Raw genomic sequence first — 288358 nt, forward strand, 5'->3', positions numbered from 1 at the left:
AAGAAACAGCTAGGAAATGCAACCTTCATATCCAGTCTGAGGTTACATCAGTGATTCTCAATGAGGGGCAGTTTTGCCCCCCAAGGGACATTTGGCAATGTCTGGAGACATTTTGTGGCTGTTTCAGCTGAGGGAGGTGCTACTGGCATCCAGTGGGTAGAGGCCAGGGATGCCGCTAAACATCCTACGAGGCACGGAACAGCTGCCCACAACAAAGAATTATCCCGCCCCAAAGGACAGTAGGCTAGAGGCCACATATGCATACCACACTATTGTGGCATTGTTTTGGACTAGAGAAATGCAGTAAAGTTCCCAGAAAGGGAGACCTGAGATGGCGCTTCAAACCTGGGAGGACTGAAGCTGTGAGAGTACTTGTATGTGCCAGGAAACCCTCTCATTTCAGCACTGAGATTGTCAGCTGCTACCTAGCTCATTGCACTCAGCTGCCAGCCCAGCCTCCTCTTTGCACTGTGTGGTATCAGCACATGTCAAGGTTTAACTAATATTTAATTAAGCATGTATTATGTACCAGGACCTTACAAATACTTTACAGGTTTTAAAGCATTCAGTCCTTGTAACAATCTGGTAAAATAGGTCCTATTGTCATCCCCATTTTAAAGATGAGAAAACTGAGGCACAGGAGGCTGAGTAATTTTTTCCTTGTTACGTAACTGGTAGATGGCAGAGCTGGATTTAAACCTAGGTGGTTTCACTTCAATCACTATGCAATACTGCCTCGCTGTCGGATGACTTCTACACGGCAGGAGTGATCAGGTTTTTGGCAGGTTTCTTTCACAGTAAAGTGTGTGCTCACAGAAACCACCCATAGATGTACCCCCGTAGGCAGCAAATGCACCTGGAAAATCCCAAGAGTAGACTTACATCTCCCCCAGGGTATCTCCCCTGTAATTCCAAGGGAAACTGGTGTGCGTGTGTGTGTTTGTGGCTGTGGGGGGGTGTTCTTTCCCCTTTATTCTTGAGTAAATCCTTGATAGAAAGAAATGGACTATTAAGTTTAGAATCATAGAGCTTGAAGTACAATTGACAGAATGAGTTTCAGATTGTTAAAATAAGTTATGTACCACCTTACAATGGAATTGTATTTAAATAGTTACAATTAGGTGTACTGATAGGGAAGGATTTCCATGTTATCTTGTTCATTAAAAGCAACAAACATTATACGCCAGTGCATATAACATAATCCTGTTTTTGTTAGAGTAAAATGATGCTATCATATGTGTAGAAATAAGTCCAAAGAATCCATACCAGTCTGTTACCCGTGATGGTAGAATTTTAACCTTAGGATGTGGAATTAAAAGAAGTTTAAAAAATAAAAAGTAAAAAACTTCTCTCCCAGACTCCCATGGAAAGTTTACTGAGCTGCCGTCATCCAGGGGCAGAGGTCCTGTCCTTGGAGATCCCACTCAAACCCAGTCCATGGCAGAACTGGGGATGCAGAAAAGTGTGTCTCCAGGGAGCTCAGCTTTCTTTTTTTATACCTGCTTTTACTACTGAAGATGCTTTCTCTACTCAACGTCAACTCCCTCACATCAAATTGCATCAAAAAGGAAGAGAGAGTACATCAACTCCATCCCCCTTCCACCTTCTCAAAGGAAAATTACCTTTTTTTACCTTTTGGTGTATTTAAATTAATGCCTACCCACCTTCCAGGAATATTTTCAGGTTTAAACTTTATCTCTCATTGTAGCATGGGGGAATTTCAAACACTGCTAGTAGATAAAAGAGATACTTCAACAGAACATCCAGCCTCCTATAAGTAAAATCTTTGCTATATTATCCCTTAGACTCAGATAGATTCAATAAAAAAGAAACAACATTTATTTTCTTTGAACGCCTAACATCAAACAGTACTCATGGTACTATAGGGAATATAGTGGTATAATACTCTAGTTTCTGCTGTCAAGCAATTTTAAAAATTAGTTGGAACACAAAGCAAATACATAAATAAGGTACTTTAAGTGCTACAATAAAGGTGAGGCATACTAGGAGAGGTCAGAGGAAGGAGAATTTACACCTGCTTCACAGAGTTCGTGTTGGCTTCATGAAGAAGGAGACATTTGAAATGGACTTTGAGGGAGGGTATAACTGTAACAGGTGAGGATGAGCAGGTGAGACCAAATGAACAGGGGGAGCAGCATGAATAAAGCCCCGGAAGCAGGATAGCATGGGGCATATTCAGGGAAAAATCCAGAGAGCAGGATGGCTGGGGCACAGGAGATTGTATGAGAGAAGTAGGAGATGACTTGGAGAAGGGCCAGAAGTATGTCTCTTTTTAACCAGGGACACTAAGAAATACCTACCTATAATGTTACTGGGCACACATATAGGACATTTGCTTCAAACAACAGAGAAGAGTATATTACCTGAAAAACCTCCCTCTATAAAGGAAGGAAGGGAGAGAAGGAGGGAGGGAGGGAGGAAGGGAGGAAAGAAGAAAGGAAGGAAGAAAGAAAGAAGAAGGGAGAGAGGGAGGAAAAAAGGGAGACAAGGGGAAGAGTGGGGTGGGGGTGTGGAAATCCCTAGCTGCTGAAATACAGACAGAACTGAAAACTTGAGTGTTTGAGGAGAGTGACTGGTAGAGGTGTTGAACTTAGTAACCTTGAAGTTTTACACAAGCTAAGGAATTAACATAAAATGAAGACACAGACTGTTACTTCTGGGGTGCCAAATGGAAGTAAATTCAAAACCTCTCCAGAAAGACACACAATCTAACCAGGCCGCAGATAAATCCCTGCTAAAGAAAAGCTCACAATTCAAAATTATAAAAATAAACAATTCTATATGAGGGTGAGTCAAAAGGCTTAAGAAACAGTGGGACTAGACCCCCAAGAACATCAGGTAACAAAAATTTTATGGAGGGTATAAAATAAATATGTTTAAATGATTGAAGATTAAAAAAAAAGAGAGAAAAAACCCATAGCTGCCCCCTCCCCCCTCCAAAAAAAAAAAAAAAAGATATGGGGGGAAGAAAAGGAAATGTTGCTAGAGAACCAAGTGGAAGTTCTGGAAATGAAAGTTTTAATCATTGAAATTAAAAACCAAATGAATCAAACAGCAATTAGATACTGCTAAAGAGAGAATTAATGAACTGAAGATAGAGGAGGGACAATGTTCTGGAATATAATCACAGAGATAAAAAAATAAAAAAATATGCTAGAGAAGTTATAAGACTTGGAGGAAGCATACATCTATGATGAGTTCTGGGAAAAGAGACTAGAGTAATTGGCAGAATAGCAATATTTGAAGAGAAAATGGCTGAGAATTCTCTTGTGTAAGTGGTAGATACAAATCGTAAGATTCAAGATGCACAAGGATGTCATGTCCTAGCTGCCTCTCTCCTGACTCTGGTGTGGACCAGAATGAAGCATGAGGGTGTATTCTGCAAATCTGACCACAGTGTAAGGAAAAGACCCATATAGGAAAGGATGGCTTCTGCAGCTGAACTGGCTTCAGCCCTACAGGATTCCCACTTTGTAAGCCAGATCCAGCCCCTTCTCTCCTCCACCCTCCTGCATGTGGGCTTTTGTCTGTGTTCTTTGCCACCAGACCTGGCCTTTAGAGATGTGTTGCATTCTGACCAAAGTACCAAACAATTCCAATCTTTAATATCAACTGTGACCACATGAGAGTTTCACAAATGGAAAAAAAATTAACACGCTTATGTTTCTCCCATTTTGCCAAATCACACAATGCAAGAAACATTTTTTAGTTCAGGTCAAGTAAAGGACACCTTCAGATTGACTTGTCAGGGACAGTTCCTGGGTACCCCATCTTAAATTCTCTTACTCTCTTTGCCACTTCTAACATAGATTCTAAATATCCTTGTATGACAAATTATGGAAAGAACCCTGTTTTGAAGGCGAGGAGGCCTGAGTTCAGACTTTAGCTCTGTTGGTGTCTAGCTGCCTGAGCCTAGGAAATCTCCTGACCTAATAATAACCGTGACCCGTGTTGAATGCTGGCTGTGAACCAGACCCCATGCTAGGTGTCTTGTGCACACACTCTCACTTAATCCTTACAGCATCACTTTTATGGCAGTTGTCCTTTATGGTTGTTATTGCCATTTATGGTTGAGGCCATTGAGGTCACCTGCCCACAGTCACATGATTAGAAGGAGGAAGAGGTCCTTGTGACTGCCAAACCCAGAATCTTAACAGCTACAGCCTCCAGCTTCGCTGGTCTTTTGTATTCTCCTATCTCAAATGAGGCCTCTTCACTGCTCTAAAATTCTATGATGTGGTTGTGTGCCTGTATCTGAGATTGTGTGTGAATTTGAAGTTCCACTGAAGACAGTAAGAAATTTGCATCTATCTCCAGGGAAAAGAAACCAAAGGTATGCCCTATTTTCCTTGGAGATAATGTCTGATCACTTATAACCAAACATGGCTTTCAAAATTTAAAAATAACTATTGTAATTTGTAGATGTTATGATCTTATTTTGACAAATGATCAAAATATTGGTATCTGTAAGGAAAAGTCAATCAGCTTGGGTAATAACACACATCAATTCAATCACTTTGAAATCCTGCAGTAGGAAATTAAAATTTTAGCCCATAAAGAGCTTTCAACTCAGAGATTTTGGGCCTTCCTGGAAGGAAAGGACTTTGAAAACATGTACACAGCAATTTGCAATCTGAATCCTCTACAAAGCAAGGTTGTTTAATCAGCTGCCTATTCCCCAAAAGCACCCTCACTGCCTTCTCCCTGTCTTGTATTTTCTTACTTCTTTCTCTCTCTTGTCCTTGATACCTGTGTAAATCCTACCTATTCGACTGTTGTGATGTGAGGCCCAATTTTTATCCTCTTTCTCATGAGTCCTTCCCTCAATTGACCAACCCAGTCTATAGGTAAGTGAACTCCTTCTTCCAAAGTCTTTGGAGCCTTTGCAGTGGTTTCCTCTCACCGAGCACTTATCTTTCTTTCACTGCCTGTTTTGTTAATTAAGAGTCATATAAAAGTAGGGGCCAAGTCTTAGTCTCTGTCACTGTTTTAAACCTACTCTCTCTGCACATAGCATGTATCAGGTATAAATCTAAATGATATCTACATGAATATGTATATGATCAGTATAGATGTATGGTCCACACGGGTACATATGCATTATCTTAGTATCCATTTGGGTGCAAGAAACAGAAATCCACTGAACCTAATTTAAGACCAGAGGGATTTGTTATACCAATGCAAGGATATCATCACATAGAACCTCAGTGCAGGAAGTACAGCCAGTCTTCAGAAGACTGAACTGGGACCTGGAAAACATCAGGAACAAAAGCAACTACTTTCTCATTCTCTTTTTTTTCTCTCTGGGGCCACATGATCTACCATCTGCTGTCTTCTCTTGCTTTTCCAAGCGAATGGCCTCTCTCCGCACCAAGTTTTCATGGGCCAGGGAGCACCATGACCTCTAATGTCTTGTCTCTTAGTTTAAATTCTTAAGAGACAGAATGTGAATGGCCTAGGTCATGGGTCAGGTGTCCAGCTCTGGTCCCATCAACTGTGGCCAAAGAGGAGTAAAATCCCATGACAGAACGAGGAGGGGCCCAGCCCTTCAGCTGGGACAGACAGTTGTCATAGGAGCAGCTCTAATAAGAGGAATTTATATACACATGTTGTTTTCTTTGATTATATACTGAGTGTGTGTGCGTGTGTGTGTGTGTCATGAACAAGTGAGTAAGTGAGTAATTTGAAGAGTTGCTTATTGCTTTTATGAGGAAGAAAAACGAGAAATGAGTTTTTTTCTAATGGAAAAAAATAAAAGCAAGGAAAAGTTGCTGGAGGCTTGTAAGGACAGAGAGATGAAAATACATAGGATATAAAATTCAATAGAAAAGCACTCCTTTTTGAAGATGTTATTTAAGAAAGAATATTCTGACATCTATCTGCAGGGTGGGCAGAATCTGGAAACAACAGTGGGCAGGAAGCCCATTTGGAGTTTGGATTTTATACTATTCTGTTCATAATATAGAACCAGACCCTAAAGGTTTAAAGAGTGTGGGCTAAGTGTCCCTCGCCCAGCCGACAGCATTTTGTTGAAGATATTTAAAGATTAAAAGCAGAAGCAGTTAGTCTACTGTGTAATATTTACTGATTTGAGCAGCTCTACTATACAGACATCTTACACATAAATTTAACTATTATTATTGTGTTGCCCTTTTCCAAGAAAGGGTAAAGTAGATTTGTAGAAGCACTTAACACATGTAAATCCTCCACCTCTTTAAACCAAAGCTTGTTGTATTAAAGAGCTACATAAAATTTACAAGGATTCTGTCCTTTTGAGATCATAGCCCTATTTTTTCTTGCAACACAATTAAAGTGATGCCTCTTTGTAAGCCGGTTCCGTGAACTCTGATCCAAGATATCTCATAAAAGCCACTGCTTTCACCAAGTGCGTAATTGTACTGAGGATATGGCTATGTGCAGGGGTTCCAGACTCGGGTACTGTTAAGAGCTCTATCAGCAAATAGCTATTTCATTGGCTACCACAACCTTCTTTGAACTTTATTTACTCTTTTATTGTGCTTTACCCATGTTTCTTAAGACTGGCTTTAAAAAAATGACTGAAAGCATGACTTCCTTCAAATAGCTAATAGTCCATAAAACAGCTTATTGCTTGCAAGAGAATGTTCAAATTGATAGTGGTGGAATCTCAAATGCTATATTTTTCCACTGATAAGGGGCAACCCAGGCAGAGATAGCCTGATTTTTATCTGCCTCCTTACCAGTATGTTTCCTCCAACTCAGTTCCAGAAGAAGCAAAGGTTCTATTTCATTTTGAAGGTGGTCCATGCCAAATGAATGTTAAATTTTTGATCAGCTTGAATGATTAAAAATGTAATTCATCCAAGAGGTTAATGGACTATTATTTTGATTATATATATACATACACACACACACACACACACACACACACACACATACATACATGACCAAATCATATAATGTCCCCATAAATTCTAGTGGAAAAGGAACAAGTAAGATTTAATAGTCTTATCTAATCAAGCTTTATGAGAAAAGTTGGTTTCGGTTTGGCAAAGTCAGGTTTGGAATTCAGCTATTTCTAGACTCAGTGATTTAACATGTGCTATGTGATATCTGTATGTCTCCTAGGAGGCTACATAATATGAGATCAGGAGCTTTGAAATATGCTTCCTAAATATTTCATAACAGAATTTTTGTTGAGTGCACAGTATTCCATCATACAGCTCTGCTGTAATTTGTCATTATGATTTATTTAGCTAATCCCTGCTTGTTAGAAAATTTATGTTTCTAATCTTTCACCATTATAAATATTTCTGTAGTGAACATCCTTGTAGATAAATAATACCCTTTAAATTTGTCTCCCTGGCTCAGGTCTCGCTCTGCTTGAATCAATCTGATCTACCCCTGACTTAGGCAGGTTATTCATCGGGAAACAACACTTTGTTAGAAACAGGATAGTCAAGTATTCTGGCTGTACTCAGAGCCTCCACAATCTAGTTTTTATCCTCTTTTTCTTTGTGATCCCCCAGTGATCTCCCATGGCTCTGCTACTTGAAGTTTGGCTACAACTACCAGGGGATCTCCACACTAGCATCCAAACCATTTCCTCTTAGTGAGAGCAAACTCAGGGAAGAGAGTCCACCAAAGTCCTTCCTGGGGAATTTTGGAACTAGAACCAAGGAATTGTTGTTTCTCCAGATGACTGAGGTAGTAATATGTAAACCTGGGAAGCTTACGCTGCCATGTGAACCCTGGAACAGGAGAAGGTTTGCAGAGGGACAAGAGTAAGCAGAGGTAGAGACAGACGGACAGACAGACAGACTGACAGGCATTCTGAGATGAGAAGAAAGGGAAAGAGAAATCAAAGCATCCTTTCCTTGGAGGATTATTAGCACAGAACAACGGAGGGGAGGTGGGAAAGGGAGATGTAAGCCTTGCAGAGTGATGGAACTAGTTAATTAGTTCTGCTCATCTCATTGCTGCCCAGACATGTCAAGCTCACAGACTTGGACTGAGGACTGGACCACCCAAGTAACTATATGGTACACCACTCTATAAATGTATTACAATATTCTTAGGGATATTTTACAAACACTAGAATATCCCCAGCAGTATTCCAACGACACTATAAATGTAGTGCAATGGAACCAATTTTATTTCTAAAACTCTTCTCAGGGAGCCTCCTACATGTGGAGGGAAGGCATTCTTTGAAAAGCTGCTTGGAGTAGCAGAAGACACACCCTTCCCCCGTGAGACATGCTTGAGGCTCAACAGATGGTCTTAAAATAACCTTGAAACAAGATCAGATCATCTTAAAATCAGGGTTCTCATTGTGTTGAGTGATGTATATGTGTTTGGAGCCAAAGCTGAGTTAATTTGAGAAAGAAGATCTTTGATGCTACCACTCACCTCCTTATTCTCTGCCCTTCCCTTCATGTAACTTCTGGCGTTTTTTCTTTTCTGAATAAATTTAGAGAACAGCAGTTTGAAGGAGTGCCAAATTAAAAGCCTGCCCAGAGCACCCCTATGCTAGCCTAAAGAAGGCACCCACACGTCTGGTCCTACATGGCCACCTACCTTCTCCTTACCTTTTCTTAGGCTATTCCCCTCCTTCTCTACATGATACTTTTTTTTCAAGAACTAGCTAAAATTCTATCTAGTTTAGCCAACAGTGGTTTCATCTAAGCCACCATTTACACTGACCTTGAATCCTCTGCAGAAGGGTTAGTGAGAGTTAGAAACTCAACAGATCTGTACACTAGATGTGTCCCCTGCAAATGCTAGTTGACACAAGGGCATCCATGCTACTAGCTGTCAGCAGAAAGCAGGTCTGTCTCCTATGTAGGGACACGCAAGAAGCTCCATGCCCATAGGGCACCTTACTTTTTTCAGGAAGACCCTGACCAGAAAGTTTAAACATCATCATAATTAGGTGCTATTCTTCTTCTTATTTCAATCGACTTCTGACTGCCCCTTGAGTTTTGACAGAAATCTGTTCTACATTTTAGCAAATGCGGAGAAGGAAAAAAGAAATATAATCACAAAACTCAGTCCCTAACAGGCAGCAGGTGGAGGCCAGTTGAATAGCAGGCATCCCTCCTAACTCGAGTCAGTGACAGCCCTGCCAATTCCTCCACATTTTCATGAAGGAAGTGAAAAGAAGAAAATGTATTTGGCAGTTTTAATCAGATAATTACTTTTAAAAAAAAAGGTACATTGAATATAATTTCCAGGTTTTTTCCATCTGTTTAAACTTAAGTAGAAGCGCGTCAGTCCTGAACTGACCATGCTACATGATGAATACGCTCTTGAAATGAATGCTTTCAGATGGTTTCTTTTTATGAAACTTGCACAAAGATGTGTCCTGTGGTGGTGGAGTCGGCCTTGGAAGACATCTGGCCACAACATGTGCCTCATTAAGTTACACCTGTAAGTGTGGGGTCATTTTTTATACCAGTAATATTAATAATAAAGGGTTCATTGAATAGGATTATTAATGGTGCCAGGTGGAGGATGTGGTATTCCTTACAGCCTGGTAGGGGATTGGTTAATGTCTTCTCCCGCCAACGTTTCTGGTTTCATGTTTATAGACAGAACGCTCCAGATGATGGCTGGCAACGTAGCCATTGAGAAAATGAATTCCCTCTCTTTCCCATCAGCAAGAAAATTTACAACAGTTGGTGGAGAATTTGAATGAATCCATTTTCTAATTTTGAACTCATAATCTCGCTGAAGAGCAAGTAAGGTATTTACCAATTAATTCAAGAAATTAAAAAGTCAGTCTCAAAGTTTTACTTTCTCTCACTTGACTCAGATTGAAACTTTCCAGTTCTAGCCATCTCCTATCACTTCTTATTTCAACAGACGTTCATCTCTGCAGTTTCCCTTTGTGGTCACAAACTGGAAATTGGGGGAAAAAAAAAAAAACACTAAGAAGACATCTAAAACCTTTCCTTCCTTCTGTGGAATGCTTGCTTTTGCTGTTTTACAATGCAAGGCTTGTAACAGAAGGAAATAGATGCTTGAGGTAGGGTCCTTTTTAATGTGCATTATTACAGGTGTTAGCAAGTCTGGTAAATTCAGAGTATTGTTTGATTTGGCAACCAGATCTCAAGACTTAGAACACCAACCCATGTTTTAGCTTCACATTACATGCCACTAGAATAAGATTTTAAATTTAACAAGGCAATTGTTGAATGTTAATTGAATTGCATTTGAGTAATAAAACTCAATTGATTACTAAGAGCCTACTTATAAAAGGCATAATAGAAAAATTCTTTTGCATATCTTTAGCCATTCATAAACATACATATACATCAATTTGTCCACAAACAATAAACAAATAAAAATAGTTTAAAAAGTCTATTTGTGTCACACTTTTGAATGTAAAAGTGATTTTTCACATACATTATATTAACAGCTCCATGAAGTAAGTGGTGGTGTTATCATCATTTTACAGAGAAGAAAACTGAAGTTCAGAGACCGATATTCTCAAGATACACAGCTAGCCTCTTCAAAACCGAAACCCACCCCCACTGAATCTAAACTTTTGTTTTTTCCACTCCACCATCTGTTTCCCTTTCCTCAGCCAATTAACTCCCCTTAAGAAAATCCTAAAATCCAGGAACAAGTTCCACTGCTACCTCGTTTTAGTAGAAAGATATTTGCATAATCTGGAGGAATCTCATTGAGTTGATGAGTGGAGAAAGACAGACAGAAAGAATATATACTGTATGATTCCATTTCTGTGAAGTTCAAGTCCATCAAAAGTAACCTAAGGTGATGGAGGTCAGAACAGTGGTTACCTCTTGGGGGAGGGTATTGACTGAGAGTATGAGGAAGCTTTCTGGGGTGTGGAAATATTCCATATCTTGATCTGAGTGGTGATGACACAGGTATATGCACATAAAAGTTTAGCTGAACACGATTTATGAAATGTACTGTAACTACCTCACACCTCAATTAAAAACTAATTTTAAAAAAGAGGTTATTGCATTGCCCAGCAAATATTTACTAAATGTCCCTGAAATGTCTTCTTATTTTGCCTTTTGGGTAAAAAAATCATATCCCTTTCCAGATCCTCCAGGCTTTTTCACGCCCCTACTATTTAGTGCTCAGCTATTTCTTCTATCATTTACCACAATATTTTATAATTGTCTGAACCCATGGCTTTCTCTCTCTCAAAGGGCACATACCATTTGTTCCTTGCATGTGCATTCCTAGCATCTAGCATGGTACCTGGCATGAGATACTTATTCGACAATAAGTATCCTGTCTAAAGAAAAAAACAGTGAATAAATGAATGAATGAGCCAAATGGCTTTTCACTTTACTGTTTTATAACTTAGGCTTAGAACATGGGTTATATTAGGATATCCTGTAAGACCAGGAAACCATCCCCTAGTTGGGGCTTTCCAAGAAGTCCTAGATGGCCTCTTCCAAAAATCTGCTCTAATTAAACCACCAACACCACCAAGAAGAACCCAGACATACAACTCAAGTGTCAGTGAGTCCACTCACTTCCACTGTGAGATCTGATGGTCTCCTTTCTAAGCTTTGCTGTTGCCATGGCTCCGCCTGCTTATGCCATAGTGGAGCCCTCAACTCAAATCCTGTCTCTGCATTTCTGCCTAGGTCCTGGCCCTTTGATCAATTCTCCCCCAGATTCCTTTGGTGTGGAAATTTTACTCACACCCTGTCCAAAATGAAACAAAATCAAACCCTGGCATCTGTCATTCCAGCTTCATTTTCATCAGTCTCACCTGTCAGTATTTCTTGTTCATCTAAGTTCCAAGCTCAGGATGAGCAAATGTCACCATTTCACCACTTCTGAATAATGGCCTCCCTTTTGGAAGGTATGCAGTTCCTGTTATGGCTTTTGTGTGTTTTTTAGTTTTGTGGCTCTCCTTATAGCCAGATACATCCTTCTTTCCTTCTTTCTACTTTCTCCATCTGTCTCACTCTTTCTCTTCTAGACTGGGTCAAAAGCTCTCCCAATGAGCCTGAGCTATTCCAGGGGTGTCCTTGGGTGGGTAATTCTCTGGTAACAGAATAGGCATACTGTGATTTTTATCCTCTAGGCCTGAGCCTACTTCATTGACTTGTTTACTGTTGTCATCTCTACAACCTGCTCTCCATTTGGAGTGAAAATTCTCTAGAAGATTATGTTTCTTTCGAGGGTCTGGCATGGAGGCTCTTTTGCTGTTTTGGAGCAGCTAAGCAACCTTAAACAAGTGCTGGCATTTACCTGTTTAACAAACATGTAAGTCATTAGCCAAGGCCATGTCACCTATGAAACCATGATTTGGTTTTATTTTGATTCTTCTTTATGAAGTTGCTTGGATTGTATAGATATTCAGCATTTATAGGGGTTCATGCTCTTTATTCTTGGAGCAAGAATATCAGGCAGTCTCATGCAGGGTACAGGAAAATGCCCTGGAGTGTTGTAGAAGTGATGGAATTTCAGGACTAAGGATCTGCTTTTCTTCCCCCCATTCATGCTCTTTATCTGGTTACCTGCAATGGGGATAAAGAAGGAGGGGGAAATGGACTTGAGAATGGACTAGAGAATGGACTTGAGGATATGGGGAGGGGGAAGGGTAAGATGTGACAAAGTGAGAGAGTGGCATGGACATATATACACAACCAAATGTAAAACAGATAGCTAGTGGGAAGCAACTGCATAGCACAGGGAGATCAGCTCTGTGCTTTGTGACCACCTAGAGGGGTGGGATAGGGAAGGTGGGAGGGAGGGAGATGCAAGAGGGAAGAGATATGGGAACATATGTATAGGTATAACTGATTCACTTTGTTATAAAGCAGAAACTAAAACACCATTAAAAAAAAAAAAAAAAAAGAAGGAGGGGGAAAAAACAAGTAGGAGGTGAATTAGCCTCGAGAAAGGAGAATACACTCCAAATGTAAATGTCACAATTTTGTATGGTGCCAATTCCTGAGTTTTTGTTAGACTAGAAAGCATATTGGAGTTGCTCCCTTCCCACTTTAAGCAAAATCTTCAATATCTGTCCTGTACACTTGGGCTATGTCCTCTTTTGATGACTGAAGGCACATGGTCAGTGCCATGGTCAAATGCAGGATTTGGAGTGCGAGGAGACCACATTCAACTTCTGACAAGTTCCTACTGGGAACATTGGGTCTCCTCTCTAAATCTCAGTTTCCTCATCTGTGAAATTGGGATAATAATACATGCCTTCCCAAACTGCTTTAAATATTAGTTGAGATGTTATATAAGAAAAAAATTCCTATAAGTGGAAAAACATTGCACGTATGTTCAAATATTTACTGTGATTCTCCTACCTCTTGCTGGCTTACTTACAGTGCACTGAGGATTTTCCCTTGGCTGGTCAGTCCCCTGTGAGAATGATTCCAAACCAGGACGTGACTCTATCTAGTAAATGTGTTTGTATGGGTGTGTTGGTTGTGGGGATGTGGAGAATGTAGGCAGTGGAATTGGATGGGTTCTTCTGCTATCTGCTCTGCTCTGGGACCGAGGGGTTTTCTTGCCAATCGTTAGGCATAGATTCATTTTCCAGACATTGAGACAATTGAAACAGTTAGAAACTCTGTGTGATTTTTAAAAAATTAATGGCAGGGAATTCTTAAAATATTATGGTAATGGATTAACAGGTCTCAATAAATGAGACCTGGTTGATTAAATTTCCCATACAATACGCGTTTGATGATCATGAGAGTTCGGCACTGGGTACATCGCCTTTAGGACATTATTAAATCTAAAATGTGTGAAACATCGTTTGAGAGAGGAGCCCAAAGCATCCTCCCTGCTCTGCACTCGTCTGTTCCTGGCTTGAAATGAGATGCGGCTGGATCATTAGGGTGCTGCAAACTGTCTTTCGGCACACCTCCTACCCTAAAGATGGTGATGCAGGAGCCTCCAAAATGCCAAACCAGGAAACTGAACCCAGCTAGAAGCTATCCCTTTGTCAAAGCGACACTTCCTTGCTTCATGTGAAAGCCTCCAGGAGCCCAGGTCAGTGACAGATCTTAAGAGAAGGTACAACACCCTCCTACCAACATTTGCTCCTCCATTCCTTTTGGCTCCACTGGAAGAAGAAAGGAGGTCATTGGACTTGCAGGTTGTTAGTGCACAAGACAAGCAGGGTGAGTATGAGAGGTTAAGATGGCGCAAGGAGAGGAGGGTAGGGTCCAGTAGACACTTGAGGGTCAGCATTGGTGGAGACTCCACCATCAGAGGCGACCTTTTGGGCCTGACTTGCTTCCTTCCCTTTGGAAAGCACAGGGCGAAGAGGAAGAAGGAAGAGAAGGGAGAAAATCAAGTTGTGGCTGGAATAAAAGAATGATGGGGACTAATTCAAAGATGACTTACAGGAACAGAGAATACTTCCTTCTTTTTGTTCCATGTTCTGAAAGTCAGGGGGCGGAAGAAGAGGGAAGGAACATTTATCATGTGCCAATTCTGCACCAGACATTCTGCTTGCACTTTTAACGTTCCCTCGTTTAAACTTCATGGGAATTGCAGTAAGCTTTTTAATCCCCCTCATTCCATATAAAGAAGCCCAAGTCCGTAGTGATGATATTACCTTAGGTCATGCGTGTGAAGCAGCCAGGTTGGACCAGGTGTGCCTGCCTGCAAAGCACCCTGCCACGTTGCCTCCCAGTGTCTATGACTTTGTGGTATTTCTACACGTCTAGAAATAGGGCTAATGACATGCTCCGACACGTTCTTCCTTAGGATTTTCTTGGACTAAAAAAGGGTAAACAAAACATTCATAAATGCAAATTACTTACGTCGATAAACCAAATATATTTTTGTGAAAATGAATTAAAATTCTAAATGACAATAATTTTTTTAAACAATGGCTGGAAATTGACAACGGAGGCTTCGGTAACCTAATACATGGATAATATAAATTAAAGCCCCCAAGGCTGGCTGACTTCTAACAGCTTTGTGATAATCCCAAGATTTACAAATCAAATGACCAGGTTCCAGAGACCTCTTCAGGGTCAAACTAGACTTTCCCCAGAGCTTAACACATAACACATGTCTTGAGATAGGATCAGATTTGGGTTGGGGGCTGCATACTGTGTGTGTACAGAAATTATCATGACCCTGGGTTTACCTTGGAAGTGGCTATTGGGTTACGCTACCTTGACATAGTTGTAAGAAATTCAACTATCTTCCTTGACAAGTCTCAACTTCACCTGATATCATCTCCAAGTGTAAACTGGACCTCCCAAGGGGAGCAGATATCCAAAAAATGAGAAGGGGGGATTCAGTGGGTATTTGGGGAAGAGAAGCAGGGAATGGGTGCTGAGTTGACAAAGAGTGAAAATCTTTGAAGGATATTCCACATCCCCATGGAGCAAGGAATTCTGCCCACTAAACTCCCCCCCTAATGGGTGTGCAAAGCTATACGAACCACAAGCACGTTGTGTAAAGGAATCCCATAGGAGGCCATGGGGGATGAAAACTGCAAAACCAGGCCCTGAAATTCTCTTGCCTGAGATTGTTCACCCTTGAGAGATAGGACAGATCCCTGCAAAGTTACAGAAAATAGAATCTGCCTTTGCAGAGGTGTGGGGATGATTAAGTGAGATACTACAGGTAAAGGTACTTGTCTTTAACACTCAGTGCATATTGGCCTTTATAGTGGTGATGGTGATGAGGAGGAGGAGGAGGGGTATGGTGGCTTGCAAAGCACTCCCAAGTAGTGTGTTATTTCATTGCATTTGGGTTGCATCCAATGAGGTAGGTGGCAGGAGGCCACACCAGAACCCCAGTCCCCTGACTCCTAGCCATCATTTTTTCGCTACTCTCTGCTGCCTCCCGAGGAGCTTTTAGGGAGGTGGGAGAAGGAGGAGAAGTGGGATGAGAAATCAGAGCACAAATAGTAATTCTACTGAGGCTACACTGTGGTTCCATTCACCACATTTCTCAAATGGGGTGAAAAGGCCTCTTTGTTGGAGAAAACAGGACCCAGAGATTCACCACCACCCCCCTCCTTCCCCCTACAGGGAAAATGTAGAAGAGTCTTTTGGAGATTTATGTCTTTTCTAGGCCTGCAAGCCAAAGCTGGTACTCCACCCCCCTACTAATTTTCAGGAGCAAAATGATACTTTTGTCCCTTAAAAAGAGAAATAAACAACAAACAGAAATTTTAAAAATCCTCAATTTCTGCTTTTAAGTTAGTTCTGAAATGCATTAATCTCTTTCACTTGATATGGCTCACTTTCATTCTTCCATCTTAATATCTTAGGGGAAAAAAAACACCCCAAATAACCAATAACAGTTTACAGCTTTGACGCAGAGCACTAAAGTTGTTTTTCTATGAATATAGATTATTACATTTTTTTACAAAGCAAGTAAACAGATGCATAAAAATGCATTATTTCAGGAGCACAAGAAAACCTGCAATAAGTATGGTGGTTTTAATTTGTTTTTATGATGACTTGTAATTAATTAGCATCAAAAGTAAATTATCAACATCCAAAATTGCACCATTGGATGTGAGCAGGGTTCTCCTTGAATGATCGACTGGTTCACCTTTATACCAAGGTAGGAAGAAGGATCTTTCATTTTACTTTTTTTTTTTTTTTAACTACGGCTAAATGAAAGTGCCAAAAGCCAGTGGCAACGCAGAGCAAGAAATTTAAAAGCGACTGATAGGAAGGCCCAGTTTGTTGCATGATAAACGGCGTCAAGGGGTAAAAACGATGTATATTAGCCCTCACATCATTCTATCAGGTTAGACCAGGGATAAAAGTTTCCTTTAAAAAATAAAAATAAAAATGGATCAGCTCTGCTAAGTTGGAGAAGGTTCTCATACTTCCTTCAAACCATCACGCTTCAACGATAAAAAGGGAGACATTTTGACAGCTGTTGGTATTTTTTAAACCATCTCCTGCCCTTTGTCACCATCTTTTTTTTCCCCCTTAAGATTAATGATGGAATTGTTTGCTATAGCTTTGGTCAGTTTAAAACTAACCAATAAGTTCAAGGGAGCTATCCCCTTGACCTCTTCCCACTTCCTCTGACATTTACTCCACAGCTCACCCTGCTGTGAAGTGTCCTCTGCTGAGGGAGTGCCAACAAGAAAGAAAAAATGGGTATTTAGTAAGCAGACTGGCTTTTATCTGCAAGGAATATGTGCAGGGATTTAGAAGACTCACCCCCCTCTATTTTATTAACGAGAACGTACTTGAACTGAGAACTCAATCTCTGCAATACAAATAGAATTCAACAAGAGAAGGGAAGGGAGGGGAATAAATAAGATTAAAAAACCACATTCTCCTTTCTTGCTTAGCATCTCTTCTAAGAGTTAGGTGCTCTCACAATGGGATTACGGAGCTTCCAACAAAGTTAAATAAAATAAATAGATTCACTTCTAACAAGTTTCATTCCATAGCAGGCCCTCCGAAGACACACAATTTTTTATTTTTGGTAAGCTATCTGAAATGAAACTATATGTCTGTATGTTTTTAAATAATCCATCGGGAGGAATAGAAAGTGTTACATGTCAATGGGGAGTTGGGGATAGATTTGCACTTATGTTTACTTCAATACTGATGAAAGAATGTAAGGTAAATTGCCTCCCAATCAAGACATAGTCAAGGAAGGATTGACCTCAGCCACACTCCTGATTATTCTGTCCTCTTCCTCCAGGGAATCTACTACAGGTAACCATTGTGCTACCAGTGAACTTGGCTGGTTACTAAGGAACCATGTCAGAGTTAACAGTCTCCAAAGAGAAAATGTCAAATCAAACCAAGGATGTCTGCATTGCAGTTACCGTACCTGAAAAATCTCTACTAAATCACACTAAAGTAATACATAACGGTCAAAGCTCAGGCTACACCAACTGCATCCTTGTTTAAATGTTTAAATTAAGGGTTTGTCACAAGTCTTGAATCGCTGTCATTGCTCCCATCCTCCACTGCTGGAGACAAGGGTCAGGGAATACTGGGGAACCCATAAAATTTCTAGCCAGAATATTCCCACACTGAGCTTTACCAACGGTGGGCACACATTCCCAGCCCCCTGGCTTGCTGCCTGCCAAATTTGTCTTTGGAAGGTCACACCACCTTTCCCCAAATACAGTGCTCAGGGGCACATACGGAGAAGATGTTGGTTATTTTTTTCCCTGAAAAGAAGAAAATGAGAAGACTCTTCAAGGCAGAACCAAGGAGAAAAAGCAGTTCCTTGGTTTCTCGAGGAAGTGGACCCAAGTACCAGGCAGCACTCACTGAAGTCCTCAACATGGGAAAAGCCCATGTTTTGTTTCTTATCATCATTTCTAATTTGAAATTTGGATGCCTGGTTAGAGCATACTTTGGCATTCCATTATAGAGCTATTCCCCTATAGATCCAATGGGGCCATTAAGCTCATTGGCCACTGGATGACCATTTCTTTTTAGTTTTTTGTCTTTTGTTATTCCTTTTTGTGTGAATATGTGTCTAGGAGAGGGAGGGTGATGGAGGAAGTGAACCACTCAAGTCTTGACTTCCAGGTCCACCTGAATTCAGATCCCAAAGATGGGTCAAATTTCCTCACTACACTACGGTGTCTAATTACTAGGTCTACTTCAAGGTCTTTATGATACTTCAGTAGTGGGTACATTTGGGTGAGGACTAAGACAAATTATTTCAAAAGTTGTTTTATAGTGAAGAGTTCGAATAAGTTTCTAGAAAGCTTGCAGGGACTACCCTGGAAAAGATTATTAAAAAGACAATATTTGTATTTATCACCCACACCGCTCTACTAGGCTCTTCTCCCGAGATGCCCTGTGCCCTAATGAAGCCCCATCTGAGTGAGATACAGGATCCAAGCATTTTCCTCTCTGAGCAGATCCCTCAGGTCTGTAACTTTTAAAATATCCTTCCTCTGTAAAATGGCTCTGTCCTGGTACTAGACTCTCTGAATTCTGCACCCAGATTTCCAGGCTACCTAGTGTTTTTATTAGGTGAAGTTAAGGCAATAACAGGTAATTTTGTATTGTTGTATTTCCCTTCTGAGTAGCAGATGTACATTCTAGCATGTCTTTCTAAATATATTTTGATTAAAAAGAGTGATCCTCAAGGGTTTTGATTCCAAAGTAAGGGAGATACTTGGGGGCAGATGAAGTCTTTTGGTTCCTTCTAAACCACCCTGGGACAAGGCAATGCCTACATACTTTGAGTCTACAAAGTCTTGCCCTAAAGGTTTATGTTCTATTAATACAAGACACATGATTTTCCCGATAATTGCTTTTATCTACCATTGATATTTACCACAGAGGCACAGTCTCAAGAATTGCCTAGGGCAACTGTCTTGTGTAAAACCAACATTGCTTTAAATCTACACATTTAAAAGCATAAAAGCACACTAGTCATATTTTACCCATTTCCGATTTATGAAGTTCCCTGGGGACACTTTTTACCATAAAGATCTTTGCAAGACGATTATACAAACTTCCTCCTCTTATCTTAGGAGAAACGATTGGTACCCAAGACTTTCTTCCAAATTCCTTTTCATCAGCATTTTACAATCCTTTTAAAAAGCTCCCTTTTATGAAAATCCTTTCAAAGTTACACTTTTCCCTGCTAATATTATGATATAATGAACCTCAAAATGAACATATGAATACTATTTTCCCCCTACTCTTCAAGATTCATGCTTCAGTCAGCAATTTCTTGTACCTTTATGCTTTCTCCTCTCTTTACCCTTTTCCTTCCTTTGATGGCTTTTTCTGAAACACACCATTGAAAATCTTTCCCGTTTCTCTAAACAGTGTTCTTTCCTTGATAATAAACTGTAGGGATTTCCCCGGTGGTCCAGTGGTTAAAACCTCACCTTCCAATGCAGGAGGTGTGGGTTTGATCCCTGGTGGGGGAACTAAGATCCCACATGCCGTGCAGTGCAGCCAAAATTTTTTTTTTAAGTTAAAAAAAAATAAAGCTGTAGATGGTAGGGGTTCCTCAACTTACTTGTCAGTTCCATTCTTTAAGGAATTCTAGAGAGAGAGCAGGGATGGTGATAGAGCTTAGGGTTTCATGGGAAAAATCCAACAGAGAACATTTTAAAAAGAGTAAATGGTCTATATATTAAAATATGTGGCACCGAAAATAAATATTTTGAGGCTTCGAAAGATTAATGCCTTTCAGGACTAGACACACAGAAGTTCAAAGAACATTTATGGTTCTTCCAATCCTAATGCTTATGGACTTATGGTTTTGATTGATTAAAGTCATAGATGCTCTCCTTGACAAAATCGTAACATGATATCTATCAAACAATATTACAAGGTAATGTCAAAGGATATAAATGGATTCCAAAAGATTTTGGCTCCAAATTGCAACCTGAGGTGATGGTAGGAGAACTAAGAGTTACAAATGTGGTTTCCTGGAAACAGTATCAGCCAACTGTGGAAGGCAAGCTGATTGGTCTGCTTTGCATGAAAGATCATAAACATTGCACATGGTTCAACGTGGCATCTGCTGAAGAATAAGAACCTTCTTCACATTAGCCTAAAGAAATATCTGAGGCATTAAAACAGATTAATCATTTACTCATGGTACAGTTATTTTAGTTATTTCTGATTTAGATCAAGACCTTATTGATATGTTTCCATGCTTTTACTGTGTGTGCCTCATCTTGTTTTCCTCTGTTATATAGAGTAGATTTTTAGCTTATTTTGTTTTATTCATTTCACTATTAATGACTGCTCTATATCACCTAGGCTTAAAGGCACTATTCACCCAGTTGTCCATGGTAGGAAACCTGGACTCATTCTGGTTTAAAATTAATTTACTATATCTTATAATGTTTTTCATCAAACTTCCTCTTTGCTCTTCATTTAGCAACAATGAATGTGAGTATCCACTGGGTACTACATACCATCTATAAATTTTGCCAGTTGATACCCTCCTGATTTGATTGTTCTGTCTTCAGAGCTTACAGTGTGATACCATCAAAGTCCCTCTCCTGCTGACCCAGCCACATCAAATTCCAAGTTCACCAGTTGTAGAAGCCAATTCACTCTACAGTCAGCAGATTCTTTATCAATTCTCACCTTCATAAGAAAATTGATGAGTCATAATTGTCTAGACCTGTCCTACTCAAGTGATGTTGGGTAATTGGCAGCAATAGAATGATTCAATTTCAAAGATAAATAATTGCATTTTGTTTCAATTCTCAAGACTCTATGGAACATAAGACTCCATAAAAAAGCTTTTCCTTGGTTGAGTAAAGATAAAGAACTAAAGACAAGTAGTCTAATTTGATAATCTTCCTTATGAGCTTTAACGCTATTTGTTCACAAGAGATCTGTGTTTTGGGAGACTAATTTCCTCTCATTTAACATTTTAAGGAGTCAGGGTTTTTTGTTGTGATGGTGGTCGTGTTGTTCACTGACTGGACAATGTAACTTGTAAAGGTGAGCTGGTCATGGTGATTTTAGTTAATATCAGTAGAACGGTGACTAAGTCACCTGGATCATAGACTCTGGGTTTATTGCTCCCAATCCTAATCTGACTCCTTCAAAGGAGCATTTCCATGGTTGGTGCAAATATAGAGGGCACAGGCTTTGTGTTTAAGATGCGCGTACATTCAAATTAAGATTCAGCCCCAGCTCCCTGAATTAGACTCACATATAAAAGCAGTTACTCAAAACCTGTATTTCAGGGTTATGCAGGGACAGGTGCATACTTGGAATTCAAGGGTAGGTTTTATTATCATTATTATGATTTCTCCGTCTGTATAATTCCACCAATAAGAAGCCCGAGAGTTCATCAGAAGGCTAATCTGGACTTGGAAGCTCTTGAACCCAGGAATCGTAAGACTCAGCAATGTCAGGGTGATGGAGGGATTTGCTTGCTGATGCATATTCATCATCAGACCTAAAACAGAGTTTAATTTTCATAGGCTTCTTTTCTAAGGCTGGCCATTGTTTTCCATTCTGTGATAATCACAGTTCAATACTGCTCAATTGTAGCCCATCTGATTCATTCTTTCACATATATGTTTCCTACTATGTGCAACACACTGTGTTTTAACCAATGAGAAACATCTAGGATCACCTTTGCTCTCACCTCAAATGAAAATTTTTCTATAGGTGTTACTGTTTATTCTTATTATTATCTCCTCTATTTACCACTCCCAAGGATGAAGATGTGAAGATTACAAATAATAATGCTCCCACTAACTTTGCATTCTTTTGGTCTGTTTAAAAAACTGGGATGGAGGATTGAACCAGTGGAAAGAGCTCTCTGGACATGTAATGGCCTTCACAGTTCAAAATGCCCAAGTCCGGCTACCTTCTGGGAGAAGCCTTTAGATAGATAATAGATTGAAATGTACCTTATCTAGGCAATCTGCAAGACTCACCTTCCCTTTTCCCTCAGTGGATAAAGCTGAGAAAAGTCATCAAGTAATACTTTTTTTTTTTTTTTAACATCTTTATTGGAGTATAATTGCTTTACAATGGTGTGTTAGTTTCTGCTTTATAACAAAGTGAATCAGTTATACATACACATATTTTCCCATATCTCTTCCCTCTTGCATCTCCCTCCCTCCCACCCTCCCTATCCCATCCCTCTAGGTGGTCACAAAGCACAGAGCTGATCTCCCTGTGCTATGCGGTTGCTTCCCACTAGCTATCTATTTTATGTTTGGTAGTGTATATATGTCCATGCCACTTTCTCACTTTGTCACATCTTACCCTTCCCCCTCCCCATATCCTCAAGTCAAGTAATACTTTTTATGAGATATACATTTCACTGAAAGGGTCTGGGCCTAGGTATTGAGTCATCCCGTATTTGCAGAGTTGAGCATCACTCCTGTTCAAACCATGGCCCAGAGTGAGCAATTTTTCTGGACTTATAGCACCGCAGTTTTATAAAGCAGTAGAGACATAGCATAAGTCACAGAAAGGGGAAGAAAATTTAACCCAGAATTTTAAAAATCCTTCCCTAAGTGGTATACCCCAAACTTACACAATGATTTATTTCTAATTAACTTGCTAAGAAAGAGACATTCTCTCTCTTTTGGCAAAATTTTGACCCAACAATCAGCTGGATATCCTGTCTAGACTTGACTCCAGCTTCTACTCAAGAAGGCTGTCTAGAGTCTCCCAATCTAACATTTTGCTTGGTGAACGGAAAGACTTTAAACATAACTGCAGTTCTGTTGACTGTTGGTAGTGAAATGGAGTTAATCAAGAAAATGGTGGGGATCCATTAAAACTTTCTGCTATATATTCATTCGTTGATTCGTTTAAAATAAAATTTTGGAGCAGTGATAAGTAAATGAAAGGCGCTAGAAATATACAAATGACCCAGGCCTCATAATCCTGGGAGTCAGACACGCAAGCCAAGATTTCACATTATGAAGTTTCGTGCCTTACAGAACGTTAGCTAAACTCAAAGGAAAGAGATATCTCCCGGAGGAGCTAGGGATGGCTTTGTATGTATCGCTTCGCATTGTGAGCCTAGGCTGAGGAGTTGCCCCAGGAATCTGGGATGTGGGAGCTTAGGGATGTGAAGTTTTTGCCGTGCACACAGCACTCCTGCTGCACTCCACTCGCTTAGCCGTGTGCCCTGGCGGGGAGTGCTGCCCGCTGGAAGGAAAGGACATGGAACCATGCAACCGTAAGGTTTTCACATTGGCTCATCCCTCTGGGCAACTCTCTCTGATGCACACAAAGGTAAGCTGATGCCCTCCTGGATCTGTAGTATGTGTTACAAAGAGGATAGGTCCAAAAGTCTACCTTCTCAGGGAGAAGAAAAATCAAAAGCCAGCCAACTCTTTATGTGAATTTTCCATCTAAAAGTCAGAGGGAAAGAATCCAGGTACCTGAACCTGAAACCAGATAGAGCATAAAGGCTTGCAATTGTGGGTAGAAGGCAGAAGGTATAAATTCCCCGAACTGATCATTGAGCTGCAATGGATACAGGTGACCTAGTTAGTGAGTGGCATGGGAGGTGTCACAGAGCCAGCCTGATGGGGACAGGTGTCAAAGAGGGGGTGAATTTGATGAAGGAAGAAAATGAAGAAAGAGAATTCCAGGCAGAGGGGATACTTCTGCAAAGACTCCAGGGGATGGGAGGCCATGGAGTGATGAGATGACAACAAGACTTCTGGAGCAGCTGGGACGTAGAGATAGATGATGAGGGTCAGGGGCTCAGGAGCAAAGATGCAAGGGAGAGGAAGGCCAGCTCTTGAAACAATGCCCATAATGTTGCTCAGTATCTCTCCGATAATTACCAGGATAACGATTTCCTCTTAGATGGACATACTGCTGTGCTTATGTGCTTCCTTAACGTAAATAATTGAATCTGTGCAACAAATCAGTTTCTCTTTTTGCTTTGGTTGTCGCAAAGCTCTGGGCTCTGTTGTAGACAGACCACAACTTGGTTCACCACATTTTATTACTAGGATCTTGTGTTATTGCCGTTGACCTAATGTAATTCCAAATCATCCATTGTCCTGTGTGTTAAAGCACCATAACTCCCTTCTAAAAAGTAGTCAAGATATGAGTGATACATAGAAATAACATGCAGTAGAGTCTTCTATGTAACAACCAAATGGTAAATGTTTCTTGAACACCTCTGAGAGTTGACTTTTTTATTCGGAGGGTCAAAACACAAGATTTACCAACAAGGACCTCTGTGTAGCACAAGGAACTATACTCAGTATTATGTAATAACCCATAAGGGAAAATAATCTGAAAAAACATATATATATATATAAAACTGAATCACTGTGTTGTATACCTGAAATGTACATGATATTGTAAATCGACTATACTTCAATTAAATAAAAGCACAAGATTTAGTTTCAATACTCAATTGTTAGCTTGTAATCTATCTGAGAACATAAATCCTGTGCAGATTAATAACATGATAAGTAATAGTACGAGGCATTCTATGCAGGGTTAACAGTTGATATTTTCCCCACTACAGGGGTACGTACATTTAAAATAGTTTAGTACTTCTCCTTTGGGTGGTATATAATTAGTGCTCTAAGCTTCCTGAGTTCTCCACCTGCTACTCAGATCCCTTCAAACCTTCCCTTAGGACGCCCACTCCCTTGCCTGACAATCCAGCAACTGAGGAGTTAACACTGGGCACAGCAGTGATCTCTGCTCCCTTGGGGATCAGGGCAGCTATTTTCTCTGATGGGATGGTGCCCATGCCCTGACTTTTATTAAATATTTGAATATCACCCTTGAGTTTGCATTAGGTGCTAAATCACCTGTTTTAGCATTATTATTGCTATAAATAATCATGGCTACTGTTATTCACTTACTGTGTTCCAATTTAACATTTATAATTACCCATTGAGGGAGTCGTTATTAGTCCTATTTTACAAACGAGGCAACAGGCTCAGGGAGTAGAAATAACTCAAGCCAGGGAAAGCACCGGGGAATCAGGGGCGCCAATTTTCCAACCTGGGTCAGATTCCATGTTTGGAAAAGCTTTGTCATCCTGTGTGGGATGGTCAGAGAAGTAGCCTGGAGGGAAGAAGGGCCTTAGAGGGTTTGGCTCAGCAATGGAGGGGGAGGGAAGGGATATGTCAGGTGGGTGGGAGAATCTTGCTTCCACACTCTCCCCATGTTGTTCTGGATCCTTTCATTTTCAGACACTCCCTAACCTAATCATAAATAAGAACTCTGTAAGTTGCATCTACTTTTTTAAAATTTTTTATGTCACTAATACACTTCATAGAAGTTCAACCACCGCAGAGTAAATTGGGGCTTCTTGACGCCACAAGGCACCATCTGGTTTATAAAATAACAGTGTATGTATGCCCTCTGGATTATTTTCCCCTAGGAAATTCCTCCTTATCTGCTGCCCGGCTGCTAACTTAAGGATAATTTTCATACTTTCTGTTCTAATTATTTTGTGCTGTGGTTTTTCGGTTTAGTTTATTTAGTTTATGAAGGAAAAAAAAAAAACCTCTTCAAAAATATACACAGGTTTATTCTGTCATACAGAGTGAACTATGAAAGAGAAAAACAAATATCATATATTAACGCATATATGTGGAATCTAGAAAAATGGTACAGATGAACCAGTTTGCAAGCCAGAAATAGAGACACAGATGTAGAGAACAAACGTATGGACACAAAGGGGGGAAAGCGGGGGGATGGGGGGTTGGGATGAATTGGGAGATTGGGATTGACATATATACACTAATGTGTATAAAATAGATAACTAATAAGAACCTGCTGTATAGCACAGGGAACTCCACTTCGCTGTACAGTAGAAACTAACACAACATCGTAAAACGACTATACCCCAATTAAAAATATAGATATATACACAGGTTTAGTCTAGCAATAAAAATAAAAAACTTTCTCGGACTTCAAGGGCAGGAACAAGTCGATACTTCACAGCTAAGGGAAGATGTGAGCAATTCCGAGAACAATTTAGCGTGGATTAATTGGACACCCATTGTGGAAGCGAAGAGAAGATTTGAAACAGAAGGAAGAATCAAAGAGAAAAGAGAGGCTCTTTTTGGTGGTTGTTCCCTATTTTTGTTTTTAATTCTCTGCTCTCCCGAAAGAAGTGATGAGCACGCAGTTTGAGCTTTAGGTATAATGTCAAGGCTGGGAAAACTTTGAGGATGAGTAGGAGAGGTGGGGTCATGGATGCTACAATTTCAAAATAAGAATTCATCATGGAAAGTAACCTTTAACAATTGTATAAAAATTTTAAAAGTTAAAAAAAAAATTCATCAATTAAGGCAGAGATTAAAAAGGTCTTCACCAGTGGTACCCAACTCTGTGGTTTCATAAAGGTCTCTGGTAATTCTGAATAAAATCTCCCACCGCAACACCCAAGGCTCACCCCAGCATTCCGTCACTGGTCAGTCTGATGCCTTATGATAATGTTATTGTGCTCTATTCACTCACGACCTTTGGTGGCCACAGTTGGTTTTCTTTCTCACTCCGATACGAAAAATCCCAAAGCTCTCCCATCCTCCGTCTGTCATTGCCACCCACCAGGCCTTATGTCAGTCCAGAGTCCCAAACATCATTAAAGGGGAGGAAAAATATAATCCGGTCCAGATTGGCTGGCTCCCTGGCCTGGGCTGGTTCAGGCAGCTTTTGGCTTAGATACCCTGTCTTCCAAACACAATCTGTTTTCAAGATCCCTGGGCAATTTCAGGTCCAGGAGAGAGTTTGGTCTTAGCTTAATCAAGCTCAGTCTCCTCTGTGTTCCCCTCTGCTGAGGTAGTAGGACCCATTTACCCAAACTCAGTTTTTGGCCCATGTGACTTAGCTGTGTTCTTGGCTCCAGAAGAATCTCCTGCCCTTTGCTGGCTTGGTGGTGTTTTCTTTCTTTCATAACTTTGCTCTGCCAGTGGGTTAAGCATGACTCCATTTCTACAACATTCTAGAGGATTTTGGAAATGGAAAACTACAGAAGATGCTGATTGGCCACATTTAAAGGAGACAGGACTTTTAATAGGGCAAAGTCAGAAGCTCCAGAATACGGGCCAAAACCTTACCTTTTCAGACTCCAGAGCACCAGATTCTGTCTAGTGTGGATCCTGCAACTTGCATAGTGCCAGAAAGTGCTAAAAAAAAAAATGCAGAATGGTTTTTGAAGCGCTCTGAACATATATTTTTTTAATCTAAATGAGTATAGCGTTGGCCCATTTTGTGTATGTGTGTGTTTTCATCCTATGTGAAGCACCTGACACCTTATTCTCTAGTTCTAAAAAGTAGAACTTTTAGAAAGTAAAACACAGTTTTCTTTCTCAGTGTCTTTGGATACACTTTTAATGTCTCCTTGGATCATCCTAAGAACATCCTTTTCTGCCTCTTCTGCGACACAAGGATGCCCTCAGAGGATGTTAGAGCCCCATTTGCCCCCCACTCTAAAATGGCCCCAAGATGCTGTCCTTTCCTAATGCTCCTGTGGCGTCTCTCACAAGCAGCTCTGGCAGTTCTCAAGGTAAGGGCAGCTCCATTTTGAACCTTAGAAAACTTGTTTTCCTTATAAGTTCTTTCCTCTGCCCCCAAACCCCATCATTTTCAGGATGATGGCTCTGTTCAGAAAGACTGAGGTTTTCAGAAATCAGACCTTCAAACAAGCAGGGATTTCTAGTATTATCTTTCTGGATTCCAAAAAACGATGTTAGAATAGTGTTCTAAAGTAATAGAGTAAATAAGTGATGACAATTTGATTCAAACCCCGGTAAGCTGGACCCCAACTTCCCTGGTCTTAACCACTTGCATAGAAGCCTAGATCAAACATAGGAGTTTTATTTTTGAAATATATTTTTTAAATAAAATCTATTTAACAATTTAAAATATATTTTTTACATTTATGTTAATTTTTAAAAATATTTTTGGAAAAAATGTTAATGATTAATCTTAGGAGAAAGAAACCACCAGCTTTTTATCAGAGTCTCAGTAATGACTTAATCAATCAGAAACCACTGGTTTAAGTGGACTTATCAGAACTCTAGTCCAGGGAAAGCAAATTAGATTCAGTTCCCCTATGTGGCCCCTCTGATCTGTGGAGTGATGTGGTTTGGAGTGCTGTGTTGAGACAGATTCTGAAGCATTACTGGATCAGCAGAAAAAAACACGCATAGAAGTATCTGCTGTGGCCTCATTTGGATAATGATTTGAGCAGCCTATTTTAAAAAATCATGAGACATCAGGGAAATCTGAATGCTGAACATTTAATGATATTAGGGGATTATTAATGCTTTAGATGTGATCATGATGTTATGATTATGTTTTGTGATTGTTTCTTTCAAATATACATTCCAAAATATTTACAGATGAAATACTACTATGTCGGTGATTTGTTTCAAAATGAGGGAGGGGGCGGGATATGGTGCTGGCTAGGGAGTAGGCGGAGGAATAGAGAAAACCAGATTGACTTTGAGTTGATCATTGTCGAGGAATCATTAAAAGATTCCATCTTGCATACATTTTTCCATAATACAAAATGTCCTTTTTTAAAAAGGTAAATCCAAAATGTTTTTAAAGGAAAGTAAAAGAGATACCTACCATGCATATGGTGAGTGGGGTAAATTGGAAGTTTGGTGGATGGGGAGGTGAGGTCTCACTGTATATGAAGAGTGAGCTCTGTGCTAATCTCATCATAGTATTCTATAAATGAGGAAACAGGTTCCAAGAGGAGAGTCACTTGCTCAAAATCACATTGCTAGAGAATAGAAGAATTAGTTAATGTCCAGGACCCTAAACCTAACAGCCTCTCTACTACAACCACCCCACCCCATGGGTGTCATAGCTTAATGTCAGAGCATAAAACATATTAAAATATCTTTCCTGCCCCTCTGGGTCCAAAGTGTCCTGAAGAATTGTGCAAACTATTCAATGTCAACTAATCAGAAAGGGCTTTTTAGAGAGATTTAGTTTAATTGTATTTTTTTTTTTTAAATCTCTTGTCTTTTTTATTTATTTATTTACTTATTTATTTATTTATTTATTTATGGCTATGCCGGGTCTTCGTTTCTGTGCGAGGGCTTTCTCTAGTTGCGGCAAGCGGGGGCCACTCCTCATCGCGGTGCGCGGGCCTCTCACCATCACAGCCTCTCTTGTTGCGGAGCACAGGCTCCAGAAGCGCAGGCTCAGTAATTGTGGCTCACGGGCCTAGTCGCTCCGTGGCACGTGGGATCCTCCCAGACCAGGGCTCGAACCCATATCGCCTGCATTGGCAGGCAGACCCTCAACCACTGCGCCACCAGGGAAGCCCCAGTTTAATTGTATTTTCATTGTAGTTTTATAAATTGTAATTTCTAGAATGACTGTAGATTCATGTGCAATTGTAAAAAACAATACAGAGAGATCCTACGTACTTTTACTCAGTTTCAGTGGTAACACCTTACAGAACTAGAGTAGAATGCCACAGCCAGGAAATTAGCATTGATACAACCCACCAATCTTATTTGGATTTCCCTTGTGCTACATGCACTGGTGTGTGTGTGTATTTAATTCTATGCCATTTTATTGCATGTGTAGATTCCTGTAGTCACCACCTTAGTCAAGATATACAAGAGTTCCATCACCACAAAGATCCTTACAAAGGGGTGTTTTAATACATCACTATCACTGAGCATGAAATTCAAAACCAAAGAAATTATTGCCAACCCATAAATACTGTATTTTCTACTTGGATAGGGACTTGAGTAACCAAGAGAATGAGGCTAACCAAATGTGCAATATGAGTAAAAGAAGATGAAAGAAAATTGGTCCAGGTACATAAATGGATCCCATTTAAAAAAGTCAAGAATATTTTTGAGACTATTTTATAAAGCTGTATGTAATAAAAACTCCAATTTTCACACATTCAAATAACCAGATTTGTCATTTTTTCTCCTTTAGCAAATGACTTAACTTCTCTCGGATGGAGTTTTTCATCTGTAAAATGTGCATAATTATACCTATTTATGGGGCAACTTGTGAAGATGAAATAATATATAAGAAAGCACTTTAAAAATGGTAAAGTACTACTACTATCAAAAGTATTGTGATGATTTTCATGAAGATAACACAAATGATAAATGATTAGGCTAACATTAAAAATTTATTTTTAAAAAAATCTTCCAGGATATACCATATGCTCAATACTAGTTTATCCAATCTACCATACATCTTAATCCTATAGGTCTATAAAGAGGTCACTGATACTCTGTATGATAATTCAGGGAGGCTGAAAAATTCTGAAGCATCAGTATCTCACCCAAGGAAGAGCCCACTGACAGTATTCAAACTTTTGGAGACAGGAAGGATTTTAATCTAATTGATAAGTATATTAGCACCCAAAAATATCAAGGGACTTTTGGATCTGTACTGACATTTTATTCAGTTCTAAATCTTTGACATAGTATCTCGGACATACAGTAATTGTGAGTTTTCACTTTAATATCTGATTAACCAGGACACTGTATTCCTTAAGAAATTGGTACCCTGGAGAGGTAGCAGCATGGCAAAGTGTGGATGGATTGAGACCATGAACCAAAAGCTATGAGCCCAGAACAGGCCCTGCTACTAAAGGTAATACTTCACCTCTTCAAGTCTTATGAGGAACTAAAGGGGTTAACCCACCAAATTTCTTTGATGTTTACAGTTCTATGTTTCCACTAAGTGTTTAAGCTCTTCTCTGCTGATATTACCTGTCTTCATCAGCTCTCAGGAAAGTGGAAACACTAAATCAAGCACACTCCTTGGGCATGCAGGTCCACTTTTAAGGCAATTTATTAGTTATGCAAATTATTTTTATTTCTACCAGGCAATGGAGTTTCAGTTTTTTAAACAACTATTATGGAATCTTCTCTTTTCAAATACTGCCCCCGACCCCTGCCACCTCCCCAAACAGAAACCACCCTGGAAGGAGCAGATCTTAGTGAAATTTTTAGAAGCAGTGGCCTTGCCTGATAGGCTCTATTTAAACACCACTTCTAGAATTAAATGCCAAATCCTCAGTTCAATGCACTGCTTCATTAGTTATTAATGAGGCAACATATTTGTTCAAAATTTATGATTGTTGATTTGCTCCCATCACTGTATGAAATATTAACATAGCATTTGTACTTGCAACCATTTGCAGACATTAGATTGTGTATTTGCATATTCATGAACACTCATAAATGTTTAAGGAGACAGCACAGAAAGCATGGGAGCTGTCAGACAGCCAGTAAAAAGGCATATTTACAGCGTTAATAAGTATTTGAGTTTATAGGCCAAAATGATGAGTAACAAATTAAGTGACTTTCTGGTTTGCCTATTGCAGAGAACTAGGGATTTTGCCATTTTTTTAAAGCTTTGAAAACTTAAAATTCATTTCATAGATGCTGAATAAATGCTTATTGTTTAGTCACCAAATGTATGGCTTTGCTGCAAAGAAATTCCTAAGTGTGTTAGGCTTTTAGAAATTTCATTTTCATCCTTGCTGATTCATAGTTCCTCTGCCTTGGGCTTCCCTTCTATGAACGTAATGTGGAAAAGCAAATGTGTCATATACTGAGCCATAATTATTTCCTATTTTAGTTCTATTGAGGAACCTGGGCAAATATATGATCCCGTGTTACAACACTAGCCAATGTACTTGACTTAGTCTATCAACCTATAAAAACTTGGGCCTAGAGGTTAAAGGGTGCATGGAGCATTAATGGACAATGAGAGAGAGAGGCATAAAGCATCCAACTAACAAACACCTGACTTACAAATAATCTACATATACAAATGGTCTCTAACATCCCATCAAACCCACTCTATTACAGGGAACTTTACCCCTTGCATGATGAAAAACCAAAGAACTTTTGGAAGTGTTATGGGTCAATAATGGGGAAAGTGTTAAATTGGATCCCTACCTCATGCCATACACAAAAAATCAATTCCAGATACATTAAAATAACTGGAGATTAAAAGAATAGCTGTAAAGTTTATATTACATAAAACCAATACAGAAAAATGTCTTCATGACCTCAGGGCAGGGAAGAAAGAATCAACCCACTTTATGGACAGTGTTACTACCTGGGCCACATCATTGTTAAATGTCTCAAATATCATCTCTGGGTAAATGGATGTGTAAGGTAGCTCACCATATCCTTGCACCAGCAAAAGAAGGGGGTCATGGTGGGTCATAGCTGGCCTCTGTGTAATGGCCTAATTGTTCTACTGGTCACTGCTTGCCCTACTGGCATCTGCTACTGAAATCTGCGACTGGTGTATTTGGGGTCCTTTCTTTCTTGGCTCAACAAGGACATGATGCCTAATCAGGTGACCCAGTCCCAGCTCAACTTTTGCTCATACTATTTAACTCTGACATCTGAAAGTGATTTCCATTTGATGTTTAGCCTGGGTAACCTCCTCAGCAGGCCAAGGCAACAGGGCCAGTTTACCATCATTGCAGTGATTCCCAGTAATCTTACCTGCCAGAAGTACCACCGCCTTCCTTCTGTGTTTCTCCATGGAGCAAGTTGGAACTTCTAGATATTTTGGAAAGCATAGGAAACTAAGTAGGGTAGGAGACCTGGTTCAACTTGTCCCCCTCTTAATCATGACATAACAGCAATTTTATTCTGATTCGTAGATTGGTGTAGAGGGGGTGGGAGATTACTGTATGAAACGGTGTTCTCTCAGAATATCACATAACAAACAGGGGGAAACTCCTTGTACTTTCAGAATTTTTGTGATTTCCACTGAGGTGGGAGGTTAACATAGAAGGTGAGTCTGGTGTGTTTATCTCTGATCTCTTCTTTGCATCTCTTTGTCTCCCTTCCCTTCCCCACAATCATCTTGGGTTAACAGAGAGATTTTTCCTCCCCCTTCTATGCAGCAATAACCTCCCCTACATCATATCGTCTCTTTCCAGAAACACATTTACTCTGCTCCTTTCCCTGGGGCCATGATGGCAGAAAGGCTACAGAGAAGAACACATTGACTTTCTGAGAAGGGAATAAAATCTAACCTTCCATGCACACAGCCTTTGATGAGTCAGAGACAACACACACACACACACACACACACACACACACACACCACACACACACAGAGCACACTCACAGACAAACACATATTTTAACTTCCACTGATCAGAAGAAATTCATTTATTAATTCAACATATATTTGTTGTGACTCCCATATAGGTACAGTGGTGTAGAAAACAGAGAAAGCTCTTCTTTAAATGAATTATATTTTCTATTTCCAGGAAAGAAATAAGGAATAAACAAAACAATCAAACAAATAAATAATCTATCAGGTTATTATAAAATGCTAAGGGAAAAATAAGGCAGGGTAAGAGTACAGAGACTGATGGATTGATGGAAAGGATGCTTTATTGGCTATGATGACCAAGGAAGTCCTCTCTTAAAAGATGACTTTCAAGCCGGGGCCAGAATAAACAGAAGGAATAAGCCATGTGGACATCTGGTGAAAGATCACCGGGGGCAGAGGAAATAGCAAGTCAAAGGCCCTGAGGTCAGAGCATGCTGGCACAGTTCAGCATTACTAAGGAGGCCACTGTAGTGAGAGAGGAAGAGGAGAGGTAGATGAGGTCCGGGAGATGGTGGCAGGAAAAATCATAAGCTTAGATCACAAATTCAGATTTTATTCTTCATGGTTAGAGAAGCTCTTGCAAAATTTCTAGCAGAAGAGTGATACGATCTCACTCTGGCTGCTACGTTGGGAATGGACTCTACAGGGCAAGTGTGAAAGCTGAGAGACCAACTCAAAGCCTCCTGCAATAATCCAGGTGAAAATGACTCAGACCAAAGAACTGACTACAGACGTGAGGAGAAATTGTTGCATTCTGCAGATATTTTGAGGATAAAGCCAGGGGGATTTGGATAGAGAGTGTGAAACAAACAAACAAAAAAGAGTCAAAATGATTCGAAGGTCTGGGACCTGAGGAACTTGAATAATGTTGAGATGAGGAAGACAATGAGAGAAGTAGTTTGGAGCTGGGGATCAGAGTTCAGTTTTGGACACGTTTGGGATATGCATCTCAACCAGAGAGAGATGTTAAATAGGCGACTGAATATGTGAGTCTGAAGTTAATAGCGTAAGTCAAGGATGGAGCTAAAAAATGAGAGTCATTGGCATAGAGGAGAGATATGAAGCCATTGTACCGGATGAGATCACCTAGGGTGGAATTTTAGACAGAAGAGAAAATAGAGGTGAGCATTAATCCATATAACACTCTAATATTTAGAGGTCATGGGTCTGAGAATAATCTAGAAAAAGAAGACAAATCAGTCATTGGGGCAAGAGGAAAATGAGAAAAACGTTGACATAAAGAAAGTGTTTCAAGGAGCAAGGGTAGCTGGTTGGTGGAAGTGGGATGAGGGAGAATTGGCCATTGGCCTTTGCATGTGGGAGCCATCAGTGCTTGGTGAGGTCAGTGTCTGTAGTGCCTTAGTATGATGGTTCAACAGAGAAAGGAGAGGGGGAGAAAAGCTTTGAAAGCAAGTGAATTTTGACATAGACATCTTTCAACCTTGACCCTATGGCCTAGTAAGATTGGTCCCTTCGAAGGACAGAACAAAATGGAGAAACCACCTCTCCTTCTCTCTGAAAAGAACGTGCCCTGAGCAGTCCAGCACAGGGAATGCAAGTTTCTAAAGCTCCTACAGCAGCAAGCAGTGAGCTCCGTCTGCACTGCTGAACCCGGATATGCTTCAAGAGTGGAACACATCTTTGTTAAATCAATGCTTCCATTACATCCTGCTCCCAGCTCCATCCTCCAGCCCCTCCAGCCCCTCCAGCCCCTCCACTGATGCTCCAGAAGCACAGTCCAAGTTGAAATGGGCAGCCTGCCGGTTGGGGGGGAGATGGGCAGGGGAGTCTGTAGCCAATTCAGGCAGGTTGGTGGAGAGCGAAGGCTGAGGGGGCTTGTTAAGTGGCATCCTAATAAAGCTTCTATTTATCTAACCCCACGTTCCAAGGAGCTCCATGGACCTTAAAGACATTAGCTCATGCCTTCTCCTCACTGTGAAGTAGGGAGTCAGGTTCCTTGGGCTCTGTTCTACGTGTGAATAAAATAATGTGTGACACCAAAGACTGTGGCAATCTCAGAGCCATGGATTATTCAGCATGATCGGAGCACCTTCATGGCTGAGAAGCTCACCAGGATGAAAGAGCCACATTAGAGTGTGACTTGCGTGAGGGAGGCAGGACAAGAGCGGTTAACCGTGCAATCTAAGGATAAATATGTGAAACTGACCTGAGCTCTGCGTACAGGGGTCAGTATTAGGTTGTGTGAGGGCTTAGCCCCTCACTTTACATTGTGACTCCAGCCAGGACACTTGATTTAACTGTAATAGAACCACCTGAGGATTCAATGACATAACACATGTAAAGGACTTCGAATAGAGCCTAGCACAGAGTAAGCACTCATTGATGACATGTGGAAAAAATAGGTTTATATAATACTGCTACTAATAACAATTATTATTTAAGGAGAAAAAAAGAATACATAGTACATACATATATATATATATATATATATACTTACCTTTCTAGCTCATTCTATCGAGAGAGAGAATATTCTACCAGTCTTCTTCTACTTAGAGAGATGGTTGTTTGAGAAAGGAGGGGCCTTATCTAGGAACTTGGTGTCACCAAACAGAGAACTGTCATGTAAGTCAGAGTAATTCTAGCTACTTTAAAAAGTTAAACCCCAAATTTCAGTGACTTAACACACTAAATGATTTCTTGATCACGTAATAGCACCGGGCAGGCGAACGGGCCGGCGAGCAGTCCTCCTCCACATGATTGTTCAAGGACCTAGACTGATGCCAAATGCAACATGTGGCTTTCAAGGTCACCCTGGAGGTCATGTCCATTTCCAGAAGGGGAAAAAAACATGGAGGAACATGCAGGGTGTATGTGTTACGAGGAGAGGGTTAGCATGGACCAAGTCTAAACATGAAGCACAACATTCTCACTTCAGGGACTTCCCTGGTGGCGCAGTGGTTAAGAATCCGCCTGCCGATGCAGGGGACATGGGTTCGATCCCTGATCCGGGAAGATCCCACATGCCACAGAGCAACTAAGCCTGTGCACCACAACTACTGAGCCTGCGCTCTAGAGCCCACGAGCCACAACTACTGAAGCCCACATATCTAGAGCCTGTGCTCCGCAACAAGAGAAGCCACCGCAAGGAGAAGCCCACACACCACAACGAAGAGCAGCCCCCGCTCACCACAACTAGAGAAAGCCCGCGTGCAGCAATGAAGACCCAACACAGCCAAAAAATGAAAAATTTAAAAGAGATAAAGAGTTTAAAAAAACCCCCAACATTTTCACTTCATTTCATTGGGTAGAACTCAGCTGGAATACATATCTCAACCAGAGGGAGATGTTAAGTAGGCAGTTGGATATATTAGTATCTAGAGTTCAGAGAACAGGTCCAGGCTAAAGATGCGAACGTGAGAGTGAAGCCCTGACACTGGGAGGTGGGATCCTGGAAAACACAAACACTGGAGGGGCAACCACTTCCCAGTGTCAAGACTGTGCCACGGAAGCTCTCAGTGAGCCGCTGGGTCTCCTTCAGCTCCACTTCCAATGAGCCGCTGGGTCTCCTTCAGCTCCACTTCCAAGACTCTGCTCATTCTGCATGTACCTGAGTGTGCAGATCAGGGGAAGATGACTTTTCTGATAAGAAAATGCTTGGATATAAAAGACTGAACCTGATATCAGTTGAAGTTTGAATCAAAGTTAGCTTGCCGAACAAAGTAATAGGGAAGCAGCCCCTTCCACTGGCTAACTGGGAAGGGAGGAAGATGGGGTGCATGGGAGCAGGGAGGAGATGGGGAGAAGGAATGATAACTCAAGGGCAGGGCAGATACAGCGACCTTCTGGAAACAGTGGCCACTGAGAGCTTTCACGCAAGGAGACAGCCCAGGAACTTTAGGATATTAACTCTTCATGATTTCCTGCTCCGGCTTATACAGTAGTCCGTCTCTGTTTTCCCGGGCTAGAGCTAGGCTTTGAGAGACCTCACACGTATACAATTTGGGAGACCTTCATTTAAAAAAAGAACAAAAATTTACAAATACAACATTTAGTTACAAAGTGAATATTTATCTAGAACAAGAAAAAGGATCACAACAAATTCCATATTTTAAAAGCAACAAATACCACAGACATCATGAAATCCAGACAAATAACACAATATTTTTATTAATTAGTAGCCTGAATCACTTCTATCATTCTTTTCTTTTTTTGACATCTTTTGGCTACATCTGCTTTGATTGCCACTTCCTATAACAAGGGCTTTATAATACAATTTTTCATAGAATTAAAAGATAATTCAATCATTCCTCTAGGAGAGTTGATTAAAATACATTTTTATTGTTGATAATTTTAAAAGGTTTCTTTCAGATTCACAATTTGTTATGGTCAATGTCATGTAAATTTTGAGGATTTTTGTGAAATTTAGGAAAACTTCTACCAAGTTTGTTATATGCACTGTTACAGACGTACTTACCCTCTGAGGACTGCTACGTGCTTTTGCTCTGCAAACACAACAATTATAGTCTATTCTGCACAATTCCCACCAAGAAAGAAAAAATTATGGTGCATTTCTAATTGTATATGCTGAAGAAATGGAATATACTCCTGACAGATCACTTATCAGTCTTTAGGGAGAACTGAATCCTCCCCTTCCAATTATAAACATCGATCTTTGGTAGACTGTGCACAGACTAGCTTCTGGCCTCATACTCTTTGCTATTTCTCCTTTATCACCCACATCCTTGCAGTGTCAGGTGCTGTAGGATAAATGCATTTCACTATACAACCTCTGACTCCCTCCCCCACCCAGTGGGCAGTAGGAGGACCTTGGGTACCAGTCCCCTACTGGAACCTCCAGCAGCATCACTGAACTAAACTCCAAAGTCCCTGTGAACCACAGACACTAAATTCCTCTAAACCAAACTAAGCTCCCCACCTTAGTTGAATCCAAAAATGCTCACAGGTACTTCAATACCTTCCGATTTGAAGGGAAGTGTGATTAAGGGAAAAGGATTATCGGTCTTAATCAATTGTTGTTAAGGTAGCTTGTATTTTAATATATTAAACAATTCAAAATTATTAATTTTATTTAATTAAAAATATGACTATGTGAGCACATTGCCGGTGCCTTAAAAGAGGCCAACGTAAGTAAGGGTCCCTTTGCTTCCTTAGCTTCATGGTAAATCCCCTCTGGTTCTCCCCACCCCCTCAAGCAACTGGTGTTCAGCACACAGCTTTATGTTAGCGCTTCGTTGTTGTGTTTGTTTCCTAGGGCTGCTATAACAAATTACCTTAAACTGGGTTGCTTGAAATGACAGACGTTTATCTTCTCATAGTTCTGGAGGCTAGAAGTCTTTAACCAGGGTGTCAGCCGGGCCACGCTCCATCTGACTCCCTAGGGGAGAACCCTTTCTCGCCTCTTCCAGCTTCTGGCGGCTCCCAGCAATCACTGGCGGTCCTTGGCTTGTTGGTGCATCACACCAAACCCTCCCTCTGTCTTCACCTCTCCTTCTTCTCTGTCCTTTTCTGTCTCTTATAAGGACACTCTCATTGGATGTAAGGCCCACCCTAAGCCAGGATGATCTTGACCCTTACCTTAATTGCATCTGCAAAGACCCATTTTCGGTCAATGTAAATTAGGATATTAGTTACATTAATAAACAATGTAAGTCAATATATTAGCTTATACTGATAAATACTGCTCTCTATCTATGTTGTTATAGATATCTTTGAAGATAAAAAGGAAGGAAAAAGGTCCAATGAAGAAATAATGGCTGATTTAACTTTTGAGAACTCAGTAATTCCTAGTAGTGATTTCATAAAGGTTAACAATTACAAATTTATGAAGAAAACATTTAGCTGATGCTCTAATTGTAAGAGGGTCTTTCATGGTGGCTGATGGGGACTTCGCAGGTCAATCCAACACCAACACCACCCTTCCTTGGAACAAACGACTATGAGGCTGGATGCTGCAGCTGGAGTGGGTCAGAGTTATTCTGAGATCAAAGTTCAGGGCTTCAATGTCTCAAATCCTTCTCTTAGTGTATCAGCAAAATATGCCAGTATTTGAGGAATGTCACCTCCCATGGACTCTTTAGTGTCACAGCCCTCTGCCTGGTCGTCACCCCTCAATAAAGTGCTATCCCTAGTGATCACAGGTTTGCAGGATCAGCCTGGGCAGAACCAGGCTTGGAAGGCTTGTCATCAGTACATTTGGCCTCTCTACTGTGACCTCATTACAGTTTTTCTAGAGCCTTCCTTTCTTTCTTTTTTTTCTGAGCTGCCGTGGCCTTGAGATTTTCCACTTGGGATGGAAGATCTCATCAATGCTTTACTGTTAATTTAATTTGATGCCCCCTTTCCCAGGACTGTTTACATGCTTTCTCTGTTTCTAGGAGGAAAGAAGACAAAAAAGAAAAGGAAGTAAAAAAGGAAAATTCCAAATACCTTGTTACCTGTGTACGGGAGATATTTTGCAACCAGGATTTCCCATCATCCTTGGAATCACTTTTCATAGGAAAACAGCCCAGCCCCTTCCATGAAAGAACCCAGCCCTTCTCAACCTGAAATGCTAATGACATTGGCATTTAGCAGACACAGTATAGTGTAGACATTCATATCTCAGACCAGGATCTGTCATTCCTGACACCAGATGGTATTCAAGACATGGGATTTTCCCCCTGTCTTGGAGTAGGAGTAGTACTCCTACTATTTAGGAGTACTAAATAGCTCCTTTAGTACTATTCCCTCTTGCAAACAAAAGCTTTTTACGTGGTGAGTAATTTGTAAAGCATAAACTGGACTCATAAATAAATATTTATTTTTATGTAAATCTTGGCAAACTGAGGCAGCTACTTTACAGAGGTGATTAAAATTTAAAAGGCAGCATTGTGAATAGAAGATAATAAAAGGTTGTTATTTACAATGGCCCTATTTACAGTAAAATGCTAAATTTATTTTAATAAATAATAATTTTATATTTATGGACAGTCATTTATAGACAAGCAATAAAAACTTCCATTTCTGCTTACTGGAATTTTCAGTACGGCATATAAATCAAATCCTTCACTCAACCCTGCATTCATACTTTGAGCTTGCTGTGTTTTATCTGAGTAGTCAAGTCTGTTGTTTCTTAAATCTGTTTTCTTTATAATAAATGACTTTATTGATTTGGTTTGAGCTCAGCTCCAAATATAGCAGAATAACACTAATGGTGCAAGAAAGAGAGGGAAATGAGAGAGCATTTTATCAGCATGTTTCAGAGTTGCAGGTAAAAACCATGGTGGTTAGCAATTTCTTTGTACAGTAACCACTTACAAAGACTTTAAATAGGAGGCTGTTAATAGCAGAGTCCAAGTCACCATGTTTCCTTCTGACTTTGGGTGACTTTTTTCTTTTCTAGCAAGTTTTTTTACTTGATTATGTTTAATAACCTTAACTGATGACAAAGGGAAAGTTTTTCTGTGGGGAAAAATTGTGTGGTTGGAAGTTTTCCAAATTTCTGCCTTATTCTATCATAGAAAAGGGCCTATGCTAGTTTTAACCCCAAAGACAATATTGTCAAAATAGGTTTAATGGGTTAAAAAAAAATTCACTAAGTTGGACCAGTGAGAAAAGTCAACCTATGTGGAGATATTACGCCCGTCGTTTTATTTATTCAGTCAAGAATTATTTATTGAGCACATACTATGTGCTAGGCTCTGCATTAGGTACTAGAGTTAAAGCAAGTTGTCAGGAAGTTGGCCGATCCCTAGGAAAGAGCCGAGGGCAAATGCATGTCCAACGGCATCCACTGCAATAATGAATGGATGATGTGCAAGAAGATTTTTGTCTGTCGACATAAAGAATGGGTGGGAAAAGTCAAGACACTAAGAAGTAAATTCTTTCTCATGCAAAGAGGGTAGAAGCAGTGGAACTTTGATGCACTTGATCAGGACTCTTGTTTTAACAATTTCTGATTATCATCACCCAGTTGGACCTTAAAGGTAACTCTGACAACTGAGTGAGAATCTTGTGGACACTTAGGGATGAACTTGGGACGCCTGACTCCTGCCTTGTGCTCCCTTCACCATCGAAATGTCATAATCTATAAAATGTTACAACCAAATATGAAATGTTACAACTAAATAATGAATTCATTAGCTCAATTTATCTGTTCTCATGGCTGAACAATGACTCTAAACTTTAGATCTATTCTTATCTCCAATACTATAAATTCCAATACTATAAATACATGCTTGATATGGGGACAAAAACAGAGTTTTCGTCTGATATTGCACTACGAATCCAAAGTGTATTAGACTGCGACCGCAGTGACTCACATCTCCCAGTAGTGATGCCTGTGTGTTCCCCTCCCACACTGACTCTTGGCTTGGCCAACAGAATATTAGCAAACACAATGTCTATAAAAGATGAATATCATACTAAGTGAAGTAAGCCAGACAGAAAAAGATGAATATCATATGATATTGTTTTTAGGTGGAATCTAAAAAAAATGATACAAATGAACTTATGCACAAACCAGAAATAGACCCACAGACATAGAAAACAAACTTACGGTTACCAAAGAGGAAAGGTGAGGGGGAGGGATAAATTAGGAATTTGGGATTAACATATACCCACTATTATATATAAAATAGATAACCAATAAGGACCTACTGTATATAGCACAGGGAACTATACTCAATATTTTATAATAACTTATAAGGGAAAGGAATCTGAAAAAGAATATATATATGTATGTGTGTATATATATATCTGAATCACTTTGCTGTACACCTGAAACTAATACAACATTATAAATCAACAGGTCTATGAAATCCAAGAAAAAAGAGAGAGAGATGAATAAGTGCTTGCTCATTAGGGCTCTTGGAATGCTCACTACTGGAATCCAGCTGCCATGTAAAGAAGTCTGAAGTAGTCATGTGGAGAGAGAGAGAGAGAAATTCCAGTCTTCAAGCCACCCTCACCAACGTCCCAGACACATGAGTGGAGCTATCTGGGTTATCCCAACCCCAGATACCATTTGACTGCAACCACATGAGAGATCCTGTGTGAGACCAGCAGAAGAACCACCAAGCTGAGCCCCAGCCATCCACAGAGTCCTAAGGAAGATTGTTATTTGAAGCTACCATGTTTTGGGGTAGTCTGTTACACAATAAGAGATACCTGAAACATCAAGGGACTTTGAATAAATGCAAAAAAAGAAGAAGAAAAGAAGAGAAATAAGAGGAGGAAAAAACAAAATTTACTTCTATACATCTAAAAGTTTACACAAAATAAGTTGACAAGACTTGCTAAGAGCTTTTCAGATCTTAACTATTTCTTTGGTTTATATATAACTTTTAAAACTAATTATATTGTCACTGTCTAGTATATATCTTCACAAGAAGCAAATTCCAAAATCAGCCTCCCAGTGGAAAATTCACCCATGCAGATGACCAATTGTGAAAATCTGTGTGCAACTTTGTGAAAGAGCATCAAATTTAGAACCAATGACAAGGCCTTCGGAAGTAACTATTCCACCTCAAGGCCCACATTAGCTGAAAATTGCTCTGGTAGAGTTATAAGCTGACATCTGCAAAGAATTTACAGCAACCACTGTTATCTAACACCTCCTCTCCAATTAAGAATACTGACCTTGGGCTTCCCTGGTGTTGCAGTGGTTAAGAATCCGTCTGCCAATGCAGGGGACACAGGTTTGAGCCCTGGTCCGGGAAGATCCCATATGCCGCAGAGCAACTAAGCCCGTGTGCCACAACTACTGAGCCTGCGCTCTAGAGCCCGTGAGCCACAACTACTGAAGCCCACGCACCTAGAGCCCGTGCACCGCAACAGGAGAAGCCACCGCAACGAGAAGCACACGCACTGCAATGAAGAGTAGCCCCCGCTCGCCGCAACTAGAGAAAGCCCACACGTAGCAACGAAGACCCAACGCAGCCAAAAATAAATAAATAAAATAAATAAATTTTAAAAAAAAAGAATACTGACCTTTTCAAAGTTTTAAGGAATGGTAGTTGTTAAATTTGTTTCTCTTCTGTTATTCTAAAATCAATCTTTACATCATCCTTGGACATTCGACCCTAAATCACATAGTACAGTCTCAATTTAATCACACTGAAATGAATCCAGTAGTAAAGGAAGGGTTGTCAGAAATGGCTTACAAAGAAAGGCCTGGGGGTAACACGATGAAGGCAGAAAAACAAATATTGAACAGTTGTGGTCCTCTTTGTTTGACAGTAATTCCTCCACAGTTTTCTTAACAGAGAACTGAGAACGCTTCATCTTTGTACTTCTCAGGGGATTCTTGGAGTTTGAAGAGGCCAAGTTTTCCTACCTGCAGCTGAAGATTAAGGATTTAGAGGCTTCTGGAGAGGCTGCTTCTCCCGGGTTACTGATAGATAGGACAAGAACTCCTGACTGCTCTGAATGGGAAAAAAACAGGCACAGTTTGGGGTCATCCTGCTTCGTGGACGGCAGCTGCCCACCATGACATGGTGGGGTATTAATGGTTAGTAAACTTCTGGTGCTTGGGAAGAATTTGAAAGGAAAGGAGTGTGAATTGGGAATTCTTAGGTCTAGCTGGGAAAAGATATTTAGAAAAATACTAATTCATTAGAAGAACTGCTTCCAAATAAAATCTAAGTTAACCGAGCTCTTCAGGGAATGTCCATTTTGAAAATTTAACTTTCTCATTAACTATTATTTTTATAAGTTGTATTAGTTTCCTATTGCTGCTAACAAATCACCACAAACTTAGTGGCTTGATTAAAACAACAAAATTTATTATCTTACAGCCCCGAAGTCAGAGTCAGAAATGAGTCTTACAGGCTAAAATCAAACAGGTAGGACTGGTTTCTTCTGGATACTCCAGGAGAGAATGTGTTCCATGCTTCTTCAAGTTTCCAGAGGCTCTCAGTATACCTTGGTTTGTGGCCACATCACTCCCGCTCTGCGTCACTTTGGTCACCTGACTCCGGAGCCCTAGCCCTAATCATCCATACTTCACCAAATTGCAGCGGCTAACACACTGCCTTGGCCCACGCCCAGCTCTCCCACAGTGAGTGATGGTGGTCCCCCGGAGGGACAAGAGGAGATGGGGTGCATGTTCAGATAGACAGAGCACTCATTTCCCCTGCTTGGTGTACCTTGACACACCTGTATTCAGAAAACTTGTCACTTCCATATCGAATCCAAATATCGATTTATTGGGCAACTTTTGTATCGCATGCTTTAACCCCAAGAGCTTCTTAAGGCCTCTTTTGAGAATGGGAGAGGGTGTCAATGCCTGTTAAAGAATCCTGTCTTACCCTCCTGAGTTCCATATGGATTCTGAGTGGCTTTGTTCAGGCCAGGCTGAGGGCAGTGACACTGGTCTTTCAGTGTCTACTGGCAGCGACAGTAGAGAGGGACATTCACTTTGAACTTCACCATCCCAGCTCAGAGACAGAGCTGCCCAGAACACTACGCTGGAGGGTGCTGGGCAAAGCAGCAGGTGTTTAAGAAGGCAAAGAGGCAAAAGCACGTTGTTGGGAAAAACTGTCTCCAAGCCATGAATTGGCCTTTTATCACTGTCACTATGGCTTATAAACCCCTGTAACGTGTGGCTTTCAGGAAGGGGGAGCCAAGTTCAGTGCCCGATGCCCTGCCAAGAGCTTTATAATGCATAGAATAAAAAAGACGAAATGTTTCTCCAGCCACGTGGCCTTCCCTCCCCACCCAACTCCCTTCCCTGGGGGAAAATCATAAACACAGACAGCAGAATGATGCACCTTTATTACTTCTCGAGTTCTTTCTCTGCAGATGACCTATAGAAGTGATTTAATGTAGATCTGCTGGAGTTCCTGCACTTTCCATGGGCTCCTCCAGCCGAAGCTGGTTGATTTCTTTGGGGTGTTATCACTCTGACCTGCTCCATTAAGTAGCAAACAAAGTCCAGCTGGATATACCAAGCTCAGCTGGACTCTTTGCTTTCACACAACCTGCTTGATGAGGAGAATCGCTGTGCCCTTGTCACAGGGATCCTGGTACAGTCGGCAAAGATTGGGCTGCCATTGATTTCTGCATAATATGGATTTACAGTGCCTTTCCACAGCAGCGTGGCTCTCACACCCCACAATAACCTAGCAAGGATTTTTTTTTTTTTTTTTTCTTTCCAGGCTTCTTCTGCTGCTTCAGACTTATACCGAGGTTGAGTTCTAAAAACATGTCATTCCTGGAGGTAATGTGTGGCTTATTACCCAGCGCTTTATGCTGCATTAATTGCAGCTTGATTTAGACATTTCCCATTTGGTGACTTAGTTGCAATCGTACAGACATGTCATGCTCTAAATCAATAACGTGGAAGCAGAAAGAGAGCCAAACAATTGTACGTGCCTCGTTCTTCTCAGGGGAAGGACCAGGGCAATTGTTACCGGAACATGATGCTATTTGTTTATTGGGAAGTGGTGTTTATCTGACTCCTTTCTCAGAGTGGTTATTCACCCTGGACCTGCCTTCAGGAGCCTCACCCTTCATGTCTATGTCTCTTTCCCTGTTAAACAAAAAAAAAATCACAAAGTTTGAAAGTGAGTGAACAAGGTACAGAGGTTTTATTAAACATTCTAAGACATGCTCCATAATATGCAAATCACAGGGACAAAATATGGATTTGATGACCAAATCTTACTTTATTCAATTACTTATTATTTTAATTTATGGTGACGTTCTAGCAATCATTAAGGAAGAACAATTTAGAGCCGTGTCTTCATGTTCATTTCAGCATTATGCATATAGTGATTATAGTATGTACAGTGAAAACTGGAAAATAGCATAAACATCCAACAATGGGATGTAATAAATAAATTACAGCTCCTTCATCCAGGGCAATTATATTCAGCAACAAAGTAGCACAACATTGTAAATCAACTATACTCCAATAAAATTTTTAAAAATATTCAGTCACTAAAAATTATATAGAGGGGCTTCCCTGGTGGCGCAGTGGTTGAGAATCTGCCTGCCAATGCAGGGAACACGGGTTCGAGCCCTGGTCTGGGAAGATCCCACATGCCGCGGAGCGACTAGACCCGTGAGCCACAACTACTGAGCCTGCGCGTCTGGAGCCTGTGCTCCGCAACAAGAGAGGTCGCGATAGTGAGAGGTCTGCGCACTGAGATGAAGAGTGGCCCGCACTTGCCACAACTAGAGAAAGCCCTCGCACAGAAACGAAGACCCAACACTGCCATAAATAAATAAATAAATAAAAATAAAAATAAAAATAAATTAAAAAAAATTGACTAACATTAAAAAAAAATTATATAGACCTATATTTTATTAGGTGTTCATAATATTCTTTAGTGAGAGAAAGTTACACAACAAATTTAGAGTATAATATATTTTTTTTCTTAAAAAAAAGAACAAAACACTTTAAATGTGAATATATGTGCATATTTTCTGGGAAGATATAAGGATATCACAGAAAGCATTTGAGAGATCTATATTCCAATATATTATTAGATGTTAACTCTTAGTTGAAACTGTGAATTTCAGTATGTTGAACTATATGAAATTGCTGAGCGCCTACCATTTTGCCCTACAAAAACATCATTTTCATATAGTTCATGCTAATTCCTTTCATTGTGGTTTTATGCATTTTCTGTTTTGTAAGTACTGATCATTTTTAAGCTTATAATAAGGGAAGTTTCACTTGTCTGAAATTATATTATGATGGCACTTATCATCTTGTATTGCAATTATGCATTTGCTTTCTTCTCTCTCTCTGCCCACCCCTGCAACTCATCTAACCATTAAACTAAGGAATCTAAACATCTTTTATTTCTGTAACCTCAATGCTTAGCACAGTGCCTGACCCTAGTAGACATCAATGAAATTTTGTTTAATGAATGAAAAATGCCTTATGATTGAGAAGCTAAGAAGTTGCCTTGAATCAGTGGGAGTGTCAAGGCATACACTCCTGTGCATGATGATGACATTGAGCAGGAATTCATTTGGAATTGTTTATCTAGAGTGTGGATAGCATTGTCCTGATGGAGTTGTATTCACTGCCCATCTTCTCTTGATGAAGAAAAGACTAGACATAGAATTTCATTGTTATTATCAGTTTTATTGTTTAGTTTTTGCATTTGAATATACGATATAACTAGCAGTTTATTAATTATATAATATGATTAAGTCTTTGTTCTAAATGGAGAGGTATTAAAATAGATCATATCCTCACAGTCTGCAACAAATTCAGGTATTCTGAATAATACAGCTCATTTTAGTTGTTAAAAAAAAAACTCCTAACAATGTTTAAGCCATAGCGTTAATAAAATCATCAAAACAATAGACTGATGAATCTTGCTTCCTCTTCCCTTCCCTCATCCATATTTGCCGGGGGTTGGGGGGTGAAGGGGTCTACATTAAAGAAAAGTAAGTATCAGAGAGAGAAAGATAGATAGGCAGAGACAGAGAAGGGGAGGGAGGGGAGCAAAAAGAAAGAAAGGAAGGAAGGATGGGAAGAAAAGGTAGGAAGGAAGGAAGAAGGAAGGGAGGGAAGGAGGGAGGGAGGAAGAGAGGGGGAAGAAAGAAGAAAAAAAGGAGGGAGGAAGGGAATCGAAGCAAAAATCAATGTCAGGTGATTCTATGCAATTGGATAATCAAACCCCACTCATCAGTATTTCCCTGCACTGATATATTGCACATTATCTACAGAGGACTGTCTAAATATCTACCTACCTCCTAAACATTTTCTACAAGAAGCAGTTGACATGCTAGATTTAGAAAGCTGAAGGTGATTAACCGATTGGAAATGGATAGCATGAATAAGATGGAAATTAGCCAATGGAGAGCAATTCTAGGAAGCAAACTACGTAAACCAAAAGAGAGTACTGAGCAGGGACCAGTGGGAAAATGAGGCAGTCATGTGGGAGAATAAACAGCCAGCCTTGAAGTCCACAGTGAGGATTGTTAACTTGATGGAGTGTTTTGAGGGATAAAATAATGGCATCAAAGATTACTTCTTTACAGGTATTGAGAATTGACTGTACGTTGGGAAATTATCCACAAATTCAGGAGAAAGTTGGATATGATGGCAGGATTCCAGCCAGAGTAGTGGGGGCAAAGGGGAAAGGACTAGATTATTTCAAACAGAAAAAAATAGCTATTTACTTAAACTGAATCTTAAAGAAAATTTACATTGCAAAAAAATATGGAAACATAACTGAACTGCTTCAAAACCTGGAGCACATGGAACACGTAGTTCAACCAATTTTCTTTTTTAGGTTTCAAGTTAGTTTGGTGTTTCACAGGAGGACACTGGGCGTCTTGCAGGAAGTGTTGGTAGAGTGATGCCACATTTGCAACGTCCTCTCTCTGGAACCCACTGAAATGGAGACCTGTCTAAAGACGGAGTAACTCCTGGATGGAGTTTCTCTTTGCCAAATGTCAGTTCTCCCTCAGGGCCTCACCTGGGTTCACCAACAAGAGTCATTTTTGTTCTGAGTTCTGTCCTTTCATGCTGGGTTCTAACTGAGAGCTGCAGGATACATGGGGCTTGATATAAACCTTTGTGCCTTCCCACATTTTGAGTGAACAAGTCCAAAAATAAATAGGAAGCAACATAAAAACCTGAGGTGAAAGAATAACTGGGAAATTTAATAAAGAAGAAATGGCATGTCCAATTTGAGAATGAAATTGCCTTACTGGAACAAAATTCAGTAAGATTTGAAACCCAGCGCCTTCAATGCTACCACGGTACCCAACTTCCTGAGAGATGAAGAAATCTGCCTTCTGTTCCAAGCTGGAGTTTAAAAAGAGTGCTATTCATTAAAAAGCAAAGCAAAACAAACCAAAACAAAACCCAACTACTTTTTATGATTCCAAATCATCTGATATTTAAAAAAAAAAACTTTAAAAAGAGTGTTTCTTCAACATTTTTTTCTATGTTAAATTTTATTAAATTTGTTTTTCACACCACACACCTGAATGCTGTTCGTTGAGCAAATATTCCAACCGTTCTTTTTAGATTCTCTGGTTTGCAGCTAAATCAATATTTTCTTGAAATGAAAATATAATTTGAATTCTCCAGACGTCAAAAGTATTTTGAGGAAAAATACCTGTTGTAATTGCAACCCACGAGTTTGATGCCAAAATCAATGGCAGCAACTTTTCACCAGGGATGATTCCATTTAGCATGGAGTTGCCCTCTGGCTTCCTTCTTTCCATGAATAGATTAGGCTCATTCAATCCAAGTTCAGGGCCAGCTGCTATGCAAGGAGCAGTAATACTTTACATTAGGCCTTTGTAGTTTCCTGAACTCTTCATGCCCATGCTCTCGTTTATTTATTAAAATAAATTCTATGAATGCCTTGAAGGTAAGAAACATGTCTGACTCTCTTTACTGTCACCACAGCAAAGCACATAGGAAACATTCAATAAGTATTTGCAGACTCAATGGAATAAATATGACTAGCCTCACTTTATAGGTGAGGATACTTATATGTAGAGGAAATAAGGAATGTGTCCAAGAATCATGTAGAACTTCTGATTCCAAATCTTAGTCTTTTTTTCTGGAACATGTTGCTCCAAGATTTGCCATCCTAACGATTTTGCTGGCTAGGATGAGATGCTAAGATTCACATTCGATTCTATAGAAATGAGTGATATGGTAAACTCTAATCAGTCTTTTTGAAGAATGTGAGCCAATATTCATGAAAAAATGTAAGACTAGGCGGTCTCCACAGATTCAGCCTCCATTTGTCCAGCCCATGCGCCACTGATTTATGGGTTTGTGTGATTTAAGAGTTCAGTTGAATTGATTAATAAGATGAGATAGTTCCATAGTTTCTGAGAAACACTTTCCTTTGAGAGATTATGGCTGTAATAGCATTGGGCTCCTGACTCATCCTGAAGCTTGGACCTCTAGAGTACCACTTTCTAGTTTCATTGGAGTAATATTCCCATATTGTTTGGATTTCATGAAGCTCCAACTCTGCTGCTAAATATGCTGCAGAGTCATTTTGGAGATTGTTTCAAAACATTCTGCAATATCTGTAAACTCTTCCCAACTTGGTTAACAAAAAGAAAAAATATTAGACTCTAGGGTAGAGTTTCTTTTTATTATTTTTTGGAATGCCTTCTTATTTATTTATTTATTTATTAAACATCTTTATTGGAGTATAATTGCTTTACAATGATGTGTTAGTTTGTGCTTTATAACAAAGTGAATCAGCTATACCTATACATATATCCCCATGTCTCCTCCCTCTTGCATCTCCCTCCCACCCTCCCTATCCCACCACTCTAGGTGGGATACACAAAGCACCAAGCTGATCTCCCAGTGCTATGCGGCTGCTTCCCACTAGCTATCTATTTTATACTTGGTAGTGTATATATGTCCATGCCACTCTCTCACTTTGTCCCAGCTTACCCTTCCCCCTCCACGGGTCCTCAAGTCCATTCTCTACGTCTGCATCTTTATTCCTGTCTAGGGTAGGGTTTCTTAAAGAGTGGCACCTGGACCAACATTATTACCTGGGAATTTGTTCAAAACACAATTTCTGTGGCCACACCCAGACCTACTGAATCAGAGACTGGGAAGTGGAACTCAGAAATCTGTGTTTTATCTACCAAGCCCTCCGGGTGATACTAATGTCCATTCAAGTTTGAGAGCCACTGTTCTACAGTGTAGACTACAACTTTTTTGGATCCTAAGCTAGAAAAAAATTAATTAAAAAAATTAATTAAATTTATAAAGATCTCCCTTAGTTAAAGAAGAAAACCCAAACGGAGAAAGAATGAGAGAAAGAGTGAGGTAATTTTGTTCTCAGAGGGAATTATCAAGTGTCCCCAAGAGGCTGAATTCCAGGGCTTATATTTGTAGCTAAATATTCCTTTGGGGTCTTAATAGAATGTCTCCTTAAAGAGTCCCTTTGAGATTCATCATCTTGTACGTAGTGCAGTACTGATATTATCTTAAGCAACATATCTTTGTTACTAATGTCAGGTGAATTTTGTTTTACAAAAATTGTCCCTGTTAAAATGTAAAACAACCATTTTTAAACCTCTAGCGCTTGATTTTGAGTCATCTTTTGGCAAAAATGACTCTTTTGGAAATGGCTGTAATTTGATGGAGCTTTTGCTACCAGATTAATTTCTAATGGGCAAATTATAAATGTAAATAAATGAGAATAGACCACTTTACTATTCAGGAGAAATTCCTTACATTCAAACAGTAACTTTATAATGTCAAAATAACCAGTAGGTATTAATCAGTATCTGGGCTATGTAAATATTTGCTTGTTTCCATAGTGATTGGCAAGCCCAGATACAGAAAAAAAATCCACACATGTTATCACTTCCTAATAATATGATCATGAAAACAAGACTCAGTCCAGACTGAGAGGAGAATAAACACCATTAATTAAAAGAGTTATAAAATAGAGGAGGAGGTGACAAATGAAGTATTGAGAGCAAAAATGCACAAAGAAGGTAAAATATACCTTTTTTTTAAATTCTGAAAGAAACTTGAGCAACCCTTAATTATCTTCCAAAATGCTATTTAGAATTTTCCAAAAATAAAACATCTGACAACTGCTCAAAGCACACCGCACCCCAACCCACAAAACATACACTTTTAAAGTGGATATACAGGCATGGCTGTGAAGTGTGTTTGAAAAAAAAGTGAGACTGTTGGCATTTCACTTGGAATCAACTGAGAAGTTCTTTACTAAAGAAGTGAGAAGCCTAAAGCTGTTTTCCCAAGCTTTAGGGGAGTACGGCATATTACGGAGGAGGAGCATTTGGTCAAAGAGTAAATTAGTAGTGTGGTTCACACATTGCACGAGAAATCTACACAGGAACCACAGTTGTCTTAAATAATCAGTCCCGTTAACGGGCCTTTGGTTATGAAATTTCTTCACAAAGCAGTCACCAGCACAAAGGCTGTTTTTAGAAACACTGTGTTCTCCTGATCTCTGCTAGGATAATACAGCATCTTTTTTTTCCCCCCTGAATGATTTCTAAAAATAAAAACAAACACAAAAAAGGCACAAACACACCCTCAAGTAGCAGGAGAAGAAATGAACATATCACAGAAGGTTATTTCAATAGGTGCTTAGTTAAATAGACACTCAAGGGGGAAATGCAGACACAAGATCCTAAGTGGAGAAAAGTCCAAAAATGAAGACTATTCTGAATGATCCTTTTCTGAGCACATGATAAGACCAAATTTAAATCATCATAATAAAGAGAGAAATTGAAGGAATTACACAATTATTGGATGCTATCTCATGAGATATATATATATATATATATATTTAAATTAATTAAAAATTTAAATATCATTAAAACAAATTATATAAATTATAAAAGAAAATTTTCATTATGAGGGGTAGTGAAGAATTCCCCAAAAAAGCACAATACCTGGATCACCAACAGATTTGACTCTGTAAAGTAATATAAATTTTTTAAACTGAAGTATAGCTGATTTACAATGTTGTGTTCACAATATAAATTTTTGACAGAAAACTTGATAAGCAAAGTTAAGATAAACAGCAAGCTGGAAGAAAGCATATGCAAATACTATAGTAGACAAATATTTTACATCCTTAATATGTAAGAAATTCCTGTAAATCAATAAAGAAAAGGTAAGCAACAGGAGAAAAAGCAGACAAAAGAATGTACAGTAAAGAGATAAAGCCAATACACATACAAAAATATGATCGTTTCATTAGTATTTAGTGAGATTTTCATTAGAAGAAGAATGATACTATTTTCACCCATCAGATTGACAAAAATTTTAAAGATTAAAAATATTCAGTGGTGTCAGATATGGGTTCACTCATACATTGTTGATACAAATGGATAGTATTTTTAAAGAAATCTTTGCGTCATCTTCCATAGTTTGAAGTGTTTTTGGCTTTTGATCCAGGAATTCAACATCTAGGAATCTATACTTCAGAAATACAACATACTTGTTCAAAGATTCATGTACAAAGATGTACACTGTGGAATTTTGTAATGATGGAAAATTGAAAACAATCTAAATGCCCCTCAGGAATGGAATAGCTAAAGAAATGTGGTTTATGTAGAATGTAGACTATACAGAACCATTTTTAAAGGCACCAAGATATAGTAACTATGAAGTAAAGCAAACTATTACAGGAATTACTCCTTAAGAGGAGAGTGAGATAAAGGAACAGAGGGAGCAAGGGAAGGGAGACTTTTGATTTTTCCTTTGTTTAATTTGCAATCATTTTTTAAAGAATTAAACTATGATAGAATAACATAAAATTTCCCATTTTAACCATTTTAAAGTGCACAGTTCAGTGGCATTAAATGCATTCACATTGTTGTGCAGCCATCACCACCATCATCTATATAACTTTTTTCATCTTCCCAAACCGAAACTCTGTGCCCATTAAACATTAACTCCCCATTTCCCTCTCACCCCAGCCCCTGGAAACCACCATTCTACCTTCTGTGTCTATGAATTTGACTACTCTCGGTACCTTGACAGAGTTCTGGACATGCTACCCCCAAGTAGGGCACCTTGGCATATTGACTATTTCAAGCTGAAGGAATGTGGGTTGCAGAAGGATTTCCTGCCTGTCTTCTGAAGCATGTTACAAGACCCTCATGTGAGAGGTTCCCTCCCCATACCCAGAGGAAAGGCACTTCGTTATCACCAAAGACAGAGGAAAACCAAGAGGAATCTGAACGAACAGGCTTTGCTGTTTCCCACTTTACTACACTTAGCTCATACTTATCAGAATGTCCTCTCACATTTTTCCATGGTTCTCCACTCTTCATTAAACTTAGCCTAAAAACACTCAGGTTTAACCATTTCCTTGTGTCCTCATTTCCTTATGAAGGCTCCTGTGTCACACAAAAATAAATTCGTATGCTTTTCTCTTGCCAATCTGCCTTTTGTTACAGGGTTCCCGGCTGAGAGCTTCGAAGGGTAGAAGAAGAAGATCATTTTCCTCTCCTACAACCTTATATAAGTGGAATTAGAAAATAGTTGTCCTGTTGTAACTGACATTTTATTTAGCATAAGATCTTCAAGGTTCATCCATGTTTAGCATGGGTCAAAATTTCCTTTCTTTTTAAGGCTGACTGATATTCCGTTGTATGTATTCTGCAATCATTTTTAACAATAAACATGAATTGCTTCTATAATATATAACAATGAAAGTACAAATAAAACTTAAAACTGTGCCTCCAAAGTTACACTTATGCAAATCCTTGTGTCAAAATGGGTTTTGGCAACAAAAATAACACATTTCAAGGAAACTAAATATTGATTGAATATGTATTTCTACAGTTGCAAACATTTACTTGCTTGTTTTCACTTACCTGAGTTTGGCGATAACTGTCGAACCTGGTGGAACTTGAAGATTAAGAAATAAAGAAAAAAAGGAGAGAGAGAGAGAGAGGCAGGGAAGGAGGGAGGGAGGGAGAGAGAGGGAGAGAAAGAGAAAGAAAAACAGAAAGGCAGAAATACAAAAAGGCAGAAAGAAAAAGGTGGGAGGGAGGGGGGAGGGAGGAAAGAAGGAAGGAAGAAAGGAAGGAAGGAAGAAAGAAAGAAAGAAAAAGAATGTCTTTTTATTGAATATTTAGTATGTGCCAGGCATTGTTCTAAGTATGTTAAAAATGTACCTTGTATTTTTAAACTCATTTAATTCTCCCAGTAACCCTTTGTGGTAGGTCTTATTATTGTTCCCTGCTTACCGAGGTTCTATAACTTTCCCCAGGTGATACGGTTGTAACACTTAAACATCTGCCCTCCACACACTCTTAGTTTCCAATACCCCTGAGTATTCTGTTTAGGAAGATACCACATCTGTTTACCAAGAGGCTTGGGAGGTGGGGTTTCCAGAAGGTTTTTATTAATTTTATGCTTCCTGTCAATTCAATTGCAGATCCTAATCCATGAAATGACCATCAGGGGAGATACCCAGAGAAAGAACTCTGACAAACCAGCCTGGAGGGAAAAATGGTGTAGAAGTGAATGCGGTCAAAGTCAAAATCTCGATGACCATGAGATGGTGAGATTTGTTTTTTCTCTACTTTTAAAATGTTTGTGAATTGACAAGTGAAGGGACATGGAAGTTAAAAACTGCCTTTGCTTCCCAAAGATACACATTCCAGAAACATCAAGAGGAGATTGAATTAACCAAGTAATTGACTCACTTGACTCAAATTAATTTTCATGTCTGGTGATTATAGATGTGGACCATATGGCAGACCCCACATCTATAGTTTTAATAAATACATTTAACCAAACAATGAGGTTGCTCATGATCTGATCCTTTCTCTGCAAAAAGTTGAACACCACAGAATATTTGGCAAACCCTAAGGAGATGAAAAAAAAAAAAAAATAGCTGGATAAATGGACTGAGAAATACTGATAAAAGAAAAACTTCCCTTATGACTCATTCTATGCCATAGATTTTTTTGTTGTTGTTATTGTGTGAAGCTATAGTTTATTCATTTTCATTGCTGCACATTGGGGATGTATAGGGAATGTTCACAAACTTTCTTGTAACTGTATCCTGGTGCCCATAAGTACATATTTCTGTTGAGTGTATGTACCTAACAGTATGGTTAGAGGATCACAGTGTATGTGTGTTTTCCCTTTTACTTCATAATGTCCACTGCTTTCCAAAGAGGTTGTACAAATTTACATTCCTACCAGCCAAATACGAGTTTCTGTTGCTCCATATCTTTCTCGATACTTGGTTTTGTCGCAATTTAGAATTTTCCTCATCTAACGTAGCCATAGCTTTCCCGTGAACACCTTCATGGAGCTTATCATCAAGCAGGAAAGATGGCAGACTAACACATAAATATATATGATCACAAGGTGTGAAAAATTATAAGAAAGAAAATTACAGTGGGTTATGAGGAAAAATGAGAGGAGTGACTTGATTTAGACTGAAGGTTCTGGGGATGTTCACTAAAAAATATGACATTTACTTCCAGACTCAAAGGATAAGTAGGTGGAGGATAAGTGACATTTACATCCAGACTTGAAGGATAAGTAGATAAGCTGGGTGAGAGTGGGGAGAAGAAGGGAAGGGCATCTGGGGGAAAGGGGACAGCTTTGGAAAAGGCCCTGAAGTCAGAAAGAGGTTGGAGACTCAGAGAACTGGGGAAGGGCTTTGCCCAGTAGAAAGTGGCCAGGAAAGTTGTGCAAGACAGCCAAGAGTCATGGTTTGTAGACCATGTGAAGAATCGAACTGTGTTCTCTGTGCAACAGGAGGTCAGCACAGTGACTTGAGGGAAACTTGAGATCTAATTTGCAATTCTAAGAGAATCATGACGGCTGCTGTCTGGAGCAGAGATGAGAATGGAACAAGCATAAAAGAAGCAAAAGACCTTTTTCAGGGATCCTGTGAGAGAGACAGTAACTTGGACTAAGGTGCTAGCAGTGAAAGGTGAAGGTCAAGGCAGATCTGAGTGATATTTTTGAAGTGATAAATACTCCTATGACAAATGTCTACTTCTTTATCCAGATGGTTTAAGTGGCATTCTGTAATTTACTACCAAAAGAATCTGGACTACCGATCACTTCATGCCCTTTCAGTCATCCGCACCTTGAACTGCGTTGCTCCTACCCCTCGGAAGGTCAGTACCCCTTGCTAGGTGGAAAATTTATCTATAAGACCCAAGTAATTTATGCAGAATCAGTCACCCGCTCTATTAAATCCCCATTGCACTGTATATGCACCTCTGTTTATTGCATGATATTTTTAGTCTGTCTACCCAGCCCCTTGCACAATGCCTGGCACATAACTTTACTCAATAAATGTTTGAACAAAGCAAGGATGCAAGGAGATAGGAAGAGAGGGAAAAGGAAAGAAGTAAGGGAAGAAGGTAGAAGAAAATTGGCTTTTCCTGGCCACTCCAGCTTTGGTCGGCACAGAGCTGTTAGCAGAAAGGAGTGGAAGGTCTTGTCAATCTGATTGGCTTCATCGGCAGAGACGATGGTTTAATGTAAAATGGGGCAGATCAGGGGCTGCCTTCCCTTCAGGCTCCTCTCTCCTGTTGGAAGCCCAGCTGCTTCTCAGAGGTGGAAATGGGGGACCTGTGTGTCTTCGCAAATCAGCAAGGTCCCCTCACTCCCACTGCACAATGTCACTCCTTCCCTGGTCTGCCGAGAAGTCATTTGCTCCAAATGAAGCAGACTGACCTGGTGTCCTTGCTACTTTTCAAGTCTACCGTCGGCTTCAGAGGGCTTAGCAAGGTGCTCATGTGTCCCCAGGGCCATTCATCAGAGACACTGGGTGGGCGTGGGGTTCTCAATGGTGAGTGTCATTTACCAAGCCAGCCCCGCCCTGGGGGAACCTGGAGCCTGGCAGCAGGTGGAATGGTGGAATGTATACCCCCTCCCTCCAGGGACTGCTTCCACGAGTTTAGGAAAAAGATAGGTTGGAATCTGCGCTCTAACCCGCTGAGCTGCATCAATATAAATGGACCCTTCAAATACAACCACAACTAGACTCAGACATAAGCAAGCCAGGCCATTTCCATTATGTTTAGACCACAAGCATTCAATTATGTGGAATCACAGAGATCAATTGTTTGGACCACTGACTGGATTTTTCTCCTTTTCGATTGATGTTTTATAGTCAGGGTCATTGGGTGTTTTCTCTTCCAAAAGTCAGAGGAAAAGAGGGTAGATGGCTGCTCCTGGAAGGATCTGGAGTGAAGGGCCTGTCCATCCCACTTGGTGAAAATTGTGAAACAATATAATACCTGTGTATCCTCTCTGCTCTGTCCTCCTTCATAATTAAAGGTGATATACCTCCAGAGAACAAAGACCCACATTAAATATACTACAGGAAAGCTCATGCTTTTAGCCAGTGCTAACTCTTAGGTCCAGCTTTCAAGGTTACTGTGCTCCATTTCTCCTGATCTGGAGGACAGACCCAAACGTGGTGAGCTAATCTTGCCCAAGTCCAGAACCAGAACACAGCTGAGAGTTTTCAAAGGAAAAATTATTTAAACAAATGCTTCCTCCAGTCAAAGAATTCATTTTTTTTTTTCCTAAAAGAGAACAAAATTGGGAGAGGGATGGTCAGGAAGAGAACGTAACCATATAGTTTGGGTGCTTTGTGGAAAGCTGGAAAAGAAAAATAGCCACACTTCTCTTTCTCTCGGAGCTCACCCTCTAAATCAAAAAGTATTGATACAGGTTCATGACAAAAAGATACACAGACAACTGCACTAACATTAACAACAACAACAACAACCTAATTAAACAAGAGAATAAAAATACTGATAGAAACGTTTCCTTGGACTCGTACAATTTGCTCTTGCTACAAATTTATTTTTCTCACTTTTCTTGTACGGCAGAGGCATGTGGATGAAAAAGTGCAAGGAATGACAGATCAAAGGATGGCTGGAGAGAGCAGTGGCCCAGACCGGGGAAGGGCCGATGCAGGTCCTTCCTGAAGAGAGGCTGCAGAGTCCACTGTAGAATGGGCTCTGAAGAACTGAGTTCTAATCCTAGCTCTCCACTAATTTTCTAAAACTTGGGTTTCAGTGCCTTTAATCTGAGAAATGGGAGTGATAATCACCCACTCTGGTTAGATATTTAGAGGATAAAAAAGAGGCAGTAGGTGAGAACATAGTTTATTTTTTTATTGAAGTATAGTTGATTTACAATGTTGCATTAGTTTCTGGGGTTCAGCAAAGTAATTCAGTTATATATATATATATATATATTTTTTTTTTCTTTTTCATATTATTTTCCATGGTTTATTACAGGATATTTAATATAGTTCCCTGTGCTATACAGTAGGACCTTGTAGTTTATCCATTTTACATATAATAGGTTGCATCTACTAGTCCCAAATCCATCCCTCCCTCACTCCCTTTCCCCCTTGGCAACCACAAGTCTGTCCTCTACGTCTATGAGTCTGTTCCTGTTTCGTAGATAAGGAGAACATACTTTAAAAAACCATGTAAAGACCCCTGTAGGAGATTTAACCTTAGAGCCTGCAAGGCTGATTCTTTAGGCACTAGTTCTTTTATCCAGACAAAAACTCGAGAATCTAGCACTGTTTTATGTTCACAATAAATCTAAACTCATCCGGAAAGGAAAGAATCTAGCTGTGTTTAACAAAAAAAAAAAGTATAAAGCGGTAAACATTGCTGCAGCCTTGCTCAGCAAAGAAGCCATTTATTCAAAGTAAATGACTCACTGAAGAGGAAGGAAGAAAGAGCCTGGAGGAGAGAGAAGATTCTCTGGCGGTGAATTAACCCTCCGGGCTCTCTCCCCATCTTTCATCCTAACAGATATTCTAATAGGAAGATGACGTCACCAAGAAGAATGTAAACGGGAGGGATAGTCCGGGGACTGGAAGAGCTTGAGAAATCCAAAGGGAGGTATTACCCCAGGGCTTATGTGGGTTGGGGAGGAATCCCTTTTCTTGGTGAAAAAGGAAGCATAAAGCTGATTCTCTAGGGAAAAGTTAGACATTAGGGTGAGAGAACACAGTGACAATAACAGAGTTTTCGAGTCCGGGGACTGCTGTTTACATCTTCCTTCAGCTTCACATTGGCTGTGTAATTAACTCTAGTTCAACTTCTTGTGTCTCTGAGAACTTTGGGGGCGATAACGTCTTGTCTGTCACAGGGCTGCGATGAGGGGTACATGAGAGATCGCCTGTAATGTTTCTGGCACTCAAAAAAATTCTGTAACATAAACCATATAGTCTGGATGTTTTGTGGAAAGCTGCAAAAGAAAAATAGCCACAATTCTCTCTCTCCCTCTCTCTCTCTCTCTCTCTCGGAAGTTTTTTTCAGGAGAGGACCACAGGATCAGAAATTGTTAAACATCCATGAATTTTTCACTGATAACCATTGGTGAAATATAGCCTATTATTTAAAATGTGCATATTTCAAAAGTCGTTGAATCAATTTTATATACGGGTATGATTATACTTAAAGTATACTTGTTAGGCAAGAGTCACTCTGGGGAACAAATCCATTAAAATAATAGTATTTGGCAAGCTGAATTAGTCTCCATCATCAAAAGTCCTGCAGAATATAGTTTGACTTTTCTAGTCATTGAAATAAACTTTACACCAAAATGTATAGGGCTGCCAGCAAAGCATTTGAAAAGTTTGGACTCGACATGGAAACACTGGAATCTGAAATTCACTTGCACAGATGAAGCACCTGTGAAGAATGAAAAGAAAAAAAAAAAAAAGAGATGGGGGTTGGAGAGAATGTTACAACAATTTAAATCAAAAGAGAAGGCTCAGGGGTCCTACTCCCAACTTATCATCCACTGTGACAGTTCGGGCTTTGATCTTTGTACATCTTGCTTCTGACTCCAGGTTTGAATTTCTGAGGGAAGCACCTGGCTTTGATTTTAACTGCTTCATTAAAAAGACTATGGTCCAAATGTTGGCCTGAGTTTGCCCACAGAGCCAGAAATACCAAGATGGCTCTGGGATCCTTGCAATGTCTCCCTGGTGAGCCTTGACAGACTGAACCAGGCCAATAGGACGGCTTCCTGAAACTTCTTTTGACAATATTGGGTGGGCACTTACTATATGCCATGGGCAGCTCGAAGCCTGGAAGTGGGTTCTGCAAAGGCAGCTGGAAACGCTTAAAGCAAGATTCATACGTATGACCATTCATGAATGTCTTTGAAATAAATCTACTTTAAACAAATAGTTACATACACGTGGACACACACTCACACGCAAACATAATTGGCGATTTCATCGATTCTAAGGAAGGTCAGCAATGAGAAATGAATGTAAAGTGTAAAATTCAGTTGCTACTATCCAATCCAATGGAATGCTGACTCCCTACACTTTCTTAAATCAGTGAGGTTTATGTGTTTTCCCCTATAACTTCAAGTTCAGGACGTTTTTCCATATCAGTAAGAAATTACACTCTTATGCGCCACAGAGAGCTTGAAAATGTCCGTATTTTAGAGCCCTTGATTCTGAACAATGTCCTTGATCTGATGAAGCAACGCAATAAATCGCTTCAATAAGATGCTTGACCAAATCGTCAGGCCACATTTAATTAAATAAAAACTCATTGTATAAGTCTCTAATCCTTCACAAATAGAGAATAGATTCCAAATACAAATAACGCAGGTCGAGTCACCCTCTCCAAGGTATCTTGCTATCTGGCCCACCTGGGAGCTCACCACTTCCATCACTCAGAACTGGACTTGTGGGCAACAGACAGTGTTCAGAAAGGCCCCGTGCTTGCGATTTAGGACTCTGCAGTTGTTTCTTTGAAATTCTTAATTTTATCTTAGAATATGTGTTTTGTAGGTGAAGTCCCAAAGGATGAGATGGGGGAGGGGGGAGAAGCAACACGGGGCCTGGCGCATGCACAGTCCCACCTTTTTTGCAGCCCTCCCCCTCTACATGGGCCCCACCTCCTGGGGTACCCGGGCCCAATTGGCCTCACTGTCCCCACCCCCTGCCAGGTAAGACCATTGCTGCCTTCCACCCACTTCTGTACACTCACACACCCCCGGGGGCCTAGGAAGGTCAAGGTTGGTCAAGACAGGGTCGTAGCACATTCTATGGACAACACGGCAGGGATGCTCGTCTCCATCCAGGTACTTAGTGCTCCCCTGTGCTTGGAGATGGTCACCTGCCGTGGGCTGGAGCAGCGAATCTATGGGAAGGGGAAATCCCTAGCTTATCTTCCCACCCTGGCTGGGGCCCAGTTTATAAATCCAGTCCCTGGCTGGAGCGGGGAACCAGCAGTTGTCAGGCCGGAGTGGACTCAGGTTCCCTGAATTGCAAGGGATCCTCCAGGTGCCTGGAGAGTCCGTGCTCACCCCAAGAGTACCCAGAGGAAGGAGCATTCTTTCAGGTCTCTGTTGTGCCTTGAGAGAGATGCCTCCTTCCAACAATCCTGAATCTGGCTGGCTTTTGTCTTTTCTGGCCGATTTGAGGCACCGTCCAGAGACAAGCCACGAAAAAATAGTGTGTAAGTTCAGTGATTCCACGTGGGAAATAAATGTTCTGATACTTGCATTTTAATCGGACATTGTACAATATAAAGATGAACAAGAAAATCCACGTTAATAATGCAGACTTAATTTTTCTTTACTTAGAACAACATTAAATAGCGAAGTAAAAAACACCTTGACAAGTTGAGAGAGAGAACAGAAGAAAGGAAAAAAACTTATATTTTAATACTTTAACGGCAAATTGTTTCTACTTTTTGAACTAAAAGTCTTGCATTTTTATTTTGCACTGTGTCCTGCACATTATGTAGCTGCCCCTGCTACCACAGTCTGGGCAAAAGCTGTGGAAGATGAGTTAGAAAATAATTAGTTTAAAACCCGTGCTTCTCAGTTGTGTGCTGAATTTTTGTCAGGGCACAAGTCTCTCCCTGGTAATCTTTCCATTTCATTCCATTCTGAGATGTTGACCTACATTTTTTTATAGATCCCAAGGCCAGATCTTGTTTCCTTCTGTTTTCTCACCTTTTATGAACTATTTTACCTGTGGAATTTTCTCTTTCTAGGGCTCCTGTGTGGTTGGAACATAACTACTCATGGAAAATCATGACATGGTTTTCTCTCAAAAAAATATACTCCCCAACTCTTTTTATTTTTTTAACTCTTAATAAATTACACTTACAAAGCTATCACCCTAAAACTCTAGCCTGACTGATTAAAGAAATAGACCCCATTAATAAGAAATAAAGTTCGTAAGAATTCAAATTCTTTACCTGTGTGTTTCCTATTCAATGACGATGACGACGCCTGTTGATATTCTTGCAATTCCATGCCTTCCTCCCAGCCACTTCCCTCTGGCACTAAGTTCACCCAATTAGGAAGGGATAGCATCAGGATCTAAACCCAAGTGTTGATTCAAAAACCGTGCCCTTTGCCATTACACTTATATCAGTCGTTCTTAAATTTTAGGAAGCTGACTCCAGAATCACGTGGATGTCTTATAAAAATGGATTGTTGGGTCCCACTCCAGAGTCTCAGATCCATGAAGTCTGAGACTCTGCATTTCTTACAGGTTCCCAGGTGACGCTGATGTTACTGGTCAAGGTCCACACATTCTGAGAGCCTCTGACTATGTAGTAGTTTAAAGTCTGATGTTACGTGAATCGCGGAAAGAAACTTCATCTTCCCAATGCTCCTTCTTGCCCAGAGGAAGGATTCTTATCCTTGTGATCGTCTTTGCATAAAAGAAAGACACCTGCCAGCAAATAGTTTTCTTTAAATCTTCAAGCATGTTTCAGAGCTGCTTTTAAATCTCATCTGATGCTACCTTTCATGGGTGATGGGGAGCAAAAGCTGTCGCTTGTCCCACAGGCAGTGACTTTGGGACAATTGCTCCTTTCTTGGGCAGCCAGACTTGCTCAGTGCTGCCAAGACTAGGTCTTATAAAGATATCAGTTGCCTATTAAGGTCATGGCGTCTGTGTGGAGGTGTAGAAACCAACCTGTGTTCTTATCATCCAACAGCTCCAGTGAGAAATATCACGTACTCTCACAAGTAAAGATGACAATTCACTTTGAAATTCTTTGAGACCACAGAAGATTGTTGAACAATAGCAGTCAGCTTGGAGTTTCCGGTTACACAGAACAATGAGAATTACCAATTGCTTTTCTGGAAGCTTTCTCACTTTGGTCTGGTTAGTGCAGTAAATTGTCTTTTTTATGTGTTCATTATACAAATAATTTTAGAAATTTATGGGCAGTTTGTAAAAGAAGGCGTAAGTGACTCATAATCTCATCACTCTAACAAAACTGATACTGACATTGTGTTTTATTTCCTTCTGGTCTCACTTCTATCCATATTATTTAATGTGGCCGTAATTTGTAATTATGTTGTCATAAATCTCCTGTCACTTTACATTATAAAGTATAATAACATGTAATTACTTAGATTTTAAATACAGAAGAGTCTTTAAACATCCTCAGCATTTCCTCCAGACACTTAGGATATAATCAACAGTCATACTTAAGACAGACTCAACCTTTCACTTAGATTCCAGGGATTCTTCTGTTTGTTCATTTTTGCTCTGTAGTATTTATTCAGATGGTTCAATGCTTAACCCAAGAGGAAAGGGCCTTCTCAAGCCCTACTTAGATATCTCCAAGTTCACAGAGCGTAACTAGAGACCCGTCCTTTGGTTGGAAGCCAGCTTACTCCTTGGGTTTCACATTTCACTCCTTCACTTCTGTTACAGTCTCCATAGTACTGCGCAGCAAAGCAATTGATCATTACTATCTTCATAATGAATGCTTCCTTCTTTTATTTGGGGAAAGAAGCACCCTTTTCCACCAGAATTCCTTTACATTCCTATTCATCTACCTAAACCCTACCAATCCTACAGGCCACAGTGATGTGATCTGCATATAACCCCATTCAAACAAGATTGTGACCTCTCACAGCACGCTAACCTGCCCTGTGCTCCTGGTCATATTATAGGCTCTATTGTCCCTGCAGAGCCTGGACAACCCCTGGGCTCAGTGCCTTCATCCTCTAGTCTCTGCATTGTGCTGCAGAAACTGTGCAGTAAAGCCCCAAACAGGGATCAGGACTGAAATGAGACATGATCAAGGCGTGCAGTGTCCTGCAATAATTGCTGTCCATTTTCTGAGGTTTTCTGTTAGAAAAGTAATTTATTAGGTTTTAAAAATCAAATATTGAGTAGCAAAGAAATAAATTTTCATGATCAAGATAATCAAGGGTAACTTTAACAAAGAATAATCACAGGAGAGAGCCTTTAAACCTATTCTTTTAGAAAAAGAACCTTTGTAAATAAAACTTCGGTACAAACACACAAGCGCACACTCACACATTTATCAAGGTACCATTCCAGGTAAAGAGAACTGTGTAGGAACTAGGGTGAGAAGTAATGCTTCATGAAGAAACTGAGAAACTTGTTAGCAGTATGGAAGGTCTCCCCCAACTCTGACTCTGATCCCTCTCTCACTCTATACACACATCCCCTACACGCACACAAACATACACAATCTACACATAAATATACACAACACATGCATACGTTTTTTAGTCTGGCAAAAATCAGGAAATCTTTAGTACATGTATATCATCATTTAATGGGAAAACATCAAGTTTTCAGTACTTTAAGAATCTGTGGAGAATATTTGAGTCAGATGAATTTTTTTTAAAGGCAGAAAACTAAATTGTCATCAAACTGAGTTTACATCCTGCAGTAGTAAGTTGAGATATTAAGCAATTATTCAATGTTTTAACTCATACCAAACTCAGATTTTCCTTCCTGCAATTTTAAATTGTTTATCTCAGTTATCTCAACACCTGAATCAGTGCAACATTTTTGACTATGAAGATATATCCCGAGAGACCTTCAAGATGGTGGAGGAGTAAGACGTGGAGATCACCTTTCTCCCCCAAAATACATCAGAAATACATCTACACGTGGAACAACTCCTACGGAACACCTACTGAACACTGGCAGAAGACCTCAGACCTCCCAAAGGGCAAGAAACTCCCCACGTACCTGGGTAGGGCAAAAGAAAAAAAGAAAAAACAGAGACAAAGGAATAGGGAACGAGACCTGCACCAGTGGGAGGGAGCCGTGAAGGAGGAAAGGTTTCCACACACTAGGAAGCCCCTTCATGGGCGAGACTGTGGGTGGCAGAGGCGGGAAGCTTCGGAGCCACGGAGGAGAGCGCAGCCACAGGGGTGCGGAGGGCAAAGCGGAGAGGTTCCCGCACAGAGGCTCGGCGCCGACCAGCACTCACCAGCCCGAGAGGCTTGTCTGCTCACCCGCCGGGGCGGGCGGGGCTGGGAGCTGAGGCTCGGGCTTCGGTCGGATCCCGGGGAGAGGACTGGGGTTGGCGGCGTGAACACAGCCTGAAGGGGGCTAGTGCGCCACAGCTAGCCGGGAGGGAGTCCGGGAAAAAGTCTGGAGCTGCTGAAGAGACAAGAGACCATTGTTTCCTGGTGCGTGAGGAGAGGGGATTCAGAGCGCTGCTTAAAGGAGCTCCAGAGAAAGGCACGAGCTGCGGCTATCAGCGCGGACCCCAGAGGCGGGCGTGAGCCGCGGTTATCAGTGCGGACCCCAGAGACGGGCGTGAGACGCTAAGGCTGCTGCTGCCGCCACCAAGAAGCCTGTGTGCGAGCGCAGGTCACTCTCCACACCGCCCCTCCCGGGAGCCGGTGCGGCCCGCTACTGCCAGGCTCCCGTGATCCGGGGACAACTTCCCCAGGAGAACGCAGGGCGCGCCTCGGGCTGGTGCAACGTCACGACGCCTCTGAAGCCGCAGGCTCGCCCCGCCTCCTCCATACCCTTCCCTCCCCCCGGCCTGAGTGAGCCAGAGCCCCCGAAGCAGCTGCTCCTTTAACCCCGTTCTGTCTGGGCGGGGAACAGACGCCCTCAGGTGACCTACACGCAGAGGCAGGGCCAAATCCAAAGCTGAACCCCGGGAGCTGTGCGAACAAAGAAAAGGGAAATCTCTCCCAGCAGCCTCAGGAGCAGCGGATTAAAGCTCCACAATCAACTTGATGTACCTGCATCTGTGGAATACCTGAACAGACAATGAATCATCCCAAATTGAGGAGGTGGACTTTGGGAGCAACTGTAGACTTGGGGTTTGCTTTCTGCATCTAATTTGTCTCTGGTTTTATGTTTATCTTAGTTTAGTATTTAGAGGTTATTATCATTGGTAGACTTGTTTATTGATTTGGTTGCTCTCTTCCTCCTTTTTTAAATATATATATTTTCCTTTTTCTCTTTTTGTGAGTGTGTATGTGTATGCTTCTTTGTGTGATATTGTCTGTATAGCTTTGCTTTTACCATTTGTCCTAGGGTTCTGTCTGTCCTTTTTTTTTTTAGTACAGTTTTTAGTGCTTTTTATCATTCGTGGATTTGTTTTTTGGTGTGGTTGCTCCCTTCTTTCTTTCTTTTCCTTTTTATTACTTTTTAATTTTTAATAATTTTTTTTATTTTTTATTTTAATAACTTTTCTCTTTCTCTCTTTCTTTCATTCTTCCTTCCTTCCTTCCTTCCTTTCTTTCTTTCTTTCTCTCTCTCTTTCTTTCTTTTTTTCTTTTTTCTCCCTTTTCTTCTGAGCCATGTGCCTGGCAGGGGCTTGGTGCTCTGGACGGGTGTCAGGCCTGTGCCTCGGAGGTGGGAGAGCTGAGTTCAGGACATTGGTCCACCAGAGACCTCCCAGCTCCACGTAATATCAAATGGCAAAAGCTCTCCCAGAGATCTCCATCTCAACACTAAGACCCAGCTCCACTCAACGACCAGCAAGCTACAGTGCTGCACACCCTATGCCAAACAACTAGCAAGACAGGAACACAACCCTACCCATTAGCAGAGAGGCTGCCTAAAATCATAATAAGGTCACAGACATCCCAAAACACACCACTAGATGTGGACCTGCCCACCAGAAAGACAAGATCCAACCTCATCCACCAGAACACAGGCAATAGTCCCCTCCACCAGGAAGCCTACACAACCCACTGAACCAACCGTAGCCACCAGGAGCAGACACCAAAAACAACAGGAACTACGAACCTGCAGCCTGAGAAAAGGAGACCTCAAACACAGTAAGTTAAGCAAAATGAGAAGACAGAGAAACACACAGCAGATGAAGGAGCAAGGTAAAAACACTCCAGACCTAACAAATGAAGAGGAAATAGGCAGTCTACCTGAAAAAGAATTCAGAGTAATGATAGTAAAGATGATCCAAAATCTTGGAAACAGAATGGAAAAAAATACAAGAAAAATGTAACAAGGACCTAGAAGAACTAAAGAGCAAACAAACAATGATGAACAACACAAAAAATGAAATTAAAAATTCTCTAGAAGGAATCAATAGCAGAATAACTGAGGCAGAACAGATAAGTGACCTGGAAGATAAAATAGTGGAAATAACTACTGCAGAGCAGAATAAAGAAAAAAGAATGAAAAGAACTGAGGACAGTCTCAGAGACCTCTGGGACAACATTAAACACACCAACATTCAAATTATAGGGGTCCCAGAAGAAGAGGAAAAGAAAGGGACTGAGAAAATATTTGAAGAGATTATAGTTGAAAACTTCCCTAATATGGGAAAGGAAATAGTCAATCAAGTCCAGGAAGCACAGAGTCCCATACAGGATAAATCCAGGGAGAAACACACCAAGGCACATATTAATCAAACTACCAAAAATTAAACACAAAGAAAAAATACTAAAAGCGGCAAGGGAAAAACAATAAATAACACACAAGGAATCCCCATAAGGTTAACATCTGATCTTTCAGCAGAAACTCTGCAAGCCAGAAGGGAGTGGCAGGACATATTTAAAGTGTTGAAAGGGAAAAACCTACAACCAAGATTACTCTACCCAGCAAGGATCTCATTCAGATTCAACAGAGAAATTAAAACCTTTACAGACAAGCAAAAGCTAAGAGAAATCAGCACCACCAAACCAGCTTTACAACAAATGCTAAAGGAACTTCTCTATGCAGGAAACACAAGGGAAGGAAAAGACCTACAATAACAAACACAAACCATTAAGAAAATGGTGATAGGAACATACATACAGATAACTACCTTAAATGGATTAAATGCTCCAACCAAAAGACATAGACTGACTGAATGGATACAAAAACAAGACCTGTATATATGCTGTCTACAAGAGACCCACTTCAGACCTAGGGACACATACAGACTGAAAGGGAGGGGATGGAAAAAGATATTCCATGCAAATGGAAATCAAAAGAAAGCTGGAGTAGCAATTCCCATATTAGACAAAATAGACTTTAAAATAAAGACTATTACAAGAGACAAAGAAGGACACTACATAATGATCAAGGGATCCATCCAAGAAAAAGATATAACAATTGTAAATCTTTATACACCCAACATAGGAGCACCTCAATACATAAGGCAAATGCTAACAGCCATAAAAGGGGAAATCGACAGTAACACAATCATAGTAGGGAACTTTAACACCCCACTTTCCCCAATGGACAGATCATCCAAAATGAATAAGGAAACACAAGCTTTAAATGATACATTAGACAAGATGGACTTAATTGATACTTATAGGACATTCCATCCAAAAACAACAGAATACGCTTTCTTCTCAAGTGCTCATGGAACATTCTCCAGGATAGATCATATCTTGGGTCACAAATCAAGCCTTGGTAGATTTAAGAAAATTGAAATCATATCAAGTATCTTTTCCAACCGCAACGCTATGAGACTAGATATCAATTACAGGAAAAAAATCTGTAAACAATACAAACACATGGAGGCTAAACAATACACTACTTAATAACCAAGAGATCACTGAAGAAATCAAAGAGGAAATCAAAAAATACCTAGAAACAAATGACAATGGAAACACGATGACCCAAAACCTATGGGATGCAGCAAAAGCAGTTCTAAGAGGGAAGCTTATAATAATACAATCCTACCTCAAGAAACAAGAAAAATCTCAAATAAACAACCTAACCTTACACCAAAAGCAATTAGAGAAAGAAAACAAAATAACCCCAAAGTTAGCAGAAGGAGAGAAATCATAAAGATCAGACCAGAAATAAATGGAAAAGAAATGAAGGAAACAACAGCAAAGATCAATAAAACTAAAAGCTGGTTCTTTGAGAAGATAAACAAAATTGATAAACCATTAGCCAGACTCGGGAGAAGACTCGAATCAGCAGAATTAGAAATGAAAAAGGAAGAGTAACAACTGACACTGCAGAAATACAAAGGATCACAAGAGATTATTACAAGCAACTATATGCCAATAAAATGGACAACCTGGAAGAAATGGACAAATTGTTAGAAAAGCACAACCATCCAAGATTGAACCAGGAGAAACAGAAAATATAAACAGACCAATCACAGGCACTGACATTGAGACTGTGATTAAAAATCTTCCAACAAACAAAAGTCCAGGACCAGATGGCCTCACAGGCGAATTCTATCAAACATTTAGAGAAGAGCTAACACGTATCCTTCTCAAACTCTTCCAAAATATAGCAGAGGGAGGAACACTCCCAAACTCATTCTACGAGGCCACCATCACCCTGATACCAAAACCAGACAAAGATGTCACAAAGAAAGAAAACTATAGGCCAATATCACTGATGAAAAGAGGTGCAAAAGTCCTCAATAAAATACAAGCAAACAGAATCCAACAGCACATTAAAAGGATCATACACCATGATCAAGTGGGGTTTATCCCAGGAATGCAAGGATTCTTCAATATACAGAAATCAATCATTGTGATAAACCATATTAACAAACTGAAGGAGAAAAACCATATGATCATCTCAGTAGATGCAGAAAAAGCTTTTGACAAAATTCAACACGTATTTATGATAAAAACCCTCCAGAAAGTAGGCATAGAGGGAACTTACCTCGACATAATAAAGGCCATATATGACAAATCCACAGCCAATATCGTTCTCAATGGTGAAAAACTGAAACCATTTCCTCTAAGATCAGGAACAAGACAAGGTTGTCCACTCTCACCACTATTATTCAACATAGTTTTGGAAGTTTTAGCCACAGCAATCAGAGAAGAAAAACAAATAAAAGGAATCCAAATCAGAAAAGAAGAAGTAAAACTTTCACTGTTTGCAGATGACATGATACTATACATAGAGAATCCTAAAGATGCTACCAGAAAACTACTAGAGCTAATCAATGGATTTGGGAAAGTAGCAGGGTACAAAATTAATGCACAGAAATCTCTGTGCATTCCTATACACTAATGATGAAAGATCTGAAAGAGAAATTAAGGTAACACTCCCATTTACCACTGCAACAAAAAGAATAAAATACCTAGGAATAAACCTACTTAAGGAGACAAAAGACCTGTATGCAGAAAACTATAAGACACTGAGGAAAGAAATTAAAGATGATACCAACAGATGGAGAGATATACCATGTTCTTGGATTGGAAGAATCAACATTGTGAAAATGACTCTACTACCCAAAGCAATCTACAGATTCAATGCAATCCCTATCAAACTACCAAGGGCATTTTTCACAGAACTAGAACAAAAAATTTCACAATTTGTATGGAAACACAAAAGACCCCGAATAGCCAAAGCAATCTTGAGAAAGAAAAATGGAGCTGGAGGAATCAGGCTCCCAGGCTTCAGACTATACTACAAAGATACAGTAATCAAGACAGTATGGTACTGGCACAAAAACAGAAATATAGATAGATGGAACAGGATAGAAAGCCCAGAGATAAACCCATGGACGTATGGTCACCTTATCTTTGATAAAGGAGGCAAGAATATACAATAGAGAAAAGACAGCCTCTTCAATAAGTGGTGCTGGAAAAACTGGACAGCTACTTGTAAAAGAATGAAATTAGAACACTTCCTAACACCATACACAAAAATAAACTCAAAATGGATTAAAAACCTGAATGTAAGGCCAGACACTATAAAACTCTTAGAGGAAAACATGGGCAGAACACTCTATGACATAAATCACAGCAAGATCCCTTTTGACCCACCTCCTAGAGAAATGGAAATAAAAACAAAAATAAACAAATGGGACCTAATGAAACTTCAAAGCTTTTGCACAGCAAAGGACACCATAAACAAGACGAAAAGACAACCCTCAGAATGGGAGAAAATATTTGCAAATGAAGCAACTGACAAAGGATTAATCTCCAAAATTTACACGCAGCTCAATATCAAAAAAACAAACAACCCAATCCAAAAATGGGCAGACGACCTAAATAGACATTTCTCCAAAGAAGATATACAGATTGCCAGCAAACACATGAAAGGATGCTCAACATCAGTTATCGTTAAAGAAATGCAAATCAAAACTACAATGAGGTATCACTTTACACTGGTCAGAATGGCCATCATCAAAAAATCTACAAACAATAAATGCTGGAGAGGGTGTGGAGAAAAGGGAACCCTCTTGCACTGTTGGTGGGAATGTAAATTGATACAGCCACTGTGGAGAACAGTATGGAGGTTCCTTAGAATACTAAAAATAGAACTACCATAGGACCCAGCAATCCCATTACTGGGCATATACCCTGAGAAAACCATAATTCAAAAAGAGTCATGTACCACAATGTTCATTGCAGCTCTATTTACAATAACCAGGACATGGAAGCAATCTAAGTGTCCACTGACAGATGAATGGATAAAGAAGATGTGGCACATATATACACTGGAATATTACTCAGCCATAAAAAGAAACAAAACTGAGTTATTTGTAGTGAGGTGGATGGACCTAGAGTCTGTCATACAGAGTGAAGTAAGTCAGAAAGAGAAAACAAATACCATATGCTAACACATATATATGGAATCTAAAAAAAAAAAAAAAAGCTTCTGAAGAACCTAGGGGCAGGACAGGAATAAAGACTCAGACATAGAGAATATACTTGAGGACACGGGGAGGGGGAGGGTTAAGCTGGGACGAAGTGAGAGAGTGACATGGACATATGTACACTACCAAATGTAAAATAGATTGCTAGTGGGAAGCAGCTGCATAGCACAGGGACATCAGCTTGGTGCTTTGTGACCACCTAGAGGGGTGGGTTAGGGAGGGTGGGAGGAAGAAACAAGAGGGAGGAGATACGGGGATATATGTATACATATAGCTGATTCACTTTGTTATAAAGCACAAACTAACACACCATTGTAAACAATTATACTCCAATAAAGATGTTTAAAAGGAAAAATAGACATATCCTGTTAGCTTTGTCTTCTACCAGTTTTGGGAGGGCGGCAAATCAGCCTTATGTAAAACAAAGACAAATTCCTCCTTCAGATATTCACCCATAAGTCCCTCTAATTTCATGTCAACATGCACACATTTTTCTGAGCAAAGAATTTGGCCAAGACCAACCAAATGCTAATTTAACGTTCCTGTCAGATTTAACAAATTATGTGTAACTCGGTGCATATGCTCATCAAGTTTTTAGAGATGAAGAGCATATTTACCCTAGTCAATATTCATTTCTTTGAAAAAAGCTCTTTTTTCTTTTTTTCTTATGTATCGGTGCTTTGACACAAGCTCAAGCGAATCTGCTTATTTATTCTAAGAGGACCGTCTTCTTCAGGCCATTGGAAACTAGCAAAGATTCGCCATCTCCTTAGGATGTTTCCTTAATCATACCTGAACTTAGAGCAGCAATCCTGATTGGTTAGCTCTGCATTACAATCTATAACACCCAGAAAATACATATGGGTTGCATGAATTTGAAATCTCATCTGACATCTGAGTAATGTTAATCTTGTTTATATGACAACCTCATTATGGTACATAATTGCTCAGCAATCTTCTAGCAAATACTGGGTTAAAAATGCCTGGAAGATGCTTGTTCTTCTCATTATTAATTAGCATGTGTCCACTTCGCCAGATCCAGTGCCCAAACTTCATTTGTTATGTTCAGCCAAATGCATGAATAGCTTTGGAGTAATTATTTTCCAACATCATCTAATACCTCTCTGCACATCAATTAAAAATCCTCTTAACAAGGAACTGCATTTTGTTGGAGATCAAATGCCTGGTCCAAAGCTATATCAATCATGTAGAGCTAATTAGTGGCTCTGCTTTATATCATTTATTTTACTTTATTATTTCATTGTACACTTCCTAATGAAACCAATTGAACAATTTTAAAATCTTTGTTCAATTAATTGAAAGCTTAAAGGCCAGCTACCTAGCCAGGCTTTCTTCCTTTTGAAAAGAAATACATGTAAGAGTGGGCGGGGAAATCCCAAGATGTGTTATAATACCTATTTACTTTCTGAAGTGCCCGCTCTATAGATACAAGTTTTAAAAGGTTTATCACCGTTTTTATACTGCTTGCAAATAATTCATTGCTCGCCATATCTTTACAGCTTTTTTCTACGTGGCCAACCATTTCTGAAGGATGAGTTGAAACAACAAGAGATGTAGGGCAGTTCATCTTGAAGACTGCGCATAGAGGCTCTCTAAAGTACTGTGTATTTCTGTCAGCATTTTATAAACTGGTTGACCAGCTTTCTTCCTTAGTGCAAAAAAAAAATGCTGAGCTGTGAAGACCGTTGAGTAGCAACTCTTTTGGGGTCTGGATAGAGCAGTGGACTCCAATACAAATATGAATGGATTAAATGCATACTAACTACCCAAAGTGGGAAACTATAATGAGAGGAAGGACAAATTCCAGCTCTTTAGAATTTCCGCTTGTTCATCAGAACCAGGACTCAGTGCCGGCCGGGCAGGCAACAGGGCTGCCTCATTTGCCCCAAGTGTACGGCATCCCAGACTGCGCCCTCTGTCACACCCACCCTCCCTTTTGGAATTCATTTTGATTTATGAAAACATCCCCAATTCACCAAATCCTTGTGTGAAGTGGTTTCCCCAGTCACAAAGCGTATCACAATTAATGCAAATTCAGGGGAGTAAATGTTGGTAAAAGTAGAACTAATTTTCTCCAGTGCTAGCTCCTCTAAAGGGCCCCTTCCTCACAAACGTAAATCCATTTTAACTAAACAAAACTGACAAATCAGCAGATGTCAGGGCCTTCAACAAATGGGCTGTGGTTCTCTCTTTGGTCTGTGCCAGATGGGGAAAAATTAAGACCAAATTTTCAGAACAGTTAGGCTGGATTAAAAAATGCTACAGAATTGCGCCAGTCTATAAACTTACAGCATGTATTTACACATTTATTACTTTTAAAATAAACTTATGGGAGGAATTCTATCCCAGGATAATAAGGATGAGAGTCTTTTTAAAGCTCTTACAAGGTTTGAGAATCCTCTGGAATCACTGGGGGGTGGAGATTAAAAGACTTGGGAATCCTCTAATTTACTTGTTCCTCTGTTCTTTATAACGGTTAAGTTACTAACTTTTATTTGTCAGTAATAATTGAATTTTACACCGAAGTGAATTATCGTAACGCATGAACTGCTCGGCCGCAATTTTAAATAGCCTTCTTTGCAAATTATCTCTCATGATTTATATTCATCCTATCGGGAAGGCAGAGAAAAATTGTATGAGGATGGATGATTTAGATTTAATGTGAATGGATAAAAGTATGTGATAGCTTCTTGCGGTTCTGCCAATGAATTGAACACTTCCTCCTGTCTCCAGTATTCATTTCAAAATCTGGGTAAGCAAGTTAGAGAGAGAGAGAGAGAGAGAGAGTACTTAAGGTCACATTACTTTCATTACTCAGAAAAACTTGGACTTCGAGGGTTAAGCACCTCTATAAAATACACTTTTGCAACTTACCCAGGGATTGATTTAGTTGTATGTTTCCCTTTTTCTGCCGATATGTTTCCTCCAAGAAGCCTTCCTGAACACTTGTCCTGTGAACTTTCTGCCTAATTTCTGCCCATCTCTTAATGCTTTTCTCATGTTCTGGCAACTCCCAATATCTCCCCTGATCATTCTAGCTCAGAGTTTCCCAAACTTCTGTGATAACAGAAATCATCTGGGAAAGAACGTTTCCCCAGGCCTCTTCTCTAGAGATTCTGAATTAATCAATCTGGAATGGGGCCCAGGAATCTGTATGTTTAACAAGCAACCTAGGCAATTTATAACATCAAGGAAGTTCTAAAAGCATACTGGGAGAGGGCATGGGCCATGTTCTCTGAATGCCTAAGCAATTATAGCGTTTACCACACATTTCTATCCACAAGTTTTACTGCTGTATAATATTCTATAATTATTTCATTTATGTCTTCTCTGGGGAGTTATAAATATCTTGAATGTGGAGAATACTTTATTTTGAATACTTCTACTCGATCTGATCCTCCTAGAAAACCAAGAATACCTTGTAGGTTCTTAATAAGAAATAATTGGATATACTGTAATTTAAATGAAAGTGTTGTCAACACTTAGAAATACTGCAAGAGACACAGCAGGGAAGATGAGTGGCCGGCCAGGAAGAGCTAGAGGAAAAGGAAGTGTTTTCTGCCTTCTGAAGGTAAGAAATTTTTTCGTAGTGTCTTCAAAAGACCAGTGACATTCACCCACTTTTTCTGATGAAGTAATATTTGCAGAAATATTAGAAAACATGGAAAACACAAAGCATTTTTTTAAAGGGGGAGATGGGAGAAACAGGTGAAGGTGGTCAAAATGTATAAACTTCCAGCTATGAAATAAAAAAGTCCTGGGATGAAATGTTTAGAAAGACAAGTTACCATGGCAACCACCAAGAAATGATTATTGTTAATATTTTGGTATTTATTTCTCTAATTGCAAATTGTCATTTGCTTCATAGGAAAGCCCCATGTGGAGTTGGTGGATTTGACCTTTGCCTGTGATGGGGACAGTCAGGGGAGCTTATCTCACTTGTGTCTTTGGAGCTTACGATGTTGGGTCCCATAAGCCTGGTACTGAAGACAAGCCCTGGAAAACAAACAAACAAACAAACAAAAACCCCAGCAAAGTAGATCATCACTAAAACCAGAATGAATAAGAGAATATTCAAATCCAAAACAATTAGAGTCCTGCCACTTTAAAAGATAGCAATGGCCAACCAATAAAATGGTATGAAAGGCAGAAACATGGGAAATGTAGCATTAGTCATACATTAATTTGAGGAGGTAAAAGAGGATTTAAAACCTAAAGGGAAAAAATCAGAATGCAAATTTCAAAAGTACCTGAAATTAGAAGGCCTTGAAAAGTGTCTATAGTCATTGGTATCTTAATATAAACAGATGAAAGTAAAAATTCTAGTCATAGAGATACGGATGGTAAGTTGAACTTTGGGTCATTTATTTAGATGTTTGATATTGGGTAAATCCAGCCACATATTAAAGGAGCTCTTATCCTTTGTCCTGCCTTCTTAATATTACAGTTACACAGATTTTCCAAGAGGAACATTATTTCATCAATATTATGCTTACTTTCTACGCAAAGCTCACAATGTCTTCATGATTAATATGTACAATGTCAACGTATTTGATTTGTGTCTGTGTTTATTTTTAAAATACATTTAGGCCTAGTTCAAATATGAGAAGTCTCTTCAAATTGGAGGGTCATGGAAAAAAAGCATAGATTCATCCATTTAATAAAGTCTTCCTGAATGTTAGAGGATATTTTGAAACCTAAATCTGCTTATAAATAAAAGTTCCATCTTTGAGAAAGAATTGGAGATAAGCAAAAAGAAAAATGTAGCTAAATATTTTGTCTAGTATTTGTACCGTTGAAAGATAATTGTCTTATTTTCTTCACCCTTCAAAATTTATTGAAAAATTTAAATATTTAAGGAAGTGTTTCCCAGAGTTCTTCTTTTCAGAATTTCAATGGCTATTTTTGCTCTGTGTCTTTCAAATAAACTTTATAACCAACATGTTTTGCCGAAGGAAAAAAAGTATGGTATTTTTACTGATATTAGATTAAATTTATCTCTGCCGTATTGAATTTTCCTATTCATGAAAAAGGTGGGTCTAAAATGAAGTCTTCCTTTATATCTTCTTTTGGAATATTTGTATAATCTATTCTTTTAAAGGTTTGTTTTATAACATGTTTATAACATTTTTGCAGTTTTCCCATGGACTTCCAGTTTCTCCAGATTTATAATCATATCATTCACAAAAAGAGATAGTATTTACTTCTTGTACACCAGTTCTTTTGCCTTTAGAGCTTTTTTGTATAATTATATGTCAACTAATACTTCTAATTCATTATTACATAATAATGATTATAGTCGGCATCCTTCACTCGTTCCAAGATTTAGCAGACAAGACTTTGGTGTTTCTCTAATTATTAAGAAGCTAGCTTTACCTACCATCGTTCTTTAACCAAGTAGCCACCCATTCCTACATTACTGAGTATGTTTTACTGTGAATGGGTATTAAATTTTTCAAATATTTTTCATTTATCTGTGGAGAGATTATATGAATTTTATTTCTAGCACTATAAATATGATAAATTATAATAATCAATTTTTTAAGAATATTGAACCTTTTTGCAAACACTCTCATTTAGTCATGGTATATTATTGTTTTAATGTGCTCTGGATTCTGATTACTAATATTCCCTATATGTTTTCCATTGGTACTCATAAAAGAGATTGTTGTATCATTTACATTTTGGGTTGTAATATTCCTGGGTATTCCTCCTTGAATCTCCTAAAGTTGTTGATGTATAAAAACTGTTAATGAGTCATTGGGTACATATTAATAACTGTTCTATCTTCACTGCAACTTTAGCTTTTATGTTAAAACTTATTTGTACTTCTACTGCATTTTGATCTGATTTCAACCTTGTCAGGAAATAAGATTGCAACTCCTGCTTTGATATAGTTTTGTCTATCTTTTTTTTTTTTTTTTTTAACCTTTCTGAGTCTCTTGACTTTAGGTATATTTTTGTAGGTAGCATAGGGTTAATTTTTGGGTTTTTTTGGTCAACGTCTTTCAACTTATTTTATCTAAAGCATGTTTACAAATAAAGTCTTTAAGAAATGTTCATGGAAAGAATATTCCTTGGATTCTTTCTTGCATATTCATAACAGTTTGTCCATAGCCTTTATGTTTGGAAGTTGTTTTAGCTGGGTATAAATTTGCTGACTCCTTTTTTCCCTTTAGTCTCTAAGTCAAAGTAACTTACTTCATTATCATCTACCATAAACCATCACAATCAAAAAGTCTAATGAAAATGTGATTTTTTTCCTTTATAAGTAACTTTTTAATTTATATTTGTTTTGTTCTGGTTGTTGGGATGGTGGTTCCTAGATGTCCAAATGATTTTTTTTTTCTTTTTATTCAAGGTCCACTAACTAATTTTACTAGCATACATCTTGGTGTTGGCTGTTCTAAGTTGATGTTCTCAGAAATATGTCCCCTGAGGTGTCCCCTTGCAATATACAGTTTTGAGACTTATTTCAGGAATATTTTCTCAAATTATAGTATTTAGGATCTCTTCTGTCCCATTGTTTTTTCTGCTATCCTCTCTCTCTCTCTTTTTTTAAAATAATAACTTTGTATGAGAATCATGGTGGTATTTAATTTTAAAATAAATGTTAAAACCTGGTTTTTGAACTCAGTGGTGGTGGTGATATGGGGTGAAGGAATCATAGGGTGAGAGGTTTACGCGGTGAAAGGAGAGGAAGGAAACATAATACTCATTTTGGTTCAAAGAAATAACACTACATTCAAAGCTGGCAAAAGAGTTTGAGTTCTGGCTCTGCCTTACCTTCTCTGAACCTTGGTACCTCATCAGTAAAGTGAAAATATAATTCTACTTATCTCATGGGTTGATTGTGAGAATCAAGTAAGATATTAAATTTGAAAGAGATTTAAGAGCATTAGAAAATGCAGAGGACCACACAACTCTTAAGTACAAATAAGAAAGTGAAAAGCGGCCCCCACCACAGGAGTTGGCCTGAGGAGAAAATCATTTCCTGCAGGGGAGCAGAGGCAAACACACAATTGACTTCTGCTTCTGCTTTTCCTTTCAGCCGCTTGCTCGAAACCCTACCCTCTGCTTCTCCCACCTCAGAGAGCTCATGAAGAAAACCACAGGCTCGAATCTTTCCTAGCCTCAACAGACTGAGGACATCTGTTCAAAAAGGGTGATTATAAATGCAACCTTTGCCTCCAGTTTACTTACTAACTCTTTATCTCAGAAACTGAGCGTGAGAAGGTGTCCTGGAAAATCATCAAATATCCATCTTTTTTCCTTTGGGCAGAATTACGAAAAGATCTTTCTTCAATGGGTACTGAGCAAAATAAGTAGTGAACAAAACTATTCTATGATCCCATTTAGGCTTTATACAAACATATGTTCATACTGTGAGTACTAAATGAAATGATTTTGAAACACAAATATTTTACTCTCAACAAATTGTGACTCTTTATATCATGGTATATAAAGGAGAAACCATTGTATTTTTCTAAAAACCATACGAGAAAGTAATTCCACACCCTTCTTTATGAGTTTTACTTGTTATTTAGCCTGTCACTTTAGAGTGTTCTGATATTCTTCTATCATTGGAACATTAATAATCAGGGTTACTTCTTGTCAGTTTCCCTTAGAGATATCGTCAGTGAAAAGTGGAGACTAGTGGATGGATGCCATTTTAGCATCTAAGCCCCAAGCATCTGATATCTGGTCCCTGCCAAATGCAACACTAAGAACTTGATGTTTCTATTCTATATCCTACAACATCCCTGATGCAATATGGGGACTGGGTCTCAATGAAGACTATAATTTTTATCATTATCAACAATAATTGTTATTAGAAAGAAGGTAATTTAGGGGATAACAAAGGGAAAGAACATTTCACTTAAGACAACTAGAGAGGTTTATAGGAAAGATGATGATTGAAAGCAGATCTTAAAGCGAAATGATTTAAATGCAAAGTATATTCTGATTGAGAGTACACTATTTACACCAAAATGAATTTGCAAAACATTTTCAAACTATTAAAAAAAATTATCTGTAAATATACTAAGAACCACTGAATCGTACACTTCTAAAGGACAAATTTTGTGGTATTATGTTGTGGTTGATTATATTTTGATAAAGCTGTCGCTTAACCATAAAAAAAATTTAAGGTTAATTCTGTATGAAAATAGGAGAATAATCATTTGAGTAAGTAAAGAAACTTAGAAATCACCTTGGACAGCTACTTTTTAATTTAATTTAATTTTATTTATTTTCAGCTGGGTCTTAGTTTCAGAAGGTTCAGTTCATTATACTTCTCAGTTCATAGCATACAATCATTGTACAAGGCATTTTTCTTGTTTTATTTATTTATTTACTTCCTTTTATCCCCTTTTTGTATTCCCATTCTCCAAACTCTCCTGTGATGGTCACCAGACATTCTGCCTGTCATCTTTGTCCTGCATGACAAAGAATGTTTCAATGAACATCCTCATACATGGGCCCTTATATGAGAATTTCTCTGGGATTAAGAGCCAGGAGTGGAGTTGATATCTGTATTTATAATTAGTCTAAATACTACCAATTTGCTGTCCAAAATGGTTGGATCAGTCTACATTCCATTAGAACTGCTTAAAGGTTCCCTGTATCCCACAAACCCTTGGCACCATCCATCTCTCTATTTTTTGTCCACTTTATGTTTTTGGGTTAGTTGTATTTTCCAGACTACCCATTATTCTATTTGGGTTGCTGCCTTATTCTTATTGCTTTTCAGCAACTCTCCATATAGTCTAAATATCTGTTTCTTGTCTGATTTAGATATTGCAAGTATATTCTCCCAACCTGTCATCAGTCTGTTAACTTTTCATAGTGTTGAAGAGGTATCCTTAATATTGATGTAAACACCTTTATTGACAGGGTTTTTTGGGTTTATGCTTTGTTTAAAAAAACCTTTCCTCATTCATCCATTCATTCAACAAATTTTATTGAGTGCTCACTATTTGCCAGGTACTGTTTTAGTAGCTGGCGGCACATCAGTGAATAAACAAACAAAAAGCACTGCCTTTCTGCAACTTACATTCTAACTGGGAAAGACATGTCATAACCAATAGACATAATAAAGAGGTGAATTACATAGTATGTTAGGAGGAGTAGACCTAGGGAGAAAAACATGAAGCAGGGTAATGGAGATCAGGACTGTCAGGGTGCAGAACTGAATTTTTAAATGGGATAGTCTGGGCAAGCGTTATTGATTTAAATATATAAATTTTCCTCTAAATGTTGTTTTAAACTTAGACTTCCTTACCAGCTGCACTGGTGGGCGAGATTCCTCTTGCGTCCCTTGGAGTAAGGTCCTAAGATCCAAAAGACACACTAAAGCGCTTTTGTTCATGCTTGGATGTCTAATTTGTTGACTAAAAAGGGGGATTAAAAGAAGGAACATCTTACGCCACCATGTTGCTGACGTCACTGAGCCTAAATTTAGACTTCCTGTGAGGCCTAAATCATGATCTGTTTTTGTAAATGTTCCATGTGTACTCAGAAAAAAATGTGTTCTCTCAATTTCTTGAAGATATATACATATACATACACACATACATATACGTGTCCCTAGATACCCACAGGTACCAAAATCCATGGATGCCCTAAAGTCCCTCATATAAAATGGTGTAGTATATGCATATAACCTCTGCATATCTTCACATATATTTTAAATCATCTTTAAATAAATATTGTAAATACAATGTAAATGCTATGTAAATAGTTGCCAGAGTGAGGCAAATCCAGGTTTTACTTTTAGAGCTTCCTGGAACTTTCTTCTTCCGAATATTTTTGATCTGTGGTTGGTTGAATCCATGGATGTGGCACCTGCAGATATGGAGCGCTGACTGTACATATCTATATCTATATCTATATCTAATCAAAACTTGATTCATTTCATAGTTTATTTCCCTATACCGATTTTCCCTTCTTGATCTTAGTTTCTGAGAGACATTCGATAGAGCCTCCAACTACAATATTTGATTTATCTATTTTCCCTTTCATTTTATAAATTAAAAGCCCAGGTAGGATTCACTGAGTTAAAACATTGATTCACTTTCATCTTCAAGCACTAGCTCAAATTGCAGAAAAATTTTTTATTATATAAGTTTGTAGAAATGGACTAGCTATTGTGTTAATGAAAAGCAAAGTAAGTTTAAAACATCATTCTAGTATTGACTATGCCCTCAACGAATGACCTCAGCAGATTTTGAAACTACAATTATATTTGTAGTCATTGGACTATATGGTCCTAAATTACCTCATACAGATTGAAGTGGATATGAGATGCAATACATTTTGTGACATAAATCTATTGTATAAATAGGGTGAAATAGAAGAGTCTCAAAATCTGCCACTGTTAACTCAAATTGTAGCAGGAAAAATTACTAAATTTAAATGATAATGTAGTAAAGACCTCTGGATGGGTATATCACTAAAGAATACACTTATTGAAGTTATTGTTTCCATGCAATGAGTTTCAAAACTTATACCACTTGGGTACCAGATTTTCTCTTCCTCCTTGGAACCATTCCTGACTGATCAGTCATATTGCTCTTTCCCTTTTCTGAGCCTCTATTGCCCTTACTTAGAATCAACACCACCTAAAATGATGCTTAGTTGTTTCCTCTTTGACTCCATTTAACAGAATTTTTTTAAAGATCGGTAGCAGATTTTTATTAAAATGAAACATTATATTATGTATTATGTAACATGTAATATAGATGAAAATAATAAACGTGGTCCTCAAAACACTTGAATCATCATTGTTTGATAGGAAATACTTTCTTGTTTGTAACCTTGAGGCACCTTGGTCCAACTACTGAAATTTACAAATGAAAAAAAAGGAAAGCCATAGTCATTGGTTATTTGCATGTATTTCTAACAACACTATCCCTCATTACTTTAACAGAATTATTTTGAACTGTCACTCTATACAGATCACAATGTTAGACATTAATGAGTATGTGGATAGGAGAGGGTCAGGGAGGGCTGGTGCAAAGACAGCTGAGCTCAGAACTTGGTGATGGTGCAGAAAGATATGTCACCCAAATAGTACAGGATGTAAAGAACAAGGGAGAGGAGGCAGCCTGGTGCTGAGTGTGACCTGAGACTCAAAGCAGTTACCTAAAGAGTAGTGAGAGAAGGGTAGCTTTTCAGTCTCATTCCAGCTGCTCAGGCAACAATAGACAGCCCTACCTGGATCTGGGCATTCCCAAGTGGCATGAACATCAACGAACACAAGAACAGACCAATTGCGTGGTCTTTCTGGAGAGGAGGGAGCATGCCTTAGGCTGCCTGTACTACCTATGCTAAGTACCTAGTAGATTCATAGAAAATTGAAAACCCATGAACTGGTCTGTAAGTCTGTGATGAAGCCCAGGCATCTGCTGGTTTAAGAGCTCCCCAGGAAATTTTGATATAACCTGGTTGCAGGTTATGTGTTTCAGAAGTGCAGGAGCTTTGGAGTTAGACATGTGTGAGTTGAGTTGGGATCTGCCACTTATTTGTTGTGTGGCCTTTGGCAAGTTGCTTAACTTTTCTAAGCTTTGGTTTCCTCATTACACAATGGGACTAATTATACCCTCCTCAAACATTTGTCATGAGGATTAAATGAGATATTACATATAAAACACTTAACAGAGTGCCTGGCATGTAGTAAGAGTACAGTAAATAATTTCTATTGACAATATTTCCCATAGGATGGACCTGCCTGTTGCCACAGTTATGAAACTGAATGAGATAAAGTGTCTCCGAGACATCCTTCTCCATTCCTGTTGCCCTCTGGCAAGGAGCTAGGCCGGCTGCTAAGGATATGGCAAGGAAGGGACCTGACTCATGGTCTAGCCTGGCTAGCACAGTTAGATCTGTTGGAAAAGAAGATAAAAAGAATAATGGAAGAAGTAGCTCTTAGACCAGAGCAGTTCAATAGAACTTTCTGCAATGATGGAAGTGGTCTGTATCCCTGTGTCCATTACGGTAGCCACCAGCCACATGTGGCTATTGAACACTTGGCATGTGGCTAGTGCAACCACAGAATTGAATCTTAATATAGTTTAAATTTAATTAATTTAGATTCAAAATAAAATAGCCACATGTGTCCAGTGGCTACCATATTGGACACCATGTTCTAGAGGAAGCTGTGTACATGGATGAGCTCCTCTGAGGGCTCGGTTCTAGAGAAGGTGACTGAATGAAGAGTCATAACTGGGATGTTTCAATGGTGCCTACACATCAGAAATAAAGGATGTAAGTTTGCACTCTGTTGATTACCAAAGGAAATAACCCAGAACACCAAAATTGACCTGGGCTCTTGAACTTGAGGCACAGTTAGTCTACCTGTATGGATCTATGCCTTCAGAAGATGAATTAGACCTAGATCAAAACCATCTTCTCTCTGGAACCTTAAACAATTCTCCCAGGCAGAGTTGGCTTCTCCCACATCTGTGTCTCCACCACTACAGCTCTCCTATTGCACAGCACCAGAGTAAACAATTTCCTAACCTACCGTCACGTGAGCTCCTTGAGGACAGGACCTATGTCCTATTTGTTCTTGTGTCCTCAGAGACACAAATGATATAGATGATTAATCAATGTTTGTGAAAGGAAAAGGAGAAGATAAAGGAGTTATTAATGGAAAGAGGAAGGAAGGAAGGAAGGGGGGAAGGAAGGTGTCCAAAGGGACATTGGTATTACTGTGGTATTAAAGACAGAACCTCCAGGTTCCCAGCTATGTTCATTCCTCTACACCACAATGGAACTTTCTGTTAAAGATTCTAAAAGGAAACACTCTTCAGACATGACCACAGTGTTCCTGTTTCAAGTTATGAAGCACTATTTGACCACAACATTTTCTTTTCCTTCAGTAGCTCAGAAATTCATTTCTCAGAGCAGAGGAAACATGTGGTTGGATGATCAGGAAGCTGTGTCTTACAGGGTAAATGTACCTAAAGACCAAAGAGATAAGGGAGGCGATCAGCCGGTGAACAATTGAAATGACATATCATTGAGATCAAAGCTAGACACATAAGTGAAAATTAAATGGTCCAAAGTCTGGAGGACTCCATGAGGCTAATGAACACATCTAATGGTGGTAAAAGACTGAGTTGGGAGGACAGAGAGATATAATTAGAGGTTCCAAAGGTGGAACCATTCTGAGTATGGCCAGAAAAGTACGCTACTGCAACAGATATGGTGTAAAGGTCTTTGGAGCTGACAATTCAAGGGAAAAAATGAGGGGCGTTTAGACAGATTACTTGAACATACATTGAAGATGCTTATTATGATGGCTGGCAGAAATTTAAATCACAAGTCAGAAAGCAAAATCATGGTTTTGGGGCATAGAGTGGCATGGACTCCACAGATGAGAGAGAAAATAAGCTATACATTAGAGGGTAGTCTGGAGGGGTGCCGCCATAAGTATCCAAATAGATGGAGACTTTCTGCAAGGGTGGAAGAACAATGAAGGCAGAGTGGCCATGGGGGTCAAGAGCATGCCCTAGTCCTCCCTTTCCCTCTCTTGCCCTGGGTCACATGGAGCATAGGGAATGAGCAACCTTTGCTCTTTTAAGCCCCAGGAGACTCTGTGGCCCCAGAGAAAGCCAATTTCAGTTAAGGCAAGAAGTCTAGTGAGGATTCCTGGGAGACATCCACTTAGAGGAGGAGGAAATAGAAGAAAGCCCAAGTCAAGGCTGGAATTAAGAATGGGAGAGATGGGTTCAGGGAACTGGGAGGAGAGAGTTTGGTGAAGTGGAGTTCCCGGGAGCAGATGTGTTTGGACTGATGGGTTGACGATGGTCCCTGCACAGCGTTGAATCCAAGTTGAGTTCGGACTTCTATTGTCAGCAACGGGCTGTCTTCCACTCAGTGGAGGCCTCTGAGTGGGTGAGTAGTGTGACAAAAGCTGATGTTTCCTTGAATATAGCCATCTATACATTTTGAAAAATGTTTTAACTCTACCCACATATGAGTTTCTGCATAATCTCTGAAGGCTAGTCCACAGAAGCAAAGCATTTTGGCTTTACACTTTGCATAAAGTGATTGATCTTTGAATTAAATACCTACAAAATATCTGTATATGTGGGCCCAGATAAAAATGAGTGAAGAATTATTGGCAAGGTATTTCTACTTTCATCTGTACAAATAACTGTGCTTTGACTACATGTATTAAAAAGACACTACTAACAATTTACAAAAAAAAAAAAAAATGCTGATGTTTCCAAGAAATCAATTTGGGGTGCTGTTCAAGATGAATGAAATAAAAAAGAAATTGGAACTCTCCCTCCTGGGGGCTGTAGAAACACCATTAGACTTCACACACCAGATTTTTAAAATAAGACCCTATGGAGCTATTACCTATAACATCTTCCATCTTGGTCTTATAAAGATGCCTACATCATTTTAAATACACTGGGTGTGGCTTCAATGGGCAGTGATTCAGCTCTGCTGAGTAGAATCAGTTGTTTTCAGGCATCTGAGTGGTTCAGAGCAGAGCAGTGGCTCCTTCAGTGGTGTGGTCTGTCCAACCCAGACAGCTGAACATCTGAGTTAAGATGGATAGCCTGACAGGTCTCCACAGTCATTGCCCAGAACACAGCCTTCTCATGGACAAGTCAATGCACCACATGGCCAAGGCATCTGCCTTAAAAGCCTAGAATAGAGAAAAGGAACACTGGCACAGGTCACTGTCGGGGTGAAACTTTTTACCTTCAGCCTGTCACATTATTTGTCATTTCCATATGGGCCACTGACAGCTGTCAGTCAAGCAAGACTTACCCTGCCACTGGCAAGTCTCAAGGCATACAAAAGAAGAGACTAATGCAAGCCTGTCTTAATTAAGTGATAATTAAACATTCTAGGCAGAAATTCCCAATCAATCTGACAGAACACACCCATTCAAAACAAGGTTTTACAGCCATATTCCAACCGACTGATAAGGTTTTGCCTGTCTGGGAATAAAAAAAAACAAAACTAAAACTTTAAAGTCCTAATCAAGTCTCTGGCAGATTTGAGGTGAGGATGAAGCAGGAAGATACCCAAAGGGAATCGGGAAACTGGGGCATCCCTGGGGAGTTGTGTTCCTCTTCCCCTGCAAAGGAAATTGGATTACAATGAACATTGTGAGCAGACTTAAAGGTGGAAAAGGGAAAGGCTCCTCACAGCGAGAGTGGTGAGTGCAGCTCAGAGACAGTGAATTACAATAGAACCTTTGCTCCCACTCTGCCTCCCTAAAGATGAGGAGAGGTACACAGGCTAATTACCCGTGTACCTGTGAGCCTCATCTCCTTCACAACCACTCGCTGGCAGTTACCATTCTCATCCCCACAGAGCATCGCCTGTGTCCAGACCCCGGGCAGCTCAGCTCAACTCCCACCAAGACATCTAGAGAGAGCGCTTCTGTTTCTTACAACACAAGTCAAGGTATAGGTGGTGCTTCTATTAAGAACGTTTGAAATATTATTAAACTCAGAATTTCCTATCTAGCAAGTTCATGGCATGCAGAGTTAAATATAGAAAGAGCGTTTAGACGAAGCCTGTATTAGATGAGTTCCCTGCTTAACTGATATAATTAAATATTGAATTGACCCAGAGTGCTAAATATTACTTTCTGGTGGGACCAGTGCCACCAAATATCTAAAAGTCTTTTGCTGTTTCCCTGCTGCAGTGGATCAAATTAAGCTGCAGCTCCCCAGGCCTCATTTGACCTAAAATTATTCTGAGGTCGAAATGCTTTTCCAGGTTATATGTGATCTAAGACTCAATTGGACGATCGCTTGAAGTTCGTGGGGCAGCCTGGATGGGGCTGGATGGTTACCGTGTGACACTTCTGAAAGAAATTCCTAAGTTCTATGTCTATTTTGTAGCTCTCACTAACCTACACAAACACACACACACACACACACAGAGCAGAGTAGGGCATTATCAGAAGTGTTGGTATTATTCCTTAGAAATCTTACCACATAGGAAACAGACATTTTCTCTTTTCCACTAATCTCTAGAATTAATAAGAGGCAAAATTATAAGGAGGAAAACTAAAGTCTTTGATGGACTAGGGCTTGAGGACATCCAGAGAGGAGACCCATTGGACTAAAAGTTGCCCACATGATTCAGATGGGGCAGTTTCTGAAGAAAGATTTATAAAGATTTAACAATTTCCACTAATATTATGAAAGGTGGCCTAATTCCATGCCTCCCTCTGAATATTCAGTTTTTCACTTTCTTCTCCTTTGTTTCCTCTGAGATAAGAGCCTAATGTCCAATTCTTTCATTTTTTTCATTCACAGACAAAAGCAACCACAACACTTCCAGTCAACTTCAAAAGCTTTTACGTTGCTGTGTTGAGTTGGTGTGTTTTTCACAGATCATGTGATTGAAATCACGTCATGAAAGCTGAGAAAACTTGATCTGAATTTTTTAAGAGGTTCAGAGTGTCCCACCAGAAAACTCATCCATGGAGAACAGGAAGATGTGCCTTACAGCTTCTGTCTTCTAAGAAAAGAGTTTATTGCTGGCTGAAGGAAAGGCTCTGATTGCCAGGGTGTTTTCATTCTCTGAGGACACTGAGAGGTTTCCACTTCTGAATCTAGCATCTTGTGTCCCAAATAAAATGTTTCTACACTGAGGACCGTTTCCTTTAGGGGGTTGCCCTCCTGTCCCCTCCTTCAACCCCAATTATTTTGTGGTTCTGAAGTTCTCAGTGTTCTTGCATTTCCACGACCTCACCCAAGAACAATTGATCTGACCATGTGAAGAGGTTTGGGGGTCAAAGGACACACACCTTAAGTATTTGCCAAAAAGTCTTCCAATGACCTCCAATCCCTGTCCCAAATAATTACTCATCTATAGGGGAAGTGGTGTACCTCACTGTAGCCTTGATATGTAGACATGTATTTGAGGTTTTATATTTGTACTGGTCATTTGTCTGTGGCTCTTAGGTCCACCTTCCATCCTTCTCCTCTTTCGCTCTCTGGAGAGCTGGTCTCTGTAAGTTACGTTTCCCAGGCTCCCTTGCTCGTTGACTTCCATTAAGGTTATGTCAATGGCAGCACTGGTGGAAACTGGATGGTGGGAGGAGGGAAGAAGTCCACTTCATGACACCTCAGGAGGTCCTCCAGCAGCTCCCGTGTCATTCCAGCTCCTGGCATGGTCCCAGCTCCCACAAGACATTCTCCATGGTTCCAGCTCCCACATGTTGGCTATCTGGACCTCCATCTCTTCCCCTTACCCTATCACCCTAAGAGCAGCAGCAACTCACTATTTTCAGTTCTTCCAACTACTTTATAGTGAATCCCCTTTATTAAATTCCCTCCATTTCTATACCTGTCTTGGTCTCTCTTTGGATTCTCACTGATAGAATTTTATTCATTCCAAAATTTAAAAGTGTTTGAATATTGATAATTTAGAAAACAAGTAATGATGATAATATAATAATAAAATAGAAACAGTGCCCCACAAACACATATAGAGAAATATATATCTTTGCAGCAAGTATGAGCCAGTTATGCTGTGAAGGAACATAGCAACAAGAATGAGCTCACTACCTTTACTTAGAAGTGAGGAGCTTGAGGTCAGGAATGGGCAGGCACATATGGCCTTAGGAGTGGCACCATTGTGAGAACTCAGATCTCCTCTAGTTCTCGTTGATGGGACCTTGTTTATTAAAAGCATGAGCACATAGCACAATGGAGAATTCAGATAAGTTTCTTGATAGCATGAGCCTTACAGCCTTTGTTTGTCATTGTTCCACTGACTAAAGGTTACTAACAAGCTATGGGTTGGCCAAAAAGTGCCTTTGGTTTTTAAGTAAAAGTAAGACACATTTTTCATTTTCACCAAGAACTTTGTTGAACAACGTATTCACCCTTTTGTTCCACTACCTTCTGCCATTTTCCAGGTAACTTTATAATTCCATCTTCCCAAAACATATTATCTTTTTGGGCAAAGAACTGTCCCAGGTGCCTTTTACAGTCTTCCAGGGAATTGAATTTTTTCCTATTAAAAGAATTTTGTAAGGACCTAAATAAATGGAAATCTGAAGGTGCAATATCTGGTGAATACGGTGGATGAATCAGAACTTCCCAGCCAAGCTGTAACAGTTTTTGCCTGGTCATCAAAGAGACATGCGGTCTTGCATTATCCTGATGGAAGGTTATGTGTTTTCTGTTGACTAATTCTGGTCGCTTTTCATTGAGTGCTGCTTCAAGTTGGTCTAACTGGGAGCAGTACTTGTTGGAATTAATTGTTTCATTTTCTGGAAGAAGCTCATAATAGAGGACTCCCTTCCAATCCCACCATATACACCATATCACCTTCTTTAGATGAAGACTGGCCTTTGGTGTGGTTGGTGGTGGTTCATTTCACTTGCCCCATGATCTCTTCTAGTCTACATTGTTGTACAGTATCCACTTTTCATCTCCCATAACAATTTCTTTTAAAAAAGGAATGTTTTCATTACATTTAAGTAGAGAATAGCATTCAGAAATACGGTCAAGAAGGTTTTTTTTGCTTAACTTATGTGGAACCCAAACATCAAAGCGATTAACATAAGCAAGTTGGTGCAAATGATTTTCGACGCTTGATTTGGGTATTTTGGGTATGTCTGCTGTCTCCCGTGTGGTATAACATTGATTGTTCTCAATTAATGTCTCAATTTGATTGCTATCAACTTCAACTGGTCTATCCGACCATGGAGCACCGTGCAGCAAGAAATCTCCAGCATGAAACTTCGCAAACCACTTTTGACACGTTCTATCAGTCACAGTACCTTCTGCATACACTGCACAAATCTTTTTTTGCGTTTCAGTTGTGTTTTTACCTTTCTGGAAATAATAAAGCATAATATGCTGAAAATGTTGCTTTTTTCTTCCATCTTCAATATTAAAATGGCTACACAAAAATTCACCAATTTTGATAAGTCGTTTTTTAAATGCATGCTGATATGACAGCTGTCACATACAATCAAACAAAATTGTTTCGAATGAAGTTAAAGACAGCTGAGTGCTACAAGAGCCAACTTATGGAAAAAAACAAACGAAACTTTTGGCCAACCCAATACAATGTTTACAGGCTAGAGTTATCCAAATTCAGCAGTGAACTGCAAGTGCGACTAGTATGTATCCAGAGAGCCTCTTTTCTTAGGAAGAGAAAGATTTCTTTCTTTTTTTTTTTATTAATTAATTTATCTATGGTTGTGTTGTGTCTTCGTTTCTGTGTGAGGGCTTTCTCTAGTTGTGGCAAGCGGGGGCCACTCTTCATCGCGGTGCGCGGGCCTCTCACTATCGCGGCCTCTCTTGTTGCAGAGCACAGGCTCCAGATGCGCAGGCTCAGTAATTGTGGCTCACGGGCCCAGTTGCTCCGCAGCTTGTGGGATCTTCCCGGACCAGGGCTCGAACCCGTGTCCCCTGCATTGGCAGGCGGATTCTTAACCACTGCGCCACCAGGGAAGCCCCAGGAATAGAAAGATTTCTTTTCCTCTCTCTGCTAAAATTAATTTCATATCTGAAACATAGGAAGAAATAAAACTCATCCCCTTAATTTTTTCTTAAGACTTTATTTGTTTAGAGCAGTGCTAAGTTCACAGCAAAATTGAGAGGGAAGTACAGAGAGTTCCCATATATCCCATGACCCCAATATACACAGCCTCCCTATTATCAGCATCACTCACTAGAGGGTATATTTGGTGCAACTGATGAACCTATGTTGTCAAATCGTAATCACCCAAAGTCCATAGTTTACCTTAGGGTTCACTTTTGGTGTTGTATTTTCTATACGTTTAGCTAAGTGTATAATGGTATATATCCATCATTATAGTATCTTAAAATTTTTATTTATTTTTTATTTATTTATTTTTGGCTGCATTGGGTCTCCGTTGCTGCGTGCGGGCTTTCTCTAGTTGCAGCAAGCAGGGGCTACTCTTCGTTGCACTACTGTGGCTTCTCTTGTTGCAGAGCATGGGCTCTAGGCTCGCGGGCTTCAGTATTTGTGGCTTGCGGGCTCTAGAGCGCAGGCTCACTAGCTGTGGCTCACAGGTTTAGTTGCTCCGCGGCATGTGGGATCTTCCTGGACCAGGACTAGAACCCGTGTCCCCTGCACTGGCAGGCGGGTTCTTAACCACTGCGCCACCAGGGAAGTCCCATCATTATACTATTGTAAGAGTATTTTCATTGCCGTAAAAATCCTCTGAGCTCCCCCTATTCACTTGTCCCCACCCCAGTCCTTGACAATCACTGATCATTTTACTCGCTCCATAGTTTTGCCTTTTCCAGAATGTCATATAGTAGGAATCACACCTACTAGAAGCCTTTTCAGATTGGCTTCTTTCACTTAGTAATATGCATTTAAGTTTCCTCTATACACTTTCATGGCTTGATAGCTCATTTCTTTTTAGCACTGAATAATATTCCATTGTCTGAACGTACTACAGTTTATTTATCCACTCACCTACTGAAGTACATCTTGGTTGCTTCCAAGTTTAGGCAATTATGAATAAAACTGCTATAAACATCCATGTGCAAATTTTTGTGTGGACATAAGTTTTCAACTCTTTTGTGTAAATACCAAGGAGGGAGATTGCTGGATCGTATGGTAAGAGTATGTTTAATTTTGTAAGAAACCGCCAAACTGTGTTCCAAAGTGGCTGTACAAATTTGCATTCCCATCAGCAGTGAATGAGAGTTCCTGTTGCTCCGCATCTTTGCCAGCATTTGGTGTTGTCAGTGTTCCAGATTTGGTCCATTCTAATAGGAGTGTTGTAGTATCTCACTACTATTTTAATATGCATTTCCCTGATTATATATAATATGGAGCATCTTTTCATATGCTTATTTGCCATCTGTATTTATTGTCTTAATTTTAAAATTTTTAATTGGGTAAGATACGCATACAATTTATCATTAACCATTTTTAAGCGTACAATTCAATAGTGTTAAGTACATTCACATTGTTGTACAACACATGTCGAGAAGTCTTTTCATCTTGCAAAACTGAAACTCTGTACCCATTGAAAAACTATGCCCCATTTCCTTCTACCCCTGATGCTGGCAATCACCATTCTACTTTCTGTTTCTGCATCTGACTATTCTAAATACCTCATATAAGTGGAATCATACAGTATTTTGTAACTAGCTTATTTCACTTAGCATAATAGCCTCAAGTTTCATCCATGTTGTAGCATGTGTCAGAATTTCCTTCCTTTTGAAGGCTGAATAATATTCCATTGTGTGTAGAGACCACATTGTGTTTATCCATTTACCTGTCAATGGACATTTGTGCTGCCCCCAACTCTTGGCTATTGTGAATAATGTTGCTATGAACGTAGGTATACAAATATCTCTTCGAGACCCTGCTTTTAATAGTTTGGGGGTATATACCCAGAAGTGGAATTGTTGGATCATATAGTAGTTCCATTTTTAATTTTTCTGAGGAAACTCCATATGTTTCCAATAGCAGCTACACCATTTTTCATTCCCACAAACTGGAGAAGGGATACAATTTATCCACATTCTTGTCTACACTGTTATTTTCTGTTTTTCGTTCTTGAATGGTATCCATCCTAATGGGTGTCAGGGGATATCTTACTGTGGTTTTGATTTGCATTTCCCTAATGATTAGTGGTGTTAAGCATCTTTTCATGTACTTATTGGCCATTTGTACAACTTTGTTGCAGAAGTGTCTATTCAAATCTTTTGCCCATTTTTTAATGGGTTGCTGCTGTTGTTACGTGTGTGTGTATGTGTTTTTGTTGTTATTTGTATGAGTTCTTTATGTACTCTGGATATTAATGCCCAATCAGATATATGATTTGCAAATGTTTTCTCCCACTTTGTAAGTTGTCCTTTCACTCTGTTGATAGCTTCCTTTGATGTATGGGCGTTTTAAAATTGTTATACAGTCCAATTTATTATTTTCCTTGTTGCCTGTGCTTTTAGTGTCATATCTAAGGAATCATTGCCAAATGCAATGTCATAACACTTTTCTCATATTTTTTCTTCTAAGTTTTATAGTTTTAGCTCTTAACATTTAGGTCTCTGACCCATTTTACATCCATTTTTGTATATGATGCAAGGTAAGGGACTGATTTCATTCTTTTGCATGTGGATATTTACTTTTGCCAGCACCATTTGTTGAAAAGACAGTTTTTCCCCCACTGAATCATTGTGGCATCCTTGTCAAAAATCATTTGAGCACATACGTGAGAGTATATTTGTGGGTTCTCAGTTTTATTTCATTGATGTCTATGTCTGTCTTTATGCCACTACCATACTCTTTTGATTACTCTAGCTTTGAATTACGTTTTGAAATCAGGAAATGTGAGAAATACAGCTTTGTCCTTCTTTTTAGATTGTTTTGGCTATTCAGGGTCCCTTCAGATTCCATATGAAATTTAAGATGGATTTTTTTCTATTTCTCCAAAAAAAAAAAAAAAAAAGCCATTGGATCTTCCTTAATTTTAGCAATTTTTAAACACTGAGTAAAGTCCAGCCTTAATCCACCACTTTCAGAAGACTTCTATGACCTTCCAACCTCCTGAAAATGATATTTTATTAGGATATTTTACTCTAGCTGTCACACAAGCAAATCAATGGCTTAATATAAAGGTTTATCTCTGGTTCACATCATAGGATGTGGTGGATTGAGTGACTTCACAAGGCACCAAGTTCTATGAGTCCTCCAAGTGGTGACTCAGGGATCCAGGATGCTTGCATATCATAGTTATGCCATGGTCTCTAAGTTTGCCCCAGCAGAGGAAGAGTAAGATGGAAGGGTCATACTGGCCTCCACCCTGAAGATCCACACAAAACTGCATTCATATTCCATGGAATGGAGCTAGCACTACTGGCTTGGTCCTGTTAACTATGAGGGGAGATAAAAAATGTGTAGGAGTGTTTCATTTGTTAAACACTGTCTCTGATACAAGCACAGACTGTGGTACCTTTAATTGGATACTTTGTATGCTTTTGAAAGACATCTCTTGCATTATTGGCTTCTCCTCCTATTTCATTTTGTGTCTGTCATGGCTCCCAGTTCTACTGTAAGTACTTTGAGAATAGAAACAATATGTCACACATCTTTGTGTCTCCCTATCTCCAGCAAAATGTCTTTCCTATAATTGGTTCATTCAACATTCAGTCAATAAATAATTATTGAGTTCCCATTATGGGCACTGTTTTAAACACCAGAATACACAAAATTCTCCATACTGAATTTACACAATCAAACTGACACTATTCACACAAATAAACATAAAGTTGCAATCATGCTGAATATTAGGTAGTAAAAATACATTGTGTTTAAAAAATACTCTTGTAACTAAATTTAAAAACAATGATGCTGTTGAGTAAACTGAAAAAAATCACCATGTGGATTGTGGGAACTTTTGCCCCATGGAGATCCCAGGAGGAAGTGGGTGAAGGCAAACTCAGTAGTGTCGGGCAATTAGCAGGTGCTCCTAAGCTCCCTGGAGGAATGAAGTTTTCAGATAACATTGCCCAGTCTCCTGTACTCTGCCTGGTGTGATAGGCAACATGTCAGGAGTGATAAAGGAAAAAGGCAGTGTAACTACAAACAGAAGAAACACACCTTTGTTACATTTCCATCCTGTCAGCAGTTTTCTGTCATACTCTAATGGGATCATGTGAATAATTTTGTTTTCTCTAATAGGAACCAAAAAATATATATAATCTCATCAAGTTGTTTTTATACCACTCTATGAAAAGGTGAATACTAACATGATGAAAAGAAAAGATAAGCAATAGAAATACAAATAAAATAGAATATTTGCGGACATGATTATTTTAGATATTCATGTGGCATCTGTGATAAGAATGTTGTTTCTGCCCACTCCTCTGTACTTGATGAACTATGGGTAGTTATCCAAGCATAGCAGGCATCTTTGTCTTCCTATGTTTTTATATGGGGAAAGGAATGTGTCTCCTTGACTTACATATGTTGCTTTATTTATTTATTTGGCTCAATAGTGCTTATAAGCTTTCAGTCTGCTCCCCTGGCATAATCCAAATGACTTGGACAATTTGTCATTGTTGGCTTTTGAGATGAGAACACGAAGGCACCCTGCAGCCCTAAAAGCTATCAGTTCAAATCCTAGAGATTGTCATTTAAAATTATTTCAGCAAAGCCTCCTCCTTTTCTTCCAGAATTGTCTGGGGAATTTTATTTGGCTTTTGCCTGAGTTATTAGACAAGTTACTAATGGGCTGGGTTGAAATCCAAAACTGGATCAACCATAATTCACATACTACAGTGAATGCATATAATAGGCATTTAATAAACACTGGTTGAAATTAAGTCAGTTGAATTGAACTGAACTGAACTGAAAAATGAAAGACTTGTGTGGTTCAGCAAATTAGAACATTCTGTTAAAAATGGACAATCCAATTGCTTGCCCTACAGCGACATGGTCTGCCTCTATACAGAGTGTAGCTGTATAAGCAACCACGTGCTTAGCTAGTCATGTATTCAAGCACTAAAGGCAGGTTATTTCTGTTGCATAATGTCATTGTGAGTTTCCTGTCTTTGTAACTCAAAAAATATGGGCCTTCACAAGCCAAGGAGGAAGGAATGAATTATTCAACAATGGTGTTGGGAAAACTGGCTCATTATCTGGAAGAACAAAAAAATTTTCAAATAAGGTTTTCACCTCAGACCACACAACAAAATAAATTCCAGCTGATGTTAATTAATGAAACGTAAAAAGTAAAATCATCAAAAATTGGAGGGGTGTCTGTGGATCAGGATTGATAGAAGGGAGGGGGTGGGAAACAAAAGCACCTCTGTTTTTATATTATATTTCTCCATTGCCTTTTTAAAAACAGTAAGCAACAAGTTCATGCATAATTTTCAAAATGAGGAGGAAATGTAGGTGAATATTTTATTGATCTTGGAGTGATGACTTTCAAAACTTAAAAGCAATGGAAGAAAGACTAAAAGAAAAATCAATAAATTTGGCACAAATTCTGTATGTCAATAAAAGCATCAAAATGTAAAAGATACATGACAAATTGGGGAAACATTTGAAACAAATATTAACCAAATGTTGATATCATAAATGTATAAAGAACAATTACAACATAATAAGAAAAACATACACCCTAAATCAGAAAAAGATAAAATTGATGTTGCACAGAATATATTTTTTTAAAAGCCCAATAATGTAATAAATAAATGTACAACAATTGTTGCACTAGGATGTTCATCATAGCTTTTATTATGGTATTAAAAAAATAAGGACTGATCTCAATGTGTAATAAAAGAACATTAAGTGGGCTCTTGTTTAAAGAATACGTAAAATGGTATGGGGATATTCTAATTATTTAATATATTCTAATATTCTAATTATATTCAAAAAAGACTTCAAAACGAAATACAGTAATATTTAATTCTGTGAAACATATATGTGTGTGTTTTTATGTGCACATGCATGCAAGAAAATCTTTAGAAGGAAATATATCAAAAATATTAGCAGTTCTTATTTCTTGGTAGTGAGATTATTGTCATTTTGTTTTTTTATACTGTAATTACTGTTTTTTATAAAACACATGTATTAGTTCATAATCAGAAAGAACAAAAGAAACATTTATCTTAAGCTCAGTCTTTTTTCCTTTCAAAAAATTCCACATATTAAGTTTAACATCTTTAACCAGAAAAAATACTCCGTAAACTTTGAATGAAAGACATTGAACATTATTTCTGTGCATCTAACTTTCATGGATTTCTGGTTTAACATAGAGCATAAAGACAGTGAATTAATTTAATTTTAACCTGACCCATTTACTATCTATGCCCACACTCACTCTTTTTTCACTGTCATCTCCTTTCTTACTGGTCTGCTTATTTTTTGCCAAAGTGCTAGCTAATATGGGATAACTTGAGAGTGTAAATTACACTTTTTGAAATAGATCATGTCTTTTTTTTTGCATCCCTTGGAAGTTTTTAAATGAAATAAGTGGTACAAATAGCTGAAAGGTAAGCCCTTAGGGATAAGTTCTGTTAAATTTTTCCTCATCAGGAAAGTGGAGTTAGGGCCACATTATAAATTTTTTTCATCATTTGGACAAGTCCTATTAATTGAATGCTTTCTGCTCCAGGTGTAAAGCATCCAGACCGTCCCTAAATAAACACAAGTCACCCTCATGCTTTAGCCACTTAATATCTTTCTTCAATAGTTTCACTTCTTGGCTTCCCTGGTGGCGGGGTGGTTGAGAGTCTGCCTGCCAATGCAGGGGACGCGGGTTCGAGCCCTGGTCTGGGAGGATCCCACATGCCGCGGAGCAACTAAGCCCGTGGGAGCAACTGAGCCCGTGCGCCACAGCTACTGAGCCCGCGAGCTTAGGGCCCGTGCTCTGCAACAAGAGAAGCCACCGCAATGAGAAGCCCGTGCACCGCAGCGAGGAGTGGCCCCCGCTCGCCGCAGCTAGAGAAAGCCCACGTGCAGCAATGAAGACCCAATGCAGCCAAAAAATAAATAAATAAAGTTAAAAAAAAAAAATAGTTTCACTTCTTGTCTTCCTGGACCCCCTGTACAATTATTGGCTTCCAGTGTGTTTTGCTTTTTGGGTTTTTTGGGGATTTGGGGGGATTGTTTGTTTGTTAAGTAGAACAGAAATATGGCTGTGAAGGGTAGATAAAAAGCAGACTTGAAAACAAAACTGGCAGAAGACACTTTCCAGTCCTATGTGCCATACTGGATTTTAAAAAAGACAGTCATCCATCTAACGTGGGTGGGGTCCATCCCTGAATAAATGTATTTCCTTGGTAATACCCAGAATTTGATTATTACTGAATGATCATTTGCAATAAGCATTGCCCTTTCCAGATAGCTTCCTTAAAAATATAAATACTCCTAAAAATGGACTAAAATTTGGACTAAATACTCCTGAAGTTGGACTAAAATTTCGACTAATTATGCCTGAAAATGGACTAAATAGTCCTGAAAATGAACTATAGGTTTCAAAATAAATTCCCCTCCTACTCACACAAGAGATGGGTTTTCTTTAAGATTTCATTTGTTATTAGCAAAACTTTGTGGGCCCAGCGTGAAAGGTTCCACAAAAGGAGGATGGGAGAAACAAAAACAAAAAAAACCCACAAACCTTGTAAACTTTATAATATGTACTGGGTAAGCCCCATACACGTGCTGGCAATGTGCTCAGTACACTCACTCCCACCTAAGTGAGTGCTGTCAGAAGGTGGTAAGGGGAGAGCCAATTCAGGGGGACAGCTGCAAGAGGCCAGGGGTAACCCTTGCTGCCCACTGCTTCTGTACCATTAACGTCCAGGGGGTATACCAGTGGGAGATGGGCATCTATAGAGCAGTCAGATATGTGCCTCTGGATCAGCCTCTTTATCAGAACAGGAAGGGTAGGACAATGAGACCACTAATGAAAAACTCACATTTTGTCAAGCCTGGCCCTGCCTCAGCTAAAACAATACAATGTGAATTGCAGAACATGCTCAACAACAGGAAACAACACCAGTAATGAGGGTGTTTTGGGTCAACAGTGGCAGTTTTCCCCACCGAGGTCTTGATGAATGCCCTCAGCAAATCGAGAGAAAGGAATGAGGCTTCCATATCGGGAGCGCTGACCACACACTCACGTAATGATGTTCATCCATCTCTGACATCCCTGCCCAAGCCATGCGCTTGAGGCAGAGCCATACACCTTGTCCTAGGACAGGTGATGAAACCTGATGACAGTCTTTTCCTGCTCCCCTTCCAGCTGCATCACATTGGCTGCTAACAAAGATGCATAGCTTGTATGCTGTCCATCTGTGTCCCAACAGCAAATATGGAATTGTGCTTTCCTCTTTGGGCGGCTCCCAGCCTAGAAAAATGTCCTAGGAAAGACAAGCCAACCTTCAGCTGACCTCTAACTGCTTTCACTAGGCTAGACTTCAATACTTCTAACAGTGCTTCCAGATCTTTTGCTTCCATGAAACATATTTGTTTATTTTTAAAGTACAAAAGGACTATAGTCATCTTGCTAGCAATCCAATAGAATCAAGCCTTGCTCACAGAAAGCACTTGGAGTCCAGTGTGTGTGATTTTACCCTGGGTTGTTTATTTTCTGTTTAATCCAAGAGATTCCAGAGGGTGGGTCAAAGTTTTGAAAGCAGGGTTTGAAAAGGACTTGGAGAAGTTTTGCTTTGGAAGCCCAGGAAAAAATTTGACATTATGATCTACTTTACAATATTATTATTTTGAGCATCCATGAGGATTTATTGGTGTCTGAATGTAATCATTCTCTAAGGTGTTTATGTCCTGACAATTTGGCATTAATGTTTTGGGGGACTTTTAAGCTAAACAACAATACTAACACCTAATATTGCCAAAGCAAATAGCACAGATATATTGGCCTTCTCTTCCTTCTCAGAAGCAGATGAATCAAATCAACTGAATTTCTACCAAGAACCTTGAATAGGAGAAAGAACGTAGAAGATACAGTTAACTCGGAAATCTCTCCCCTTTCCCCAGCCATGGAAATGGCATTTTATGGGAATAATCTTTATGGGAATAATCTTTAAGGCAAAATAATCCACTCACATGTGGCACTGGAAGGGGATCCAGACCCAGGGCTCGCTGGGCTGTGACAACAAGGCCACTGTGCAGACGATGACAGTAAAGAAGTACCTAAATATGGGGGAATGGGGGCGGGCAGCTCCAGGACCTGCAAGTAGTCAAGGAGCAGGGGTAGCAAAGGATGCTACTTGGAACACAGTCCACACACAGATTAAAAAGATGTCTCCATATATATATAAATAGATTGGCAGGTGTCCCATATAGAAACAGAGGGTAGCCAAAAGTATAACTTTTTCGGCTTTTCCCATAGTGGAAGAAATATTTAGAGCTCTCCAAAGCCACCAAAGTCATAAAATCTGCTTCGGACAAATAAGATAAACACATCCTCTGCAGGCAAAGATGGTATGTATGCTGTTCTTCTCACTTTTCCTCATAGTTATACACTCACAAAAATGTCAGAGTTAAAGAGACCATAGATACAGCCTGGCTGGCTTAATGGTGGCACAAACCAAGAGCTGGTGGTTTCTCAAGGCCTTTTAAATGATTCTCATTAGATTTGAACACGAGCCCTTATAATTCTTCATTTGATTAATTAGAGCAAGCCTCCTTTATTTAAGAAATGTTTTATAATCTTTAAAGATTTTCCTATTTTGGGCAAGAATTTTTGGCCCATTCATAATACTTATACACACTTGCAAGTGTATGGTGTTAAAAAATATATGTATATGTGTGTGTATGTATCACACATACACACTCATATAAGTTTATGAGCCTCTATCCTCTACAGAAGGAGTTCATAGGAAGAGTTTATAAACTTCGGCCATGTCTCCTGCCCTGCCCTTTTCATTCCTGCTTCTTCAAACCCACATCTCTCTAGGTACTAGAAAAGAATAATAAAGTTGCTTATGATGAGACACCTATGAGATTTATGCTGAGTTTTTTGTTGTTGAATTACATTTTGGTAAGACAGAGGCATTGTCAATGCTACACGATACAGTTAGTTAATCCCCTGTGCCTCAGTTTTCTTGTCTATAAAGGAAGGATAATAATGGTACCTAACCTACCTCATGGGTTTGTCGTGAGGATCAAAAGTGATAATACATGTAAAAGACTTGGAGTAGTGTTTGACACATACTTAACACTTAAAATATAGTACTATTATTAGTGTACAATGCCATAAATTACAAGATGAGTTACCACTGAATTGGGTTAGAATTCAAATCAAATCAATACATATGCATTATCTACTCTTTGGAATCACTATTGCAGAAAATACATATTCATCAATGGACACTCAGTTTGTACACCATTAAATGTTTATTGGTTATCTGAGTGGACCATGGGAAATCAGGGTTAGGGTATTATTCTGCTTTCACTCTCTGGTACTAGGAAAATTTAGACAGGAAGAATTCACTCATTGAAATTGGGACCTGTCCAGAATACGAGGTTAAAGAAATCTATTAATAAATGTGATTTCAATAATTAAAGGTATACACATAGGCATCATGCATGCTCAAATGACATTTTGTTAATAGTCTGTCCTGGCAGTTTGGGGTGTTCTTTTAAGCGTTTTAGCAGCAACAAGCTGCTTCCTAGTCAGACATCTTAAAATAACTATGTCATTACATAAACATTCTACATCCACCTTATGCCAACCCGTGTTCTGTTTCTTTTGGAAGAGAATGAAATAAGATGAATAGACATGACCCAGAAGCCTGTGTTATAGAATGCTAACGTTTTCTAAGAGGGTGGATATTCCTAAATTGGTGAAAGAGGACCAGTGTTAAAGGTATGACTGACCTTTGCAAGATTATTTTACTGCAAAGATTCTTTGGTTTTACAAGCTGACATACCAGAGTCAACATAAATAAGGTGCTAGGGGAATATTACCACAGAGGAAGGAACATAAACACATGTAGCTATCTCAGAATGACCAACTGGGCCCTGGGGAGGGGACCTGGGGACTCTGAAATAAATAAATAGCAAATATGGCCTGGCCAACAATTTTATTGTCTTCAGAATTAAACTGCATTAGAAACAAATCAGATATGGTGACCACCCTTACATAGGCAGACACAGGTTCTAGGCAACTAAGTTCAGCCTCCAAGCAAAGTTCTTGCATTAGTGGAACTCAGGTAGTAGTGAGTCAGTTCAGACTGATATTTGGATCCAAGTCAAATAGATCCCAGGAGGAGAAATCAGATTTTTCAGTGAATAAGAGGAGGCCCAGCAAGTGGGGAGTTGACATTGAGAGAGACAGGGAAAGGGGAAAATATCTAAGGATGGTTTAGGCAGTTAACATGGAAGAAGTTGAGCAGCATCTAATTTGTAGTCAACTAGATGCATTAGACAAGAAGGTCAGAGGCCAACGACTGAATCAGATATCTCGGTAGTATTCAGCTACAAAGAGCAAGTCAAGGGACCAGGGATTAAAACTGGAAGCAACAGACAGTCTAACCAGGTCTGAGCCACTAGGGTAATCCCTCCAGAAATTAGGGCTTTATTGCTAGAAGAAAACTTGCTTGATATTTTTAATAACAAGTCCTCAAAGATGGCACCTTAATTGAATTTGGATTGGCCTTGTGACTCACTTTGACCAATAGGATTTGATGGATGTGACACTGTGTATCTTTGGAGCAGGGCCTTAAGAGATTTGCAGCTCTCACTTCTACCTTTTAGGTTGCTCTCTTGAAACTCAGTGGACATGCTGTGAGAAGCCCAAATTGCCTAGACAGACCACATGGAGAAGAACAGAGTCCCTCTGATCAACAGCCCCAGCTGATTTCCCAGCAAAGCCAGCACCAGCCATGGAAGGAAGTTATCTTGGATGTCCAGCCAAGTCAAGCCCCCAGAATGCAGCCCCCATCACATTACATGGAGCAGAAGAACCACACAGCTGAGCCCTGTCAACTCACAAAATCATGAGAGATAGTGAAATGATTATTGTCGTAAGCCACTCAGCTTGGGGACATTTGTTACACAGCAACAGAAAAGTGAGTCTGTGAAGGTTTCAGGGAACATAAAAGCAATAAAAACTAAGCAACAATTATATCAGAGGCATTTGAAATGACGAACTTGAATCTTTGTTAAAAAACTTAAATTTCAGGGCTTCCCTGGTGGCACAGTGGTTAAGAATCCGCCTGCCAATGCAGGGGACACGGGTTCAAGCCCACATGCCACGGAGCAACTAAGCCCGTGCGCCACAACTACTGAGCCTGCACTCTAGAGCCCGCGAGCCACTACTGTAAACCCGCATGCTACAACTACTGAAGCCCGTGCGCCTAGAGCCCATGCTCCACAACAAGAGAAGCCACCGCAACGAGAAGCCTGCACACCGCAACAAAGAGTAGCTCCCGCTCGCCGCAACTAGAGAAAGCCCGCGCGCAGCAACAAAGACCCAATGCAGCCAAAAATAAATAAATAAATAATTAAAAAAAAAAAAAAAAAACCTTAAATTTCATTTAACATACCCTCTTTAGGAAGACAGGGCTTTGCATAATATATGAAAGAAAGGCTTCTATCAAAAAAATACTTAAACGATGTTTTATGATTGAAGGACAAACCTAATTTATCTAAATAGTTTACTTGTTGTGCTACTATGATGCAATTGAAAGTAGGATGTGGTGAAATAGAGAGGTTGAAAGAAAATGTCAGAGTTTGCCGTTAGTTTCACACACAAACTTGCCACCAACAAATGAATGTGAGTATCATGTCTTCGCGACATTGCTGTTCCTTAATTTGCTGCTATAACTAGACGTATGATTCCCTGCATTGAAATTTGCAACCTTAAGAAAGGCCTCTGCTCATCATAGTTATGTGCCATTACCTCTGTGTCTGTTCCAGAGGCTGCCAACTTACAAAGCATCACATCAAGCGTAAGTGCCAGAGGATAGGAGAAGATCAGAAGAACGGGTCAGATTTGGGAACAAGTTAGAAAGGAAGCCCAGGTTCTAAATCAGCACCCTGATGGTTAATGTCACAGCCTTTGCCAAAACATCAAAGTGAATCACAATGGGCCACGGTGAGTCAAGGTGGGACAGGGTGAGAAAAGGTTTCAGGAAATCAGGAAGTCAAGATAGAGGTCAGCATTTCCCTGATTATCTAAGGTCAATAACCATCCAAGGGTCTGGAAACTTTGACATCAAATAAGGAAAAACTTAACTATCAGGTCTCAGAGTCCAAGCTTGCTAAGGTCTAGAATCTAGAAATCATGGAGATCAAATCAATTACCCCAGCAGTTGGAACTCAGAAGTAACCTCAAGGTTCTTTCATACTCTTTCTAAGAATAGCAAATGGTGACTGGAAGAGAACAGAACCATGGCTCCTAGGTACTTATAGAACTGAATGCTTTTCTCTTATAATTAAAATAATCAGGTTGATTCTAAAATGGAGGTTGAAGTCCTATTACTTTTTATTCTCTATGACTTTTAAAGTATGGAAAAAATACTGCTGGAATAATTCCATTACATCTGTTCCCATCACTTGGCATTCACTGCCCATGCAGAGCACGCCTTCGTTGGCGCAGAGCACATAACTTTGGAGGGGGAGGGTTCCTCCCTTTGCAGAATGATCATGACTGATGTAGACCTATATGACTACACTGTTGTCTTTGATTGTCTTCACTATAGTGTGACTTCAGGAAGTAGGACAATTCCTGAAGTCACGAATTAAAACCCGCATTCTTTCATCATTTGTTTCTCAGAGGAACTACTAGATGAAAATGAACAGTCACTTGGAGGGCAACATTTCTGAAGAATCATGACCAAAAAGATACTTTGTCTGAACCAAATACAGACCATGTTTGGAACGGAAGATTTCTCACTGCAGATCCAAATCTTAAGTGACAGCTTCAAAATCCTCTCAGATGGTATTGGCTTGAAGTCCCCTAGGATGGGCTGGGCACCCAAGTGGACACACTGGTAATTCATTTCATAAGGGAATTATGACTTAACCAAATGATGAATCAGGAATATTTCGGCAGAATGTGGTGGCAAAAATCTGTCCCTCTTCTTCAGAAAGCTTACAAATGAAACTCAGTTCAGTGGCCAGAAGAGTTATTGGGTTTTCATGAGATCCTCATGACTGATTACAGGTCTGGAAATGGCATATCTCCAGGTGGGAATATCTTAAAATCTCTTAAATTTGTACTAATGAGAAGAGTAACCAATTTGTAAATGATGGGGTTTTTAAACAAATTAAGCTAACAAATTTCAAATGCATACAGTAACTCTAGGTTAACAAAACACTGACAAGTGAAATGCATTAGGGACCTGCTTTAATGAATAGAGGGATTAATTTTAATTAGTATATTAGTTGTTTGCTTATAAATGGCAATAACACTCTAACTCATAAATTCCAAATTAACATAATCCAAACACATTTTTATTGTAAAGAATTCTCTAGTACCTAGCTCAACAAACTTTTATGGAGAATCAACTCTCTACTAGTCACCATGGTAGATACTACACTTGCAAAGATTCATCAGATATAGTCTCTGCCTCAGGAGTTGACAGGATAGTGAGGAAGGATGTAGTTAATTATTATATCATGTGATAAATGCTATGCTTTTGTGATAAATAGTATGCTTTCAGAGGACGGAGGGATGAGATTAAGTCTACATGGAGAATGCATAAATATTTCATAGGAGAAATAATATCGGACTTGAGCCTTAAAGACTAAGTAAGAGCTCACCAAATGGAGAAGGGTCAGAAATGTACCATAGTGGAGAATAAGCATGAACCAAGGGGTGATGTTGTGAAGAAGTGAGGCATCTTTGGGAAATGACTGCAGCAAAGGGAGCCTGGGAGGGAGGCAGGATATGAGGCTGGAAAGAAGTGTGATGCAGACCACGAATGCCTTTAAATCTCTTTGGAGTTGGGACTTTATCTTATAGACACTGAGAAGCTAGAAAGAGTTAGAAGACAGAGAGCAATCGGAACAGATTCCTATGCATGGAAATGATAACTCAATCAGAGGCTCCCCCGGCTTCAGAGAGAATTAGGATTTTTGTAGTAAGAAAGCGACATGAAAGAGTCCATTTCAGCTTTCAACTTCTAAAATATTCGTGAAAGTCACTGCTTTTAATTTTCAAGAACCAAGATTTTGAGAGGAGAAAAAGTTTTTGCATATCAAAAGGCAAAGCCCGGATAGAGCTGGCAGAATGTGTGAGAACACAGTAAAGAATTACTAATTACTGCCTAGTCCCTGAATCACTATCCCCAACGCCCACATGGCTTAAGACCAATAACTCACTAGTCCCATACAACATTCTTTCATCAATCTAGAGTCTCTCTGAGATGATGATAAAATAACAAGGACGAGATGATTGGGTCCAATCTAGAAGTGTTAATACACCCATAGGGCAACTCAAAAGTTTATCCATAAACAAACTGAGAAGAGAATAGAAAAGAAGTAGAAGGGGCTTCTCTGGTGGCACAGTGGTTAGGAATCTGCTGCCAATGCAGGGGACATGGATTTGAGCCCTGGTCCGGGAAGATCTCACGTGACTCGGAGCAGCTAGGCCTGTGCGCCACAACTACTGAAGCCCGTGCGACTACAGCCCCTACTCCACAACAAGAGAAGCCACTGCAATGAGAAGTCCATGCACCACAACAAAGAGTAGCCCCCGCTCACCACAACTAGAGAAAGCCTATGCACAGCAACGAAGATCCAACGCAGCTAAAAGTAAATAAATAAAATAAATAAATTTATTAAAAAATAAAAAAGAAGTAGAAGAAAGAACACTGTGTTGCCCAGATAGGCATTCTACAAAATTTGTGGGTGGTGAGGAGACCAATGGTGCTCCCTGAACCTAAAGGACCACTTGGAGAAGTGGGACTCAACCTGGAGAGGGAACCCAGCCTCTGAGTGAGCACCTCCGGTGGCCAGAGCCGGGGAACTTGGAGGGAGCTAATCCTGCCTCCTCTGATTGTCTCCAGTTGAGTGAGCATCACCAGTGTTGCTTCCCCAGGGGGGCTGCTCGAGCTGTCCCTCAAGGACATCTCGTGCATAACTGCCTGCACTTGGACAGCAGTGGAACATGCCGAGGCCTCCAGACTACCCCATTCAGCCAAATTCCCCTACGTGGAACAGCCCCCCTCTTCAAAAGTCTAGGACACTTGTAAGCCTCAAGGAACTGAGACCTTGACTCCACAGAGGAGAGTACCTTCACACCTCAATTTAGAGGAGAGGGCAGGAAGTTGGAGACTGAATTGAGACCAGCTTGAGATTTCATCTCAGGTGCAACACTGGAGAAACCCACTTCTGCATAAAAGCACATGAATGGATTTCAAGATATATCCACCCATATCCCTGTCCTCCGTACATTTTTGTAACCCCACAAAGAATTTTATTTGCCTCTACCATAAGAGAGCTGGACTTCTGACCTCAAACAATTCCCCCAGAAGGCACCAGTGGATACTGCCACTTTTCAGTTGTCCATGGAAAATCCAATTGTGTCTTGGGGAGAGCATTATGTCATTCAGGTAGTCACATACCTTTAAGCAATTGATCAAAACACACGGGACACGTAAAGGCAGTTCTTTGCACTCATCAGTTATGAATATTTGAAAATACTTATTCTTCATGTCCAGTCCTGAAGGCTACCAACTCCCTAACAAAGATTCAAGGCATGAGTACAAAATCCTAATCTATTTTAATGGATGAATCAGGCCACAAATATACATGTTTATACTTTACCAGATTTCTTTATTCCCACCAAGAGGAAGGAATGCATTGAAGGCCAATAGTAGTAATTTTCAATTGAATAAAATGGTTGCCCAGTTCTGTTGCCAGCAGATAGGCGTTGAATACCCAGATTTTCTTCCTAGTTGTTTTCCATGTACAAATGCCTGAAAAAAGAGAGAGGAAAAACAAAGACACAGCCATGTCCTCTGCTCTGCTCTCTAGGGCTGTAGAATCCTACAGGATCCCCCAAATTAAAATCTAAGGGTGTTGATCTTATGAACTCCCTGATACTAAGGCATAGGAGAGCCTTAGGAGGAAACACCAGCCTAAGAGAAAAACTTTTTTGCTTCCATGAATGGGGCAAGGATTGTGTTTAAGAGAGCAATTTAGGAGAGAACTAATTAACTCTTGACCTTTCTGGAGGATGGCTAAGAAGAATAAAGCGTATAAACTAAAAAAAAAAAAAAAAAAAAAAAAAAAAGGAATGCTCATGCAGTAAAGAATTACTAATCACTGCATAATCCCTAAATCTGTATCTCCATGTGGTCTAAAACTGACAACTTTTAGTTCTATATACACACCATTATTTTATTAATCTTGAGCCTGAGATGATGATAAAAAACAAAGAAACAAAAACAAAAAAAGAAAAAAGAGAAGAGATGGCTGAGTTAAATCTACCACATTGGAGTCCAGAGGAAGAAGGTAAGGTTCTTCTAGGATCCTAGAGGAAAATAAAGTTTCTTGGGGGCAGCAAAAATGAACTTGGGAGAGAAATTCAAATGAACTATTGAATAATCTCACACCATGAATGGAGTTCGTCACATACCCAGTGGGGAGAAAACCTCAAACTGTCTCTGCTCGTCCCCACTCTAGTAGAGGAATCAGAGATTTTCCATCCATAGCAGCTGCGTCTCCTCCAGATGTCCTACTTTTTAAGTTTTGCTTTGTGGGGTTTGCAGATGTCCTGATCATTAACAAGAGGTTTTTCTGTATGGGAATGTAGCAGGGCTGAGTCTCTAATATGGGGTCATAACTGCTGCAAGACCAACAAAGGAAGGGCAGACAGGTGTTGATGGGATTAGAAAGCATATAGATATTTCAAGAAAGTTCTTCCTACAGGCACTTGAGAAAAATGAGTCGTGCACAGTGGAATCAGAAGGTAGATTGGAGGTAGGAGAGGCTAGATGCAGGGCAATGCGAGAAAGAGGACCTTGAACTGGCAATGGCTGTGGGAATGGAGGTGAAGAAGAGGAAGATTAGGATGACTTTCGGCTTTAGCTTGGGTGACAATAGATTGCAACGTCATGTTCCAAAATAAGAAACAACTGGGTAAGGAAGAAAATAATTTGCAATTCTGGCGACAAAGCCAGATTGCATTGGAAAGAAGGATGAATGTCATTTAAGGAAAAGGAGATTTGAATTACCGGTTCAAAAGTCAGGACATGAAGGAAAGGTAGAGGTGTAACATACAACCTACGGCACATGGAGAAATCTACTCTGCTGCTCTTCAACTGACTTCCCTTTCCAGCCCCTGGTGGCTGGAGAAGCAGGCTAAGATCCAGGAGATCATTCATTAACCTCACAAATTATGGCCCAACCCTCTCTTCTTATTCATGGAAGCAGGTTACACACACACACACACACACACACACACACACACACACACACTTCAGACTCAACAGATACTTTCTACTGCTGCGATTTTTCTTGTTTTACCTCCAGCACAAAAAAGAAGGAACTGATCAGCATTCTCTGTAGAATTTCCCTCCTTGGAAATCAAAGTTAATTAACATCTACTGAACCCTTCCTGGACACATGGCACAACACCAAATTCCTAAAGGAAAATGAGGATGGATGGGTAGGCGTGGTACTAAAAACACATCAGAGAAAGAGCAAGCCAGTTTAACAGGTTAGAGCCAAGTTAAGCACTTTTTCTTCCCATGGCTGTGAGACTCTGCCCCATCAATAAACAAACATACTCATAATAGAAAGTATTTGCATGCATAAATGCATGGTATTTAATTTCTTAAAATCAATTCGTAAGCTCAAATACTGAGCCATCTCTAATCACCTCCTTGCAAGTAATAAAAAAAAACTGTGAGTATAGCATTTTAAAAATTGTTCACACTAACATCTACAAGCCCCATCAGTCCCTCACACGCCATAGCACTTGGAGATCAGCAGGTTCACCCTAAACTACAACACACATAAACCCTGATCCCATGTTCATTGGCTTCTCTTTGCTTATGACACTGGTTCTCAATGCAGGCTACCATTAGCATGATGGGGTGCTTAAAAAAATTCAGATGCCTGGGTTGCCCACCCACAGACTTTATATCTATGGAAGTTGGATCCAACTAATGATATCTTTGTTAATCTCCCAAGAGGATTCTAATGTGCAAACCCATGGGATACCCTGTATCTCTAGGCGTATCAGTCAAACCTGAATCCCATCGACTTTTTGAAATCTACCTTCAACTACTTCCTACAAACACTAGTCACTAAGGAAATGGCCTGAGGGTTCCTGCTTCCCCCATTGCTCATATATCTACCTGGGGCATCCCCCCGTTTCCCCTCCTTTCCACAGACTTCTCTTCAAGTTCCAGTTCAAGCCAAGCAGAAAGTAAATTTATTTCTAAGCCATATATCCTGGTGCCAGGCTATTTCAGCATTTCAGTTTACTGGCAAAGAAAGTTGTCACCAGAGTCATTATTCAAAGAGATCATTGTGACAGGGAAATACCCACAGCTATTCAGTCCCTCCCTGTCTAGGTTTGGGTGTGGGGTGATATTCACTATGCACATTGCATACAATTCAGAGACATCCAGTGTATGTTTATTCCCCCAAATTTAAGTTTCTCTCCCATAGCTTTCAGTTTTAAACTGACTTATCTATCTTGCACTCAAACTCATCCCCCCTGAAAACATGTTTAAGGCTCTTCAAACTGAATACTTCCCCGTAGGGCAGCAAGAATCAGTGTACAACCAATAGGAGGTGTCCATCACTGGCCTTTGGACCAGATGAAGTGCCAGTGGAGGAACTGGGATAGAGAAATTAGGGAAAGCCTCATGACGGTCTCACCAAATACTTAGATCTGAGAAGACTTTTTAAAAGTTTTGACTTACACAATGGGAACAACAGAATGGTACTCTGATCTGCTCTCTTACCTGAGGAATACACCCAATAGGCACAATTACCCAGTTTCCAGTGAAACCTCCCTCCTAAAGTGTCAGGACCCAAACAGCCTGCTCTCTGCATGGAGACCGCTCTGGGGAAGAATATCTCCCACTGCCTCCTACCAGATGTCTACCTGCGTACAACGAGTGGCATCTAAGCCTGGTTTCTGCCCTATATTTCGAGGCTCTGGATAAACAAGGATTGTATGGCTGAGAAAGAAACTCAGCTCCTAAGGCAGTCTTGTCCACCTCGCCGGCACTCCGAATCTCTATAATTAGCCCTGAGGAGGCAGAGGAGGTGGAGCCGGAATCCTTGTCAGGAGGATCCCTGAGTGGCAAGTGAGTGTGGGGCTTACAAACATGGGGACGTGAAGGGTTCCCTGCCTGCCTCTGTCTCCGGTCCAAATACCAGGCTTGTAAAAGTCAAAACTATCTCAGTAACAGGCATTGGAGACAGAAATAGTAGAAGGGAGTTTCCGATGTCAATCCCTCCCTGGAGATTTTTTTCCTGTCACTGAAATGGCCAAGTATCTGAATACCTGTAGACTGAGTTTGTCTTTATTTCACAGCAGGAAATAACCATATTTGTAAGTTCCCTTTCTGTAAGATATATATATTTATATAGATAGATAGATTATTCCTCATGCCATCATTACTCGTGAGGACTTCGGTGATACACGGTGACAGCACACGTTCTCAGAGAGCAGACTTGATTTGGGTCTCCCAGTGACTTAAGGAACTTGCTTTGGGGAATGTGAGGAGAAAATGAGGAGAGGCGTACAAGTATCAAGAACTATAATCTGAAAGCTGGAAAGGCCAATTAAAATGCCCTGCATGAAATTTGAAAGGAAACCATTGCAAAGGAATAAAACTTTATTAAGTATCAGACCTTCTGCTTTTGCACGCTCTCTCTCTCTCTGTCTCTGTCTCTCTCATATCCACGAGTACACACGTGTACATGAATGGGTGTGTGCGTGCACCCACACACGCAATGGAATGGCTTTTATTCGCTCTCATTTTCCAGATGATGAAATTAAAGCCAGACAGGCAATGTCAAGGTCATAGCTAAAAACTAGCAGAGATAAGTTTCCAACCTACCCGTGTGCATATCTGTGTTATCCCTGCTTGCCGAATTGCCTATACTTTCTTGGTGTGTCTGTTTTCCTTCCCCCGCATCAAACAGCTCACTGGCTCCCATGCCTAAACCAGGAAAAAGTAGAGTGCAGAGGTTACGAGAGAAGGCTCTAGGGTCAGAGTGCTGAGTTCAATGCCCAGTTCCCCCACTGTCTAGCTGTGCAATCTTGGGCAAATTATTTAATCTCTCCATCCTTCAGTTTCCTTACCCATAAAATGGGGGTGATGAGGACACCGTCTGCTTCAGAAACCATTTAAAAGATTAAAGAAGACAATACAGGTAAAACATTGAGAACAGTACCTCGCATTGTAGGCAAGACATCAACTTTTACTGGGTTAAGCCACAGTGATTTTGGAGTTGTCTGTTTCTGTAGCCATTGCCTAGCCTGTCATAACCAATATATTGATAGTTCAATAAATGTCGGTTAAATTAATTTTGATTGAGTCATTATGTATTAAATGTATTAAAATTTTGTGGCAAGAACTGTTCCTGAAGGGGACTGTGGTTTTTGGCTTCTATTGTATCCCTAAAGTCAACCAACTGTCCTGTAAAGAATAATTTTCAGTTGTGTTCTAAAGATCAGATTTCCTCTGATGAATAACATTATCTATCAATATATTCATTATTTGATCATCAGTGTATCAGCACACCACAGAGCACATAATCAGCTCAAGAAATAATTTTTTCTCTTATTTCACTCAAGGATTTTAGCAGCTGATGCTAATTGATCCCATTAAAAAAAAATAGCCTGTAGTACTCACAGATCTTCTATTTTAAATCTTCTAAAAAATATTATGCCTCTAGATGAAAGACCATAGAGATATCTGAAACTAAATAAATAATAAATCCCTAAGAAGTCCATTTTCAATAAATGATGAGAATCCAGAAAGTGAGAAAATCTGTCTTGGGTATTCCCATCTGAACTGACAGCCTCATTTTAATTTCCATGAATGTGCCTTACTTACAAATTCTAACAACCTCGTCTAGAAGAGAGACTTGCCAGCCTTGACCCTGGGTTTCTATTGTTTCCGGGTTGAATTCAGGGAGTTGAAAGCATAACACTTCCTGTAGCAAGCACTTGGCTTCTGTAGGTTTATTTCCCTCAGTTCCTTGAAGGAGGGGAAGCCCAAATAAGAAATTCATCAGATGCTAGTCAGAACAAAAAGAGGAACCCTTTGCTGTGTCTGCAAAAGGAGATGTGACACAGGTCTACCGCTGTGGCTCATGACAAGCCATAGTAATCCTCTGCAAAGATAGAAAACAGTGAACTTTATAAAAATGACCATCAGTTACCCACCCATCCATAGCACATAAATACATAATTAACTTTCTAAACATGGATATTTTGGGCATTTAAAAATGTATACTAACTACTTGATATTCTGCTCATTCCAGGCCATTTATAGAAATACTGAATTGAGAAACTTCTTAAAATGCACAGAATTAACTTGGTCATCTTCAAGAGTAATTGACTAAATACATAATTAGAGTCTTCTTAAACCAGGTATTGTAGACTCAGTAATCTTTAATGAATTTTGCATCATTTTAACCCAAGCTGTCAAGGCTTAAATAGAATTTGAATTGTACAGATCATTGACCAAAGCACATAACTGGCTTGGACAGATGCACGACTGCAGATCACCAGTGAGCTGACTCCTTCGAAACACCACTCAAAATAACATGATAAACGTGTGTTGATTCGTCTACTTGGAATATTTCTCATAAAGAATTTACCATTTTGGGCTTCCCTGGTGGCGCAGTGGTTGAGAATCTGTCTGCCAATGCAGGGGACACGGGTTCGAGCCCTGGTCTGGGAAGATCCCACATGCTGTGGAGCAACTGGGCCCATGAGCCACAATTGCTGAGCCTGTGCTCTGGAGCCTGTGCTCCGCAACCAGAGAGGCCGCGATAATTAGAGGCCCGCGCACCGCGATGAAGAGTGGCCCCCACTTGCCACAACTAGAGAAAGCCCTCGCACAGAAACGAAGACCCTACACAGCCATAAATAAATAAATAAATAAATAAATAAATAAATAAATAAACAAATAAAATTAAAGAATAGAAAATCTAAATGAGACATAGCTTTAGAGAAACCCTCTCTCACACATCTCTCTCTCTTTAAAAAAAAAAAAGAATTTACCATTTTAACATCTTTAAAGGAGAAATTTTAATTTTTTCCCAGTTGTTGTGGGAAAGCTCCTCTTTACAAAAGAATATCAACTTAATTAAAGTAGAAGGGATGATAGAAATGTTTTAAATCATCATTGTGCAATTGAAGTCCCACCCATGAAAGCATTGATTCAGACGAGGAACATCAACGGGGAGCCAAAACCATTGGATAAAATGTTGTGAGGAGAAAACGCTAGTCTCAAGGTGTCAAGTGCCATCCCATTGACTACTTGCTAATTGCAAAGAATAAAAGAGAAATCTTGACAATGGAAAGTTCTGGACATCTTAAATTAGCATCATTATTGGTGGGTCCTGCTCAATGATGTTCTGAGATGTAATATGCAGTATCCAGCAATACCTATGAGGTCTTCTTGTTAACAATGTTTGACCTTGTGCTAATCAAGCCTTTAGACTTAACCTGCAGTTTTCAGGAAGTAGAACAACATAAATCACTCCAACTTGAAACAATCAGGCTAATCCAGGATAGAGGATAATCCCCTATGGAGGAGAAGGAGGGGAGAGAGAAGAAAAAACAGAAGGATCCATGGATGATAAAAGTGCCCCAGGCTCTGAGAGTAATTTTTTTTAGATATGTTCCATAGAAGCCAGTGGGATAATTGCAGAATCTCTTAAAGTAACTATTTTAAAAAGGATAAGTTCCATTTGAACACCCAAATCTTGATATATAAAAGAAAATTAGTCTTTTATATGTATGTATGTATCACACATACATACAGCACACAAAATATTAAAAATGGTAAATACAAGTCAAATAGTCCGTCCCATATGATGCAACAATGAGAATTCACCAGAAAACCTAGATCGGCCATTTTCAAAATTTATTGCGCATCGGCCACACTTGTGGTATTTGTTAAAAGTGCTGATTCTTGAAGCTTATTGAGTCAGAAACTCTGTAAATATCCTTTTGCTGTGTAGCTGAATGAAACACAGATGAAATTTCTGGAAGCCCATACTACCTGGGCTCTGGTCCTGGCTCCATCTTACAAAATCTGGTGATCTTCGGAATGCCATCTAACTTCTCTGGCGTCTGGATCTCCTGTAAAGGGGAAGCTGATTTGTAGATACAAGTTTTTGTTTTTGTTTTTTTGACCACACCTTGCAGCATGGGGGATCTTCCCTGACCGGGGATCGAACCCGTGTCCCCTGCACTGGAAACGCGGAGTCTTAACCCCTGGACTGCCAGGGAAGTCCTGGAAGCTGATTTCTAAATACCTTCTTGTTCTAGAGTTCTTTGCCTATGTCAAAGTCTGCTGCTTTTGCTCTCTGAGTGGCCCAGCATACTAAACATTATTCTTAGTCCATGTGTATAGACACTGAACCCCAAATTGTCCTCTGATTGGCTGGACAACCTGAACTCTGACCTCATATTTATTCTCATGACTAAGATAACCATACCATGACTGGCCTAGCCCAACTGGCAGTCTTGCACTTGGTTTTCCAAACCTCCAAACTTGATAATGATACCACAAAGGGAAGGGTCATGGAAAACTGGGATCAGGTACTTCAAGGAAGCCTCTAAGGGTGGGAAGGGGATAGATTAGTCAAGGGGAGGAAGGGAACTCCAGGCTGGGAGAACAGCATGAGCACAAGCGTGAGGATAGAAATGGGGAAGGAAGGCTCAGGGTCACTCTACCATGATCAGAGTGTTTGTGTCAAAAAGTCGTTGGATTTAAGAGAAGCATTCTAGAATTCAAATCAAACTTTAGTTTTGCTTATATTCCAATATCAGAGCCAGAGTTGAAGAGAAGCCTCAATAAAGAATTTTCCAAATTTGAAACAGTGCTACAATCATGCACGAGAATAAGGTTCTCTCATCAAACAAGACAGTGATGGTTAAGCTCACACTTGGCATATGCTGTTTAAAATGCATCGTATACATCCACAAATATAAACATCTGCAAATGAACAAAGGTAACTAAATGGGGAAGAGACTGCTTGTGCTTCCAGAGACCTCACTGTCTCAGAAGTGGGTAGAGAATTCGATTGTGAGGGCAGGAGACATTTGGTTGGGAAAGTGTTTCACTGCCAACTCAGCCTCTGCCATGTCATGAGTCACAGAACTGGCAGGTTCTGAGTACACATGCAGGCTTAAGACCCTCTATGCTTGCCAGTTCTCCTGAGTAGATTGCACCCAACCAATGCCCACTTCTCTGGGGAGGATTCTTCTGAATGAAATTTTTCCTTTGAGGGCAAAAAGACATACACAACTTCCTTTAGAGTAAGTTGATAAAATGTTCCCAAAATTCAAAGGGGGAGGAGAGTCTACTTCATCCATGGCTGGGATTTTCCTTTATCCAAGATATTTAGACTGAAGGGGAGTTTCTTGGCTGCCAAGGCTCCCAGGACAGGCTGCTGGCAGCAAGTTCTCTGAGAAAAGCAGCAGATGGCCTCTGGGGAGCAGTGGGAGTCAGCCAAGATTTCCCTGGAGAATCACTGGATGGGTGTCCCAATTACTTTGGGCACACAACCCATTAGGCCCTAACCAAGTCCAACCTTCATTTAGAGTTTTAAAGCCTAGGGTATGTGTGAGCTGTATGCCACAGAAGATGCTGGTCCCATCCATGTAAGAGGAACCAATTCTTCTCCCCAGAGCCAGCCTGGTTAATGTGAGGCATCACAATGCCTAACTTCTCCCAGACCAAGCCTTGAATCAAGTGCTAATACTGGTCAGTTGACCTTATGGGTAGTTTAGAGGGCTCGTCTGCCCTAGTCATATCAAATTGGCTAATTGGTTTATGCACAATATTTGCTAACTTAAACTAAAGTGCCATGAGTTTGATTAAATTGGATAATCTTTTCTGGTGGCGGCTTTGTATTTCTGGAAGGGGTTCACAAAAAATAAAAAGAGAGTTCTGTTTTTACCTAGAGCAGACTGGACTTAAGGTTAAAGTAGGATTTAGCCTGAGTCAACTCACAAACATTCATTGGATGCTCATTCTTAAGGCACCTACCATTCTAGGATGAAGCAAAAGCAAACAAACACAGAACATCACCAAAAAATGAAGCATGGCCATAGCTCTCTTTTAAAAATCATCGATAAATGAGTATTGATGAGTACTGATTCTGATCAATATCATATTTCAAGACGTTGAGTGAATGGGGAGAGTGTGTTCTCAAGGATGCTTTAATTTATCGGGGGAAATAGGACTCACACAGAAAATACTGTACTAGGAAATAACACCAAGCATAGTTGGATAGATTGGTTCTAGTGCCTTAGAATAGACAAGGTACCATTTTGGAAAGTGCCTACTACAGTATGTGTGTTTCATTTCAGGATTTTGAGGTTTGGTGTAGTTGGCTACCTCTTCAAGGAAAGCCTCCCATATCCAATAGACTAAAGAATTTGGATACCTATTAGAGAGGTTGGATGCCATGAAGGGAATCATTCATCCATCCCTCAAGACAGGAACTGTTAATCATCTTAGCTGAGCATTTTGAGCTCAGTGCAATACTGAGTTGTTCCAATCTAGGCTGTCAGACCCTTCATTTTGGAAAGCTTCAGATGTACTGTTCTTTGCTTGATAAATGTGAAGACATTTCGCATTTTAAGTTTTTGTTTTCCTTCTTGCTCTTCTACTTTTAAAAACGTCTTTATACTGAAGGCAAAGAGATCACATAACAGAAACAGGATCACATAACAGAAACAGGAAGTAAAGCAGGAAGTGAAGTAGGCCTTGCCTGTGTCTGGCTCTATTACTTGGTCATACTGCTCTCTCTGCCTCCATTGCCCAAAAGCTTGTATCTGGATGTCCAAATCCTCTTCACCATTCAAAACCTCCATCAGATACCACATCTAGGGAGTCCTCTCAAATCTCCGTCTCAAGCAAGTACAATCTTTCCCTAGAACATTCACTGATTCTCTCACAGCATTTAGCACTTCTTCCTATATATAAACTTTTATGTATATTGACTTCTATAATACATAAACCACACATCTTGTAAACATCATAACATCCCCTGCTGCATCTAAAATCTATTACAGTGTCTAAAAGCACTCCACATTCAGTAAATGCTTATTGGAAATATTTACTGGATGAATAAATGAATTAATTAATCAGTGCTGGGAGATCTAGATGCTCCCAAAGAATCTAACATGTATATCCAATCAGGACACAAAAATGGGGATAAAATCTTGTGTACAATTTAAGCAGACATACATCCTAGATAAAAGTGGTCAGTACTTCAAATCATTGCTCAGTTCATTTGCCTTAATCTATTGCTTTGCTAGGCAAAGAGATTTGGCTAAAATCAAACAAAGACTCAGTATACAAGCAGAGAGACTCTATTTAGACTACCCATCTCAAGGCTCTGCTTCTTTAATAAGAACTTCTTCCCTTCTTTCCCTTGGAATTGGTGGGAAAATTGGGAAATGGCCTTATTAAAATGTAAAAACTTACTGGGAATTAATTGTGGACAAAGTTCTCTTCTACGATTTCAAACCCAGTTCTATTGATAAATTTTTAAATAAGAAAAGTGAACTATCAATAAAACAGCAAAATCCCACCCAACTATTAAAATAAATCAAAGCAGATATTAATAAAATGGGAGAGGGAAGACATACAGGAATGCAGTCTACAAGTAGATTAAAATGAATATTTGTAAAATGGTATGAGTATTAACTGGAATGCCTTTTCTCTCATGACCAAATTTCAGGAAATATAACAGCTACCATTCCTTGAGTACCTACTATATGCCAGGCAAGTGGAAAGTACTTTTTATATATTGTCTCACTTATTCATCACAGCACTTCAAAGTCAATATCATTGTTCCTATTTTACAGGGGAGGAAACAAAGACTCACAAAGGTTTAGAAACTTTCCCAGCTAACATAGCGAGAATGTGCCACAGACATTGTCAATTACCACCTTCTGCCATAAAAGCAAATCATGGGATTCTCCATTTCTTCAATATTCACAGGCTTAGACACACACATATCTCATCTAAGTCTCACCCCACCTCTCTTTTCAATCAGGCCCAACCAGCTTCAAAGAACTGACTTGTGAGGCTGAGAAGTGGAAAAAGGCCCAAGAGCTGCTGTCATCAATACATGAAGTGAATAGCTCACATCAAGGCATCCCGTTGTTGACTATAGCGTTCATTAATATTCCTGGTTCCAATGAGCACTCCTACTATGCCAAAGCCGCTTTTATACTGCATGAAAAGAAAAATGCAATCAAGGCCTGCATTCACCGTCTATAGATTAAGATCCTCCTGCTACTCAAGAATGCTTTGGAAAAATATGACCAAGTCTTTTTCCTTTCATCTTTCTACCTCCTCCAAATTGCCCTTCTCTATGTCCCATTCCACAGGAAAGAGCCCACAACATTTGGCCCTGGGTGACCCTGGGAACTAGGAGGCTTGGTTTGTCTAGAAGAAATTCAGCTGAGTTTGTAGCCTAAAAAGAGATGAATCTGGAAAAGCTTCAGCTAAGCATTCAAAGTTCCCTCTCTTTTATCGGCCATAACTGAGTTTTGATCTCTCACCTACTGTTCCAGCTGCCTTGAACAGAGCCTGTAAATCCATCCCAGATCTGGCTGTTGGGTGAAAGTCCTGATTAAGCACACAAAAGGCCAGTGGGAACAGCAGCCTTTCACACCCAGGAGCTCCATGCTGCCTGCTGGAGAGGAAAGGAGGATTCTTCATGCACAAGGACCATCACTTCAGCTTCTGTGTGCTCTGCTCTCCACTCAACGTGCCTGCAAAGGACACTGGGGCAGTTAGAACAGATGTGAGCCTGGTCACCATGGTGTTTAAATCCTTGTGTTTTGAACCACACTGCTCTGCAATAATCTGTTTTGCTCATCAATACATCAAGAGCATGTTTTCTTATTTTCCTAGGCATATGGTCATGGCAGCTTTTTATGTGGCCCAAATGAAGTCCTAAATATGATATCACAATAGCAAAGTCCACAAAGCAAGAGTCAATTTCATAAGGGAGGATTTCCAGGACTTCGTGAGGTCAAGAGGCATAGAGTGATCACTTATTTCGAAGGTTTGAATCGCTGGGGTGTGATTTGTGCCCACTAAGCTGATATGATGAACAATCCTTTTATTAACATAGCTAAAAATGGAACCGTGGTAAGGCCTTACGTAGACTTTTGGGTGTTACATGGGTTGGAGCAAGTAGTAGCTTCTCCCATGAGCTCTTGGAGCCAAAGTTAAGTTGGCAGCTAATGAAAACTGTAAATTTGGGAGCATTTATCCTACTATCTGCACTACACATTTTTTTTTAACATCTTTATTGGAGTATAATTTCTTTACAGTGGTGCATTAATTTCTGCTTTATAACAAAGTGAATCAGCTATACATATACATATAACCCCATGTCTCTTCCCTCTTGCATCTCCCTCCCTCCCACCCCTCTAGGTGGTCACAAAGCACCGAGCTGATCTCCCTGTGCTATGCGGCTGCTTCCCACTACCTATCTATTTTACATTTGGTAGTGTGCATATGTCCATGCCACTCTCTCACTTCGTTCCAGCTTACCTGCACATTTCTCTAAGTTCGATCTTTAAGCTTTAAGAGCATAAGAAAAACACGAACACACAAGTTAAAGCCAGGTTATATTAGATAAACATTTTTAACATGGTCTTTCCAACTTAGTCTTTGGTGCCAAGCGTTAAGTGATACTATTATTAGAAATAATTATATTATTATTAGAAATAATAATAGCAGTTAATTTGTCAGATGTCTATCATTCCGAAGACCCACATTTTATATAGTAAATAACATTACTTATAGAAAAATCTTAAACAAGTGTTATGTTGCAGGGTAGAATATTGTTTTCGGTTCTCTCAAACCAGAAAGTTACAAAAAGCAAGGTGAGGAGAAATTATTTGTGTATCATAAAAAGTTGTAGGCTTGTATATAAGTCTGGGGAAAAAATATACATATATACACATGAATCCCATTTCAGTTACACCTTTGCTCATTTAGAACCTAAGATGTGTTTAGGTTTTGAAATCACTGGATGTGTTGTTTCATTTGTCTATCTTTCCATGATATTTTAGGAAAGAGATTTTTAAAGCCTAAGACTAGTCAAACAGTTTCTTTTGAATCACTTAGTTCTCAGGTATCGTGTAGTTGCTTGATTGACTCTGACAGATGATTTTCGAAAGAACTACTTGCTAAATTAAAACTGCAAATTTTTCAAACAAATTGGCATGTCTAGGCCAAAGGGTGTACATCTGGTCTGGAGTCACATTTCGCTTGTTCAGCACAGTGGGTTTTAAATTTTTTTTTAAGTTTATTTGTTGCTAACTTTTAAAAATCAAGTGGTTTTGATTTTTTTAAATTTCTTGATTTCTTTGAAAAAAAATTCATCATCTGACAATCCTGGACCTCCATTTCTGCAACAGGCAGGAGCTGGAACATCGACCTTCAATTCATTGTCACCCTGCCCAGTCTGTCCACTAACATATCTCCCGCCTGGGCCCTATAGGCACTTCAGTTTGCAGGTCCTGGTGTAGACACAGCTTGAATGTCTTCCTAGATTCAGGGGTCCTGCCATGAGAGGCTCCACCACACCCAGGAGGCAGGCATCTTCCCTGCGAAAGACATCCAGCCCCTGTCCAGATTCCTGTTCTCTCTCTCTCATTATTAGACTTAGACCTAGACCTGATCAAGACCTTCACAGTACAAGTCACATGACTTCATAAAATATGGGAAAACCTTTGGGATGAGAAAATGTATTTACTCCACAATTATTTATGGAATGTTCGTTTTACACCCGGGCACTGATCAAGGTCTTGGAGACACAGCAGTGCACCAAACAAACCAAAACTTTGCCCCATAAGGCTCACATTCTAGCATCATTCATGCTTTACTATGGTGAGTTTGCCATCCCCTACTGCCCTCAGGATGGTAGAAAGTAGGACCTCTAGGTCCTCTCCTCTTTCAGATCAGTACAATATCATCAAATCACTGAAAGTTAAAATTGTATCTGCAAGAGGAAAATAGATTCCATCTCCTTTGTTGGCTCTAAATAATTGACAGGAGTTTCCTGAAGCCAGTGTTTAGAGTAATTCCCAGTCCCTTTCTGGCTGCACTGGGAGAGCATGCCATGGTGGCACTGGTGTGGAAGGGAGTATGGAAGCTGGTTGGCTGTAACTTTGTTGACCCTCAGTCCCAACTTCCTCATTTACAGATGAGAACAGTGAAGTTCATCAGGGTTAAGTGACTTCCTCAAGGTCACACAGCTTAGAAGCAAATGGGAAGAAACCCAGATTCCCCACCTAGCCCCAGTTTTCCTCGAGACTACCTGTGTTTCTCTGGTCACTGAACCCAGTCCAAAGAACGATTTCACCAAGCCCCCCAGCTCTACTGGTGACCCATAGGGGGCTGCAGCCTGAGTGTTGGGGTCCTGAACCACCTCGTGCCTTAGCTGTTTGAAATTATTTCTTGGACTTTCTCTTTTGAAATGAAAATTAGTTAATTCTTTTTTTTTTTTTTAATTTTATTTATTTACTTGTTTGTTTATTTATGGCTGTGTTTGGTCTTCGTTTCTGTGCGAGGGCTTTCTCTAGTTGTGGCAAGCGGGGGCCACTCTTCATCGCGGTGCGCGGGCCTCTCACTATCGAGGCCTCTCTTGTTGCGGGGCACAGGCTCCAGACGCGCAGGCTCAGTAATTGTGGCTCACGGGCCTAGCCGCTCTGCGGCATGTGGGATCTTCCCAGACCAGGGCTCAAACCCGTGTCCCCTGCATTAGCAGGCAGATACTCAACCCCTGCGCCACCAGGGAAGCCCGAAAATTAGTTAATTCTTTAAACCATGTCAAGCCTATAGTTAACAACAATAACATTTAAATTTAGAAAAATCAATAGCAGAATGACCACAACCGAAAAGCAAATCATTGATTCATATCTTTTACAATAGATATGGAGGATTATTATGAGTCAAGCATTGATCTTAGTAAATAAAAAGCAGAAAAGGTCACTAATCTCTTCTAATGGAAAGATAAAATAACAAGACAAATACCAAAGTGAAAAATAAAATGTTAGCTAGTGACATAAATGAATGGCAATCTCTAAAGAGGTTTCACTTAAACTGAGACCTGAATAACATGAATATCTGGCCAGGAAACATTCTGGATGGAGGGAATATCTGGTTTCAAGTCAAAGGATGAGGATAAATGTGGGGTGGCAAGAAGCAGAAAGGTCTATAGACTTAGCACAGGATGAGTGTGGCAGAGCATTGTTCAAGATGGTGTCTCTGAGCTTGGCAGGGGTATACCTTATGGTGCTCTTATAAGAGAATTCCTTATAGAATTTGAATTTTATCCAAAGAATGATAGGAAATCCAGAGCAGATTCTAAACAGGGGAGTGACATGAAAGAATGCGTAGCTTATAAAGCTCACTCTGGCTGCTAGATTGAGAAGGATTGAGGGAAGATGGGGAATGTAAACTGGGAGACCAGTTAAGAGTCCAGTGCTGTGCTATACATGAGACATGATAGTGGCTCACTCCTTGTGCCAGAGACTGCAATTTAATTGTTCTGGGACAAGACCTAAGAAAATTGAAGAGTCTTCCCAGGGAACTCTAGTGTCCACCCACGGTTGAGAATCACTGGTACAATGTGATAGCAGTGAAAATGAAGAGAAAGACACAGATTTGGGTTATGTTTTCAGGGTCGATTCAAGAGGACTTGATGATGTGTTAGATGTAGGGAGGAAGAGAAAGAGAGGATACAAGAAGAACTTCTAGGTTTTGGACCTGAGAAACTCGATTGATGGTTACATTTTGTGAAACGCTGAAGTCTAAAAGACTAACAAGCTTGGGCAGGGTGGTAAGCAAGGGTTCTTTTTCAAATATATTCAACTTGAGATTTCCAAGTGAAGATGTCACATAGTCAGTTGGATGCTCAACTCTGGAGACCAGAAAAGAGGTCAGAAATGGATATGTATGTGTGTGTACATGTGAGTGCATGTGTGTGCATGCATGTGTGTGCAGGTCATTTATACAAAGATGGTATTTAAACCTTTAGTCATAAGAGGGCCAATGATCCTAGGGCCACTCATGCTAATCCCATGGCCTGTACTACCTCACTTGAGTTCCCTGATACCTGTGTTAAATAGAGCCATTACTAAATTCTTTGTAAATTAAAAAAAAAGAAAGGCGCGAGCTCCTGAATCAGGATTTCTTCTTCCCTTGGTGTAGTAGAGTGATTAGCGAATAGGGTCCATTAGTATTTCATTTTTAGTGTTTCTAATAAAGGCAGAAAAGTAAAAACAAAACAAACAAACAAAAAACAAAGATGGTGTTTAAAGCTTTGGGGACTGGATGAGATTACTTGGAAGGAGAGTGTGTTGAGAAAAGCGGAGAAGCCAAGAATGAATCCTGGTAAACTTCAGAATTTAGAGTCCTGAAGAAGGGGGAGCAGGAGAGGTGGTAGGAAAATCAGCAGGTACAGTATCTCCAATAGAATAAAAATTATTTCAGGAAGGAAGAAGTGGTTACTGTGTCAAATGTGGCTGAGACATCAAGTAAGATGAAGACAAAGAAATGGACACTGAATTGTCATTAATATTAAAATCACTGGGATATTGACAAGGGCAGTTTGTGGAGAGCAGGAAGGAAGGAAGCAAATGCAAGAGAAAGAAGAGTTCGTTGAGATAATGACCGTAAAGATTTGTTGGGAAGGAAAACAGAGACATGCCACGTCGTAGCATTGGAACAGGAACTCACTTCATCCATCTCTTAAAGCAGGAAAGAAAGCCCAGAGAATAAGCATAGGTAGGGATTCTGGAAGGTGGGTAGATAACTTACCGGCTGCTTGATACAGTTTTCTGAGTAAAGTAAGTGGTGAAGTTACAAGTTTACAGAGAGGCAGAGTAGGAGGTAAGATAGTCTGCCGAGAGGGGAAAGTATGAAGTAGTTGTTTGGGAGACTGGTACAGCAAAAGCACTGCAGAAGCATCATAGGAATGCTGACTGAGTGCCCATCAGAGGCTAATTGTGGTTGGGAATTTTAAATAAGAACTGTCAGCATAGGTGTGGGTTTTTTCTCTCTAACAATATTCAGTTGTTTGGATTGAGGGGCAGTGTGTGTTGGTAACTGAGTTTAATGAGCATTTGAGTTTGCCAACTAAATACAACAAAGTGAGAAACAGGGCAAGGAGAAGTGTTGGCAAGGGATCCCGACGGACCAGAGTAAATAAGGAGGAAAGTGAGAACACCGCTGGGAATGTGGAGTGATGACGGACAAGGACAAAGTAACAGGGTCAAGGATTGAATACCTTGATTAGTAACACGGAAGGCAGAGCCAAGAACTTTTCAAAAATATATCACAAAGTGATAAAGAGAAAGTTGTAAATGGCAAGGGCCCACTGCACGCTGCTCAGAATAAAATGTGACTACCCAATACTTCGAGAAAGAGAGGACACATCTCAGCACATGAGTATAACGAGACATCTTAAAGTGATTCACAATGGAAAAAAAAAAAAAAAAAAAAAGAGCTTCCCTACACAAGGAAAAAGAACAAGAAGAAAAAAAAAAAAAATCAACATTTGATTTCTCACCACTTTACCGGGATTCAGGAGGACAATGGTGTGAGATTTTCAAAATGATTTTCATCATCAGTGTATTTTTTAAAAATGCAATCTGACTAACAAAGACTAATGTCTTCGTTACCTAGAGTGTAAACCTGAACTTCTTGGGTTTACAGAGTCAAACAGTAAAAGCTCATCAAGGGTTCCACTCAACATGGTGCTGAGAGTTCATGCAGGATTCTCTTCCCAACCCCAAACAGAGAGAAATAAAGTAGTGAAATATTTATTTAAAAACCATAGCAACAAACTAATATCATGCGCCTCCTGATGTCATGTAGTAAGAAGTAGACGACATCACCTATGTGGTACTCTGACAAAAAAAAAAAAAGACCACTTAACCTGACTCGAATCATAATAAAAACAATCAAAGAAATCCAAATTGAGGACATTCTGCAGACAAACTGTCCTGGCCTCTTCAAAATCTGTCAATGCCGCAAGGGTCCCCTGGTTGCCTCTCCCCACCCCATGAAAAAAGTCTGAATAAAAAAGACTAACAAGATATGAAAAAAAGGCAATTCATGACCCATGATGGAATCCTGGCTCAAAAACATATTTATAATGGGCTATCATTGTGAAACTCTGTATTTGGTATGGATGACAGGTAATAAATTTTCTGAGTGTGATGATTATATTTGAAGTTACGTAGGAGAATATTCTTATGCTTACAAGATACATGACTGAAGTGTTTATGGGTGAAGTTCCAAATAATGATGTTTACAACTAACTCTCAAATGGTTCCAAAAAAAAGAGAGAGAGGGAGGAAGTAAATTTGCCAACACGTTAACAATTGATGAAACTAGGTGAATCTGATGTTAAGATGTTACTACTCTTACCATTTTTCAGTAGATTTAAACTTTCCAAAAAAAAAGTTGGGGAAAATAATAATAAAAGACATAGCAATGCTCAAAAACAAGGTGAATACTCCATATATCAAAAATGGAAGCACAAAAACAAAACACAGTAATAAGCAGGGAGGAAACAGAAAACCTACTGGCTTCTGGGTCTAGTAATAGGTAAGGTTGTCCTAGAGATTATTAATGCCTGTGGGGTAGAGAGGAAGGAATCTGCTTACCAAAGAGGCAGAGAACGGAGCTAGGTGAATGGTATGAAACCTCAGGCTATGGAAGAGGTTCCCCTGTAATGAACAGATCTTTAAAGTAGCAGTACTGCTGGGGACGCGGCATCCCTATTGCACTGCCGTCTGAGGCGGAGGGCTTATATAAGCGGCTCACAAGGCACATCAACAGAAAGCTAACCATCATAGACTCTAGTTTAGCGTCTGAACCATCCTGAGGACAGGAGTTTCAGATTCAATCGCTATTAACTGAGCCATTGCTATGTGCCAGGTGACCTGAGAGAAGCTTTCCCAGGATATCCCCTTGCATCCTCACAGCAACTCCTATTTAGGGTGGAATCCCCACTGCATAGGGAACCAGAAGCTCAGAGAGGTCACGTGACTTGCTCGAGGTTATACAGATAGTAAATGGGAAAATGGGGCATTTTGAAAACCAGGTTTTCATTATTATCATTATAACTGTAATACATGATCATTCAGTTCACATAATGGGGTAAAGAGGAGGGCAAAGGTCAATAAAAGTGGTTGGGGGGAGGAACTGAAACTTGGTGGGACCACGAAAGATGAGTGGAATTTACATGGGAAGAGAGGGGAGGGGAAAATTTCCGAACGAGGCACGGTTAGACCGAAACAAGAGATGCGAAGGCACCAGATGTGTTCAGAGGACTTAGCAGAGCCCGTCCGGCTGCAATGAGGGCTCATTCTACAAGAAGCAGAAGCAAACAAATGACGCCGGGTGCCAAGCGGCGAATGCAGTAGCGTTTGCATTTAGCGGCAGTGGCACAACCCTGAGGAAATGAAAGGGATTCTTCTCGCTGCTGTCAAGGGCATTCTCCCGGATGATGATTAATTGACAGCTCTGCAGCCAAGCCCCAGTTCCTTCTGGAGGCCGTGACTCCCGGTGTGCACCTGCCACCGCAGAGCAAGCAAGAAACTGTATTGTCTTCTTCTTTTTCTTCTGGGTTCTGCAGCTGCTGGACGGCTGTCTTCGTTACCTAGAGTGTAAACCTGAACTTCTTGGGTTTACAGGGTCAAAGCGTCACATTTGGGGCAGTTTCGGGGAAGCGATCCTTCAGAGGCTGATTAGCAGAAGCCTGTTACTCACATGGCAGTGAGTGCTGTCCCCTCCTTCTTGCCTTTTTTCACTTTGCGGCTTTCGGACCACATTCCTCAACGCCACCCCATGCTTTGTGACAGCTGGAGTGGTTGCCTGGAATCCTGAGGAGGTGGCAGGGCCTCTTGCATTTGGGAGCAGAGAGCCATTACCCTAAAGGGAAAGAAAACTGAACCGCTGGTGCATAAATTCATAATTTGTCCCTCCGTGCCAGACGGTTCCAGAAAGACCAGGCCAGTACAGTAAGTCTGCCTTGTTTCAAGATGTTTGTGGCTTTCAGAGAATTAAAGTTTTATATTCCAGTCAAAGAAACACTAAAAGTTAAGTTTCTTGGGCCTTATTAGCAACATTTGTGATGACTTCAAATTGGGGCTGAAGGACCTACCATGAAGAATTCTAGAAGCCAGAGACTTTGAGGAGTTAAAAAAAAGAGCCACCACTCCCATGAGCGCTTACCGTATGCCTCCATGTTGCACATAAGTTATCTCAGTTAATTTTATTTAATCCTGACAACAACCCTTTCATTCATTCATTATTTATTTGTTAAGTGCCTGTTATGTCCCAGACACTCTGTTTTAGCAGATGGAGACACAAAATAAATAGAATGAATAAGTAAATCATAGAGTGAGGTAGGAAGTGGTAAGAGCTATGGAAATAATTGATTAGGAGAAAGGGGTTCTGGAATCCTGGAGTGTGACAAGGATGGGGTCTCCAGATCTCACTGAGAAGGTTCCCGTTAAGAAACACAGGGAGAGAAAGAGGGTGACCCATGCCATGTAGTGGGGGAAGAATGATACAGGCAAAGGCAACCAATGCTGATTTGGGTCAACACAAGGAGGGAAAATAAAAATAATTTATTGGAAGACTATTAGAGAGTTTATTGAGTCTAAGACAAGGTGGAAATTGGGTATTATTTATGTGGTCAGCAGAATAATGGCCCCCAAGGGTTGCCCTTGTCCTAATCCCAGGAAGCTGTGAATAGGTTCATTTACATGGCAAGGGGGAATTAAAATTGCAGATGGGATTAAGGTTGCTAATCAGCTGATCTTAAAATAGGGAGATTACCTTGGATTATCCAGGTGAGCCCATGTAATTGTGGAGGGTCATTAGAATTATAAGAGGGAGGCAGAAGAGAGAGACCCAGAGAGATGGCAGTGTGAGAAGGATTTGTCCCAACATTCCTGGATCTGACATGGAGGGAGGGGCCATGAGTCAATGAGTACAGTGGCCTCTAGAAGCAAAAAAAGGTCAGGAAACGAATTCTCCCCTAGAACCTCCAGAAAGGAACACAATCCAGCCGAAACCTTGATTATAGCTCAGGGAGACTTCCAACCTACAGAACCATAAGATAATACATTTGTATTGTTTTATGTCACAAAGTTTGTGGCAATTTGTTCAACAGCTATAGGAAACTGACACAAGCATATCTACAGAAAACTTCCCAAAGATTCATCATCCTCAGGCTTCAAGACACACAGGCACCAGGGAGTTGGTTGATCTTTTGGGATCACTCAGGATGAACCCGCTTCAGCCATTTTCCTTTCTTGGGTAACTTCTCTCTCCATTCAGATGGTGCCTGGTCTGTTTGAAGAACATCATGGTCAGCGTGGGTGGTGCTGAATGAGAAAAAGGAAAGTGGAGGAAGATTGGGTCCACGCAGTGATGGGACCCTGGGCTTCCCAGGTCTCCCAGGCAACTGAGATACATATGTACTCTACCGGGGAGATACGAAAATCCCCAATTTACAGAGGAGGAAACTGAGAGATTAAATAACTTTCCCAAGTTTAAATAAATGAGATTTGACTCCAAGCCTCTTTGCCTTAAAGTCCTTGATGTTATGAGCTCAGCCAAATGGTTCAGAATAATGGGAGGATGAAGACTGACTCCTAGTGATGTCACTGCAACATCAATGTGACACCAACCCCAGTGATGGTATGTTAAGGTGGTCCCACTTGTTGAAGTCACTGGTTAGTCAAGAGCATTGCACCATCTATTTAAAAAAAAAAAAAAAAGTCCTTATTTCAGGACTTTAAGTAGTGCCAGACCACATCACAGCATAGACCTCCATTCACTCTCATTCTCTTCCTCTCTCCCTTTCTTTTTCCCTCACCCCCTGCCTTTCTTCCATTACTGAATGACCAAAGGGATCCTTCTGATTTTCCAGCTATAGGTTTTATTCAATTAAATAAGCAATTTCTACACTATTTAACTAAACTTGCTCATGAAAACGTCTCTGTGCTTTTTCCCATCCTTTGAGGTTCAAGTTGATCTCCTCTCCGTGTGTATGTAGGTAGCAGGCCATCTGTTATTTCTGCCTGCCAGCGTTCCTTCACTCTTCTCTTGCTAGGAGTGTCCTAATTTTTCTATGGGAACCACCCCACCCACAATATATCCAGTCTTGGTAGCTCTGTCAATCACGTATCACATCCTCTCCCGGCTCTAGACTCAAGCTTAGCCAATCGGACTTCCTGCAGTGAACCAAGCATGGTAAATGGTTAAAGCTGGTTCATCCCGGGAGATCTAAAGAGGCCAGCATATTCCACGCTGACTATCTTTCCTTGAGGCCATGAATTGTTGGGGAGTTTTCTGTGAATATGATGATCCCCAGTTTTCACTTTTTCTTAGATTCAGTAATCTCTCCATAATCTTGCAAAAAATTATTTTTAATTTTCCCTGCTTATGTTCACACAAGTCAATGTTGGCTACTTGAAATTCAAACAAACAAACTTAACTGATAAAATCTTAACTCTTGAATAAGCAGCTTAATTTACTTGGGCTTTAATATTTTGTACTTCAAAGGCTCTTAGCTCTCTGTGTAACTAAATATGACTCTACCCACCATTAAGATGTAGATTTTGCTACTTAACATGGAGTATATTTTTCTGTACATGTGTGTTTTTTTTCTAATCATAAACCCCATGGTTGGAATAAACCAGTTCATCTTGCAATTTATCCAATAACCAAAATCTTACCTTTATGTAGTTTTTTTTTTTTTTTTTAAAGTAAGTGAATTGAGATTTGGTCCAAAATTTCAAGCCAGGATCCAAAAGAGAAAAGTTGAAAGTCATAAAGACCTTGACAAGGGAAAATTCTGCCATTGGAGGGGACCTCCAGGGCCCTTGATGGAGACCATCTTTCTAACCATCACAGAAAACCAAGCTCCTATTCCACCATATGAAGAAAAGCTATTAGGTACAAAGATATAGATCATCCTCATTACTCATCCTTTTAACTTAAAAATAGTTTTGCACCTAGTAGGTCCAGTTTTCTCCTTAGAGGACAGCGACAACATCTTCCTGAAAGAAGAGATACTGGGAGTTGAAGATGGCTTATTCATTTCCTTTGCCTCCAATCCATTTGCGCTGATTCTGCTGCCTGCGTTCACCAACCTCTATCAAGTCCTCAAGCCTAATCAAATATACTGAAAAGAGGTCAGAAAGCCCTCTCCCAGCTGGCCAGGAGAAATGCTCTCTTCTCAGCCTTCAAGGACAACCCTAGACTTCCTGAAATCAGGAGTTTGCCTGCAATGTTTTGCAGATGGGTAATCTCTTTTAAAAAAAAATTATCCTTAAATTATTTTACCACCTTATAGAGTAATCTTCAGGAATTTTTCTTATTAGAGATTTCTAAAGTGTCCTTTTAAACAAATGACCATCCATTAGACATGGCAAACAATTCTCGGTGAAATTGTTTTTCCTGATTAATATAAAATTATGGCGGTGGAGAACTGAGAACTGGAGGGATTTGAGCTGCATGATATTTTTTTCCTTAAGGAAAAAACAATCCAGCCCTCATTTAACAATGTCTCTTCGTAGCTTTGAACCAGTTCCTTCTCGGCTTTATCCGATTTTGGCAAATTTACTGGGAAGACAAGATTCCAGTGCCCACACTCTTCAATCCTTCTGGAACCTTATATGTATCTCTATGTCAACATAGTGAAGAAAAGGTAGTGTTTCATTTGGAGCAGCTACTGGCAGGCTCCTTAATTAGTGTCTGTGACCAGTTAACATTGTTTAAATTTCGTTCAACACACTTACCCAGAAACGTGCTTCACGGCTGCTGTGTGGGCACCAGCTGTCTTTAATCTCTCAGGACCCAATTCACAGACCAAAAATTCTGTTATGAGCACAAATATCTGAGAGTGGGTATTTGTTTATTTTCTGCTTAAGAGACAACTTTCATATATCTCTGCCATTAAAAATAAATAAGTCAATAAATAAATACCCAAACCAACACAACAGACAAAAAATGGGGCATCTCACTTCCAACTAAAAGTTTGGCTCATGTAGAAATGGCACATTTTTTGGTCAAGAAAATACTCCTCCTCTCTTAGAAATAATAAACTCATCCCTAAATTCCATTTTGAATACTAAACTTATCTGTGACAAAGAAGGACAAAGAAGCTTAGGGTTTCAGGCAAAGAGGTCATAATTTCTGTTGGCCAAGCCATGCACATTCCATTTCTTGTAAAAGTATGCTACTGATTGGTACCCTCATCCGTCTTCTATTGTCCTAAATGTGTGAACAGAAATGTCTGCAAACAGTGCTTGCCTGAGGACCGGGATGCATTGCATTCGGTGTAGTACTACTTGGGACAACAGGGCCCGTGTCAATCCTCGTCAAGGTTATATGTGCAGTTGGATGTTGGAAGTGAGGAGATCCCAGGCCCCTTTGGGTGACTTGACCCTGCATGAGGCACACTGTATCATGACCCCTGTTTCTATGACTTCATAATTTTATAACCCCAGCACTCAGGACAGTTTCAGGCATACAGTGAGTAGACGGCTTCTATAAAAATACAATGACTAGAACAGACAAGAAAATCACAGGTGATCCCAATTCTTCCAATATCATTTCAATGTAAAATTAGATCACAGGTATCATAAGGATTCCTAGAGTTCCATTCAACTCCTGCACATCACCAAAGATAGCTGGGGACCTATGACAGCACAAAGGGCCCTTAATGATACTTGAGAGACCAGAAAGTGCAAGGTCAATCCTGAGCCAGCCACCCGGGAAAGCATGAGGGAGCACTGAGAGGGAAGAGAGAGGGTAAATGTTGTAAATGTGTGTATGTGTTTCTCCCAAGCAACTAGAGTATTAAAAAAAAAAAAAAAAAAAAAAAAAAAGGAGAGAAGGTCCATGGCAACAAGTGGAACACAGAGAGGAAGAAATATTTTTTAAGATTTATAAATACATCTATAGTTTGCAGAGAAGTGACCTGTTGATAGTGAGAGGTGGAAAATGCCGGGATGTGGGGTGGGTCACATATAAAATATGAGTCTGGTCCTGGTTAGAAAGGAGGGGGTAGAATGAAGAAAAATAATTTTCTTGAGAAGGATGGGCACCTTTTCCTTTTACAAAGATAAGTGAGAAATGGTCCCAGGTGACCTCAGCTCATTCACTTGTCAGAATGGAATCTTGGGGTAGGGGCTTAGAAAACTGACAACCATCTTTGGGGGCTCCACAAATAACTCCTCCAGGAAAAAGAAAGGAAAAGCTAGTTGCAAAATGTTAGTGGCCACAGTTCGATATATTCAAACGGGGTTCCCATTTTATAGCTATTACAGATATTCGTGGAGAGAAACATGGAAGTCTGGGGAATGAGATGCTGCCCTCAATCAACCATCTGGGTCCTTAAAGAAAATACGTGCACAGAAAAGAAAGCAAGGCAAATTTTTTTATTCCGTGAAAGTATATTAAATACCCTCTATGTGTCAGGCACGGGTGCTAGGGATACAGCAATGAACAAAATTAAGTCCTGCTCTCATGGGATTCACATTCTATCTCCAAATTCATCAAGAAAAGTCTGACCTCAGATTATCAGCCCAAGCTGCCTATTCTGGCTACACCTGCCATTCTCAGTGGCAAACTAGAGAAAATGAAAGACAATGAGCGTTTGCCCTCACAATGAAAGCAGAACTGGCGAAGGCCACCTGTCCCAGCAAGGGAGGAGGGGAGGAAGCCGCCCACAGCCTGGCGATGACCTGGGAATGCAGAGCAGGGGATGCTGCAAGGTCTCATTCCCTGTGCAGTCACCCTAGATCTAGTGTCCTCTCTGGCCTCAGGGACCCTAGAGAGATTAGTAAGCATCCACATTCATGCGTGCTAGGACCCTAACTCAGCCCAGCAAGAGAGCTGAAGCCTCCAGGCAGTGACAACTTAAATGTCCTAAAACTGGACCGATCCATAAAAACTCCTCTTTGGGTAGTTCTAAAGAAAGAAGAGAGGGGCCATGAATATCCTAGCTCCCCAAAATGAAATTCACTCTCAATTTGTTCTTTGTCCTGTTAACCAATGTGTTTGACAGTCACACCAATGATCCACAAAGTTTGTTGTTGAGGGACTCATGGGGAGAACAATTCTTACCATGATTCTGACATTTTCTCCTGCAGCCAACAAGACGGTCAGTCTGAGCCCACAGTGCTGTTTAAATACCTATTTAAAGTCTCTCAATTCTCTTACCCAAACTCCAAGGTCAGTATTCACCCAAATTACACAGTCAGTAACATAAAATGCTTCAATGTGAGATAGAAAACAGAAGATTCCCCATTATTTTTGCCTCATCCTTGGGTTCCCAAATCATCACGTAAAAGAAATTAAATTGGTCGTCAACACTGTTCATGATCTTGACTCAATCATCTTTTTGATCTTGAGCTACAGTTTGTCCACTGTACATTTTGTGCACTGCAATTTTCTTGTTGGCTCCAGTTCCTGGCTTCACCTGTGTATTCCTTCACCATGTCTTCAAAAGTATAATTTCCCACCTGGTCTGGCCTCTCTTCTTCCCAACCTGTATACATAGTCCCTTCTCGCATCCTACCTCTTCCATGTGACTTTCTCCAGCCAACCCCAGCCCATGGCTGAACTCATGGAATGCCCACTATTTGTAGCTGTAAGTGTTCTGGACCCAATTCCAATGGGTGGGTGTGTGAGTTTCCTCACCATCCCCCCGCCCGCCCTGCCATCCAACAGGTAAGTCTCCAATACCAGCTGGGTGTTCTACAATTCCACTTAATACTGACACTATCTACATGGAGATGGTATCAGATCCCACAGGTTAAGGGCTCAGTCCCATAAGACCATCCCCCCACACCACCACTTCAGCCGCCAGTTGTAAGTCCAGGTTATTACCTGTGCTTCTGATCGACTGACTATTGATGGGAGGTTTCCATGACCTCCTCAGATTCGATTAATTTGCCAGGGCAGCTCACAGAACTGAGAAAACATTTTACTCATTAGATTACTGGTCTATTATAAAAAGGTATAACTCAGAAACTGCCAGATGAAAGAGCGGCATATGGCAAGGTATGGGGAAAGGGCTCAGGGCGTCCATGCCCTCTCCAGGCAGGCCATTCTCCCCAAATCTCCACGTGTTCACCAACTGGGAAGCTCTCCAAATCCCATCCTTTTGAGTTTTTATGGAGGCTTCATTGAATAGGCATGATTGACTGATTAAATCATTGGCCATGGGTGATTGATTGGACCTCCAGCCTTTCTCCCCTCCCCCAGAGGTGTGTGTGGGAAGAGGGGAAGGAAGGAGGGGAGACTAAAACTTCCAACCCTCTAATCACATAGTTGAGTCCCCTGGCAACCAGCCCCCATCCTTATGTTACCTAAGTGCTTTCCAAAAGTCGCCTCATAGCATAACAAAACATAACTTTAGAACTCTCATCACTTAGGAAATTCCAAGGGTTTTAGGAGCTCTGTGTCAGACATGGTGACAAAGACTAAATATATATTTCTTATTATAAATCACAATATCACAGTAGCTCTCCGTAACGTTTAGCATTTACAGTCATGGTACATATGCCTTGCTTCCCCTGATAAACTACAACTCCATAAGGAAGTGCTTGGTGAGCCCCAAACACGTAATACAGCATCTTGCATATATTTAGTATGCAATAACCATTTTCATTTTTGAAACTACATATACCTTATTTATCTTATAGAAGATTTAAACATGTGGCTTCCGTATATCGATTGATTGATTGGCTGATTCATTAAAGGTATCACTCATCTTTCATTAAAAAATAAAACCACCCTTGGGGTTCATACAGTATGAAAAGCCCCCAGTAAATGAGACAGATCACCATTGCCAACCTGCTCAATCATGGGATACAAAGTTTTTAGGTAAATTACAGTATAGCATAGACCTTTTTGCTGCACAAGTGTGAAATCTGAGGTTAAATTTCCTCCTCCTCCTATAACATACATAATGAAACAAATATAGAAACAAATAATAGGGAAGTAAGTTATAGATGGTCCTTTAGAAGTCAATTTCATCTGCGCATCTAACCATAAAGGCAGCATCTGCTCTGCTAAATACAGGTGTTTTATATCCTTGTCATTAATTGGAGGGGACATTATGTCATCATACATCAACAGTTAAGGTTGGTTAAAGTGCCACTTATCTCAGGTGCTGTCATTAATCAGGTTCTTTTCAGCTTGGTGACTCCAGAGGCTTGGCTCAAAGCTGCTCTATGTGAATGAGTTTCCCTATGGGTTTAAGGTGTCTTTTTATTATCATTTTGAATGAAAAACTTGGGACCCCAACATAAGTGGCCATTAAGGTAACTGTTCTGATGCTTCAGAGAAGAGAAACATTTTCTCCCACCCCATCATCATTCCTCCCCCCGCCTGCCTCCCCCACACCTCCACCAAATAGCCACGTTGGAGAGAAAGGCACATCAGCACAAGCTGTCGCCTCATCATGCTTTAACCCATTAATGGATCTCAAAACACCAACAGTAGTACATCTGGCACTTAAACAGAGCTGGAGGGCAGCAGAATCCTGTGGAAGGCAGCACCTTCTATTTCTGCCTGACACCCACATCACCCCCAAATATCTTCCCTACCACTCCAAACCCACAGTGTGACGTCCACTCCAGACAGGCTTCTAGGAGGCAGTCTTCCTTAGTCTGTGCTTTCACTGAAAATGCCTGTCCTTTGTCCTATTCCTTCAGGGCCATTGGAAGTGGCATAATTTGTTTTAGGTTAAGTTATTTAGGGACAATAATGGTAGCTTTTAAAATACTGACCTTTGTACTTTCATCACCTAAACTCTAAAAGTTAAGGTAAAATGTTCAGGCATTGGGTTGATAATTCAGGCAGGGGACCATTTAGTCCATATCAAATCTTCATTCAAGGAACCCCTACACTGCCCTGAAAATAAAATTCTCTATATATCCCAAATTGGGTCTCTGATTGTCTCAACCTGTGCAAGAGATTAGAAGAGTAAAGGGGAGGGTACGTTTATCATTCATTCATTCATTCATTTATTCATTCATTCAATGGATACTTTATTGCCTAGGAGGCACTGTGCTAGAAGTGGAAGATGCAGTGATGATAGGAAAGACACACAGCCCTTGCTCTCAAGAGTTTACAGTGTGGAAGGGATAGAAATGAAGCAAATAGCAACTCGAAAAAAGATATAAAATTATAACTGTGATTAGTTCTCCGGAAGAAAACGCTAGGTATCCAGGCAATCATACAAACATACGTGATCTGAAGTGTGTATAGAGGTTGGCCAAGGGAGGATGAAGAGGGTTCCTGCAGGGGGAACAACAGGCACAGGTGCTGTGATAGGAGGAAGCAAAACAAATTGCAGACATGGGGCCCCTCTTGTAGGCAGCGCTCTAAGATGGCACCCAAGGTCCTCACGCCTTGGGTGCACACGCCCTGCGTAACTTCTGAGACTGTGAATATGATGGATTTTGCTCCCATGATTAGGTTATGTTATATGATATAGTTAACTTCCAGAAAGGAAGACTAAGTGGACCTGATCGAATCACATGAGCCTTTTAAATGTGAATCCAGATGTCAGAGGCAGAGAAAACCAGAGACTTAAAACATGAGGAGGATTCAATGCACCATTTCTGGCTTGAAGGAGGAGGGGGCCACATGACGAGGAATATTGGTGACCTCATGTAGCTGAGAGCAACCCTAGTTGGCAACCAGCAAGGAAATGGGGCCTCGGTCCTACATTTGCAAGAAACTGATTCTGCCAACAGCCAGACTGAGCTTGTGCATTAGTTTGCTAGGGCTACCATAACGAAGTACCACAGACTGGGTTGCTTCCTCGAAAATTTATTGTCTCACAGTGCTAGAGGCTGGAAGTCCAAAATCAAGGTGTTGGCAGGGGTGTTTTTTTTCCCTGAGAGCTGTGAGGGAAGGATCTGTTCCCATCCTCTCTTCTTGGCTGGTAGATGGCTTATGTCTTCTATGTTTCTCCACATTGTCTTCCCTCTAAGAGTGTCTATCTCTGTGTTCTAATTTCCCCCTTTCATAAGGACATCAGTCACATTGGATTAGGGCTGACCTTAGGACCTTATTTTTTAACTTGATCACCTCTGTAAAGACTCTGTCTCCAAATAAGGTCACATTTGGAGGTACTTGGTTTGGATTTGGATCACCTTCAAGATATTGGGTCACATTCTGAGGTTCTGAATTTGAGAGAGGGAAGAGGGGAGACACGATTCAATCCACAGAGCTTGGAAGTGGATTTTTCTCAGAGCCTCCAGACGAAGTCTAGCCACCATTTTGATTCTGAACAGAGAAGCCAGCCACACATGGCTGGACTCTGACCTACTGATCTGTGAGCCAACACATGGGTGTTTGTTTAAGCTACAAAGTTGCTGGCAATAGAAGTGCCGGAGCTCATTGACAGTACGGGGGCGGTGGGGGGTGGGGTGGTGGTGGTGGTGGGATTTGGTCTTTGTCCTGAGAACAATGGAAAGTCATTGAAGGGGTAAAAATGATAATGACATGATCAGATTTTGTTTCTCTTTTGGGCCTTTCTTTTTGCTCTTTGCTCTTTTCCTTTCCTTCCAAATGAAAATTCCAAAGGACTAGGCGGCTGCAGAGAAAGATGGGCAGCTCCTTGTCCATCAATCCTTAGAGCCTATTGAAATGGAAGAAGGAGAAAGATACAGGGGAGAAAGAGATGAAGATAAATATTTTTTTAAGGCTCACTCTCAGCTCAGTTACTATTCTGAGGTTTTGGGTGCATTTTCAGATTTAATTCTCACAAATAAAACTCTTCATAGCCTTATTTCATCAATGATGAATCAAGACATCCAGAAATTTAGTAACATCCTCATAATCATCAGCTCAGAGGGGGTGTAACTGAGACTTGAATCCAGGCTTGACTGTATCCAAGGTTTATTCTTTGTACTCAATGCACTGAAACCATGACCCCATCCTGCCTCTGCCGGTGCTGTTTAATAGCAAGTGTATTTTGTACAAGCCTTGGAAGAGTCCTGTGGATAAGGCAGGACAGGTATGGCCACAGAGAAGGAGAATGCCTTGGCATTAAGGGTCAAGTGGGTGTGCGGGGGGAGGGATAGATTGGGAGATTGGGATTGACATGTACTCACTGCTGTATTTAAAATAGATAACCGACAAGGACTTACCGTATTGCACAGGGAACTCTGCTCGATATTCTGTAAAACCCTAAATAGGAGAAGAATTTGAAAAAGATTAGATACATGTATATGTATAACTGAATCACTTTGCTCTACACCTGAAACTAACACAACATTGTTAATCAACTATACTCCAATATAAAATTTTAAAAAAAGGGTCCGGTGGATTGGCCCAATTGAAGATGAGCAGCAGAAATTGTACAAGAGCCCAGTTGCCCACCTGGCTGGTCCCCTTCCTTCCCCATCCTTTTCTTGTCTGTATCAACTGTCAGTGCCTGAGGACTGAATGGGTTGATGTGGTAACAGATCCTCTCTGGTTTTAAGGTGAGGTAAAGGGTTTGAAAATCCTTCTCAAGAACATCCAAGCTCTGAATTGTCCTCAGCACCACCTGGAGGCATTGCATCCTCGTCTGGTCAGTACTGAGGATTGCTGGATGCAGAGCTAGGAATGAACCCTGCTGATCCTTCCCAGGGCACTTTCAAAGATTTGAAGAAAACATTCAAGTTCACCCATCCATGTAGCCATAATCACTAACCATGAGAAGTGTACATCAAGCCAGTCAAATGCCCTTAAAACAACGGTAAACACTTAATGCATTTCCTTCAGTGAATTACAAGAAGTCACATATCTTATTATGTCCCCTAGAGAATTATTACGTTTTATGTTCTTCACCTTCTTATAAAAAGAACGGCCCACTACTTTTCTAGCTTTCATTTACGTGCCTTTGATAAATTACTGTAACCAGATTAGGGAGATAAAATAACCAGTCTATTAATTACAATGATTATTATTTAATGGAAAATGGGATTCTAGGCAAAGTGTGTAGTTAGAAGAAAGCTTAGCAATGCATTATATAGATGTGGTATTTTATCTTAAAGAGCAAGATAAGTGTCCAGTCTGTTCCACAATCTAGAGAATATGTTCATTAACTCTCTGCAAGATTTATATGTATAATTGACCATAATATTTTAACACTATTTGCTTGATTTGGTGGTACATGATGAACAAGGAAAAGCTGTAACTTCAATTAAATTGAGTAAATCCCTCATTGAACATATGAAAGGCCAGGAAACCTCAGCAATGTGGGAAGCAGAGTGTTGAACAATGGTTAAAAAAATTTTTTTTTTTAATGAAACGAGATATTGTTTAATTTGAATTCATTGGCAATTTATTTTTTAAATGACGGGGGTTGGAAGGAGTGCATCCCTCAATCACTTAGCCTCATAATTAACCTCAAAGAACAGCCAAAATTACGATTTTTTGGATAAATGTTGATACTTCCTAAGGGTAGTTTAGCATCATGGTCAAATTCTGACTCAACCACCAGCAGACCTCAGATCTTGCCTCTTTCTTCAGCTATTAAAAATGAGAATAATAGTTGCATGTGCCTTTGTGGAGTTAAATGGATTAAAACAGGAGCCTGCAAACGATGGTCAAATCCAGCCAGCTGCCTGATTTTGTATGCCTCAATCTATATTTTTAAACGGTTGAGAAAAAGATTTTTAAAAACAAGACTATTTTGTGACATGTGAAAATTTTATGACACTCAAATTTCAGTGTCCATAAATAAAGTTTTATAGGAACACAGCTACACTTACTCACTTAACATTTTGTCTACGTCTGTGTGAGTGCTACAGTGGCAGGACTGAGTAGCTGTGACAGAGACCCTATGGCTGGGAAAGACTGAAATATTTACTCTCTGGCCTTTTACAGAAAACGTTTGACAACCACTGGACAAAAGGAATAACACAGGGGTTCTCAAAGTTTGCTACTTATTAAAATCACCTGAGGAGCTTTAAAAAAATGCTTTGTCCACATCACACCCCAGACCAATTAAATAAGAATCCCTGGAGGTAGACTCCAGGCAACAATAATTTTTAAATTTCCCAAGCGATTCCAACATGCAGGCAGATTTGAGAACGAGTGGGTTAATATGCTATGTCAGGTATATGAATTTAACACTTTGTAAGACCTTGATCACTGTTAGCTGAACTGATAAAATAAATCCTTCTTTTTTATTCTTCAATGCATTTCAGTAAAAAGTTATTAAACAAGCATTGGGTGCAAATATTGTATTTCCCTTCCCTCTCTCTTTCCTGTCTCTGTTCTCACCTGTGTGCAAGAATTAAGACTGGAAGAAAAACAAAGTTTCCTTCCATGTTTTGAGCTTCTACACTTTCCCATATTCAGTATTTTATATTTCTATTTATTTATTCCACAAATTTTTGGTGTATAATATCCGTTCTGTACAATACTCACGGCGGGCCTCCAAAGATGTGCTCTCAAATTTCTAAAGAGTGCCCCAGTGTTCTAAAAAATAGCCCCTTATGTTTGGCAGAAACCCTTTGAATCTCCTGGGCTTCTTATAAACAGTCTTGTAAATATAACCTGACTGGCTCTGTAGTAACTTTCAGGACTAATAAGTGCACGGCACCTTCAATAGGCAATAATGAAAAAGAACACCAGAATGCACGTGTAATTGAGAAACCAAGTAATTGATTTGGTGGATACATATATTCCACATTAAAATATATCAGAGAATGGTAGAGGAAAAAAACTCAAGGGACAATGATTTCAAGACAGCTGTGATCTTGTTAGCAAGACAGGATCAATGTACATTAAACAAGCAGATGATTCCAGTTCCACAGTGAATAGTTTCCTCCTTTGCCACAACCAACGAACACCCACAAAATCTCCCCAACAGGAAGATGAATCTGTACAGGGATGGGGATAAGACTAGGACAGAGAGATTAAGTTTATGGGTTTTGAATTCATATCCCCAGGGTTCTAATTTCAGCTCCATCGTTCACTAGCTACATGACCATGGACAAATTACTTACTTCTCAGTGCCTTGATCTCCTCAGCTGCAAAATGGGGATAAGAATTTCTATCTGAATTTTCCTGAAATAATTCATTTTCCTCAGATAATTAAAAATAAAAAAAGAATTTCTATCTGATAAAGTTGAAGTAATTATTTCAAAGGTGTATATAAAACCTGGGTTGTTTTTTCCCCTCATTCTTTGACCACAGGGCTGGAAGACAGTCTTTCCAGCCCGGCTCACAATGATGGACCCCTCCATGCTATGAACCTGGCTCCATGGTCTAAGCGCCTCACTTGCACACTGTCCTTCATGGCCAAATATGAATTCCTCAAAGGAAAGGATTACAATTACACAGACATTCCCCAAATTATATCACTGTCCTTTTCAAATAGGCCTTGCAAAGGCATGAAGTTGGTGTACATAGAAAATATATGTACCTAAGGTCTTTAAATTACCTGTGGATCTTTGCAGTGATAAACAGACAACAGTTTCTATTTGCAGTTTCCCACTACATTAGCCCCAAGCCCCAGTATATCTTTGGAAACGTTCAGTCCTGGAGTTGGTTTTAACTCTTGAAAATGTGTGCTCTTGTTGACATGTTTTCTCCAAAGTAATCTAGTTTCATTCATATAAAGACTTTCTATGCTATGTAATCTTTCTATATGTATTAATATTTCCACATATATTTCTATTGCTTTTCTATCTATTCTAGTAGTCCCACAACCTATTTTTTTTTTTTTGACATTTAAATTTCTACATGACCCACCACAAGTAGCCCTATTCTGAATGAGATCACTGGGCTTTTTCTTTCCTTCATCCAACTTTAAGACTTTGCTTAAATGGTCATTAGGCTAAGTGACATGAATTTTCAACTGATTCAACAGTCTCATTGTGAGTAAATCCTCCATTTCCATAAATAACTTTTCCTCCTGAACCCTATTTTTGTTGCCCCTGTAGGTTTAAAGGTGAAAAACATTTTTCATGCTTTTTAGACATAATTCAAAATACTTTTCCTTGATAAGTAAGCGAAATAAGATTCATGGACACTAAAGGCAATACGTATTTTCATATTTGATGTTTTCATCTTCAATTATAGATTATTCTTACACTTACAAACTGGTCCTCTAGTCTTGCCATAACTTTGTCAATTTTTAGTACTATATAAAATAAAGCAAAGAGGAAAATAAAACAAATAAAATGAAGTAATGCAAGTTAATGCAATGAGAATTCACATGGTAACAGAAACCACCTGGGACTGAACAGAAGGGCCTTCTTTCTAGTAAGTGTAGGCTGCCACCCCCTCTCAACTCCTAATATTCATCGCTGCCATGAGATACTTTACCTTTCCATGTATCACACTATTATTTTTGCATTGCTAAAATTATATTCAGTCCCTTACTGAACAGCTTATAAAAGGTTGACATTATGCAAATCAAGAGTTGTACATTATATATATATATAGATAGATAGATAGATAGATATATCACTAAACTTAACCTCTGCTTTGTACATTTTATTAACGTAGTGTTAATTGATTGATTTATCTATAACAATAGAACTCAGGGACCTTCATGCCTATCCACATAAACCAAATAACAAAGGGTAATGAATGTCCAAGAAATCCAGTCACATATTATATTAGTTACCCATTGCTGAGTAACAGGTTATCCTAAAACTCAGTAGCTTAAAACAGAAAACATCTATTATCTCATAGTCTCTGTGGGTCAGGAATTCATATACAGCTTAGCAGGGTGTCTCTGTTTCAGAGTCTCTCAGAAGACTGAAATCAGGGTGTTGGCTGGATGTGTGGTCCCATCCGAAGGCTTGTCTGAGGGAGATTCTGCACCCAAGCTCACTCAGGTTGTTGCTGTCAGAATGTAGTTCCTCATTCTTGAACCACATGGAATTCCTCCATAACATAGCTCACAACATGGCAGCTGGCTTTCCTCAAAGCAAGCTATCAAGAGAACAAGAAAGGGAGTGCAAGATGGAAGCCACGGTTTCTACATAACTAAATCTCAGAAGTGATATCCCAATATTTTTGCCTTATTCTATGGATTAGATGCCATCACTTGGTCCAGCTGCACTGCGGGGAAGAGGATTCACACAGGGTGTGAATATAAGGGGTGGGGCCATTGATACTGGTACATTGAAGGCTATTTACCATACATACCCATCCTAAACCTGTCTATCACATACGTCCTCATCTCACTGGCTCAACAGCATAATTCATACAACTTGCCACGTTATTTATGCCTATTCTACAAGGCAGCCATTTGCTTGGGAAAATGTCAACAACTGCTGTATCTATCAGTCTAGTAATTCAAATTAATATAGCACATTTTGCAAAACAAAAATGGTCTTTCATAAGAGTTAAATCTCTTAAAATAGAGAGTAAATTATGTCAAAAATAAAATCTTTCTCCATTCCCTCCAAAGAAAGAACAACTCACAAATGTTAAAAATAAAAGGTTGGATAAAGATAGATCAGGTAATACAAGGAAAACATAATTCAGAGGTTGCAATATCAACATCATAGAAACAGAGTTCAAAGTAAAATATTAAATGGGACAAAGTAAAATATTAAAAGGGACAAAAAGGATTATTTTATTTTTATAAAGGCTACAAAGTAAAATAAATGTATAGAAGTATTGTATGCACCAAATCACATAGTATCCAAATGCATATCAATTTATTTTACAAAACAAAACCAATCTTTTTACCAAAACTGGTCAAAGCACAAGAAAAAAACAATTGTTTAACCAATCACACTTACGCCTATTAGTTATAAACATACTAAATAAAATATTAATAAATGAAATTCAGGCGTATAACACAAAGGTTATTCATTGTGACCAAGTAGGGTTGATGAATATAATAGGTCAACTTGGAAATGGATTAATATGTTACCATATTAATAGGACAAAGGAGACAATCTATCTTGATAGAGGGTGGAGATAGAGAATGTGATAAAATTCACCATCAATTCCTAATTTAAAAAAATTATTAATAAATTAGATTAGATGTTCCTCAATATTATTTACAGAAGTATCTACTCCTGACAAACTTTTCTAATAAAATCAGGAGTAATATAAATATTTCCATTATCGCTACTTCTACTTAAGATTATCCTGCCGTTCTAGCTAATGCAATTAAACACTAAAACAAAATATTGTAAAGGAGGAAGAAAAATGGCCAGAAATTATGGATGTTACGGTTACTTACCTATGAAAGATATTGGAAAAAAGAGATTTATCTGAAAAAGGATTAGAACTGACATCTGGGTTAGTATTCAACTGCTATGCCATAGAAAGTCTGTAACAAACCATTCACACCCAGGATCTGTGCTGACTGATTGGTTCTCAGGCTGCACCAGTGATTAAGTATTTGTAATTGTGACTGCTAGTAAGATACATCATTAAGAAGGCTAGCAATGGAAAAAAAAAAAAAAAAGGCTAGCAATGAATCAATAGGTGAATCAGCAACTTTCCTACCTACCAATTATGATCAGTTAAAAAATATAATGGTAAAGTGATCTTATTCACAGTAGTAACCAAAGATATAAAGTGTCTAGGAATGAACTGGACAAAAAAATATGCAGGAACTTTTAAATGAAAAGTATTAAACTTTACTGAGGATCATATAAGCAGACTTGAATACAGAGAAGTTGTATTCCTGTGGTAAGAATACCTAATGCTGTACAGATTCTCTGCGAATTAATCTTTAAATGTAACTCAAACCTTCTGAAAATCCAGTGGAATTTCTTTTTGGAGCTTGATAAAATTCTGGTAGAATAAACATGCAAAAATATTTTGAACATGAACAGTGATAAGTTGGGATTTTCCTTAGCAGATATTCCAATGTGTTATAAAGCCACAATACTTAGAATAATTTGACATTGGTGCCAACATAGACACATCAGTGAAATCAAGTAGAAAATCCCAAAGTAGCTCTATGTGTATTTCAGAATTTAGTGTATGATAAAGATGGCATTTCAAATCTGTAGGGAAAAGATAAATTATTCAATTAATAGCTGACTAGTTTTTATAATCTTGAAGTTGGGCAGGGCTTTTTAACATGGCACTGAAAGATGAAACCATGTAGGAAAATCAGGACACTTTTAACCTCCAAAAAATTCTACTCACAAAAATTCAAGAACAAAGAATAAACTGGGAAAGACTGTTTAAAAAAAGAGACAATATTTCCTTGTTCATCAGTCTATTCCTAGATCCTGCAAAGGTGCCTCACACATAGTATGCACTTGAAAAAAATGGCTACATAAGGAGGTCTTGCAAGTCAGTAAGGGAAAAAATGGACACTTTTAACAATTTTAACAATTAGCAAAAGACATGAGTCAAAAGGAAAAAATGTGAAAAGCCAGTAAAAAGCTTTAAAAATTATAAATCTCACCAGCAATAACATAAATACAAATTAACAGTTCACCTCTTTTCGCTTATTACTGTATTTCTTACTATTCTGAATTGGCCAATATGTGGAGAAAAGAATATTTGTCCACTGCTGGTATAAATTCATAAAGCCTCTCTCATAGAAATTTGTGCAATGCAATTCAAAATCTGTATATGAAACTGCAGACTTTCTGACCTAGCAATTCCACTGTTAGGAATTTTCCCTAGGGAAATTATTAAACAAATGTGTACAGATATAGATACAAGGATATTCATTAAGCTTTGTTTATAAGAGTAAACAGCTAGAAACAAGTGCTCAAAAACAGGGACTTGGTTTCATAAATTTGAGTACACTTCTTCAGTGGAATACCTCCCAGCCAGGATAAGCAATGATGCAATTATGCATTAATTAATGTCAAAAGATGTTCATGACATGCTGCTAGTTCATAAAAGCTGGTTTCAAATAAGCGTTATGTAAAAATCATATCTTTATATGCCTAGCAAATGGAAGATAAATATTAAAATTTTAGGGGTGGGTTTTATGGTAATTTTATTTTCTTCTTCACGGTCTACTATATGGTCTATTTATTTTCAACAAATGTGCTACTTCTATAATAAAAGTGCTAATTTTTTAAAACAATAGAAAAGTAGTACTTAATATTCTGGAAAGAAATCTTTAACTTTCTTCATTGATGTTTCTATCTCCTGAGCTTACTGTTTTACTTTGAATGGCTTCTTTTATAACCTACAGACATTTTCTAGAAGGTAGCATCTGGTTATTATTAAGTGGAAACCCCTAACTTATTTTCCACCTTCCACCACTATATTCACCTACCACCTCCACCCCCTTCGTTACTCTGTTTTATTTTTTATTTTCTTTGTAAACTTTCATGTGAAATTATTTTATTGACATATTTGCCTACTTCTTTATTACTTATGTTTCTCCACCAGAATGTAACCTCCATGAGGGCAGGGACTTGAATTGTTCATGTTCAAAGCTATTTCCCAGTACCCAGAGCAGTGACTGGCATATGGTAGATGTTCAATAAATACATGTTGAATGAATGAATGAATGAACAAATGTGTTTGTTTTGGAAGAGTTAGTTTACTTTGTATGATAAGGCAAAGTTTCACTGCCTCTTGAGAACCTCTTGGAATTAGATCTGCTAATTTCCCCTATCAAACAGTGAAGCCAGTCTACCAGGTAATAGTGTCTGGTAGACATCACTCAAGTCTAGAGGTCAGTAGAGCTGGGCTACAGTCCTGATATTACCACAAACAAGCTTCCTAAACATGTCAGTTTTGCTGTCCTTTCTACACAAGACTGGCCCTAACAAAAGCTGAAAAAGAGCAAGATACCAAGCTGCTATCCTTGTTCCCCTTCTGGGCTGTTTTACCTCTTCAGCAGGGTCCATACTCTTTCCTGTGTGCCACATCCTCTCTCAGTTGATGGATGGGAAGGCTGCTTCTGCATCTCTTGGGTGCGCTCTGCCCACCTCCAGGGCACAGAGACTCACATCCTCACACTTATGACCTTGCCTCTCATGGAAACCCACTTTCAGAGCAGTAACCAAAAAACCTCACACAGATTGCCCTGCTCTACCTGCTTACTCATCAAATCAAAACAATTTTTTTTTGGTCTGCAAAACAGGAACCCTTGGGCAGAATCACTGGCACCTTGTGACTTACAAAACTCAGATGACGAAAATATGCTAGATAACTACAAGGCACATTTACCAGTCACCCGTGTGCGATCCAAGAATAAAGTTATTTTAAAAATCACAATACTTTCCAATAAAGAATAATTTAATTAATAATAGATGGTATCACTAAATAGCCATCCAAGTCCTTAAATGCTTTGTGGAAGGTATAAGAAGTCGGATCCACTCCTAGCTCAGTGGGCTCAAGATCTAAATTGTAAATGTGAGATATCATTATCTGAACCTCCAGGACTGCCTTGGCACTGGGAGGAATGGTATTGCAATCTTCGATTTAATCCTCCCCTATTTTTTCCCAGATATCTATAACAGCTGTGAAAGGTGCTTCTGGCAGCAAGCTGGCATGCAATTTCTCAGGCAGGGAGCAAATATCTGAATCAAATAGAAAAAAAATCTAAATGGATGAATTTGTTCAAATTTCAGAGCTGGAAAAAAAAAAATCACAAAAGAGTTGAAGCTCAGGTCCAGAAAGCATTAAGTGATGTCAGGAAATAGGTAATTATCTGAATAACCCAAGTTTCAAGCCCCTTTTTCTTCAATTTTCTAAGTAACACAGGCCCAATCTGATTTCCTCGCATGTGTGGAATCAGTGATCCCTCCATCTGAAGATGTTGCATACAAGATTACCAAGCACTGATTTGACTTTCCCGAATCAGATTTTAAAAGACCTTGGTACTTAAATAGAAAGTCTTCATTTGTAATAGACTAGCTCTTTTCTTTTTGTGGAGGCGGTGGAGGTGGGGGGAACGGAATTATGTACTGTGTGTTTTTTGTAATTTAAAAACATATTGTAAAAAATGTAATTAAAGGACCTTAAGAAAGATATTGAAGGTATTTATGGGTCATGGGAGACTACCCGAGCTGGAGGGAAAACAGATGCCTTAAGACTGGAAGACGTAACCGTTCATTTCTATGTGCAAAATCAGATACTCAGGAAATAGCAATGAATGGCACAGCTTAAAAGAGAAGACAATCCTTGAAACATGCATTCTGGCCAGCCAGAGAACTACTAGCAATGATAGCATCTTCCACTCAGGCCAAGTAGCCAGGACACTGCCCACATCCACCCAGCAATATTGTGCTGCATCCCACAGTTACCAAGGCACTTTAATAGCCCACATCTTATCTGATCTTCCATTTTTCTTTTTAGAGGGACAGGCAGAAGTTACTTCTCTGGAGCATAGAACCAGCTTCACACTTGACCTATGAATATCTTCAACTAAACCAAATCAGTCAGTTACATGGGCCAGAGTAAGTGTCAAGGCTGGAAAGTCTCAGAATTTCAAGATCCTATGGGCATATGAATGCTGTGTATACACACTTCTACAGCCTCCACTGCACGTTCAGTACTATTTTACAGAATAAGTAATTAGTTGCTACTCTGCTACTAACTGATACTATTGAGCAGTTCCATGTAATTTTCTAAGCATATCACATGTTTTACCATATTTTATGTTCATAATAACTCTAAAAGACACTCAATAAATACCCATCAAATGAACGGCCCGACTTAAGTCCGTTAAACAGCACTTGGTGATACTACTTTCCCTTCACAACCCATAGCATCATGACTTTCATTTGACTCCTACTGGAAGTATCTGGAGGCTAAAAAAAAAAAAAAAAGGGGGAATATAGTAAGAACTATATATGTGAGCTATTATTACTTAAAGATGAGACGATTTTGTGGCTTATCATGAATATACTGTAGTTGTAAGCAAGAAAGACATTGCCCCTGTCCTATCAAAATGTAATCTAGTGGATAAGACAGATTTTTGAAAAAGCAGAAACACTAAGGTTCCATCATAACTGCTAAGGAAGTAGACAGATGTATTAGTCAGTGTAATTTATGTGAGCTGATGTAACAACCAATCCCCAAATTTCAATGGCTTATCACAGCAAATGTTTATTTCTTTCTCACAATTACAGCTGCAGATCGGCAGCTCTCCTTCCCAAGGGTAACTCAAAAATTCAAATCCTTTCTTCTGGCTCCATCTACCCCCCAGGACCTCCCCAATGTATTTTTTTTCTAAATTCTCTCCATCCACCCAGTCAGTGAGAGGAAAGGAACAGCCTGGAAGATAATGCACCTGACATTTAACCTCTCCTGGGTGTGATACACATCACTTGAGCTCTCATTTCAATGTGGGAATGAACCATATTGTTCCACCTAGATGCAAGGGGGTGGGAAATGAAGTTCCTGAACTGAGAGCCACTTATCAGCCAAAACTCTATTCCATAGAAGGAAAACACCACTTGTAAGTCAGATCCGGCTCTGTCACAGGGATGTATGAGAATATATGGGTAGGGGGAGCCTAGCCGACGCTAGAGATGGGAGAAGCTGCTCTGAGGAAGTGATGTTTTAGCTAATGCTGATAAGCCATGCTGAGTAAGCTGAAGTTTATCCTAAAGCAGTGGAGGCAAATCTTAAGCAGGGGAGCAACATAATCTGTTATAAATTTCAGAAAGATCACTATGACTCCATCATAGAAATTGGACTCATGGAGAACGGAACTCTTGGAAGAGGATGTCATGACTCAGATAAGAAATGATGAAGATCTAAACTAAAGATGTGGTAATTGTGTTGAAGAAGAGAGAAAGTACTCAAGTCAACTGGACCTAATGATAAATTGGATAGAGATAGGGAAAGGAAGCAAGCAATAATGGTGGTTCAGGGTCTGGTTTGTATAACCTGAGGGAATGTAATACAGTTAAAAGAAATGAAGGAAGATGGTGCTTGTGGGGATGAGGATGTTGATTTCCATTTTGAATGGTTTGAATTTGAAGTACTTACTGGGCATCCAGATGCTAATGACCAGTTGAGTAAAAAAAAAGTCTGAAATCTCAGGATTGAAATCTGGGATGGAAATCATCAGCTTCCATCACTCTGACTTGGGAGTCATAAGCTGACATGGAAGTCTTGAGGGAACCATGGAAATGCATGTGACCACCCAGGCTACACTTTTTAGACTTTATCTTACAGTTAAGGAGCCCTTCCCACTGGATTTCCAGGTTTCTCTCACCTGGAAGACCTCACTGCTGTTTGCGATGTCCTAGTGGCATCCTGTCTTCCCCAGCTCTCTCCTTCCTCAGCCACCATCTGGGTGATTGTCACCATGCCTTACACAAACTCTATTCTTCCTCAGAGTTTTGTTCCTCCTCTTCTCCTTTTTATTGTTTGAAGCATAAGCTCTCCATGGCCTTTACAGATTGTTGATGGGTGCTATGCATTTTTCCACTAGAGAAGTACTCCCCCACTCCACCCATGTTTCCACCCTCATGTCAGGGTTGACATTTCTGAACAGCTAGTCCTGCCACTCTGTCCCAGGTTCAAAAATCACAGTGACTCCTCGACCAAGCAGAAATGAAGAGTGGCACTTCCCCAGCCCTGTGTGCTCCGTCTTGCACACCCACATTTGCATTAGTTTTCAGCTTGTTTCCACTCTGCCAGTTTAGCTTACATGTCTGGCACTAGGGGTGGCTCCCGGGACATTTTGCAGCCCTCTTCTTTCACCCAGAAGGAAGGTGGACCACTCTGACCCCAATTTACTGTTGAATGCCAACTGGCAGGTGGCTGGGGTGAAGGAAGGGCGGTAACCCTTCAGGGCACTCCCAGCAGGCAGGGAATTGGAGTACCAGCTTGGGACCCACAGTTGCAGCTTAAAACCGTCAACAACAGCCAGAATCCTGGATGCTGAAGTCTCCTGTTATTTCCTGCAATCTTGGCATCTTCTCAGTGTGGTTTGAATACTAATGCAAGGAAAATTTCTCAGAAGCCACACTCAGTCTAGGAGTCAGAGAGTTGAAACAGTGTCTCACCCTTTTCTAAATTCTTGTAATGTACAGATTCACTCCCCAAACCAATCTTAATTTCCTCAAAGGTGGAGGAGAGAGCAATTGCTAGACATATACCATAAACAACGTTCTTCATCTGGATACCTCCCAGCTCCTACATTGTTATTCCTAATATATTGGGGTGTGAGGTCCTACTGTTTCTGCAGCTTTCTAAGACTCCTCCTGCAAGGGTAGAATACCCTCTCCAACATCATGCATGTCCAAGGGACTTTCACAGTAGAATGCATGAAGACCATCAGCATCTCAGCTTGACACTACGCTTTACTCATGAATGCACCTCTCTCCAGCTCTAGCTTCCACTTTCAGAAACTCGCCTCCTTTCTTGAGAGAGGAAGATTTCTCCCTTCCCTGCCCCCAGGGCTGCTTGACATCCACATAACCCCTCCATAACCTTTCTCTCTCTCAATCACACCACAGCAGCTTCCCTTTATACTCCATTTAACCAGATCTCCCGATGCCCTTTGGGCTACTTTGTGACTAAATGGCAACGGCTCGTAAAACGGGTTCCGGATATTTCCTGTTAGTCTCTCCACCATTTCCCATCCTGCCCTATGCCTTGGGAGGTTGAACCTTGAAGACTGCATTATTGGGCTCCCTTGCCTGATAGCAATGGGAGTTTGGCCAGTGGCAGTTCCCAGCAGGAGACAGAGGCTAGAAAGAGGGTGAGGACAGAGTATGTATTTCCCGTCTCATCCCCAAGCATGAAAGTTGGATGCCTCCCTCTACTATAGGTTACAATCCCTGTTGGAGGCCCTCTCCTTATAGCCACCCTCTCTGGGTTCTCCACAGCTGCTCCTCTGCTTCTCCCTTCAGGCCTGGGGGACCCAATGTCTCTGTGCTCTTGCCGCATAATACTGCAATATCCCTCTTTGGCTTCCCCAAACCCTTCCCACACCTTTGTAAATATTTTCTTGATCAAACTCTCCACAAATACCAAGTTTGAATATGCCATCTATTTCCTGCCAGAACCCTGACTGATACAGGAGACTTTTACTACACTGTGATGAAAGATTTTTGCTAATTTATGTCAATTTCATTTAACAAATATTGACTGAGTGCCTACTGTGTGTCAGGTCCTGTTCTTTTCACTGAGATTATAGCAGTGAACAATACAGAAAAAGTTCCTGCCTCATAGAGATTATATTATAATGGGGGGGGGCAGGGCACGGAACAAACAATTTAAAAAATAAATAAGCAAACTATGTGATATAGCAGCAAGTGATAAGTACTATGAAGAAAATATAAAACAGACAAAGGGAAGAGGAGGGGCAGGAGTTGGGAGGCAAAGATGGTCTCAATGAAAAGAGACTTGGATGTGAGTGCAGTGAGGACACAAAGAAGTATGGTACATGGAATGATGCCCTGAAAGAGTTTACACCCAGATTGTTGGTAATGAGCCAAACAACAATATGTTAGATGGGTTATTAATTGGTTGACTAAATATCTAGAAAATTCTGCTTAATTAATTGATAGGTACGTAGAAGGGATTCCAAATGACTGCCATAAGGCTGTGTCTTCAGTGAAGCATTCAAAACTCTTGTCAGTGACTAGACTGTATGCCTGTGAAAGTAGCTATCACATCCACCTTATAAAGTGCCACACTTAATACATAGTTTGGCAGATAGTAGGTGTTCAATAAAAAATAAAGTGAATGAAGATACAGGTTTTGCAGATAACATGAATCCAAGAAAGATAATGATTTTGATGGATGAGAGAATTAGGAACGAGCAAGGTAAAATTATTATATTTTATAAGAATAAATGCGAAGTTTTGGAAGGGGGTCCAAAACACCCACAGGGCATCCTAAGAGCATATTGAATAAAGAAATTTAAGAGTTTTCCTCGATTGTGGGCTCGAGAGTCAGCAGCAAGCTGATGAAGTTGCATAGGAATCGATGCAGGCTTAGGCTGTGTTAATGGAGATATAACATCTGAAGAAGATGCTGGTCCTGCTCAGGGGTATACCAGTCAGACCACAGGTAGGAAATCACATTCATCTCTGGGTACTACCTTTAAATAGCAAAACACAAACTAGAGTGTATTTACAAGATACAGGCCAAAATGGCAAAGTGATCAAAAGTATTCCAGAAACACCAGATAAATAACTTGTAGATACAAACTTACAGCAGATAGAGTGGTGAATAAAGGCAGCCTTCAATCCTCTAAACAGTTGTCGTGAGGAAGAAGAATTAGACTATTAGGTCTCTCCTAGGAGAGGAAAAACTAAGACTCATGGATGGAATCTATATTCTATCCACACAAAAGTAATTGAGCATCCTACCTTCATGTAATCACTATCCTGGTACTGGTGTATTGTGCTGAGCAAAGCAGTCAATCTCTGCCTTTATGAAACTTATAATCTAGAAGGGATTCTTTTCCCATATAACAATCCCTGGGTCCATCCATGTTGCTGCAAACAGCATTATTTCAGTCTTTTTTCATGGCTGAGTAATATCAAATATACCCCAATAAAAATTTTTTAAATTAATAATCATCTAGAGGAGAAACTGACATGAAGTAAAACATCATGATATATATGTATATGAAAGGCTATGAAGGACAAGCAGACAGTGTGATCAGAGTTCTCGGAGGTTTTAGAGAATGATTTGTTTAGATTTAATTTTTTGTTTTGTATTATTTTGTTTTGTTTAAGAGTTCAAAGAACTGGAAAACAATGTTGCTGAAGCCTAGTGAGTAAATGGGAGAATAGCTGAATTATTGGGAGACCAATTAAGTGCTAGAGCAGATCAGGGAAGAGATATTCATTAATAGCTTAAACCAGGGTGGTGGCAATTCATATAGAGAAAAATCATTCTGTTTCAGATATACTTTGGAGTAGAAATCTAAATGACCTCAGCATATATTGGACAGGTAAGTCACACCTTCATTAATTCACACTCCTTGATATTTTGTTATTATGTGCAGAAGAGCTGGTGTGAAATGTTTTACAGAGAGTATCTGTAAAGAAAATGCTCATTGAGTCAATGAAACAAATATGAAGGGAAAGGATTTGGACCTAGGACTCCAGTGGTCTTTTTTTGTTTGTTTGTTTGTTTTTAATGTGTATATCAGTTTTTCCTATTTTTTTTTATACAGTAGGTTCTTATTAGTCATCAATTTTATACACATCAGTGTATACATGTCAATCCCAATTGCCCAATTCATCACACCACCATCCCCACCCCCCTGGGGTTTTCCCCCCTTGGTGTCCATATGTTTGTTCCCTACATCTGTGTCTCAACTTCTGCCCTGCAAACCGGTTCATCTGTACCATTTTTCTAGGTTCCACATACATGCGTTAATATACGATATTTATTTTTCTCTTTCTGACTTACTTCACTCTGTATGACAGTCTCTAGATCCAACCACGTCTCAACAAATGACTCAATGTCATTCCTTTTTATGGCTGAGTAATATTCAATTGTATATATGTACCACAACTTCTTTATCCATTCATCTGTCAATGGGCATTCAGGTTGCTTCCATGACCTGGCTATTGTAAGTAGTGCTGCAATGAACACTGGGGTGCATGTGCCTTTTTGAATTATGGTTTCCAGTAGTGGGATTGCTGGGTCATATGGTAATTCTATTTTTAGTTTTTAAAAGAACCTCCATACTGTTCTCCATAGTGGCTGTATCAATTTACATTCCCACCAACAGTGCAGGAGGGTTCCCTTTTCTCCACACCCTCTCCAGCATTTGTTGTTTGTAGATTTTCAGATGATGCCCATTCTAACTGGTGTGAGGTGATACCTCATTGTAGTTTTGATTTGCATTTCTCTAATTATTAGTGATGTAGAGCAGCTTTTCATGTGCTTCTTGGCCATCTGTATGTCTTCTTTGGAAAAATGTCTATTTAGGTCTTCTGCCCGTTTTTGGATTGGGTTGTTTGTTTCTTTAATATTGAGCTGACTGAGCTGTTTATATATTTTGGAGAGTAATCCTTTGTCCTTTGATTCGTTTGCAAATATTTTCTCCCATTCTGAGGGTTGTCTTTTCATCTTGTTTATGGTTGCCTTTGCTGTGCAAAACTTTTAAGTTTCATTAGGTCCCATTTGTTTATTTTTGTTTTTATTTCCAGTACTCTAGGAGGTGGATCAAAAAAGATCTTGCTGTGATTGATGTCAAAGAGTGTTCTCCTATGTTTTCCTCTAACAGTTTTATAGTGTCCGGTCTTAATTTAGGTCTCTAATCCATTTTGAGTTTCTTTTTGTGTATGGTGTTAGGGAGTGTTCTAATTTCATTCTTTTACATGTAGTTGTCCAGTTTTCCCAGCACCACTTATTGAAGAGACTGTCTTTTTTCCATTGTATATCTTTGCCTCCTTTGTCATAGATTAGTTGACCAAAGGTGCGTGGGTTTATCTCTGGGCTTTTTATCTTGTTCCATTGATCTATGTTTCTGTTTTTGTGCCAGTACCATATTGTCTTGATTACTGTAGCTTTGTAGTATAGCCTGAAGTCAGGGAGTCTGATTCCTCCAGCTCCGTTTTTTTCCCTCAAGACTGCTTTGGCTATTTGGGGTCTTTTGTGTCTCCATACAAATTTTAAGATTATTTGTTCTAGTTCCGTGAAAAATGCCATTGGTACTTTGATAGGGATTGCATTGAATCTGTAGATTGCTTTGGGTAGTAGAGTCATTTTCACAATATTGATTCTTCCAATCCAAGAACATGGTATATCTCTCCATCTGTTGGTATCATCTTTAATTTCTTTCCTCAGTGTCTTATAGTTTTCTGCATACAGGTCTTTTGTCTCCTTAGGTAGGTTTATTCCTAGGTATTTTATTCTTTTTGTTGCAATGGTAAATGGGAGTGATACCTTAATTTCTCTTTCAGATTTTTCATCATCAGTGTATAGGAATGCAAGAGATTTCTGTGCATTAATTTTGTATCCTGCAACTTTACCAAATTCATTGATTAGCTTAGTAGTTTTCTGGTAGCATTTTTAGGATTCTCTATGTATAGTATCATGTCATCTGCAAACAGTGACAATTTTACTTCTTCTTTTCCAATTTGTATTCCTTGTATTTCTTTTTCTTCTCTGATTGCTGTGGCTAGGACTTCCAAGACTATGTTGAATAATAGTGGTGAGAGTGGACATCCTTGTTTTGTTCCTGATCTTAGAGGAAATGCTTTCAGTTTTTCACCATTGAGAATGATGTTGGCTGTGGGTTTGTCGTATATGACCTTTATTATGTTGAGGTAGGTTCCCTCTATGCCCACTTTCTGGAGAGTTTTTATCATAAATGGGTGTTGAGTTTTCTCAAAAGCTTTTTCTGCATCTATTGAGATGATCATATGGTTTTTATTCTTCAATTTGTTAGTATGGTGTATCACATTGATTGATTTGCATATATTGAAGAATCCTTGAATCCCTGGGATAAATCCCACTTGATCATGGTGTATGATCCTTTTAATGTGTTTTGGATTCTGTTTGCTAGTATTTTGTTGAGGATTTTTGCATCTATAGTCATCAGTGATATTGGTCTGTAATTTTCTTTTTTTGTAGTATCTTTGTCTGGTTTTGGTATCAGGGTGATGGTGGCCTCATACAATGAGTTTGGGAGTGTTCCTTCCTCTGCAATTTTTTGGAAGAGTTTGAGAAGGATATGTGTTAGCTCTTCTCTAAATGTTTGATAGAATTCACCTGTGAAGCCATCTGGTCCTGGACTTTTGTTTGTTGGAAGATTTTTAATCACAGTTTCAATTTCATTGCTTGTGATTGGTCTGTTCATATTTTCTATTTCTTCCTGGTTCAGTCTTGGGAGGTTATACCTTTCTAAGAATTTGTCCATTTCTTCCAGGTTGTCCATTTTATTGGCATAGAGTTGCTCGTAGCAGTCTCTTAGGATGCTTTGTATTTCTGTGGTGTCTGTTGTAACTTCTCCTTTCTCATTTCTAATTTTATTGATTTGATTCCTCTCCCTCTTTTTCTTGATCAGTCTGGCTAATGGTTTATCAATTTTTTTTATCTTCTCGGAGAACCAGCTTTTAGTTTTATTGATCTTTGCTATTGTTTTCTCTGTTTCTATTTCATTTATTTCTGCTCTGATCTTTATGATTTCTTTCCTTCTGCTAACTTTGGGTTTTTTTGTTCTTCTTTCTCTAGTTCCTTTAGGTGTAAGGTTAGATTGCTTATTTGAGATTTTTCTTGTTTCTTGAGGTAGGCTTGTATAGCTATAAACTTCCCTCTTAGAACTGCTTTTGCTGCATCCCATAGATTTTGGATCGTCGTGTTTTCATTGTCATTTGTCTCTAGGTATTTTTTGATTTCCTCTTTGATTTCTTCAGTGATCTCTTGGTTATTTAGTAACGTATTGTTTAGCCTCCATGTATTTGTGTTTTTTACATTTTTTCCCCTGTAATTCATTTCTAATCTCATAGCGTTGTGGTCAGAAAAGATGCTTGATAGGATTCCAATTTTCTTAAATTTACTGAGGCTTTATTTGTGACCCAAGATGTGATCTATCCTGGAGAATGTTCCGTGCACACTTGAGAAGAAAGTGTAATCTGCTGTTTTTGGATGGATTGTCCTATAAATATCAGTTAAATCTATCTGGTCTATTGTCTGGTCATTTAAAGCTAGTGTTTCCTTATTAATTTTCTGTTTGGATGATCTGTCCATTGGTGTAAGTGAGGTGTTAAAGCCCCCCACTATTATTGTGTTACTGTCGATTTCCTCTTTTATAGCTGTTAGCAGTTGCCTTATGCATTGAGGTGCTCCTATGTTGGGTGCATATATATTTATAATTGTTATATCTTCTTCTTGGATTGATCCCTTGATCATTATGTAGTGTCCTTCCTTGTCTCTTGTCACATTCTTTATTTTAATGTCTATTTTATCTGATATGAGTATAGCTACTCCAGCTTTCTTTTGATTTCCATTTGCATGGAATATCTTTTTCCATCCCCTCACTTTCAGTCTGTATGTGTCCCTAGGTCTGACGTGGGTCTCCTGTAGACAGCATATATATGGGTCTTGTTTTTGTATCCATTTAGCAAGCCTGTGTCTTTTGGTTGGAGCATTTAATCCATTCATGTTTAAGGTAATTATCGACATGTATGTTCCTATGACCATTTTCTTAATTGTTCTGGGTTTGTTTTTGTAGGTCCTTTTCTTCTCTTGTGTTTCTCACTTAGAGAAGTTCCTTTAGCATTTGCTGTAGAGCTGGTTTGGTGGTGCTGAATTCTCTTAGTTTTTGCTTGTCTGTAAAGGTTTTAACTTCTCTGTCAAATCTGAATGAGATACTTGCTGGGTAGAGTGATCTTGGTTGTAGGTTCTTCCCTTTCATCACTTTAAGTATATCATGCCACTCCCTTCTGGCTTGTAGAGTTTCTGCTGAAATATCAGCTGTTAACTTTATAGGAGTTCCCTTGTATGTTATTTGTCTTTTTTCCCTTGCTGCTTTCAATAATTTTTCTTTGTCTTTAATTTTTGCCAATTTGATTACTATGTGTCTCGGCATGTTTCTCCTTGGGTTTATCCTGTATGGGACTCGTTGTGCTTCCTGCACTTGGGTGGCTATTTCCTTTCCCATGTTAGGGAAATTTTTGACTATAATCTCTTCAAGTATTTTCTCTGGTCTTTTCTCTCTCTCTTCTCCTTCTGGGACCCCCTATAATGTGAATGTTGTTGCATTTAATGTTGTCCCAGAGGTCTCTTAGGCTGTCTTCATTTCTTTTCATTCTCTTTCCTTTATTCTGTTCCACAGCAGTGAATTCCACCATTCTGCCTTCCAGGTCACTTATCCGTTCTTCTCCCTCAGTTATTCTGCTATTGATTCCTTCTAGTGTAGTTTTCATTTCAGTTATTGTATTGTTCATCTCTGTTTGTTCTTTAATTCTTCTAGGTGTTTGTAAAACATTTCTTGCATCTTCTCGATCTTTGCCTCCATTCTTTTTCCGAGGTCCTGGATCATCTTCACTATCATTATTCTGAATTCTTTTTCTGGAAGGTTGCTTATCTCCACTTCACTTAGTTGTTTTTCTGGGGTTTTATCTTGTTCCTTCATCTGGTACATAGTCCTCTGCCTTTTTGTCTTGTCTATCTTTCTGTGAATGTGGTTTTTGTTCCACAGGCTGCAGGATTGTAGTTCTTCTTGCTTCTGCTGTCTGCCCTCTGGTGGATGAGGCTATCTAAGAGGCTTGTGTAAGTTTCCTGATGGGAGGGACTGGTGGTGGGTAGAGCTGACTGTTGCTCTGGTGGGCAGAGCTCAGTAAAACTTTAATCGGCTTGAATGTTGATGAGTGGGTCTGGGTTCCCTCCCTGTTGGTTGTTTGGCCTGAGGCAACCCAGCACTGGAGCCTACCTGGGCTCTTTGGTGGGGCTAATGACAGACTCTGGGAGGGCTCACTTCAAGGATTACTTCCCAGAACTTCTGCTGCCAGTGTCCTTGTCCCCACGGTGAGCCACAGCCACCCCCCACCTCTGCAGGAGACCCTCCAACACTAGCAGGTGGGTCTGGTTCAGTCTCCCCTGGGGTCACTGCTCCCTCCCCTGTGTCCCGATATGCACACAACTTTTTGTGTGCCTTCCAAGAGTGGAGTCTCTGTTTCCCCCAGTCCTGTTGAAGTCCTGCAATCAATTCCCACTAGGCTTCAAAGTCTGATTCTCTCAGAATTCCTCCTCCCATTGCCGGACCCCCAGGTTGGGAAGCCTGACGTGGGACTCAGAACCTTCACTCCAGAGGGTGGACTTCTGTGGTATAAGTGCTCTCCAGTCTGTGAGTCACCCAACCAGCAGTTAAGGGATTTGATTTTACTGTGATTGCACCCCTCCTACCATCTCATTGTGGCTTCTCCTTTGTCTTTGGTTGTGGGGTATCTTTTTTGGTGAGTTCCAGTGTCTTCCTGTCGAGGATTGTCCAGCAGCTAGTTGTGATTCTGGTATTCTCGCAAGAGGGAGTGAGAGCACGTCCTTCTACTCTGCCATCTTGGTTCCTCCTTTTTTTTTCCCTCTCTTTGTCTTTGTGCTTCCTCTAGTTTCACTTGCTGACAGGATGCCGCACGCAGAGGCCTTGCACCCGGCTGGCCCTTCAGACCAGAGTTCGTCTAGTGAAATGGCTGCTCTGGACACCTCAGCTCCATGGCCGAGTGCAGATTCAAAAAAAATCTCCAGTGGTCTTAATGTTCAGATTTCTGATCATTAGACCCTATTTCCATTCCAATTTTCTTTTCAACTTGGAGTGATATTGTCCTTTTGTAATTAAGCTTGTCTAGATACTCCACCAAGTACAATTTCCCTTGATAGGGCTTTAAGATGCCAAGTGTGCCCATAGGAGTTTACTTGGGGCACAATCATGTGAGGCTCTCTTAGCTTCTGCATGTCTATTTTTTCCTATCAATCCCAAACAAGGCTGCATACTTCCAAGGAAGATGTGAGTAGAGCCAGCTCTGGGGATTCCATGCCCAAATGGGGTCAAGGAAACGTGGGATCAATGGTTACACACACAGAAAATCATCAGCAGACATTGCTCTTGCTGCCAAAAGAGCTGATCTGTATCCTTTTGTCCAGAAGTCCAAGATAATTTTTTTTGAAAGACATTCCCCCATAATACGACTTTCTTTCTTTACAAACTGTGATTTTTTATAGTCCAACTGTCAGCGCCTATTTCTTTTGAGCAATTTACCACTTTAAAAAATGACTCTTCAGGATCAAGAATAAAGTAGGACTAACCCTACACAGGACAGAATCTATGACCGTGACTTCATTATTCCTCTGTCCTAACCTGAGCTTTCCAGCCTTCATAATTAGGTAATAAGAGTCAAGAACCTCACATCACACACAGCAATCAGCTGTCTCTGGCAGCCTCGTCTTTATGCCAAAGACGTCACCATTTGTCTGGACCTAGGGAGCTCAGTGCCTGCATTTCCCTTGAGGGCCACCTAGGGAGTTTCCCACATGGAAGGATGGTTTATTTAACTTATCACAGCCAGTTCTAGTGAAAGATGGTGAGGTTCACAGAGTAACGACCAACTGTCATCTCTTATTAGCTAGATATTTCACGCTGGAAATTTGTTATATTAAGGGGTACTGAAATTACTTACATCAGATAACTGAATTATAATTAAATGCTATGTAGATCATTAAAATACCGTTGTTCCTATTATAGAGAAACATAAATAACGGCTTCAAAACAGGCTGATTGCAAAATTAACTTATTTCTAGACACTGTCAGTTTGTCATGAAGTGGAAGCCTTGCCAGACCTGCCTGACCTCACAGCTCTTCCTCCGTCTCTGCTCTGCTGAGAGCCCCATTTTTGGTGGATGGAAAGAGTACCACAGTGAGCTGGTGAAGTAGAGAACTCGAAGCAGAGATCTAATAGCTACTGCAGGCCCTTCCCCTGGAGACACCACTGAGCCCAAAGAGAACCCACATAAAGATGGACTCATCACCCATGAAACCAGAGGATTTTACTTCAGGAAAAAAAATTCACAAAAAGCTCAAGGGATGGTAAAAAAAAATCATCATCCTAAAGTGTTTCTCCATTTCAATGTCAGTTCAAAATCCCCCAGGGAAAATTTGAGCATGGGGAATAAAGTCTTCATCACACTCAAGTTTGGCCTTCTCTCTACACCATTTTCCAGTTTGATCTCTTCCCAGAACAGCCCAACTCACCACAGGACTCCCTCCCCTGAGTTCTTGGAGCATATGTTGTTCATACCATTCCTAACTCCTTTGTAGACCTCTCTAGAACCACCATGCAGTACTTCTGTTGATCTCTTCCACTGATATTTAACTTTCACATGTCAATGACTTCTAAAAGTATAAGTCATGGCAGGGAAACACAAATATCATATGATATTGCTTATATGTGGAATCTAAAAAGGGGTACTAATGAACTTATCTACAAAACAGAAACAGAGTTACAGATGTAGAAAACAAATTTACGGTTACCAGCGGGTAAGGGAGCGGGGGAGGGATAAATTAGGAGATTGGGATTGACATATACACACTACTATATATAAAACAGATAACTAATAAGGACACAGGGAACTCTACTCAATACTCGGTAATGGCCTATATGGGAAAAGAATCTAAAAAAGAGTGAATATATGTATATGTATAACTGATTCACTTTGCTGTATAGCAGAAACTAACACATTGGAAATCAACTATATTCCAATAAAGATTTAAAAAATATATTCTGTAAAAAAAAGCATAAATCATGGGAGGTCAGGACCTTGTCTTTTGTGCTTCTGGTTCACCCACAGAACCTATGATGAAATAAAATTTGTGTTTTAAGGTAGGACAAGAAAAATTAAACAAAAAATTCTCTTTCTGTTTGTTTGGGCCTTCTCCCTCCCTCCTTAATGTGCAGTGTGCATCTGCATCACACATTAACCAGAGCTCCTCAGAGATGGGAGTGCCTGCTCCACCACAAAGATCAATTTTTTTCTTTCTTCTGATGCCAGCAATGTAACTTCTTAAGAGAATGCGTTCTTCCCCAGCTCTGTACAGGATCACGGTGACTTGCTGCTACCTTTGTACATGCTTACCTGGACTATGGGTCCTTTGGGGAACTTTATGTTAAATGTCATGCCAGTATGTCGCTTTCATGTACAATCCTTTGTCTCAAAAATGTATATGACTGTGCCTTCAACTTCTAACAGGTGGAACAGTCCTCAGAGCTTTCTGAGAATCTTATCTCCTGGGTTATAATCCTCAGTTTGACGTGAATAAAATTCCCCTTTTTTTCTTCTTAACTTGATTGTTTAATTGAATTTCTGTCAATACCTATGACATAATAAATAGGTGTACAAAAAATACCTGCTGTTTTTTCAGAAAAGGATGGTGTTGGAAAATTACAAAATCAAGAGAAACTTTATGCATCAAATATATAATTGTGTGTGAACACATAAATGGATTTCAGTACAATTCAATACAAGGCAATACAAAAAGCATAAATCAAAGCATATCATAGCACATTTTTAATTACTTTAAAGTAAATTATAATGTCCTCAGGGCCTGAAGCACTCGGATTCAGTTGGTTGAATCTGTGGAAGTGAAACCCACATGGATACCTAAGGCTGACAGTGTTAAGCAATAATAGAGACCAAAGTGGGAGCTTTTAAATACATTCAAGTTCAGAAAGGAAAACTTCCCTTGGGATAATGCTGACTTGATTCCCACTTAGACCTCACTAAATCCATCACTTTCGTTACCTGGCCAACACACATAAGTGGTCAGAATATAAGTGAGTGTACATGTATGTGGGAATTCTGTCTACTGTCTATGTTTGCAGTATTGGTTCTTTCTTCCCCCAACCCCACTCATCACTAGACACCAAGGATCTGCAGCCTGTACCCTCAGTTCCATTTAATTCCCTCTGTGTAAACCTAACAGATCATGCAGTACAGTGAAAGAGTCCAGGCTTTTGGTCTAGACAGCACAGGGGTCAAATTCTAGCTCGGTCCTTTGCTAGCTATGAGTACAAGGGTAGATTAGGAAGCATCTAAGGCCCAGTTTTGAAATGGGAATAATAAATCCACATAGTGATTTTTGGAAGGTCCAAAAGGGTCTCAATATATGTTATTTCCCCTCAGCCATCTTAGCCAGACCCTCTGCTGGGAGCTGGACTCCTATGTCCATAATCTCTACCACTAGATGGACTCTCACTCTAAGTCACTAACCACAGGAACCAAGATCCTCCATTATTTTGCCTCCAAATGCCACCCCTGCCTGCAGACACCTGCTGGCATTCTCTGCGCACCAGATTGGATCCACTTCATTCTTGGACTAGAGCCCAGATACTGGTCAAAGTCACCACATGACTTTGAGGAAGTGTAACTTGGAGCGCAAACCAACACCATGCTATCCCTACCCATCCGCGTCTTTACTTCCTCTTATCAGCCTGTCCTTACTTACCAGCCTGTGCTCAAGTCCCAGAACACCTCCCTGATGAGTCTTCAATGAAATATCCATTTTAAAGGATGGCACTATCTGCTGGGCCACTGGGAAGTGCAAATTGAGGCTCACTTGCATCATCTGACCTAAAGTCTAAGTGCTTTATAATGTTCATGTGTTGTATTAAAAAGCCATAGTCAGAAAAAATAAATACAAGTATTACATAAAGAGAGGAAGCATTTATATAAGGGGCCACCCAGATTCTATCTAATTTGGAGAGGCTATAAAAAAGTAGTGGTTCAATGCAGAAATTCATGAGCCAAATTGTGCAGGTTTGAAACCCGAATCCACTGTGTCATTTGGGACAATTTACTTAATCCCTTTGTACCTCAATCTCCTCATCTGTAAAAGGAGGATATGAATAAAAACTACCTCATAGTGATATTGAGTATTAAATAAACGAACGCATTTAACGCACCTGAAACAATGCTTGCCGCGTGGTGAGTGGCAGTGTGGGGTGTACTCCTGATTGCAGAGGCTGCTGTGAATTGATGGGCATCACTAGATTTAGATGGGAAATTCGTACCAGTCTCAAAGTGTGCATTATAAACAATTCTTGGAGGTGGAGTACTGTTATGAGTTCAATTGTGTCCCCCTCACAATTTATATGTTGGAGTCCTAACCCCCAGTACCTCAGAATGTGAACGGATTTGGAAATAGGGTCACTGCAGATGTAAGTAGTTAAGATAAGGTCATACTGCCCCCATAATCAAATATGACTGGTATAATTATAAAATGGGGAAATTTAGACACAACCACACATGTAGGGTCTTTCACTAAGAGGCCCAGGCCTTGAGGGAGGGCCGGAAGTCTTACTTTGGGAAGCAACCATTCTGCACCATACTGGTATGATAAAGCACTCATCCCCTTGAATCATCCCCACTAATGCCATAGGGAAACACATACATCATGTAAATAGGAAAGTAGAGGGCAGAGCGATGTACCTAAAAACCTAAGAATCCAAAGATTTCAAGCAACTACCAGCAGCTAGGAGAGAGGCATGGAAGAGTCCTCAATAGGAACCAACCCTGCCGACACCTTGATCTTGGACTTCAGCCTCTAGAACTGTGAGACAATACATTTCTGTTGTTGAAGTTATCAATTTGTGGTACTTTGTTACAGCAGCCCTACCAAACGGATACAAGGACAGGTCCAGGTGTCGATTTTAGATGAGGTCAGTCAAGCAAGAGCGGCTTGTTGAACACCTTAGGACACTGTGCCATGAAGAAGAGAAATGCCATCCAAGGCACAATCCTTATGAATCGAGGCGGCAAACACACACACACACACGCACACACATACACACACACAACACTCCATTCAATGTGTAATCAACGACCATTGAGTGGATGGGCAATTCGCACTACAAGAGTTCAGAGCAAGGTAGTCACGGAAGCTCTACTAGAAAGGCCACAAATACACTCCAGCACTAGGCGGAAAGGGTTAATTTCCTGCAAAATTCTTTAAAACCAAGAAATCCATGCTCAAGGATCCTGCTTCCCCCTTTCGTCCCCCCTTCCCCCTAATTCTAACCCATCTTTCTCAGCACATCCTTTCCCCAAAGGATCTGTTCAATCCATAGTCACTCCCATACACATGTGAAATTCCTCCCCTTTTTTCCTTCAACTTTCTGTGCAGAAGATGCTTTGCAGCAACAATCCCATTAGCTTTACAAATGCTGTTTGGAAATCCAGGCAGAGCTATTGCTTTCTCAGATGGTTGGGAACGTGGTACTCCAAGTGATTTTTTTATCCCAATTTCAGGGTCATGCTGCTTGGATCTGTGGAGTGGGGAGAGAAGGAAGAGTGGGAGAAAATCTTCCCTCCCCCCAACCCCAGCAGAATCAGGCAGCTTTCCCTGGAAGGCACCAGTGCTACAACAAACAAATAATAAATATTCCTTCACTAAAATGATAAGTCTCACTTCGGTAAGCAACACATTATACACCATACTGGTATAATAAAGCGCACATCCCCTTGAATCATTCCCACTAATACAATGTATTCAGTGCTCATATGATTACACTTTTACAGCCTGTTAGCAAAAACACATACAATTGCAAAGTGCTGCTAATGCAATGTGACAGAATACTGTTATTACAAGAAGAAGTTGTCAGCACCGAGCAATTGAATTTCCTTCATCTCCTTCCAGCTTCTGCCCATCCTCCCCACCTCTCCTGGAGAGGTTTATTATGTACTCTAGGTGCTGTCCTTTCTCTGAATCAATTCTAATAGTGTGCAGTGAAAGAATACAAAGACAGGAAAAGTCAACACTCTTCTAGGTGTTCTAAGGCGAAAAAACTTTCTTTGGGGCTATTTTCTTCTCCAAGTCTTTATTAGAGCTTAGGGAACTACGGCTCAATTCCTCCAGCTAAATGATCTTATCCTTTTGCTCTATTATGCCATGCCTATACATTGCCCCTTTCTTTTTCCTTTTCTTGTTTTCATAAAGTAAAACTAGAGGTGGCTTTTAAGGATGAGGGTTCCTACATTCCTGCTGATTCACTTCCATGCATTTTGAAGAGCAATGGAGGGACAAAAGTAGGAATACAGGAGACCAAAAAGATAAATTATTTGGTTATTGCTTGGCCAATATTTTCTCTACAATTGCCTACCTCCATTCACAAGGTGACAATAGCTATATTAAACAATAATAGCAACCTAATCTATAATAGAATGATAGAATTGTACAATTGGATGGGACATAGAAATCATCAAATCCATTGTAATTTTACAGATGACAAAAACCCAGGCTCCAAGAGTTAAGGAATTTATCTGAATTCTCACCACTAGTGTGAGAGCTGAATCTAGAATTTGCTTTTTTGCTGCTATACCATACTATACCTTTAAATGTAACACACATCGATGAGTTACTGAATTACCCAATGGTCCTTAACACCTTTTCTGTTTCTTGGTTATGATGGAATAGAAGAGTTCCACTTGTCAACGTAGGTACAAGGGAGAACAGAAAAATCCATGAAAATTGCTTAATGGACCTCTGAAAGATCAAGTTCTCGGAGCAAACATTAAAATACCCTGGCTTATAGATTCTATTTGTGGGCGATGCATCGTCCTAAAATACAAAGAAGTGCTATTTCTCCCCTACCTTATTTCAGTGTGTAATTCCCACATCTTCCTTTCCCACCTCACCTCATTAAATGAATGCACCCTTTGTTGGTACCAAACATAAATGTTGATGCCTCCTCTCTCACTCAGCAGGATCTCATTATAACATCTGAATATCTGATAGTTACATGAACCAAGGGTCACATCAAGGTCCCCAAGAATTACTGCTCATTATTATTCGAAAGGTAAAGCCTCAGCCAGTTGGGTTTTGACCCACTGAGGCAATCGCATCTGTGGTTCTGGTTACACTTTACATTTTTATAAATTGACCGCAGAGTTTGGGATCTTTTCTCTTGAAGACGGCTTAAGGTACCCCCATGTGTGAATAGAGGGTGCAGGTGCTGATTTTGATTTTGGTTTATGATGCCAACTAGCAAATATTCATGGATGGGCAGCATTTAATTGGGGCCAAAACTTACCTGCATTGAGTAGGGACTTGTAGATACAAGTACCTGTTCGAGAAGAGCCACTCTCCCTCTTGGCTCTACACCCTTGAGCTGCCCATACTAAGAAACAGAAACTGAAAGAAAGCAGGGCGTACCTCACATAATCTAGTGTAACAACCCTCTGGAAGCATTGGCCTACTGCGACAGAAGTGGCCTGAGCCAACTTTATAAGGTTTGGGGAGACTCACTTTGCTTTGTACCCATCTCATCTTTATTACCCTCTTTCCCCAAATAAACATGCTTTCCTGGGGCCCCTTCCTGCAAACCCCACGACAGCCTGTCTCCATTCAATAGTGTTCTTGGCTTTCCTCTTTCCACAACAATTGTGGAAATGCCATTTCCTACATCTTCCCCTACCCATAAATCTACTAATCATGCTAAGCCATTAGATAGGAACCACCATTTGTGACCTTAACAATGGCAATTTCCTATAGTTCAACCTAATACTAATGGGTAGCAATTAAGACACTATCCACTCTCTGGTTCCTTTTTTTAAACTTCTTTTTACAAAAAGCTTCTTTGGACATGAATGCCTTTCATAGTGTAAATTTCAGGCCTGGTTGACACGTGTCTGCCGCAGGGGTGCTGTGACACTTCCAGAAAGGCCACTAGACATCCATCTATGACACATTCTAATACTGCAACAGGTAAAGGGAAGGGACGAGGGAGGATTTTCTTCCTCCAAATTCCAATTCAGTTAAACTCATTATATTCACTGAACATCTAAACATGGCAGACCCCATACTGAGTACTGTGAGAAAAGGAAAGGTGCAGAGTAAGGCACAGTCTGGGGCCTCCAGAAATTCTTAATCTGGGCAGGAGACAAATTCGTAAGTGCCAAGTGGTATAAAAGAACCACCACAAAATGTTTCGAGAGCTGAGATAGAAGAGGTGAATTCCTACTCAGAGTACCCAGTCAAGGCAACATGGAGCAGAAAAATCAGCCCTGGTCCTTGTAGGAGGTATCAGTAGGTAGAGTTCTGAGGCTAGGGCATCCAGCAAGAAACAATCAATATTAATAATCATGCAGGCCTCCTTCTAGGAGCTAGTTATGCTGAGATTGGTTATGACACCTCTGGTGGTGGTCATCATCTCCTGCTGTTTGGATGAGGAATCCAGACCAGCCGAAGAATTGGGGAAGATCTGGGGCATATGTTTGCTTGTATCTCCCTGTGTTCATTTATCCAGCACTTTAACCAGCTCTGATCTTCTCCAGAACAGGAGATAAAATGACAAATGAAATATGGAGTAATAACAAAAGGCTAAGGCAAAGTTGCTGGTTTTATTGCATGCCTTTTCATGGGCAGATAGGCGATAAGATGACAATGATGAAATAAAAATGACCTACCTTTTAAAAAAAGATAAAAATCAGGTAATTACTGAAGCTTCAGTTTTTTATGAAATAATTGACAATGACCTTTGATGAAGAAATCACATTGTGATATTGCTGACAGGACAATTTTCCACTGAGGCAGTGGGGAGATATGTAGCAGCTGGTTCCAAAAGCAGGAAAAATCTAATTTGTTAGCCCAGGCAAGAAAACTGCTCATTTATTGATACAAGACTGAACGAGTGCAAAATTTTTAACTGCTGGGACTAGAGGAGGTCAGTTAACTAATGCTGTTCTTGGATAATGTGACAGCTCATCACCAGTGCCCTGCCCTTATTCCCAGAGCTCCCCGTGGCATTCCAATGCACGCTGATGGCTCCGGGTGTCTCTCTGCCTGAGGGGTTTTCCAGCTATACTGCCCCATAAGCTGGATGTACCAAGGTGTTAACACCCCAGGACCAATTCACAATCAAGGGCAGAGCTTAGTAGAAAGTAATCCAGATTCATCGCTCAGTGGTACCACCCTGACGTGTGTTCTACAGCCTGTCCTTGAGTCCCCAGCAGGATGGAGCCTCAGTTGCCCACAGCTGTAACCCACTCATTAATATACTTTTTATTGACTTCCTCACTCTCTGTCGTAATACCCCACTCTCCATGTGGGATTCCTGGGATCACCTCCCAAATAAACAACTTGTATCCAAATTGATGTCTCAGAAGATGCTTGGGGGTAGTACAGGTCCAAGGAACCAAACTAAAACACATCATTTTTTCACGTGCTGGTGTGCCAATGAACAAATATTTATTGAGTATCTATGATCTCAATAGCACAGTGCTAGGCTTAAACTACAAGGAAGTTTAAGTTCTAATTGCAAGAGACTCACAATCTAGGTGTGCAAGTAAAACATGGATTCACCAAATATTAAATAATGAAACTGGCGGACCTTCAAAATGGCAGAGGGGTAAGACGTGGAGATTACCTTCTTCCCTACAAATACATCAAAAATATATCTACATGTGGAACAGCTCCTACAGAACACCTACTGAAAGCTGGCAGAAGACCTCAGACTTCCCAAAAGGCAAGAAACTCCCCACGTACCTGGGTAGGACAAAGGAAAAAGGAAAAACAGAGAAGAATAGGGACGGGACCTGCACCTCTGGGAGGGAGCTGTGAAGGAGGAAAAGTTTCCACACACTAGGGAGGCCCTTCACTGGCGGAGATGGGGCTTGGAGGGGTGAAGCTTCGGAGCCACGGAGGAGAGCGCAGCAACAGGGGTGCGGAGGGCAAAGCAGAGAGATTCCCGCACGGAGGATCGGTGCCGACCAGCACTCACCAGCCGGAGAGGCTGGTCTACTCCCCCGTCGGGGTAGGCGGGGGCTGAGAGCTGAGGCTCGGGCTTCGGAGGTCGGATCCCAGGGAGAGGACTGGGGTTGGCTGTGGGAACACAGCCTGAAGGGGCTAGTGCACCACCGCTAGCTGGGAGGGAGTCCAGGAAAATGTCTGGACCTGCCTAAGAGGCAAGAGACCATTGTTTCGAGGTGTGTGAGGAGAGGGGATTCAGAGCACTGCCTAAACGAGCTTCAGAGATGGGCGAAAGCTGCTGTTATCAGCGGGAGCATGAGATGCTAAGGCTGCTGCTGCAGCCACCAAGAAGCCTGTGTGCGAGCACAGGCCACTATCCACACCTCCCCTCCCGGGAGCCTGTTCAGCCCTCCACTGCCAGGATACTGTGATCCAGGGACAGCTTCCCTGGGAGAACACATGGCGCACCTCAGGCTGGTGCAACGTCACGCCGGCCTCTGCCGCCGCAGGCTCGCTGCACATTCTGTACCCCTCCCTCCCCCTGGCCTGAGTGAGCCAGAGCCCCCTAATCAGCTGCTACTTTAGCCCCATCATGTCTGGGCGGGGAACAGGCGCCCTCAGGTGACCTACATGCAGAGGCAGGGCCAAATCCAAAGCTGAAACCCGGGAGCTGTGCGAACAAAGAAGAGAAAGGGAAATCTCTCCCAACAGCCTCAGGAGCAGCAGATTAAATCTCCACAATCAACTTGATGTACCCTTCATCTGTGGAATACCTGAATAGACAACAAACCATCCCCAAATCGAGGCGGTGGACTTTGGGAGCAACTGCAGACTTGGGGTTTGTTTCCTGCATGTAATTTGTTTCTGGTTTTATGTTTATCTTAGTTTAGTATTTAGAGGTTATTATCACTGGTAGATTTGTTTATTGATTTGGTTACTCTCTTCTTTTTTTATGTATGTATATTTTTTCCTTTTTCTAGTTTTGTGAGTGTGTATGTGTATGCTTCTTTGTGTGATTTTGTCTGTATAGCTTTGTTTTTGCCATTTGTCCTTGGGGTCTGTCTGTCCGTTTCTTTTTGGTTTTTCTTGTGCGTGTACTTTTTAGTGCTTGTTATCATTGGTGGATTTCCTTATTGGATTGGTTGCTCTCTTCTTTCTTTCTTTTTCTTTACTACTTTTTAATTTTTAATAATATATTTATTTTTTATTTTAATAACTTTATTTTATTTATTTATTTATCTTTCTTTCTTTCTTTTTTTCTCCCTTTTCTTCTGAGCCATGTGGCTGAGAGGGTCTTGGTGCTCTGGCCGGGTGTCGGGCCTGAGCCTCTTAGGTGGGAGAGCCAAGTTCAGGACATTGGACCACCAGAGACCACCCAGCCCCACATAATATCAAATGGTGAAAGCTCTCCCAGAGATCTCCATCTCAAAGCTAAGACCCAGCTCCACTCAATGACCAGCAAGCTACAGTGCTGCACACCTCATACCAAACAACTAGCAAGACAGGAACACAACCCCACCCATTAGCAGAGAGGCTGCCTAAAATCACAATAAGGTCACAACACCCCAAAACACACCACCAGACACGGTCTTGCCCACCAGAAAGACAAGATCCAGCCTCATCCATCAGAACACAGGAACCAGTCCCCTCCACCAGGAAGCCTGAACCAACCTTACCCACTGGGGGCAGACACCAAAAACAACGGGAACTATGAGGCTGCATCCTGCGAAAAGGAGACCCCAAACACAGTAAGTTAAGCAAAATGAGAAGACACAGAAATACACAGCAGATGAAGGAGCAAAGTAAAAACCCACCAGCGCAAACAAATGAAGAGGAAATAGACAGTCTACAGAAAAAGAATTCAGAGTAATAATAGTAAAGATGATCAAAAATCTTGGAAATAGAATGGAGAAAATACAAGAAATGTTTAACAAGGACCTAGAAGAACTAAAGAGCAAACAATTATGGGCAACACAATATATGAAATTAAAAATTCTCTAGAAGGGATCAATAGCAGAATAACTGAGGCAGAAGAATGGAAAAGTGACCTGGAAGATAAAATAGTAGAAATAACCACTGCAGAGCAGAATAAAGAAAAAAGAATGAAAAGAATTGAGGACAGTCTCAGAAACCTCTGGGACAACATTAAACACACCAACATTCGAATAATAGGGGTCCCAGAAGAAGGAGAGAAAAAGAAAGGGACTGAGAAAATATTTGAAGAGATTATAGTTGAAAACTTCCCTAACATGGGAAAGGAAATAGTCAATCAAGTCCAGGAAGCGCCAAGAGTCCCATACAGGATAAATCCAAGGAGAAACATGCCAAGACACATATTAATCAAACTATCAAAAATTAAATACAAAGAAAAAATATTAAAAGCAGCAAGGGAAAAGCAACAAATAACATACAAAAGAATCCCCCTAAGGTTAACAGCTGATTTCTCAGCAGAAACTCTGCAAGCCAGAAGGGTGTGGCAGGACATATTTAAAGTGATGAAAGGAAAAAACCTACAACCAAGATTACTCTACCCAGCAAGGATCTCATTCAAATTCGATGGAGAAATTAAAACCTTTACAGACAAACAAAAACTAAGAGAATTCAGCCCCACCAAACCAGCTTTACAACAAATGCTAAAGGAACTTGTCTGGGCAGGAAACACAAGAGACAGAAAAGACCTACAATAACAAACTCAAAACACTTAAGAAAATGGTAATATAAACATACATATCAATAATTACCTTAAGTGTAAATGGATTAAATGCTCCAACCAAAAGACATAGACTGGCTGAATGGATACAAAAACAAGACCCATATATATGTTGTCTACAATAGACCCACTTCAGACCTAGGGACGCATACAGACTGAAAATAAGGGAATGGAAAAAGATATTCCATGCAAATGGAAATCAAAAGAAAGCTGGGGTAGCAATTCTCATATCAGACAAAATAGACTTCAAAATAAAGACTATTACAAGAGACAAAGAAGGACACTATATAATGATCAAGGGATCCATCCAAGAAGAAGATATAACAATTATAAATATTTATGAACCCAACATAGGAGCACCTCAATACATAAGGCAAATGCTAACAGCCATAAAAGGGGAAATCAGCAGTAACACAATCATAGTAGGGGACTTTAACACCCCACTTTCACCAATGGACAGGTCATCCAAAATGAAAATAAGTGAGGAAGCACAAGCTTTAAATGATACATTAAACAAGATGGACTTAATTGATACTTATAGGACATTCCATCCAAAAACAACAGAATACACATTCTTCTCAAGAGCTCATGGAACTTTCTCCAGGATAGATCATATCTTGTGTCACAAATCAAGCCTTGGTAAATTTAAGAAAATTGAAATCATATCATGTATCTTTTCTGACCACAACACTACGAGACTAGATATCAGTTACAGGAAAAAATCTGTAAAAAACACAAACACATGGAAGCTAAACAATACACTACTAAATAACCAAGAGAACACTGAAGAAATCAAAGAGGAAATCAAAAAATGCCTAGAAACAAATGACAACGGAATCACTACGACCCAAATCCTGTGGGATGCAGCAAAAGCAGTTCTAAGAGGGAAGTTTATAGCAATACAATCCTACCTCAAGAAACAAGAAACATCTCAAATAAACAACCTAACCTTACACCTAAAGCAATTAGAGAAAGAAGAACAAAATGACCCCAAAGTTAGCAGAAGGAAAGAAATCATAAAGATCAGATCAGAAATAAATGAAAAAGAAATGAAGGAAACGATAGCAAAGATCAATAAAACTGAAAGCTGGTACCTTGAGAAGATAAACAAAATTGATAAACCATTAGCCAGACTCATCAAGAAAAACAGGGAGAGGACTCCAATCAATAGAATTAGAAATGAAAAAGGAGAAGTAACAACTGGCACTGCAGAAATACCAAGAATCATGAGGGATTACCACAAGCAACTATATGCTAATAAAACAGACAACCTGGAAGAAATGGACAAGTTCTTAGAAAAGCACAACCTTCCTAGACTGAACCAGGAAGAAACAGAAAATATAAACAGACCAATCACAAGCACTGAAATTGAAACTGTGATTAAAAATCTTCCAACAAACAAAAGCCCAGGACCAGATGGATTCACAGGCAAATTCTATCAAACATTTACAGAGAGCTAACACCCACGCTTCTCAAACTCTTCTAAAATATAGCAGACGTAGGAACACTCCCAAACTCATTCTACGAGGCCACCATCACCCTGATACCAAAACCATACAAAGATGTCACAAAGAAAGAAAACTACAGGCCAATATTACTGATGAACAGAGATGCAAAAGTCCTCAATAAAATACTAGCAATCAGAATCCAACATCACATTAAAAGGATCATACACCATGATCGAGTGGAGTTTATCCAAGGAAAGCAAGGAGTCTTCAATACGCAAATCAATCAATGTGATACACCATATTAAAAACTGAAGGAGGAAAACCACATGATCATCTCAATAGATGCAAAAAAAGCTTTCAACAAAATTCAACACCCATTTATGATAAAAACCCTCAAGAAAGTAGGCATAGAGGGAACCTACCTCAACATAATGAAGACCATATATGACAAACCCACAGCCAACATCGTTCTCAATGGTGAAAAACTGAAATCATTTCCACTACGATCAGGAAGAAGAAAAGGTTGCCCACTCTCACCACTATTACTCAACATAGTTTTGGAAGTTTTCGCCACAGCAATCAGAGAAGAAGAAGAAATTAAAGGAACCCAAGTTGGAAAAGAAGTAAAACGGTCACTGTTTGCAGATGACATGATACTATACATAGAGAATCCTAAAGATGCCACCAGAAAACTACTAGAGCTAATCAATGAATTCGGTAAAGTAGCAGGATACAAAATTAATGCACAGAAATCTCTTGCATTCCTATACACTAATGGTGAAAAATCTGAAAGTGAAATTAAGGAAACACTCCCATTTACCATTGCAACAAAAAGAATAAAATACCTAGGAATAAACCTACCTAAGGAGACAAAAGACCTGTATGCAGAAAACTATAAGACACTGATGAAAGAAATTAAAGATGATACAAACAGATGGTGAGGTATACCATGTTCTTGGATTGGAAGAATCAACATTGTGAAAATGACTCTACTACCCAAAGCAATCTACAGATTCAATGCAATCCCTATCAAACTACCAAGGGCATTTTTCACAGAACTAGAACAAAAAACTTCACAATTTGTATGGAAACACAAAAGACCCCGAATAGCCAAAGCAATCTTGAGAAAGAAAAACGGATCTGGAGGAATCAGGCTCCCAGGCTTCAGAGTATACGACAAAGCTACAGTAATCAAGAGAGTATGGTACTGGCACAAAAACAGAAATATAGATCAATGGAACAGGATAGAAAGCCCAGAGATAAACCCATGCACATATGGTCACCTTATCTTTGATAAAGGAGGAAAGAATATACAATGGAGAAAAGACAGCCGCTTCAATAAGTGGTGCTGGGAAAACTGGACAGCTACATGTAAAAGAATGAAATTAGAACACTCCCTAACACCATACACAAAAATAAACTCAAAATGGATTAAAGACCTAAATGTAAAGCCAGACACTATAAAACTCTTAGAGGAAAACATAAGCAGAACACTCTATGACGTACATCACAGCAAGATGCTTTTTGACCCACCTCCTAGAGAAATGGAAATAAAAACAAAAATAAACAAATGGGACCTAATGAAACTTAAAAGCTTTTGCACAGCAAAGGAAACCATAAACAAGAGGAAAAGACAGTCCTCAGAATGGGAGAAAATATTTGCCAATGAAGCAACTGACAAAAGATTAATCTCCAAAATTTACGAGCAGCTCATGCAGCTCAACATAAAATAAACAACCCAATCGAAATATGGGCAGAAGACCTAAATAGACGTTTCTCCAAAGAAGATATACAGATTGCCAACAAACACATGAAAGGATGCTCAACATCACTAATCATTAGAGAAATGCAAATCAAAACAATGAGGTATTACCTCACACCAGTCAGAATGGCCATCATCAAAAAATCTACAAACAATAAATGCTGGAGAGGGTGTGGAGAAAAGGGAACCCTCTTGCGCTGTTGGTGGGAATGTAAATTGATACAGGCACTATGGAGAATAGTATGGAGGTTCCTTTAAAATCTAAAAATAGAACTACCATACAACCCAGCAATCCCACTTCTGGGCATATACCCTGAGAAAACCATAATTCCAAAAGAGTCATGTACCACAATGTTCATTGCATCTCTATTTACAATAGCCAGAATGTGGAATCAACGTAAGTGTCCATTGACAAATGAATGGATAAAGAAGAAGTGGCACATATATACAATGGAATATTACTCAGCCATAAAAGGAAATGAAATTGAGTTATTTGTAGTGAGGTGGATGGACCTAGAGTCTGTCATACAGAGTGAAGTAAGTCAGAAAGAGAAAAACAAACACCATAGGCTAACACATATATATGGCATTTAAAAAATAAAAAAGTGGTTCTGAAGAACCTAGGGGCAGGACAGGAATAAAGATGCAGATGTAGAGAATGGACTTGAGGACACGGGGAGGGGGAAGGTTAAACTGGGACGAAGTGAGAGAGTGACATGGACAGATATACACTACCAAATGTAAAATAGATAGCTAGTGGGAAGTAGCTGCATAGCACAGGGAGATCAGCTTGGTGCTTTGTGTCCACCTAGTGGGGTGGGATAGGGAGGGTGGGAGGGAGATGCAAGAGGGAGGAGATATGGGGACATATGTATACGTATAGCTGATTCACTTTGTTATACAGCAGAAACTAACACACCATTGTAAAGCAATTATACTCCAATAAAGATTGTTAAAAAAATAAATAAATAAAAGGAGGGGGAAAAAATGAAACCAAGGCAGTACGTGATGAGTACAAAATGAGCTATCCAGGGAAAAGTGGGAAATGCATGGATTTGGGTAGATGGGAATGGAGGAGAAGGAAAATCCTATTGGAATGACTCAAATGCAGATATACATTGCTTCTAAGAAGAAATTCTGCAGAAAAGAAACCTACCAAAACATGGTTAACCCAGTATTTCCTAAACAATCCTGATCCTGAAAACTTTCCTTTATATAACATCTCATAAAACTTATGTTCAAAAGAACACACTTTGGGAAATGCTGTATTGGAAGTCAAGTTCCAGCTTCCAGGGTTAGAATCCAACGCCTTAAACAGTTTAACCCAGGGTTGCTCCACCTCCGGTCTCACTGGCCAACGCAGATGTGAAGTAATCATTACTTTAAGCCCTTTTAAGGATCAAACAGATAGACTGAACTTCCAAGATATTTGAGGTTTTCTGTAGGACATCAAGGATGAATGTATGGTGGTATCTTGCTAATATCTACAACCCCATGCAAAGCTCTGGGAACAGTCAGTGAAGCTGACAGGTAATGAATCTATTCTTTAGAACTCCAACTGCCTTGCAGAGAAAATGATCAATTTTTCTCAATGAGAATGTAGATAGATGATAGATAGATAGATAGATAGATACATACATACATACATAGATAAATAGATACATGGCTTGAGCTGTTCAGCTGTTATCATCTGTATCAGGTGAAGTGCAACCTTGCTGCCTGGCTTCACATCCTAGAGAACTTTGGACGAATCATTTTATTTCTCTGCACCTCTGTTCCCCATCGCTGTGAGGATACAATGAAACATTACATTTAAAGGACTGAATATTGTTCCTGCCCCATGGCAAGAGCTCAACAAATGGTAGTTCTGTCTAATATGAGTAGCATGGTTAGTCCTAGAATCATTTTCATTGCTTGGTTCCCTTTTAACTTGAGTGGGTTTCTCTCCCCTGGGACCAAAACTGCCTTGACTAGAACATGCCCCCAACTTGGGCGCCTCGATGTGTCAGGAACAATGGGTGACAAGATGTACACAGACAAGTTCTTTAAAGGAGAGCTTGAATGCCTTCCAGAGGGAAACATCTCCGCCCACCCAGCTTTGGGAAATCTGGATTTGATACATGAAACTCACTCCACAGATCACTTTTGAGAAATTGTTGCAAAAAACAAGACAGACTTGTGCATAAACCTCTCAGAGAGTTTTGTCAAGTATTTTTTATGACTTGTTTTCCCCTCGCCTTCTTACCTCAGCGCCTGTAACTGCTCTGAGGTGTCGCTGAGTCAGTGCTGCAGCCTCTTTCCCCTCACTTCTCCCTGGGTTTTGTTCACTAGTAAAATCTTATGTACATATGGGTGATCCTTAACATCAAAATATCATGGCGGCTTAAAAAACTAAGACTGGGTCTTCATGGAAGATTCTCTGCCTCCCTCCCCTCCCCCTCCCCTTTCCTCCTCTTCTTTCCTCCCTCTCCTCCAGTGCCTCTGGCTCTCTCTCCCTTCTTATCTTTCCCCTGTCTGCCCTCTTCTCTTTCTTCTTCTCTTCTTTCCACATTCTCACTCTCTCCAGTTCTCTGCTCATCTTGTTCAGTCGCTCTACCTTTGTCTCTCTCTTTTCATCTGTCTATCTCTGGCTCTCCAACTCTCTTGGGGTGTCTTTGTCCTATCTTGGTAACTCTGTCTGTCTCTGTCTCTGCCCATCTTTTTCACTTGTTCCCTCTCTCTCTCTCTGACTCTTTTTGTCTCTACTTCTATCTCTCTCAGGCCTGAGCTCTAGATGGAACCAGACTCTGTAACTTGCATTGTCCTCGAAAAGAGGATTTCCTGATGCAAACGGAATGTACACATTTAATCCTGCCGACAGCTTAATGAGTGACAGTATCAGCACACTTCACCGAATGTGTTGGAGGGGGGAGAAAACCATCCTCTCAAATCACTGCAAACACTAAAGCAGATGAACAAAGGAAATTAAACCAGTTGCATCCAACAGACTTCGAAACACACCCACAAACCTTCCCTGCCCCCTCCTCCATCAGCAGATCTTCACACTTTTGCTAATACCAGCTGGTTCATACACTCCAGAAGTATCACCCTCACCAGTTATTGAAAGTGAGACTTCAAATATGGGTTAAATCCACTCTGGTCATTAGCCAGTCTTTCTGTCCAATTTTTCCCCTGGATTTTCTTCACCTGGGAAAATCTTCATACTTTATACATCCATCAGAGGAGGGAAAGTACCACAGCAACTGGGATGAGAAAAGGAGGAACTGGACAAATGTAGGCCCAGAAACTCAGATTATTTTTCTGTTTGAAAAGCAAGCAAAGAGGTCAGAAGGACATTACTAGTTCCAATTCCATTGTAACTTAGTGAATGTGTGTTCCACAAATACAGAGAAATATCTGTTATTTATGTGATATCTTTTGGCAAAGATATCAAAGAATGTGAGATGAACCAGATAATGCTTGCAATCTATCCTGAGAGTTTATATCAGTCTGATTTCTACTCAATAGCAAGCGTGGCAGCTAGAGAAACTGAGGCACAGTTGTGTATCTTGCCCCTCTCATCTCCTGTCTCAGAGAAGCATGGGGTTGACCACCAGGATGGGCCTGGACAAATCCAAGAGCTGAAACTTACCAGTGCCACCTCCTTCAATGGCCTTGGGATCCCAGGTCTTAAACACACACACACATACACACACACAGAGCAGCCATGGTTGCCCAGACCCTCTACCTCTTGCCACTCCACCTTCCAGCTGCAGGCCTCCAACTAATCCCCTACAGACTTAACAGTTCCTTTGCTTCCCGCCTTCTCTCCCTCTTGACAATGGCAGTTTATGGTTGGCATTTCAGTTCTTCAGGATCCTGTTCTCTCACTTCAAGAGGTAGCCTAGCCGATCTAGACTGAACCTAATCCACAAGAATGGGTTTAATGGGTTAATGTGTTTCCCCTCTAAAACAGGCATTTGTTCAAGGCAATAATGAAATAATGAATTCTAAGAGGACTCTAGTGGGAAGCATTTTAGGCATCTTCGTTGGCCGAGAGCAAAACCTGTTGCAGGCAGAGCCAGCTGCCTGCTCCTTCTAGAAGGGCTAGCTTTGGATGAGCCTCAAGATGCTATGCCTTTCCCGTTGAGTTTCTCCACTTCCTTATACATTGACTAAGATACAGAAATCTCAGAGTGTATGCTCCTGGCTGCTCATCCCTGTTAGAGGCACAAATCTCTGTGCACCAAAACATAACCATGCAGACATTCATTACACAACAGAATTTTACTTGAAGCGGGCACATTTTAGTACCAGTTTAAAATATTCAAATGCTCCAAGGGTTTTGTTAGAAGCTGGTCTGACCTACAAAGCAGCCCTAGGGCTACGGAATCTAGACAATGTTCTATAGGACTCCAAGGAACTTTTATTTCATACCTTTTAGGTCACAGCTTTAACGCTTTGGGCCCAAAGACCATATTGAAACTTCTAGGAGAAAGAGAGTTCAACACAGAACAAAGTTAAGGAAAGACATACATTTTTGGAATTAATTTTAAAAAAATCATTAGGCTAATAAGTGCTCATTTAATATTATTATCACTAATAAAAATTTTTCATTCAAACACTTAACAAATACTCATTGATTACTCACTATGTGCCAAGAATTGTGCTATGTAAAGGGCTCCAAAGGGGAACAGGACAGGCACGGTGGTCCCTAATCTCACAGAGATCGTTATTGTGTAGTTGGAAAGACAGACAACCAAGCAAATACAAGAAATAAGGTAAATATTACAACAGAAGTGTGGAAAAACTACTCAAGACTATATGACAAGATAGCTAGTAGGAAGCAGCTGCGTCGCACAGGGAGAGCAGCTCAGTGCTTTGTGACCACCTAGAGGGGTGGGATAGGGAGGGTGAGAGGGAGACGCAAGAGGGAGGGGATATGGGGATATTTGTATGCGTATGGCTGATTCACTTTGTTATACAGCAGAAACTAACACACCATTGTAAAGCAATTATACTCCAATAAAGAGGTTAAGAAAAAAAAAAGACTATATAACAACACAGCAGAGACACCTAACCAAATTCAGAAGATGGGGGTAGGGAGGAGAAGGGTGATAAGAGGGGTCAAGGAAGGCTTTCAAGAATCTCTGGGAGCTAAGAACATCAGTAGGGGTTAACGTCTAGAGTACGAGGTGGATAGAGTAAAGAAAGATGAGGATGAAAACACAAGAGGACCAGAGAAAGAAGGGTCATATACGCTCTGTTAACACTTTTAACTTTATCCTAAGGACCACAGGGAGCCATGGAAGGATTTTGAGCAAGCTATGGATGTGATCGCATGTGACTATGAATTGTATCACAATCAGTGCAGAAAGTAAGTCTACATGTTGCAAATATGCCTATTAACATTAAATGAGGCCCTCAAGGCTGTTAACATTTTCTCAAGAAACATCTGGAAGGCATCAGATGCAAAGGACCACGATCAAAGACTGTCCTGCTAAACCATTCTACAAACCAGTTTCTCTGCTGCAGTCTCCGGGTCTGGCCTTGTCTGCCTTCTGTCTTGGCAGGGGGCATGATTGAGAAGCATAGAGGCTTGTCTGGATTTGAGGAAGGTCAGATGCATCAGGTTGAAAATATTCGCTGTCCTGTAGAACACAAGCTACCAGTCAGACCAATCTTTTTCTGTCAAAGGTTCAGTCAGTGAGACTCAGAGCTGCCTGGTCCTCAGACATGGAACTACAGGAAGCAGATCGTGGAGTGCTAACCCAATTCTTGGTGACCCTACAGTCGGGCAGAGTGCGGTGTTGGCAGAAGACCCTCAGAAGCCCATTGGAACATGGGCTCTGAGGGAAGAACTCACTTGGAGACCTTCTAGTGGTCCTTGTTGAAGACAGAGTGAGGGTGTTTAATGGCAGATAAAGCCCATCTCTCTCTCTCTCTCTCTCTCCAGCACCCCCCACCACCACCGCCCTCTCTCTGTGAATGCCACCCTCTTATGAACTGGCTCCATCTGATACAGCTTGCTCTGTCCAGAAAAGAGGGGGCCCAGGGTCAGGACATACCCGTGCCCCCTGACCATGGGGGCTTCCCCACGAACCGCAGGCATTCCATGACAACATTTGATAGAGCCATTGTTAATTGACTCTGTTTTCATTGTTTGTTTGATTTTATAACTAAACTAGTCTCCAAGGAGTAAACTTTCTAGTCCCCCATATGTCCTATATAGTTAATTATACCACACTCCCTCTCTTACCCACAGACCCTGAACATAAGGATGTTTCTAGTCTACATATGGTGAACAATACTGCTCACGCATTCTACCCTCAACGCATTTCCTAGAGCCCTCACACAGTGGACATTAATGACTTCTTTGGGCCCCTTCTGGTTTCACCAGATGAACAAAAATGAAAATAAGCAGCTGTCATACTTTAACTTCAAAAAAAAAAGAAATGCATCAAGCCTACTCCAACTTGGAGAAGTATTTGGCTTAGAGAGAGGGGAATCGGCTGTACCATGGATGGCAAAAATCTCACTTACTAATGTACCACTTCCTGACATTTAATTTGCACAATTTGTCTCCTATTCTCTGGCAACACTCAGAAGATTTTGGAAGCTGGAAAAAAGAAGGCAGAAACATAATAAACAGTAAGATTAAAAAGCGAGAACGTGGGGGGCACCAGGTTAAGAGTCAGATAACTAACTCCTAGATCGTGTCTCCCGCCCATCAACACCTGTTAACAAATCACCCCAACCAGATAATGGCTATAAAAGGGAACCAAATGGAAGGGTAGCCATTAGACAACATGCAATCATACAACAAATGCCACTGCCGTTACTTACCCAGCACTTTAGACACCAGAGAAGTCGTATGAATCTAAACTTCGATGTGATGTATCTGAGAATATTACCATACACCTAGATAGGGAAAATGGCATATTTTCCATCATAAAAAAAAAATCAAAATGTTTTATCTGTGCTTCTGCAATTCAAAAATGACTGAAGCTGTGAACTTCAAATTTGGCAAGATTGTTGTCCTCATTAAGGAAGGGAATGGAAGCCAATTTTGAAGAGAAATGGTTTCCTATTTTTGAGTATAGAAGGTTGAAACAATGAGTGTTGAGCCTAGATGAGGAACACTTCCTCTGCTGTTTTAGCTTCCATTTGGATAACGATTCTTAACCAGAGAATAAAACTAGACATGTCTCTTTTTTGACTCATAAATGAAAACATCCTTCTTGATTCGTTTATTTGTTTCTCTCCCACCTTTCTAAATCAAAGTTCGATTTGTTAACGTGAAGCTAAGATGTAAAATCAAAACACCTCGAAAATCAAATAATTCGCAAAATGACTTCAGCCACCTTAGGTCTGGAGTAGTCGATCCTTATATGGTTTTGGAGTTAAATGGTTGTGGTGCAATAGACAGGATCTGCAAGGGACTAAAAGGATGCTGTTATAGGAAATGTAACTGGAATTTCCTGATTTGACTGCAAAGATTTCAGTCTTAACACTGTGTCAATATTGGTTTTAAATATATACATGTTTGTTTATTGGCACACACACACACACACACACACATACACACAGGAATCACATCCATAAAATGCACCCACATCTGTGGTTAAACACAGCAGCTGTTTAACAGCCCAGTATAACATGCTGAAAAAAATTGAGTCCTGAATTAAGAATCCCACAGCCAGTCAAAGTTGCTGAGGGAACTGAGGCCCTACATTAGGAATGCTGAGCTGAGAGCTCTCCAAGCTTCCCCCAGACAGAACCCCTTTGCCAAATTCACAGCATGTTTCCCCAAATTTGGAATCGATCATGAAAGACCCTGACTTTATTCCTTGCTCTAATAGCTGTACTGTAATAAATACTTTGAAGGCTAGCACAATGTAGAACCAAGGCAATTGCAAGTCTGCTAAATGTGTACATTTACTGTCACAAGATCTCTGCAACTCCAATGAACAAAAGAAGCAGAAGTAACTAAGTCTCTGTCCACGTGCCCACGAAAGGAAAGGCCTGTCCCATGAACAAGTGTCCCACAGATGCTGGCACAGGAGGCTATGTACACCTTTAGTTAGCATTCCAAACCAAGACACCTCCTTTGGCTGCATCCATGTGTCCAACAGCCTAAGTAAGAATAATCTTGGAAATATAGTAATAGAGGAAATGCACAGCCATCTGAGATCATATCCACAAATCATCAGAACACACTAGAGCAGGTAATCTTGTAAGGCCACGTTTCCTTAGTGATTTTTGCCATTGACTGAGATTATTGGAGAGTCTGACAAGGAGTAAGGAGTATACAAAAGAGACAACATGTCACAGTTCTGTCACCCTACAGCTGCCCAAATCTCCAGATGCAGGGATGAGACATTCTTATTAGAAAATGAGTTTGCAGATTTCTGTTGCTGTTTTTCTCACTGAAAATTGAAATTTTCTGAATTTCTGCAAATTGCTGAATTTCTTTTTTCTCTGTATGCACATGTTTTTCTTTTTTTCCTAATTTTGCTTTATAGCATGTGAGTTGAATCAGTGCATCTCACCCACACCCTGCTAACGCATTGTCCTGCCAACAGTGGCACAATGAGTTCCAATTACCCTCGCCTGGCACTCAAGGCCCTCCACAATCTGACTTCATTCATCCTTTATTCATTTATTCATATGCTCACTTATTCATGTGTTTTCATTAAATTCGTATTTATTAAGCATCTATTATGTCCGAGGTATAATGACAGGAATTGGAGATACATGAATAAGATATGTTCACTGCATCAGGGAAGTTAGAGTCTAGCAGGAAACACACACAACGACTATTAATTACAGCAAGGTAATAAGGGCTAGGATGGAGCAATGTATGAGGCACCATGCGACAAGAGAGAACAGTGTGCCTAATGCTGCCATAAAGGAGATACGAGGTGTGAGCTGAAGTTCAAAACCTGAGTAGGAATTTACCAAAGAATATTCAAAATGAGGGGACATGGGCTGTTACAAGAAGAGTGAGCCGTGTGAGCAACGTCACTGAGTGGAGAAGAAAGAAGTGAACCGGGCGAGAGAACGGAACATTTCAATATGGCGTCACAGTGATGGGTAGAGCAAGGGATGGAGATTGAGATGGGCTGGAGTACAAAGGTTGGCAACAGTCACTCCACACAAGGCCAGGAAAGCTGTACTAAGAGGTTTGGACTGTGTAATGGCTTGGTAGACACTGAAAAATTCTAGTTAAGATTCTAGATCTAGTTAATCTAGGAAGATTCTAGAAAACTTGGATTTTTGCAAAGTCACTTGAGTAGAGTGTGCATCAGGGAAGCTGTGCCTAAGGAATCCCATCTCCCTCCTTTCCTACCACTCTGCCTTTCCCGAAGCTTAGCCAGTTCATCTAATGCAACAAGTAGGAACTATTTCTCCAACCCAGCTGTGCAAGACGCAAGCCTATCTAAATTTTAATAAGTCCCATTTTCTCAGGGAATCCAAGGTTCTTCTTCCTTTTTCCCAAGATTCTAAGTTCTTACAGGGTGAGTGCCTGGAGGATCGATCTGACAGCTGCTCCATTTTATCTGCTGCACGCTTTTGTAGGAGACCTGTCCTGTGCCTTTATAAATCCACTGAAGGAGCAGACTTATCATAGATAACAAAGCCAATCCCTACTGAACAAAATGTTACTCTTCCTTCATAAAATCTTTGCTCTCCACTGACAGCTTTGCACTGAGTGTTTTTTGCAAGATTTCTTGGCCAGTTGCACTTTGGGGAGATCACTTGTAGGTTTTGTTATTTTTCAAATTCTGATTCAAGTCAGTAGGAGGTGTGGCCTGAGCTTCTGCATCCCCGAGTTCCCAGGTGATGTTGACGCCGCTGGTCCATGCACCACACTTTAAGTATCAGGGATCTGCATGTTAATCATGCTCTACTTCTCCTGAGACATGCCTTCTCTATTAATATATTATTTGGGATTTTTAAAAAAAAAGTTATTCAGTTACCTAACTCAAGAATATTAGCTCTTTGAAGGCAAAAAAATGTGCCTTCCACAATCTCCACGTAAAGGTTAGCTACTCTCCTGGGAAATCTTCAGGTTCTGATGGCTTCTTCCAATTGATCTGCTGATCTTGTGCTTTATTGGCCGTGAGCTAGCCTCAGGATTCAGTTCAAACTCCTCAGATTGTGCCAAAAATGTCTCGTGTGACCCGGCTCCTTTACCTTCTCCAGCCTTATCTGCCACACCCCTCCTGCTCTGAGCCACTGCCATCACCTATGGGATGTTTTCTTATTCCTATGGGGGTTCAGGGGGATTCCTATTATGCAATAAGTTGCCTCCCCTGAAGACTCTGGGGACTTAAGGAAAGGGGGAGAAGTATGTCCTATTTCTTTTGCCCTTGACTTCTAATCTGGATAAAAGGCTCTGCGTAACTCAGACACAGGCATGGTATCAGAGGCAGCAAGAAGCTGATCTGTGGGGCGTGGGGACAGGACAGCCACTTCCTTTGTCCCTCAGGTCCTCTGCCTTCTCTTCCCCATTTTTTTTTCCATCTATGCACTGGCTAATTTCAGTTTTGATTATGTTCTTCCATCCTCTGGTCTAACTTCTAATTATTTTTCTCTCTACATTTTTATCTTGAGAATTGGGGGATTTTTCTCAGAATGTCCATCTATGACCTTTGTTTCTCTTCCTTCATTAGTTTTTCTACTAAGCCGTCATTCTTTGCTCTCTCTTTCCTTTTGCCTCCTGTGTTTAACTGTCCTTATGGTAATTTGGTGCCTGGTCAGCAATGAACAGCTTTCCCTTCCACACCAGCCAAGGTCTACACTTCGAGTTGAGCTTTCAAGCATATTCCTCTTGTACCAGCTCTCGTTCGATGAAATTGGATGTCCCATCTTTGCAGCCTCCCACACATCATTGAGCATGTCTTCATCTCTTTCCTCATCTTAATTAAAGCCTGTTACACTTCCATGTACAAATTAAAACAAATTCTACATACATTCCTTTTATAGCTCCTAGAGATTTGCACGTGAGCATGGAGGTGAATACAATCCCTGAGGATGTTACAGCCCACAGCTGCTACCTGCTCCAGATACCTACACAAGGTTCACTGACAGGCAGCCCAAGTGGTCTCAAGACTGGAATCCTGACAAATACCGCATCTGCAGGGGGAATTGATCCAATCAGAGCTTGTTTAGAGGCAAAGTGACGTCAGGGAAGGTCTCCTGCCTTCTCAGGGTGCAGACTTGTTTTCCCATAAGCCTCCAGAAAGCTAAAGATTCATCGGAAACTTCAGGGAAATCCTCCCCCCAGCTGCTTTCTTCCCTAAATGACTTGGCTATTGTTTGGTGGTGTAGGGCTTGGCATGAAGCTTTCATCTAAATGTGGTGGGCTTCAGGCCCTGGCACACTCTTCCTTTTAAGTGGTGGCCTGAAACCTGCTATCGGAAGACACAAGGCAAGAGAGCTTTTAAGCTCTTTAGAAGATGTTAGCCTATCGCTCAAGTGTCCTCTTGGGCAGATTTCTTTCTTTTTTTTTTTTTTTTAATTCTGAAACCTTTTTTTTTAAGATTTATTTTATTTTATTTATTTTTAAAAATAAATTTATCTATTTATTTTTAAAAATAAATTTATCTATTTATTTTTGGCTGCTTTTGGTCTTCGTTGCTGTGCGTGGGCTTTCTCTAGTTGCGGCGAGCGGGGGCTACTCTTTGTTGCAGTGCGCGGGCTTCTCATTGCGGTGGCTTCTCTCGTTGCAGAGCACGGGCTCTAGGCGTGCGGGCTTCAGTAGTTGTGGCACATGGGCTCAGTAGTTGTGGCGCACGGGTTTAGTTGCTCCGCGGCATGTGGGATCTTCCCGGATCAGGGCCCGAACCCATGTCCCCTGCATTGGCAGGCAGAGTTTTAACCACTGCGTCACGAGGAAAGTCCCAAAGATTTATTTTATTATTTATTTAATTTATTTTTGGCTGCGTCGGGTCTTAGTTGCGGCACGCAGATCTTCGTTGAGGCATGCGGGATCTTTTGTTGCGGTGCACTGGCTTCTCTCTAGTTGTGGAGTGCGGGTTTTTTTTTCTCTAGTTGTGGTGTGCAGGCTCCAGGGCGCATGGGCTCTGTAGTTTGCAGCACACAGGCTCTCTAGTTGAGGCGCGGGAGCTCAGTAGTTGTGGCGCGTGGGCTTAGTTGCCCTGACCAGGGATCGAACCCACGTCGCCTGCATTGTAAGGTGGATTCTTTACCACTGGACCACCAGGGAAGTCCCGGGCAGATTTCTGTTCTCTTCTTGCATTAGATTAGTAGGCTAAGGATATGCTTCCTCATGAAGAGTGAGGAAGATCTGACACCTTTGGCAGGAATGGCCAGGTTCTGTTAAATCAGGATGCTCTGTAGGGTAGCACAGCGTACTAGCCTGGTTCATCATCACAAGCCCAAAGAGATTTGATAGAACCCAAAGGAACTGAGCTGTGGTTCACCCAGCATTTTACTCAAAACAGCAAGCTTTGCTTTCAGTAACCATACTGTCCTCAGTAAAGACTGTTATGTCGAGCAGCAAGAAAGGCACCATTGCCATGTAGGTGTGAAGAAATGGGAAACAGCTAAGCTAAACTGGGAAGTCATCAGCAAACAGGACAGTGGGAAGAAATGCCACATGCATCCAGAACTCAGGCACCTGCTGCACACTGTCACTTTGGAAAGAATTTTTGTCATTTCAACTTTATAATAAATTTCCGATGCACTAAAAATGCCTTGCCATCCAAGGTCCCACTTGCACATAGAAATTAAAATGCATTGATCCACAGCTCCCTTTACATTTCAATTTAAGGCCAGTAGAGGAAGGGAACTGGATTTTTCTTTATATCGCTTTCCTGCAAAAGGGGAAGAAAACAAACACAGGTGCTTTAAATTTTTCAAGGTGCAAACTAAATTACACAATGCCCAGGAGTGTGCGGTAGCATTTCTTTGTTTGAGCATGGAATAAAAGACAGATAATTAGGAAATTGGGAGTCTATTAATTTTCCAAAGTTACTCATGCATGAACCACTGAGCTATGGTGATATTTGCTTACCTCGTCATTATGCAAAAATATATTAGCTAATTATTTTGACTAATGCAATTAAGATATGCATATTTAGCATAAACCATACAATAGAAATGTTACAGTCAGCAATTGCTGGGTTGCGCTCATGGGTAGCAGAGAGGCAAAAGTCCCTGCTCAGCCTCCAATGGTAAGCCACAAGATTGCTACTACTCTGCCTGCACTGTTATTATTAGTTTGGTTGCAGTAATTAATTTACTTTACAGCATGACTAGGTGGCAGAGCTAGCAGTGGTATTAATTTTGGTTATGAGACACCTGAAGATGTCAGCTTCTGAGCAGCAGTGTCTGAACCTTTAATTGCCTTAATCAGTGGAAATGCAGCATCTCTTCCAGGGATCCAATTAAGAATGCTACCGTTATTTTTCTTTTCCTTCTAATCTAACCCTTGCTAATGAATATAGGAGCTAGTGAAAGTTAAGGTGATGGTTGTAGCCAAAAGGGGTATCTTTATTTCTTAACCTGGGAATCCCACTGAGCCTTGAGGTCCCGAATGACCGAACGAGGTTCCTTGGGCACCAGCATCCTATAGGCTCACGCTACTTGAAATGTGGTTCATGGACCAGCCTGGACCCACCCCAGACCCTCTGAATGGGAATCTGTATTTTAACAAGATCCCAGTGATTAACACATATACTAAAGTTTGAGAAATGCTGCTAGAGAGAAGGGTCCAGAGCCAGCCCCCCACATCAATGAACTTGAAATGGTTCAATCCGTGATGTGATTTGAGAGTATGCTGGGAAGGAACCCCTGGACAAACATGAACTCCAGTGCCTATCACTTATTCTTTCGCATTTGGAAGCATTTCAACCTCTGGGAGTTTCATAATAAAATTCACATGCTCTTGAGAGAGATGAAGATTTTTCTCTGCTCTCATTTTACCCTGTGTCAGCTGAGACACCAGAAAAGTGAAGCAGAGAAGATGCTGGAGAGAAAAGGCCAAGAGAGTAAGAGGTTTGGGGAAAGGGTAGAATGAAGAAGATGCCTCCACCTCACAGTTCTGCCCCAGAGCCGGTTCCCCTCAGGGTCCTTTCTGGGCTCCAGCTGATCTGGTCTAAGCATGTCAGCCCAGGCCTTTCATCAGGGTGCCCTCCACCCACGCCTCATGGCACAGTCCCCCAAATCCACCTGTAGTCCCAGCTCTATCTCTTCTCACTGGTTCTTTCTCCCTTTGTCCTCACACAGGAAGAGTTATGTGATTCATGTTCCAGGCTTTGTATTACCTTTATGTTCAACTTTCCAGAACTTTCCTCTCTGGCTTATCCTGACTGGCTCTCCCTTATCTATTCACCCACAATTCATGGCATGTTATGCTACTAGAAATGCCAAGGAGAACTTTTTAGGGCCGCTAGCTGACCCTCCACGTTTCACACTGGTGCATCTGAAATCTGGACCCTTTCGTCTGCATCTCCATTCCATGTCCATTTTCTGGAGTTTTGTGTCTCCAGAGTCAAGCTCTGTTTATCATCACCTTACTAGCTTCTGAAATGATCTAGACCAGCATAGTTTAGGAATAAATGAACAGGGTCGGGGAGGGGCACTAGTGACAGTGAAATAGAGATTCCTTTGCTAGTAGAAGCAGAAGGACCAATGAGCAGAATAGAAGTATTCTAATTTATAGTATAGAAACAGTTATAAGCTCCTGTTATGGGCTGAATTGTGTCCCCACCCCCAAGAAATTCATGTTGACGTCTTAACTCCCAATACCTCAGAGTATGAGTATATTTGGAGACAGGGACTTTACAGACATGATTAAGGTCAAATGAGGTCATTAAGGGGGGGCCCTAATCCAATGTGACTGGTGTCCTTATAAGAAGAGGAAATTTGGACACAGACACACACAGAGGGAAGACGGCATGAAGACACAGGGAGGACACGGCCATTTATGAGCCGAGGAGAGAGGCCTGGGATGGATTCTCTCTCACAGTCCTCGGAAGGAACCAACCCTGCTGACACCTTAATATCAGACTTCTGGCCTCTAGAACTGCGAGGAAATAAATTTCTGTGTTTTCAGCCACCCAATCTGTGGTACTTTGTTACAGCAGCCCTAGCAAACTAAAAGCACTCCTTAAAAAACAGGAATTTTCGTTCACATATTTAAGCCCATCACAACACAATAATAGGTGTCACATAGATGTAATTGTTCTATAAATATTCATTGAGTGAGTGAATAGATGAGTGAATGGGTACCTGTATAAATGAATGATTTAAAGAAGCATCCCCATGAGTGAAGGTGGTCAAAGGGTACAAATTTCCAGTTATAAGATGAATAAGTTTTGGAGATCTAATCATAGCATGATGGTTACAGTTAACAATACTGTAGTGCATACTTGAAAGTTGCTAAGAGGGTAAATTTGAAAACATATTTTACACACACACACAAACAGTAACCATGTAAGGAGATGGAAGTGTTAACTAGCCTTAATGTGGTAATCATTTTGCAATATATATGTATACCCTTTCATCATGTACGCCTTAAATGTACACAATGTTATATGACAATTATATCTCAATAAAACTGGGGAGATTTTTTTAAAATAAAATAAAAGAGCATCCCCAGGTCTTTAAGGTAAGAAACATCTTCTTTATTTGGGCCTGGTGAACCCATGGTACATATGTGATATGTGCCTTCCATCCCAAGGGTAAACAAAATTGATCCCTGAACAAATTTTCTGGAGAAAAAAAAAAAATGCTAGCATAGGGGCCCCTTTTTTCTGTCACAAGGGGCTTTTTGTGGATCCTTCAAAGAGTTTCCAACAAGGATCATGAGTCAGCCGGGTGGCAAACGTATTTGTTTTCACGTATTAGTCATATATTTGATAGAGTGTATAGCAAATGTATGTGATAACATAAAATATATTTTAAAATTACACGTTTGGACAGCTGTCATGACATTTGAAAGAGTACATTAAAAATGTTGCTATATCCATTTTTAAATGCCATGCCAAATGGCTAAATTTGTCAGCCTTTCCACACTTTTTATGTTTGCTTGCTTGTTTTGATTTTTAAAAAGGAGCTCACCAGGTGATTTCTGGGCATTTGGTCAATGTTAGTGAAGAGTCCACTTTGTAAAAGTTAAATAAAAAGTGAGTCTAAGATGAGCCCTGTCCAAATCCACCCAGTTTGTCCTATTTCACAGCCCACTTTGAGCAAAATTGACAAGAAACTATCAGGAAGTAAGTGGGAGATATAGCAAACAGGGTTGGCAGAACAACAAGAAAGTAAACTTGGGGGTTTAGGCATTGAAATTTCAAACTTCGTGCACTTGAGTTGAATTTGGCGCCTTGTTACGTGTTGCCCATTCCCTAGAGGGACAGTGGTGCCGAGCTCCTATCAATTATTGCCATGAGCGAACACAAACCTAGAGCAAGAAAACCCAGAAATTCAAATTCAAAAAAAAAACTCCCCATATTTTCAATTATAACTTTTTAAGAACACCAGTCAAAGCCAAATTAAGCATGTCGAGAAGCCAGATGTGGCCTGTGGGCTGCCATTTTGCAAACTTTGCATTACTCAAGGCTTAAAAATGCCAGAAATCAAGCCAAAGGATTTCCATACCATGCTGGTTTCTTACCACACACCTATCCAAAGGAATTCGGCTTTGGGGCTACCTTATACGTGAAACTGCACCGTAAGTTTATTTTCTATATTATACATGTTTTTAATATATTGTATGAATTCCTCATCGTGGAAGAAACAAGCACTGGCACAGACAACCCAGTGCATTGGTGGGGCGGGTGGGGGCAGTGTTGGTTTTTATTGGCAATTGTAGGATGCATCTTCCTGCTTTTATTTATTTATTTTTCTTTATGAATAGGTAATTATTTTATTTGAGTTACTTCAAATAAGTTAACTCATATATTTGGTCAGGTAATGGCCATGAGATTGGGTCAAAATTTGAAGTCCTAAATGTATGTTTTTTTTAATTTAAACATCTTTATTGGAGTATAATTGCTTTACAATGTTGTGTTAGTTTCTGCTGTGTAATAAAGTGAATCAGCTATACATATACATATATCCCCATATCCCTTCCCTCTTGAGCCTCCCTCCCACCCTCCCTATCCCACCTCTCTAGGTGGTCACAAAGCATCGAGCTGATCTCCCTGTGCTATGCAGCTGCCCACTAGCTATCTATTTTACATTTGGTAGTGTATGTATGTCAGTGCTACTCTATCACTTCGTCCCAGCTTTCCCTTCCCCCTCTGTGTCCTCAAGTCCGTCCTCTACGTCTGCTCTTTATTCCTGCACTGTCCTTTGGTTCATCAGTACCATTTTTTTAGATTCCATCCTGATTTTATTTAGGTTGAATCAAAATACTAAAATTGATTTGCTTCGCCTGAGCATCTAAAACCTGAGAGAGAGGAGTGGAGGTCCACGTGCATGATGGTGACAGAAGGAAGTTTGCCCAGAACCCGAAGTTTGCCTTGGATCACCAAGTATCAACTGTACTGTGGCAACATTGAGTTGTCCTTTGGAATGGAGCTAATCCTTAAACTGTGTGCATATCCAAAACATCAGCTATATACTGTCTGTCCTTTCTGTGCCACACGCTGAGTTAATTAACACAGAGATGCTTGATACTGGAACCCTCCAGAGAAGAAAACAGAAAGAGGCCCAGGCCTGAGAACAGACTGAGCCCTCGGGGGGACGGAAAACACAGGGGTTTTTATTTGTTTCTGCTCTTGTGATACAAGGTCCATGGGTTAGTCAACCCCATTTCTGTTCCATTATCTGTTGTAATTCCCAGGAAGACATCTTCTGTGAATAATGACACCTTACTGAATCCCAAGAATTAAACATCCAAACTCCCAACATCCACTCTATGAAGGTCAACAGGAAGAGTTCAACAGAAAGATGGCCTGCCCCTATGAGACAAAAACTCTCTTCTGGGAGCCCAGTACAAAAACGATGACAGTCATCGCTACTCATAGTGTCATCCTTTTAAATGTATTGACATATAAATGGATTTATACATCTTAACGGAAAACATGCCTAAAGTTTTACATTTTTAGGCTGTGGGGAATGTATGTACACACACAGACACACAGAAATCTCTTCTTTTGTGGTTTTAGGGACAAGTTAGTAGCGAAAGCCATCCTATCGTTCACCTACCTCTTGAATATAGGATGGCAGAGTGTGTCTCTGAGGCTCGTGCCTAGAAGTCATGGCACAATATGGAGCGACACACCATTTGTTGTGTGGAAACCAACAACCAATGGAAAACCTCTTAATACCACTGTGAGGGCCAAGAAACCTTGTCTGGACTGTCTCGTAACAACAGAGATGGAGAAGAAAGGAATGAGAAAGGGGATGCCCTGAAAGAAGAAGAAATAAGACTTGATAAGTAACAAAATACGATGTCAATATGTCTCAGAGTTTCAAGCATGGCTGCTCAGGAAGCCGGTGCAGAGAGAAGCTGGCGGAGGGGAGAGGGTCTAGCCTGGGGGCCAGTCGCGAGCTGTGAAGTAAGACCAACTTGACCAAGAAAGATGAATACTGTATCATCTCACTTATATATGGAATCTAAAAAAAAACAGACTCACAAAAAAAGAGATCAGATTACTAGAGGCAAGGGATAAGGGGGAGGAAGAATGGGAGCAAGGTGGTCAAAAGGTACAAATTTCCAAGCATAAGATAAATAAGTACTAAGGATGTACAGCATGACAACTATAGTTAATTCTGCTGTATGTTATGTAGGAAAGTTGTTAAGAGATTAGATCCTTAGCGTTCTCATCACAAGGAGAATTGTTTTTTCTTTTTACTGTATCTCTCTGAGATAATAGATGTTAACTAAACCTATTATGGCAATCATTTTACAATATATGTCAATCAAACCATCATGCTATACACTTCATACTTATACAGTGATTTATGTCAATTATTTCTCAATAAACTAGAGAAAAAAAAAAAAAAACAGAGAGATTTGACTCTGAGACCCGTGACCCCAGGGAATTCCTTTAACTCTCTCTGTTTTAGGAATGATGACAACATCTTTACAGGGCGGTCATAAGGACGAAAAAAGAAAATGTACATATCAGAGGCAGGAGAGCCCAGCATTTAAAAGCATTGACTCTGGAGTAGACAAATTCCTCCTCTTAATAACCATGTAGCCTTGGGAAAATAATTTAAGATCGCCAGGCCTCCCTTTTCCATGTGTAAAATTAAAATAATAGTACTTATTTCATTTGCTGTAGGGATTAAATGAGACAATATATGTAAATCACTCCAACCAGTCCCTGGTATATAGCGACCACTCAATGTATATTAACTATTATTGTGGAGTGTTTAGCTCACCACGTGGAGCAAAACAAAAGCTCGATTAATAGCCATGATAATGCTCATGACGATGTGTAGAGGTTTGTATAAATAGTGCCACAATGGAATGACATTAAGGAAAGGCCACTTGACAGAGATACAGAAATGAGAAAAGTGCCACAGACTAGTAATGACACCAAAGTTCCCCTGCACCCAGAATGAGAACACAAGCGATCTCCCCAGGTCATGAGACACAGGTCAGGCTGGGTCACCACAGCTGGTCCCATCACCGTTGACCATGGCAATTCTCAAACCCAGGCTACAAATCGGGGTTCAGAGAAGCACATCAGAGCCCCACAGCGCAATGACGGAGAAGCATCTCAAACACTACGGACACCTGCCCCACCAGACATCACCGTGCTTGTCTCCCCTTAGCCTTGCCTACATCTCACCTCACAACACCCCCATTACTGCCGCTGCCATCATTTTGGCTAATTTTGCATTAGCCATGTGGACTGTCGGATGGTTTCTGCTGTATTTTGTTGCCCTTTCAAATATTTCTTAAATAGAAGATTGTACCATCTGGTGGACAATCTGCCTGTGTGCTATCTCACCTATCACAGCATGGATCCACTCCTATTAGGGAAGGAGTAGGGGAGAGAGGAGATGCTGTTTGCTAGGACACTGCCTCTGGCCGCCTGCAGCCCGCTTGTCGCTGGGCTGCTCCCGCTCTCCCAGTGGCCTGGTTCTGCCTGCACAGCGGTCAGAGTCTATGTGCTGAGCAAATGTTTCGCCCACTCACTTCATGGCCAAGCGATTACTCATGGGGCTTCAGGGAGCAGATGTCTCCATAGGTAGATCCCTCTGACCTGTGTTGATATTTCACCTACATAAGCATGAAATGGTGATACAGCTACACTTCATAAGTGGAAGAGAGAGTGGCTAAGGCTCAGTTAAATTCCACACATAAAATCTCTACCAAGTCAAATAATTGATTCAAGGTGCTCAGAATATAATGGTATCTAAAGAAGAAAGGCATCCACAGATATATTAAGGAATATATACGTATATGTATGTACATGTCTGTGTACGTATCATATACCTCATGAACCTTGCCAAAAGAGTTCATGGTATATTTACCTTTTATTCTGCTCCAGGGAACATCAGTTATGCCTGGGGAGAGATGGAAAATTGGTGTTTCTGGTTTAAAAGATGTCACTCTCAACAGCAGCATTAAGACTTGAGAACATTTTCTAATAAACCTCATTTGATGGGAACAAAAGCAATTCTGCTGATTTGTTTTCCATTTGGGGATGAGTAATGTGGTCTCAACGAGGCCCATGGCAGAATCCCAAATGATTTGCAAGTATGGCAATTGACAAGTGGTTAAGAATGGGAGATCTTGAACAAAGCTGCCTGGAGTTGGACCCAGACTCTACCTTCTACTAAATGTGTGACCTTAGGCAAATTACATAACCTCAGTTTCCTCATCTGTAAAATGGGTATAATAATAGTACCTACCTCATAGGGTTGTTTGATTCAAAAACACTTATAGCACTTCCTATCTGCCAGACACTCTCCTAAATACTTCATAAATCAGTCAAAGAATAGCTCCCCCTTTTCCTAAATGGAATCATGGCATAACACCAGTACCCATCTGAACTTGTGTTAACATCTGCATACCATTGCCCATGTGGCCAGACAGTCGACATCACACAATCCCAAACTGAAGAGTGGGCTCCCTTTCCTCCCACACCGCATAGATAAGGGCTGTACTTAGGCCACTCTGTGCCTCCCACTGCTACTCCTCTGTTACTTGAAACAAGGCAGGATATGAGTAATTTTCCAGCTCAGCAGATAAAAACTCTACATCATTCCAATTTAAAATGGCATCTGCGTAGTTATCTAATGCAGTTTCTCCTAATATCCCACTAAAATACACATAAACACATAAAAAAGGAAAACTCCCTACAAAACCAAACACTAAGTTCAGCAGATAACCTGTGGTCAGAATTCTAATTCCACTAAGTATGGATTTCTACTAAGTACAAGGCTGATGGAACTGGATGTAAAACATTAGTGGCCTACCATACTTTGTCTAATGAACTAGAGCAGCCTCATCCAGCCAAAAGTAGATCAGAAAATTCTTCACTTCTCTCCCAATATCTTCTCCCTCACTTCTACCCACTCAGAAAACATGGTGGCCATGTCTCTCACTGCACACGTGATGTTTGCGAGATAAAAATTTATCAAGCTAACATTTATTGAGTAGTTACTATGTGACAGGCACTCTGCCAAGCACTTCATCAATGTTAATGAATTTAATACCCACAACAACCCAATGAAGTAGGTATTTCATTATTACCCCCATTATAAAGTAGAGGAAACAGAGGCACAGAAAAATTAAGTCTTATGGCTAATAAATGTCAGTCTAGCTCTAAAATTGGATTTGTAATTGCTATATATGATGCAGTCATTCTTTTCATTCCTCATACTTCTACATCCATATAGAGACCAAAATTTTAAAAATATATACAAGAAAGCCTGTGGAACTCATGATGCAAATGGCACTGTGAAAAGCACAGCCCCTACAAGTAAAGGAATACAGACAATGCGGGGGAACACAAGAGCTTTGGTTTCAGCATGCACTTGCAAGTCTAGGTTTTCCTCTACTTTATGAGTTCTGAGTACAAGAAAGTAAGGGAAGTTCTCTCTGGCCCAGCAAAGCCCCAATAGATGAAGACCAGATCAACAGTGGAGCCAAGGCTGAGAACCGTGAACAGCCACCTGCCCTCCTGCTTAGATTTCAACCAACAGTGGATGACAAATAAACTCAGAGGAAAATCCACACACTTTATTTGTTTGGCAAATGGTCAGTCTGGGCTGATTTGGCCTTCTTGGAGTCTAAGGAAAAAAAAAAAATTATATATCCAGACAATTGAAAGTACCAAAGATGAAAAGAAATGGACATTATCCTGGAGACTAAGAGAAAAAGAAAATGTGAAGATAATTTACTGTAAGAGCAAGAAGAAATTTTTAGAAAACTCTTCAATATTTTCAGTAGAATTGGAAAAGTCATGGTGTTTGTGATACAGCAGCAGAAATACGGAATAGATTGACATGAAAATTGAGCTGAACACTATAAAAAAAGAAATGTAAGAAAACTTAGTTTGCAATGGCAAAATAAAATCTAAATTAGAAACAGTGAAGAGCAGATCTGACACTAAAAAATAAAGTTGGTAATGTGGAGGACAAACCAGAAAACTAGTTCTTAATGGAAAGAAAAAAGACAAAGATAAAAATAATGAGAGTTAATATAATGCACAGGGCAGAACACAACTAGAATTTAGGAATACAACTATTTCAGAAGAACAAGAGAAAACAACCAGGCCCAAAGAAATAAGCAAAGATAAAATTAAGGAAAAGTTTTCAGGACTAAGTTTTCATGCTAAAAGGGCTAATCCAGGCAAAAAGTAAAGAGTGACAGAGCATCAGAGAAAGAAAAAAGATGAGCGAGATGGATAATAAGAGACAGAGAGAGACTAAGAGAAAGTGAGATCCAGAGAAAGTGGAAGGGACAGAAAAGAACAGAGAGAAAAAGTAGAATTACAATCAATCAATTAATCATTCAAGCATCAAACATCCCTGCAGAAGAAAGAGGTTACTTTCTGCGCACATATGCTCTCATCCTTACCTCTTCAGTGTAGACAGACTGACCTCCAACTTCCAACTCCTGGGATTCTTTTCATCAGGCCTTTCTCTGACCACATATCTATTTTGCCTGTCATCCCCACCTGGCCCTGCAGATGTCTGCAAATGCTGGGGAATCACTAACCCCCAGGAGCTATGCTCAACCAGTGAGAGGCATGATTTGGTGACTAAACACCATGGCTTCCTTCTCTGAGATGGAACTTTGGGAAATGTGTTTTTCACTGACTTCCAGAATTAATCAGGCATGATTAAGGTGTATACAGTGGTATCTGGCTTGATAACAGGCTCTTTATAATGCACCCTTTATTGTCTGCCTTCTTTCCCTGTCTTATCTCCCTACTCTCTGCCTATCTTCTCTTCCCAAAGAAACTACTGGTACTTGAATCCTTGCCTCAGGGTTTAATCCTGGGAAAACTCAAAATAAGACATCCTCAGTGGAGAACTAAAATTAGGCCAGATTGCTCTCAAAGGCTGAATGTCAGAAAACCGTGCTGCAGGGTTTATCCAGGTCTGAAAAGAATGATCTGGGGCTCATGAATTTAATGTTTGGCCAAGTTGCTGTTCATATGGGACAATTATAGACTTTCTCAACTAGGCAAGAGCTCAGAAGATTCTCTTTTTTAAAGCATCACTTGAAGACTACCTCCAGCCTTTAAAGAGATGAATCAAAGCAACTCAAGAATGAAGAGTTTGTGATGTTCAGTGGTTCCTAATCCTAACCAAACATCTTTCTCACAGATCACATTTTTGTCTCTACTCTCTTATCTGGGAGGATTCTTTTATTATTATTAGTTTTCTCATGTTTCATATCTTTGAATTTGTTATTCAAAGAATGATTTCCATAATAGAATTCCTGATTAGAGCATTTTTGATAGTAATAAAAAAAGCTAACATATATCAAATGCTCATAGGAATTATGCATGGTGCAATATCTCATTTAATTCTCATAATAATCTAATGAGTTTGTGCTATTATTATCCTGAAAGAGGGTACTGAGTCACAGAGAGGTTAACTTCCCTAAGGTGACATAGCTTGTAAGTGGCTGATTGGATTCAGAAACTGCAGCCTGAAACCAGAGTGCTTTCTCTTAATCACTTTCCTTGCCCTTTATGATCCTTTGAGGGAATCCCCAAATATAAGCCTCAATTTACTCTCTCTTATTCTATCATGGACCATTAAGAATGAGGACTGTAGTGGGGAATCAGAAAGTGTTGCCAGATGTTTTCCCCCTCATCTTATCTTTCATTTAAATAGTTCCAATACAATATAGGGGATATTTGTGTTGACTACAAAGATGATCCTATGTTAGGTTATAAATGATTTTCTAGAGCAACATCAAAACAGCCACCAGTCTGATGAGTGGCTCTCATTCTAGAACAGCACTGTCAGGTAGAACCTTCTGTGATGATAAAGATGTCCAACATAGCTTCTAATAGCTACATGTGGCTATTGAGTGTTTGAAATGTGGGTAGTGAGACTGCAGGAATGAATTTTTAATTTTACGTAATTTTAACTGAGGATGAGAATTTAAATTTAAGTAGCCACATGTGCTGATGACTACTGCGTTGCACCATGTAGCCCTAGGGTCCTTAGACCCAGGAAGGGTTTCCAGGCTCCCGTCTCCAGCATCCTTAATTTGCATAAGCAGCAACTAGAGAAATTCTGCCATTAACAAAAATTGGGGCAGGAAAGTGGTTCCATCAATTCCCAAACAGAAGATGGACCACCCCCCTCCAGAGTGTCTGTGGCTCTTAACAGGGGGACACGTGAGCACTCTTGTCTCACCAGTTTTGGTGACTTAATTCCCAAGATGCTGCTGATGCTGTTCGTTATCTCCCTGGAAACCACATTCTTTACTCTAGAGTTTGCCAGGGTGCTTCAGAGATTCTGCAAACATTTAATTGGAGTTGCATTTTTAAAATATGTTTAACCACTCAAACAGTAATTTATTTATTTATTTTTAACATCTTTATTGGAGTATAATTGCCTTACAATGGTGTGTTAGTTTCCGCTGTATAACAAAGTGTATCAGCTATATGTATACATATAACTTAAAACACTCAAGTGATATGAACACATTTGAGACCACAAACTAACCTGGTACTATAAGGTTAGCTTGTTTTTTTTTATAAATTTGTTTATTTATTTATTTACTTTTGGCTGTGTTGGGTCTTCGTTTCTGTGCACGGGCTTTCTCCAGTTGCGGCGAGCGGGGGCCACTCTTCATCGCGGTGCGCGGGCCTCTCACTGTCGCGGCCTCTCCCGTTGCGGAGCACAGGCTCCAGACGCGCAGGCTCAGCAGCTGTGGCTCACGGGCCCAGCTGCTCCGCGGCATGTGGGATCTTCCCAGACCAGGGCTCGAACCCGTGTACCCTGCATTGACAGGCGGATTCCTAACCACTGCGCCATCAGGGAAGCCCCAGGTTAGCTTGTTTTTATGCCAATTTGAGAATCCTGTTTCTGGAGCCATCTCCCAGGAAGTAGAGAATGTTCTGAGGTTACAAAGTGAATTTAATAAAGAAGAAAAATCTTAACCATATCCCTCTACTTAAACGTGTGAATCAAAATTGTCTCCATACTCTATAATGCAAAAAAAATTCATAAATAAAGAGGGTAGAATTGGGAAATGAGGCTGTTATAACATGGCAAGGGTAATCCCTAATTCCCAGTTTCAACCTTTTGTGTTCAACCAGTCTCTGAATTCTCTTTGAATGCCTTTAAAATAAATAAAGCTTAAAATTATAGTTGCATAAATTTGTAAATTATAAAATAGATTCAAGGTACTCAATTCCTTTTGCTGCTTAATTTTTTTAAAAGTTTGACAATCACTGAGTATAATGGTGGAGCGTCCAGAAAGGTGTAAGGGGACGTCCTCACACCAATACGGGAGCATTCTTTCCACTCACCCATCTTGAGCTGGGTCTGTGCTATGTGGAGTGGGCTAGAGAGAGAAGCGACAGTATATCAGATTTCAACGTCACCAGGACAGGCCAAGTGATGCTAATTAACATCACCTTGTCAGTGTGCTTCAAACCAAGCACAGAAGACTCTTATTTGACCTCACAGAGTCTTCCTGTGTGTGGTCATTCAGCACCTTGAGGAAGGAACTTTGATCCCAGATGTCTGTGAGCAGTCACTAAGGCTTTATCCATGCCCTCTTCTCTCTCATTCAGCTTATTCCTCTTTCTGTACCTTTAGAACTAATTTTCTTCTGGGGACCGTACACAATTTCGGTAGCTGCCTGCCTTTTTAAATTGATGGATGACTGTGACAACTGCTGTTGCATTTTTAAATGTACACAAAAAGTGAGACCAACGAGGCCTTCCCTGGTGGCGCAGTGGTTGAGAATCTGCCTGCCAATGCAGGGGACACGGGTTCGAGCCCTGGTCTGGGAAGATCCCACATGCCGCAGAGCAACTAGGCCCGTGAGCCACAATTACTGAGCCTGCGCGTCTGGAGCCTGTGCTCCGCAACAGGAGAGGCCGCGACAGTGAGAGGCCCGCGCACCGCGATGAAGAGTGGCCCCCACTTGCCGCAACTACAGAAAGCCCTCGCACAGAAACGAAGACCCAGCACAGATATTAAATAAAATAAATAAATTAAAAAAAAAAAAAAAGTGAGACCAACGACATGAAGCCTGCAGTTGGGTTTCAATATTTTAAGGAACACACATTCCAACTGGGACTTCATTTGCTGAATGTCTGTGAAAATCAAGAACTGAGGGGGAAATGCCTCTGCTAAAGAACTTGAGAGGAAGCATCCAGAATGATGCAAAAGGGACCCCCCAAGAGGGAAATGTACTACACTACGGTTCATCAGGGTGAGGGACCTCTCCCACAGGCTGATTTCTTCTGCTTATTCGATCATCGTCCACACTTGCTTATTGTAAGATAATTTCTCTAAGTACCTTTTCTCCCACAACACCCTGGGAAAAATAAAAAGAAAAAGGGAAAAAAAAGCTGCTTTATTTTACAGCTAATTTGCTTGTAAGCACATAACCCAGCTGCTCACAATGAAGTAAAAGAGGAAATGAGAACAGAGGGAACCTTCTAATGAAGGTGGATGAGGGAGCAGTAAGGAGGTGGAAGGATGGGAGAGATGCTATTTGTATGATTAAAGACAAGCAAAAACCAGTGGTAAACAGATATGTTCATCTTGAGCCTTGGAAAAGAGAGATAAGAGAGAAAAACTTATGGAAGAGCAAATATTTGTTCAAGAGGGTATTTTAACTGGGCCAAAGAAATCTCTCCCACCTTTCCATTATACAAAGTTATATTTTGGATTTTGCTCTTGAACGTGTGTTATCATTTGTAGACAAAGGATAATTCTAAAAACAGACGTTAAAATATTTGCAATTCTGTAAAAAAACTGTTCAGAGAGGTGAGTTTAGTTGATTAAATGGGAAAAGGTTTGATGAAATGATTTGGGGGCCATTGAGAAAATGACATCCTAAACTTCTGAGTTAGCAGACCGCATGCCTCATTCTTCCCAAATATTTCCTTGTAAAAACAGGAAAGATCACGTTCTTTATTGCATGCTCTTCTTTCTGCCAATTCAGCGCACGCACACACACACACACACACACACACACACACACCCTTAACAAGACCTGCTCTAATTCTTTCCCCTGGGGACCACATCAGAATGGGGTACATTTTATGCTTTTGTGCTTTTTCAAACTGCAGAATGCGATATTCATAAGGAAATGAAGAATTTCCTGAAGTTGCAGCTCTTATAACATAACCCGTGATGGGGGTGGGGGGTGGGGAGGATGGGCAGGGAGGACAGCTTATGAGCTAGAAGAGAAAATAAATAGGTTTTAATATTCAGCTTTAAATAAATGTACTGAATTGGTCTCTATGATAATAGGGCCAAAATAATTGATTTGAGCCTGGCCTTCTCATTTGTCAGTGAGTGCAGGTTGCTGTGCTCTAAGGCTTCTGTGAAACAGTAAAAGAATCAGCCCATCATCCCTTTCAAGCTCAGGGCTCCTCTGTGTGTTCCCTGGTGGAAGCCGAAGGCTAATTTCCTCTGGCCCAGCTGGGGGCTCTGTTCGGGCCAGCCTCGGAATCCTCACTGTGAGAACTGTTTCTGCATCACGGGAGCTCCTTATCCCACCTCACATCCTGTAGCATTTTTTTGCCTGCTAATCTTCAGAGGAAACCAACATTTTTAGTTGCTATTTGATAGCAATGATTGGCTATTCCAAGTTCCTCAGTTTAATCCCACTTAGTAAATTGGAATAATTCCTTGATTCTCATGGTGACAAGGATTAAGGACCACCATAGTGGACAGAGCACTCTCCTTGGCACAGTGAGATAAGAAGTCCTAAAAATTCTGAAAATAAAAAAATAAATAATAAAATGTACTGCAAAAAACTAGTGAATTTCAGACATTATATGAAATTTCTAAAAATCTTATATTTGTATTTGTATGGAAATATGTATGGAAATATGTTAATATAAATGTTTCAGACATTATACGAAATTTCTAAAAATCTTATATTTGTATTTGTATGGAAATATGTATGGAAATATGTTAATATAAATGTTTCAGACATTACATGAAATTTCTAAAAATCTTATATGTTCTGATATAATGTTATAAGTAATAATCCTAGTTATTACTTTAAAATGTATATCTCAGAAATAACTAATTTTCTTGTCAACTGCATTATTATGAACTTTCATCAAATCTTTAACAGTGGTCATTTTTAAGTCTTTTGTCATTTACAGACAGTTCTGGGTGTACTCTGATGCTTTTGCAAATATGTTCCTATAAAAGGCTTTCATCTTCAAGAAATTCATGGAAAAGACTCTGACAAGTACAGGTTTCTGGTAACTGACTGTACTGCTGAACTGAATGAATAAGCACTTTCAGAACTCTAATGAAAAACTGATGAACTCATAAAAAGTGCTAACAAAAGATCAAGATAAAAAAAAAATTAATTACATGGGACTGAGTGAACTGATGAGGATGAGTATAATTTTTGTGACTTTCTGTCTGAATTAAAAAAAAAAAAATCCCACAAGGACTCAGAGGCAAAGAATATACAAATCAATTTTCACTGCAAAGTAAAGGAGCTGTTACAGTGGAGGATTACTGGACTGAATGTCAATATTATGACATAGTATGAGTGTGTTTCATGTTTGGTAATTGCAATCATTGTTGCTTTTGTTGTGGTCATCCATGTACAATGCTTGGTGTCAGTCTACTTATCTCTTGTAAAAATAAAATACAGTGTGTGTGTGTGAAAAAAAAAAAAAAAAAAAAAACTAGTGAAGCTTTCGGCAGCTTAAACATCCAAATCTGCTCATTTACAAATTGGCAAACAAAGACATACCTAGATCCAGGTTCAGGAATGATAAAACAATGACAATAATTTTTAAAATGCCAGAACTGTACTTCTCTTAAATTTGAAAAACTTTATGCTTTAAGGATAGAAAATTTTTTTTGGAAAGTCATTGATAAGGAAGAGAGAAAGAGTGAAACTTGTTTTGGAGCATAACAAAATGTTGATAGGTAGGGTCAAGAAGAAAATAAATTATTCTGTTTTTTAAAGTTTGCTGTCTACTTTTTCTCAGCACTTGGGCCCCTGAAACTTTCTCAGTGTGATAGCCTAAATGGTTATGGACCCATTCTGTATAACCTGTGTATAAGAACTGGGAGAATGCTAAAATATAGGAAGGAATGGGACAGTAGAGTACTATACAACCATGAAAAGGAAGGGGGGACTATCTCTACATAATACTCAGGAGTAATCTCCAGGATATATTTTGTTGAGAAAAAAAGTAAGGTGGAGAAATTGAGTATAATTTGCTGCTGTGATTTTAAGAAACAGGAGGAAGAAATGTATCTATAATAAATTAAGCATATTTATGAGTGTTCACATATGTGTAAACAAGTGATTCTCAATCAGATGTGATTTTGCTCCACAAGGTATATTTAACAATATCTACAGATATTTTTAATTGTCACAACCAAGGGGATGTTACTGGCATAGGGGTCAGAGTCCAGGGATGCTGTTAAACATCCTCTTAATACATAGGTTGGCCACCACAACAAAAGATTATCCAGCCCCAAATATCAATCACATCTAGGTTCAGAAACCCTGATGTAAATATATATATGCATTTGTGTGCATGAATCTTCTATTTGAAAAATGGAAAGGCAAACCATGAAAATACAGAAAATGGGTTTCCTTTAGTAGACAGAGGGAATAGTGTGGAGGGAAAAGAAACAGAAGCAAGACATATGATTATATCTTCTTTTGAAGATTTAATTTAAACCATGTAAATATCGTACGCAATTACCAAGTAAATTAATATACAGGAAGAAAACCCTAAAAATTATAAGTAAAATTAAACACAGGAATCTGTGTTTTGACCAGGCAGCATAACCACACAGAGAGCTAACAGTCAGTGACTTTAAAACATAGACATTGACTCTACAGCCTAATGGGAAACACCCTGAGGACAAAAGGGCTGCAAAAAATAACCTTAGACTCTTCCAGTTGTATTTTTGATGGTCGTCTTGGTATTTTACTCTAAAACTATTTTGTGTATATTAGAGCACAAAACAAATGAGTAATTATTATTAGTTGTCATTGAGAGTCAGGATTGGGCCATGAGAGAAAGAGATACAGATATAATACAGTGGAAGGTAAATAAAAATCCCTTTGGTCCTGAATTTGAATCAGAAAAATCAGTATAGAATCATGACACACCAAAAAATTTACCTTCTAGTTCTGTTTATTGAAAAGGCCTAGAAACAATAACCAACATGGCAGCAAGGAGCACCCGTAGCACCCAGATTATGGTCACTAAGTACAATTTTCTGGGAGAGGTAGTTGATTTCAGGTCTGAAGGAAAAAAATGTACAAAAGAAGCCTGGAGCATTCTGTCATAACAGAAAGCAAGGAAGCTCTGAAATCTACTAGTATCAGGTTAAAATACCTCAAATGCCAATTCGAAGAGACTCCCACTAGCCAAACATGGCACAATTAGAAAATAAATAATAATTACAATGAATTGAAATATATCAAAAATGTTTAAATCCATGAATTCGTATTTTTTAAAAAATTAGTAACTTTGTAGAATACTAAAGAGCCAACTAATTATTCTGAGACAAATAGAAAAAAATCAAGCATTTATACTGATTCTCCTATATAAACTCTATATCTGAATAACCAAATAGTTAATGATTGCAGACTCATTTTGTAGATATACTTTAGATAATTAACAAAACAAGATAAAGTTAGGATATCGCTGTCCCTAGTGAATGAATGGATCTAAACAATGGTTATTAATGACTCTTCACATAACAAAATCTTAGACATTCTATGGCTACTGATGGAAGAAATTCCACTGCTTATGAAGTAGTCTTGCCAAATAATCAAACCTGAATCCAATGAAGCCTCTAGATCTTACCACTAGTTCCAGAAAATGCAGAATACAACGCAATGACACCATAGGAATATACTCAGCAAAATCCAGATTGTGGAAAATCCTTCAACAAATAAATTGCACAGGGGAAAAAATGATATGGAGGAAGAACATAATGTATTATCAAAAGTTAAAAGACATCAACTAATCAATTAATTAGTTGAACCCTGATACTAACCAAAAAAATGTAAAAAATATAAAAGACTATAGACAATTGGAGAAATTCGATCACTGACATATATGTGATGATAATAAAGAGATTTTTAATGTTTTAGATTAATAATGGTATTATTTTTTTTTTTTAAGGAGGAACCTTTGTATTCTGTTACAAGTAAATAGCTAAAGGGAGGTTGCCTATACTCTTTTTTTTTTTAATTTTAGAATTTTATTCTTTTTTTATACAGCAGGTTCTTATTAGTTATCCATTTTATACATATTAGTGCATATATGCCAATCCCAATCTCCCAATTCATCCCACCACCACCCACCCCCCGCCACTTCCCTCCTTGGTGTCCATATGTTTGTTCTCTACATCTGTGTCTCTATTTCTGCCCTGCAAACCTGTTATTGTAGAGTCACATACTAAAATGTTTATAGATGGAAGGATATGATGTTAGGGATCTGCTCAAAAATAATCCCTTCAGGGAGAGGGTGAGTATAGTTGAGACAAGATTGACAGAGTTGATAATCACTGAACATGAGTGACGGGCATATGGGAGTTCATTATACTTGTCTATTTTCATATAAAATTTCAAATTTTCTGTGATGAAATGTTTTCTAAAACAAAAATGAATAAAAATAAAAGAAGAAATGATGTCCCTTAATTTCCTGACATAGTAGAAGCCTTTACAGCAATCATTCTGGTGAAGATGTAATTGCAGGAAGCATAATTTGAGAAGTGTTCTGTAAGAGTCTTAGGAGTGTTATCTAAAAAGCTAGATCCCTCCCTATTCTACACATCTCATCCTTATTCATCGTAGTCCTGTAAAGGAATTTTTCTTCCTTCCCCCCAACAGGTAAATGCCCATTAGCGCTGGATCACGTCATTCTGATGGATGCTTCAAAGAAGATGATAATAACTACCACTGACTAACTGCCTTCTCTGTCCAGATAAAACATAGCTGTTGTAATCTTTACAACAAGGAAGGCATTAGTATCCCCGTTTCACAGAAGAGGAAAGAGAGGCTTAGACTGATGACGTTGTTTGCTCGTGGCCACGAAGCTAACAAGCATTTCCCTTAGGATTTCCATGCAGAAATTTCAGACTCTCCTGCACCTAACAAATCCACACCTGATGGTGCTGCTTGGGCTACATTTCCTCCACTCCCAAGCCCACCAAAACTATTTTATAAGTTTAGTGTACACTAGAATTACCTAGGGAATTTGTTTAAAAGGCAGATTGCTAGGCACACCCCAAGAGATTCCGATTGCATACATCTAGGACAAGGGCCCAGGAATATGCACTAAGAAGAATATTCTGATATAGATGTGTTTGAGAAACACTTCCCAAATCCATCACAATATGAAACTTCAAATGTGTTATAACATGATTCTCAATGCTTTGTTTCCTGGCAATACGTACCCTTAAATGAATAAGCAGTTACTTAACTATTTCAGGAAGTCTCTTTGCTCCTGTTTTCCCTTCATTCAGAATAATATAATAATAATAGTCAAAATTGTAATAATAAGTGCTCTCAAACCAATGCTCTGAGGAGTAAAAAGGCCATGCCAATAGTTACATGCCCTCAATGAGTTGAATTTAAAATTACAGATGGTCCAGGGTATAATTTACCATTAACGCCACCAGCCTAACCCTTTCAGGTCAGCTCAGTTTGTATCATAAGTGAACTCTACCCAAGTGCCAGGACTGTGATATAGCAGGCACTACAAGGATGAAGGGGACACAGGCTTTCCTCTGAAAACTTGTAGAAGCAGAGCTGAAAGCCAATTGACATGTAAACCAATAAAGCAATATAGCAGAGTATATCCAAAAACAGAAGAATGCTATGGGGGCAGAGAGGCTCATTTTCCCTGGGTAATAACAAGGAAAGCTTCTTAATGATCCCAAATGACCTAAGTAGAGCTTTGAAGTCAGCTACGCAGAGGCGAGAGGAATTTCTGTATGGAACACATAAGGAAGGAAAGCCCCGGAGAACCCATGGTCACCCAGCTATCCTGTTTGGGACAGCTTTCAGGGAGAGTGAACTCATTTTTTTAGAGCTGTACAACACCACAGGCCTAGAGGAATTAAATAGTTTCCTTGTGATCCTTCAAGACTTCTGCAGCCTCACCAGGGATGCCAGCTTAGTGTTCACAACTCTCCTCACAATCCAATTCATTTTTGCTCAGGATTTATCAGCCACGAAAATGGGCTTAACCTTTTGAGCTTCATTGGGCCCCTCGTGTTTTTCCATCCTCAAATGTTGTCTCCCACCCCATCTGCCTGTGACAAGACTCCTTCAAGGACCAGACGTCTCTAAAATTAGGCATCGAGGGAGATTTACACTGATTCTCTTGATTCAGTCCAGACTTGTCAACTTCCCTGGAAGCCAGAAGACAGTTCCGTAAACTACTGCAGCCTTTAACTGACCATCTATTTTTTAAAGTGCGGTCTATATCAAATGCAAGTAAATCTGAATTGTTGCCTCAATAATTCTGCCTCCCTTCTTTTCCTGTTCACTTATATCCCCAAGTGTACTCAGCTTGCAGTACATTTAGAGCTCAGTGCATCTTTTTTTTTTTTTTTTTTCAGCCTCTTGACGATTGCGAAGAGTGGTGGCACTTTTCATTTCGGATGTGTGGAAACCAAACCTCAGCACATCAGTTTTTGATATGCACCCTGGTTAAGCGTGCCACACTGATCCTGTCTCTAGAAAGCGCTGCACTCATTGATGGAGGCGCCCAAGGAATTGAGCACAGGTGAAGTTCTAGGACCCAAGAGCTAAAACAGATCTTAACCTCCCCATCAGTTTCAGTGATTCTGACTCAAACATGCCCTAGTGAGTCCTCTGCTACCCAGCTATGTTATGGTAACTGGGTCCCATGCCTCCTTAAACTAAACCAACCTCCATTTCCCACCTTACTGGTGTTGTCTGCATAAGTGGAAGTAGGGCCATGCTGAAAGAAGGGCCCCGAAAGCCCTGTCCCCCTCCTCCCTGGCCATCATCCCAAATGCCCCAGAATAATCAAGGTTGTGTCCCAAAGAGAGAGGATACATAAAGAGGGGTCCGAATCCATTTTTTGTTTGAGTGCTGGCGGCCCTCAAGCCTCACTCCTGCCTCTTCCAGTGGTGCCCCACATCTGGACAAGCTGATCAGAAAGTCTGAACACTGGCAGAAGATCCAAACCCTACCAGCCTCCGTGCCTGGGAACTCTCACCCCAACCCCACCCCTTCCCAATGGGAAGTAATTTGGGGTCTGCTGGAGTGCCCTACCCTGCTCTCCCCAAGAGACTTATTATGGGAGTCCTAAACCTTTTCATACCCTCTTGGTGTGCATGGCACACACTTGCACATAGGGCAGATTAAGTTCTCCCCAACATCACCTGCTGGGAGAGAGCCCATGCCACCTCCCCTCTACCAAAGCTCAGAGTGCCTTATCCTTTACATCTCCACTCAGGTGGAGGGCATCTGCTCACATCCGTTAGTGTATTTATCACCTGCAGCAGAAGTGTACATTACTGTAGGCTTCCCAGCTCATCTCATCCTCTCAATAACTAGTCACAGGTTGTCCTTTTCTTATGCCTGGAGAATGGGATGGTAGGTGCCTCCTGCATGGGAAGGGACAATTAAGGCAAAACACATGCTAACAAATAGAACCACGGAGTCACTCATAATAAAGAAAAGTTGGGGAAAAAGTGCTGGATCAGGATTCCTGCCTTACGTTCTATCACAATGTTCTAAAGTTTCTCGAAGCATTTCTATATTCATTGTCTCAAAATCTACGTTGAATAGGTAGGACTGGCATAGCAGAGTTGGTTGTCTACCCATCGTCCTTATTCCTTGTTAACTGACCGTGGTTTTGTTCAGATACCCACTCTTAGGAAAAATGATCCTATTCCCATCTCAGGTGTAAATCGAAGCCAGAGGTTGGCAAAAGATAGCCCAGGACCAAGTCTGCCCTGCCACTGTTTCTACATGGCCTGGAGCTAAGAATGTGTGATGGTTCATTTTATGCATCAGCTTGGCTGGGCCATGGTGTCCAGATATTCGGTCAAACATTGTTCTGGATGTTTCTCTGAGGGTGTTTGTAGACGAGATTTGTATTTAAATTGGTGAACTTTGAGTAAAGTAGATTGCCCTCCACAATGTGGGTAAACTTCATCCGATCAGTTGAAGTCCAGACTTTCCTCAGATTATACAAAGTGCATTTCACTTTGTCCAATGTCATATGAACAACAGGACAGTTACTGGATCCCTCAAGCCAAAGCTATCACTTTTTGGCCTCATTCCTCAGATGATTACTGCTGCCCTCCTACAGGTGTGTCTGTATAGACCTCTCCCTGCTACTTTGGTGAGTCACCGTAACTACTCTCAGCCCTCAGTTTTCCATGTAGAGATCTCTGAGATTCCACACAGATTGATTCTCAGACATTTTTCAAGACCAGGAACTAATGGGGAACCAGCTTATACAGTCATGATTTTGTTTTATTTCCAACATCTCAGAATCCTGTAATTGTGATTTTTGAGCTGTGTTAAAATTAAGTCCTTTCTTTAAAATCATGGACATAGACGTAAAGAATCGTAAAGTCTGGGATGGGAAGGGGCTTTGGTGGTCTTCTGACCTCAAGCCCCTACTCTACATTAATCCTGTCCAATTACTCCATCTCTGCTTCAGCACATTCAGAGTTCATTGCTAGAAAGTTCTGCCTAATGTTGGGACAAAAATCTTTCTTCCTGCCCCTTTTACCCCAGGTTGTAGTTCTGCCAGTGGGTGCCTCCCTGAAGAAGTACGTTTCCTCTTTCACAAGACAATCCCTCAGATATTTTAAGACTGTGACCTTGTAACCCAGAATTTTCTCTTCCCCATGCCAAACATCCCCAGTTCCCTCAACCTTAAGTCAAGGAACATCGGCCCAAATCTGCTCACAGGTCTGGCCACTCTTCTCCAAAAGTGGGCCCCAGGAAATAAGAGCAATTTCACTGAACGCTAATATCGCCCAGACTTCTCCCCAAACTCACGTGTTCTGTAAATTTCCACTGAATAGCATCGCTTTTTTATGGGCTTATTTCCTACAACCTTTCGGAAAGATACAAATTTAATTGTGCCCTTATGATTCTATTTGTTTGGATGTATACTTCCTAGAAAATCATTTCATCTCTGTGGCCATCAGAGTGAGTTCATTCTGCCATGCCTTGGAGCCCAGTTTTCTCTCTAACATCATTAACAAAGGGCTGTTTTGATATGGGCCGATTTTGCCTACAATTGACACTCAGTGTCTGATTTCATATGCATGCTAAGCACTGTCACATCTGTTTGAAAATAAGTAAATACTCCACTAATATGTGTGAACATCTTAGAAGTGAGTCTAAAATGTCCATGTGGCAAAGGGAGGTGCTTGGAAGGCTCAGAGGGGACCCTGATTTGAATCAATGCTGAGAATGAACGTTAATACTGACCGAATCCTAAGAGGGTCCCTGGAACCAGAGAGTCACTGAAGGTACAGCCCTTTAGCGACGATCATGGGCCAATAATCAATCAATCAATAATCATTTTTGAGGGCCTACTATGGGCTGTGCAAAACAGTAACTTGGAGTGAGTGAAAATATAATCAGATCTGATATGAGCTTAACCTAGAGTTTACCATCTAGTTGTGGAGCTAAGACGTGCAATTGGCATCATGCGACTGCACCTACTGAGTGCTAACACATGGAGAAGATAATTAGCAAAAAATGTTTTGCCAAAGGGGAAGAAACCTAACACATGAGTGCTTCCTCTGGGCTCCCTGTGCTACAGACATCACTTCCTTGGCACTGTCCAGTAGCTCTCCCGTGGGTATCACTGGTCCATTCGGAGACAAGGAAGTGATAAATGCAAGATGGCACTACATCCTCTACATCAGGTCTTCCTAGAATGGGCGAGGAAAAGACCCCAAAACAAGGCTGCAGGATTAAAAACTACTACCCTGTGAGTAGCTCCCAGAGCTAAAACGATGACACTGAACAGCAAACATCTGAGCAGGGAAGGCGAAGAAGGAACAGTGGGGCGTGGAAGGGGGAGGGTGGGGAGATGGCACGGGCTGGATGGCCCCGAGCCTGTTTTAGGAGAGGACAATGTCACCTGGCTGACTGGGGAGGTCAGGCAGGCCAGGTGGGGACTCTGCTCTCCCACTCCAAAAGTTATGACTGCCACTGGCTCTTGGCCTTCTGAGTTCCTAGAAGCAGAGTGAGAAGTGACTGGAAACTTCCTCTAGCCCAGCCCTTCATTTGGAGCTGAGGATCACGCACCTTGACCCTAGAAAGAGTGTGCCAATATCACCTTGATGGTCCTCTTCCGGCTGGGATTAAGCACAGGCTTCCAGTGCTTAGTCCCTTCTCTCCCCATTGAATCACACCTCCGCCAAACCAGGTTTCTCAGCACCCCCGTCTTCTCAGGTCATTCTCTTCATTTTTCACATGAGGGAGGGGCTTGCGGCCCCCTATCTGAATGCTGAAACCAAGAGCACTTCATACAAAAGCCTGTTAGATTGTCATGACACAAAACAGGGTAAGGGGAATAAACCCTGTGCATAAGTAGCTATAAATAAAAGCCCCAAACTAGTGAAAGTTTCTAGATCTCCTTTTTATTTAAATGTTCCTCATTTATATGCAACCAATTCACAAAAGCCCACACACCAATCTGTAACGCACCTGGTATTGTGAGAAATTGCCAGTTTGATGGTGTCGTGCTTTTTTCTCCCACAATAAAAGCTGCACAATGTCATGTTCTCAGCGTACATCAGTCCCCTTTCCTCTTTCTTTAATGAATCCCCCAAAGAGGTAGGTTAATAAAATACACCCAACACAACGGGTTCTGTTTATTTCCTATCATTCTAGGAACACCCATTCAGGAACATTTTAGAGAGCAGGTATGTGTAATAGCTCTCTTTGGTGTGACGTTGTATCATACCAAAATCTGGTGTAGTTGGCTGGGGCTGCCGTAACAAAATACCACAGCCCAGGTGGCTTAAACAACAGACGTTTATTGTCTCACATTTCTGGAGGCTTGTAGTTCAAGGGCAAGGTGTCAGCACGATTGATTTCTTCTGAGGCCTCTTTCCTTGGCTTGCAGATGGCTGTCTTCTCCCTGTGTCTTCATACATTGTCTTCCCTCTATGTGTATTTTATGTCCAAATTTCCCGTCTTATAAGGACATCAGTCATATTGGATTAGGACCCTCTCTAATGATCTCATTTTAACTTAATTACCCCTTTAAAGACCCTGCCTCCAAGTACAGTCACATTCTGAGGTGCTGGGGCTTGGGACTTATGAACTCCGGGGGGACACAACTGAGCTCATGACACTCTGTTCCTCCCCCAACCCCCTGCAGTTTCACGTCTTCTTGAAGGCAAATTATACTCATTCCATCCCAACAGCCCCCAAATTCTTAACCTTTCTACCATCAGCTCTAAGAGGTCTACCTCAAACAGTTTTAAGGGATGGAATTTGAAGAGGTGAGAGGGATCAAAATAATGTGCCATTCTCACCAAAAACTGGAGTCTAGTCCTGGTTTCTAGCACCACAGAGAGAGGCTTTGGCTCACTGGGCTACGTCAGTCGGGAGAGTTGTGAAACTCAGAACTCAGTTGCGAGAAAGGGATCTGTTTCTCCTGAGGCCACTGCGCAAAACTTTCCGGATGAACTGGGTAAGCATCTATGGCAAAGGAGAATGCACTTCCTACCGCCTCTTGTTCAAAAGGAGCTGATCTCCTCTCTTCTAAGGAAGGAACACAGGGAGCTGATTCAGCTTACGGAGAGTAAAAATAGCTAAGTGGACAGCTTGAGTGAAACTTAACAGCTTACCTGTTTTTCCTATTATCAACAGCACAAAGAAAGTGTATCAAGAACCGCAAAGTTAGAAGCCCTTGGAAAACCAAGGCTCTGTGGAAAAACCGTCCTCTGAAACTGAGAAGTGGTAGGGAGCTCCCTCGGATTGAAAATAAGCAGCTGCTTCACATGCTTCTCCTTGAACAGCTGCCAGGGGAACGGCAGTCCACGGGAGACCTCGATGGTACCAGTACCACGTTGGGGAATGTTCCCTGGAACACTTGCCATCAGCGGTATTCCAGCAGATCACATCAGCAGGGGGAGAGGCTTGGGCTTCCCATCATCATTTGCCAGCCATCCAAAGTTCAGCTTTTGTTTCTGGCTAGCCCAAGGGGCGTTTGAAGGTCAAGTTCATTTTCAGTGGTGCAAGGCTGGGAACCTTTTCAGTAAGGAGCCGCATTTATGTTTGATTCACACACCTACTTGGATGCCTACGATTTCTGAATCATAACATTTTGAAAGTACAATTGGACCCTTGAGCTGGACTCACCACCGGCAAATAGAATTTCCCAGAGCAAGTGAAGGGAGAGGTGTAGATGGTCTTAGGAAGTTCTCCTGCTACCCCTGAATGACATTCTGGTGCTTTAAGAAATCACAATCTACACTCAATTCTACAAAGGCTTAGAAAAGTCAAGTTAGAGATTTGATAAGGGAGGGGGGAGTACGGCTTTAGGGCTTAAGAAAAAATATATATATATGTAAAATATATTATACATAAAATATATATTACATATAATCATACATGCACATACATGCATACACAAACGTATATATATACACATACATATACCTATATTCATTTTTTAAGAGAGAACAAGTGGCAGCTTGAGAATAGCAAACATGCCCCAGTTTGCCCATCCTTAAACTTTATAAGTGAATCTGTCATGTTGACAAATAGCCCCTTAGTGGGCAAGCACAGACAGTGTTTGTTCCTGCTCCTCCCATATGCAAATTGTGGAATGCAGGGGGCCTATACTGGGCACACCAGTGGACTAAAAATACCTGCCCACCCCATCTCTATGGGGATCTGCTTCCCAGGCGACTGGGACCCTGAGGCCTGGGCCCTGCCCAGGGGGGACTCCGTCTGCACCAGAGCTAATTACCAGAGGACTTGGCCAAGCAGCTGCTGGGCCCCGGCTCTTGGTTTGTGAGAACCTTGCAAGGCAGTGGTTCTAACTTCAGATCTCCACTCCAAACTTTGATCTTCCAGCACTGCTTGGCTTTAGGCAAAACATAAACTTGAGAGCTGCAACATGTTTTTCAAATTTTATTCCCCTGGTAGTTTTAGAATAAGGACAGGAATTATTTTCAAATGAGAATCTTTGACTGCATAACACAGGCTTCCAAAATTAAGCAGAAGCACATGGTGGCTCTTATTATTAAATTTCCCTTGGAAAACAATGCTTTAAATTATGGGAGTGAGGGGAGCAGTTTGATAAAACTTTGAAATGTGAAGCCTAAAGTTGAAAATTAAAAAAAAAAAAAAAGCTCTAGTGTTTATTTTCTTTTAAAGATCATTGTGGGTTTTTTCGAGCACTGCCATTATTATTCTGTATCTACTGATGTTTAAAAAATTGAATGCTTGGGGTTTAAAATATAAATGACAGTTTTTAAAGCTGAAAATCAGGTGTTAAAGGGTTTCCTGAAGTACAGAGAGAAATTTGGGCTGCCCGATTAGAGCATCTCCCCAGAAAGCATGCTCTTAGGAAAATAACGAAGGTAGAATTTAACTGTATCCCGATCTATACCTGATCCTGAGTAGTGTTTAGCAAGAAACAGAATCCTTCTGGCAAGGTGTGCTGTGTATTCCAAGCCTGCTTTTCACTAAAGGCATTCAGGTCAGTCACAGCTAGGGCCACTGGCATCCTCTGTCATCAAAACAGATCAACACACCGCTTTCCTCTTCTCCCCAAGCCAAGGGATTTGGGAAGAGGATATTCTCAGAGGCTCTGCTGTCTCAGACCTCTCAGGCAATATTTACTTCTCCCTTCCCTTCCAGGACGAAATCAACTACTACCTTCTCGATGAAGCCTTTCTGATGACCTCATTTAAGTTCTCCATGCCCCCATTAGCCCACAGCCTTATGGTGTGTATCACTCAGTTGGAACTTATGATTTCCTGCTGGGTGTGGTTAGTGATCTCAGAGCTGTGGGTCTTCCCTTCCCAGCTACCTTATAAGCCCTGCCATGGTGAGAACCCGCTCCTTTCACCTTCTGCATCCCCCATGGGGCCTAGCTCAGTGCCCTGAGCCCGTGCCTGGGTTCCTGTGTCGGGGACAGCAGGGGACAGTCTCAGTGCTCTGGTAATGACAAGAACTTATCTTCTAGCATCACCCAGAGGACACCCTGGGCAACAAACTCGAAGGGAAAAAACCCAAACTCCTTCCACTCCCTTCCCACAGCTGCCCCAAAAGAGGGCCGGGTGGTGCCATCTGATGGAGGTTGGGCAGCCAGCTGGGCTCTCTGGTGAGATGGCAAATACCACCGTGACCACTCAGCTGACCAGAGGAATGGAAGAGGAGATGAGGCAGGGGTCCCCACTCTGATTCTGCAAATGACTATTGTTTTTAACCTTTGTCAATTCTCATAACCCCGCTCCACCTCAGAGACCTAGCTTATCTTTAAGTTTCTCTGATTAAAGGCATGATTTCTGCACAGGGTATTGTTGGTCGTAAGGATATCCAGCCCTCCCCCAACACACACGCGCACAGAGCATCTTCCCATGCCATCTTTGCAGCATTTCTGAAACAGTATTAATACCAGTTGTAGGAAAACAAGAACATCATTCACACAACTTTGTTTATGTAACTGAACTCCAGTTTGGAATGATTTCCTTTTCAGTTATAAGAAACTTCCCTTCCTTTTTCAAATAGCCAAGCTAATAAGCTCATTCAACATTTTGGATAGGGATTTCATTGTCTGGATCATGGGAAGACATCACGGGTGCAGAAGGAGAACTTTGCCCAGGTGTCATTAGTGATTTAAGGCCTGGTCACTCGAAGTGTGGCGTCAGAACTGCATCATTGCCTGGGGGTTGGTTAGAAAAGTAGCATCTCAGTTTCTACTCCAGACCCTCTGAATCAGAATCTCCATTTTTAACAGGATTCCCAGAGATTCATACACATGTTAATATCGATTATAAGCATCCTCTAAATGCTCTCTCCCAACTGAAAAGCATTCTCCCACCAGTCTGTCACTTCTGCCTAAAATGGTCATTGTAGAGATTTACGAGATGGGGGGTTATCTATGCTTTTTTTTTTTTTCACCTTTAAATGGGAAATTCATCCAAGAGGAACAATTTATTAAGGCAAATCAATTACTAAGACTGAGATGCTCAAAAGAATGCATCTGCTCCTTTCAATGGGGAAACTACATTTGCAAGTGAGGAAAAGAATGAGCGGATGCTTTGCACCTGCTAGGACAGGGCACAGCAGAGTCCCCAGGTATCAGGATGCCAGGCCAGGAGCACTCCTCACCTGCCTTGGGCCGCTTGGATTCAGAGGTGGGAGACCCAATCTCTGCAGGGGCAGACTTTCAACAGTTAGAAAATAACCTTCCCAAATGGGCAACCACATCCAGGAGGGACTGAGAGTCAGCGAATAGAGTTAGGGAGCCAGCGAGGATGAAAGGAAGCAAGGGCAGGTTGAAATGGGCAAGTGAGGAAGCGAACAGGGTCAAGGCCAGAGACACTGGCCTGTGTGTGGTTGCACCCTGGGCCTGTCCACAGAGGTGAGTGCTTGTGTAAACAGAATCGACCTGAAAGGCTGGGAACAAAAATGTGCTCAGTATCCATCTGCCTTTGGGTGTACAGATGTCACAGTCACACTAATAATGATTTCCACTACCCCGCTAACCCCTGCCAGCATGGCTCCAGAGCCTATGTCCCTATGATGAGTTCCTTCTACCATCTTAGCTGTCTCTGGAAGACTCCATCTCAAACCTCCTGAGGAGTCAAACTGCTCCTTGCTCCACTCTGGGGTCCATCATCCCACACATGGATGCTCTTGTCCTTGGGGTCCAGCAACAGCCGACCACTGAGAAGTAGCTTAGAAGCTACTTATAAGAGAAAGGGAAATGTCCACCCCCACTCCATGTATTGCTGTGTGTCTGAGTCCATTCAGGTTGCCGTAAAGGAATACCACAGGCTGAGTGACAAACCAACAACAGAAATTTATTTCTCATGATTCTGGAAGCTAGAAGCCCAAAATCAAGGTGCCGCAAATTCAGTGTCTGGTGAGAGCCCACTTTCCGGTTCTCTGTGTCCTTACATGACGGAAGGGGCATGAGAGCTCTTTGAGTCTTTTTTATAAGGTCACTGATCCCATTCTTGAGGGCTCCACCCTCATGACTTAATCACCTCCCAAAGCCCCACCTCCTAATACCATCACACTGAGGTTAGGTTTCAATATGTGAGATTGGGAGGCACACAAACATTCAGTCCATAACAGTCTGTTAAAGAGTTCCCTTAGCTGAACTGTGGCTAGCAAAGGGTATGGGGCTCAGAGAGACCTCCTTAATCCCCTCACATTCTCAGACCTGCCTGTGGAGTCGGCGTCAAGTTTTCTCATAGAATATATTCTCTCTCCAGGACGCCGTGGTGTCTTTATGTAATTTCGTTTCTGTCCCTTTCCTTCTTACTCTGCCAAGTCACCAGACATGCCAGATAGGAATGAGGATAGAATAGGGATGAGAAAGACAGACATAGAGGTGGAGATGGAGATGAAGGGGAGAGTTGTGCGGAGAAGAGCCACTGGACTCATGACATAGCCAGTTCTCAGCGCTCACCACTGCAATACCCTGCAACAGTTCATTAGTTTGTTCATTAACAGGCAATAAATATTCGCAAATGAGTAACCACATGAATGAATGAATTTAGCAAAAACAGGCTGAGTGCGTGAATGTGCAATTCTTTGTGCTAAACACTAGAATGCAGCAGTAAGTTCATCAGTCCCAGCCCCGACGGAGGATCCAGGGAAACAGCTGACCCCCCCATGCCCCTGCGTGATAAGCAAGGCAAGAGAGGAATAGTGGGGAGCCGGGGGAGCACCACTTGAGGACCCCCATGCCGGTGGTCCCACAGAGTCATTGAGGGGTAATATACAGCCAAGGGCACTGATACGGGGTCACAGGGGCTTGGGGTGCCTGCTAAAGGGAGTAATTCTTTTGGCCTCTTAAGACATCTCCCCGGGGGGAAGGACTATAAATCTCCAGTCACACCTGGGTCTCCAGCACCCCAGCCTGGGGCCAAGGCTGCCTTTCCTCTGTTTGGGGGGTAGCTCAAGCCCCCTGTCCAGCTGACAGTCATTAATGCACAAGGCGGACAAAAGAAATATGGTGCTGCTGTGTCCATGAAAAGGGTGGAGAGGGGAGTAGGGGAATGGAAAAGAGGTTATTGCTGTCCAGATACGATGGACCTTTACATTTTAAACATGGAGAGGAAGAAACAGGCAGATTAAAAAGGGGAAAACGGCGGTTTATAGAGAAAGCCTAGCTGTTGGAGAGTAAGAGATGGAGGGAAGCCACATTGATAACAAAACCAGAGGAATTAGGAAGTTATCTGCTGGAATCTACTGCTTCCGAGAGAATCTTAAAAATCATCAAAGTTGTTTCATACAGGGAATAAGACTGAGTTTGGATGGGATTTCACTGGGTCATGGGATAAAATTTCAGGCACTGCTCATTCAATTCCAAGGCTCTATTGCAACCCGGCTCTGAGCTGGAGGGAATTGTGTTGTGGTATATACTGATGTGTGAATGCAAGTCAGTACATATTCTACAGACATGAAGTTCTCTCATGCTGGGGAAAAAAAGTTCCTGTTCTTATATATTCTTTCACCCTAAATCAGAGGCACTTAGTAAGAAATCAGTGTTGGCAAAGACCTGGTATGAAGCAAGGCTGTGGATAGGGTCGGGGTTGTGTGCATGTGTGTATGTTTGTGTTGCCAAGAGAAATGTACATCTTTGCCGCGATGGGGGAATAAACCAGGTTTTCCATAAATGGCTCACAGGAATCTGATGAAGCGTTTGCAACATTCAGCGTGTTGCGGGTCCCATTTTAACGTGCATTGTTCCCCAAGCTCCACTGTTCCTTTCTTCCTGATTCCCACCTGCCCCACATGTCACATCCATCAAGGCTTTCAATAGGTCTGGTTTCAGCTCCCATAAACTGGATCAGGTGGTGGGAGTGGAGTCAGTGGTTAGTGGAGTCAGGCATCTTGACCTCCCCACCCCCCGAGCTTCCCCAGTGCTCTCTTGTTACCAAATTGCAAAACATCCAAAAGCGAAAGATAAAATCCAGCCCGACTTAACACTGTTTGAAATGTGGGCACTTGGGGGCAGATAAACACCTTAAAAGTTTCCCCTACGAGATTTGAAGCTTTGAAGTTAGAAATCAATGGTCAGCTTTTCAAAGGAAAGGGTAACAGGTGTTCTTAGGTGAGCCCCAGACAGCTGGGTATGTGAGAGCAAGTGCTGGTGCAGGTGCAGTGGCTGTTCCTGCCATATGTCCTGAGCAGACCCGGGATGCAGAAGGAGGGATGAGCCCTTGAATCAGAGAAGACAGGCCCATTCAGCCATCTGAGCCTCATTTGTCTCCAGGTACACAGAGCAAATCCACAAGTCAAGAACAAGAACATAGCAGATGGGACTTAGGAGGAACCTGCTTCCTGCTCCAAAGCATTCTGATATGAGTAAAATGCAACCAAAGAATTTTTGGCCATTGAGCTGATCTCAAAACCAAGAGACTGAAACTGCCAGGACCCATGAAAAGGGATCTTGCAAATATGAGTGGTAATGAGGAGTTGAAGTAGAGCTCTAGATGCTACCAGCAGGGGTATAGAACCTCAAGGCATCTTGCTGACCGCCAAATGCTGGAATGACTCAGGCCTTGGTCCTGCCCACCCTTCCTCCTTATCCACACTCTCTCTGGGTGACCTCACTCAGCCCCATGCTTTTACATACCACTGAGGTACCGATGGCTCCCAACTCTAAATCCCCCCTCCTAAGCTCCAGACTCAAAATCCAGTGGGCTGTTCATCCTCTTGAATATTTAATGGAGCTCTCAAAGTTAATGTATCAAAACTTGAACTCCTAGTTTCCTACTGTACCCCCAAATCCCACTATGTCTTGGTCTTCCCCAGCCAGAAAGTAATGCTATCATTTACATAGGTTCTCTGGCCAAAACCTTGGATTCATTTTTGATTCTTTCCTTTCTCCCACACCCCATTGTCAATCCATCAGCTCTGCCTTCAAAATACACCCCATTCCTAGTCTCATCGTGTTCACTGCGACCACCACCCTTGTCCAAGGCACCACGCTCTGTGGAATCTAAAAAAATGATACAAATGAACTTATATACAAAACAGAAATAGACTCACAGACGTAGAAAACAAACTTTTGGTTACCAGAGGGGAAAGCGGGGGAGGGATAAATTGGGAATTTGGGATTAACAGATACACACTACTATATATAAAATAGATAAACAGCAAAGACCTACTGTATAACACAGGGGACTATAGTCAATATCTTATAATAACCTATAATGGAAAAGAATCTGAAAAAGAATATATGTATATATATATATATATATATATATACATATATATATATATATATACATATACACACATGTATAACTGAATCACTTTGCTGTATACCTGAAACATTGTAAATCAATTATTCTTCCATTTTAAATAAATAAATAAATAAATAAATAAATATTAAAAAAAAATTAGCCTGCTCTCATGATCAAAAACTCCCATTGGTGTTTTATTACCCTTAAAACGAGGCCCAAGGTCTTATAAAGTCCTGAACTTCATTTCCCACCTCCACCTCATCTCCTCTCATCTCCGTCATTCCCATTCCAGCCACGCTGGCCTCCTGGCTGTTCTTCAAAACCTACCACCTTGTTCCTTCCTCGGCATCTTGATATTTGTGATTCTGTCCACCTGGGAAGCTCTTCCCAAAACTTTTCACATCCCTCACTTCTCCACTGCATTCAAAACTCTCTTAATCACATGTTACCTCTGCCAAGAAGCCTCCCCTGACCACAGATTCTAAAGGAGACCGACCACCACCCAGGCCCTACATCACCCCCTCTTCCCTTATCTTGTCCTACTTCAAAGCACGTGAGTTGGATATTTATGATGCTTTGTGGCTGCCCAGCTTTTTTGCTCTGTTTGGGAAATTTCAGGACTTCCCAAGGCAGAAACCAGTGGGTTAATAGTGTCCCCCAAAAATCTATGCCCACCCAGAACCTCAGAATCTGACCTTAGCTGGTTCTTTGCAGCTGTAGTCAGCCAAACATCTCAAAATGAAATCAGCGTGGATTTCGAATGGGCCCTAAATCTAATGACTCCGATTCTTATAAGGGAAGGGAGAGGGAGATTTGGACACAGAGACACAGACAAACAGGGGAGGGCCAAGTGACACTGGAGGCAGAAACTGGAGTAATGTACACACAAGCCAAGCATTGCCAGGAGCCACCAGGAACTAAGATGATGCAGGGAGAATTCTTCCCTAGAGCCTTCAGAGGGAACATGATTCTGCCAACACCTTGATTTTGGACTTCTAGCCTCCCGACTGTGAGCCGATAAAGCAATCAAGTTTGTGGCAACTTGTTACAGCAGCCTTAGGAAACTAATACAGCCAGAAAACTCATTTCCCTAGATGTTTGGTAACCAGAGCACAGATGGGATGCCTAGACCCCCTCCAGGCGGATATACTTACATGAGATTTCCACTGTGGGACTAAGCACCCCAAGGGAGCCCACCCCCAACTGTTCATATCTACCCAGCCCATGCCCCAGACATCAAGGAACAGGGAATAAGCCATCTCTGTGTGTCTTGTCCAAATCCCTGACCCACAGAATCTATGAGCATAATAAAATGATTGGTACTTAGCACCATAAAATTGGGGTGATTTGTTACACAGCAATAGTAACTACAACAACAATAACAAAAAATTCTCCTCTGATGGTGGGGCTTGGGGGAGATGGAGAGTAGAGATGTACGGAATTATGCCTGCATCAGAAAGATAGTGGATTTGTTTGAATAGTTGGATCTCATATTTCCCAGAGCCACATCAGAGACCCAGAATCCTGAGGTCCTTCAAAGTACATGAAAATCTCCTGGAATCCTAAAATTTTAAAATACATTTCAAAAATCTTGGTATAGTATACATAAAGGGATCCTCAGTTTCCTTGCCACGATAATGATGCACAGCAAACATCCTCATCGTACCAGGCATTTCCACAGTCACAGTTTCATGCAATTGCCCAGTACCTCTGAAAAGCAGGCCTTATCATTTTCATTTACAAACGAAGCCTGGAGAGTATAGAAACTTCAGCTCATGCTTTGAACCTTAAAGAGACTTGAAGTCCCGAGTTCTGACAATCCATCTCCCAGAGTCGTCTCTAAATAATAACAACACTGTGTGAAGCGCCAAGAGAGCTCAACGATCCCCCTTCATGATATTTTAAGGCTACTGCCAAGCACAATGCTGTCATAGAGACAGCTTAGGGTAGTTACCAATGTGGGAGAGAACCGTCAGCGTGCCCGCGAAGCCCACGATCGGAAGTTCAGAGCGGCAGGTCATAAATTATTTTTATGAGAGAAAAGCCAAGCAAGGGGTCATTTTAACAGCCGTCTGGCATCTCCATCCTGCAGCCTGGGCTGAGTTTGTACTGAATTTCATGCTTTGGGGCAGAAATTTGTACCAGGAAAATATTCACTGATGTATTTTTGTGCAGTTGGATAGAATTAAGAACTTGTTCAGATTTAAATTAAATGACCCCTAAGCTGATATACTATGAAGGGTATTAATCAGGTAGTCTCAGTAAATACTGATAGGGCACCCAGAGGGTGCTGAACACTGCCAGGACCTTGCTGATATCACAGCAATGAAAGAAAAGGGTGGCCTTTTTGGCTGGCGCAATTCACGTCTACAAGCTAGTGAGAAGAGTTGTCATGTACAGTTCAGCGCTAACCTGGACAAAAATGGTCCTCGCAAAGGCCGCTAATCCACTTAAAATAATCAGTATCAGAGCATTAAATTGACACCCTCCCAAGGATACTACAAGGACCTGTCAGTTTTCAGGAGAATATCAGCCACAATAGAACAAGAACCACCCATAAATCCAGGTATGTAAGCTACAAAGCATCATACTCTTTCTGAACTACAATCTTACTCTTTTTGAACTATAAGCAAAAGATCATCTAGTCCAATTGCTGCATTATACAGATGAGAAAATCTAGACTTGTGAATATGAAGGAAATTTCCATGACAGATTGACTCATGGGTCTGTAGAGCTCAAAGTTTAGGCCAGAGAGACCTGGGTCTCTACCACTTACTAGTTGCATGGCCATGACGCATGGCAAGATTACTCCACTCCCTGAACCTCAGTTTGTTTCCTTATCTCTAAAATGAAGATGCTAATGGTTTTCACCTTGTATTATTGTTATAAAGAACAACAACAACAAAAAATGGATGTTAGAGTACCTGGTGTAGAATAAATACTCCATCACATGTAACTGTTCTTGGTCTTTCCCAGGGTCATACAAACAAACTCTGGCTGATCCAGGATTAAAACCCAGTTGTCAGGACTCTCAGGCTGATACTCATACCATGCCTCCCCATCAGAAAGAAGGGTATTTTCCACCTGAATCCCTGTGTCTGCATTCCAAATATTCAGGACACTGACCAGCACCTCATAAGTTGAGTAGAATATAAACAACTTCAATAAATCTCCATCTTTTTTCCAAAGAAATCAAGTTCAGCAAGCTGTCCCATAACCCCATGCTGAATCCACAAAACTGTAGGCAGCTTCCTTTCGGATCAACATTTTCTGGCTAATTAAGATGAATGTTGTATCGATGAAAGATTATTTTAAAATGGCACTGATAGTGTTTAGACATTGTCATAACATCAGCCGGTGGATCACTAATTTGCAAATTTTGCTAAAGATCTTGCCAATTAAAACCCCTTCTAGACACTCTTGAACACACTGACAGTGACAGCTGATAGACCACATGGTAAAGACATGATCACATTAAAATCACACAAGACTGTTCTCCCTGGAAGGGCTGAGGGAGAGAGACGGGGGCATGTCCCCAAAGCGGGTGCCACTGAGTCAACCCAGACAGACTGTCAGAGGAGAAAAGCAAATCTTTGGGTTTTATTTTACCCTCACTGTTTTCCAAAACAAACAGTGGAACTTCTCAAAAAGTCTGCGGGAAATTATCACCCTGCAAAATTGTTCCTGTGTTTCTCTCAGTGAGACAAGGCAGGAGTAGTTGAATCTCTGGACCAAACTGAAATTCATTAAGACACAAGTCAGCCTACCTGGGAGCTGGTGGACATTAACTTGGGGTCCTATGGGGACAGTTTGCACTGCTCCAGGGGTGTTCAAAAGGGGCAACAGTAGTGATCAGACTGTCTCTGGGAAGTCACCCCAGTTAACAGCCACAGCGAATTCCTGCAAAAGTCAGTTTTACAAGCTCTCCCCAGCAGTGGGTCACTGGGGGAAATTTTCCAGATTTGGAAATTAAGGTAGTATGACAAGGCGTGTATTTAGAAGGACAGATTTCATATACATAACCCTAGTAGCTAACATATATTGAGTGCCTACTGCGTGCATTATATTATTTATTCCTTACAGCAATCCTATAAGATTGGTGCTCTTATAATCCCCAAAAGACAGATGAGGAAATTAAGGTTCAGAGACGTGTAGAACTCATTCTTGTACACACAGTTGCTAAGCAGTAGAATTGGGATTTAATCCAGTCCCACCCGGCTCCAGGACTGTGGTGGTAAAATTCCATAGTGGATCTGGCCTTATTCCTGAGATTTGTGATCTACCCATACACTGGTCTAGGAGAGATTAGGGCTTTTTCTGATATCCATGTGTAAGATTTCTCCATTCAATGAGATATTCAGGAATATATCAAATTATACAAGAATAACCATGCCTACAGTTACTGCATGTATTCTTTCCATATAGAAACAGTGTGTACTAAAACTTTATTAAGAATACAGATTCAAAATGTGCAATTATTTATAGAAAACATGAAATAAAATGGGCTTATTAAACAACCTGGTAAGTAAATAAAGTGGTACTGCTCTTCCAATAGCTATGGTTGTATGTTACCCTAAAAATCAGTGGCATAAAAAATCTACGGATTAGGCCCATAGATTCTGAGGGTCAGGAATTAGACAGAACACGGTGGGAATAATTTGTCCTGGATCCATGATGTCTGGGCCTTCAGCTGGAAGACTTGAGGCTGACGGCCAGTCACCTGAAATCTCCATCGCTCACATGTTTGGGGGTTGATGCTGGCTGTGAGCTAAGGGCCTCGGTTCCCATCCACGTGGGCACCCCCATGGGGTCTCTCCATGTAGACTCTCTCACAGCACGGGGGCTGGGTTCTAAGGGCACACATCTTAAGACAGAGAAAACCAGGTGGAAGCAGTACTACCTTTTGTGACCCAGCCTTGGAAATCTCATGGCATTATTTCCATCCCTATCTATTCGTCAGAAGCCAGTCACTAAAGCCAGCCACATTCAAGAGGAGGGGAATCAGACTCCACCTTTTCTTGGGAGGAATGTCAAAGGTCTGGGGAAAAAAAATTGGAATGGAAATATTGTTATGGTCATTTTGGGAAAATGAAATATTTACTTATATTTCTTGCATTTAAAAGAACAAATTACTTATACATAAACTATATGTCCAGATTAGAAGCATCCATTTACCTATAAACATTCTTTTCTATTCCCTAAGACAAACTTATAAACAACATATGAATTACAAAGCATCAAAACATTTTTATATTCATATTTTATATATGTTGTTAAAAATAAACCCTCAAAGTATGCTACCTGAAACAGTTGGCTAAATAGCCATATATATGGTTCAAAGACAATGAAATTATATTTGTCTTTAAATATAATATAATAATACACTTTAGAAATTTAAATTAGCTCTTTCCTCTCTAAGAGTTTATGTAATTTTATTGTATGTGTGTAAAGACCTTGGGCTACAAAAACCACTGGGAATCAAACTGTTCCTTCCACTATTCCTGGATAAGCAGGGCTGAATCTAAATCATCCTGATGTCTTTCTATTAAAATCTCAAGCAGAAGAAAAATGTGACCTAATACTTCCCACTAGTCCAAGAGACAGGCAGGGTGCATTCTTTGGTTTCAAAACGTTTGGGGATTTTCCAGAGATCTTTCTGTTATTGATTTCTAATTTAATTCCATCATGGTCAGAGAACACACTTTGAATGACTTGAACACTTTTTAAAACTTGTTCTACAGCCCAGAATATGATAAATGTTCTATGTGCACTTGAGAAGGATTTGTATTCTGATGTTTTGGGGTAGAGTGTTCTGTAAATGTCAATTAGGTCATGTTAGTCGAACAAGTGTTCAAGTTTTCTATATCCTTACTGGTTTTCAGTTTACTTGTTCCATCTGTTAATGAGAGAACGGTATTAAAATCTGTGACTATAATCATGAATTTATCTATTTCTCTTTGAAATACTACCAGTTTTTGCCTCATGCATTTTGAAGTGCTGTTGTTGAGAATTGTTATGCCTGCCTGAAGAACTGACCCCTTTATGAAATAACGTTTTTTATACCTAATAATATTTTTGCTATGATGTCTACTTTGTTTCATATTAATATAGCTACCTCAACTTTCTTTTGGTTAGTGTTAGCATTTTTTAAAATCTATTTCCACTACTTTTAAATCTCCTGATGTCTTTATTTAAAGTAAGCCTCTTATAGGCACTATAGTTGGGTCTTTGTTCTAAATCCAATCTGATAATGTCCACTTTTTAATTGCAGTGTTTGAGTCTTTTAAATTTAAAATGATTATTGAAATGGTTAGTTTTGAATCTAGTATATTGCTATTTGTTTTTCTATTTTTCCTATCTTTCCTTTGTTCCTTCTTTTCTATCTCTGCCTTCTTTTGGATTAATTGGTTATTTTTATGATTAATTTAATCTCTTTGGCTAGCTTACTAGCTACATCTTTTCTCTTTTAGGTATTTCGTGGTTACTTTAGGGTTTAAAGTATACATATTTAACTTACCCTCGTCTACCTTTAAATAATATTATACCACTTCTTATCTAGTATAAGGACCATACAATAGTATGGTCTTCCATTTCTCAACTCTCAGCCTCTGTGTTGTTGCCATATATTTGACTTTTACATTTTTTATAAAATCCACATCACTTTGTTATTATTTTATTTTAAGTGGCCAATAACCTTTTAAAGAGATTTAAATAGTAAGAAAAATATTTACATTTACCCATGTAATTCCTTTGTTTAGATAAGGGGTTTTCAACCTCTTTACTGTTGACATTCTTTGCTGGGGGTGGGGGCTGGGAATCCTGTGCATTGTAGAATATTTAGTGGCATCCCTGGCCTCTACCCATTAGATGCTAGTAGCCTTCCACCCTCCTTTCCACAACCCCCCCACCAAAGTTGTGATGATCAAAAATATCTCCAGATATTGCCAAACGTCCCAGGGTGGGAGGGGGCAAAATCACCCCCATTGAGAACCACTGGTATAGATCCATATTTCCATCTGGTGTCATTTCCTTCTTCTTGCAAGACTTCCTTTCACACTTGTGTAGTGTGAGTTTGCTGATGATAAATTCTTTCAGCTTTTGTTATTTCTTTTTTTTTAATTAATTTTTATTGGATTCATAAATCCAATTTTTAGTTGATTTACAATGTTGTGTTAGTTGCTACTGTACAGCAAAGTGAATCAGTTATACATATACATATATCAAACTTTTTTTAGATTCTATTCCCATATGGGTCATTACAGAGTATTGAGTAGAGTTGCCTGTGCTATACAATAGGTTCTTATTAGTTATTTATTTTATATACAGTAGTGTGGACATACCTATCCCAATCTCCCAATTTATCCCTCCCCTCCCTTCCCCCCTTGGTAACCATAAGTTTGTTTCCTACACCTGTGACTCTTTCTGTTTTGTAAATAGGTTCATTTGCACCATTTTTTTAGATTCCACATATACGCTATATCATATGATATTTGTCTTTCTCTGTCTGACTTACTTCACTCAGTATGACAATATCTAGGTCCATCCATGTTGCTGCAAATGGCATTATTTCGTTCTTTTTTTATGCCTGAGTAATATTCCATTATATACATGTACCACATCTTTATTCGTTCTTCTGTCTATGGACATTTAGGTTGCTTCCATGTCTTGGCTATTGTAAATAGTGCTGCAACGAACATTGGGATATGGTTTTCTCCAGATATATGCCCAGGAGTGGGATTGCTGGATCATATGGTAACTCTATTTTTAGTTTTTTATTTGCCTTTATTTTTGAGAGATATTTTCCCTGGGTGAAGAATTTTAAGCTGACAATTTTGTTTCTTCAGCATTTTAAAGATGTGACTTTGCTGCCTTCTCACTTGCATTGTTTCTGACAAGAAATCCATGGTCATCCTTATCTTTGTCCCTGTGTGTAGTGCGCATTTTTCCCCTCTGGCTGCTTTTGAGATTTTCCTCTTATTCCTGGTTTTGAATAAATTGATTATGATGTGCCTTGGTGTAGTTTTCTTCATATTTCTTGTGCTTATGGCTCATTCTTATTAGTATGAACCTTAATCTACAAACAGGTATGCAAGAAATATCAAATTTCTTAAAAAAAAAAAAAAAAAAAAACTAAAGTTAAATCTAACTCAGAGCCAATGCCTCCCCAACACATTGTGGGAAATTTAATCATAGTCATTATTTTCCCTTCCCCCACCAGAGACGGGAAGTTCCCTGGGCCATCCACCGATGAGGAGGCCTCTCCAACCAGGGGTCATTGACATGCCCTGGTTGCCACAGTGACACCCAACATTCTTGTTCACAGCCAATGCTGCCTCTAGTCTGTGCCTGAGACCTACACTCTTCAGTCAGAGCCCTGTGCCTGAGCTTCTATCTCAAGAATGGGACCAATCTCCCCAGGTCTATTACCCTCTCCTGTCTCCCTAGGTCTGCTCCTCTCGGTGGAGCACTGCAGTGGACTCCTTCCTCTTTCGACTCCAAGGAACTCTCTCCTTCACTTCTTTCAGAGACACTCCTTCCTCTTCTTTTCCCTTTTCCAGATATCCAGCACAATATATTCAATAAGTTTGGTTTTGAAGAAAAAACAAACAAGAAAATCAGATAACTTCAAAGATCTTCTGCTTTCTCCCCTGAAAATAATTCCCAAAGCAAAGAAATGCCAATAACATGGCTACCAGCTTGAAAAGAGGTTGAAGGAGGAAAGTTTGGAAGTCAAAAATCCAAATTGACATCAAAGATTACCCTGCCACCTGTATTATAATATAAAGCAGTAAACTGTATCACATAGGTTAAAAGTGCTGTGGGAACAGTTAGGACACAGTAACCTGTACTAGAGGCAATAATTGAACTAGATTTTAAAAGATAAGGAAGAATATGCAAAAGGAAGACATCCAGGGAGAGGGTGAAATTGTGCAAAGGTTTTAGGTTGTGAGGTGTCCTAGGAACAATGAGAAAAAAGGAGGGAGTTGTATGGAGGTGTCTTTAGAGAGAATGGGGAAGAGATAGGCTCATAAGTGAAGAAGCTGGCAAAAATTGTCAGTAACTAATGGTGAATGAGCTAAACTAAGAAGCTCAGATGTGATATTGTAGGGACCAGACAGTCACAGAGAGTTCCTTTAAGTATGTGAATGACATAAATTGCTCTATTTCTATTATTATGTGGTTATAAAAAATTAGGATACAGTAATTATGGCCAAAAGAAAGGAAAACAATTTTTGTTTTCTATTGCCTCCTAAAATAGTACCACCAACGTAGCAGGTTAAACCAACATACATTTATTATCTCACAGTTTGTGTGGGGCAGGAGTTCAGCATCTTACCTGGATCCCCTACTCCAGAGTCTCTCATAAGCCTGCAATCTGGATGACACCTAGGGCTGGGGTCTCATCTGAAGGCTTGACTGTAGAAAGATCTGTGCCAAGCTCAGGGGATTGCGGTCAGTGTTCAGTTCCTGAGGGTTGCTGGTCAGAGGCCACCCTCAGTTTCTTGCCACTGGGATTCTCCATAGGGCAGCTCACAATATAGCAGCTGGATTCATCAAAGCCACCAAGAGAAAGAGTTTGCTAGCAAGATGGAATTACAGTCCTATGCAATGTAATCATGGAAGTAAAATCCCATTACCTTCACTGTATTCTTTTAGTTAGAATCAAGGCACAAGTCCTACTCACACTCAAGTGGAAAGGATTACAGAGGACATGAATACAGATCTTCCTCCACTTACAATGGGGTTATGTCCTGATAAACCCATCATAAGTTGAAAATATCCATAAGTGGAAAATGCATTTAATACACCTAACTTACCAACCATCATAGCTTAGCCTAGTCTACCTTAAACATGCTCAGAACACTTACATTAGCCTACAGTTGGGCAAAATCACCTAACACAAAGCCTATTTTATAATAAAGTATTGAAAATTGTAATTTATCATTGTACTGAAAATGAAAAACAGAATGGTTGTGTGGGTACAGAATGGTTGTAAGTGTATTGATTATTTACGTTCTCCATCTCATGGCTCACTGGGAGCTGTGCTCACTGCCACTCACTGCCCAGCATCACCAGAGAGGATCATACCGCATATCACTAGCTGGGGAAAAAGATCAAAATTCAAAATCCAAAGTACTATTTCTGCTGAATGGGTATCAATTTCTCACCATGGTAAAGTCAAAAAATCATAAGTCAAAGCATCGTAAGTCGGGGGCCATCTGTACCAGGAAGACAGGATGGTTAGGGACCATTTAGAGTCTGTCTACCAGAAAAAGAAAAGAAAAGCAATTATTCACTGGCAGCTGCCTTGTAAGTTTGGAGTAGGAGATCACACCTGCTGGTGTACCTAGGTCAGTAAGTAGAAACTCTAATTGTCATGACACTGCACACGTCTCCAAATAGGCTGCTACCTATTCAGTGTGTCCTCACCTCCAAGGAAACTCAAACAATTAGCAATTTCATTAATTAAGGGCCAGTTTGCACTTATACTATGAAGGATATATATTTCTGAGCTTACATAAAAATCCATGCATTCATTAGAAAAGACAGAGACATTTACCAAGCCTGATTCCTTCTTTTAAATGTAAGATGTAGATGCATGAAGATTGCTATCTTGTAGAACTCATTCACATGACCTCTGACAATGACCCTAAAGAAACAAGACAGTATCTTTCATCCTGATAAGTAATTATAATTGAAAATAGACATTAAATAGTTCCTATTTAATGCATTTTCTCAGATCTTGTTTTTCTTTTTGTTACAGGACCTGATTCCAGACTTTAGCCGTATTCCATAAGTTGAAATCTGAAGCTTTCCCTCTGAATACTTGTGAAAATGAGTCTGAAGCTTAGCAAGTTTAGTGAGCAAAGCCAGTGGACTCCTGTTCTAGACCTACCTGTTCCAAGATCTTGCTGTGTGAGATCTTGAACTAATTACTCAGTTCTTCTTGACTTCAGGTTTCTTCATCTGCAAAAATGCTAACATTGGACTAAATACTCTCTTTCAGCTCTAACCATCTATAAACACATAATTTTCTTACCATTCAGTCATCTTGAATTATGCCCAATTGTTTGAGCCCAAACTTGAAAGGCCTTTCGGGGATTGTTATTTGCATATAGTCACTTCAGGATGAGTGTCAAGAAAACGGTCCCAGGTCTGAGATATAAACTGATTGCAAAATGGAACTGTGGGACCTACAAGGGATGATAGATTGACTGCAGAGTGTGTATGTGGCGGGGTGGGGAGGTCCACCTGCAATGGAGTAACCAGCTCTTCAGTGTCCCGTTTTACACACACATTTAACTTGTGCATTCTCTCAGAGACTTCCCAACCAAGGGAACTTTTCCAGACTGTGTAATTAAAGATTGCTTTTCTGTGTAACCCCCAACCTTAAGCTAAGACTGGGACTCAGCTCGCTCATGTCCTGAGCTACACAGAGGTCAGGTTGAGCTCCCTCATGACTCTCACCAACCTCACCACCCATGGATGGAAAGAGCATTTCCTGTCCACATACATTCGGTGCTAAGCCTGCTCTGGTACTCTTTATTCAATAGATATGAGTTGAGCAGGTTCTCTGGAGGAGAGACATTTCAACAATGTCAAGCTACATTCCAACTATTTCTAGAACATTTTGCTATCAACATCTTTTCAACAATAACTCAGATTCTAGTCATTTCAAGGAAGCAGTCTTTCAAAACTTTCTAATGCTTTTCCAAAAGTTTCAACATTTTAGTGTAACCAAAATGTCTCAGGTAGTCTAGAGGTTAACTTTCAAGTTTACACAAATCTCCCAAGTTCCAAAACTTCCAGTGGGACTAGAGGTTCCAAAAGGCAGAGGTCACTACCACTCCACCTAATATCCCTTGGGGTTTACTGATCTGTCCCTATTTCCTTAATCAATCCTTTTCTTGTTCCCATTTGTGGTATATCAGACACTTTTTTACATAGGGCTTATTTTGACTCTGGTCTCTGAAATTGTTTATTTTTCAGTTATTCTTTGATTCTGAAGAATTACTAAGGCCTTAATGAAAAGAACGACTTGATGGGTGTCAAAGGAGTTTCCAGTGAAGAGTTGCCAAGGATTGGCTTGATTACAGGGGCCTGTCTATGAAAATAACACAGAAGGGTTGAGCTCTGTAATTAAATTTCTAGGTGTCTGAGTTTACATTGGCCTCCAAAAAAGATAAGATGAACCCAGTGTGGGTGATTATTTAAGGTTATTAGCAGCAGTTCAAGCTAAAATATATAATAATAACTGACAATCTAAGAGGAGATTTTAATTAAAAAGCAAATGTTAAGAGAAGATCTCTGGCAACGTGAGTGATAACCACCTATTAGCAGAAAATAAAAGAACTTTTGCCCACACTATTAAGAAAATTTTCCTCTTCCATTTCACTTAGGAATGACAACTTTTTTTTTTCATATTTTCTCCCTTCGATTCAAACTACTCTGTTCCAGGAGCTTTGGCAAACTTTTTCAAGAGGTGCCAATTTCTTTACCACCAAGTTCATGTCATTGCATCTGAGTTGTCACCACACCATCATGACTGCCCTGCTGTTCCTGTTAACCTCCTTCACATACAGTCAACACCATCTCAAGTAAGATATGCGGTATGCAAGACAATAGACCAGGTAGAGGGCCGCTTGCAGAAGCAGCATGTGAGAAAGAAAGTTCCCGAGAACGAGTCAAGACAGGAAGGGTGTTGTGTCAGGAGCAATTAAGTGGATTTTGAGTCAAGGAGATATACAGGTAGGAATCCAAGGTAGCAAGAAAATACTGGATCGTGTATCAGGTTGAATAGGAAAGATCAAGACACAGTGATAAGAAACAATGATGTCTCAGTAGGGAAGCCAGGAGTGGGTGAGTTTAGAAACGAGAAACGAAGACCATGAATACCAGGTATGTGTTGAGATGCAAGCTTGCAGTTGCCGTTCTCACTAGACACAGAGTGCACAGAAAGAAAATTGCATTGTTGAAAATAATGTTTTTATTTATTCCCACAAAAGGCTGAGTTTGACATTAAAATATAAACATATAAATGACATTGTGAGTGACAATAAACTCAATTCTATCTTTTCCTCCCTGAAATTGCTGTGTGTGAGTTGAACAGATTTTGTGCACTCATTTTTTTTAAAGAATTAACTCTTTATCGCTTATAGCTCTTATAAAATCAATTTTTCAGTTAAATAAAAACGCAACTATAAAATCAATACAACAAAAATGAACAATTTTCATCAAATTATATGTACTAACAATAAATGTTCTGTTGGTTTTAATAGTGTAAAAGATATTTACATTTTTTGGGCACAACGGAACATTATTTTAACCTTTATCATTATTATATTTCCTTTTTAACAGTGAACTTTTTAAATAACTCTTTTTTTCTTTTTTTTTTTTTTTGGCCATGCAGCTTGCGGAATCTTAGTTCCCCAACCAGGGATGGAACCCGTGCCCTCTGCAGTGGTAGCGTGGAGTCCTAACCACCGGACCGCCAGGGAATTCCCTTAACAGTGAACTTTTTTTAAACCACGAATCCATTATTTTGATAGGCACTCATTTTAAAGATGTTGGCCAGTACATCAAGAGGGAATTTACTCCAGGGCCCCATTTTACCACCGTTTTACTGAGTGCGTCCCGTACATATGTGAGATGACATGTTTAGTTAGACTAAGTCTTTTTAGGTATCATGTTATATTTGGGTATCACACAGACCCCAAGAAAGTCAGGACACCAAATATTGTGAAATGTTTTTCTTTTAACAATCCTGATTATAGATTGTGTATAAAGAAACCAATGGTCTTTCACAAAGAAATTTCTTTCTTGTCATTTCTTTGGTTCAAAGATCTTCCTCCTCAAAACATTCTCTCTTCCTTTCCCCACCTCTTTCCAGAGCCAATCAATTCTGCCATCATCTCCGATTGCAGATTCTCTAAGCTCAACTTTCCCAAACCCAGACATGGCATCCAGGCTCTGAAGGTTTATGCTCCTCCCCAAGAAGGCTCATCAAAGCATGTTCCCAACAAATGGTAATCTCCAATGGGTGGGGCGATGTGAAGGAGGGGGTATTCATTACTTCACACATGAGCATTGTTAGGATCTTAGCTTGACATCTAGTTTTTGAGCACACACATGGGAGACAGCTAAGTGACACTGAAAGGCAGCATGTGCCCAAATGCAAAGCATAGACCAGCATGGATTGCATAGATCAAAGACAGCCTCGGGAGGACCTCGAAAGCTAGGTCTAGGGTTGTGAAGAGACTAGAACCAGGAGGACTCAGAAGGGCAAATGAAGAGGAGTCACTGTTGGCAGTGGAAAGGGAGTCAAGATGACAAACGTGCAGGCATTAACGTGGATTCTTCTATGCCATGATTAGAACAGGAAATATGTCCAAAGTAATGGCAAGTTAGGTATGTAGTCCTAACCCTGCAGGCACTTGCACCAAAGACATGGGACAAGCTAAGCTGGATGACCACCATGGGGTGGCCTGTGTAGTGACCACTGTGAGAGCCTGGTTTTCAAACAAGGCAAAGCTTCAGTCAGAGGGCAGCTGATGTCAGAACCAGAAGAGACAGGGATGGGCACTAAGCCAAGGGGACGGGACAATATGACCACTTAATACGAGCCATGAAGTCAGCTTGGTGGTCAAGAGAATAGGAACAACTCGGGGATAGGTAGTGGTTCTATATGTTAAGACCGATCTGGGGTCCAGGTGAGAGTTCCCTTGTACATACACGCAACAGTACATACTGCCAGATGGACAAAGCTCTTAAAACTATTGTTCTAGGCTGGGTGCCTCACAAACCAGGAGCAGCAATTTAACATAGTAATTCCCCCAGTAATATGAGGTCATTTAAGTTTTTTGAGTAGAGATGCCAGACGAAGAGTGTGATGGCTTACAAAAATTGTGATTGGTATATGCGGTATGGACTATAATACCAGGAATAAATAGTTAAAATATATTCAATTAATAGTTAGATGAGTCGTTTATCCATTTACTTACTCAGTGAATATTTGTTAAGTGCCTACTGTTTGTCCAGCACTGGTGAGCAAAGCGGTTCCAGTCCTGACTTCATGGAGGTGTAAACTAATGAGGAAGGGGACATTAAGCAATTAATGGCATACATTACAAATCATAGTGCTGTGAAGAAAAGATCTAGGGGATTATGAGAGATTATAACAAGGGAGCTGTGAGGTCAATGACTTGACAGGGTGCAGCTCATTGTGACCTTAGCTAGGTCAGTTTGGGTGCAGTAAGGAGGGCAAAGATTGAGGTGGGTTGAAAATTAAAGAACAGAAGGAGGGAGTGAGGAAGGGAAAGAAGAAGCTGAGGAGACATCATTAAATAAAACAGACAAAACCCCTGCCTTATGAGCCTACATTCCAGAAGAGATGCCCTGTGGGCAGGCAAAGCGAACGGGAGATCAGAGCTGGGTCTATCAGTGTAGGACTAATGGGCAGAGATGCAACTGTAGCCGCATTCACCAAGGGAAAGAGTGCCAAGAGAGATACGCAGCCCTAGAAAATGTCCCCTGTTAGGAAATGTGGGCAAAGAACAGAATTCAGAAGAATTCAGAAAAGGAAATAGGCAAATATCTGCATTGGCAATAAGAAAATTTTAGGTTGACAAGATGACTAGAAAAGGTTGTGCTCCAGGTCTGTTTCCTTCTAGGAGAGAAGAAACCTTTAACTGTTTTTAATCAAAGACACTAGAGAAAAGCGTCATAAGGGCCCACTGACTGAGCTAAGAGAGTCTGCGGGAGCCCAGCCTGAGCCATGGGCGAGTGAGGGCCAGGTGAAGACAACCACACTGAGGTCTGACCCATGGGGGGGGCCCTGGAAAGACTGTTGAGAGTCTGAATGAACAAGCAAATACACAGAGGTCTGAAGGCCACTAGGTAGCCAGTCTCTGTCACACACACCAGCCTCTGTCACACACACCAGCCATTCCTGTTTAGAAAGGAAAAGATGCACAATATTTGATATCTGTGGACATCTTTCTACTTTCAACTTCTCAAAGGACTCTCATAAAAGAAACCTCTGAATCTCTCTCCAGTCCCTTCCTCCTTTATTTTCTGCTTCAGAATCTTTTTTAGCAGATAGTTCTTTAACAGTACTGAGGTGGATTTCAAAACTAAACAAAACTAAATTAAAACACAAAACTAAGAAACTCCCAACTTTGACCAATAAACCAAGAAAAATTATAGGTATTTCAAAGACAAGCTGAGTAGAAAAATGGACTGGGCTGACTTACTTATGTTACTAATGCTAACTTCAAAATGATGTAGAAAGATAGAGGGTTTTTTTAGGAATCTATAGACTTCACTAGGGTCTATACTGTAGTTTTGCCTAATTAAGCCCCAATAATTAATGCTGTGAGTATAACAGAGAAGTAATAGGACAAAATGCTGGTGTGCAAAGCCCCATGAAAGTAATATATCTTTGGCTGGTAATGATTATGTTTCTTTTTATTATTAAAGATGCAATTAAAAGAATTTGTTTTTCCCTTTTATATGAAGAAATGATAAACATTATATTTGATATTCTGATTTTCCATATAGAGTGACACTAGAAATGTAATTAGTTATGCATTTTTTAAACAAATTGGCTGAATTGAGTGTAATGACGACTAAAAGATTCTAAAATGGAATGTGGACTCATTTGAGTCGAAGTACGGTGTTGGTATTCCATCCATCTACTGTTTATGAAGCACTATGGTGGGTCGGGCATCACTAAAATTTTAAGAAAGTGTTGTGTCTCCTACAAAATGACTGCTGGCAAAAACACTGAGAATGGAGTGATTTCCTAGTGATTTTTAAAAGAGAGAAAGGAAGGAAGGAAAAGGTAGGGAGAGTAGGATGACCATTTTCTGGATGACTCTTTGTGTTTGTGTTTATGCCTGATACCCATAATCATGAGCATTCCATAAATGGTTGAGGTTGATTATAGTTTTGATGATGATGATGATGATGGTGATGATGACGATGACAAACATAACCTTTTCCCCAATCCCCAAGTGGTATATCAAAAGGAAAATTCATCATCCCTAATTTGTAGGCAAGGAAAAAAAGGGACAGGTAAAAATTTTGGTGGCAACCTCTTTCATCTAATATATTTGTAATCTGAAGGAAGAGGAAATAAGAAAAAACTATGAAACTTTGGAAAATGTCCAGCAATATCACTTTAAGACCTGGGAATTTCCTTTGTAAAATAAGCACTCCCTCTTGCCCCCCTTGCCACCATTTGGCTCACTCCACATTGTGGTTAAACGGTACATATTCTAATTATATTTTGGCATCAGTCTTACAGCAAAACATAGGTGTCTCTTGATTTTCCTCATGCCGATTGCAATACCCCAGTCAAATTGTCACCCTTTCAGAGTTAACAAGACTGAGCATTAAACTGTTGTGTGTGAAGAACCAGAGCTTCCACCTGAAGGGATTTTCAGGCTATTACACAACCCATATTATTGGGCAGCACCTTCCAGTGAAATGTGAGCAGTTCAGCTCTGTTAATGGGCTTCCCACCCAGAAACAGGGACCCCATCGAAGCAGTATGAGTGGATGGGGGTGGAGCCTGAATCATGGCAGCAGCCAGAGTCCAGAGGCAGAACAGTGCTGCTAAAGCCCACACCACTGGTGCTGCCAGGGTGCCCTACACCAAGGACTGTGTCCCCCCAGATTCACATGCTGGGGCCCTAACTCCCAGTGTGATGGTATATGGAGATGGGACCTTTGGAAGGTGATTAGGTTTAGATGAGATCATGAGGTTGGGGCCCCTTTCGATGAGATTAGTTCCCTTATAAGAAGAGACACCAGAGAAGAGGAGGGCACTCTCTCTCTCTCTCTCTCTTTTTCCATTTCTATCTTTCTCTCTCTTTCTGCCATGTCTGCAAGTCAGGAAGAGAGTCTCACCAGAACCTGATCATGCTGTCACCCTGATCTTGGACTTCCAGCCTCAAGAACTATGAGAAAATACATTTCTGTTGTTCAAGCCACTCAGTTTATGATATTTTGTTTTGGCAACCTGAGCGGACTAAGACACCATAAAAGCCAAGTACCCTGCAAGCACTACCCTACATACTAAGTGTTCAATAAATGTAAATAATTTTGTTTACTCATAGTAAATATTTTCTTCTTAATTGATTGGAGAACAATTCTATAGCCACTTATTTTTACCTTTGTAACCAATAAGAAAGTTTACTTTGCCAGTGTCATTTTGCAAATAAATTGCCAGCCACCAAGAATGCTTAAATGACAAAGTATTTCTACTCTAGGTGTCTTCAGAACATCCTTATGGAATGGGCACAAATAAGTATTATTGTTCCCAGTTTCCAGATATGGAAGCTTTGGCACAGACTTGATTAATGTCACACAGGGAGTTGTAAGTTATCAAAACAATAAGCAATACCTTCTGACTATAAGCCTAGATTCCTGATCCATAAACAGAATAATAAGCTATCTTAAAAAATGCATGATAAATACATAGAATTTTAATAGGAAGTTTTGATTATATATACTCAACATGGCAAAATTAATTATATTAATGTCCCCAAGTTCCTTAGAATGAATAGTAAATCAAACCACCATGTGGAAGGCATAGTGTCATGTGCTGAGAACATAGGAAGAGCTATTATTTACAGTCCCTTTTTAACTGGATAGAAAGAGCGAAAATCAAGCTCACGTTAAAAGATAACTTTTTTAAAAGGGGGAACAAGGGGTCTTTACACTACAAAGCATTATATAATATCCAGACTAGGAGTCAGCAAACTTTTTCTGTGAAAGGTCAGATAGTAAATATTTCCATCTCTGGAGCCATTCACTCTCCGTTGCAACTACTCAACTCTGTCATTATAACCTTGAGGCTGGCTCAAAAACAGCCACAGACAATGAATGGGTGTGACCGTGTTCCAATAAAACATTATTTACAGAAACAGATGACAGATGAGATTTGACCCAAGGGCCATACATTGCTGACCATTCATCTAGATAATAACTTAGCTATGTAGCATTTAATATTTAGCTACAGCTTTTAACTATGTGGCTCTTTCATTTTCCTGATAGTTAAAGCCTATTCTTAACTATTCATTGTTTGTTTTGAATAGGTGATGAGAATCTCAGTGCGAAAAATGAAAGAAGGTCCAAAGGTTACTCAGTGAAAAGTACAGTCTCCCCTCCCCCCTCCCCTTTTTCTACTCTTCTCCCCTCTGCTCACTGCCCACCTCCAGCTTCTCACTTCTCTCAAATGCAACCACTTGGGTTAGTTTTTTGGACCCTCCCAGGGATATTCTAAAGCTCAGTAAATCATGGCAGCTTTCAAAAATATAACCCTGGTTTAAATCCTCACTACAGCTCCGTGGATAGGGAGATTACCTGTTATTATCTCCATTTTGAAAATGAGGAAACAGAGAGATTCAGAAAAGCCAAGTTACTTACCCTAGGCCATAGAGTTGATAGCTAGGGTTCAAATCCAGATTTTTGGACACAGGACACCGCCTCCAAAAGAGTGGCTGTTTAAAAATCACGCATCTTCCAAAACGTGAACTAATGCTGCATTTTCTGTAAAAAGAGAATGACAGAACAAGGTTGTTTGGTAAGTAGAGCCTTAATCTCAAAAGCTGCTGCCTGCTCTCCTTTTCTCACCGCCACACCCTTCCAGGATGTCTTTCCTTCTCTAGATAACAATGTAATATTAGGGGTACGTTGTCTATGCCATGACGAAAAATACAATACATTACATTGACAGGCGCCAGTGTCATTCACTGCAGAATGTCAGTAAACCTCTGGGTTTTTCTACAGAAGTTGTAAACTCTCCTCTCTTTCCTCATTCTCTCTTCCCAATCAAAAGCTCATGCTCAGTGCTTTTTCTTAACAGTTTTTATTTTTCTTCCCTCTCTAGTGACCTGTGTGTACAGCACACCAGCATACCTGCATGCCTTCTCTGTTAACCCAAACCCTGAACATTCTTTAAAGAATGTCAGGCTGACCTCATTCCAAGAAGAGCCTATGATAATTGTGGCAAAATTCACTCTCTGTCCTTTGATTACAAAGCTCTCATTGTCTGAATTTGATGATTCTAGTCTTACTATCTATAGTATTATGTAATTTTTCGTGAGTGGCTAATATCAAAAAGAATATTTCTCAAAATCAAAAAACATACTGCCACGCCCAGGCTATATGCGATTCAACAAATAATTATTTGTTGAATAAATAAAGAGGTGAATGAGATACTTAAACCTTCAGCTAGGAAAATACACTAAGCTTCCATGATTCTCTTCCAAGTGTTGTTGAGTACATCGTTCACTTCACCAGCCTCTTGGCTATGAGGTCACAGGAGATGTATATCCAGCCTTAGGACCAAGAATGGATATGCATTACCTGTACACTGGTTGACTTTACTCTTGGGGCTGCTGTGAATTGTGTGGCTATTGAACATGCCTTTTAGTGGAGGATGCTTTCTTTAACTTAAATCTTACCCAGAATCCACACCACAGAAAACAAATAAACTCCAAACTCCTCTGGATGAGCAGGAGGGCAGAACTCTATCTTTGGCCTGGTCTCACCTGTTGTACCTGCCCCTGCTAACTCCTAGGAAGCCAAGGACTTCATGGGATAATATCTGATGACTGATTCCCCCCCACCCCCCTGCATTGGCTACTAGAAATTTGGCCCACTGTAAAAAATGCAGAGGACCCATGACTTATTAAACTCATTCTTGGCTTTATTTAATCTTTCTTACTATTCTACCTTTGTCCCATGTTCCTTATCCATTACTTTTTAGTTCTGTTTTCTATTTTGTAAGGTATCTGAAATTATTTCTGACACAGGCATAGGAAAGTTAGATGGATGGATGGAAGGATGGATGGATAGATAGATAGATCTCTATAAAATTAGCTTTAGTGCTATAATATTAATTGACAAACAAGGTACATAGCACTAGTGAAAAATTCTCAATAATCAACAGTTACACATAAAACCAGAGGAGACTCTTCATAGAGTTTACCACTCTTCCCTCATAGTAGAGCCCCACTGGCACCATGGGTGGCTGACATTAACATTGCATTGTATAGGATGGAGCCAATGAAATCCATACACACATAAATGTTAATATGACATAGAAAAAAAGTGTTGAAAGAATTCCTCTCAACAACAATTTCTAAATAGCTAAAATCTTCCCATTGCTCTATGGAATATTGGTCAAAAATGTTCAGACTGGGAAATTAGTGTTCTTGCTGATAAAATTAACTCTTAAATATCTGTTCTAATTGAGGGAGAAGTGAAAAGTTAGTCTAAATCAGTAGCGGATATTCTCATTCACTTCAGATTGTTCTCATAGAGCATTCATTCTCAGCAGATTTATTTCCTTAATAATTTTCCTTGATCTTCATACTAACATTGGTTTGTATGGGTTTATCTGCCTAATGCTATTACAGTTGCTTGTCCTTTTAGTTTGCTAAGATCTCGGTGCCTAAACTTTCTCAGACTCAATTACTGATGTCTAAAGTTCAGGATCAATGGTTTTCAGTGGTTCTTACATGAGTGAATAGAAATACCGATTAAAGACTGGTAATGGAATTGCAGACTTGCCTGTGGATCTCAGAGCAATTCACCAAGCATCATTATATGATCTTATAATGCTGAGGGCAAGTGACTGAGTCTGCATTTGTATGTGGAGCCGTGAAACCCAGGGCCCATTTCTCTTATTGCGCTATGCCCCACCAAGCTGATGATAACCCTGGGAACTCTTGAGAAATCGGTAGGGGGCCTGTGGAAGCTCTGCACTGCAGGTGGTTCGGCGTTAAGAGAGTTTCTGGAGGTGGAGCCTGCCGTTCAGTTGTCCCACCAGGAATCACACAGCAGATTAGGTACTTCCAGAGATTTGCTCCTTCCCATTGAACTAATTGGTGTTCTTTTAGGTCCAACGAGTGTTTCACATTTTGGAGCTGTTGACCCAGATCCTGCCCATTCAAAGACTCCACTCTACCCCTGGCCAGGTAGAGACTTAAGGAGAGCGGATCAATTTCACCCACTGATTCAGGGAAACAAACCAGACTTGAGATTCTCCCTTCTTCTCCCATTAACTAAGGCAGAACTCTCCCTTTAAACTTTTAGTTGCCTTTCTCTTTAATAACACTAAGTTTTTCCTTTCTGAGCATAAAATCATTTATCTGGATAGAAATTTTGAAAATACACAAGAGCACAAAGATAGGAACATTTAAATCATGCATAATTCTACCACCCAGAAGTAAGCAGTTAACATTCTTTAAATATTTCCTTCCAGTCTTTTTTTCTATACAGCTTATATATAAACACATATAACACAGCAGAAGCTAAACCATATGTGTTGTACATGTTGTTTGGCTTTTGCATTTAACAATACATCATGACTAGTTTTGCAGGTAAATAAATACTCTTTAAAACATGATTTCTAAGGGTTTCACAGTAGTTCACCATGAATCATAATTTAGTTTATTAAATCATCTTACCATTGAAATGAAAGTCCATTCCAAGTTTTTACCATTATAAATAACGCTGCTGAATGTCTTTGCATGAAAGTTGTTATATACGTATATCTCTGGTTGTCTTCCTAGGATCCCATGGAATTGATGGGTTAAAGGCCATGAACATTTTAAAGATCTTTGATACACATTTCCTAGTTGGGTCATCTCCCCTCTCAAAGGACTGTACCAAGTTATGCTCTGATCAGGGGAGCATAAGCCTTCCCAAAATGGTCTTTTCTCATTTCTTGTCCACTCAAGCTTCTCTCAGGTTCATTTTAACATAATTTTTCCTAGATAGAAATATTGCCAGGGGGTGGTATGAGGTATTTAGAACACGGTGTGATTTCCATCAAACCCTCAAAGGCAAGTGACACTGAATTGGAGTCCTTTCTCTATTTAGAGAGCTGTAGGAAAATCGATGGCATGAGGGGAGAGTTGACCCATGATTTTGTCCCCCTCCTGAGCCCAGGTCTTGCCCAAGATTTCCCATACTGAAGAAACAACCAAACACAAACTGGCTTTTGTGCCTATAAAGAATCAAGTTAAATGAATAATCTATAAAACTAATTTGAAATGTTTTTCCCTCGGCTACTAAAGAGGACTGTTTTCTTATTTTTCAACCTGTGTAAATGGCTCAGAGTCTCTATTTTTCCCAAACTGTCATGAAAAGGATTCATTATTCTTCGTACGTATACCTCTACACTTTGCTGTGAAAGTCAATATTTATTGCACTTTTTTTCTGCATTTCTTAATGGAACATGTGTGTGATTACTGAATAAACATGAATGCATTGAGTTTTGCAACACTTCTTTTCCAATAATTTGTTAGGATTTTTTCACTATTCTAACTCAAAACAGATTTATTTTTCTAATAAGATTTTGCAAGTTCTTCGTCCATAGTATCCACTAGATATATTTCATTTCCAAAATATAAACTGCTGCACCTGGGCAGCAATTTTTTTTGATCCCTCCAAACGGTTTGTGATGGTTTCTAGCGTAGAGCAATGGTATGCATACTCACCAGATGTACTGCAGTTCACGCATTCCTTTTTGGTTCAATATTTCTTGGTCTGCTTATTCCATCTCAGTCTCCCTGACCACATTCTCAGGTTTTATTTTATCCTTATTTGCACATCATGCAAGAGAGCATCTCAGCTGAACAAAGAATTCTTTGAAAGATTTCACATAGAGATGGAAGATCTAATAAAGTTCTGTTGAGAAATTTTATTATTGTTAATGTAACTGTTATTTAGCCTGGATGAAGCATTCCTATGTTACCCCCAGCTTTGAAGAACCTATATGTGGTATCAACTTCTCTCCTAAGGCAACCTGGGTGCATTCCTCAATCATTTCTCTCCATGAATCCAGTGGCCCAATGATTAGGAATTCAGAGACCATTAAAAGGAAACTTCAACTTTGAATTTTAAAAATATTATGATTAGGCTAGCATATTTATATTCTTTCTTTTTCTAATGAGCTCAAAATATTTCATAAGTAAGCAGCAAGATTTTCCTCGATGTACAAGTTTACAACAAGATTTTACTGGTCTAAAAAATACCCACCAGACCTTCCTATATCTCATTGCAATAAAGTAAATCCATATCAGTAAGTGCAGACATTGGCAATACACATGGCCTTGAAAATTTACAAATTAGTCAATATGTTCATTTTTATTAGTATTTTTCTTACTGAAATAATGGTGTTTTAAGCTTGGAAATTTGGTCTGATGATTAAGCAGTGTTGATATATGACTATCATTAGTAACCCCACCTAAAAAGCACACCAATTTTTACAAGAGAAGGGAAATCAATCCACATTATTTACTCTGCTAGGCTAAGTACGTGCCTGAATTTATTGTTTCCAACCATGACCTTTGACCTGATATCAGAATGACAAGTCATATGATAGTCACCCACTTGGGTGACTGATAAGCAACTCAAACTTAATAATTTATCCAAAAAACACCCTTGACTTACCTCTCAAGTCAATTTCTTCTCCAGTCTTTCCCATCTCAGAAAATGACACAAACACCTGCTCAAACTAAAACCCCAAGGGCTATCTTTGATTTCCCTCTCTCTAACATCCAATTCAACACCAAGTTCTGTTGACACTAACTATAAAATATATGCCAAGCTGGTCAATTTCTCTTCTTCTCCACTGGTGCAATCTTGGTCCAAGCCACAATCATATTACACCTGAAATGCAGGAAAATGAGTTTCTCTTCATTTCCACTCTTGATCTACTACAATCAGTTCACTGCAGAGCAAAGCATAAGCCAGCACATGATACTCCCCTGTCTCAACCTTGCATGGGCTTCCCGTTACCCTCAGAATAGAGCCCGAGCTCCACCAATGCCTGCAAGGCCCTACATGGACAGACTCTGCCCTCCTCTGTAAACCACATCACATACTGCTATCCCTTCACTCTCTATGAAGTATTCTCCCTGATCTTTTGTTCCTCAAAAATGCCAAGCACATTCATCTCTTGGATTTTGTTCTTTTCTGCTTCTCTTCCTGGAGCTCTCTCCCATCCCTTATCTTTGCATGACTGAGGTCATCTCATCACTTAGGTCTCAGCACAAATATCACATCCTTGGAGAGGTTGCCCTTGACCTCCCCCATACTGTCTCTTTCCCATCCCTGCTTTATTTCCTTCCCAGCAGTTATCTCTCTTTAAAATCATCTTCTTGATTTGTCCACTTTTTAATAGCTTAGCTCCCCACTAGAATATAAACCCCATGGAAGAAGAGAACTCATCTCTTCTTCACAATTGTAACAACAATGTCAACCTTTACAAAGTATGTACTCAATAAACATTCATTGAATGAATGAACTTCTCAATCAACCAGAAAGTCAAACTCATTGGCATGTCATTCAAGGCCCATCACCACTCAGCTCTAACCTATATTTGTAATATAGACATACAAGCCATATCAGACTTACAAGCAATATAGACATACAATATGTCTATATATATAGACATACAAGCCATATCAGAATAGTCACCATTTCTTAAACACACTGTGAAATTTTATGGTCCAATATCATTTAACAGACCATTAATTCATTCTCAAGCACCCTTTCTCACCCTTCTCCCACACCTCTCCCCAGTTCCACTGGGTTGAATTCTCAGCATTCAAGGCCCAACTCAGCTGTCTCCTTCTCCACTGGTCTGCTGTAGTTTTCTTCTCTGTATCCATAGCAGTCTTTGTCTCCATCAGAGAGTCCTTAACACAGCCCACTTTCACAATTCAATGGGTCTATCTCTGGTTTCACCAGGATATGCTATGTTCCTTGAAAGCAGAAATTTAGCATCTTCACATCCCTCATAATACATAGTCTGGTCCCAGATAAAAGGTACTCAATAAAGATTTTTTGAATTGAACTGAACAAGCATATGAGAAAGAGGACCCAAAAACTAAACTCTGTGCCTCCAATCAGGGATTTTAAACTCTCATTTGATTGTGAAATACATAGCTCTCTAGTTAAATGGATGAGGTGTGGAGTTCTGGGTGATGAGGAATTTTCTCTGAGTTTGCTATGCCTATTGCAAAGAGAGACGTGGTCAGAAATCACTGACCTTGTGTTTTCTGTATCTCTGTCTTAAATCACCAGCTGCTTGTTTAGCCTTTATCCCAATGTTTGGCAGAAACTGGGTTGCTTCTCTCACACATGTTTTTCCTTCAGTGTTGATATTGGCCTGTATCCTATACGATAACAAAATACCAGACTTCTTGGGTCATTGGTTTAATGCAGCTGTGGTTGGTTGTGGTTCATGAAAGTCTCCACTTGTCATTTGTTTATATCACTGCCTTAGTGAATTTAGGGCTTTTCTTTGCTAGAGAGTTAGAAACTTCATCCCCAGATCCCCACTTTTGTAAGTTAGCATGAGAATGGGGGAAATGGGGGCAAGGCAGTCTGTGAGTGTCCAGCAAAAACTCTGTAGCAACTTAGTAGGAAGATCAGGAGGAAAGAGGCTCAAGTAGTTCCTTCTTAAATTAATCCACTCTTTTTCCACAAGAGTCAGGGGAAAATCCATAGTGCAGCTGGGTAGGACATTGTCTTCTTAGACAAGCCTGGCTGGAAAAAACATGTGTCCAGAGAGCACAAGAGAATCTTGAGTATACCAGAAAGAAAGTGGTTATATCCAGGCATTTCTGGGGCTCTAAAAAGCAGGGTGAAACCCTGGTTGAAACAAGGCAAAAATACAGCACAGGTGTGCAAAATGCAGTGGGTTTGGGATAACCCAACACGAACTAGATTATAGCCAACAAACATCACCGGCCTCAGATTTGGTCCTTAAGTCTCCAGCTACAAAAGAAACATCTATTCCTGAGATGCCTGGACAGGGTGAAGTGAGTGTATATTACCACTTGGTGGCAACCCTCTTGGCGCCTGCCATGGAATAAGGTAAGGATTTGCCTGAAACTGGTCAGAGAAAGGTTCGCGTCTTCCATCTCTTTCTCCTTCTTTCCCCTTAATAACTTTCCTACTCTTCACACATCCCTCCACTTGCCTCCTCCCCACAAAAGACAGAGAAATCACTATTCTAAAGGAAATACAAGGTCTAAGCAATGGGCTAAGAATAGACAAACAAAGCTCTAGTTCCATATGGCTCACGAAGCTTGCAGCAGGAGGAAGAAAAGGTAGACTGGCTCAAGACTAGCTGACAGAAACTTCAATTTAACTTTATTTAGTTCAGTCTAATTCACTGAGTAGAGTGAGAGCAGATAGGGCAGATTAAAGTAAGAGCGTCCAAGCTGGACAGATAGCTCATTGTTCCATAGGGTAATACAGCTACTAAAAGATCTACCAAATGCTGGTGAGAAATAAAGACAGAAGCACAAACAGATTTATATTAACCGTGCTGGTGAGGAAGAGCATGGCATGGTAGGATAAGAGGGCAGTGGAACGAATCAGAATCAAAACGTAGCCTCTCCTGATGGTCTCTCTCCTATCTGATTCTGCTTCCTTGCTAAGTCCTGACAGACCAGGAAATGTAAGCACTGCTGATCATTTTAAAAGTCTTATGCAAATTCAGCATTGGAAGGTCATGCACCCACGATCACACAACTAGTCAGCTGCTCCTCCTGCTGCATTTTTCTCTATTGCAATGAACTCCAAAATGTGTTTCCATGACTTCATGACAATGAAGATATGTCTGATGCTTGGGAATTTACCTCACTTCAAACAAAACCAAGAAGTTCCACTGAGAAGTCACTCCAGAGTCCCTTGAGAGAAATTCTTCCCTCCCCAGAATCTATCCTGGCATCTGCTAAAAAAAAAAAAAAAAAAAAGAACAACAAAAAAAAAAAAATGGCAAGAGGACACACATCCCCTCTGAAGACACATAAAGTCATGAAGTTATACTGATGGATAAACAGGCCCTTCTCTGTGTATGTAGTGCATGTGTGTGTGTATGTGCACATGTGTGTTTGAGTGTGTATGGGAAAGTGTGTGGGGATTTATTTATTTAAAGAACTACCTGCTGGATTGCTAGCTTCATAGAGAAATAAAAGTAAATAATAAATAATGAATAATAATGAAATGTGTTGATATAGGACCTTACTAACCACCCTGCTGAGCTTTGAGAAGAATTTGAAAGCCTGTTTTGCCAAGAACAATTTACAGAGTGGATAGTCAGTCCTTTAGACACTAAATATTACTGAGGCAAATGTTAGATGCTATCTTGTAATTATTTTACACCAAAAGGATTTACTATCAGTTTCTCATTATATAGAGTAAAACTACTAGGCTCCACCAAAGTTCCCTAAGATCAGCAGGATGATCTCCCATGGCCCCCAGGACTGCCTATTCATCCAAATATCTCATAGAAATTCACACTAAAATAAAATGTCTGTTTCATCCTAGGAAGACAAAACGGTGCCTTATAAATGAGGGAAGCAATATATACTTACACTCAGCTAGATTGCCTAACAGGAGATATTGAGAAGACAAACATGATTCCTTGGTGTTCTGAATCACATGTGATGAAAACGGCATAGTCTGCTCCAGGTTTAGTTCCCTTAAAACATCAAAATTATATTTGGAGAAAGCCGGTGTGGGTAAGTGGGTCGCATGCATTTGGATCCTGTGATTACAATATTCAGACCAAGAAAATGATATATGCCTGCACTTTGGTTGGTTAGTCACACCTGGAACAGGGCTCAGTTCTGGGGGCTATATTTTGAGAGAGGGGTGCAGATAAACCAGAAAGTCTCCAGAGTTGAAACCCAGAATGGTGTTTGATTCAGGAATTATTTCACAGGAAGCAGAGTTGAGGGAACTGGGACTATAAATCTAGAAACAAGGAGACTAGTATAGGGAGTGGGTATGAAAGTCAAATTGCAAACTTTGAAAGTTTTTCATACTGCATATAGTTTTGTATTTTCCCAAGTATACTATGAGTTATCTGTCTGTATAACTTCTACTTAAAATGCTCTTCCTCCTTCTCCTGGCTTTTGATCTCTCAAGATCTAGATCAGCATCACCTCCTCCAGAAAACCTTCCATGTGTCTCTTCTCACCTTTTCTATCACTGCCGCAAGCAGAAGACTAGGCATTCTTCCTCTCTGAACCCTATTATTATGCATAAAAAATTTTCATGCTACAGTAGAACTTTGTATTCCAATGTCTATCTCTCTTATTTCACCCAGTAAGCTGTGAGCAGGGAGTGGATTCTACATCTCTTTTATTAATTTTTTTGACCACCCTTTGCTAAGTATCTGCTATGACCTAATACTGTGATAAAGACTAGGTATAACAAAGACAAAATACTTAGCCTCTGTCCCTGCAGAGCATAAAATAAGAAAGACAGATGCAAATATCAGAAACAAGACAAGGATGTCTTTTCTCACATATTCTCTTCAATACTGTACTGGAGATTCCAGCCAATGCAACAAGGCAAGAAAAAGCAATAATAAAAGGAATCCAGGTTGGAAAGGAAGAAGTAAAATTATATTTATTTGCTGATGCCATGATAGTCTATATAGAAAATCTAAGAGAATCTAGAACTAATAAGTGAGTTTAGCAAGGTTGTATGATAGAAAATTCACATACAAAAATCCATTGTATTTCTACATACTAGGAACAATGGGAAAATCAATACCATCTATAATAGCATCAAAAATATAAAATAAATGGAGATAAACCTCCACAAAAATGTGAATGAAATGTGCACTGAAAACCACAAAATATTGCTAATAGAAATTAAAGAACATTTTTTTAAAGGAAGAAATATTTGTGTTCACAGTTCAGAAAACTCAATATTGTAAGATGTCAAATATTTGTAAATTAGTCTCTAGATTCAGTGCAATCTCAATCAAAATCATAGGATTCTCTTTTTGTAGAAACTGAACGCCGATTATAAATTTCATATGAAAATACAAAGGAAAAAGAATAGCCCAAACAACTTTGAAAAGGAAAAGCAAACAGGTTTAGAGAACAAACATTATTTGATTTCAAGAATTATAAAGCCACTGCAATTAAGGCAATGTGGCATTTGTATAAAAACAGAGAACTAGATCAATGGAACAGAATAGAGAGTATGGAAATAGACCCACACATATATGAGCAACTGATTTTGACAAAGGTACAAGGCAATTCGGTGGAGAAAGGACAATAAATACTGTTGGAACCATTGGATATTCATATACCAAAAAAATGAACTTTTATCAATGCATCATATGTATATAAAAACTAGCTCAAAATGAATTCATTGAGCTAAATATAAAACCTAAAACTCTAAAACTTCCAGATGAAAAGTGGGAGAAAATCATTGTGACTTTGGTTGAGGAAAAGATTTCTCAGATACCCTACCAAAATCATGATCCAAAAAAGAAAAATTAATAATTTGGACTTCATCAATATTAAAAACTTCTGTCCTTTACAAGACACTGTTAAGAGGATGAAAAGACAAACCATAGCCTGAAAGAAAAATTTGTGGTACATAAATAAAGAATTTTTAAATCTCGATAATAAGAAAACAAACAACCCAATTTTTTAAAATGGGCAAAAGATATGAACAGATATGTTGCTAGAAAAGATATATAATGACAAATAAGCACATGAAAAAATGCTCAGTGTAATTAGTCTCAGAAAAAAATGCGAAGTAAGACCACAAAGTGATATGACTGTATGCTTATTAGAAACTAAAAAGACTAACTATATCAAATATTGGCAAGAATGTGGAGTAGCTAGAGCACTGATATATTGCTAGTGAGGATGCAAAATGGCAGTACTGCTTTGGAAAACATGTTGGCAGGTTTTTTTTAAGTTAAACATATACTTACCATATAATTCGACAATTCCACCCCAAGGTGTTTATCAAAGGGACATGAAAACATAAGTCCATCCCAAGACTTGGAGATTAATTTCATAGAACTTTATCTGTAATAGGCAAAAACTGGAAACCACACAAATGTCCATAAATAAAGCATGCTATACCTATACAATGGACAGCATTTAAAAGGAATGAACTATTGATACACTCTACAACACGGATAAATCTCAAAACAATTAAAACCGGAGGGAGGGATTACAAAGGGCACAAGGAAGCTTTCGGGGAGAGGGTGATGTGGTGATGTGTTCATTATCTTAATTATGGTAATTTCACACGTATATACAAGACTTACTGAACTGTACACTTTAAAAACATGCAGTTTATTATTTATCAGTTACTCCTCAAAAAACCGATTGAAAAACCATAGTACGTAATAGTAATTTCCAGGAAGTTAATTTTCAGTATGCCTGAAACATGGCAGAGGTCCAAGATGTGTTGAAGCATTGAAAGTGTGGAAGTGGCCTATTAGATTAATTCTCTGTTACTTACTCTGAAGTCCAGAAGTAGTCCAAGAAGCCAGATTTTAGCTTAACATATTCATTAGAGTTGTCCAAAAATGGAATGAGCTTCTTGGTTAGGGAAGTGTTTATTAGAGTGATTAAAAGTCTGATTCTAGAGTAAAGAAGACTTGGGTTCGATTTCTGGTTTGGCTTCTTATTGTGTGACCTTAGTAAGTCACTTAAATTTTCTAAGCCTCAGTTTCCTCATCTCTAAAGCAGAGATAATAATAGCATTTACATCATAGAGATGTTATGAATCATGTTGAGGCAAAGCATGTAAAACATATTATTGAATAGACAGTTACATCTTTTGAGCTGGTCAATTACAAGTTGTTAGATAACAGTATTTATATAAATACAGTAATATTGGGCATTTCTTTCAGGGCATACAGATGTTTATTCAGAAATACTTGTCAGAGTACCACTGATGGGGAGGGTGGTGTAGTCAAACGGAGGCTCAAGTAAATTCAAGGGCAAGTCTTCTCTTCATTATTGTTCAACCTTCAATCTTTAATGGCTTCTTCCATTGAACACTAATTAGCACCTGCCTCTTTCATTACTCTAATATTTGTAGGGATCCTACGTTACAAACTCAGGTCCCCACAAATCTCCCCTACCCCTCCTCCCAGGCATAATGATAAAATCTAAAAAGCTCAGTCACTTTGCTTGTAAACATTTTGAATTGTAAGATGTTCCTTCGGATGAGTACATCCCAAAGTCATTTGTGCAGAAACTTTTTTCCCACAGAAAAAGACTATATTTGTAATATGGTTATAACTCACTATGGCAGCAAACATACCAAAAAGAGATTTTAAGGAGCCTGTTTTGATAACATTCTTTATTAATGGATTTCTCTTTGTTGAGTTTCCACTCATCTGTGTTTACATAAAATGTTGATTCATGAAAATGAATTCAGCAGTTACAGAACTGCCTCTTTGAAGGTTCTAATTGACCATACAAGCTGTGAAAAATGTGTAACAGGAATGGTTCCTTAGTGTTTCCTCCATTTTATAGGCCAGGAAAAGGAATAATTTCCTTGCTCAAGGCCATGTGGAAGGAGAGAGTTACAAGTGTCCAAGGAACTCAAGAGCTCCTGATTGCTGATTCACGTACAATTTTCCAGGGCCCAGTGGTTCCCCCATGTGTGTCCAGTTTGCTCTTTGTTCACTTGATGCTGGCTTAAAATTGAGGACTGCCTTATTCCAGACCGAGCTTTTGTTCCTTTAGACTGATGATCTTAGAGCTATAGAGACATGATGTTTACTTACTAGGTGGACATGGGTTTATTTTTCTATTTTTGAATCAGCAGGCCTCTTTTCTAAGGATGTGCAATCACAAATCTGGCAGACTGTTTCATTCCACATGCTGAAAGAAGGCCACAGGAAGTATTTCCATTCTATATCACATAGAATTTGTGATTTGCATGCACTTTTTGAGTCAAAATCAAACATTTGCCCTGGATTGGCCCGAGTTTAATTAAAATGATGAGAATGTGTGATAGGCATTTGGTCTAAGGCAAAAAGGATACAGAGTATTGAAATTTGAAACAAACATTTTTTTAAAATGAGAAATGCATGGTTGGCAGTGATAAGAAATGCCAAGACTATGTATTACCTGGGATCACGGGTTGAAAATAGAAAATATCCTAAAAATTCTGGTGCACTGTGAAACTATCGTAGGAAGGTTTGGGTAGGATTACATGCTTTATGGATGATGTGCCTGTAACTAACACTGTAGATGTTTATAATTTTTTCTACAGTCTTTTTGTGGCTCACCATGTATAGCGGATGGGCTGCTCATCAGTCTGGCAGATTTTCCTATTTAAACACGCAGGGGAGAAAGAAGAGGATTTTTATCCCAAAGGGTTAAGCTCTGCAAAACTGATGATCATCCAAACGGACTGATGCCAACAAAGTCAGCATGAAACAAAGTCTAAATGGCCAAGCGCAGAAAGGGGCTAACCAATCATTTAAATTGAGGATTATTGAAATTGGCCACATTTTCCATTGCAAAAATTTTAATGTGGCTGTGATGTTAAAGAATGTTTACTATTACAATTTAAGTTCTATTTAAATAAATACACACACTGATAGTTTGCTGAATAGATTTGCTGGTACATATTGCTTGGGCTCTTGAAGTGAAGACAGTTGAATTAAGAAAAAATCTGAGCTACGGATACTGTCTCATTTTACAGGACAATTTTAAGCTTCATAGTTTACTAACTAAATATTTAAACTTCTAAATAATGTACTTGGAATAATTTACAAAGAGCATTATCACATTGCAAAGACACACCATCTTATTAAGGTAGAGCAGCCTAACAAAATAGACCTCAAACTGTTCTAAACAATGAATAGAATTGTTCTCATACATGAGTAGTCTAATGTTTGGTCTAATTAGGATCAATGGTTTTGTTAATCTATGGCAATATCCATGAAGACATTTCCAAATTCCACCCCAAAATTGGTGATTAAATGGCCTCTTATACCATCTCCATGGGACTCAAATGCCCAACGTGAATGTCATCTCGAAAGTCTGCAAGTCTGGCCCCAAGCCAGGAAGAACAGAAAATAGTGTGAAAAATGGCAAATGGATTGTACCCACCTCTCTCAGAGACAAAAAGACCACTACTGAAAAATATAACTAATTGAATTTCCATTTAGACTGTAAAGAGAGATCCATGCTCTGCCTTGCTATCTTTAATAATGATGTTTGCCTTCCAGATAGCTCCTACCCAAGTTTCAGTGTTTAGTTTTAAATAGTACCAAATATTGTTTCAGCAACTTCAGGGGACACAGTAATGGTGTTTTTAAAAAAAAAGAAGAAAGAAAAAAAACAACTTTTCATTTAAGCCAGACCTCTCTCTTCTATTTACTCCAAACACTTAAAAACCATAATTTGAATTTTAGAAGCAGCAAAGTTTACAATTCTTCCTTGTTAACATGGGCTTCATCTTAGGTAACAATACCAAGGAAGAAGCATATGACAAAAGATCATCAAATACCATAAACATGAAGTTAGGGTACAAGTCAGCAATTTGCTTAAAACTCCACATCAGTTCAAAGGTACACAAAGGGAGGGGTGACTGCCTTAAGTTCAACAGAGGAGTGAACATCTGTTCCAAACATCCTCTCTTGGGTAGAGTTAGACTCATCTAAACAACTTTATATGCCAGACAAATACATTTTATGAAAAGAACGTGTGGCTGAAGACTTCACAGACTCAAAACTCACAGTTGTCAAGATTGAGTTTTCATAAGAATAGGTGTAAATGGGAGAATAAACAAAAATCTAAAACCTCTGTAGCTTTTTACTTTAAAATACACTCTCCCTCCCTCCCTGCCTCTCTCTCTCCTTCTTCTCCTCTCTCTCTGTCACACATACACACACACACAATCAAAAAATAGATACATAAAAACAGTATCACATCTAATTTCAATATCAATATTATTTTTCAGTGCTTTTTGAGAAAAGTGCTAACACCAGCATTCAATGAATGCTCAGATGATACTCCTATAAGATGTAAAGAAAAAAAATCCTAATTTATTCATTCATTTATGAATATTTAGCAAGCACCAACTATGAGTCAGACATGTTCTAGGCAAGAGATTTTAAATTACAATAATGGTGAATGTTAAAATAATAGTAGAGTTGTCACTGGAGTCACTCACAGAGGTTTCCAAGCAGGTAAAAAAACCCAAGACAGAGACAAAGAAGGGTAAATAGTTCTGGAGACAAGCTCAAGTGAGGCTACCAGGTGGCAATGGCATCACGGGGGTTACAAAGCACTCACCTCCCCCAGCTATGAAATTACAGAATCATTTATTAAGGCTATTTATTTTTTTGCTATTTTCATTTCTGGGCATAAAATTATTAATATTTTATATAACACTATCACAAATTTGCATGATTAAAATTTGCATACTATGCAATCATGCTAGTTTGCCAAGATCTGCTAGTTGGTCGAGTCGTCTTCCAAATGTCACTGGATAACTGTCTTAATTATTTAATTAGAGAGTCTAATCTGATATTTGTGTTTATATTTTGATATTAGAACCAAAGAACTACAAATGCTGGAGCATTCATTACCCAGCCAAAAATCTTAATGATAAATGAGCTTTTAGAGTACAGAAACTCACATTTCCTTTTTAAATTATGTTTTCTTCTTTGGACCCTATGTTTAAAAAGTTTCAGTCTTCAAAAAATTATTGCAAAAAATTAACTTGTTTTCCAACATTTTATTTATTATGGACTCAAATAACAGTCAATAAGAACTTTAGATCATATGGCAATAACCAGGTCACCACACTGAGTGTATGTATATAACCTCAATGCAATATCAATTCTGATATACAATGTCCAGTAGACTTTTTGACTTATTAACACGAGCTCACAGACTCCTTTACTTCATTTGGGGGTACCCAGGATTACCAGAAAAAGCTCATGTAGAAAAACTTGTAGGTGGAAATGTGGTTTACCAAACTCTTTTCTTTATTATAGAACATTCTGCCTTGAAGAAAAATTGATGTTTGCAATAACTTCCAGCCCACAATTTTAAGTAGGTGATTTCATGCACCATCCTGTTTTATGTTCTCACCTGTTTCATACAGTTTCTACAGTTTTCCCTTGTGAAACATCACATTATAACATGGAGGAGGCTTGGTACAAGGAGGGACACTTGGGATTGGAGAGGAGAAATACCCGATAACAGGTCTGGGGATTCTGCTCATAATCTGTAACCAAAAAGGCTTCATCAAGATGAAAGTATGAGACATATTGACTTGTAACTTTCAATTACACACTCTTCTGTAATCTTTTTCAATTATAAACTCTTTTGTAATAAGACGAGTTTGAGATTTATCCTTCTTAGAATTCTTGGAAGGAGAATCTAAAGCGTCCCTTTTCCTAGCTAGTGTAAAGAAACAAGTTCTGAAGTCTTTATCAATTGATTCCTGTGCTTGAGATTGATTTCCCCTGGTAACCTGCAAGCCCATTAATGACCTTGTGCTGTCCCTTTAAGAAAACATATTGGAGAGTCTAAGGTAGATATAATAGACATTGCTAGAGGCTGAATGTAGGTGTCTCAACAAGCTAAATGGAAGGAGGAGTAACAACAGAAATATTTTTAATTGAAAAGTCTACACATCACAAGCTCTTCGGCTAAACATTGTTCCTGAAATGGGTGGTAATGCATTCAGAGAAGAGAAATCCCAGAATTTACAAGGATTGCCCTTGACCTACAAACATGTTTTGGGAAATTTCTGGAACACTCTTTCACACCTAATCCTTTGATTTCAGAAGCTTCATTTTCTTAGGACAGAGCTTGCTGCCAACAAGCAAACTTCAGTGTGGGGCAAAATTCCCCTTCCCTTCTTCCTTTTCCTTCTCCTCCTCCTCCTCCTCCTTCTTTTATCCCTGAGCATCATTTTTGCTATTTCTGAAATCCTCAGAGTCAGAGGACGCTCAGGATAACAGTCAGATGCTCCTGCCACACCCCTACTCTGCCTTAGGTCAAATGAATCAGGTACTGAAACTCTTGAATTTTTTTTTTCTACCTACCGTATTTGCAAAGATTTTTTCATTTTTAAAATTTTTTTACTGAAGCATAGTTGATTCACAACATTGTGTTCGTTTCAAATGGATGCTTTCTCATTCTAAAACTCTTCCCCCCTCTCCATTCTTAGTGGATCATGTGTCTGCCTCATTCTTCCCTTTTCCCCCTTCTCCTTCTCTACCTAATCCTAAATTTGGGGTCTTGCCTGAATGAAAGCCATATCCTGGGAACTGCCACTAAGAACACCTAAGGTTCTTCCTGTAAAAGGTGGGGAAAGGCCACCCCACAATGCACTAGGTAGATGGTAAAGTTGCTCTGGCAACCACCTGTCTCCCTGTTTTTCGATTTCCAAACCCTGGGAAGTTTTCTCTGAAATTAGTTGACTCCAACGTCTTTCCCAACCATGAGCATGGGCGTGGCTCTCATTTAACAGTGTTACCTATTCCAAATTGGTTAAGGAGCCATCCCAGATTCATAGACCAGATCAAAGCCGTGGCACTGGCAACCAGAAGAGCAGGGGCTACCACACCCCAACTTGCTGCGAAGGAAACTCTGGGTTTTTCATCCATATTTTGCAGAATGCCAAATGTGCTCTTGGCACTTTGTAAATAGTACTAATTATTTCTTCCAAATTACAGACTGGGCAGATGTGTTAACCAGGCCCTGAGGTTCATTTGTCAATGGGTGTAAAAATGAGGGGCACTAGGCATTTCTGTAGAGGGTCCCAAAGGGCTTAGCCAAACACAGAGCAAACTTTGAAGGGCTGTTCAGGTGAATCAAATTTCACCTGTTCTTTGCTTCTTTGCCATCTAGTTGCAAGTTGCTTCATTAAAAGATAAAAATTAAATAAAAATTAAAACATAAACATGAGGACTTTCCAGGCCTTTGAGGGCATTTTCTCCCCAAGTCTTTTATTTTTTTTTTAATTCTCTGCTTTCTCTCTGGCCTGCCCTCTTTCCTGAGCTGTACACAAGCATCTCCTGGGTTAAAGATGTAGATGACAGCAGTTTAATACCCAAAGGTCTCGTGGATAGACAGCGGCTCCATGGACAATTCTTCTGCCTCACCTGTTATTTCTGAAGCCTAAATGTCTAAGGCTTCATTTCTTTTTTTCTTCTTCACTTTAACATTTGATTTCTTTTCAAATAACTCAAGAATATGTGTTTCAAAGGGGAATAACATTTTAGTTATCTGTATGAAATTTTTTCAGACCCTTAACAGGAAGCAGATTTTGGTAAGAAGAAAAAGAACACGATTATGTGTGAGAAGGGGAGTCAGGAAGAGAGAGAAAGAAGGAAGGAGGGAGAGAGGAAGGGAAGGAGGGAGCAAAGAAGGGAGAAAAATAAAAGAGGAGAGGTCGTGAGCAGTTGAGAGGAATGGGAGAGAGATGTCATGGAGTCTAGAAAGAAAAGACTGGGAAAGCACAAGAGACAGAACACTCACCTACTTCTCGGAGGAGATCAAGGACAGCTTCTTTTACCACCTATTCCAGAACATTTATTTTTGAGAGGAATTTTCCAGACCAGAAGATCTTGATTCAGTCTGAAGAGTTAGATTCACAAGTCACATTTCTCTGAATTGCTGAAAGTGAGGCAGGTCTACCATTATCTCCAGATAGAAACTAAAGATTCTATTAGATCATTTAAAAATATGGTTTAAGTGAAACTCCCTGAATTATTTCTCTCTTGTGTTAGTGTTTTATTTCTAAGGTGGTGTAAATATAACCTTGAAAACAGTTGTGGGAAAGAACCCCAGGCTGACTCTGCTGCTGAAGGGTTATGCAGAGGGGAGAGTGGCCTGTCTTATCGCCCTCCCTCTAACTCTGCCCTGCGGGCTCCACCTGCTCTGGGGCTGAGAAATCAAGTTCTTTTTCCGGGATGTTCAGGGTGGAAGGATGATCACATTTGAAGTGAAAATACCTGATTTTAAACCTTGTTCTGAGAGTCACTCCGAAGACTGCCCAGAAAATTTCTTCCCATCTGGTCCTTCCAGAACATTCCTTCTCAGAAAAGAAAATAAATAAACAGATTGTTGTCGGCTTCAGTTTGGTGCCAAGCACCAAAGACTTCCAAAAATATAGACGAGTCCCTGAGGTCCTAGAGAAACAGTAAAACGTGGGCCAGATGTGGGATGAGGGTCCCTTTTGCTGTGATCACAACAGAATCATAACCAAACACTCTAATTTCTGTTTTCAGATCTGACATCAGACATGACGTAAGTATCAAGATATCCACCAAAGTGTTACAAATCACAGTTTGAACTATCAGTCTGTCCACTACTAATCACAGGTTTGGTATTTTCAAGTGCTGTGGGAATATTAACTCTACCAATAGGCTCCTGCTTCTTTACAGAGCTGCTCAGCTTCCCAAGCAGCAGGAATTACTATTTGAATCAAAGACGGTAATAATATTTCTCATTCTTGCTAATGCAAAGCAGTGAGGCCTGAGCCCTTCTGTTTTATGCTGCACACTGATTTGGAAGCAAATATTTTTCCAACAACATCACCAAATTGAAAGCATTTTGAAAAATCTGAAGCCTTCACAGAATTCTGTTTTGGAAAAACCAGCTCTCGGGGATCTGTCAGTGGCATAAGCCATTCCCTTCAGTTTAGCTTGAAAATGAGAACGTGCTCTGTCAAACAGCTCTAAATTATATATATTTGCAGATGTAAACTGAGCATGGGGCATTCCAAGATCCAATAAAAAGGTGGGGAGTGAGGGAGGAAAAAAAAGATGTATTTTCCATTATTCTCTTCTTACGTATCAATAAGAACAATGACATCTTTCAGCTTTAACGTGGTTTGGGGCATATTTATTTGTGAATAACGTATCCAGGCACACTTGTGAATGTGAAATGCTCAATCAGATATGCATTTTTAAAGTTATAATTCACCCAAAACCCTAAGTGCTAAATACAGGCAAAGCTCTATGCTAGATCCTATGACCGGTATAAAGTTATCCAAGAAGTAAAGTCAGCAATTTAAATAACTTACCCTTTATTAGGGTAGAAAATAAATAATGTAAATATCTGAATTACAAGAGAGCTTTTTAAAATTAATTTTTAAATGGATTTATAACTCATTTAACTGAAATTCAATTAACGAGGCAGCCTTCTCTTTTCCTTCTGAGCTCTGTCGACTGGAGTAAGACATGAGAATCACTAATGGTCATCCCATCTCTCTTTTGTCATTGATCAGTATTTAAGGGGAACTTGTAAAATAAACTATACCTAGGGACTATGCTTTTCTACCTCAAGCGCTGATAAAGCACTCCAATACCCCAAAACCCCTCAATTTGTCACATTGTTTTTTCCCCCTAATCCTTTCACTTTCTTCTGGAAAATTTCAAATATGTACAGAAGTAGAGGGAATATATAGTGCACACTTATATACCTTTCACCCAGTTCCAATGACTACCGATGCTTAAACCATCTTGTTTCCTTTGCATCCTCACCAGCCCCTCCCCACTACACCCAGGCTAGATTACTTTGAGGCTAATCTCAAACATCATATCATTTCTTCGGTAAATATTTCAGTGTCGTCTCATTGTTTTTTAAAATTTTGTTTACATTTTAATGAGTCCCTAATGTTTTAAGGTATTAATCAGGCTACTTCACAGCCTACAACATATGCTAGTTTTCCTTCTATCTACACATATAGGTGGTAGAGTTGGCCCATCTATTTTAAACAAATTATCACTGAAATCATCTGTAAGCACCATCATTTTTAATCATCACGGAGCTTTTGCACAGCTATGTGTCTGAGTTTACAAGCTCACACTTTGTCAGTCACTTCCACACTATTATTTTGAGCATGTTAGTACTTGCCGTTTATTTATTTAGAATATTTTTATATTATAATGAGTTTCTCACATTTTTGTTTTCTTTCCTGCTCCGCTGCAGTTATTGATCTGTGAAAGCCTACTATTCCAGGGAACAATTATTCAGTCTCAAGGGAGGGAGCTACGCCCAGTTCGTGGGTCTTCTTTCCATGTGGCATTGAGGGGACAAAAGCATCAAGTTTAACAGAAATGACCAGGAATAGCATCTAAACACCTTGGGGATTCTTACAGGGTAGGACAAGCTCCTTGTGGTGAAATCAGTAAGAAAGTGAAAATTACATCACGAGGTTAAGTAGACAAGATGAATTGAAAAGTCATGCTTCTTTATTCTAAATGAAGAGTTGCACTCCCAAGCCTCACCTCTATGGGGAAAATGAAGTCTTATGTTTAGAGGGCTCAACCAAAGCATTAAAGGGGAAAATAAATTCCCTGGTACCTATAAAAAGTCAGCCTGCATTAGTCTCTCCTCGCTGCCCAGAGTAAAAGCAAAAGTTTTGCGACGTTCAACAATAGGTCAAAATAACATCCTGTGTTCCGCACACCATATTCCAACTCAAGCAAAATGTCTATGGATATATTTTTTTTTAATTTCAAAGCCTTTTGATTAAAGTATACCAGAAGGGCACTGACAGAGCAGGCTGTTTCTGTTCTTCTGTGGAAGGTTTCAATGGCCGCTATAGACTCTCTAAATCTATTTACTTCAAGGCTGGAATGAAACAAACATGACAGATGGCTTTAAAAAAAAAAAAAAATCAAAGGGGAAGTTCTTGGAACACATCCTTCAAAATAAAATTTTGTTTCTTTTTTTTTTCCGAGCAGCTGAAATGATTTTTCAGAACATCTGATGAGCGATTTTAATACTTCAACTTTCTCCTCCACGAAGCAAGCCCATTCATTTGGAGACTTCTGTTCTTTTGTTTTATTTCTGTGAGTGTCTTTCTTTGACAAGACATAACGTCTGAAAACGACAATATGCTAAATGAATGGACCCATCGTATATTTGGCTACACAAGAGCTGCTGGAGCACACTTGCGATTTTGATGGGAGAACAGAATGCTTAATGGAAGAAATCTTGAAGAAATAAAAAGGGAAGTTAATGAGCCTCCATGTTTGTCATTGCTCACGTACAAGGGACCAAGCAATTTCCCTTCATCTGTTGCAAGGGCAGTAGCTAGAAGGCTAGTCCATTCTCCCAAAGGCTGGAGAGCTTGATGGTCAGGAAAATGCCAAGAAAGTGGGGAGAGGGCTGAGGGACTCGAGGGAAGGCGAAGAGCGCTCCAGCGAAGAGGCTGCTTTCTCCCACCCATGATCAGAAGAGCACTGACTTAACACCCCCGGCTATGAGCTCACTTACAAAGCTAAGATTTAACTTCAGGACACATGTGAGATCAACCATCGACATTAGCACAGTCTGTCAAAGCAAGTAATGGCCCTTGCTCAGGTCTGATGTGGATTGGATGAGAGGGAGGGGGAGGAGTCTGGGCTGGGTCACTGGGGGTGGGTCACATGAGTCCACGGAATACAGGAAAAGAGCCCATTTGGATACTAACACATTGACTTTCAAAGGCATATCTATCTAAGAATATGCGAATTTCAAAATCATGCCATCCCTTGATCTCACAGCTAGAAACAGAAGGACTTAGATCTCTGCAGAAAAGCAACTTGAAGATATTGTTTTCAAACACATACTTTGGAGTGAGAGAGACGTGGATCAAAATCTCTGCATCACCACCTCCTGGCCGTGTGACCAGAGATGATGTGGTCCAGCCTTTCTAGGTTCTGTATCAATGTCTGTCAAACATTGATCACTGAACCTACTTCTTAGGATTTTAGGAGGCTCAAAAGAGAATGTGTAGGAAGCCTCTATCATAATAGAAATAGAACCTTAATAAGCTATCTGCCACTCAGGCCATGTAGTACCAGCCACAGGAGAGTATATTCTACAGAAACACAAGGATCTATGCTGACCATAACCTTTACCCAAGAAAACAGGGCATTATGCTAAGTGAAGCCAGTCAGAGAACAAATACTATATGATTCCATTTATATGAAGTATCTAACATTGTCACACTCATAGAAGCAGAAAGTAGAATGGTAATTGCTAGGGCCTAAGGGTAGAGGGAAAAGGGAAGTTGCTATTCGGTGGGAATAGAGTTTCGGTCATACAAGATGAAAAAGTTCTATTGCTACACAGTAATAGGCATATAGTTCCCAATACTGTACTGTACACATTAAAAATTTACGAGGGTAGACTTCACATTATGAGTTTTTTACCACAATTAAAAAAGAAATAAAAAAAATAAAATTGTGCTGTCAAACTCCTGTCAGCTCCCCCCCCCCCACCATGGTCCCAAACTTTGACAGCATTCCTGCAAGGACCACCCAAGGAAGCTCACCAATAGTTATCCTAGTTACAAGCATAAAAAGATAATAATAATGCAAGGTCAAAATGATAAATACTAAATGCTAAACAAGTAGTAATGACAGAAAACAGTTCTCTCTTTGAGTTACAAGAGAGAACAATCGCTTTCATCAGAGGGGTAAGAAGATGAGGAAAGGCAAGGAGAAACAGCCAGCTTTGATGGAACGCTTATGCCAGACCCTCTCCAAAGTGTTTTCAGAAAGTACAGCTGAAAGAAGAATCCAGGGATAGATCAACACGTCTCATCCTTTAATATAGTTCCTGGTCCAGCTTAATGTTTCATAAACGTTTGGGGAATGAATGCAAAATCCAAATTTCACAAAACCATCTACTACAAATTTTATTTATTTAGCCGATACAAGTTAATGACGTATTTACAAAGCTTATAATAAAACCATTTGGTTTGGCAGTGTCATTTAAGACTAATGATAAGCTTATGCTTTGACCCAGAAATTCCAGTTCATCATGTTTGCCTGAAGAACCCTGCACAGAGCACAAGGACATATGTACAAAGATGTTCATTATAACATTGTTTGCCATGGCAATGGCTGAATAAATGTGTGGTCTGCTTACACTGTGGAATACTACACAGCACTGAAAAGGAATGAACTAGATCTTTCAGAAAATAAGGATAACCTTTGAATTCCTTGCTCTGAGCTGTCAGTGCCACTTCTTTAGAATTGTCTTCCCTAAATCCTCTGGATGAGGCTTGATCTAGACTGACAGCCCTCTAAGCTTCTTTACAGCATTCTTCACAATAATAACTGATCAGTCCATTGTGAATGGCCAGCACCCTGCACAGATGCTGGCTCCCAGTAAGTGCTAAGTAGTTACCTGTTAAAACACTGGATGAATCATGACATTATAACAATAGCATAGAACATTTATTGAGAGCTTACCACATGCCTGTCTCAAGAATTATAAAAGCATTCACTCATTTAATCCTTGCAACACCCTCATGAGGTATAAAACACTATTTTTATATATTACGATGAAGAATACAGAGGCAAAGAAAATGCTTGAAAAAGTAGAAATAGAGCAAAGCCTACTAATCAGTCCATCTGGGACGAGACCCTGTGAAGCTGGTCTTTTTAACATTGGGCTTGAGCCAACTGAGATCATCAGACCTCTACCCTCCTTGAATATATCGCTTCCTTTAACAAACTAAAACACAAGGAAAATAGTCATTCTTTCTGAGCAAGCTTTTGCCCACCATAATTGTGGACTGGAATTTTCTAGGGAAAATAACGACACTGATCTGAAAGTTGGTTGGATAGCAGAAAACATGGTCTGGTAATATTGCAAAAAAAATGCATGTGTTCCCACATGTGTTCCCAGAGTTCTGGGCCCTGGAGACTCCTCTGATTCAGGAGATAGAAACACCCCGGAGATCACGCCCCAGAGGGAACGGAGAACTGCAACCCGCTGCTGGAAACGACACGGGCCTGGCCATGACCATGGAGCACATTCTGGTCCTAGGAGAGCCCTGGCCACAAAGGATGCATCTTCTCCCCACCACTGGGATAATAAGGATCATTCTCCAGCTGAGAAAAAACAATCTGGTCACTTTGACTAATCTGCTTTAGACAAAGTTTATACTCAGAGAATCACATGATGTTAGGGGAAGCACAAGAAATAACAGAAACAGAAGGCCAGTTGAAGAGCTCCTCAGAGGATGTGGCAGAGGAGAACAAGACACAGAGAACTGACAAATTGAAGGGATCACTAAAGATACCTGATACTTAATCCAAAAATGAAGTTAAGTGTAAAACATGGCCCGGAGGACCTTGTAATAGATGAGGTCTCTCTTCCACCATAATATTTGCCGAGCTTTGTAACCTGGGCCAGTAGCCACATGTTCCTAAAACCACGGTCTCTTCTAAATACATCCTTCCTGAGTGGCTGTATCGGGATATGGGGATATATGTATACGTGTAGCTGATTCACTTTGTTGTACAACAGAAACTAACACAACATTGTAAAGCATTTATACTCCAATAAAGATGTGGATAAATAAATAAATAAATGCCTCCTTCCACTGGAAATTGATGTGCCAATTTTTCCTTGAGGAATGATTAGGTCATTAAGTTTCTCATTCTAATAATTAGTGTAAAACTGAGAAAATCATCAAGATTATTCAGGGATTTCTTTAAGCGCTTTTGACTACTAGCTAGATATACCAAACCAAAATTGTTTTAGATGGAAATTTCCGAGTATTTTCCTATGTCTTCATTCTTACTGGACAGTGTATATACGCACAAAACAAAGGTAACTAGAGAGGAAGATTCAAACTGCAAAATCTGGGGTCTTTTCCTCTCTTCCTCCCATAAATTTTTTTCAACTCTTTTGGGGTAGAATTGATGAGTGGAAATTGTCTCCCATAAATTATGTACATTAAAATAATGTTTGCTTCTTTATGATTTTCAAATTTTGTCTGCCTGCAAAGTAATTCTTAATGTTTTGTGTGTCACAACCAATTAGTTCAAGAGATATCCCCAAATTCTCAAAACTATTTTTTTCCTTCAGTTTAGGTAGTTTTCTTCAATCTGTTTAGCACTTTAGCAGAGGGAACCCAGAATTTCAGCAGGGAGTGTCAGAGATTCAAAAGGGCAGTCTCAGAGTGTGTCCCTCAAGACTGGCAATCATAATGTCAAGGATCCTTCATAGCTGACTCACAGATTTAAATTAATGGAAAGCAAGGTCCTTGACATGTTATTCTTTCCACAACAAGCTTAGTGCTGCATTTCATTGATTCTTTCAACAAATAATTTATTGAGCATCTTCTATGTGTAAGACCTCTGTTTGGCACTTCAGGGCAGGAGGGGAAGAAGAAGGCAGAATAACAAAATTAAATAAGACACAGAGCCTGACCTTTAGGAATTTACACCCTAATAAAGGACATAAGTCCAATATATAAATATAAGGAAGAAAAATAGTGCCAGAGAGCACCAAGACTCTGGCATTTATGGAAAGGAAAGATGAACTTTAGCAAGGAGGGTATTGGGAGTCAAATTTGGAATTTCTTAGAAAATATGGGTTTTAATGAAGTCTTAAAATGTAGGTGGAGTTTTGGCAAGCAGAGTTAGGAAGAGAAGGGAACTTATTCCATAAAGAAAGCCCAACATGAATAGAAGCTCATCTGAGAAAAAGCAGGGCCACGTCCAACATTGCAGAAAGTTCCAACTCAAAAGCATCTTATTAACTGTCTATCTCTTTGAAAACCACAGCCCTCTTAAAGACCCAGAAATGTTATCTTGTGCTTTTGTCATGAGACTGTCTACTTGATTCCTTCCTGATGACTAAAATGGAATCACAAGGCTCAAGATACACCCCAGTCATTTCTCCTGTTTAGTGTCCTCTTGAGCGTTTCCTTACAAAATAAAGCTAAGTGCATTTGAATTGGTAGGATCTTCTTCACATCCTTTTGAAAATGCAGAGTAAATATTATGTTGGCTCCTTTCTGCAGTCAATTAATGTATCCTTCTTGCCAATGTCATAAATATAACTTGTTTCAGCTGATGCGTCTCCTGTTGCAGACACGTGCTATTGATAATTACTTGTTTTTGAGTTCCTAATCGCTTGTGCATGGAAATACATCTGAGGTTTAAATGTTAAGACTATTGCATTATGAAATGTCTTCTTTTATAAGTGAATAGGTCATCACAAACCCTATCCTATGCGCTAAAATCGCACTCACCAAAGGAATCCATTTACCATACTGAAACCCTAAAACAATCAGACGTTCTTGTAAGAAAGTGAATACAACAGCCTCTGTGCCCTCTCTGTAATCAATTTCCTGCAGCTTCTGTATGATGGCAGCTTAGGAAATTCTCTGGTTTTATTTTCTATGCTTAGATAAAACAATCATGATTCAATTAAAGATGCTTGGTCTTGAAACTGAATTTGAGGGAGGTCCTGCTTGGGTCTAGAGTAAATAATTATGGCATTCTTCTATGGAACTATTACGGGTAATGGGAGTAGGGAGGGTCAGGACAAGCAATGGAATGAATCACTGCAGAGACATAAGGTTCCCATATTAAAACATTTATGCCTGTTTCTGCCCCTTTTTATTGCAACGAGGGGCGGACTGTTTGTCTTAGTATAGCTCAGTCATGAATTTTCTGCTAGACCCCCAAGGAAGGTGGGAAATACAGTTGGTTTTTTAAGTGTGAATAGTGCATCTTTAAAAAAAGAGCCTTTGAGATTTAGAGCTTAACGGGCTGCTATTCTATAAATTTGTGGGTCATGTTTGACAACATCTCTGCCGCTTCCTGTGCTGAAGTCAGCACACAGAGCCCTTCACTTTAAAACCAGGTGGTGTGGGTTTCCATCTACCGTCACCCAGAGCGAATGTTCCCACTGGCACGCATGCCAGATTGTTTTATGAGATGTACTGCAGTTATAGCTAAAAAAATTTCCAATAACAAAAATTAAAATAATAACAATAATAATAGCTTGTACCCCACTCTGTCTAGGATTCTGACTCATTGCAATTTTAATGAGCCAATGTGGCCATTTCTTAAGCCTGATTTGTGTCAGGGTGTTTTCAGACTTGTATTGCCTAACAGGTCTTCGTTGTGAGACATTTTGTCCATTTATTTGGCCTCATTTTATAACAGTAGTACTCAGCTTTATGAATAAGGAAAGGCCAATGGATTAAGCCATGGGAAATAAACTCAAACCTCTTTAGATTTGTAGGAAGGTCCGAATGAGCTTTTTTAAAGTGTGAATTATAAAATTTTGAAGGAGTTCACTACTACTTATATTATTTTTAGCTCTAATAAATTATTACTAAGTAAAGGTCCTCAGACAATGAATACATATTTGTATTATGTGTAATTTTCCCATTAGTTGTTCAAATGTAACGATGCTCCCAGATGATTGTTAGTTACATTATTACTCTTAAATAGGCTTGAGCCTGTGGTCAAACTAGTTGCCAGTGTTTATTTGCTCAGTAAACTTGTACGTCGATCAGGCAACCTTGACTGCTAGCCTAGCCCCTGTCTAAATTATTGACGTTTATTTAATGACAATGATTCTGCCTTAATAGCAAATTTGCTTTGGCTCAGGACAATGTTTCAGTAAAGTACTTAACCACACATGACTTGCTGTACCTTTAAAAAACACATCAGCAGCATTTTAACCCAGCACCATCCACAGAAATAGAATGTAAATCGCATATGCCATATTAAATTTCCTAATACCCACATTGAAAAAAGTAAAAAGAATCGGGTAAAACTGACTTTAATAATGTATTTTATCCAAATACATTATGTATGTATGTATCCAATGCATGTTCAACATATTCTAATTTCAACATGTAATCAATAGAAACATTGTTGAGATATTCTGTGTTTTGTCTGTCTGTTTAATCTTTATTGGTATAGGGGTTTTTTGTTTGTTTTGTTTTGGTTTTTTTGCTTTACTAAGACTTCGAAAGCCACTTTGCATTGGTCACGGCACATCTTAGTCTAGACAAGCCACAGATCCAGTGCTTAGTCACCGGCAGCTGGCGGCTACTGTATGAGCCAGCACAGTCCTAAATAATTACAGATGGTTCCTGCCTTAGGAAGTTTCGACTTAGAATTTTTCGACTTTACAATGGTGCAAAAATGATACGAATTCAGTAGAAACTGTACTTCCAGTTTTGACTTTAGATCTTTTCCAGGGCAATATGTGAATGTATCCTCTCATGATGCTGGGCAGGGCAGCAAGCCACTGCCCCCCGTCAGCCTCAAGGTCATGCAGGTAAACAACAAACACATTTACAACCGTTCTGGACCCATTCAACCATTCTGTTTTTCACTTTCAGTACAGTACTCAATAATTACATGAGATATTCCACACTTTATTATAAACTAGACTTTGTGTTGGATGATTTTGCCCAACTGTGTGCTCATGTAAGTGTTCTGAGCATGTGTAAGGTGGGCCAGGCTAAGCTAAGATGTAGGTTAGGTGTAATAAATGCATTTCTGACATGGTATTTTCAACTTATGATGGGTTTATTGGGAGGTAAAACTAATTTTATATATATATATTTTTAAAGATTTTTTTGATGTGGACCATTTTTAAAGTCTTTATTGAATTTGTTACAATATTGCATCTGTTTTATGTTTTGGTTTCTTTGGCCACAAGGCATGTGGGATTTTAGCTCCCCGACCAGAGGTCGAACCCGCACGCCCTGCATTAGAAGGCGAAGTCTTAACCACTGGACCACCAGGGAAGTCCTTATATGTATTTTTTAGCTTTGAACTTAAAACCCCCAAATTACTATCTAAAGAAAGGGGATAAAAAGGAAATAAGAAGGGAAGAAAGAAAATGAGTTTGGCTTGTATTTTTTAACCTGACCTCCAAGGAGCTTCATGGTCTGGCCTCTACACCCTTGGCAGCCTCATCTCACCTCACTACCTCCACTGCCTTCCCTTGAACTTGACATTCCAACCAAATTCTAATTCCCTGACTATCCCAAGCTCTCCTATCTCAGTCTTTTTTTTTTTTTTAATTGGAGTATAGTTGCTTTACAATGTTGTGTTAGTTTCTGCTGTACAGCAAAGTGAATCAGGTATACATTATACATATATCCCCTCCTTTTTGGATTTCCTTCCCATTTAGGTCACCACAGAGCATTGAGTAGAGTTCCCTGTGCTAGGTTCTCATTAGTTATCTATTTTATACATAATAGCTTGTATATGTCAATCCCAATCTCCCAATTCATCCCTTGGTGTCCATACATTTGCTCTCTACATCTGTGTCTCTATTTCTGCTTTGCAGATAGGTTCATCTGTACCGTTTTTCTAGATTCCACGTATATGCCTTAATATGTGATATTTGTTTTTCTCTTTCTGACTTACTTCACTCTGTATGACACTCTCTAGGTCCATAACACTCGCTCTTTTCCTGCCTCAATAAATCTCTCCACTCCTCTCTGCCTGCTAATTCCTCCTCATCTGTCAGCTCAGCCTAGAAGCTCTCCCAGCACTTCCTGGACTACATGTGCCACTGAAGCCACCACGTGGCCTTGCACTTCCCCATCCATGTGACCTTTATACATTTGAGGGTCTTCCTTCTAGACTCTAAGCTCCGCAAAGGCAAAGATCATTTTTTTTAAATCGTTGCCTTCCAGTTTCTAGCACACTGCGTGGCTCATTAAAAGTGCATACTAAATTGTGTTCAATGAATAATGAATGAACTGATGGTGGAGAAAGAAAGAAATATTGGAACTAAAATGACCATCTCCTCTCTTGTTCCCACCCTCTGATTTGGATGCTGCCAAGTTGATTACTGTGTCACGTGGTGCGGGGATCCCGACATCTCCTAACGTACACTGGTTACATGAACTGCTTGGTTTAACCTGATTCCTGCTGTTAAGTCGCCCTGTTTGATGCTGAAGACTTCTGGTCCTACACTGGCTAAATGATTAATTCATTCTAGAGCTAGATGAGAAGACCGCGACATTTGTACTCAATGGATATTAGGTTCCTTGGTATTCTTCAGAAGGAAAGTGTCTGTATCTGTTCAACTCACTTCTCCTTGGAGATATTTTAAATGTAATGCAATGAAGCAACACATCGAAGCTGGGTCTTATTTTTGTGGTTGAAGGCCTCCACTTTCTAGTTCCATACCTATCACATCCCCAATGATAGAAATCTCTGTGTTCATCAAATCACTAAGTCTGCTATTCGCCAAATGCATCCCAAGCTTCCCTGTTTCTGTGCCTTTTCTCCTCATGCATCCTCCCCCCGGAAGGATTTTATCCCAACATCACCTGTCAAGTCCTCATTCAATGCCAGCCAAAGACCCTATCTTCTAAGAATTTTTTTCTCTAATTTCCAGTAAAGCTATTCATTCCTCTTCCAAACTTCCTCTAGTACTTCATGTCATTATAGAGGCTGCAATCACATTCTGATCTGGGTTGTATAACTGATTCACTTTGTTATCTCTTGTGCTGGACTTTGCTAAAAGATAAACTGAGGCATTTTTCAAATTGTAAGAGTTCAAAATTGATTTAAATTGGGCAGTGCCAAATCAGAAGTGGTTAGGAGCGCTCTCCAACAGGAGCCTGAGAAATACCTACATAGAGAAAGTGCAGAAACAATGAAAGGAAATTACTGCTTGGCTATAGCTTAAAACCTCATTGGCTGTTTGTGATTGGTTGTCCTTAGGTTTCAGTTTCATAGCCTTGAGACCTTTACAGGCTTAGGTTTTGGTGTTTACCTAAACTGCCACACATTAAAGCCACCTCAGTCTAATGACCTCTTGTTTAATTAATTTAACAATTTATAATTTCTTGGGAATGAGGCAATGATGTTTGCATTGTTACATATCCTCATAGCACCCAGCAAAAGCCTTATCTACAATAGTTACTCAACAAGAAAAAGCACTGAAGTGTCTCTAAGCCCAGAAAATAGAACCGTATAGTATAAAAGTCTTCAGTAAAGTTTTTCTAGCAGTAACCAGAGGCGAATCCTACACCTAAACCTTAGGTCGATACAGCTTTTAAAATACGGACCATAATCCCGCTGTATATAAATCGTGTTTTCCAAATGGTGGGCTGTTTTTTTTCCATCCTTTTCTGCCTTAGTGAGCTCCATAATAAATGTATAACTGCTTAAGTTCTGTAACTGAGTAGCTGCATGAGCTTGGATCAGATTGAGCCCCTTTGGAACTCAGTTTCCTTACTTGTCAAATTAAAGAATTGAATTAACAAATCTCTACTGTCTTTTTCAACTTGAAAATGCCAATTATTTATTTTTTTAGAGCACTCTTTCTTTGCCTCGGTTACAATAGGAGCGGTGGATATAACTCAGTATTTCACTGTAAATGCAGCACTCGGGGAGGATGAAGAAATATAAGGGTCCAAATTCACCACCAGTTTTAGGTATTCACAGAAGCAAGCAGCGATCTCCATCATGAAATGTAGGCATAGGCCTGGTTTCTCTGTAGATTTATCTGGGCAAAGTTTTCATTTTAAAATAAATGAGTACAATGTTAAGATTTTGAAGGTCAAAGAGATTCTGGGTTGGTTGTCTATTGATTCATCTCACACTACTCCTCTCAAGAGATGGTTTCCTGATGCATAAGAGAGTTCTTCCTTCCATGAACCTCATCATTTTATCTTTGGGAAAACCCAGAATGTAATGTGAATGGTAATGTACATGATATGGCACTGCCAAAGATTAGAACCAAAGTTTGTTTTGATTCATTTTGATGGTCCTTTTTTTTCTGGAAGAGAGAAGTGCTGTGTGGTCGCTGTTGGTTTTCTTTAAACTAACCTAATCTGAATGCCTCTTGTTTGTAACTGAACGTTATTTAATATTCACTATACACCTTCTGCAAACAATACACCAGGCAGAGCCCTTGTTCTTTTGGAACTCACAGAGAATTCAGGGAGGAGAGGAGGAGATAGGATCTACATTATGTAAATAAAATGATCTCTAATGAAAACATTTTCCTTGAGGCATGAACAAGTGTACTAAGCACCAATTTTGTGATGCAGCAATCAATCGCTTTCCAGCCCTAAAACCCTCTGGTACAACAACAGCTTTGTAAAGACTGCTGGATTCCAGATGTAAGAATTCCTCCTCCCTTTCCTCGACCCTACTGGACGGATTGCAAGCTATGCCTCTAAACCCCCTTCGCAAGGGACTCTGGATCTACTCTGTGGAAGTCTGGACCCAGCCGGAAGACAGGCCCTTCTTGTTCTGCCCATTTCTTTCACTATTTTTTTTTAATTGGAAAGAATAAGAGCCTTTTATGCCTTGCTTCTCAATACGGTCCCTACTGGTCAAATATTGCTCATGTGTGGGCCTTGTCAAAGCCTTTGGGGATCATCATTATTATCAGTCATGATGTTAATGGGCTGTCACCGTTGGCTGAAGTTGACTTATTCTAGATGCTTTGTTTACTCAGCTAACAAAAAGGCAGCTTGGAATTAAAAAAGGAAACGTGCCAAGCAATTAATCCATAACTTGGTTGGAATGCTTTGGGGATTTTCTAACATTTCTTTTATTGAATTTTTGTTTAAGTGCAGTATCCTTTTTTCCTCTGAAATTTCATTCTGGAGTTTTTTATTACATGCCATTTCTGCAGGAGGCACATTGAGCCATTGAGACCTTCTGGGTAAATACCACGTGTTTTAAAATATTTATCAATAATGAGGCTACTTGCTCACACATTCTCTGAAAATGCCAGGCTGTGAAGCCAATTCATCGCACAGGTTTTAAAAAGATATCAAAATGCATATGCCATAAACATTTTTGTTACAAGGCACTTTTTTTGAATAACATACCAAATCAATAACAATCCAAAAACAAACAAAAAAATAAATAAAAATCAAAACCCTGCAATTAGAGAATGAAATTCAACTAAATCTATAGACTATAAATACAGAAATTCTTTAAATGTTAGCAGTCTAACACATAGTATGGAAATTTCTCTGTAAAGAGAACAATAGTCATCTATTAAGCATATATCCTAGTAATACTTCTTAATTTTCTTAAGAGAATGTCAGCTCTATCTTTTGGCTTGGTTGATCGACTGCCAAAACATATAAATCTGTCTTCAACCAGCTGCACACAAAAAAACCTCACTGCATAATTTTTCCAGAGACTATTACCTTGAACTCCTTGCTATCCAAAGAGTTATATCAAAAGCTTCACTGTGAAAAATAATATTCGTAGTGTATTGCCTGAAGAGGACATATTCTATCAATTTATCTAGATGGTCTAAATTTGCCTTTATTTCAAATCAAACCGTCAGAAAACTGCATCCTTTGTTGCATTGAATTGCATCCTAAAATAGCATTTATTAAATTTTGCTTTGGCATTGTGCCAAAGTTTGCTTTGCCAGTACAAATAGAATCGTCAATGAAACAATGGAATGAGGAGACAATAAACAAAACTCACCACTGTATTTATTGTATTTATCGAGGCTGTTGTTGAAAATGTCATCTTACCATATCACACTGTGTCCTCTTTCAGGTCTCAGAAATGCTGTACTTCTGGTCAACTGTCTTTTGTTTTGATTTTGTGGGGAATTTTTAACTTCAGGAACACTATGTCACTTATAGGTGATTATTTTCCTTCATCTAACTGATCATTTCCTTCTTGGCTTTGCATGTTACGATGTTCAGAGACCAAAATCATGGCTCAATTCTTGCAAATACACAAGTTGCACTCTAAATGTGCCATGATTTTATACACTAACTCTCGCCTTAGATTTATTTTATTTTGTTTGCATATTCTCTCTTTGCCTGATGTTCTCACTTCTTTATCTTTGTATCTTTATAAGTCACCTTATGTGTGTTTTCCTTGGTCATCTTCCATCAATTTTAGAGGCAAGATGGACCATACATCAATCTATAACATTAGTTTTTGATAGGTCAAAATTAGACATACTATAGGCCCAATGACTTGGGGAAAATTAGAACAGAGAAAAAAAAAAAAAGTCCAAGAGTTGGAATACAAAGTCATAGAATGAAGCCTGAGGGCTGACAAAACCCATCCCTCAGTCTGATGTTTAAAATGTGGAGCCTGAAGTTGTGGGCTCACTCTGGGGGTTGCAGAGACTATTGGACTTCAAGTTCATATCCAGGGCAAACTGGAGTGTTGGGGTGAGGGAGGAAGCAGAAGCATCCTGCATACCTGATACCTGCATCCACTTACTTGAGTCCCGATCTTGCTGTGTCCTCTATACTGCTTATTTGCTGGTCCAGCAAACAAGTAAATCAAACTGAAAGCAATCTCAGGTTTGAACTATATCCTTTCGGCTCTAGCTTAGACCTTGCAGCAGACACCACCAGTGCCCCCTACATACTGTTCTGATATATGCCACACCCTCCCACCTTGGCACCTGCAATTCTGCCTGAGGGCTTTCTCTCAGATGCACCTGAGCTGGCCAGAAGTGCCAGAACCTGGACACTTTCTTCTTTATTCTTCCATAACTCAACAAAATATGCAAAGATATGTTTGATTATAATAGCTATCATGTTCATCACAAATATTCTTCCCACATATTTATATTTCAATTGGAATATCTTTAAAGTTTTATTTAAAAAGTACTGCCTACTCTTGTGGTTGCCAAGGGGAAGGGGGGGTGGGGTTTGGGGAAGGATGGAGTGGGAGGCTGGGATTAGCAGATGCAAACTATTATATACAGAATGGATAAACAACAAGGTCCTACTGTATAGCACAGGGAACTATATTCAATAGTGTGTAATAAACCATAACGGAAAAGAATATGAAAAAGAATATATTCACATATGGATAACTGAATCACTTTGCTGTACAGCAGAAATTAACACAACATTGTAAATCAACTATACTTCAATAAAATAAATTTTTTAAAACAGTAGTGCATGCTCATTACAAATAATTTCAGAACATGACAAAAATTATAAAATAGAATGTATCACATAGACATTATTTTTAATATTTTGGTGTACATCATCTAACATTTTTTCTTTGTATGTAAACTTACAAGTCTTTTTCGTGATTTACCCATTCATTTTATTTTATTCTTCAAACTACTTTATTGAAAACTTACATTTTAATATAAAGATGGATTCATACTGTCTATACAAACTACTTCTTTCTGTATCTTTTTACTTTGTGGAAATCTTTCCATATCTTTTTACTTTGTGGAAATCTTTCCATATGGTTGAAGAAAGATCTACCTAAGCATTGCAAAGGCTGCACGGTATTCCATTGTATAGGTACAGTATAATATTTTAAGTATATTCCTTATTGATGGTCACTTGAGTTTATATTTTCTGCAATTAAAATTATTGTTTTTGTTTCATACATTTTATAATGTTCATAGGAAAAAAAATTGTCATTTAAATGAGTAGATAAAAGAGTACGTTGCCTGATTATCATTCCGAATGACTGCACAATTTACCTTCCCAAACCAGAGTAGCAGATTGTTTATTTTCTGACACCTTCATCAATAAGGGGACTGATTATTTTTTCCTCTTGTACAATATGATATCTCAACATTTTATTGTATATTTCTTCATTCATTTGTGGGAAGTTTAGTGCAAATTTTTGTGTAGATTTCTCACTTATATCTTTTTCCCATTTTTTTCTTGGAGTTTTCATCTTTTTCTTATTGATGTGACAGACTTCAATATAATTTAAAGACAAAGATCCCGTTGATATGTATGCTTCAAATAAATTTCTTACCTTGTCTTTTTTTGTGTGTAAATGGTAGTTTTTTAAATTGATGGATAGTTAATTTACAATATTATATTAGTCTCAGGTATACAACATAGTGATTCAAAATTTTTATAGATTACACTCCTTTAAAATTTATTATAGAACATTGGCTATATTCCCTGTGTTGTACAATATATTCTTGCAGCTTATTTATTTCATACATAGTAGTTTGTACCTTTTAATCTCCTACCCCTATCTTGCCCCTCCCCCCTTCCCTCTCCTCACTGGTAACCACTAGTGTGTTTCCTATATCTGAGTCTGCCTCTGTTTTGTTATATTCATTCATTTGTTTTATTTTTTAAGATTCCACATATAAGTGATAACATACAGTATTTATCTTTCTCTGTCTGACTTATTAGCATAATACTCTCTAAGTCTATCCATATTGTTCCAAATTGTAAAATTTCATTCTTTTTTATTGTTGAGTAGTATTCCATTGTGTATGTATCCCACATCTTCTTTATCCATTCATCTGATTTTTTGTGTGTGTTTTGTTTTGGGTTTTTTTGGTTTTTTGTTTTTTTTTTTTATCATTCATCTGTTGAAGGACACTTAGGTTGCTTCCATATCTTGGCTATTGTAAATATTTTGATCATATAAGATTTTGTTTCTCGTATTTTAATTTTTCTTTGTTTTGTTGTGACCTTATGTAGTCTGATTTATCAATCTTTTCTTTTTATGATTTCTATCCTGGGTATCAGGTGTAGAAATGCCTTTTCCACCTCAATGTTACAAAAATATTTCTTAAATTTTATTCTAGTTATTTCATAGTTTCATTTTTTACATTGAAAATCTTTAACCTAACTAGAATTTCATTTAGGTTAAAAAATATGTGAACTAGAAATGTAACCTTTTTAAGATAATCTAATTTAAATAAGGTTAAATTTGGGTAATTTTAATGGTTTAATAATTAGCCTATTGTTCCAATGTCAATTACTGAAAACATTTCCCCATTGATTTGAAATACCACCTTTATTATATAATAATTTCCATATATAATTTAGTCCGTTTCTGGACTGTTTACTATGTTTTATTAAACATAGATCTTAATGGTTTTATGCCTGACACCACTTTCAATTCATCTTCTTAAAATCATCTACTACATCTGCACTGATTTTTTTAAAGACCATTGGGTCACCTGAAGAATTCTCACTTCTCATCCGTTACGTGCATTTTTTAAATTAAAACAAGTCTAGCACCATATCCTTTTAGTTTTACTGAGGCAAATATGAGGTCTCACCTGTCAAGTTCAAGTGTAGCGTCAAATAAAACTGGTCTTGATCAAATATAATGGAGTCATTATTTTCCAAGCCTTTCCTTGTTTGCTTTACAACTTATATCTGACCTTTTTCTTTTGGTTTTTCTTTCCCTCATTTTGCCTACTCATCTGCCTGAGCCTAAACCCGCCCACCACCTCCCACATGCATCTGCATTCTCATTACTTTGCTCTTTTCTTACATATTTCTCCCCTCCACCACTCTTCTTCCAAAAATCCAAGCAGACAGCCTGTTAAAACCAAATAGTGAAAGAGGCATTTAGGAAAGACGCCAACTCATTTCACATTCATCAGGAGCAGAAAGAGCCCTGGGAAGTACCTAGTTCTGTTCTCCCATTTTACAAACAAGAACCCTGGGTACCAGCTATGGCAATATCCTGCTCACTTTGACCTGATTGGTATTGGAAGTCAGGTCTCCCTGCCCTCAGACCAGGACTCTGAGTCTCAGTCCCCACTGTCCCTTCACTGAGAGGTAGGATGACTGGAGTTACCTTCCCTGGAAACAAGCTTTGCTGAGGCCCTCCATAAGCAAGAACATGATGCCTCTTTATTATAGACCTTAAGAGCCAATGAGCACTGGAGTCAACATATTACTGTATTTAAGAAGCTAGGCGCCCTCTGTTAAATTCCTTTCACACAGGCAACTTAAGTGACTCTCCCTTATGGATGGAAGAAGCAGCAGGGTTAGAGACAGACACCTACTTAACTACACCATATAGTTACAGTGACATTAGCTAACATTTTTGGAACACGTTATATGTCAAGCACATTACATGCATTATCACATTTCATTCTCCCAACAGCCCTGTATAGCAGGCTCCTATTAGCTTCATTTCACAAGAAGGAAAGGACAGCTCAGGGAGGTGTAGAAACCTGCCCCCAAATCCCATGAAGACAAAGTAGCAGAGCTGGCCCTCGGTCCCAGGCAGCAGGACTGCTAACCACTCCTTACACTGCCTCTAAGACATAGCAGGATGGTCAAGCCTCCAAGCTTTGGCATCAGCCTGCCTGAGTCCAAATCTCAACCTTACAACTTACTAACCATATGAACATTGGTGTATGTCTCAATCTTGCTAAACCCCAGTTTCCCCATCTGTAATGGGAATGATAAATATCTCTTCCTCATATGATAGTCATGAGAATTAAATGTTTAGTGCCTGCCAAGCAATGGGGAAATAATGGCCACATAGGAAAGAGTATGCCTGACTACTTGAATGCCAACAGTCCCAGGGCACTGAGAAGCCCCAAGAGCACACCTACACCCCACTGGTGTTCAGACCCATTCAGGAGGTGGGAGTAGTTTTCTCAAGCACGAGACTGAATTGAAAATGACCAGCTGTGGAGCCATACTCCCATGGGTACCAGTGGAAGAGGGAAGAGTGTCAGGGATTCAGTATAGCTGTGAGATCCACGGGCAGTTTTGTTGGCTGTGATGGCAGATTTAGCATCTTGAAGAAGCACTCGGTGAACCCCCCAAGAACAGGGAAGAATTGTTGTGCCCTGAACGAAAATCATTTTTTCTGACTTAGAGTCTCTGTACAGGGAAGAAAAAAAGTGATAAACCGAATCTCCTTGAGGAGGCCTCTGAGCCCTCCTGGCACTAAGAAGAGCTCAGAAGGAGTCTTTAGGCCAATCGGTACAATTTTCTGATCTGTCTGTTGCTGATTGCCCAGGTAGTTTGAATTTGCATCATTAACATTCCCCAAGATACATTGTCATCTTAGAATGCAGAGAGAAGAAATCATACATGTGCATTCGAACAATACAATCATGGAAGCAATTTATTTTGAACATTACTTTGGAGTGAGGCCTTTATGCAACCAGAGATTTAATAAATACAGGGATATGAGACTGCATTTTTCACTTAGGTTCATCAAACACAGAGAGATTTCCCATTATGGAGAGAGAGAGTTTGGAATCGGGCTGAGGTTTTCCTTGCAGAGATTAAAAAGACAGATGGCAAGGTGATGTACTCGGGGAAAAGGCTTTTATAATCAAAGAATTAGAATTTATTCCTCAATCTGGCATTTACATTCAGCCTCTATACACCAGGTCAACTCATCTGCTACCAAAAGATTCTCTTATTTCAATTTCCTGTGGACCACCAAGCCAACATTACCAGTTGGGTGAGTCTCCAGGTAGACACACTTCAGGAAATTAAAATATCTATTTCAGTGGTGTCTAATTCCACTGCATAGATGTATGCATATAGGTATATACACAGTCAATAAATGGCACTTCCATCACAATGATGATCACTTCTATTGATTTAGCCCTGGAGCTTTATATACGTTCCTACATTTAACCATCTCGACAGCTTTATGGGGTATATCATCCAGATGTTGGCTGGTCACTTGTCCACTTGCGCTGAGCTGTTTTAGCCCTAAAGCAATCTGGATACAAAACCAGCCCTTTCATTGGTTCCCACAAGACATCCAACCACATCAAGTATTCTATAGTTTTATTTTTGTACTTATTTAAGAATCATGGGATCTTGGCAAGGAATTGCAACCCACACGATTGTCCTTTGTAAAAATCAGGGAGGTGGACAAGCCCTCTTCCTGAGTTGGCAGAATGTCCTAAGAATTCATTTGATATGATTAACAGAAGTAATATGAGATGAGATTCTCTGAAAATGTGACATTATTTGAAGACCACATTTCCATTTTAAGGAACACATGTATTAGTGAAGCTAATCACAAAGAGAATCCCCATTTGTAAATGAGTAGCCTTTTGCAATTTCAATGATCAGTTACATTGCGTACCCACTGTATACCTGGCTCTGTGGAACTAGAAAAAAACACTGTCCCTGGTCACCAGAAGCTGAAAATCTGGTTGGAGAGATATCATAAACAATTCCCAAAATGTTCAGGAGTTAAACAGTAAAACAAGTTTGTCAGGAGGTGGGACACATGGATGTGCTGAAAGATCCTTGACCAGAGCTGCACAATCATAAGAGAAGGAATTCCTACTGTGGAAATGAATGAGTCTAGGCTTTGGAGGTAGATGGAGTTAAGATGGACAAAGAGAAAGGGGGTGGGCAGGGGAGCTAGGCAGGCTCACCTGGGTAGACAATGGGTCAAGCAAACATGATGTTCATCTCAGAGACCAGAAAAGACTAGAAAAGTGGGAAAATTTGGGAACCTTGGCAGAGAAAAATAAACCAGTAGATTCATCATTAATTCTCCTCCCAGCTCTTCCAGAGCCCTGGAGTCAAAGATTCTGAATCCCGTGTAAATTCACTTATAGGACGTATGATGTCATCAAAAGGTATCATGTCCACATTCTCTCACCCCAAGCTTCCCCTGCTCAGCTGTGCTCTTTGGTATGTGGTTCAGAGGTGACAGGACCCTGGAGGATGTTGTCTCTGGCTCTAGCTAGCAAACCCAGCCTTCACACCTGAACGACGCCCAAATGAGTTAACGGTGGTAAACAGCTTTGAAAAATGGCCACATCACATGACCACAAAATCAGTCAAAAGTATATCTTGGGCACGTACTTTGCACCAAACTCCTATTAAGAACACCAAAAAGCACCATCATATGCTATTATATATTTCAGACTCTGTCATGAGAAGTGGAATGACTTGTGGCTTCTCCACACCCGGTCAATTCTTCTCAAAAAAGATGTTTAAGGCACTTGTGGGTTGAATTGTGTGACCAAAAAAAATATGTTGAAGTCCTAACCCCCACGTCTTAGTCTGTTTGGGCTTCTTTAACAACATACCATAGACTGGGTGGCTTATAAGCAACAGAAATTTACTTTTCACAGTTTTAGAGGCTGAGAAGTCCAAGATCAAGGTGTTGGCAGATTTGGTGTCCACCTGGTTCATAGATGACTGTCTTCTTGCTGTGTCCTCTGGAGGCAAGAGGACTCTCTGAATTCTCTTTCAGAAGGGCACTAATCCCATTTATGAGGGCTCCACCTTCAATGACCTAATCACTTCCCAAGACCCCACCTCCAAATACTATCACATTAGGTTTCAACATATGAATTTTGGGAGGAAACAAAAATTCAGTCGGTAGCATCTCAGTACCTCAGCATGTGATGTGATTTAGAAATATGGTCTTTACAGAGGTAATAAAGTCCAGATGAAGTCATTAGGGTGGGCCCTAATCCAATATGACCAGTGTTCTTATAAAAGGGAGAAATTTGGGCTGAGACAGATACACATAGAGAGAAAATAAAGTGAAGACACCGGAAGAGAAGACAGCCAGGTAACTGGAGAGATTCATCTACAAGCCAAAGGATACCTGAGGCTTCCAGAAGCTAGGAGAGAGGCTGGGAACAGATCCTTCCCTAGTGCCTTCAGAGGAAGCAGGGCCCTGCCAACACCTTGATTTCAGATTTCAGACCCCCCGGAACTGTGAGACAATAAATTTCTCTTGTCCTAAGCCATCCAGTGTGTGATACTTTGTTACAGCAGCCCTAGAAAACTAATACAGCATTTGTTTTAAATCCCTTCTGAAATCATTTATGGATGGTAAAGGAGAGTGAATGAATATGTGTGAGTCAATCTTTAGCTGTTTTAATGCCATGATTCCTTCTTTTTTGGAAATACGCCAATGATCAAAGATGCCATTTTTTACATTACTGGGTTAAATTTCACTCTTGTTCCCAACAGCAAGGAACGTTTCCTTATTTTTACCTCTTATTACTATTGGGAGAGAAAAAAAACGCAGAGAGTTCTTCTGTAAGTCATTATACTCTGAAGTTATTTAGTATCAGGCTGATTACTGAATAAAAAGATCTGGTTACCGTCACATCTAATCCGCCAGAACTGAATTATATCTACTACATGGCTTTCTCCTACGTTTCCTCTAATTTCCCCCAATCAACCACCTTTGACTACATTCCAGTTTCTAGCAAATGCTGCTGAAGCTTCAGCTACTTTCTTTAGATTATATAATTTTCCAGAAAACTCAGAAGTCGATCTGCTCAACAATGTATTCATTTTTCCTCTAAAGAATGGTATTATTTTCCATCTCTAAGAAAGTGAGCTTTGTAACATTTCTTCTCCAATTTAAAAAGAAGCATTAGCCAGCTTGCACTGAATATTAAAAAAAAAAAAAAAAAAAAAAAAACCCTGAATGCTACTCTGATTCTCACCAGAGTGAAATATTTTC

The sequence above is a fragment of the Eschrichtius robustus genome, chromosome 14 (assembly GCF_028021215.1).
Source record: "Eschrichtius robustus isolate mEscRob2 chromosome 14, mEscRob2.pri, whole genome shotgun sequence".
In the NCBI taxonomy this organism is placed as follows: Eukaryota; Metazoa; Chordata; class Mammalia; order Artiodactyla; family Eschrichtiidae; genus Eschrichtius; species Eschrichtius robustus.